The sequence below is a fragment of the Schistocerca piceifrons genome, chromosome 7 (genome assembly GCF_021461385.2).
Source record: "Schistocerca piceifrons isolate TAMUIC-IGC-003096 chromosome 7, iqSchPice1.1, whole genome shotgun sequence".
Lineage (NCBI taxonomy): Eukaryota > Metazoa > Arthropoda > Insecta > Orthoptera > Acrididae > Schistocerca > Schistocerca piceifrons.
Genome location: NC_060144.1, coordinates 313,608,692 through 313,897,049, shown reverse-complemented (window position 1 = coordinate 313,897,049; position 288,358 = coordinate 313,608,692).

Sequence of the window (288,358 nt, the reverse complement as noted above, 5' to 3'; positions counted from 1 at the left end):
GTGGTCGTGCGGTAGCGTTCTCGCTTCTCACGCCCGGGTTCCCGGGTTAGATTCCCGGCGGGGTCAGGGATTTTCTCTGCCTCGTGATGGCTGGGTGTTGTGTGATGTCCTTAGGTTAGTTAGGTTTAAGTAGTTCTAAGTTCTAGGCGACTGATGACCATAGATGTTAAGTCCCATAGTGCTCAGAGCCATTTGTTACAGCGCGATTACCTGTAATTAGTACATTAATGTAATAAATGCTCTAAATGATGTCCGTCAACCTCAATGAATTTGGCAATACGTGTAACGACATTCCTCTCAACAGCGAGTAGTTCGCATTCCGTAATGTTAGCACATGCATTGACAATGCGCTGACGCATGTTGACAGGCGTTGTCGGTGGATCACGATACCAAATATCCTTCAACTTGGGCCAAAGAAAGATATCCGTGGACATCAGATTCGGTGAACGTGCGGGCCATGGTACGTTGCTTCGACGACCAATCCACCTGGCATGAAATAGGCTTTTCAATACCGCTTCAACCGCACGCGAGCTTTGTGCCGGACATCCATCATCGCCACATCGCCATTCTGTCATGCAGTGAAACATCTTGTAGTAACATCGGTAGAACATTACATAGGAAATCAGCATACCTTGCACCATTTAGATTGCCATCGATAAAATGGGGGGCAAATTATCCTTTCTCCCATAATGACGAACCACAGATTAACCTGCCGAGGTCGCTGACGTTCCACTTGTCGCAGCCATCGTGGATTTTCCGTTGGCCAATAGTGCATACTTCCTGTTTCCTTAAATAACGTAACTATCCGGCGAACGGTCCAGACACTTGGATGATGTCGTCCAGGATACCGAGCAGCGTACATAGCACAGGCCCGTTGGGCATTTTGATCACAACACGGTATCGACCTTTTCCGCAATTGGTAAACGGTCCATTTTAACACGGGTAACGTATCACGAAGCAAATACCGTCCGCGCTGACGGAATGTTACGTGATACCACGTACTTATACGTTTGTGACTATTACAGCGCCATCTGTCACAAAGTGAAAAAAGTGGTCCAACTAAAACATTCGTATTTCTTTACGTCCTACACGAATATGTAATAAAAATGGGGGTTCCTACTTAAAGAAACGCAGTTGATATCCGTGTGACCTATGGCAGCGCCATCTAGCAGGCCAACCATAGCGCCAGATGGTTTCCCCCTTCAAGCTAGACGAGTTTCGTATTTCGTAGTTTTTTCGTTTGATGCTTATTTCGTGAGATATTTGGCCTAGTCACTATCAGTACACAACCATGTATACAAGCGTCGATACTAATCTGATTTTGCGTTTGTCTTTTGTCGATGCCACTATAGCTAAATAATATTAGGAAACGTTTTTAAAATAGGAATGCGTTATCATATTGAAAGCCCATAATTTTCGCATGTACTTCAGCAGTACTTCTCATTGTGGCCTATTTTGCTGTTTTAGGCTGTAGATAGTCCCAGTAGTTTCTGATTTTCCCGATGTTTTGCTGCAAATCTGAAGATGATCGTTGCTGACCGAAACCGATATTTTGAGGACCTAACAAGTTTGTGATCAAAGTCGGGCATAAAGAAATTTATTATAATAATTCTTTTCTTTTGGCATTTGTGCTGAAGTACTTTGGGTCCCACAAACGTCTATGATGTCTACATTTTTATACCACCAACATTACATTCCCCCCAGACGACTCCGTCATTTACGCAATTCATGTCAACAACACAATCAGAGGCGATCAGACGCAAATTTTCGGTAGTGCCGTCGCTGAAGCAGAGGTGCCAGAACTTAATTAGATGTTTTAAAAAAAAAAATGGCTCTGAGCACTACGGGACTCAACTGCTGAGGTCATTAGTCCCCTAGAACTTAGAAGTAGTTAAACCTAACTAACCTAAGGACATCACAAACATCCATGCCCGAGGCAGGATTCGAACCTGCGACCGTAGTGGTCTTGCGGTTCCAGACTGCAGCGCCTTTAACCGCACGGCCACTTCGGCCGGCAATTAGATGTTTTGTTGAGAGTTCGACAACAAGTGGAACACTACTGACCGCTGGTGAATGCAAATCGAATACGACTAAATACAAATTGTTCGGGCTCACCTACTGTTTACATCAGAGAAATTCTCGTTCACTTCTATTCGCTCCTATGCAAACGAGGTTTACAGTCGCCTTGCCAAGTTGAGAAACATGAGCAATATGCTTTGCTGATGTCATAGCTCAAAAAGTATTGTTTAACAAGCATATTTTCCCATTTGTGAAATGCTGCTGGGTTTGTGATGTACATTCACTCTGAGTTTGGCGGTGAGAACTTGGAACACAGTGTATTCATTCCTCAGCAAACGACCAGTTACCGAATATTTTTCCCACGCCCGGGTTCCCGGGTTCGATTCCCGGCGGGGTCAGGGATTTTCTCTGCCTCGTGATGGCTGGGTGTTGTGTGTTGTCCTTAGGTTAGTTAGGTTTAAGTAGTTCTAAGTTCTAGGGGACTGATGACCATAGATGTTAAGTCCCATAGTGCTCAGAGCCATTTGAACCATTTGAACCGAATATTTTGCTACGGAAGTCTAAGATCGTCGACGTTACGTGAGACATTCTGCATGCCGTTAAAGATCTCGTACCTCTTCCATTCAATTTTCAAAGCTTTCCACCGTCTGACAAAGAAGAAATGGCTGCAATACAGCCGGTAATTGATTCAAATTTATACCTACAAGAAGCCTCCAAGACGGCTAAATATTGTTGTCAGAACTGATCTCGAAACGGGACCGTACAGAAATACGATTTGTAGGTCCTGTCCAAATATGTGCAATTATTTCATACAGAAAAAACACACCAGTGCAAAATGACGTCTAGTATTGAAGACCTAGTCTGGCTCACTGAAAATAATCATCAGTTGACACTGTTATATTAATTAAAGTTATTTAAGGAAATGTGCTGTGAGTTATTGGCGAGGACGAGAAATTATGATAGAAATTAATAGTTTGAAGCGAGCCAGAGAAATTACACTCAGAGTACGTGTGTCTTACCCAAACTTTTAAGCCGTCCTGACACGGGACGTGTTTCTCACCACGAAGCTTCTTGATTGCTGCGCGATCTCAAACGGCCTGCTGCATCTCACGAAATGTGCTCCCCGTCGTGACTTGCATCCGTACGGCTTTTCAGCGGCAGCTGTCAACTGCATCTCGAGTGCAGCTCACACAGTTTGACTACGAACGGGGACGCTCGTAAAACAGCTGTCTTAACGCTGTTAGCCATCGTTCAAGAAGGAAGGAACCAACAACAGATATAGACTGCTATCTTGCGATACATTGGTCCACTTTTCTTGGCACATTCACAGAGTCGCAAAATCTCCCTCTCTGATGGCGAGAGATCTTATTTACAATAACTAAGTTCGGATATTATACATAATATTTCTATTAATTTAATAAGAAATTCTGAGAGCCTTTTAGAAAACAAACGGATCGTATATGCGTGGTGACATTTATTGAATGGCGTGCACCCACTTTATTCAACATGTAAACGTCACTACAGATATTCAGATTTCAGTTATGGCATGTTCGATATGCCTGCCATCATTGGCGATGATGTGGCGTAGACGAATAACGAAACTGTGCACGGCCCACTAAAGTGTCGGAACATCGATGCTATCGATGACCTTCTGAATGGCTGTTTTCATCTCAGCAATGGTTTTTGGCTTACTGTTGTACATATTGTCAGTAATACAGCCGCACTATGAGGAGCCGCATGTGTTCCGATACGGAGAATATCGCGGCCAATCGAGGCCCATGCAAGTGGCCCTAGGTACCACAGAGCCAGAACGCGGTCCCAAAGTGCTCCTCCAGGACATTAAACACTCTCCTTTTCAGTGGGGTCGAGCTCCGTCTTGCATGAACCATATCTTGTCCAAATAACGGAGATGGAATCATCTTCCAAACCCTGCAAGTGCCGCATGGTAGACACCGTTCCATCGAGTAATATAACACCGATTATTATGTGACTGAACGTTGCACATCACACAGTTACCCGTCGAGGGTGAAGAGACTTCACCATTGCGAAATGCGGATTCTGTCTCCCAAATGCAACAGTTTTGGTTATTAAAAAGCCCATCCGAATGAAAGTGGGCTTCGTCGCTAATCCTAACCATATAGCGCATACTAATTCCCATCATGCTCCGCTGCAAACAGTGCAGTTTGAACGTCCTAACGCAAACCGTTCAGAAGTTATGACGTTTTTGCTTCATATAGTTCAATAACTGTGACCACACACACACACACACACACACACACACACACATATATATATATACATATATATATATATATATATATATATATATATATATATATATATATATATATATATATATATACTGCTGTACATATATACTGTATATACTGCTGTACATATTGTCAGTAATACAGCCGCACTATGAGGAGCCGCATGTGTTCCGATACGGAGAATATCGCGGCCAATCGAGGCCCATGCAAGTGGCCCTAGGTACCACACATCACACAGTATGTAATATAGTTGCGGTCTTCAGTACAGAGACTTGTTTTCTTCTACGAGTGACTAATGCAACCTACATCCTTCTGAATCTGCTTAGCGTGTTCATCTCTTGGTCTCCCTATGCGACTTTTACTCTTCACGCTTCCTTTCAATACTAAATAGGTGATCCCTTGATGCCTCAGAACGTGTCCTACCAAACGATCCTTTCTTCTAGTTACGTTGTTACACAATTTTCCTCTTGTCCCCAATTGTACTCAGTACCTTCTCATTAGTTACGTGATCTACCCATCTAATTTTCAGCATCCTTCTGTGGCACCACATTTCAAAGGCTTCTATTCTCTTCCTTTCTAAACTTTCTCGTCCATGTTTCACTTGCATACATGGCTACACTCCATACAAATACTTTCAGAAAAGACTTCCTAACACTTAAATCTATACTCGATGTTAACAAATTTATCTTTTTCAGAAACACTTCCCTTGCCATAGCCAGTCTATATTTTAAGTCCTCTCTACTTCGACCATCATCATTTATTTTTCTTCCCAAATAGCAAAACTCATCTACTACTTTAGTACGCCATTCCCTAATCTAATTCCCTCAGCATCATCTGATTTAATTCCACTACATTCCATTATCCTCGTTTTGCTTTTGTTGATGTTCATCTTATATCTTGCCTTCAAGACACTGTCCATTCCCTTAAACTGCTCTTCCAGATCCCTTGCTGTCTCTGTCAGAAAGTTTTTATTGCTTCTCCACGCTTTTTAATTCCTACACCAAATTTTTCTTTTGTTTTCGTTACTGGTTGCTCAGTATACAGATTGAGCAACATCGGGGGTAGGCTACAACCCTGTCTCACGTCTTTCCCAACCACTGCTTCCCTTTCATGCCCCTCGATTCTTATAACCGCCATCTGGTTTCCGTACAAATTGTATATGGCCTTTCACTCCCTGGTTTTGACCCCTGCCACCTTCAGAATTTGAAAGAGAGTATTTCGGTCAGAATGGTCAAAAGTTATCTACAAGTGTACAAATGCTAGAAACGTAGGTTTGCCTTTCCTTAACCTATCTTCTATGATACGCCTTAGTTCCGTATTGCCTCGCGTGTTCCAACATTTCTCATGAATTAGTAAATTGATAGCTCGGTAATTTTCACACCTGTCAGCACCTGATTTCTTTGGATGGAATTATTACATTCTTCTTGAAGTGTGAGGTTGTTTCACCTTGCTCACCTGGTGGAAGAGTTATGTCATGGTATGCTCTCCCAAGGACATCAGTAGTTCCAACGAAATGTTGTCCACACATGGGGAGTTGTTTCGACTCAAGTCTTTCAGTGCTTTGTCAAATTCTTCACGCAGTATCACATTTACTATCTGCGTCCTCTCCCATTTCCATAATACTGTCCTAAGATACATCTCTTCCGTATAGACCCTCTATATACTCGTTCTACGTTTCTGCTCTCCCTTCTTTGCCTAGGACTGGCTTACCATCTGAGCTCATGATATTCACACAGTTAGTTCTCTTTGCTCCAAAAGTCTCTTTAATTTTCCTATAGGCAACATCTGTCTTATCCCTAGTGATGTACGCTTCTACATCCTTACATTTGTCCTCTAGCCATCCGTGCTTATTCATTTTCCACTTCCTGTCGATCTTATGTTTGAGACGTTTGTATTCCTTTGCGCCTGCTTAATTGACTGCAGGTTTACATTTTCTCCTTTCATAAATTAAATTAAGTATCTCTTCTGTTACCCAACGATTTCTACTAGCCCTCGTCTTTTTACCTACGTAATTCTCTGCTGCCTTCACTATTTCATCTCTCAGAGCTACACATTCTTCTTCTACTGTATTTCTTCCACCTGTTCTTGTCAATCGTTCTCTAATGCTCCCTCTGAAACTCTCTACAACCCCTGTTTCTTTCAGTCTTATCCAGGTCCCATCTCCTTAAATTCAAACCTTTTTGCAGTTTCTTCAGTTTTTATCTACAGTTCATAACCAATAAATTGCGGTCAGAGTCCACATTTGCACTTGGAAATGTCTTACCATTTTAAACCTGATTCTTAAATCTCTGTTTCAGCATTATATAATCTATCAGAAACCTTCTAGAGTCTCCAGGCCTCTTCCACGTACACAACCTTCTTTTATGATTCTTAAACCAAGTGTTAGCTGTGATTAAATTATGCTCTGCGAAAAATTCTAGCAGGCGGCTTCCTCTTTCATTCCTTACCCCAATTCCATATTCACCTACTACTTTTCCACCTCTTCGTTTTCCTACTATCGAATTCCAGTCCTCCATGACTATGATGTAATCCATGACTACGATATAATCTCTTCATCATCTGCGGAGCTAGTTGGCATATAAACTTGTACTACTGTGGTAGGCGTGGGCTTCGTGTCCATCTTAGCTACATAGTGAGTTCACGATGTTGTTCGTAGTAGCTTATCCACGTTCTCATTTTTTTATTCACTATTAAATGGTTCAAATGGCTCTGAGCACTATGGGACTTAAGATCTTAGGTCATCAGTCCCCTAGAACTTAGAACAACTTAAACCTAACTAACCTAAGAACCTAAGAACATCACACACAGTCATGCCCGAGGCAGGATTCGAACCTGCGACCGTAGCGGTCGCGCGGTTCCAGACTGAAGCGCCTAGAACCGCTAGGCCACACCGGCCGGCCACTATTAAATCTACTCGTGCATTACCCTTATTTGATTTTGTTTTTATTAACCTTTAAACAACTGACGGGAAGTATTTTTCCTTCTGCTAACTTTAACCTTCCCACTTTCCTTTTTAGATTTTCTAACCTACCCGTCCTATTAAGGGATCTGACATTCCACGCTCCGATCCGTAGAATGCCAGTTTTGTTTGTCCTGATAATGACGTCCTCCTGAGTAACCCCGCCAGGAGATCCGAATTGGTGGACTATTGTACCTCCGGAATATTTTACCCAAGAGGATGAAATCATCACTCAACCATACAGTAAAGCTGCATGCCCTCGGGAAAAATTACGGCTATAGAGTCCCCTTGCTTTCAGCCGTTCGCATTATCAGCACTGCAAGGTCATTTTGGTTGATGTTACAAGGCCAGATCAGGGAAACATCCAGACTCTTGCCCCCTGTATCTACTGAAACGGCTGCTGCCCCTCTTCAAGAACCACACGTTTGTCTGGCCTCTCAATATGCACCTCTCCGTTGTGTTTGTACTCAAGTAGGGTAAAGAGACTTCTCGATCGCGAAATGTGGTTTCTCAGTCAAAGAAATGCGCCTGTTTTGCTTGTTGAAGAACCCATCAAAATAAAAGGGGGCTTCGTCTCTAATCCGAACCATACAGCGCATATTAATTCCCATAATGCTCCGTGGCCCTGACGGTGCAGTTTGAACGTCCTAATACAAACCGTTCAGAAGTTACGGCGGTTTTTGTTTTATGTAGTTCAATTATTGTCAAACCAGACAAGATCTTTCTACATTTCTTTTCATAATTCACAACTATTTTAACTGTACTACGGCCCTAGCATAGCTGAATCATCTACACAGAGGTGACATAAGTCATATGATAGCAATATATACACTCCTGGAAATTGAAATAAGAACACCGTGAATTCATTGTCCCAGGAAGGGGAAACTTTATTGACACATTCCTGGGGTCAGATACATCACATGATCACACTGACAGAACCACAGGCACATAGACACAGGCAACAGAGCATGCACAATGTCGGCACTAGTACAGTGTATATCCACCTTTCGCAGCAATGCAGGCTGCTATTCTCCCATGGAGACGATCGTAGAGATGCTGGATGTAGTCCTGTGGAACGGCTTGCCATGCCATTTCCACTTGGCGCCTCAGTTGGACCAGCGTTAGTGCTGGACGTGCAGACCGCGTGAGACGACGCTTCATCCAGTCTCAAACATGCTCAATGGGGGACAGATCCGGAGATCTTGCTGGCCAGGGTAGTTGACTTACACCTTCTAGAGCACGTTGGGTGGCACGGGATACATGCGGACGTGCATTGTCCTGTTGGAACAGCAAGTTCCCTTGCCGGTCTAGGAATGGTAGAACGATGGGTTCGATGACGGTTTGGATGTACCGTGCACTATTCAGTGTCCCCTCGACGATCACCAGTGGTGTACGGCCAGTGTAGGAGATCGCTCCCCACACCATGATGCCGGGTGTTGGCCCTGTGTGCCTCGGTCGTATGCAGTCCTGATTGTGGCGCTCACCTGCACGGCGCCAAACACGCATACGACCATCATTGGCACCAAGGCAGAAGCGACTCTCATCGCTGAAGATGACACGTCTCCATTCGTCCCTCCATTCACGCCTGTCGCGACACCACTGGAGGCGGGCTGCACGATGTTGGGGCGTGAGCGGAAGACGGCCTAACGGTGTGCGGGACCGTAGCCCAGCTTCATGGAGACGGTTGCGAATGGTCCTCGCCGACACCCCAGGAGCAACAGTGTCCCTAATTTGCTGGGAAGTGGCGGTGTGGTCCCCTACGGCACTGCGTAGGATCCTACGGTCTTGGCGTGCATCCGTGCGTCGCTGCGGTCCGGTCCCACGTCGACGGGCACGTGCACCTTCCGCCGACCACTGGCGACAACATCGATGTACTGTGGAGACCTCACGCCCCACGTGTTGAGCAATTCGGCGGTACGTCCACCCGGCCTCCCGCATGCCCACTATACGCCCTCGCTCAAAGTCCGCCAACTGCACATACGGTTCACGTCCACGCTGTCGCGGCATGCTACCAGTGTTAAAGACTGCGATGGAGCTCCGTATTCCACGGCAAACTGGCTGACACTGACGGCAGCGGTGCACAAATGCTGCGCAGCTAGCGCCATTCGACGGCCAACACCGCGGTTCCTGGTGTGTCCGCTGTGCCGTGCGTGTGATCATTGCTTGTACAGCCCTCTCGCAGTGTCCGGAGCAAGTATGGTGGGTCTGACACACCGGTGTCAATGTGTTCTTTTTTCCATTTCCAGGAGTGTACTTATACAGGTGGCGTTAGTATCTCGTGCATAAGCCATAAAATGGCTGTGCTTTCGCCGAGTTGCCATTTCTACTCAGGGTGAGGAGGACGGAGGAGATCAGTGTTTAACGTACAATAAATAACGAGCTCATCAGAGACGAAGCAAAAGCTCGAGTTACGGAAAGATGCGGAAGGGAATTGCCCGTACAGAGGACACATCACGGCATTTGTTTTAAGCGATTTAGGGAAATCACGGAAAACCTTAATTTGGAATTGTCGGACGCAGGTTTGAAATGTCGACCTCCTGAATGCGAGTCCAATGTTCTAACCACTTCACCGTCTTGCTCCGTCTGTACTCAAATGGTTTATGTGAAAAGGTGTGCGAAGCGATTATGGTCGCCCGACAGTAATGAACAAGCTCTGAACTCAGAATGATAGTTCGTGCTAGTCGATGCTACGTTCCATCTCGGAAATCGTAAGGGAGTTCAATATTTCGACATCCATAGTGTCAAAAGTGTGCCAGGAATACCAAATTTCAGGCATGAACTCTCACTATGGACAACAAAATGGCCTACAGCCTTCATTTAACGAACTAGAGCAGTGGCATTTGCTTAAAGTCGTCAGTGCTAACAGACAAGCAGCAATGCGTGAAATCAGTGAGGGACGTACGATGAACGTATCCGTTAAGGTAATGTTGCGAAATTTGGCGTTAATGGACAACGACAGCCGACGACCGATGCTTGGGCCGTTGCTAACTGCAAGACATCGCCTGCAGCGACTCTCTTGGGTTGGTGACCATATCGGTTAGGCTCTAGACGACTGGAAAACCGTGGCCTGGTCAGATGAAAAAGGTTCAAGTGTGGCGCAGACCCCACAAAATCGTGGTCCCAAAATGTCAACAAGGTACCTTAGAAGATTGCGGTGGCTCCATAAAGGTGCGGGTTGTGTTTACAGGAAATGGATTGGGTCCTCTGTGTTAACTAAACCAATCGTTGAATGGAAATGGTTATTTTCGGCTACTTAGATATTATTTGCAGCCATTCATGGACTTCATGTTCCCAAGCAACGACTGATTTTTTATGCATGACAATACTCCCTGTCACCAGGCCGCAATTGTTCGCGACTGATTTGAAGATAATTTTGGATAACTCCAGCGAATGATTGCGCCATCCAGATCGCCCAACATGATCCCTTCGTCATTTTGATTTGCAGCTCCTTGCATTGGCCGTGTTTGCAGTTAAAATTGTTGGATGTGAGGTCTGCCAGTTATGCAAAACACCGTTTTTCTCAGTATCCTGGGTACTGAGAAAAACCGTGTTTTGCATAACTGGCGGAGCTCACATACAACAATGATCCCTTCGAACATATATGGGACATAATCGAGAGGTCAGGGTGTGCGCAAAATGCTGCACTAACAACACTTTGGCAATTATGGATGGCTTTAGAGGTAGCACGGATCACCATTTCTGCAGGGAACGTTTTACAACTTGTTGAGTTCATGTCACCTCCAGTTACTCCACAACTCTCGGGAAAAGAGATTCCACACGATATTAAGTGGTATCCCATGACTTGCCACCTCAGTGTTAAGTTAAATGTTATACAGATGCCTAAAGGCTGCTGCCACAGATGCTATTATTTAATATTTAACTTTAACATTTTGTACAGGGTGAGGCAGCAAGTACAGGCATTTTTAGAACAGAGAGTATTCTAGCTTAGTGGTAGGAGTGAGGGGACTGATGTAGCCATGTGTTTGATAATCCCGCCATTTCGTTGCTTCGACGTGATGGAGCCGTGGACTGTGCAACAAAGTGTGTTTGCTTACGATAGTTTTGTGCGTAATAATGAGTCTATCGTTGCAGTTCAGTGTGAGTGTTGTCGCCATTTCATACTTGCTAGACACCCGTAACACCATTTTACGCTGGGTTGAATCATTTCGTTTACGAGGAGCAGTGATGAATAGAAAACCGCCAGAAGCTCCTTAGCTTAGCTTGGACAAACCATACCCTGTATTCTTGGTTGATCTGCTACGAGACATTCCGCTGAACTGTGCCTCAGTAATCTTTCAGTATTTTGCTTATTGATCTAGAATTTCATCCCTACAAAATAGCCTTGGTGCAACAATTGCACCCTAGTGATTATTACAGCGGCTAAATTTTGCTCGAGAAATGGAGGACCCACCTCAGTAAAGTGACAACATTATTTTGCTTATGACTAATGAAGATGGTTTTCATTTGAACGGCATGGTAAATTAGCAGAACTGTCGTTATTGGGCCAGTGAAAATCCAAAACGAATGCATGAGAGATCTTCACACACTCCCAAGGAGACTGCTTGGTGTGCTGTAACCGGTACAGAAGTTATTTGTCCATACTTTTTCCAAGACGATAATTGGAACACTAATAACTGTAACCTCGAAACAATATGACAGACGATCACTGAATTCTTCCTACCTGAACGAACAAGAAAACGCATTCCTATCAGGCGAGTTTGGTTTCAGCAGCACGGGCCGCAGCTCACACAGCGAGAATGTCAGTGGAAGCTTTTGGTACTGGTTTTCTTGGTCGGTCATTTCCCGGTTTGGTGACATTAGATGGTCTCCGCGTTCCCCAGACCTGTCCATGTGCGACTGCCTTTTGTGGGGTTACGTCAAGTCAAGTACGAGCATAAACCACGTACATCTGACGAACTGAAGGAAGCAATTCGTGTGGAAATTGTTCTCACAGAGCAATGCTCGAGAGAGTGGTAGCCAACTTCCGACGGCGGATTCAGAAGTGTATCGCTGAAAATGGCCGTCACCTGGGGGATGTTGTTTTCAAGTATTAATTTTGTAAAATGGCAACATCATTTGATTATTATTCTATAGATAAAATTATTTGAGGCACTAGTAAGATCAATTTTTTTTTTTTAACGTTCGTCCTTTATGCCTCACATGGCATTAAAAGGTGATGCACTTACGATAAATCAGTAATGCACCGTAGCAATGAGGAGGGATACTTTCCTAGTACGCAAGTTATAATACGAGAATCATCACGAAACCTTTAGCTACCGACATGTACTTTCCTGTCATTGTATTGTACAAATCGTTTCAAAAACGATGCGTTTTAAAGGGATACTTGGTGTACCGGTGTTTTGAAACAGCTTATATGTATAGCACGTACGTTATAATATAAAAACCACCAAATATGGAGTTCAACTCGACACGATGTTGTCCCATATGGTGTCTCCTAAGTTCTCCATGTGACAAAAACGGATGTTACACCTTACTGGCCACGTTCCTCTCCACGAGACAAAAATCCGATTTCGCAGATTCTTCTTTTCACGATTCGCAGTGTAGTGGAACATGAAATTCCAGGCTGTGATGTCACTAAAATCTACTATTTCCTCGTCCGTACAGGCTTTCACGACCAGTGAGCGGATGTCTTTACATCCGTGAGAGGTATAGCTTTGCTCTCCCAGAAAACTGAACTTCGTGGTACTGTATTCGTTCCGAAAGATATACACTCCTGGAAATGGAAAAAAGAACACATTGACACCGGTGTGTCAGACCCACCATACTTGCTCCGGACACTGCGAGAGGGCTGTACAAGCAATGATCACATGCACGGCACAGCGGACACACCAGGAACCGCGGTGTTGGTCGTCGAATGGCGCTAGCTGCGCAGCATTTGTGCACCGCCGCCGTCAGTGTCAGCCAGTTTGCCGTGCCATACGGAGCTCCATCGCAGTCTTTAACACTGGTAGCATGCCGCGACAGCGTGGACGTGAACCGTATGTGCGGTTGACGGACTTTGAGCGAGGGCGTATAGTGGGCATGCGGGAGGCCGGGTGGACGTACCGCCGAATTGCTCAACACGTGGGGCGTGAGGTCTCCACAGTACATCGATGTTGTCGCCAGTGGTCGGCGGAAGGTGCACGTGCCCGTCGACCTGGGACCGGACCGCAGCGACGCACGGATGCACGCCAAGACCATAGGATCCTACGTAGTGCCGTAGGGGACCGCACCGCCACTTCCCAGCAAATTAGGGACACTGTTGCTCCTGGGGTATCGGCGAGGACCATTCGCAACCGTCTCCATGAAGCTGGGCTACGGTCCCGCACACCGTTAGGCCGTCTTCCGCTCACGCCCCAACATCGTGCAGCCCACCTCCAGTGGTGTCGCGACAGGCGTGAATGGAGGGACGAATGGAGACGTGTCGTCTTCAGCGATGAGAGTCGCTTCTGCCTTGGTGCCAATGATGGTCGTATGCGTGTTTGGCGCCGTGTAGGTGAGCGCCACAATCAGGACTGCATACGACCGAGGCACACAGGGCCAACACCCGGCATCATGGTGTGGGGAGCGATCTCCTACACTGGCCGTACACCACTGGTGATCGTCGAGGGGACACTGAATAGTGCACGTCCAGCACGAACGCTGGTCCAACTGAGGCGCCAGGTGGAAATGGCATGGCAAGCCGTTCCACAGGACTACATCCAGCATCTCTACGATCGTCTCCATGGGAGAATAGCAGCCTGCATTGCTGCGAAGGGTGGATATACACTGTACTAGTGCCAACATTGTGCATGCTCTGTTGCCTGTGTCTATGTGCCTGTGGTTCTGTCAGTGTGATCATGTGATGTATCTGACCCGAGGAATGTGTCAATAAAGTTTCCCCTTCCTGGGACAATGAATTCACGGTGTTCTTATTTCAATTTCCAGGAGTGTATTTTTCTTACTAGTCACTATAATTGCTAGTGATATACTTTTTGCCGCTCGTTTAACTCTGAAACGCGAAATGCTATTACATTCCCAATGAGAATATAGTCAAGACGTGTGTCGCCACATTTATCCGAACGCTCTGGGAAGTCCAGATAGTTCATTTATCTATGCGATATGCATTGGACATATTATGTAGTACCGCCGTAGCGCATCTTTCTACTGAATGTAAATTTTTCTGTTTACAGAAGCATCAGAAAGATGATGATTTAGACTGCGTCGTTTGAACGAATCAGTGGTGGTTTCCAGATACACAGTTCCAGCGGTAACCTTAAGCAAGATGAATGGATCGCCAATTGAATTCTGCTCCTTCCACTCATCTGTTCTGTCTTACGGCTCTTCCTAATCTTGGTCGGTAGACAGTGTTACAAACTGATTACGCAATCTAGAGGTCACAGGATGTCTGTTTCAATAAATTTTAAAATTCCCTTAATTAAATAACGTTCTTCACTTCGTTCCTGATCGACTAATTTCATTCTACACTTCTTGCAGTCTCAGTATAATTTCGTCTTGTTTTCATCATTGCCCCTCCTTTAAAACCGTATAGGCACAGCCCCTAGGTGTGATGGATTTAGAGTTCGGAAGATGGTTGGGCAGACTTATTTGTGGAATCACTCAGATGAGATAGAAACAGGACGTTGCATTACAGACGCTGATATACAGCAGAATGACACTGGAAATTAGCTCCAGCCAAGCTACTGTGCTTTAACGTCCACAGAATTTGTAATTTGGTATTGAAAACATAGACAAGCCGGCTTAGATCTCTAGTACGACCAAAAATTTTTACTTTTTTTAGAGCACTAGAACGTAGTTTCCTAATAGTTTATTAAGAAGAAAATAAGGAAATACGCACACGTTTGTTGGAGTATTGAGTCCGGTTGATAAAGGTAACATCAAGTGCCAACTGAGTTGTCTGGTAACTCCGTAAGGCGCCAGCACAGTCCTCCAACGACGCTTTGAGCAGAAGAGGAAGAAGCGGTCGATCAGCAACATTGTATGATCCTCTCTGTCTGTCCGTGGAGTTACTTTGCTTCGTCAACAGTGCAGCCCAAGGAATGTATCATCATGATGAAACATTACAGAAATATTTCCGGGGCTCTCGGAATTGAAATATTATAGACGAGGTTAATATCGTTAGGCCAAATGAGGTTTACATTCGTGTCAGGGGTTGTGGACAAGAAGTCAGCTGATCATTAGCTCTCTTTCTCTAGTTGCTAACACAATTAGATTAAACGGCATTCTGTAAGATTCTCTACAAAGTCATTCTGATTGGCATATAACAGTCAGTTGGAAATCATTCTAAATGATGACAGATGGCTTCTACCTTGTGCAATGTACCATTTGGTATCTGCTCCAAAGTTCCTTGATGTCAACTTTGATACAACGCGCACCAAACGGAGCACTGAAAAGATAAACTGATTATCTGTTATTTGTGTTCTTTTTCAATGTCGCTCGAGCATCACATAGGAGACATATTTCATGTGTACAAAGTAGAAGAAAGCAATGGGTAGTGGCCTTTCTGATGTATCCATTTCTATATCCAGCAAATACTGCAAATAAAATAAATAGAGCGCGTAAATCAGTACTGAGTATACAGCATTACATCTACACATACATGACTACTAGGCATTTCACAACTGCCTGGCTGGAAAAGGTTTCATCGGCTCGCCTTCAAGCTGCTGTATTTCCATAGCCTTCCACTTTGGAACAGCGCGCGGGAAAAACGAACGTTACAATGATCATTTATTCCTACATAGGTAGGCACCAACAATATGTTTTCGCATTTGGATGAGAAAGTTGATGGTTGAAAATTAGTGAAAAGATCGTGCCACAACGAAGAACGCTTTTGTTTTAACGATTCCACCCCAGCTCACATCTCATATCCGTAACACAATCATTCCTATATCACGGTAATATAAAACAAGCTGCCTTTCATTGAACTTTGTCGATGTCCTCTGTCAATCCTATGTGAAGCAGATCCACATAGCGCAACAGTACCGCAGAAGAGGACGGACATGTGCCGTGTAGGCAGTCTGTTAAGCAGACCAGTAGTACCATCTAAGTGGGTGCCAATAAATCGCAGTCTTGGTTAGCTTTCACCACAACATTATCTATGTGAGTATTCCAATTAATATTATTGGTACCTGTAATCCCTAGATATTTTAGATTTGCTTAACCATGTAACCGAAATTCAGCAGATTCCAGTTGCTACACTATGTGATCAAAAGTATCCAGACACCCCAAAAAACATACGTTTCTCATATTAGGTGCATTTTGCTGCCACCTACTGCCAGGTACTCCACATCAGCGACCTCAGTAGACATTACACATCGTCAGAGAGCAAAATGGGGTGCTCTGCGGAACACACGGACATCGAACGTGGTCCGGTTATTGGGTTACACTTCTGTCATACGTCTGTACACTCCTAACCATCCCTAGCTCCATTGTTTCCGATGTGGTAGTGAAGTGGAAACGTGAAGGGACACGTACAGCACAAAAGCGTACAGGCTGACCTCGTCTGTTGACTGACCCACCAACAGTTGAAGAGCGTTGTAATGTGTAATAGGCAGACATCTATCCTAACCATCACACAGGAATTCCAAACTGCATCAGGACTCACTGCAACTACTAAGACAGTTAGGCGGGAGGTGAGAAAATTTGGAATTCATGGTCGAGCGGCTGCTCAAAAGCCACACGTCAAGCCGGTAAATGCCAAACGGCGCCTCTCTTCGTAGAAGGAGCGTAAACTTTGGACAATTGAACTGTGGAAAAACGTTGTGTGGAGTGACGAGTCACGGTACACTATGTGGCGATCCGATGGCAGGGTGTGAGTTATGGCGAATGCCCGGTGAGTGTCATCTGCCAGCTTTAGGATTACCAACAGTAAAATTCGGAGGCGGTGGTGTGATGGTGTGGTCGTGTTTTTCATGGAGGAGACTTGTTGTTTTGCGTAACATATCTCAGCACAGGCCTACATTGATGTTTTAAGCACCTTCTTGCTTTCTACTCTTGAAGAGCAATTGGGGGTGGCGATTGCATCTTTCAACACGATCGAGCACCTGTTCTACATCTACATCTACATGGATACTCTGCAAATCATATTTAAGTGCTTGGCAGAGGGTTCATCGAACCACCTTCACAATTTTCTACTATTGCAATCTCGTATAGCGCGCGGAAAGAATGAACACCTGTATCTTTCGAGCTCTGATTTCCCTTATTTTATCGTGGTGATCGTTCTTCCCTATGTAGGTCGGTGTCAACAACGTATAATAATATAAATATATAATGCACGGCCTGTGACGGAGTGGCTACACGATAATAACGTCCCTGTAATGGATTGGCCTGCACAGAATCCTGACCTGAATCCCACACAACACCTTTGGGATGTATTGGAACGCCGACTTCGTGCCTGTCCTCTCCGACCGACATCGATACCTCTCCTCAGTGCAGCACTCCGTGAAGAATGGGCTGCCATTACCCAAGAAACTTTTCAGCACCTGACTGACGGTAACCCTGCGAGAGTGGAAGCTGTCATCAAGGCTGAGGATGAGCCAACATTATATTGAGTTTCAGTAATACCGCTGGAGGGCGCCACGAATATATAAGTCATTTTCAGCGAGGTGTCCGGATACTTTTGATCACATAGTGTATTTGTGTGGATTATTTCGAACTTCTCATTATTTAGAGTAAACTGCCACTTTTCGCACCGTAGTTACAGATGTCTTGCGTACATCCTTTTGCAATTGGTTTTAATCATCTGACGACTTTTAAGGAACGGCAAATGACAGCATCACCTGTAAAAATTCTAAGATGGGTCCTCAAATTATCTCCTAAATCTTTTATACAGCATAGGACCTGCAACACTAATTTCGGAAAGCCAGTTATCACTTTTGTTTTACTCGATGAGCTTCCGTCGATTACTGCTAACTGTGACCTTTCTGAAGGAACTCCCGAATCCAGTCTCACAACTAGACGATAACTTATAAGCATGCAATTTGATTAGAAGCCGCTTGAGAGAACCGATCTCGGAAGCCTTCTGGAAACCTAGAAATATGGAAATCATTTGAGGTCGCTTCTCGATGATAGCTATCATTACTTTGTGTGAATAAAGATCTAGTTGTGTTTCACAACTATGATATTTTCTGAATCCATGCTGTGTTCAGTGAAACACTTTCCTGGAGGAAATTCATAACGTTCAAACACAGCTTCTATTCCCAATCCTATTGAAAATTGACATTAGAGATGTTCATGTCTTGACTATTGGTGTCACCTGTGCATATTTCCAGTCCTTAGGTACGGATCTTTCGACAAGCGAGCGATTGAGTATTACTGCTAAGTATGGGGTTACTGTATCAGCGTACTCTGATGGGATCATAACTGGTATACAATGTGGACAGGAATGCTTGCCTTTATTACGTGATTCAGGCTGCTTCGCTACTCCGGGGATATCTGCTTCTAAGTTACTGATGTTGACAGCTGTTCTTGTTTCGATTCGAGGAGAATAGTGTTACGTTCTAGTGAGTGGCACGCTGTTCCAGTGAGTAGCTCGATGTCACAGGTTACTTCTGTCACCACTTAATAGTGCAAGTGGGAATGAGTCTATGTTATGTCAGTGGTGGTCGATTCAGGAGTCGTGCGAGGTGCATGGCTATACTATCGTTCCTCGGCAGTTGGGAAATCAGACATGCTCCCCCAACATTTACAATTTTTTCTCATTGATGCCAGTGATTCAAAGATGGGCTCAGGCATCGAACTAGTGGTCTTCAGCAGCCAGAGGCGAGCAGTGATGACAACAGTAGCTGCTTTGTTCTGCAAGGCACAGCAATGTGGTGGCCTTGCGCTGTAACCATTAGCCAGTTGCGCCAGATGCTAATTCTACACGGCTGGCCTGGTATGGAAGTGTTAACTGGCAGTGACAGTCGCTGATGGAAGGCCCACAGCACTGGATAGCAGCATAGAGAAGTGTTACAGCACCTGGAACCCAGGACCCTGACAAAGATGCAGTGTTAGCAGCTGGTGGGCGCCAGACTGCAGCAGCAGACTGCATGCACGAGAGAGAGGTGGCAGCTCCATAGCAGAGCAGGTGTGAAGCACACTGGTGCACAGGCTCGAAACTCAAGACCCTCTGGAGACGTCCAGAGGCCAGTTGGTGTCACCCAGGACGTGATCCCAGTTGGATAGCTTTTTAGAGGACCGGCAGCATCAGGACCAGCTCATAGACCAGCATCTAGCAGTGGCAGCGGTGGTATGTAAAAAGACGCTGGGTGATCCACACCATCCGGTCAGGTGGCGTGGAGAGTGTCTCGGTGTCGGTAGAAGGCGAAGACAACATAAGATACTGTCAGGACTGAGCCGGGTTTTACTATGACAGGGCTTCACTTCTGCTAGCATTCACCACAGAAGTGGATCACTGTCTAGACCTGCATGGGCTAACCCAAGTCACCACAGCAGCGGCTTGGTCCTTGCACCGTACTGCGTTGACAACAGTCCAGTCCTGGCAGAATGATTCTGCAATGAAGAACCTACCCTGCCTTGTCACAGGTTGTGAAATGTAAATGGAGAAGTGTTGGCGCAACAAAATGTCTGGAAATAACAAACCCGCCCACACAGACAAGCACGTTAACTCACCGCTTTCGTGTTTTTGGAGTCACGCTACAGGTTTAGTTCGCCGTACGGATTAATGACTGGTACTGGTTTTCCAGACAGGTGGGATGTGCTTATGTGCTTTACGGATATTTCCCACATCAAAGTGACTGATTACCAGGCTGGTAACCATGTTCCACATCAGATACACCCTACATAAATATTTAGTAAACGTTGTTTCACTTCCAAATGTGCTTTACTCGAGACGCAGATGGACAGAGTGCTCGAATTCCAGCATGGAGGGGGAAGGTGGTGTTGAAGGGGGGGGGGGGGGGTTGGTGGCAGGAAGTTTACCCGGTCAGTCACTGTCACTAACATTTTAAAACCCATACAACATGTCCATTGCCATGGGAAAACGGGAAGACGTAGAAGATGATTTGTGCAGAACCCAGTTACTGTTGAGATGGAAGCCAATCAGTACTTTGTTTCCAAGCCGTCTGTTACGTACAAGTAGACAGTAGAGGCTGCATGCTGTTACCACACATCCTGACATCTCCTTCAGTACTTCTTTGCAGTGAATTACGCAATATTTCATATACACATGGCTGTATTAGGATTGCGCCATACGCATTGCTGACACGCCCCTGCAACGTATGCACATTTTCTGTGAGTAGGCCTCACGCCACCGCTTGCAAATGATCCCAAAAGCAGAAATCCAACGGATTCCGGTACAATGAGCGGGGAGGCCATTCTACCGGCTAATCTAGCACCCATGATACGTTGCAGTGAGGTGCTGTAAAACGAGATATGGAGTATGAAGTGTTACCCCATCCTGCATAAACCAAAGTGACGTTCTCCATATGCTAAGGTAAGTCATGGAGAAGAAATGAGTGGTACACAGCACTTGGTAATCAGTTTGAGTGTGTCACAAACAATTCCTGCCCATACGTTGATACTCAAGCGATCTTGATGCTTCACCTCCATCACTGCTGGAGGATTTACATCTACCCACATGTGCGTATTGTGGAAATTATGCAATCTCCTATGAATGCTCCTCATCGGTAAATAAAATGCATTCTCTGAACCAATGTTACTTCAATAGTAATTGATTTTTGAATTTATACTTACAGGAACTTTTCTTATACACTCCTGGAAATTGAAATAAGAACACCGTGAATTCATTGTCCCAGGAAGGGGAAACTTTATTGACACATTTCTGGGGTCAGATACATCACATGATCACACTGACAGAACCACAGGCACATAGACACAGGCAACAGAGCATGCACAATGTTGGCACTAGTACAGTGTATATCCACCTTTCGCAGCAATGCAGGCTGCTATTCTCCCATGGAGACGATCGTAGGGATGCTGGATGTAGTCCTGTGGAACGGCTTGCCATGCCATTTCCACCTGGCGCCTCAGTTGGACCAGCGTTCGTGCTGGACGTGCAGACCGCGTGAGACGACGCTTCATCCAGTCCCAAACATGCTCAATGGGGGACAGATCCGGAGATCTTGCTGGCCAGGGTAGTTGACTTACACCTTCTAGAGCACGTTGGGTGGCACGGGACACATGCGGACGTGCATTGTCCTGTTGGAACAGCAAGTTCTCTTGCCGGTCTAGGAATGGTAGAACGATGGGTTCGATGACGGTTTGGATGTACCGTGCACTATTCAGTGTACCCTCGACGATCACCAGTGGTGTACGGCCAGTGTAGGAGATCGCTCCCCACACCATGATGCCGGGTGTTGGCCCTGTGTGCCTCGGTCGTATGCAGTCCTGATTGTGGCGCTCACCTGCACGGCGCCAAACACGCATACGACCATCATTGGCACCAAGGCAGAAGCGACTCTCATCGCTGAAGACGACACGTCTCCATTCGTCCCTCCATTCACGCCTGTCGCGACACCACTGGAGGCGGGCTGCACGATGTTGGGGCGTGAGCGGAAGACGGCCTAACGGTGTGCGGGACCGTAGCCCAGCTTCATGGAGACGGTTGCGAATGGTCCTCGCAGGTACCCCAGGAGCAACAGTGTCCCTAATTTGCTGGGAAGTGGCGGTGCGGTCCCCTACGGCACTGCGTAGGATCCTACGGTCTTGGCGTGCATCCGTGCGTCGCTGCGGTCCGGTCCCAGGTCGACGGGCACGTGCACCTTCCGCCGACCACTGGCGACAACATCGATGTACTGTGGAGACCTCACGCCCCACGTGTTGAGCAATTCGGCGGTACGTCCCGCATGCCCACTATACGCCCTCGCTCAAAGTCCGTCAACTGCACATACGGTTCACGTCCACGCTGTCGCGGCATGCTACCAGTGTTAAAGACTGCGATGGAGCTCCGTATGCCCCGGCAAACTGGCTGACACTGACGGCGGCGGTGCACAAATGCTGCGCAGCTAGCGCCATTCGACGGCCAACACCGCGGTTCCTGGTGTGTCCGCTGTGCCGTGCATGTGATCATTGCTTGTACAGCCCTCTCGCAGTGTCCGGAGCAAGTATGGTGGGTCTGACACACCGGTGTGAATGTGTTCTTTTTTCCATTTCCAGGAGTGTAGTTTTGATCAGTACCCCATCTGTAGGAATATGTAAAACTCTTTATACATTGCTTAACCAGAGGCGAGGATGAAAATCGAATTCTTGGTGTTTGAGCTAGTAGCCTGACATTTACCCGTAGAACCTACAATCAAAATTTTCAGGAACTATCCGTTTTCACCCGAATGTTGCTGTTACTCTTTCCTTTAACGAATGTTACTGTGGTTTTGCCTTGCATATGATATCCTATTTTTTTACCGTTTTTTCCTTAAATTTGCGATTCCAGCCCGAAATTTATTTTCGATGTTGTGTCCCCTGCACACACGCAAATATCAGCCCAAGCTTTTGTGCGCTCCCAACAGAAGAGTGGCTGCCAGGCCCTCCGCCGAGGTAAACAAACAGAGAGCTCACGGCCTTTATTTGAGGCAATTTAGCCGTGGAAAGCAATCTAGCGCATTCAATTAGCGCCCGCTCTTGCCTGCCACTGCACTCCGGCAGTCGGGGCTCTCAGTTGAGCACCGGCAGCGGAGGACCCTCTTGTCGAGAGCTACACCGTAATCCATGCGCAATTACTTCAGCGGGCGCCGCCTTCGGTTAACGTAACACCGTTATTAACAAAACCGATCGGTGGACGACCAAAAGTTCTTTTCTCCATTCCAAGTCCTGCAAGCATAAAAGAGACTAGCACAACGATGGGTAGAGACGATACCGTCCCCTTCAGTACGGAAATACTGACAGGAATAAATTTTTTTTCCGATACTGTTGCATCACAGTATAGAGCGATTATGAAAATGGACAATGTAATAAGATTATTCGAGGGGTCTTTCAAATAAGTAATGTAACACATTTTTTTTCTCGCCCAGTTTCGTGTGAAAAATACTGAATTTCTTGTTTGACATCGTGGAATATTCTCGCTTCGCCCCCTACAACTTCTTGAAGTTTCGATACTTGGGGGCGCTAAACGAGCCTTCAAAATTGTGTCTATAACGGAAAAGGGTTCCAAGCAGAGAGCTAGCTGTCACTGAGTTTCCTTTGGCGGAATGTGAGAGCATGTTAGGTATTCAAAGGCACTTGCAGAGTGTCAACAGAGACCTGGCAGTGAAAAAACGCTATGTGAGTCGTTGGGCGAGGTGTCTGTCGTCATGATAAGAAGGCAGCGCAAACCTGTCAGATCTCCCGCTCACACAGCTGACTTGCAATGCTGGAACCTGCGGATAGTCTCATTAAAGGTGATCGGCCGATCACAATTAAACAACTCTGGCACTTTGAAAGCGCTATTCTGTTTGTCCTCCCTCATGGTGCAGCAATCAGATATTTACTGTACTAACCTCAGGAAATTGAAAAAAAAAAAACGGCTTTAGAGTGTTGATCTCCATGACAGAGCAAGGCTTCACACAAGTCTGCCCACCCGAGAAGAGCTCACAGTACTTCACGGGATGGTTTCTCCTCATCTACCGTACAGCCCACATCTCTCACCTTACGACTTCATCCTGTCTGACCCAAATGAAAGATCCATTCCTTAGGTAGCAGTACGTTGATAACGGGGAGTTTATTGACGCAGTACGACGTAGGCTCCCCCTTCGTCCAGTAGAGTGGCATCGAGTGGGCATACAGGCCGTTCCAGTGAGGCGGCGTAAGGCCACCGCAATAAACACAGTTTATGTTAAAAACCAGGAATTCATAACCTGGGTAACTACTGGGCAAGATGGAGTTCAAAAACCACTTATCAGTGAAACTTGGACTACGAAGTAAAGGATGAGAGAATTTTGGTCGGATGGGTCTTGCTTCACATTGTTTTTAACTTCTGGCTGAATTTACGTCTCAAGGGTGAAAGTTGGCGGGGATTCGATGCCAATATGCGCTGCCATATCGTGGAATTGCTGTGGAATCCTGACCACGCGTCTAACATAGGGTGCCTACAAATCTGTTTTCTCGGATAAAAGCACTCCGTCTTCAGGCCACCAGTGGCCTACCGGGACCATCCGACCGCCGTGTCATCCTCAGAGGAGGATGCGGATAGGAGGGGCGTGGGGTCAGCACATCGCTCTCCCGGTCGTTATGATGGTATACTTGACTGAAGCCGCTACTATTCGGTCTAGTAGCTCCTCAATTGGTAACAGGAGACTGTTTTCTCGGATAGCTAGACAGCATTCACGCAAATCTTATTAATTTAGTTAATTACAGTAAATTAAATAGACAATACTTAACTTTGCCTTGTTACAATGATGGGTCGCAAGCAAATGGCGACATCCAAATAATCAAAGTCCTTCGACATATACAATTTCTATGCAAACAAATCACACACGTTCATAAGTCACTGGTATAGACTGTATATCACAGCTCGTCTTCTAGTAGGGGTCTTCTAGTGCAAGTCTCCTAGTGCACCCGAAGCTAGCGGGAGCGGCGCTTATATTCTCCTCGTATAGGTGCCGCTCTGTCGTGGTGTCGTCCTAGTCAGCGTTCTATTGGCTGACGTCGTCTCACAGTCTCCTCCACTGTATCGTTTCGGGCCGACGTGGCGGCACTTGATATTACGCCGGAACATTCCTCTCTCCCAAAGCGACGGACTGTCGTCATGGAGGGAGCGCGACAACGGCGGAGGAGGTCGGAGGGTGAAAGCTGCGCTGGACCGGAAGCTGTAGCTGCAGGGGACGTCAAACTTCCGCTCGTACCCCGCCATCCGACCTTTGCTTTGGCGGAAACTTTACCCGGTAAACGACCAGAAGGGTACGCGTCCACCTCCGGAGGCCAATAACCAGATGTGGAAGACGTCGGCTGCTGCGGCATGGACGGGTCCAGCTCCACCGGTAAGAAGAGAGGAGGCGAAGGCTCCATGTCCATGGGGTTGTCCTGCGCTGTCGTGATCATACCCTCTTGAGGCTGTTGTGGCCGCGCTGTCACTCAGAATCCGTGAATCTGGGAGAGGAGACACAGAAAGATCATTGTGCACATGACAGTGACTGGGATGTCGGCACTGCAAGCTGCCTGGACCTGAAAGGAGATACCTGCAAGCGTCAAGTCAACGGACGATCTCACCTCGCGCCCACCGTCTGCTGCCGCTGAAAACCCTCTAAAACACAATATCTTGCTACTCGAAGCGATACTAGCGGATTTCTTTCGGAGCCGGATGCTGAGGAGAGTGGAGCAGGTGGAACAGTGTCAGATGGCGGTGGCCGTGAAGTAATTCCGCCGGCGATGGAACGATAGGAGGCGAGAAACCGTTGCAATGCATGATCCCTGGTGTATGCGTAGGAAGTTTGGCCATCTGCTGCTGGAAAGGTTCTGACAAAACGTTCCGCTTCGCTGTTTGACTGAGAATGGAGCGGGGCACTAGTTAGATGCTGTAAGCCATTACGTTCACAGAATGTTTCAAATTCATTTGACGTGAGTTGAGGGCCATTGCCTGACATTATGACTTCAGGTAAACATTCGAGGCAAATACAGGAAAACATCTCAATTGTGCTACGTAACGTTGTCGAGTTCATTGGCACGGCAAAAGGAAATTTGCTATACGAGTCAACAGCAGTCAACCAACGAATGATCCAAAAAGGTCCTGCAAAGTCTATGTGTACACGTTGCCATGGTGATTGCCATTTGGGCCAAGCAGATTATTTTTGTCGTGGAGCGGACTGATTTTCCGCAGATGCGTGACACTATGATGTTATCTGTTCTGTTTGGGTTTCCATACCCTGCCAAGTACAGTGTCGACGAGCTAACTGTTCCGTACGAACGATCCCCCAGTTTCCTTAGTGAAGTAACTGCATCACTTCTTTATGCGAAGCTTTAGGGATAAATACACGTGACTGTCCATTGTCATTTTGAACAAAAATCATTCCTTTCTGTACAGTGAGGCTATGCTGACGTACAAAGTATCGGCGCACTACAGAGTTCTTTATGCTACGCAAGGAACGAGGCCAAGATGTGCGTATGTGTGTTAGCAATATGTTCAAATCTGAATCTGCTTCCGTGGCCTGTGCAATTTTCCTATAGTTCAGTGGAAAAGACTGAAACAATTCAGAATCCTGATCATCGATGTGACAACAAAATGCAGCAGAAGAGTCAAAGTTTGTATCAGGGCCAATCGGAAGACGTCAAAGTGTGTCCGCTTTACCATGTTGAGCTGTCGGACGAGAAAAACCTCGTACTGATATTGAGACAACTACAAAGTCCATCTTTCCAATTTTTGGTCAGTTCGTACAGGAACCAGTTTTGTCGGATGAAACAAGGACTGCAAAGGCTTGTGATTCGTTACTAAGTAGAATTTTCTGCCATAAAAATAGTGGTGGAATTTGGTGACACCATATAGAATAGCCCACGCCTCTTTCTATGTCTATGAATAGTTACACTGAGCTTTGGACAACACTTTTGATGCGAATGGAATAGGCCTGTCTATATCACCAATTCTGTGCGAAAGCTCTGCACCGATTCCGTAAGAGGAAGCGCAACTTGCAATACTACCGGTTTTTCAGGATTGATGTGATCTAAACATCGATCACTGAGCAATGCATTTTTAAGTTTTTCAAGAGCTACTTGGCACTCATCTGTCCAAGCAAAGGGGTCATTCTTGCGACGCAAGTGGTGCAATGAAGCTGAGATTTGTGCAGCATTTAGTATGAACCAAATGTAATAGTTAATTTTTCCTAAGACTGACTGCAATTCCGTGAGATTGCAAGGAACTGGCAAATCTCGTATGGCTAACAAATGTGACTGAAGAGGATGTAAACCCTTACTGTTTATAAAATGACCAAGATACTGCAACTCAGCTAAAAAAAAAAAAAAAAAAAAAAACCACACACTTGTCCTGTTATACACTTCAGTTCTCTATCAGATGACGCACGATGCAAAGCACGCAAATTTGCAGTGTGTTCTTCAGAAATACAACCTGCAACGATCCAAATAGTTTGAACAGTTTGGTACTTGCACAGTCAGCTGTTCCAAATACAGTTGGAAAAATGGTGGGTGCGGAGGCACTGCCAAAAGGCAAACGCCAATATATAAACAAACCCAAGTGAGTGTTTACTACACACACTTTGAGATTTTTCAGCGAATGATATTTGAAGATATGCGTCGCGCAAATCAATTTTTGAAAAGTAGCGATCAGCGCCTTATCTGTCCATGAGATAGTCTGAGCGTGGCAATGGATAAGTTCAAATGTGTGTGAAATCTTATGGGACTTAACTTCTAAGGTCATCAGTCCCTAAGCTTGCACACTACTTAACCTAAATTATCCTAAGGGCAAATACACACACCCATGCCCGAGGGAGGATTCGAACCGCCACCGGGACCAGCCGCACAGTCTATGACTGATGCGCCTTAGACCACTCGGCTAATCCTGCGCGGCAATGGATAACTATCAATCACAGTTTGTGAGTGGACTGTAGGCTTAAAGTCAACACAGAGGCGAATGCGACCTGAAGGTTTGGGGAGCAAAACCTGTGGACTTGACCAGTGACTAGCTTGTGTGGGAGCAATAGCTCCGCTATCTTGCAATTCTCTAAGTTCAGCAGTGACTTTGTCCCGTAATGCAATGGGAACAGTTCTGGCCTGGCAAAATTTCAGCTGAGCATTGTCATTCAGAGTAATAAATCTAACCAAATTAATAGCCTTGCCTAAACTTTCAGAAAAGAGTTCTGGGAATTCTTTTAGCAAACTAGCTACACTGTCTTTTACGTGGAATGCAGACACGGACAATACATTGCCCTGAATGTTAAAGCCAAACAAATCAAATGAATCAAAACCAAATAAATTTGCACAATTACGTGACTGTAGCACCGTAAAAGTCACTGTTGGCGTATGCGAGCGGTATGTTGCAGGCAAAGTACATTTTCCGAGAACGGGAATGTCTCGTCCATTATAAGGCGTCAGTTGCGTGCTAGTTTTAGACAGGAATGGGGAACCTAACACTTCAAATGTGATATGATTTAGCATCTGTGTCCAACAGAAACTTCACACGTTTCCCTCAAAGAAGCAAATGAACAAAAAGTTTGTTGGACTGGTGTAACACTGAAGGAACTGCACGCTTGCTAGATTTGCTAGGCTAGTGCCTGTTGCAGACATCGAATATACTGCATTAACGACATAGGTCTTGGGACCAGATTTTTGTGAGTGGGCTGAAGTCTTATGTCTGTTCTGTCGCAAACATACGGATTGTACACGTCCTTTCCTGCCACAAGCGTGACATTGAACTTGTCGGGAGGGGCGGACTTGGCGTTTGTGCCATCAATAACACTGAGGGCAAGACTTAATTCTGTTGGTCTGTGTTTAGGGAGCTGCTTACGTGGGGTGGAGTGTTGTTTACTCGGTGTGGCGATCGAAAACAAGGGACTCAACCCGACAAGTGGCTGGCTGCTCATATTTATGAGCTGACAGGGCACCTGAATCGTACTGATCTCGTATTTGCCCTACCTGCTGAAATGATGGCGCGGACTGTTTCAAAATCTGTTCTCTGAGTTTGAGATCAGCTACAGTGTACACGATCGAATCACGCAATACAACATCTGAACATAAAGCACCACAAGAACATTTGAATTTGCATTTCCTCTCCATACCCTGCAAATCTGTTACCCACTCGCGATAAGTTTGTTCTGAGAGTTACTTACAATTAAAGAATTGATATGTAGCTGCTACCACGTTCACTTGTTGGTCATAATAGTTAGCGAATCTACAACCTGTTCATACGAAAGTTCACTCGGACTGGCGTTATAAGTAGTTTATTAGCCTAAACACGGGGCTTCCTACTGTTGAGAGTAAGTAATGGCTTTTCACAGTACCTGGTACGTTGTGAGCTATTACGTGGGCTGCAAACTGTTGCAACCACTCGAGCCATTCCTCGTCTTGTTCACGAAACTGGCGAAAAGGCGGTATAGTGGTAGATGTTGCTGTAAGTGGTCCTTGTTGCATTGGGCGCTCAGCGTTGGCCAGTAGCTGCTGCACCGTGTTGATCAGTGAAGATATTTGCTGCGTCTGGAACTGAAACATCTGCATTAACTGTGTTGCATCGAACGCTGGCTGAGCAGGGGGTGGGACGGGGGATGGGGGAGAGGGGTTGTTGGAGGCGGCAAATGCGAGAAACACACAAGGCAAGCAAGAGACATAAGTACAAAAGGAAAGAAAATTTCTGCAACGCCCACCTGAAAATACGATAAAAGACTGTTAAAGCAAGTAAACGCCCCTGAAAAGTAAAGACAAGAGAGAATTAAGGCACCAGAAAAAACCAAAAGAAAATTCCGTGGCCGCTAGGCACTGGGTTTTTCTGATAACTGGTGGGCAATGTGTGATCCCGCCCGCTCGTCTAACGTAGGGTGCCTATGAAGCTGTTTTCTCGAATAGTTAGTCAACATTCAAGCAAATCTTATTAGAGTAAATTAAATAGACTGTTACAATGATGGGTCGCAAGCAAATAGCGACATGCAAGTAATCAGTGTCCTTCAAAATATACAATTACCGCACAAGAATATAACACAAGTTCATAAGGGACTTCTGCATAGTTTATATCACAGCTCATCTTCTGGTGCGGCTCTACTAGTGCGGCCGAGGCTAATATTCTCTTCGAATAGGTGCCACCCCTGCCGTGCTGTCGTCCTAGTCAGCGTTCTGTGGGCTGTCGTCGTCTCTCAGCCTTCTCTGCTGTGCCCGCGCTCGATGTTACGCCAGAATAGGACACGTGGGTACTCTACAAGGTTGTATTACTGCCAAGGATTATGTGACCATTTTGGCTGATCAGGTCTATCTCATGGTACAATGTTTGTTCCTAAACCGTGGTGCTGTGTTCCAAGACGACAGGGTCCCTCTTCACGCAGCTCACATCGTCCAGGGCTGGTTTTGTGAGCACGAGGATGAACTGTCACCTCTCTCCTGGTCATCATTCTCCGTAGATCTCAGTAGTATAGAGACTTTGAGGTCTATTTCGGAGAGAACTGTGTGTGATCGCCATCCACTCCATCATTCTTACCTGGACTTGCCACTGTTTTACAGAAACCAAGGTTTAAAATTCTCTTGGAAACCATACAGGACGTATATTACTATATTATGAGACGACTGGAAGTAGTTTTGAATGGCAACCGTTTTCCTACTCCATATTAAGCATTATAGTGAGCTGTGGTTTTGGTTCATACTTACGTCCACCACTTTACACCACTCCTCTCTCTTGGTATAACTTTTTTTTATGTTTTGTAACGCTACGCCCTCTGACTTCGCTGCTTCCAGTATCAGATGCGACTGTCCTCGCGTTGCATATAGACCCAGTCCCGTCGTATGGGGTTCGTAGCAATCAAATAATTCCGTGTACTGTAAAGTCCTTCAACGGCATGTTTCTCTGTATCTAGGTGCTTGCTGAAAACCGCTAGGAACTTCGCTTGTGCTGAGAAATCAGATGTTATACAGCCCTCGGATTATTTCGAAAGGACTTGTTAGGCGAAATTCCTCTTTCAATCTTCATCAGTACTTACTCTACAATAAAGTGGAATAGAAATCCCATTTCCTTGGCTTACTCCACTTATTTTTAGAGTACCCTGAGATCTCCATCATCAAATTAATTCTGAGCTTTAGCTTGTTAAAAAAGTTTTTGGTTTCAGTATCAGCCGGCTGGAGTGGCCGAGCGGTTCTAGGCGCTGAAGTCTGGAACCGCGCGAACGCTAGGTCGCAGGTTCGCATCCTGCTTCGGGCATGGATGTGTGTGATGTCCTTAGATTACTTAGGTTTAAGTAATTCTAAGTTCTAGGGGACTGATCTGAGATATTAAGTCCCATAGTGCTCAGAGCCATTTGAACCAATTTTTCACTATCTCACACTGAATATTTTTACAACTACTCCCTTTTAGGGAGTCACAGGCTTTAATAAAATCAGAAAAGGCTACCGCACACTCACTTTAGCATAAAATCTATTTTTACGTGGCAGTCGAACATCAATTCTCTGTATGATGTACTTTGAGAACACCAATTTGGATACCAATTACTCTTCCAGTCTATTTTTTAACAACTTAAAGAAATCCCTGTGTTTCTCACATCGCTCTTGCCGTCTCGCCGTCTCCTGTGTGTGTGTGTGTGTGTGTGTGTGTGTGTGTGTGTGTCTGTCTCTGTGTCTGTGAGTGCGTGCTTGTTTTTGTGTATACTGCTTACTATCCAGCTTCCAATTTGTTCCTAAACTCAAAGAGTAAGGAATGGGATAACTTTTGTGCTTTCCACTTCCTAAAATGTTGCACCTGTAACACTTGCGACTATTATTATTTAAGTTTTGCTTCACCTGCTTAACATATTCACCTTGTAACTTTAAGCTAAGATTTACTTCAAGTGTTTGTCTCATTTTTAGTCTTTCCCGCACACGACAGCAGTTATTTAATTTCTTGAACGACGTGTATTTGCACTGTATTTCGCATTTCAGTTCAAAAATGGTTCAAATGGCTCTGAGCGCCAAGGGGCTTAACTTCTATGGTCATCAGTCCCCTACAACTTAGAACTACTTAAACCTAACTAACCTAAGGACAGCCGGCCGTTGTGGCCGTGCGGTTCTAGGCGCTTCAGTCTGGAACCGTGTGACCGCTACGGTTGCAGGTTCGAGTCCTGCCTCGGGCATTGATGTGTGTGATGTCCTTAGGTTAGTTAGATTTAAGTAGTTCTAAGTTCTAGGGGACTGATGACCTCAGAAGTTAAGTCCCATAGTGCTCAGAGCCATTTAACCTAAGGACATCACACACATCCATGCCCGAGGCAGGATTCGAACCTGCGACCGTAGCGGTCGCGCGGTTCCAGACTGTAGCGGCTAGAACCGCTCGGCCACCCCGGCAGGCCGCATTTCAGTCTTAAGGTAATTTTCTTATAGTCTTTTAACCGGGAACTAATAGTTCATGAGTTATTCCTCCGTGTATAAAATCTGGTATTCTGCGGCTAACTTGTTTCGTTCTGTCCGTCAGAAAATTTAACCGGTTGGTTTTCTTTGAAATCTGAGGCTAATACAGCCAGAATTCTCAGGCTTGAAGGCTGCGCTATTCCTAGCATGTGAACGACTCCCCAGTTTCCTCGCTGCCCGATACTGTCTTCTTGGGAACATTAAGTGGATAGTCGTCTTCGCTTCGTCTTTGATCTTGATTTTTATATAATATCATTTTTATGATTTAAAATTTCTCAGATTATTTTGGTTTCATTCCTCTGTCCCACCAGCCATTAATATTTCGCCTTTATATCGTGTGACTTTTTTCTCACTTGCCATTTTTTTTGGATGACGTAAAACAGACATTCATTCTGTTCGGTTTGAACCACTTTCTGGCTTCCAACTTGTGATATACAGGTTTTCTGATCCATAGGTCATCAAACGATGAATTTGGATCACTCAAAAAGTCGGTTATGGTACCTTGGCAAGTGTTTGATGTTATTCTGACCAGACTACGATGCAGTTTCAGTGAACTTCAATGACTGATAAAACGTCTGCTCAACCGTCCATTTACAGTATAAAAAATATATACATGAAACACAAGTAGGAGGATTAAAGTAATAAAATTACGTCGCTACTCTTCCTTACAGCCCTATATTCTTAAGATGTACATCCACATCACCGTGAACTGGATGCACGTCTTAAGAATACACGGCTTCAAGAGAAAGAAACCAAGGTATTTTATTATTTTAATGATCCTGTTTACGTCTTATATTCGTCTCGTTTAGAGGTTTCTTGCATAGTAGTTCTGAAAGTAGTAGCTTGACCTTCTTACTCCACTGTAAATACACGGTTGAGCATTGAAGTTTACTGAAATTTCTTCTTAAACTGATCGGAATAACCCAAATATTTGGTAAGGTACAATAATCGACTCATCGGACTGATTCACACTCATCATTCAGTGACCCATTAATCAGGAAAGTTGTGGATCAGTCAAGTTGGAAACTAGTCAGTGGTTTCAACCGAATAGAATGGGTATCTGTTTTACATCATCCATGAAAACAGCAAGTAAAAAAGAGGTCACAAAAAATAAGGGCAAAAGATCAAGGATTGGTGGTACATAGGGATGAAACCAAAATGATCTGAGAATTCTTAAATCTTAAAAATAATACTACGTAAAAATCAAGATCAAAGACGAAGCCAAGGTGACTACCCACTTGGCTTACCCAAGAGACATGCCTCGTGGACTGGGGAAACTGGGGAGCCGCTGAGATGCAAGGGATAGCATAGCCTTCAAGTCTGAGAATTCTGGCCTTATTGGTCTCAGAGTTCAAAGAAAACTAGCTGGTTAAAATTCTGACGGGCAAAGCGAAACATACTAGCCAGTAAATATATTATGTTTTCCTGTATCATTTTTTTTTATGTTCGTCACTCTTAGAGGATTCTTGTACAGTATTTCTGAATATGTAGACTTGAAATTCGAAACGAGTGAATGCGAGTATTTTTTACGCTGTAAATAGTTAAGTCGAGTTCTTTACATTGGCACATACACCTATGCATTACCACTGGATGTAGGCTTTCCGAATCTTCGAAATTTGCATTTAATTCCCACAGAATCCACTGCTATGATTGTTTTTACAACGGTGGGAGTGATCTGTCAACTCCAACCGATATAACTGTGAAGCCTGCTGTAGCTTCGAGTTTTTCGTAAATCCTCAACCCATAGTCCCATTCCCGAACATCAAAGATAAGGGGCGATCAGAAAGTTCCCATCTGAGGGGTTTGGTTTAGGGTATATTTCACATGCAGTGATAGCGCAATTCGCTTTTTAGCTCAATGTATTTGTTAAAACATTCCCCATCATATATCTTTGTAGCTTCTATAACATCACGGCCGCAACCAGAATCCTCGCTCTCATGGCGACGTGCAGCGGGAGAGAAATGTTATGGCCGCGCTGCTCTATCGATTTAGTCTGAAACGTTTATTAACAGACCCGGATTAATTCTCCGCACTACTACACCTATTAATCGGTCCAAATAAGTTTCGCCAGTCATGCTTTGACCTGCGGGGTAGGACTCAACCTCTCACTATCCCAAAGGCAATAACTGAAGCCCTGTAGCTATGTAATTACTCTCCGGAAGATTGCGAGATGCTTGCTACCACTTGATTGCAATACGACCGCCGCTAACAGTTTATACACCACCTCTGGATGGCACTTAACAACTTCTGCTGATATCTCCAAGACAATAAAAGAGGATAGCACTTGCTTAAACGACACACAGAAACATCGCGTTTCGTTTTACCTCAAAAACAAATCGAATTTATTGGTTTCAGTTAAATCCTCGCCTGGCCCATCACTTTCATCCAACACCACGTCCAGGTGGCTAATGGCTCCACGATGTGATATGAGGTGACTGTCCACCTAGTGTGAGCTAGCTCATTAAACCAAAACATTCGCCTAGGTACCCGGAAAGTGATTACTGACAATTTTACAATGTCCACTGATGAGTCAAAACATTATCACCACCTGCTTAATATCTGGTTTTTCCGGTTTAAAACGAATTGCATCCTCATTCTGGGTATCAGGGATCCGACAGTTTGTTGGTAGGTTTGTGCAGGTATGTGGCACCAGATGTCCTAGCGCAGGTCATGTATTTCGCGTAGATAACGGACCGCTGATTTGCGTACGAGGTGATATCACCCTACAGTGACACAGATGGGTTCCATAGAATTTACATCAGGCGAATTTAGTCGCAAAGATGTAAACATGAGTTCACTATAACGCTCTTGAAACCTCTGTAGCACAATTGTGGCTCCGAAACACGGACAGTAATACTGCTGAAAGATGACACAGCGGTAGCGGAAGCCATCAAGCACGCAGCTGTTAGCGTGTGTTCGATTACTGCCATAGGTCCCTTACAAGCCCAGGAGAATGTCTCCCGTAGCATAATAATGGCTCCCAACAGCCTGCGTCCGTGGCGCGCTGCACTTTTCGAGCCGAGGTTTGTGCCGAGGACCTCCGACCTAGTGTAGCTGAAATGTGAACCACCTGAGGAGCAGAAGCGTTTTCATTGATCAACAGTCGAATTCTGATGGTCTGTGCCCATTGCAATCGTCACTGACGATGTAGTTGGGTCAACACGTGAACACATAGGTGTAATCTACTGCGGAGTTCCATGTTCAACAATGAACGATCAACGACGTTCTCCGAAACACTTGTGCGAGCACGAGCATTGTGCTCTGTCGGCAGATATCACTATCTGTTCTACTTTACAGGGCAGACAAGCCTTCGGAGCCCCCCCCCCCCCCCCCCATTTTCTGAAGAGTCAAGGACGTCCAACCATATAGCGCCTAGTGGTAGTTTCATTGTCCTTCTACCTCTTTCCGTCGGTTCTCACGACTGTAGCACGTGAACATTCGACCAGCTTCACCGTTCCCGAGATACTCTTTCACAGTCTCTGCGCAGTAATAATCTGCCTTTTGTCAAAGTCGCTTGTATTAATGGATTTCTGCATTTGAAGCCCAGATCTTAGCTAGGCTGATACCCCGTCTGTGGCTGCTTTGCTCACATACTTTTGTTACCGCCTCACGCGCACGCAACGCCAACAGGTGGCATCCAGTGTCGCCGTGAGCAGCAGTTATAATGTGTTGCTTATCAGTGCACGTGAGACGCAGTTACAATACTTTTATGCTATCCATACTTGAAAGGTAGCGTGATTGATGACAATGGATGACTTACACCGAATTTAAGAAGATATACGTAGTGTGCCGCACAACCCAGGAGGGCCGTTCGCCATTTTACTTAGGCCCAAACTACTTTATTAAATTACTTTAACATTCACACCTGTCAGCCAAGCATTTCCATTGGCCATTTCCTGCTCCCATTAATAGAATACTTGTGCAAAGATGCGTTTCCTGCCAGGGCTTTTCAAACTAGATTTTCGACAAGATCTTCGAAACACCTGCCATCATGGAAAAATTGACCCACCCCTAACCAGTCGTACTGGCCGCAGACCAAAACAGAGATATAACAGGATTATGAAACGGCCAGTTCTTCATCTCCAGTCTGGAAAAAACCTCCTGGCATACGGGGAACAGACTCACTTGTACATTATAGCTATGAACGCAGCCCCTCCCCGTAGCCGGAAAAAATGCATCACATGATTTTTAAATTGATTTCCTTTCCGAAACCTAAGTGTTTTAGTAACTCGAGTAAGTTAGAAGAAGGTATTCTAGTTGCAGCGGAGGAGCTTAAATCACTTAGTAAAGCCAACTCTTCCTGTCCAGGTCATACACAAGTAAGGTTCCACAGTACGCTGATACAATAGACCCATATTTAGAAATCAAATACAACCGAAACGAAATATTCGTACCTAAGGACTGTAAAGTTCCACAGGCCACACCAAGTTTAAGAAATACATAGGAGTAATCCGTTGAGTTACAGACCCGTATCATTAACGAATATCTGCTTCAAATGGTTCAAATGTCTGTGAGCACTATGGGACTTAACAGCCGAGGTCATCAGTCCCCTAGAACTTAGAACTACTTAAACCTAACCAACCTAAGGACATTACACACATCCGTGCCGGAGGCAGGATTAGAACCTGCGACCGTAGCGGTCGCTCAGTTACAGACTGAAGCGCCTAGAACCGCTTGGCCACTCCGGCCGGCGTAGATTTGCTGCGGAATTTTGGAATATATACTGTGTTGTGTCGTCCTAATAGCGAGACCCCAGGCTACAGACGTTAGTACACAACGGCATTACAATTGAAAGACAGTCGCTGTCAGACGCAGCAACTAATGAGAGAAGTCGGTGAAGACACGCAGCATCAGCATAGCTCAGATCCGGTAGCCCTTGTACAGAGTGAGGCAGAAAGGACTGACGCTTTTAGATCAACTAGTATTCAGGTTCAGACGGTCGGGGTGGGGGGAGTGATGTGGTAACGTGATCGGTAGCTCATGCCATTTTGTTTAGTCAAGGTCATGGAGCCGTGGACTGTGCAACGTGTTTAGCTACTATAGCTTTGTGAGCAATAGTGAGTCTATCGTTGCAGTGCAGCTTGATTTACGTCGCCATTTCAGTCTCGCTAGACATGATAGTGTTCCCACTCTTGACACCATTTTATGTTAGGTAGAATCATTTCAAACACGAGGAACAGTTATGAACAAAAAACCACCAGGAGCTCCTCGCTCAGTTCGGACCCAATAAAATGCGGAAAGAGTTCGGCAAGCCACACTCCGCAGTCCTGGTCGATCTGGTAGAAGACACTCGGCTGGGCTGAGCTGCGCCTCAGTAATCGCTCGGCAAGGCGTATTTTGCATACTAATCTAAAATTTCATCCCTACAAAAAGGCCATTGTGCAAAAATTAAACCCAAGAGATTATGAACGGCGGCTAAATTTTTCCCGAGAAGTGGAGGCCATATTTGAGCAAAATGACAACATTATTTTACTTATGAGTGATGAAGCGCATTTCCATTTGAATGGAATGGTAAATCAGCGAATCTGTCTTTACTGGGCCAGTGAAAACCCAAAACTACTCCGTTAGGAACCATTACATAGTCCAAAGGTGACTGTTTGGTGTGCTGTGACAGGTACATACGTTACTGGTCCATACTTTTTCCAAGACGAGAACGGGAACACTGTAACCGTAACCTCTGGAAGATATAGAGATGGTCACTGAATTCTTCCTACCTGAATTAAGAAGAAAACGTATTCCCATCCGGCGAGTGTGGTTTTAGCTGGATGGAGCTACAGCTCACACGGCAAGATTGACAATGGAAGCAATTAAGACCGTTTTTCGTGGTGGAGTTACTTCCCGGTTCGGGGACATTCATTGGTCCCCTCGTTCCCCTGACCTATCCATGTGCGACTACTTTTTGTGGGGTTACCTCAAATCACGTGTGTACGTGCATAAACCACGTACACTTGAAGAATTAAAGGAAGCTGTTTTTGTGGAAATTGTCCAAATAGACAGAGGCATGTTGCAGAGAGTTGAAGCCAACTTCCGAGAGCGCCTTGAGATGTGCATCGCTGAAAACGGCCGCCACCTGTGAGATGTTGTTTTCAGGCATTAATTTTGTTAATGGCAACATTATTAAGAGTTATTTTGTAATTAAAATTTTTTTGCAAGCGCTCCTAACGATGTATTGTTCATTTGAAAACCGTTCATCCTTTATTTCTCACCGTGTATTATTTCTCAGAGCTCTGTACCAAATTTAAAGTTAAAAGTACATTAAAATTTGACTTTACTTCATAATTTAAGGATATGAACAGGATTCTTGTATTGTGTGAGAGTTATAAAAATATATATTGTCATTCTACTGGAAATGAACTGCATTCAAATTAATGTAATAACCGCTCGACCTTCTCCTCAGGTAAATGTACGTTTGCAGCATTCTGTGTTCGAACATCATGAATTGCATCTAAGAAAACGATTTATTGAAATAAAGCACGGATTCAGAAAATATCGTCCTTGTCAAAGGCGGCTAGCTCTCTATTCACATGAAGTAAAGAGATTTATGGACAGAGTATCTCAATGTGATTCCAAATTTCTAGATTTGCATTTGGCGTTTGACTGTGCTAATCTGACTACAGCAGATGTTGAAAGTGACCACCATTCACCTCTTGGCACGTTTGGGCCCTGCTCAGCAACTTGCTGGAAACGGATGAAAGCTGGACTGCTGGAATTGATGCAGTCTCATCCGAAATATTGTGCTGCAGTTCCTGAAGACTATGAGAGAGCTGTTGTGGTGCATCTTACACGTGTAGGCTGCCCAAGCAAAGTAATAGCACACTGACAGAGCTGGTGACCTGGATGCCCAGCTAGTGTCGCTACCGCACTGACACCTGCTAACAACTCTGTCAGCCGTGAAGATTGTGTAAATGTGCTCCAACGTTCGGCTCGCTGTATGGGCAGTTGTTCCATCCTGTTGGAAGTGATTCTAGGCGTTTTCCTTCTCCGCTAATGCTGCCACAAATGGTTTCAAATTGTTAACAATGTAACGCGCCGAAGTGAGTGTCTGATGAAAAAGCATATGGGACCAATAATGCGACTTGCAGACACTGCACACTAAACGACAACATGCAAGAGTGTTCCGTGGAAGTTATGTGGATTCTCCGCTGCCCGGAAACTGTGATTCTGTGAGATGACGTAACCACACAGGTGAAACCAGGCTTTTTCAGTCATAAAGAACAGATCCATGCTAAAACCATTCATTGTCATCTCACTGAACAGACACTCGCAAAACTGGAGGCCCTGTGCGAACATCTGTTGGTTTTAATGCATCAACAACAGACACTGCGCATCTGCAGTCAAGGTTCAGTATTCGTCTGCATGATCGACGTGATATAACGTTCTCTTGCGAGGAGCTTCGGGCTGATTTGGTAGGACACTGAAGCATTTTCTGGGGAACAGAAACCACGTGATAATTAATAGAAACTCTCACCTGCCGATAGCTGTTGTTGATGCTACTGACTGATTTACTGATTTTTACTTGCAATCCTACGCAGTGTTACTACCATGACGTGATCGACACTTTTATCTGGTCCCGTTCCACAGTCGGTAAAAATGGAACTCTTACTTTATAGTAACACTTTGTGATCTACCTGCCTGTCTTCCACTTAAGACCCATTTTTCTCAGGGATGGACAGTGGCAGAAAGCTGACATTTGTACGCAATACTAAGGTCTATAGTCCCTTGGCGTTGTACAAAACTCAAACTTCTAAACAAATACAGTCAAAACATACATTCATTCATGTCACACATTTTGATACTCGAAAAATCACTCATCAGAGGCTATTAATGACGTATCTATACTCATAATTAACTTTGAACAGAACCTTCAGAGCGTGAGTGTCATTCGCAATCGTTCAGATTTTTCCCTTACGTGGTAAGTACTGCTCCACGACCAGCCATTTATGTCACATATTTTGATACTCGAAAAATCACTCATCAGAAGCTATTGATGACGACCTATACTCATAATGAACCTTGTACAGAATCTTCAGAGCGTGAGTGTGACTCGCAATCGTTCAGATTTTTCTCTTACGTGGTAGGTACTGCTCCACGACCAGCAAGTCTGCAATATTGCGTAACAGGTCTACAATTCTGCTTCAGCCGTTTCGCAATAGAAGTCAGTATCGATAAATGGTGGAACAGGTGGTGGGTCGTAAGTGTCATACAGTAAGCTCAGGCATTTCTAAACAAAACACCATCAAAGTATTAGTCGATTTGTGGTTGCATCACAGAGTTATTCTCAATTGAGTTCCTTACCTTAGCAGCCTAGTGAACGTCATTTGCGGTAGGTTTCAATTTTCTGCGTTAACGTGAGGAGATCTGAGGCTGAGACTCATAAAATGCTGGGTAAGGCCTGCGGTGAGGCACCTTTTAGTGAAATAACGAGATGAAATGGTTTCAAAACTTCAAGAACGGTGATTTGTCGTCGAAGACCGGCATGGCGGTGGAAGAGAGGATTTCGAACCTACTGAAACCGACACAAACAGTCATAGCAGATCGTTATCGAAAGCAACTGGTGCCGATAAACCTAGCAATGACATACAAAGGGCCAAAATATAGCTACAGCTATGAAAACTTGATTTTTCAGCGTGACAGTCCTCGACCTCACGTCGGAACCCCCCCCCAGAACATACTTGGAAACACTGAAATGGGAGGTCCTACCCCATTCGTCATATTCTCCAGACATTGCTCCCTCTGACTACCACTTTTTTCGATCAGAGGCACGCTGCTGGCTGCCCAGAACATCTGGGCATATGAACAAATGCAAAATTGCATCGATTGATGGATCTCCTCAAAAGACACCCTGTCCTTCCGCCGCTAAAATCTTATCCTGCCCGAAAAATGGAACAAAGTAATGGCCAGCGATGGCCAATGCTTCGAATTGGCAATTTTTTGTCAAGTTCTTCACAATAAAGACTCGACCTTTGAGAAATAAACGGTGAAAGCCTGGTTGTAGATCTAATAAGTTAACGTCATTGGCTCATTTGCGGCTACAAGAAGCGGACAAGTGGACAATTAGTTACAAAATTCAACAGGTAGTTACTGTAATGCAGCTACCTCAGCATTCGCAGGCTGCCGTATGAAGGGCGAGGTTGCTCCACGCCAACTCCTGGAAGACACTTTTCAGGAATATTCAACAAAATGTGGGAACACAACGAAGCGTCCAGGCAAGTGTGTTTGGACTGCCAGCCAAACTGAAGATCACTTGGACGTGGCATTTGTCTCCCGTCACTCAACGTTAGAGCGGTCCTGCCTTGGCATCATAATGTATTTCTGAAGTGTCTGCCGCCGGTGCCACGATGCGCCTCAGCTCCAGTTCTGACGTTTGCCTCCAATCTCGCGTCCGATGCCGGCTTCGCCCCAGTCGGTGGCCTCCACGGGCCTGCTACCAGACACGGGCCTGCTGACAGCAGAGCGTCCATTCCGATGGGGTCGATCCGTGGGCACTATTGCGTCACACTCCATCTACTTTGAAGATCCTCGATGTGATGGATGCCACGCCGAGCCCGGCCAGCCACCTGCGAGACTGCCGGCAACACTCACTGATGGCCACGAGACTACACCAGGACTCATTGTAGCTGCCTAGCTCATCAAGGTCACCCTGCCGTCTGCTGTCAGCGCAGCTGTCGACGCATACCGACACCTCAGCAATTCCCGACCACGGGCACTGGCTAGCTTTGTTAGCAATAAAAGCAGTTGAACTTCTGAGAGCAATTTCTGGATTCGCTGCCGTCATACGCTGAGGATACGAAAGTCATGGGGTAGCGATATGCACAGGTACAGATGGCTGGAGTATCGAGTGCTCAAGGTATAAAAGGGCAGTGGATTGGCGGAACTGTCATTTCAGCTCAGGTGATTCTTCTGAAAAGTTTTCCAACTGGCTGCAGCCGCACGACCTGAATTAGGAGACTGTGAACCCAGGAATGGCAGTTGGAGCTAGATGCATGGGACATTCCAATTTGGAAATCGTTGGAGACTTCTATATTCCGCGATTCACAGTGACAAGAGCGTGCCGAGAATATCAAATTTCAGGCATTCGTCTCACTACGGACAACGCAGTGACCGACGGGCTTCGCTTAACGACCAAGAGAGTACCGATTTCAGCTGGTAACACCGGCTGGTGGGGTTCGAGTGTGGCGCAGCCCCAAGAAGCCATGGACCCACCTTGTCAACACGGCACTGTACAAGCTGGCGCTGGCTCCATAATGGTGTGAGCTGTGTTTTCATGGAATGGGTTCTCTGGATGTTCGGCTATTTGGAGACCATTTGCAACTATTCATGGACACTACAATTAATCTCGTCTGGTTTGAAGAACATTCTGGAGATTTCGAGCTATGATTTGTCATCGAGATCTCCCGACAAGAATGGCATCGACGTAGAAGGACAGTCAAACTACCACTAGGCGCTATTGGTTGGACGTCTATGACTCTTCAGAGAACGTTGGGTTCGGAGGCTTGTCTGCTCTGTGAAGTAGAACAATTAGTGATATTTGCTGACAAAGCACAATGCTTTTGCTCGCATAAGAGTTTCGGAGCACATCTTTACTCGTAAATTGTTGAAAATGTAACCCCGCTGTAGCCTACCCCTATGTGTTCACATATTGACCCAATTACATAGCCAGTTACGATTTCAGTGGGCACGGGACCATCAAGATTCGACCGTCGATCAATAGAAACGTGCCGGCTCTTCGGGTGAATCACATTGTTGCTACGATAGATCGATGGTTGTCTCCGCAAACGCAGTCATCGAGGTGAAAAAAACGGTTCAAATGGCTCTAAACACTATGGGACTTAACGTCTGAGGTCATCAGTTCCCTAGACTCAGAACTACTTAAACCTAACTAACATAAGGACATCACATAAATCCATGCGCGAAACAGAATTCGAACCTGCGACCGCAGCAGCAGCGCGGCATCGAGGGGAACAGCGGCTCAAAACGTGCAGTGTGCCATGGACGCAGGCTGGTGGCAGCAGTGTTATGCTGACCACCTGCATCCCTTCAAGCCTGATGTCTTCCCCGACGGCAATGTCATTTTTCGGCAGTATAACTCTCCCTGTCTCGCAGTCAGAACCGTGCTGCAGTGGTTTGGGGAGCGTTAAAATGAACTCACGCAGATGTCTCGGCGATCAAATCGGCTGATGTAAATCCTATGGAACACATCTGGTTTCTTTATCGGGCGCCATCATCGCGAACGCAAATCAGTGGTTAATTATCTAAATTACACAACATTTGCGGTGACATGTATGCCCACCTATCTCCAGAAACCTACCAACAAACTGTCGGATCCCTGATTCGCAGAATCGGTGATGTATTTCGTTCCAAAATGTACAAATGGCTCTAAGCACGATGGGACTTAACATCTGAGGTCATCAGTCCCCTAGACTTAGAACTACTTAAACCTAACTAACCTAACGACACATCACACATCCATGCCCGAGGCAGGGTTCGAACCGGCGAAAGTAGCGCCAGCGAGGTTCCGGACTGAAGCGCCTAGGACCGCTCTGCCACAGCACCCGTTCCAAGGCGGACAAGCAAACTATTAAGCTGGTAGTCATAATGGTTTGGCGCATCAGTCTATATATTCCACATCTCCTCACAAACCTCCTGACCGTTTTCAACCAAACTTACTACGCACATCACTTACTGTCTTTAAATCATCTCTGTGAGGGTAAGAACCCTCTACCTATCAAAGTGGTGCGGTACAGGTAAAAAAACAGAGTCGCCCACGAACCCTGAACAACCACACTATAGTGGTCGCAGAATGAGAGCACTTAGAGCCTTGCAACACGCTTTTCACGTAATTTCAAACCCTTAGGATGCTTTATTTCACTGATTCCTCCCATCAAATAATGAAAAGAATAAAAAATTTTCGATGTTCATACAGTAACACAGCTGCATGAAACAGGACGTTTTAATTTATCTTTACTATTAACTGTATTGGCAATACAGTTTACAGGTGAATGTGCCAGAAAAATTATATCATTCTACGACTCATAGTTCACAGATACTACATCATAAACACTGAGATGCGTGAAAATCTACCGCATCAAGCGAGATATTTAAATTTATTACTCCTTTACTTTTAACTCCAGTCCAAAAATGTGTCGCAGACAGTAGCCATAAATGCCACTGAATGTACCTGCAAAATTATATCATTGTACTGCAAATAGCTCAAGAGATACGACGTCATAAAGGTTGTGCTCCACGAAAATGAAATTGCAGGGCAAAATTCGCTAGAGATACGGGTGAAATACGTGAATAAAAGGGTGCAAAGCCGGCCGGTGTGGCCGAGCGGTACTACACGCTTCAGTCTGGAACCGCTCGACCGCTACGGCCGCAAGTTGGAATCCTGCCTTGGGCATGGATTTGTGTGATGTTCATACGTTAGTTAGGTCTAAGTAGTTCTAAGTTCTAGGGGAGTGACGACCTCAGATGTTAAGTCCCATAGTGCTCAGAGCCATTTGAGCCATTTTTGAAAAGCTTGTAAAATATGCTAAATGTATGTGAAACGTATCTGACATGCTCGTACGTGGGCAATGCCAGTGGCAAGAGGCTCATCCTAAACCCGTGGAACGTTTCCATCGAAATATGGTATACATATTAATTGTAATTTTGAAAGAAATACTGTGAGGGTGAGAACCACCAGCCTCCTATTGGTGCTAGCGTGACAACGCGTAGAGGTAAGGACGGAGTAGAAGATGGACAGTGAAGGAAAGGAAGAGATAGGCACAGGCAGGGAAGAGAAGAAGATGGACAGAGAAATGGAACAGGAGGAGATGGGCAGAGAAAGGGGGAGGAAGAGAGAGACAGAAAGAGGGAGGCTGGAGGTGATGACAAATAGAGGATGAGGAGGAAATGGACAGAGGAAAGATAGAGATGGAGACAGATAGAGAGAAGGGAGAGCGGGAGATGGACAGAGATAAAAAGAGTAGATGAACACAGAGAGGGAAGAGGAGTAGATGGACAGTGAGGGGACAGAGAAGGAGATTAAATTAGGTGAGAAGGGATATGGACAGCGTGGGGAGGAGCAGATTGACTGGTAGAGGTGCAAGAGGAGAGGAATAGAGGGTGGGAGGCGAATGGGATGGACAAAGAGAGAGGTTGCACCTGACTGACAGAGAGTAGGTTAACGAGAACATGGACAGAGAGAGGGGAAGGAGGAGATGGATGAATAGAAGACTGTAATAAATATATACCTGAGTAAAGCCGGGTACTCAGCTAGTTGAGTTCATTACATAATAACTGTTTCGACGGCCGTATATTTGTAAACTGGACTTGGCAACTGCTAAATTATTGGTACACAAGCTGGAGGTGATTACTCCCTGACGGCTAAAATCAGATTCCTTTACCGTTTAAAACGAAAGGGTTGAATTGTAATTCGGTGTCGAATTTAAATCGTTTTTAGGAGATCATTAATGTTATCACTATTTCGTAAGACTGTAATACAAATTACGTAAGTGACCCATGCGTATGTGACACAATGTGGTGGAAGCTACAGCATTGGAGGTGAATGTATAATCATATTTCTCACATAGTCCTCTCACTATATACATACGTTGCACCTTGTATCACCACACCCACACCCACACACCCACACACACACACACACACACACACACACACACACACACACACACACACATATATATATATATATATATATATATATATATATATATATATATATAATGTGTGTGTGTGTGTGTGTGTGTTTGAATGTCTCATGAAAATGCCTCCTCCGAGTTGTATCTAGTTCCGATGACAGGCCAGATATTTCTTCGTTATTCACATCACAGCACTAAACGAACTTAACAACACAATACAACAGTAACACTGTAGTTGCTCATTCACTGCTCTAGGTCCCACCTTATATTACTACTATTATCAGTATTAATGTCAACGGTTAGACACAAAGCACTGGCAGCCAGAAGTCTTCCAATTTTTGTCATTTCAGAAATAAGGAGTACAGCAATCAAGTGATTTACAACCAGTTCGTATAGAGAACACATATTAATTTTTTTTTTAAATGGGGTCCAGAATACGGAAGGTATAAGTGTCACTAAGGACAAGGGAGGTGTAGACGAAGGATGTCTACCCTCATTCCAGATAGTCAGCTTTATTTTCTGAGAATTAGTTGTAGGTAGCCCTCGCGAAGCACAGAACTGTTTAATATTTCAAATGAAAAAGGAGGCTGCTAGAAACAATCCGTACCAACTACCTCATGGGTCATTTGTTCGTGGCTTAATAAAACACCTACAAAAACGATGTATTAATTTTCTTTCGTCATTTCATAGATTTTGATGGTGGAGGGGGAAGAGGAGGAATAGCTAACAGTTGATTGCAATGCTGGGTAATAGTTTAGTACGTTCCAGAACCTCCGTACCATTTACTGATATTTATCTGGAGGTAAGCCTCTTAAAACTTACGTAATGGAGGGTCTTTTATATGTTTTCTCTACGATAATTTTAGGTTTTTTAAAAATTGTATGATGAAGTTTTATTTTCAGCGACTTCTTGAAGTCTTGGGTTTTGCATGTAATGAGTAGTTGGTTCTATATCTCAACCAGATTTTCGAAATTTTCGACTGCGTATCGCCCTTCTTGTCCTAAAGAAAACACTTTCATTTAGCGCCTATTCTGCTCATTATTGAAGGTGAACGCAGATATATTATTACTGGAAAGCTCAAAATCGATTCCATGTGAAAATCGTGACAACTTTCCCTCACCTGCTGATAGCGGCGAATTCTTAGTTACACCAACCAAAGGGAGGACCCGACTATCGTACTTCTTGGAGACATCACATGCAACTGCACGCTGCAGTGTTTGCTTTTGTGTCTAGTTCAGCCCTTATCGTAATCCCTTTAAGTGGCACGACTAAAACTCTCATGAAACTTTAAAGAAGCGCTCTTGCTCATTAATCAATGATTTGATGTACCACACGCCTTTCTCGTGACCCAGTAGAGTTCCCTGCAGGAAAGTCGGATTAGATTGCTCAGCTCCCTTTTCAGCAAGAGAGAAAGTAAAACCCGCCCCTTTATTAGCCTTCGCCTTACCCTGCGGCTTGTAACTTTCTGGCGGATTCATAAAGAAACTCTCACTTTTCTTAACCAGTGATAGGGCCAAGGCTCTTGCTCCCAGAAGTTATCTTCTTTACTGTCGGATTGCCTGCAATTAAAAAAGTTTCTCATATTTGAGAATGTGCTGCTGGTCAAATATAAGCACATATGTATGTGTGGGATTTGGCATTAAGGTAGAGAATTACTTTAGATCGTTAATCACATGCCAGTGAAACTATTTTCTGTCACATTCTTTCGTCCCAAAATATTACATTTTTAGCGTAAAAATTAGAGTTTGTATCTTAAACAAGATTTCGAAGGCATCCTAACTCATATTTATACATTTTCGTGAAGCATACTGTGATGGTTCTAAACGATTTTTCAGGTGGGTGTAGGTTCGGAAATCATTATCAATGTGATTATTACAGGCTGGTCTAATCCAGCATCCCAAAAGTGACACTGGGCGTCCGAAATCTTTTATAGACCAAATCATGAAGAAGTTAGGGATGGCGAACCAACGCTCAAAAGTAAATATATCTTCCATTACGAGACTTGCATCAACCTATAAAGGACTTGTTTGCAAACTGCCTCTGTCTTATAACAGACAACTGTGTGCTGTATAGATGTTGAGACGCATCTTGTATTACAATACACAACACCTTCACATGTGTCCACAGTGGAATTCGCAACTCTTTCCAGTTTTACATCATAATCTATTCACTTTCTAGACTCAATGGAGGTGCCTCCTCCGCCTTCCTGGATCGCTCATACTCTAGTCACCTCGTCTTTTTCAGTGTGGTACATATTCCATGGCTTGTCGTAATAATCGCTGCTCTGACATTCCTTCCGGATTCTTCCATTTACCTCTATATTACTATATTTTATTGAATTGTTTATTTGTCAGCGCAGAAGACGGAACTACTTGTTAAGCTGCCCAAGCCATTGTTCTAAAGCCGCTGAACATAGGAGATGAAAGCTGCTGACCTTCATCTCACTACCATACAACAACCAAATGTTCGGTGCGTCGTGCACTCAGTACATCTGCCTCTTATACCTTCATTCGTATAAGATATTAATGGTGAGACAGTCCACTGCCCAACATGCTTTTTCCATTTACTGAATCGTGTCTATACCCTGAGAAAATGGCCTTGAGATTTATGTTTGTATTAATAGTATGATAATAAATATCAGTGCTCCACATTTCAACCATTTGCTCTGTTTGCCTTGCAAATTAGTTCCCTGAATTATCTTTGATCTGTGGTTTTGTCAGAAACGTTATCTTTGAATTACCTTTGTTCTGTTTTGTCAGAAACGTTTTATATTATGCCATACTTTAGAAGCGATCCCCAAATATTGTATTGTTGTCACAATAAGTTCAGCATTTGAACAATAATTTATTTGTAACATGTGCATGTAACTGGTCATCAGCGGAGAAACAGTTAAACACTTGCCTGTGTATGAATATTTTATCACTCCTGGATAATTTTCTAATTTACCTTGCTCGTATCAGGTATGTCTGCACCAGGTCGAAACGTTTTTGTTGTATTTATATCTCAATAACTACGACTATAATATGCCTGGGGTATCTTCTTTCTTCCATTATTCTCCATAGAAGATGTCTGCTTGTTTAGTTAAACACATCATATAATCTATAAATCGAATACGGCTTTCATTATTATACTTTGTTTCGAAAGCACCAACCGATTTATAGTAACACAATGTCAGCACAAAATCTGCACCTTTCTAAAACCAGTTTTCTCTTCTAAAAGAAGTGGATCATTTATTATTTGTACTATTTTAGAGATTATTCTAGTGAATATTTCCCATCATGTGTCTATTACTCTTACACATCTGCTATCTCTGCATTCAAATTAGTTGTTTCCTTTTTTGCTTTTTTAAGATTTTTCATTGTTTTATAGAACAACCGTTTGAATATTTAATTGTAATCTCTGATATTGCACACAAACTGATTCCATGTGCTGTTCACGGCTCCTTTATTTATCCTGTTAATAACATCTCATTCTTCAAAGGATTTTAAAAATCTTTCATGTGTTTCGCTCTATAGCAGTAGCTATATAGTCATTAGTGATGGTTATACATCTTTGATTATTTTTTTAATTTGTTTACATAATACTTCTGAGGCAGACATTTTAGGCAAAGCTTTTCATATTCGTCTTCTTGACATCTACGTTTTCTTCAGTTATTTTCTATTTCAGGTCGTTATTCAATATCCAGTATTTCTTTTTCTCCTATTCATAAGCGTATATGCATTATAGCCTACTTCACTGCATATTATTGTTGCTGTCTTGCATACAAAGCTGATTCGATTTGCCTTCTACCTTTCTATTTCCCTTTAGTTCCTGTTGGTACAGCGATTATTTCATGAGCTATAAATCGCAGAGCTGTCCACTGTTCATAACAAAGAATTGTTCATACAGTAGAATTCGGGAGTTTGTGTTGGATCACATGAGAGAGGATTCTCTGGTAATCACGCATCAACACGCTCAAGAAACGCACAATGATAAATACTGTGTAGAAAGTACTGAGGATACAGTAATTATACTTCTGACACAAACAAATCTGCAGAATTCGGGTCAAATGACTTTGAAACCTAAGTTCAGTCGTGTCGATGGACTACCCAGCGCAGTACAGTAGCATCAATCTTCTTACAGTTTGCACTAGTCACGAATGAGGTGCATTTCAAATCGTGATTTTTTTCCAGCCACTCCAAGAGCAATATCTGTAATGATGAAAATTCTGAAGAGGTAAAGAGCGGATGACCTCCACGGTGGGTGGCGAAACTGGTTTGTCATTGATTAGCATGTCTGTAGTTCACCACAATTCAATACTTGTATGGATTTGGTTTGTCCCTGTTTTTCCCAAGTCATCGATTCCCATCATGGAAGCCACAAAATAGCCACAGCTCAGTCATCTAGCAATCAGGTCACCAACGCGACAGTGTCTCGGTCATCAGTCCCCTAGAATTTAGAACTACTTAAACGTAACTAACCTAAGGACACTGCACACATCCATACCCGAGGCAGCACTCGAACCTGCGATCGTAGCAGTCGCGCAGTTCCGGACTGAAGCGCCCAGAACCGCACGGCCACGGTGGCCGGCCTGCCTTTCGTATCGATGATATGATGACTCCAGTCTCCCTGCTTGGGGGTGATATGTGGTAAACGCCCTGATAACGTGGAGACAATACCTGTTGGATAAGCAGCGACCGGTCTGAATTGCTTTCATAAGGCTTTTGCTTTAACCATGGCAGCGTCTTTATTTTATTCAGCCAAGCCAAATAAAATAGCTGTGGTGCAACATGCTTCCCCTCTTCAAAAGATCTAGCTTACCAGACCCCAGTTCATGCCAAGAGTTGCTTGATTGCTGTGAAACCTTCCTCTTACTCCTTGATTTTTTTTAGTGGTTGGTGCCGATACCGGTGGTAAAGAGATGGACGTACTTTGAATGGATGTACTTTGAGAAGACAGAAAGCACAGCATGTGAGCAACTGTAGTCTGCGTTCGCAGAGACGATTTGAGATTCATTGGCGATATCTTCTCAGTCCCTTGGAATAGCCACTGATAATTTGTGATGAACTTCTTTTTCTTACCCTTCTGGATATACAGATTTCCTGATAACACTCACTCTCTTACTCAATACTTCTGTAATTTTCCTATACACTTTCCAATCTTCTCTTGACATTACAGGGCCTAGGTGTTCACCTTTTGCACACATTTCCAAACTCACTTTAATGTCCTCACGGAGGTTCTCATAAGTACCACATCCTCTGGATTTTATATTCGACCATGTAAAATGTCAAAGGCAGCTTCATACGGTACACCTATTTCTACGGAAAAATACCAGTGCTAACATGAATTTTTTAATTTATTCTGCTACTGCATGTGGTTAGTAAATATCGAGTTTCTTGCAGTCGTCATTGATGTAACAATACAACGTCTTACCAATACTTTGATGAATGCATTCTATTTTCCCATTAGCTTGTGGACGCCATGTTCTAGTTATTAGTTTAAGAACTTTTAGCAAGTGGTACAACTGCTTCATCAGATCTGACGTGAAATTGGAACCCTTTTCCACAATTATCATCTCAGCGACACCAAATTTACTGTCATTTAAACTACTGTAGTTGCCTGTTGATTCAGAATGTAGATCATTGCAATACATTATGATAAATGATTGATAAAAGCCAGTAGGAAGCGATTTACCACCAGTGTCTGGCTAAAAGTTCCTAAAATATCCATTCCAATCTTTTCTAATTGTTTGGATGCTTCAGAAAGCATCTGAGCAGTACTTGCTGATAACTTAGATATGCACGCTGCGTTCATGGCACACACTTTCTTACATACTGGTCCATATCTTGTTTTCTCATTCCCAACCAACTACGGCTGGATATTACCGACCTGTTGTCCTATTCCTCAGTGCCCAGATAACACTTATTCTGATGCTTCCTTCAATACCTTATCCTGCTACTTAGCAAGTACTACCACCCATGACTCTGGATAACAACCTGACGTGAACAGTAAGCTCATCTGTGTTGTGAATAGCTTTCAGTCTACATCAGTTGCCCGTACATTCATCCATTCAGCAATGCTGTGAATCAGTGCCCGTGTTACCCCCACTTTACTGCAACATCTGTCCAAGTTCCCATGTTCCTTGCCCAGATTATGATTCTCGTCAAAGCCAAATTCATCTAGTTTTATTGCCCTCCACTTTGCCTAAAGGGCCCTTCAGTCTCAACACCCACTTCAGTGCTGCATGATTCGTAACACCTTGATCTTCTTGCAATATACACACATCAAAAAAAGTTTTTCATCACCTCGATTCCGGGAGTTCCGGAACCTGTACAGAAAACTGGAATCCAGATCAACATAAACATCATTTCCGCCCTTTTCATGGCTCATGAAAACCACATATTGCATGTTGTACCACCATACAGAGAGACCTTCAGAGGTGGTGGTCGAGATTGATGTACGCACCGGTACCTCTAATACACAGTAGCACGTCCTCTTGCATAGATGCAAGCCTGTATTCATCGTGGCATACTATGCACAACTTCATGAAGACACTGTTGGTACAGATTGTCCCACTCCCCAACGGCGATTCAGCGTATATCACTCAGAGTGGTTAGTGGGTCACGTCTTCCATAAACATGGAGAACATGCTGACCACTCTAGGTGAGCGATGTCGTTATCCTGAAGGAAGTCATTGACAAGATGTACACGATGGGGGGCGCGAATTGTCGCCCATGAAGAAGAATGCCTCGCCAGTATGCTGCCGATATGGTTGCACTATCGATCGGAGGATCGCATTCACGTATTGTACAGCCGTTACGGAGCCTTCCATGACCACCAGCGGCGTACGTCGGCTCCACTTAACGCCACCTCAAATCATAAGGGAACATCCACCTTGTTGCACTCACTGCACAGTGTGTCTAAGGCGTTCAGCCTGACCGGATTGCCTCCAAACACATCTCCGACGACTGTCTGGTTGAAGGCAAGAGAACGTGAAGCCAATCCTGAGCGGCCCATTCGGCATGTCGTTGGGCCCATCTGTACCGCACTGCATGGTGTCGTGGTTGCAAAGATGGACCTCGTCATGGATTCGAGAGTGAAGTTGCGAACCATGCAGCCTATTGCGCACAGTTTGAGTCGTAACACGACGTCCTGTGGCTATTCGAAAAGCATTATTCAACTCGGTGGCGTTGCTATCAGTGTTCCTCCGAGCGATAATCCGTAGGTAGCGGTCATCCACTGCCGTAGTAGACCTTGGGTGCCTGAGCGAGGCATGTCATCGACAGTTCCTGTCTCTATGCATCTCCTCCATGTCCGAACAACACTGCTTTGGTTCACTCCGAGACGCCTGGACATTTCCTTTGTTGAGAGCCCTTCCTGGCACAAAGTAACAATGCGAACGCATTCTAACCGTGTTCTTGGCCGTCTATGCATGGTTGAACTACAGATAACCAGTGCCTTTTACCTCCTTCCTGGTGGAATGACTGGAACTGATCGGCTGTCGGACCCCCCCCCCCCCACGTCTAATAGGCGCCACTCATGCATGGTTGTTTACATCTTTGGGAGGTTTTAGAGACATCTATGAACAGTCAAAGGGACTGTGTTTGTGATACAGTATCCACAGTCAACATCTGTCTTCAGGATTTCTGGGAACCGGAGTGATGCAAAACTTGTTTTGATGTGTGTAGATAACAACTGAAATCATTGACAATGATGTGGCACAGACTAATAGCGAAGTTTAGCATGACACGCTGAAATGTCGGAATATCGATGCTGTTGATGACCTTCTGAATAGCTGTTTGCAGCTCAGCAATGGTTTTGGGATTATTTTTGTACTAATTGTCTTTAATATAGCCCCACAAAAAGTAGTCGCATGTGTTCAGATCCGGAGAATATGGCGGCCAATTGAGGCTCATGCCAGTGGCCTCTGTGTGCCCCAGAACCAGAATGTGATACACAGAGTGCTCGTCCGGGACATCAAAAACTCTCCTGCTTCGAATGGGTCGAGCTTCGTCTTGGATGGACCACATATTGTCGAAACCAGGTTCACTTTGGACAATGGGGATGAAATTATCTTGCGAAACCTTCACGTACCGTTCGGTAGTCACCGTGCCATCAAAGAATATCGCACCGATAATTCCGTGACCAGACGTCCCCGCAACACAGTCCCTCGTTGAGGGTGAGGAGACTTCTCGAATGCAAAATGCGGATTCTCAGTCCCCCTAATGCGTCAGTTTTGATTACTGACGAACCCATCCAAATGAAAGTGGGTTTCGTCGCTAAACCAAACCATGCCGTGCAAACTAATTCCAGATGCCCCTCGGCCAACCGTGTAGTTGAAATGTTCTAACGCAAACCATTCAGAACCTGTGGACGATTTTATTTCATATGGTTCAATAATTTTCACCCGGTATAACAACATATACCTAGCTTACCATTTATTTCTACATCGTAGATAAACTGCCTGTTAGCCCTGTTTAATGGCCGTGAAGTTTAAGCCACTGGGAGCTACTTACACTGTAATTCTTTATTCAATGAATACCCTATCGCCTCGTCGAAAGCATCAGATGGAACGATAAAGTATTTTTAATAATCAGGAGTAAACTACACATGGCTTATTGTTAACGCGTCTTTCAGTTTTCAAATGCAGCTCCACATTATTATGTCCACTCAAATTTTCTACTCTTCTGCAAATCACAATATGAATCATTTATAGGAATTAGCCACTCTCGGAAACGACTGCAAATCCTTACTTACCGAGGATCCTAAAACTTCATGCAGCATGTACACAACCTGGAGTCTGTCCTCACACCTACCTAGTTAATAACGTGTTCCCACGAGAGTAAAAGGGCACTGATATTTGGAACATAATGTCCTGGGAAATTCTCTTAAACGTTGCATTTGCTCCTCCATGTTCCTTGAAATTACGATAATATCGTCAAGGTATGCCACGTATTATCGTGGCTTTAAACCATTTGACATACCATCCAGCAACCGTTGAAACCTGGCTGGTGCATTTGTTAAACCAAAAGGTAGAGGCTGAAGATACCTCTTGATTTGCAAGGTTCTTTTTATTTTTCAGTACTTAAAGCACGACCGTTTCGGGCTTTTACATGCCCATCGTCAGGTGTGAAGCAGAAAATAAACAAGAGACCGAAGCTAATAATAATTTTTACACGCAGCAGTACATATGAGAAAGCAAAGAAGCAATTCTATATAACATTTTAGAAAACAGCGGTCGGACTAGGTGTAGTAAAACCTAAGTCAACGCCAAAGTGATACCAGGCAATACTACGGACAACTGTCTGGGTAAAGAAATGTGCAATAAACACCAGGACACCAGCGCTTTGTGCTGTGACCACGAGCGCTGTTGTGGACGAGTGTACCAGCAGCAAACGCAGAACACAGAGTAGCGTACTAGGAAGAGGAAAAAAACTGGTAAGCCAGAGTGGCAAAAGTACTGGCATCTGTTGTCGGGAAGAACCACGCTGGACCTGGCTATACACAATTTGAATTCGTAATTTACTTTCAAAAGGAATACATCTCAGTAAAGTTGTATGAAAAGCGTTAATAAAAACATTACGGGTAGTAAATGAGTAAGTTGAATAGAGGCAGTACAGAAAGTGGAAAATATTTCATTGTGTTTTACAGTTTTCACATAAGCTTTAAGTCCCCGGCTTCCGGTTAGTTTAACTGCTGTTCTGTATTGCTGCTGTTCAGTATATTAATTTACCACTCATAATGTACTCTGAACGCTTTTCATGCAAGTTTCTTGTAATCTTTTATTCTTTTTTAATGTAAATCACTAATTCAAATTGTAAACGGCCATGCTAGTTGGTTCCGTGTTGTTCTTCCCATCAACAGATGACAGGACTTTTGCGACTCTGGTTTACCAGTTTGTTTCCTCCTTCGTGTACGGAAATACGTACTCAGCATCGCGGCTCTCGCAGTGACAGCACAAAGTGTAAGAGTCCTGGTGTTCACTGTAAGTTCCTTTGGTTGTCATCCATGGCACCCCTACGGCACAATGGTTCGTCGACGATATTCCACAGCCCCGCTTTGTTGCCCTGCATGGCAAGCCACCCTGGGCTTACATTTCAGCAAGTTTATGCTCGCGGCACACGGCGAGAGATTCTACTGTCTGGCTTCTTTCTTGGCACACTCTACCTTTGCCAGCTAGGTCGCCGGATCTCTCTCCAGTTCAGAACGTTTGGAACATTATGGATAGTGCCTGCAACCAGCTCGAGATTTTGACGATCTAACGCACCAGTGGGACAGAATTTGGCACGGTATCCCTCAGGAGGTCATCGAACAACTCTGTCAATCAATGGCAGGCCGAATAGCCGCTTTCAGAAGGTCCAGAGGTGGATCAACATGTTGTTAAGTGGGTGATTTGGTGACACTAATTTTCTTGAATAAATCTTCAAATTATTTGAAATTTTAATCATTTGTCTGTCTGTACATGTACGTCACATCTACCTGTTTCCGTCCCATTCGGATAGTGCTCTCGAGCGGAGTCATTTTAGTTTCTTTTTTTTTTTGTCTTAGATTATGTGGTGTTGCTTCATGAAGGTGTTGTTTGAGTTTGCAGGGCAGTGTACAGCGTAGTCTGAAAGTAAAATAAGAATGTGAATAACAACTGTTTTGTTAGATTTTTGTGCCGGCGTATAACGACGTAATCCTAACAAGGGAACCTCCCCATCGCACCCCCCTCAGATTTAGTTATAAGTTGGCACAGTGGATAGGCCTTGAAAAACTGAACACAGATCAATCGAGAAAACAGGAAGAAGTTGTGTTGAACTATGAAAAAAATAAGCAAAATACACAAACTGAGTAGCCCATACGCAAGAGAGGCAACATCAAGGATACTGTGAGCTCAGGAACGCCGTGGTCCCGTGCTTAACGTGAGCAGCTGCGGAACGAAGAGGTCCTTGGTTCAAGTCTTCCCTCGAGTGAAAAGTTTACTTTCTTTATTTTCGCAAAGTTATGATCTGTCCGTTCGTTCATTGACGTTTCTGTTCACTGTAATAAGTTTAGTGTCTGTGTTTTGCGACCGCACCCCAAAACCGTGCGATTAGCAGACGAAAGGACGTGCCTCTCCAATGGGAACCGAAAACATTTGATCGCAATGTCATAGGTCAACCGATTCCTCCACAGGAAAACACATCTGATATATTCTATACGACACTGGTGACGGCATGTGCGTCACATGACAGGAATATGTTGTCGACCCACCTAACTTGTACACTTGGTGAATGGGTAAAAAGATTCTTCTACCTTGCCCGATTTAGGTTTTCTTGTGGATGTGATAATCACGCCCAAAAGACGGACAGATAATAGTAGTCTGAAAAATAGAAAATGTAACTTTCCACTCAAGGGAAGACTTGATCCAAGGACCTCTCGTTCCGCATCTGCTCACGCTAACCACAGGACCATGGCGCTCCTGACCTCACACTGTCCTTGATGTTTCATATCTTGCGTATGGACTACTCAGTTTGTATATTTTGCTTATTTTTTTCATAGTTCCACACAACTTCTTCCTGTTCTCTCGATTGATCTGTGTTCAGTTTTTCAAGGCCTATCCACTGTGCCAACTTATAACTAAATCTGAGGGGGGTGCGATGGGGAGGTTCCCTTGTAAGTGCTGTGTCGTCCGAACAAGACACAGCCAGGGCAAAAGCATCCCAGCCGCAAAGATGCGAGTTGGTGCCAATGCCATAGAGACTCGCCACTTGAGGAAGTTTCCCCGACACCACGGGCGGCGCTGAGGATGAAGATATCGACTTCGCCTCGTCCAATTGCCGGCCGAGTACAGTCCTCCAGCGACCAGATGACAACAGACAGAAGCGTGCTCGTAAGACAGAAGAACAGCTCTCTCCTACTTGGTTATAGACCATCGTCCAGGGCTGACTTAGACAGGGAACTCCTAGAATTGCAAGATACCTTGTGTGGGAGGGAGATAGAGGTGTGAATTTTTATTCAAACTCTATAAATGAAATGCAAGGAGGGCTGTTCATGATATAAGTGGTTTATTCTGGGAAACTGCATTAAACTGCATATGCAATAAGTGTTGAAATTTTATCAAATTCATTAAACATTCGCTCACAAATTATTCAAATAATGATAAACAAAAATAAAAAAATTGGGTCGCAAGATACTGTAGAAAGTATAAAAAAAAGACCACAAATAGAATTGAATTGGCACCAACAGGTCACAACAAGTGAATTATGTAAGGTGCCTGCCCTGGTATTTGTCTTATAACATGAGCATTGTATGACTTTATTCAAATTTAACATATAAATAAATTACACGTGACGGGTTGACCTGGTGTAATAAATGAGGAAGGAATTAAAAATAAAAAGCTGAACATATGACTTCCTTAACCGGCAAACGGTGAATACTGTGCCTTGCGTCTTTATGAGCATCTAACATATTGCAAAGAAATTGAAGAAAGCGAAAGAAGAATGCGCAGCTAGGAGAGCGGGCGTTTTATGTATTACCATGTTCATAGCGTGATCGGCGTGGCGGTGGAGTCGGCTGTTGCGTGGGGCTGCATCAAGGCTCTGCCGGCGACGTAGTTGATAGCGTCTAACATGCTCTACGCTGAAAATAGTGACCGAAACCTGCTACTGGAAGTTATCATTACTGGACGACGGTATGCGTCCATCTGCAAGTGCAAACCTACGTGAAACTGCATTAAACAAAGCTCAAAACTGTTCTGACAGTACTTCCGTCATCGGACATGTGGTAGATCAAAATGTGATCCTGAGTTAAGCTCTTGATAACGCGCAAAGTGAGTGAAGCTCGCCTACTTGGATCTAACAAACTTTGCTCTCTACGCTGTTTACGACGAATGCAAAGTGCACTGTCTCATGACAAGCGATAAGAGAAGCGTTGCGACTTATCGGAAGCAGTCAAGAGTGAACTCCTGCCTCCTCAGAAGCAACATTCGGAATCCCAAGTACTAGTGCGCTCCTCGCTCCTGGAGAGAGAGAGAGAGAGAGAGAGAGAGAGAGAGAGAGAGAGAGCCCCTCCCCTCCAGCGTGTTGTCTCTGCCCTTCCGAAAATTACGTAGCTCGTACTATTATTCGAAGCCATCGTTAGATTCTTGCCAATGAAGAAGTACCTTATCCTCCCTCCTTGCCGTCGGATTCCGCGAGGAAAAGAGAGCCATACTCTGTGTGAGACAGAGTATACAAATAAACCAAGGCTTCTCCCTTTGAGTATTGCCGCTACGTTCCCAGGTGTTCTGCTCGCGGGAAACGGCCAAAATTCCCCGGGCCACTTGAGACTCTTGGACACGCAAGTCGTGTTGTTGCTATTCAACACGCCGCTCTGTCCGCGTTACCTAGAATCGTGGCAAAGCTGTTTTTCGCTCTAAGTTTATAGTTTCCGCTGCCTCGGGCACATGTGCGAATGTCCACGACTTCCCTTGGGAGCGTGTTGATGTATGCAGCGTCTTCGTCTGCCGCTAATCCTCTAGGGGCCTCCCCTCTGTGAAGCGTGCCGACATAGGCGTGCGACCGCCGCTCGCCCGTGGGCACTACCTATGTCCACCTGGTCGCCGGGCTTCCCAGCTAGGAACGCATCAGAAGAATTCATTTGATGCAGAAAGCGTACCAAGCTTGCAAAGAGAAGAACCATAGCCCTTTATCGATGCTTAATGACACAATAATTCACCTCTATAACACTTCATATATTGTAATAAACTAATCACTGATTTTAAAAGCAATTATCTCCTTTAATTAAAAATATGAAAAGCTTTGACGCTTTTCAAAGTGAACAGACAGTTGTTGTAAATTGCATTTTCTATGTACTGTGTAGTTTACCTACAATTATTTGCACTTAGCTATTGATGGTCTTTTTTGCGTTATATTACATGCAGTGCTGCAGACCTCAATATCCGACAAGTCACAAAGGTAAGTAAACCTTTTAACTAATTTGTGTGACTTTTTTACTTATTTGTTGCAGCGTTGTAGAACCTACGTTCTCCTATTCTGTTACCTGACCCTGGGGCATAGCTGTATAATATTGTCCTAGATACATTGTCTTAGCAGTGTACTGCACCAAAGCCGTTTCACGATCTCACAACCTGGGCCTCCACAGCAATAGAGACGAGACCTTTACAAAACTGGCGTTGAGAGTTTACAAAACTAAGGATAATAATTATGCGGATAATCGACAACATCTAAACTGTAGTAAGAGAAGAAAACGAATGGGTAGAATACTGGAAGACAAATATTAAAAATTAAAGAAGGAGAGTGAAAAGACAGAAAAGGAGCTGAATGAAGAACAGCATGGGTTTAGGAAAGGAAGAAGCACGATCGACTTGATATTTTCCACCCGTCAACTGATGGAAAAAATTTGGGAGTATAACAAAAGGGTTATAATGGTTTTTATAGACACAGAAAAGGCATATGACTCAGTTGACAGGGAAAGGCTCTGGGAAGAAATGAAGAAGATAGATATAGAAGATGGATACATTAATGTTGTAAAGTCAATGTACAGAGGACACAATTGTAGAATTAGAACACCATTGGGGAACTCTGAATACTTCGAAATAAGACAAGGACATAAACAAGGAAGTATTCTATCTCCTGCACTTTTTAATGTTGTGATGGAGCGACTGAATAGGGCAGTTAAAGATATAGTAAAAGAAAAAGACAAAAAGACGATTTTTGCATTCGATATAGTAATATGGGGTGATAAAGTAGATGTACAGTTACAGCTTAATGCGTGGAAGGAAATAATGAAAAGGTATGGATTAAAAATAAATAAAGATAAGAGTGAAGTAATGGTATTTGGAAGAGAGAAAGGGATCAACGGAAATATTACCTTGAATGGAGAACCCCTCAAAGTGGTAGAAAGTTTCACTTATTTAGGGAGTGAAATTTCTAGGGATGGAAGAATAACTAACGAAATTAATAGGAGGTTACAGAAGGGAGGCAATTTCTACCAAACAATAAAGCACGTGATTTGGAATAATGAAGTTTCAGAAAGAGCAAAACTCCTTATGTATAAGAATTATTACATCCCTATTGTCACCTATGGTGGAGAAACATGGACAGTGACAGAAAGGGACTGGAGCAGACTGCAAGCAGGGGAAATGAAATTTCTCAGAGCAGTTAAGGGAAAAACAAGAATGGACACAGTAAAGAATGTAGAGATCAGAAAGGACCTGAAACAAGAAAGTATGAGAGAAGAAATTGAAAGAAAGAGATTAAGATGGTATGGGCATGTTAACAGGATGCATGGGCAGAGACTCCCCAAAATTATGACCTGGCAGCAAGTGGAGGAAGAAAAATGGTGGAAGGACCGTGCCAAATGGAGAGGACTCATCAGCACCCAGAGCCGGCAGTAGCTGGAGCGGGATTCGGATATAGATAGGAGTTAACAAATCGTATAGAGCACTGCTGAACAACATATGTTTCCGCCACAGGCGTAGTCAAGATTTACTGGCAGCTTCGGCAGCCAGTGACTGTGCTGTTCTCGTCAGAAGACAGGAGACAGAGCGCAGCGTCAGGCCGGAGCGGGCAGGCCCTGCCCAACGGCCCATCGGCTCCTGCGGTCACAGGACAAACTGCCGGGGCGTGTCGCCTCGAGCCGCATCGATAGACGGCGTGGCTAGTCGCGTGGAATCTGCCGGCTGCGGTCGGCGAGCATACCCGGCCGCTCTGCTCGCCCGTGTTCGGCGAACGCCTGGCAGTAGGTCGTCCCTCCAGCTACAACCCTACCCCCCCCCCCCTCTCTACCACCGTCCAACACACGCAGCCACCAGTGATAAGTGATACGTACTGCACGGATGCCTACAGTCAGGAGCAGCAGCTATAACTCAAAAGGGAATACGTAATTTGTTTGATTTCGTGACACTTGTTATGGTAAAAACTGAACAGATAGGAACACTCGGTTTCAGAAGCAATGAACATACCAAAAAATTTACCACGAGGGAAGATTTCACGTATAGGTGAATGTTTGGCCGCTTCACGACGTATCCCAAAATGACTGGTGTACTGCTAGTGGTGCAAGTGTTGAGCAAGCATTGTATTGGAAAATGATTTCTGCTGATACGATCATCAATGGTACGTTGTTAACCAAGACTTGGTAGCAATTGTCTTTGTTATGACATCAAATCAGGAAAAATCGACAAAGCTAGTGTTGCAACACCTCTCTTCCCCCCTTCCCTCTCCCCGCCGCCCCTTCTCCCACCTGATTGGTTAAATTATAATAACCGTGTGACCGTAAGCCCAACAATTCCGAAATAAAGCAGTAGGTTCCTGCCACGAATTCCTGTCCTGCGCTAACCTCTTCATCTCAGAGTAGCACTTCCAACCAACGTCCTCAGTTATTTGCTGGATGCATTCCCATCTCTGTCTTCCTCTACAGATTTTGCCCTCTCAGCTCCCTCCAGTATCATGGAAGTCATTCCCTCATGTCTTAACAGATGTCCTATCATCCTGTCCCTTCTCCATATCAGTGTTTTCTACATATTCCTTTCCTCTCCGATTCTGCGTAGAACCTCCATATCTCTGACCTTATCAGTACAACTAATTTTCAAGATTCGTCTGTAGCATCACATCTGAAATGCTTCTCCTGGCCGGGAATGCCTTTTTTGCCACAGCTAGTCTGCTTTTGGGGTCCTCCTTCCTCCGTTCGTCATTGGTTATTTTACTGCCTAGGTAGCAGAATTCCTTAACTTCACCTACTTCGTGACCATCAATCCTGATGTAAAGTTTCTCGCTGATCTCATTTCTACTACTTCTCGTTACCTTTGTCTTTCTTCGATTTACTCCCAGTTCATACTGTGTACTCATTAGACTGTTCATTCCGTTCAGCAGATCATGTAATTCTTCTTTACTTTCACTCAGGATAGCAATGTCATCAACGAATCGTATCATAAATATCCTTTCACCTTGAATTTAATTCCACTCCTGAACCTTCCTTTTATTTCCATCATTGCTACCTCGATGATCAGATCGAACAGAAAGGGCGAAAGGCTACATCCTTGTCCTACACCTTTTTTAATACGAACACTTCGTTCTTGGTCCTCCGCCCTTATAATGCCCTCTTGGTTTTTGAACACATTGTATATGACCCGTCTCTCCCTATAGCTTACCCCTACTTTTTCAGAAATTCGAACACCTTGCAATATTTTATATTGTCGAACGCTTTTTCCAGGTAAACAAATCCTATGAACGTGTCTTGATTTTTCTTTAGTCTTGCTTCCATTATTAACCGCAACGTAAGAATTGCCTCTCTCGTGCCTTTACCTTTCCTAAAGCCAAACTGATCATCATCTAGCGCACCCTCAACTTTCTTTTCCATCCTTCTGTATATTATTCTTCTAAGCAACTTGGATGCAGGAGCTGTTAAGCTGATTGTACGATAATTCTCGCACTTGTCAGGTCTTGCCGCCTTCGGAATTGTGTGGATTATGATTTTCCGAAAGTCAGATGGTACGTCGCCAGACCCATGTATTCTACACACCAAGTTGAATAGCCACTTTTTTGCCACTTCCCCAATGATTTTAGAAATTCTGATCGAATGTCATCTATCCCTTCTGCCTTATTTGAGCTTAGGTCCTCCAAAGCCGAAAAGGGATTCAAAAACTACATTAACTAACAAAATAGCAACCCTCGCTGCCACTCAACTTTGAGTGAAGCAGTACTTGTTAATTTTACTAAATGTAATGTAAATAGCTATCAGTCTCTGAAACAATAGAAGTTTGCCCGAAGTAATAACAAAAATAAAAAAAAACTACAAAAATAGTATTCTCGCCAGTCCATGGTGACATTTCTGTTGCTTAACAGATTACTTTGCCTAACATTGCTTCTCGTATTTTAGACATACATACGCGTTAATATTACTTAAATACATCACAAGTACAAATTGAAATTTGAATGCAGAGATTATAAGTTAATGCTCACATATGTAGTTTAGTGGCTAAACGGGTTTGGACAGTTATGTCATTCTGAAAGGCCCTATGAAGCAAGAAACTGTATACAAAGATACATTTTTGGAATTACAGAAATAATATAAATACTCGTTTAACTACACTATATAAATGAAATCTGATACCACGTAACTACTTTGCCGATGGCTGCGTTACTATGTAGCAGGCGGGTACACTTCTTATGGTCGCTACCAGAGGACTAATAAGCGCTAGCCAATGGAAGTCCTTATGTAGCTAGGTGTGTCGGTATAATCAAATACAATTGATTTGTACGTGCGATGAAAACTTTTTTAACGTAAAATATTATTAAAACTGTGGTGTCACTGCCAGACACCACACTTGCTAGGTGGTAGCTTAAATCGGCCGCGGTCCATGTAGTACATGTCGGACCCGCGTGTCGCCACTGTGATCGCAGACCTAGCGCCACCACCAAGGCAGGTCTCGTGATACGAGAGAGCAACCGCCCAGTTGTACGCGAACCTAGCTATCGCCCAGTTGTACGAGAACCTAGCTACCGCCCAGTTGTACGAAGCCTTTCTCTCATTAGCCGAGAGACCGAATAGCCATCAGCTAAATTAATGGCTACGAACTAGCAAGGCGCCATTTGTATCAGTGCCTATAGCTTACGAGTATTCAAGAGAGATGTATTCCAAGGACTAATAAAAAGATAAGTAATAAGCATCTACATACTTTTCTTCTTATTCATTTATAAGTTCTCATGTTCCAGACTTCACGCCCGTCTGCTTTAGCCTTGCGTGCCCTATCGGCTACAGCGTTAGTCTAGCATTCCTTTTCAGCCATCTAAACTTCACGGTGTCGGCCCAGCTACCGACACAACAAAAACACTGTCAAAAACTATGACAACGTGTTTCAAAAACTCTTAATTTCTTAAGTAGAGTCGTCACATGTATGGAAGTCTGGGTCAGTGTGATCGAGGAACGAAACTTCAGAGACGTTCAGTTTGCATAAGGCATCAGGGAACGCGGCAGACGCCAGGTGTATGCTGACAACAAGGCATAACATTGCTAAGCGGCGGCAGCCTCGGCGATATTTTTTGATGCCAGTAAATCCCCGAGGAAAGATTTAAAAATATGCTTAAACTTTGTAGAATTACGCTAAGTGCTCACATTGTGAAACACTGGGTAATTTGGTCTCATTTTTAAGCAAAAGTAGGTTTTAAGATCTCAGTGTTTATATACCTCTTGAATCATATGTCGTTCGCACAGAGCGGCGACGCTGTTTGAGGCGCCATGTCTCGGATTGCGCAGCCTCTCCCGCTGGAGGTTGAAGTCCTCTCTCGAACTTGGGTGTGTGTGTTGTTCTTAGCATAAGGTAGTTTAAGGGACCGATGACCTCAGCAGTTTGGTCCCATGGGAATTCACATACATTTGAACATTTTTTTGTCGTAGAATGATATAATTTTACAGGTACATTCAACGGTATATGAGGATACTACCTGTAAAGTGTGTAGCGAATAGAGTTCGTAGCTAACATGTAATACGTGAGAACACCATATTTGATAATGAAGTTTGACCGCATGAACAGCGAAAATGTAGTAAGCGGTAAACTTTTTCCCGTTCATCGTTTTGTGAAGGTTGTCAGCGAGAAAAAAATTTTTAGAAGTTTTAAATTGTGTGTAATATTTGTTGGAAATCGCTAAGTGCCTCATTCTCAAATACTGGGTGAATGAAGTTCTTTTAATTTGCGCTCAGTCAGTTACGCTGTCTCACAACAAACACACAGTTTCCTACTGCAGTACTGACCTTATTGTGTAAAGTTTTCAGCATAAGATTGTACCTCTTAATCAGTATTATGACAGAATTTTAATTTTTTTTAAGTTGGGGCCATAATTACAAGAAATATTGAAAGTCGTATTGTTGTTGTTGCTTCGCTGCAGCTGGTAAAGGGTCCCAGGTTCTGGTATAGCGTTTTGCTAATATAGATTGTAGACAAGTCGGGGAGGACTGGGGGATTACGTGACCGCCACTGCGTTGTCCGACAGAGTGTCGGCGGGCGACGAGAGTATGTAACGGGATGATACTGACAGAAGAAAATATGCTTTCATCTTGGAAAATGCTCGAGGTATACGATAATGGTGTAATGTAAAGGATGAAATGACAGGTGATAACAATACTACTAACACAATTATGAGTTTGTAAAAATATACAGCATTCATTGGTATAAAGAAGCATGTAACAGTAGAGTTGAAGTCTCAAGGTGGTTGTTTAAGATGGAGTAAAACCCGTTTCCGCAATATCTGTCTCGTTATTTAAGTAAATTCTCGGGATTTTAATTTGCCTTTTGTAGCATTATCATGGATATGTAAATTGTAATTTATACTATTATCATAATGACTGTATGTTATTATATGATTTTAAAAAGTAGATTTTGTTGCTTTCAGGCTTTCGGTATGTTCATTAGACAATACTAACTGTTTGTCAGTTTGACCAATGTACAATTTGGAGGAATGCAACTGTTGATCTGGCACACTCTGCGGGTTGTGAACTTGCGAGAAGCTTTCCTTTCTGTACGCTGTGGCTCAATTTGTTTCTTCAGTCGATCAGCGGTGTTAAAAGCTTTTTTCACGTCAGTTTCTTAAAACATTTCTGTATCTTGTCTAAGAGCTTACATATATAATTAATGGTAAGAAAACTTGTTTTCATATTTACTTAGATATTATTTATTACTTACATGATTTGAACTCCTTGTATAATCTGTCTACTAATTATTATCATAGCCAATGACCAAAGCAATTTGGTTTAGTACTTAGAGGTCAATAGTAACATTATCTCAGGTCAGGCACAGTCAAATTTATTGTCCTTACTGATGTTCTATACCAGTTACATAATAAATATGAATGTACAAAGCGAAAAATTTCCCTACCGAGTCAACATTATGTTCCTGTGATATGAGGAAACAATCTTCCTGTGTAGCTCTGAAAGTAGCTAGTGATGGTGATTACGGTGACTCAAATAACACGTATACAACAATGCTATCGCGTCACGGCACAATAACTCTTTGCGATAAGGTATGCACTGACCAAGCCTATAAAAATAACTTTAAGGAATAACACATAAAATAATACGACACTTAGAATGATGATAAAACGCCGGAATACTGCGATCAAAGCCAGAACAAGATCCATTCAGTAAAAATCGCACATAAGAGAAAAAATTAAGAAAACACAAAAGAAAACTCTAGCAGAATAAATATTAATAAGCAGATTAAAGCAATTTACTTGAATGAGATTGATGACCTTCTGATTATTAAACTAAAGGTCTTTAACAAACACTTTAATAAATGAGAGAATTCAGTGAGCAAGATAGATACTTTTAAATTGCTGCTACAAAATAATTTAGTGGTTGCATGTGGGTTATTTCACTGATCCAACGAAACTAAGTTCTAATGACAAATACGAACGATAAAAATGCTATTACGAGTTCCATTTTATTTTCAGCCTCCGATTGATCATGAAATGGAAACCACAGAGAAAATCTAAAATGTTTTATTTCTACCATTTAGGTACAACTTCGGGCTTCTTCTCTACATGGTCGCCGCTTTGCCTTGGACATTTTTTGTAGCACTTTCGAATACGCTGGTCATAGAAGGCAGCCACTTGTGGTTTAGGATTTTCTCTGCCTCGTGATGGCTGGGTGTTGTGTGCTGTCCTTAGGTTAGTTAGGTTTAAGTAGTTCTAAGTTCTAGGGGACTTATGACCACAGCAGTTGAGTCCCATAGTGCTCAGAGCCATTTTTGAACCTGTGGTTTACGCTAATTCCCTACGCTGTATGCATCTCGTTGTCTGTGTCAAAATGTCCTCACAGCCAGGGACAAATGTGAGCGAAGAGATAAAACTCATAGGGAGACAAGTCTGGGTTGGATAGTGGGTGAACAAACGCTTCCCGTCGGAAACGCTGCAGTTGTGCCACTCCCCATCGCAAACGCCTTAGATTTAGTGGCAAGATGGCCCAGTGGACAACCCGTCAATAAGCGAATACAGATCTAGCATCAAACAGGAAGAAACTAACGAAACGAAGATACTTATGGTTTAGCTACTACAATCACAAAATTTCACGTCAAAAATTTAATATATTAACAGAAGATGTGCAACAACGAGCGAATTGCAAGAACCACGGCGTCGTGTGTGGGTTTCACGGTACTGGACTGCAAAGTGGGGTATCCGTATTCAAATTTCCCTCGTAATCATTTTTTTAATTTTTTGTCACAAAATTATGAACTTTCCATCTGGTCATTGACGTGTCTGTTCTCCTTCTGTAGGCTTGGAAATTGTGATACTGTATGTAGGTCATAGAATATGAGTCTTGTGATAAGAGTATACAAACATCAAAAGAAGTTTGGCATAAACCCAATTCCCAGAACTCCTGAAGATAGACGTTGATTGTGGATTTGTATTACAGACACAGTTCCTTTGACGGTTCAGAGATGAGCAGCGCCTATCAGACGGAGGGGGTCCGACAGCCGATTAGTTCCAGTCATTCCACAAGGAAGTAGGTACACGGCGCGTGTTGCCTGTAGTTTAACCATGCCTAGACAGTCAATACAGCGGTTCGATCGCGTCCGCATTGTTATTTTGTTCCAGGAAGGGCTCTCGACAAGGGAAATGTCCATGCGTCTCGGAATGAACCAAAGCGATGTTGTTCGGACATGGAGGAGATACAGAGAGGATCTGTCGATGACATGCCTTGCTCAGCCCAACAACAGGCCGAATGGATCGCTCATGATCTCACGTTCTCTTCACCGATGAGTGTCGCATATGCGTTCGACGTCGGAGACGTGTTTGGAGGCCACCCGGTCAGGCTGAACACCAGAGACACACTGTCCGGCGAGTGCAGCAAGGTGGAGGTTCCCTGCTGTTTTGGGGTGGCATTATGTGGGGCCGACGTACTCCGCTGGTAGTCATGGAAGACGCCGTAACGGCTGTACGATACGTGAATGTCATCCTCCGACTGATAGTGCAACCATATCAGCTGCCGAGGCATTCGTCTTCATGGGCGACAATTCGCGCCCCCATCGTGCACATTTTGTGAATGACTTCCTTCAGGATAACGACATCGTTCGACTTGAGTGGGGGGGGGGGGGGGGGGGAGGGGAGGAGGTTGACAAAGCGATTCTGAAATCTGGTTTTTGTAGCTCAATGCAAGCGTAATGTCTGTGTGTGTCGGGTTGATATGGCTTTAATGCAGCAGGAAATAGCGATTTGCGTTCTCCTTTTTAAGGCGTGCACTTCTGTTACTGCTGTGCAGATCGTGTAGAGTAAGAGAGTGAACGTATCTCGTACTGGACCATTGAGCTGCCATTGGTCCGATGTCGCCATGTATTTTTTTTCTTTTTTTTTAAGTGTTCTGACTAGTCTGGTGTGGTCAGCCACGAATTACTCTCCTGTGTCATCTCTGCTTCTCAAAGTAGCATTTGCAAGCTATGTATCAATTATTTGCGGAAAGTATTCCTCTCTCTGCCTACCTGTATTGTTTTTATCCTCTACAGCTCCCTCAAGTAAGTTAATCCTCAATGTCTTAACTGATGTCCTATCATCCTGTCCCTTCTTCTTGTCACCGTTTTCCGAATAGGCCTTTCCTCGAGGATGTTGCAGGGAATTCATCATTCCTCAACTTATCAATCCACCTAATTTTCACCATTGCTCTGTAGTACCACAACACAAATTCTTTCATTCTGTTTTCTTCCCGTTTATGCTGCCTAGGAAACAGAATTCCTTTACTTCGTCTACTTTGCTATCCCGAATTCTAACGCTGATTTCCACGCTGTTCGAACTGTTGTTCAAAAATGGTTCAAATGGCTCTGAGCACTATGGGACTTAACAGCTGTGGTCATCAGTCCCCTAGAACTTAGAACTACTTAAACCTAACTAACCTAAGGACATCACACACATCCATGCCCGAGGCAGGATTAGAACCTGCGACCGTAGCAGTCGCACGAACTGTTGTGCCTTCTCATTATTTTCGCCTTTTTCGATTTACTCTCAGTCCATATTCCGCACTGAATAGAGTGTTCATTTCAATCAGTAATCCTGTAATTCTTCTTCCCCTTTACTCAGAATAGCAATGTCATCAGCGAATCTTATCACAGTATGTAGAAGGCCATACTGAAAGTCGTGAGGAACCCATTGTTAAAATTCTAATTCCTGCAACGTAACTAAAACGATTGCAGGATCGTAGTCTAGAGACCTTACTCCACATGTTGCCATATTTTGACATCATTAACGTTTATCATGTGGCCACAAGCAGTACTTCCAAAACTGCCGACATCAGTGTTTCGTTTCGACATTTTGCTGTCATTAAAGTCCTTGCCGAAGAAGGGAAACGTGCTGCTTAAATTTAACTCTGACTTCACTGTGCCCATCAAGATGTCTGCATGGGCACCAGCAGTGTTAAGAGTTGGGTGAGACATTTTAATGACATAGAAACCAGCATCCAAGATGAGACTCGAATCTGCCACCATCGAACTGCCTCCAGGAACGCAGTAAGGAAGGACCTGATGAGCTCATTAGGGAAGAGAGGCGTGTGACAGTCAACTGAATCGTTGCAAAACTTGCAGTAGGGCACAGTGTAGTGCAAAAAAATGATTTAAAGCTTAAGTCACCGAACATTGTTCTGGCCATTGTGTCCCATGTTTATTGGCCGAAAACGACGAACTTCACAAAAGCACCATTGCCCTAAACGTTCTTAAAAGATTACAAAAGAAAGGTGATGTTTTGACAAATGCTGTGCACGCGATGAAAGCTGGTTCCATTACTACGAGCCTGAAACAAAATGCCATAGTATGCAATGGATTTGCCGCCGAGGAAGAAAGCGAAGACTGCACAATCTGTTTCGAAAGATGCGGGCACTGCCTTGTAGGATACACGGCGTTGTATTTATTGTACGTGGATAAACCATAAATGTTTCCCGCTATATCCCAATAAAAAGGTGTTAGCATGTGGACGTAATGTGTTGTTCCAGTCTCTTCTGTACCTAAGGTCCATCAGCGTTCCCTTTGGATCCCTACGTAATTCGGCGCTCTCCGATACATACGATCGAACAGCGGAGGAGTGGTACTCAAGCGTCAACTTTAGGTTACAATATCTCCGGATGTAATTAACATTTTACAATGCAACAAACGGCACTGATTACGTATTTGTTTATATGTTCAGATGTGCTAACAAAACTAACGGGGTTCCATTTAAAAAAACGTAGGTTTGTGTTAAAAAACATACTTCCGTGCATTTTTTTATGGTTTGTATTAACCAATTACACTAGCCCCTCTCCTCACGTTCGGTCTGTGGAATCGATTCGTCAGTATTTGATGTGGTTTACGAAAAATATCCAGCGGTAACGTTAGGTGACTCACCCTGTATAGAACATTTGTGATAGGTAAATGTAAACTGTGATTGTAAACGTAATAGTAGAAACTACACCTTCACGATATTTTTGAAAATAAAAACGTTATTATGCAATGCGTAAGTTACAATGGACCCAAGGTTTCTACTTTCGTTCGTGTTATACATACCGTGTTGTGAAATCGGTTGAGCCTTCTGAAACATCTTGTACCGTAGCGTTTCAACCTAAATTCGAGTGACTGACGGCTTACACACGTATAATTTATATTTCTATCAAGGAAATACGGGATATTCCGACCTCTAGGACAGTTAGTTACAAGGAAATACAATGTGTAGATCATGATGGCTGAACTCTACGATAGCTAGTGCTGTAAGGGCGGCCTGGCGAGGTAAAATATTCAGATTTCTAGGGCAGAATTTTTTTTCTTAATTAGCGTTCACTTTCTGATTGCTACGTTAAACCATACAAATGCATCATTGTAGTTAGATATACTCTACTTAAAATGTATAGGTAATGTATTGCTTAAATCTGGGAGATATGGAATGAACGCTGTCCGAAATCTTTAAGATTTTAGTTATACACATGTTAAAGTATCATAAAGGGAGTTTTTTTTTAGATAGGAAGCAGTGATCCAAAATAATATTTCAGAATGTATGAAATCTTGCAAGCACAATCCATATAGCGTCACATGCAAGTGAACTGCTTAACTTTAGCTCAAAAAGTGCTTACCCATAGATGTCATGTAAAATCCAACCTTGCCGCAATGAAACAGACTTTACGATCAGTGCGCCTAGTTATATGTGGGGTAGATCTTATAAAAATATTGTAGACTACGAAGTTTAGACACATCTGGGAACACAAATTTACATTGGTTTAGCATCATTTGAAAAATGACCATTGAGACGTTTTTTTTACACTGAAGCGCCAAGGAAAGTGGTATAGGCTTGTATATTCAAATACAAAGATATGTAAACAGGCAAAATACGGCGCTGCGGTCGCCAAATACCTATATAACACAACAAGTGTCCGGAACAGTTGTTAGATCCTGGTCAGAAGAGATCTCCATCCCCTCGTACTCTTACAGATTTATGGGCATCCTAGCAGATATCATGGTGTCAGTCCCTGCATCACTACTTCAGACATTAGTTGAGTCCATGCCACGTCCTGTTGAGGCACTTTTGCGTGTTCGCGGGGGTCCTACACGAAATTAAGCAGGTGTAACAGTTTCTTTGGCACTCAGTGTATAAGTTTTACCTTTTTATTTTCTCCGTCACTCCCACAACAACGTCTGAATTTCCGAGTTCTAATCTTCTGTGTCTCCAAAACTTCTTATAATTAATTTAATCAAACTTATTTAATATCAACTAGGTCAGCTTAATTGAGCCGTTCGGTACATAGGCGACATTTGATCATTAGCATGCCTTTTCCTCTAACGGCGGAATCTATCTCTGTCTCAAAAATGGACGCTCATCGACTTCCTTTACGTAATATCAGATCAAGGTTACTCATAGAATTGCAATGAAAATAATTATTTAAAAAATGTACAGTAAAATTTCTCCTTAAGGTAGAAGGAGGAAAGCATATGAGATGTTTCAATCAGTTGTGCCTCACTGTTCATGGCTGATTGTTGAGAATGGAGCATTACTCGTAAAAGCAACTTACGGATATGCTTTAATTTAAAGACGGGAAGTAAGTACTGCCCAGAAATCTGAACGAATATAAAAGTGAAAGGATCATAATGCGCGTCACCTTAAGACAAAAGGAAGTCATTGACGTTAATATAAACTGGATCGAACAGGCTAGAGAGAGAGAGGGAGAGAGAGAGAGAGAGAGAGAGAGAGAGAGAGAGAGAGAGAGAGAGGCAGCGGCAGCGTAAGTTTCAGTCAAGAAACTGTTCACATTGAGAGCTTTCGGGCCCGTCTGGACCTTAGCGAGGCCTGACTGCGAGTGAAGCGCGGCACTGCGGCGGGCCTGGATGTTGGTAATCTTGGCCTGGTCTGAGCGTCGACTATAAAGGCGAGATACCGCTGCCACAGTCTATCGGTAAACTGAAGCGCGAGTAGGCGAGTCCCCATTCTCTCAATCCAACGACGTCTCAAGGAGCTGCTACACGCTGTTTTACAACGGAATACCGGCCTTTCCTCAGCGCGCCGTGTAATATGGTACAAAGCCCTGTAGTGTTTATTTTATTTTCTACTAATGTATACAGTAACAATGAGTCCGTAAACGCGTCGTATCTGTCTATTTGTTTAAACACGCTTCTCCGAGCCCCTAGACGAATTTTCGTGGGATTTTCACAGATAACTTGAGCATAGTTTAGGCATCGAATTACAGAAAGACAGATATCGCAGTTGAAAGTTTTATCCTTACTAATTACAAACACGAGACTAACTTTGTCTGTTATGTTTTCACATATAACCCGCTGAACCAGTTTTAATGAAATGCTTGAACACTGAAGGAAAACACAGGCTGCTTTAGCTTCAGTAAGTATGAACTGAAGGATACTTATTGATTTGAAGAACATTACGTGAAGGAGAGAAAAATATTTTCTCTTTGGAAAAGGTAATCCCTATATGATTTTTAATCTTTGCCGTGATTGTGAAAATGCTTTTATTGGTTGATATGATCATTGGGACAGCTTGGGAGAACACAGAGCGGATGACACACACCATGAACTATGCTTACCTAAACTTGCAGACACGTGAGAGCAGCTGAAGTTATTGCATGTTGTAACGTATATGCAACCAATGTCTAACGTAGCGACAACAAATATGGCTATGTTCGTCAGTCAAAATGAACTCGATGACTAACTTGAGCATCAGTAAACGGAATGTAAACTGCATAACACTGTGTGCGTTGGCATGAGTGTCAGTTTCACTGTCATTCACTGTCATTCAACAGATCGTTACACGTAAAACTTAAAACAAGCTTTTGGATAAGCTATCTGAGTGCTTATACAAGTGATACAGGATGTGGATTGTGCAACGGATCTACTGGATTTGGGTACATGACATGTTGCTATGTGTCAGTGACTCTGTTATGGCCCTAAATTTTGCACTCACCTCTTTAGACGACTGCCTTTTTCCATGTGGTTTACAGCAATACGCAGCAGCATGCAGCAGCAGCGGCTAAAGATTATTGTTACTAATAACCAGTTTAATAAAAAGGACTTTGCTTGGGTAACGTTAACTAAAAAATAACTTGTAAGAAGGGATTTCATAAATTAAGTCTCTTTAAATACTTCAGAAATCATCATGACCAAGTACTAATAATGGTGAAATAACCCAAAATGACCGAATAAGTATCAATAATGGCTGAGTGCCAGATTAGCAAATTATTTCAATTTCAAAGTTACGTTAACATTTAATAACCACAGCATAGATGTGGAGAATAATTATTATTATTTGGAGGATAAGGAGGCTCCTTTAACAGACAGACAAAATATGGGATTATTGCAAACTAGGACTAACAATCACGAGCCTAACCCAGCGATTGGTTTGGCGCTATGCTTGCGAATTTTCCTTGAATTCCATCTTCAAGCGTAGTTAAACCTCTCCTGGCTATATAAATTATATCAGGCCTTGAGTGTGGTAAGATCTACCCCAACCGATGTGAGGGCAGTGTGACACGTCTTCTGTCTCCGAGCTCTCGACCGACACTAGTACTTACACTCTCGCAGACAGACCTCGTCTCACAACATTACTTAGAATCGCGCTCCCATGTTTCATCCTCACATTGTTAATATCGACATCTGAATGCTTATTTATTTCCAATTTTTTACAACGCAGAGAATAACGTTCGGTTTACTATATTGTTTTCAATGTAATGGAGAGTTCTGACACACTCCTTAGAACGTACCGTTACTTACTTAATCACTGTCACTGTCACTTTCAAAGGTACTGATATGAAAGAGCAGCTACGGGTAATAGCTTGTATGGAATAAGTAATTTGTAACTAATATAATTAATTAACGCAAGAAACGTGAACCAAGAAAATCTAAGTTAATCACTGCACACTGCACTGCAGTGGAAGACGGCAAAATAATTCTTAGTCATACTATACGCGAAAAGCGTCACTCAGCAGCCGCAGATTACCATTCGGCAATATTACAAAGGAAAATGCTAAAACTGAACACAATGGACGTAAGTATTAAATGAAGATATCAAATTATGCATATCGACGTCACTGGTTCAGTGCAGCATTGCATGTGCGTACTATGATTTTTGAATGGCATTAATTTTTTTAAAAAAATGTTGCAGAACACCTTAAATTATACAGTTCGTAAACCAATAGTGTCACATTCATAAATAACATGTGAACCTGGATCTGAACTGTACATTAGACACGGACTAACGTAGTTCATCCGGAACTAAGCTGGGTACAGAATAATGGCAATTTTGACTAATACCAGTCACTTATATTGACGAGAACTAAGTGTACTCCACAATCACTCGTATCATTTGTTCAAATGTGTGTGAATTCCTCAGGGACAAGACTGCTGAGGTCTTATACACCACTTAGACTAACTTATGCTAAGAACAACACACACATTCATGCCCGAGGGAGGACTCGAACCTCCGGCGGGAGGGGCCGCACAAGCAGTGACATAGCACTCCTAACCGCAAGGCCACTCCGCGCGGCACACGTACACGGATACCCCGAAATACATACGTTTTTCATATAAGGCGCATTGTGCTGCTACCTACTGCCAGGTACTCCATATCAGCGACCTCAGCAGTCGTTAGACATGGTGAGAGAGCAGAATGGGGCGCTCCGCGGACTTCGAATTCACGGACTTCGAACGTGGTCAGGCGATTAGGCGTCACTTGTGTCGTACTTCTGTACGCGAGATTTCCACACTCCTAAACATCCCTAGACCCACTGTTTCCGATGTGATAGTGAAGTGGAAACTTGAAGGGACACGTACAGCACAAAAGCGTACTGGCCGACCTCGTCTGTTGACTGACAGAGACCGCCGATGTTCAAATGTGTGTGAAATCTTATGGGACTTAACTGCTAAGGTCATCAGTCCCAAAGCTTACACACTACTTAACCTAAAATATCCTAAGGACAAACACACAGCCGGCCGTTGTGGCCGAGCGGTTCTAGTCGCTTCAGTCCGTAACCGCGATGCTGCTCCGGTCGCAGGTTCGAATCCTGCCTCGTGCATGGATGTGTGTGATGTCCTTAGGTTAGTTATGTTTAAGTAGTTCTCTGTCTAGGGGACTGATGGCCTCAGATGTTAAGTCCCATAGTGCTTAGAGCCATTTGAACCATTTTTTGAACAAACACACACACCCATGCCCGAGGGAGGACTCGAACCTTCGCCGATACCAGAGACCGCCGAAAGTTGAAGAGGGTCGTAATATGTAATAGGCAGACATCTATCCAAAGCATCACACAGTAATTCCAAATTGCATAAATATACACTGAAAATACTTTGACAGTTAGGCTGGAGGTGAGTAAACTTGGATTTCATGGTCGAGTGGCTGCTCATAAGCCACACATCACGCCGCTAAATGCCAAACGACGCCTCGCTTGGTGTAAGAAGCGTAAACGTTGGACGATTGAACAGTGGAAAAACGTTGTGTAGAGTGATGAATCACAGTCCACAATGTGGCGATCCGATGGCAGGGTGTGTGTATGGCGAATGCCCGGTGAACGTCATCTGCCAGTGTGTGTAGTACCAACAGAAAAATTCGGAAGGGGTGGTGTTACGCTGTTGTCATTCTTTTCATGGAGGGGGCTTGCACCCCTTGTTTTGCCTGGCACTATCACAGCACAGGCCTTCGTTGATATCTTAAGCACCTTCTTTCTTCTCACTGTTGAAGAGCAATTCGTGCATGGCAATTGCATCTTTCAACACGATCGAACACCTCTTCATAATGCATGGCCTGTGGCGGAGTGGTTACACGACAATAACATCCCTGTGATGGACTGTCGTGCACAGAGTCCTGACCTGAATCCTATAGAACACCTTTGGGATGTTTTGGAACGCCTCAGTGCAGCACTCCGCGAAGAATGGGCTACCGTTCCCCAAGATACCTTCCAGCACAGGACTGAACGTATGCTAGCGAGAGTGGAAGCTGTCATCAAGGGTAAGGATGGGCCGACACCATTTTTAATTCCAGTATTACCGATGGAGGGCGCCACGAACTTGTAAGTCATTTTCAACCAGGTATCCGGATACTTTTGATCAAAAATGGTTCAAATGGCTCTGAGCACTATGGAACTCAACTGCTGAGGTCATTAGTCCCCTAGAACTTAGAACTAGTTAAACCTAACTAACTTAAGGACATCACAAACATCCATGCCCGAGGCAGGATTCGAACCTGCTACCGTAGCGGTCTTGCGGTTCCAGACTGCAGCGCCTTTAACCGCACGGCCACTTCGGCCGGCTACTTTTGATCACATAGTGATTCACGATGCAGCATGTGTCACCATACCCCTCTACTCTTTTCCTAATTTTGGGTTTAGATACGAAAGATATTTCTGTGCGACAATAAATATTACGCGATCTCATTCAGACACGCCAACAAGTAAATTAAGCGTAATTCTAACGGATTACGTGGTACATTAAGACCATAAGCACCACGTAAAAAAGCTATTAAGTGTGATCTGTTTTGATATGACACACACGTGCATGTACAGAGGTTGGACAAAAATGTGGAAATATGGCGAGAAATGCTTGCTTCAACTGAAATACAGGTGCTAGCCAAGCCTGCATGTTGCTCTGGCCATGTCCTTAATACCTCGCAAGTGTCAGTCGCGGTTAGAAAAGTGTTCTGTGTAGTTGTAAGTGCATTGTGTCAAACGTAAGTGAATTCCATGGAGGACAAATTGTTGGCGTTTTTTTAAAGGGGAACCGTATTTAAGAGTTGTACCACATACAAGGAAAGTGGAAAAGCATCATTCGCTAAGTTACGACGCAGCGGAACTGTGTGTTGAACAATCAAGGTGAGCTGTGATGGTAGAGAATTGTGATGAAAAGAAAAGAGTATGAAAACCGCAAAAGTCACGGCAGAACTGGAAGTCACACTGGCGAATTGTGGCAGCACCTAAACAGAACGAAGGGAGCTTCGTAAGCAGGGAACTGCAGGGCGAGGTGAAACTGCCCGTAACAGGAAAATGTAGTACCGGAAGCATAAACCCTGAACGATGGAGCAAAGGAGGGAAGCCATTTGCTTGGATAAGCCTTTTTTCTCAATGTTCCCACCTGCTGGCCGAGTTTACGTCCCGAGAGTGAGTGAATGTTCGCTGATGATCTGGGCAGCCACATTGTGATATCCCATGGAACCCAAGGTTACTTTGCAACGTCACGCTACTGTCAGGGATTTGTGACCATTTTGTTGATCAAGTCTATCCTGTGGTACAAAGGGCGTTCAAAAAGTTTTGGACAGTCATCTCTAGTTTTTTTATTTTTTGCAGGAGGAGAATGAATTTATTTTTAACATACTTGGAACATTTAGCTATACATTGAGCCTACTCAATGCAGCCTCCATCAGCTGTGACGCGTGTGGCTCAACGTCCTTTCTATGATATAAATGCTCTGTGATAAAATTCTGGGGACTGACTTTTACACAATCGCTTGCCACAGGAAATAAGGTCTTTCTCACTATCAAATGTTTTACCGTGCAGCCGGGCCTTCAGGCAACCAAGGAGGTAAGGACCAGACTGAGCCAAGTCCGGACCGTAGGGAGGATGAGAGACAATTTTCCAACCCATTTTCCTGACTTTCTCCTGCGTCATAAGGGTTGTATGGGGCTTGGCATTGTCATGGTATACTCTGATGAGCTGACCCTGAAGCTGTGGTCTGTAGGTCTTGATGGCACGTCGCAGCTTGTCCAGTGACAAATAGTAACGGTCCCGGTTAATTGTGAATTCCAAAAAGCCAATGGAAATGACACCACACTGATCCCAGAAGAAGGAAGCCATCACCTTTCGGCCTGCTGTTCGTGAAAGTCTTGGTTTCTTCTTCCGAGAGGAACCCGGATGACGCCACTCCATGGATTGGGTTTTGCTCTCAGGTTCGGACAAAAACCACCGTGTTTCATCCTGGATAATGACACCGTCAAAACACTGTTTCCTCTCTTCAGTAAAGGTCTTCATGAGACCCTCGCACACATTCTTCCTCATCGTTTTCATTTCTCTTGTCAATAATCCAGACACCCAACGTGCACATATTTTTCTGTATTCTAGTGACTGTACCAGTGATATCAAACTACCCAATGACAAACGACTCATTTCAGCAAGCTGGCGTGTCGTCACACATCTGTCAGTTTGGATGATTTGATCAATGGTCTCCTTAATCACTTCACTCACTGCCGTCGATGGTCTACAGCATAGTGGATTGCCCAGTAGGGAGAAATCACCTTCTTTAAACCTCTGCTTCCACCGCTGGATACTGCTGCAATCCACTGTGTCCTCTCCATAAACAGGCAGCAACTTCATGTGAATCGATGTGGCAGAGTCATCTCCGGTCCATTATGGCTCACCTGTAAATAAAAGAAAATATTTTTATACACCAACTTATAGCTAAATGTTTCAAGTATGTTCACAAAAAATTTCATTCTTCTCTTGCAAAAAATAAAAAAAATTAGAGATGACTGTGCAAAACTTTTTGAACTCCCTTTGTACGAGGGCAGTTCAATAAGTAATGCAACACTTTTTTTTTCTCAGCCAATTTTGGTTGAAAAAACCTGAAATTTCTTGTGGAATATTTTCAAACATTCCCGCTTCGTCTCTTATAGTTTCATTGACTTCCGACAGGTGGCAGCGCTGTACGGAGCTGTTAAAATGGCGTCTGTAGCGGATGTGCGTTGCAAACAACAGGCAGTGATCGAGTTTCTTTTGGCGGAAAACCAGGGCATCTCAGATATTCATAGGCGCTTGCAGAATGTCTACGGTGATCTGGCAGTGGACAAAAGCACGGTGAGTCGTTGGGCAAAGCGTGTGTCATCATCGCCGCAAGGTCAAGCAAGACTGATCTCCCGCGTGCGGGCCGGCCGTGCACAGCTGTGACTCCTGCAATGGCGGAGCGTGCGAACACACTCGTTCGAGATGATCGACGGATCACCATCAAACACCTCAGTGCTCAACTTGACATCTCTGTTGGTAGTGCTGTCACAATTGTTCACCAGTTGGTATATTCAAAGGTTTGTTCCCGCTGGGTCCCTCGTTGTGTAACCGAACACCATAAAGAGCAAAGGAGAACCATCTGTGCGGAATTGCTTGCTCGTCATGTGGCTGAGGGTGACAATTTCTTGTCAAAGATTGTTACAGGCGATGAAACATGGGTTCATCACTTCGAACCTGAAACAAAACGGCAATCAATGGAGTGGCGCCACACCCACTCCCCTACCAAGAAAAAGTTTAAAGCCATACCCTCAGCCGGTAAAGTCATGGTTACAGTCTTCTGGGACGTTGAAGGGGTTATTCTGTTCGATGTCCTTCCCCATGGTCAAACGATCAACTCTGAAGTGTATTGTGCTACTCTTCAGAAATTGAAGAAACGACTTCAGCGTGTTCGTAGGCACAAAAATCAGAACGAACTTCTCCTTCTTCATGACAACGCAAGACCTCACACAAGTCTTCGCACCCGAGAGGAGCTCACAAAACTTCAGTGGACTGTTCTTCCTCATGCACCCTACAGCCCCGATCTCGCACCGTCGGATTTCCATATGTTTGGCCCAATGAAGGACGCAATCCGTGGGACGCACTACACGGATGATGAAGAAGTTATTGATGCAGTACGACGTTGGCTCCGACATCGACCAGTGGAATGGTACCGTGCAGGCATACAGGCCCTCATTTCAAGGTGGCGTAAGGCCGTAGCATTGAATGGAGATTACGTTGAAAAATAGTGTTGTGTAGCTAAAAGATTGGGGAATAACCTGGTGTATTTCAATGCTGAATAAAACAACCCCTGTTTCAGAAAAAAGTGTGTTGCATTACTTATTGAACTGCCCTCGTATGATATATGTTCCCCCGTGATGATGCTGTGTCACTAGACGACCGGCCCCTGTTCACACAGCTCGCATCGTGCAGAACTAATTCTGTGAGCACGACGTCGAATTATCATAGCATCTCCCCTGGCCACCGCAATTCCTGATCACAATATCAGTGAAACTTTGTGGTCTACATTGGAGAGGAGGATGCGTGATCTCCATCCATTTTCATCAGCGTTACCCGATCTTGACACTATTTTGCTGGAAGAAAGGTACAGGAATCGCTTGGAATTCATACAGGACCTGTGTTTATCTATTCTGAGACGAGTGTAAGCTATTTAAATTTATCAATGTCTGTGCTGATAAACTTCTTACGTTTTTTGATTTTCAAACAGCTGAGCAGAACTGAACGTATTCAGACATTTCTCTCTTTACTTATTTTGATTAACACTAAACTGACGCACAATATTTTTAGCGCAACGCAATCTGACTTTCAATAATCCCTACACAAGAATGGCCCTGACTAACAATAACCTACACCTTTCATGAATCACTTACCTCACAAAAATCTTCGTTACTCGAACTACTGCAATACAGCGAGTGCCAGTACTGCCAGCTAAATAAAGGATCCTAACTACTGGAGGCACTAACTAGTGATAGGCATAGTTAGCAAATGAAAGATTTTGATAGAGAACAAACAATGTATTTACCTTAATAGTGTTCAAAAGTCATAATATATATATCAGTTCATGACATCCAGTCTTACAAATCTCGTTTTTCCGACGAACACACGTCCAGATCGTCCCCTCTCAAAACTCTGCCATCTCTCTTCCCACATCCACCACTGCTGGCGGCTCACCTCCAACTGCGCAACGGTACGCGCCGTTCACATCCAACTGCCCAACACTACAATAGCGAATATTCCAAAATGCCAACCAGCCACAGACTCCACACAGCACATCCAGTGGCGTTACCAACATAGAAACCTAAACAGCCTACTTACAAAATTACTTCTGTATTGCTATATTCATTCGGTTACGCATCCCATACTTCATAGTTTCGTCTCTCTTGAAGTACTGTTCAGTGAAACTTCTTGACTAGCGATGCTGTCAAGTTGTCGGAGAGGCCATGCGGTTTATTTCCATTTTTATTTTTTTAAGAATCTGGTACGATGCCATATTTTTCCAGTTCCTCTTTTTTCAAACATAAATAAACCTATTTTGTCAGAACTCGAATTAGTATTTCCCCGATGTTACTACAACGACCTTTCTCATTCCTCTCCAAGGTCGTATTTACAGTAATTTCCACCGAAAGATCATGTAAATACCTGTAGTACTATTAGAGTGAAGAAAAAGCTAGCTCAAAATAAGCAGGTGTCCCTTGGATCATTAAGATAAAATCAGTTATGTGTGCTTTATTTTAGCGCATAGCTTCTGACAGCCTCTTATGCATACCATGGAATACATTGCGAGCCATTTATAGATGAATATTGTTGACTTTTTCTGTTCTCATGCATAACAAGGCATGTGCGGTTCACTTTTCTCTGTAGAAATATCCACAGAAAGAAGTCGCAAAGAATGTATCGAGGGGATCTCTGAGACAATGGAATGTCAGGATTATGTAAAATAACGTATTTTCCAGAGAATTTCCGAATGTTTTACAACAACTGTCATGCACTCTTCGTCACAATTTCACTCTGATGAAAAAATACACTTTTCGTTTTCAATGTGTGAAGCTCCTGTACAATGACCATTTCGGCTCAGCGAACTGCACCAGAGTGCTGCCACAACAGTCGCAGATGACGCCTAGAAATGACACATCTCGCCATACTATTTCGTTAGTAGAATGTATCGGACGTTCGTACATTGGAATAGTTTTTTCTAGCTGAGTAATCACTTTCTTTTAACGTCGCATTTGAGACCGAAATTACGATAGTCTGAAAACATACATTTTAGCTTAGCCAAGAATAGTTAGCGTAATAGCGGATCAGCGTTGTGTATCCAGGCTTTAATATTTCAGCTGCCTTCATCAGGTTCACATCAAATGTAGCACCACTAGATGTTTTACACTGAGGCGAGGGCTTCTGTCTGTGGTTAATAGAATAGAATATGACCTCTATATAGAAACAGCTTTTACAATTTTAAGTCCATTTCTTCTAATCATTTGAATACATAGGACAGTATCTGACCTTAGGCATCCCTGCTGCTATGAAACGTTTTCACTCAACTTTAACTCTTTCGAAGTTTATTTAAGAAATAATCTCTTTTATTTGCATATGAAGACAGAAACTATATTTTATGTGATAAACTACACAAAGCAATTCTAAGAACTGACGTACATGCCATATGATCATCTAATTAACTGTACTCCCCTAGTACAATGTATGAGCAGAGCCTTAAACCGCCAGCGTTGTCAAGCCAACACATAACAGATGTAAACGCAGATCACACGATTACGGAAATATATTCATCCTAAGCTGTTGTGGTTTTAATATGTGGATGCAAAATATTATCATATTTTGTTATTTTATTGCAACTTGTAGGTTGTACAGTGTTACATCCGAGGTGCCATCGAAGTTACTCAGTGTTCCTAAGTTACATGCATTTTATTTGATAGATACGGAAGTGATAGATATGAAATACCTCTGTCACATGTGCGTATCATCTTTGTAAAGATGCAGCTTACAGTTGGCATAAGCTTTTTGTAACAATACCGCCCACTGAATTGGGCATAACTGATGATCAAGTAACTAAAAAATCTATCGAGCGAATGTTTACATTCAGAGTAATTTATGTTTGGTTTTGCGCTCGTACAGTAGTAGTAAAGAAAAACTACAATATAGCAGTTGCAGGAGGCGACTATGGACTCAAGTTGAAAGGAAATTATATCACAACGATAAACGTATGCACTGATCAGCCAGATCATTACGACCACCGACCTAAACCCGTCCAGGCAATAGCAACATCACCTGGCGAGGAAAGATTGCTATTCACACACACTCACGGTGCATGTGATATCAATGAGCCTGCTATACGTGTGTACAATGGAGAAGGCGATCGATCTATCTGAGTTTGACAAAAGGCATATTCAAATGGCTCAAATGGTTGTGAACACTATGCGACTTAATTTCTGAGGCCATCAGTCGCCTAAAACTTAGAACTAATTAAACCTAACTAACCTAAGGACATCACACACATCCATGGCCGTGGCAGGATTCGAACCTGCGACCGTAGCGGTCGCTCGGTTCCAGACTGTAGCGCCTAGAACTGCGCGGCCACTCCGGCAGGTAAAGGGCATATTGTGATAGCCGACAGGCTCGGTAAGAACATTTCGGAAACGACTTCTCGGGTGTTCGAAGAGTGCTGTGGTGAGCGTCTTCGACACGTGGCAAAACCAAGGTGAAACTGCCTCCAGACGTCGTGGGTTTGGGCGACCACTCCTCATTAGAGATGTCGCACGTCGTAGGCTGGGCGGACTGGTAACACAATACAGGTGGCGAACTGTGGCGGAACTAACATCACATTTTAATGTTAGGCAGATTACAAGAGCGCCTGAACATCCAGTGCATGGAGCGCTTCCAACGATGGGACTACGCAGCCGATGACCAGTGCATGTGCCAATGTTAACACCGCTACACCGTCAACTACAACTGAATTGGGCACGTGACCATCAGCACTAGACTTTGACGCTCTGGCAGAGCGTTGCAGGGCCCGAAGAATCCTGATAGCTTCTTCATCATGACGATGGGATGGTGCGGATCCGTCGTCTTCCAGGAAAACAGCTCCTTGACACCTGTACTGTGGGATAGAGAAAAGCTGTTGGCACCTTCATTATGCTCTGGGGAACATTTATGTGAGCATGAGTGGGTACAGTGCAGCTCGTGCAATGCACCATGAAGGCCAAGGAGTACCGTACACTGGTTGCAAATCACGAACACCCCTTCATACCGATCATGTTTTCCGAGGGCAATGGCATTATTGAACAAGATAACGCGCCATTTCACAAGAGTGTGATGGAGTGGTTCTAGGAACACAGTGGCGAGTTCCAGTTGACTTGCTGGCCTCCTAATTTGCCAGATCTGAACCCTATCGAACACATCTTGGACAGGATTGACCTTGGCGTCAGAGCTCATAGCCTCCGTCGCCCCATCCCTTACCGGAATTCATTGGAATTAGGTGATTGGTTTCTGGAAGTGGGGTGCTAGATAGCTCCAGCGACCTACTAAGGGCTCATTGCTTCCACGCCACGGCGTGTCGCCACTGTTACCCGTTCCAAAGGTGGACATACCGGCTGTTAGGTAGATGGTGATATTGTTTCTGCTGGTGAGTGTATAGATAAACAGCTTTTGCCAATATTTCCGTTTCCATGAATCACTCAGTGTTCAGACAATTACCTAATATTAACGCTTCGTTTTTTAATAAAACAGTGTACGTAATAATATACACAGTTTGGTATAATACTGAATAATATCCACAGTTTGATGGTGCGACTTGCTTTCAGTGGAATCCAGTCTTCCCAATATGATTTGAAGCCATATTGACCATCAATCGACAGTGACTATTTGAAAAATATGAAAAGGTTTTCAGATACCACTACCAGTAACAAAATTTTATGACTGCTAAATTATTTATTTAGCGACTTGTATCGAGGTGATACGTCATCATACGGCTAGAATGACATTTCAAAAAATTTAACATAACGTATGCAGATATTAAAGTTTCTTTACACGGCTGTTGTGATCATTCTGTTGCGAGAGAGAGACAGATAACCTAATATGAAGCTACGCCACGTGCCGGCCGCGGTGGTCTCGCGGTTCTAGGCGCTCAGTCCGGAACCGCGCGACTGCTACTGTCGCAGGTTCGAATCCTGCCCAGGGCATGGATGTGTGTGATGTCCTTAGGTTAGTTAGGATTAAGTAGTTCTAAGTTCTAGGGGACTGATAACCACAGATGTTAAGTCCCATAGTGCTCAGAGCCATTTTTTGAAGTTACGCCGCTTTTGTACTGGTCCACTGTTCATGTGAACAAAGTGAGCAATACTTCATAAAAATTTTCATGTGGACAATGGATCAATACACAAAGCGACATCACCTCATACTAGTTTATCCTTCTCTCTCTTTACGACCTATCACAAGTCATGTAAAGGAACTTTAATGTCTTTATACTCTTGTGTTAAATTTATTTGTAATCCCGATATAGCATGATGATTTCGCTAAATAAATATTTTCACAGTCAACAAATTTTGTGACTCGTAGCGCTACCTGAAAACATTTCCATACTTCCCAGAATGCACATTCATAAATATTAAAGTATTTCTTCCACAAAAAAGAACCGCATTGGTTCAACTGTATTAGATATGATGTTCCGAATAGCTTCTACTGGCTTATCATCAAATATATCTTGCATTGACCAGCTTGGCTCTCTCCTTGTGCTGGTAGCCTTGTTCAGTCGATAAACCTTACGCAAACTGTGGTGCCTTAAACTCATTCTAAAGCTGCGGTCACAGAAGCTCCGATATTGGTGGATTCCGCCGACGGCCGACATCGGCCGGAGACGGCCGTTCTTTTCAAATCAGCACGCCAATATGTGTGTGGTCACACTATAGCAGATCTTAATCGTCCGAACGTACAGATTTCGGACGACAATCAGTGAAATTCAGATCAGTTTGTTTTCTTCAGTCAAATCGACCGATGCTTTTGCACACGAAGTATGGAGCTTGAGAAACTGATAAGTTTAGTCCAAGAAAGAGTGAGTTTGTGGCATCCTACGGATAAAAATATAATAATCGCGATGTATTATGGAAACTATGCACTGATATCGCAGGTTTATTCGAAACCTCAAATAGGCAAAATCCTTATTGGAAATTTTAGGCGTAGATAATAACCTCAAAAAATTATCTGTTCAAAGGGAAAGGGTGGCACATATTATTTGCTTATAGCAACTGTACTGGATCTGTTCTGTGAAAGGTTGTCTTTAGTTGTGTACAAGTTGTTGTTACTGCATAATGGCGTTTTATGCCAGTAGGGTAGTGATTCTGTTAATATGAAGCGGTTAGCAAATGTGGTGTACGGTATGTATCTCCACTTTGAAGTGCTTTAGGTTTTCATAGTATCTTGTGCTACACTTTTTTGTCTTTCACTCTGTGCTAAATGACAGTCGTTCAGTCGGCCGCTGTAGTCGAGCGGTTTTAGGGGCTTCAGTCCGGAACCACGTGACTGCTACGGTCGCAGGTTCGAATCCTGGCTCGGGCCTGGATGTATGTGATGTCCTTAGGTTAGATAGGTTTAAGTAGGGGATTGATGACCTCAGATGTCAAGTCCCATAGTGGTTGGAGCCTTTTGAACAGTCGTTCAATGTTCACTGACGTCTGCACAATTTTAAATAAATACGGCGAAACATTGCGTTTATAACTTGCTTTCAAAGGTCACTACGAAATATCTCGAGTCTGTAACGAAAAGTTTCTCCCGTCATCTCATATATTCGTAAAATTTGTCTGGTTATTACGATAAATGAGGACAGTGTCTACAGTACTCGCTACGTTCTTTACCAGACAAGAAAGCTCGTTCTACATCTACATCTACATCCATACTCCGCAATTCACCATACGCTGCGTGGCGGAGGGTACCTCGTACCACAACTAGCATCTTCTCTCCCTGTTCCAGTCCCAAATAGAACGACGGAAAAATGACTGCCTATATGCCTCTGTACGAGCCCTAACCTCTCTTATCTTGTCTTTGTGGTCTTTCCGCGAAATATAAGTTGGCGGCAGTAAAATTGTACTGCAGTCAGCCTCAAATGCTGGTTCTCTAAATTTCCTCAGTAGCGATTCACGAAAAGAACGCCTCCTTTCCTCTAGAGAATCCCACCCGAGTTCCTGAAGCATTTCCGTAACACTCGCGTGATGATCAAACCTACCAGCAACAAATCTAGCAGCCCGCCTCTGAATTGCTTCTGTGTCCTCCCTCAATCCGACCTGATAGGGATCCCAAACGCTCGAGCAGTACTCAAGAATAGGTCGTATTAGTGTTTTATAAGCGGTCTCCTTTACAGATGAGCCACATCTTCCCAAAATTCTACCAATGAACCGAAGACGACTATCCGCCTTCCCCACAACTGCCATAACATGTCTGTCCCACTAAGTAAGGAGCCAATGCAGTAGAGTACTCTCTCTAAAACCGAATTGGAATCCCATCAGGACCTGGCGATTTACTAATTTTCAACCCATTCAGCTGCTTCACAACCCCAGCGATGTGTATCACTATGTCCTCCATACGGGTATCTGTACGAGACTCGAACGGCGGTATGTTTGTACGATCCTCCTGCGTGAAAGATTTCTCAAATGCTAAATTTAAAATTTCAGTTTTCGTTTTGCTGTCTTCCGTTGCCAGGCTAGACTGATCAGTGAGTGACTGGATGGAAGCCTTCGACCCGCTTACCGATTTTACGTAAGACCAGAATTTCATTGGGTTTTCAGCAAGATCTTTTGCTAAGGTATGACGGTGGTAGCGGGTGCATGCTTCGCGCATCGCTCTTTTTACAGCAGCGCGAATCTCTACTAACTTTTGCCTGTCCTCATTCTCCCGATCTTTCTTGTACCGCGAGTGCAACTGTCTTTGCTCCCTGAGCATTTTCCGAATTGCGCTGTTAAACCACGGTGGGTCTTTTCCGTCCGTAACCTACTTTTTAGCACATACTTGTCCAATGCGTGATTTACAATGTGTTTAAAATTTGCCCATAATTCTTCCACGTCCATCGTACCGGAAGTAAATAAAGTCGATTCATTTACTAAGTGGGATGCTAACAACTGCTTATCTGCTCTTTATAGTAAGTTTACTCTCCTAGCCTTCTTGACCGACTTTTTAACTTTCGTAACCATAGTCGTAATGACAACATCATGATCACTAATCCCTGTCTCAACACTGACACCGTCGATGAAGTCTGGTCTGTTCGTGGCTACCAGATCTAAAATATTTCCATTATGCGTTGGCTGTCGATTTAGCTGCTCAAGACAGTTTTCGGATAATGTGTTCAAAAGTAATTCACACGACGTCTTGTCTGTACCACCTGTAATGAATCCATAGACATCCCAGTCTATACTAGGTAGGTTGAAGTCGCCTCCGACTAATATAGCATGTCCGGGTACTTCAGCGATACAGAGTGTAGAGTCTCTTTGAATGATTCTAGAACTGTCACGGTGGAACCTGGTTGCCGGTAATAACACCCAACAATTAACTTTATTTCTCCTAGCCCTGTTAAACGTGTCGAGATAACTTCACAATCACACTCTACTTCGACCCCAGTAGATACAATATTTTTGTCAACTGCAATGAAGACACCACCTCCTACGGTGTCTAATCTGTCTTTCCGTTACACGTTCCAACCCTCGCTGAATATCTCAGAACTTCCTATCTCAGGGTTCAGCCAGGCCTCAGTCCCGAGAATGATTTGCGCGCCACACGCCACAGTAAATTCAGGAACTTTATTCCGAACACTCTGTAAATTTACTGCTAATATCTTGATAGCTGAAGTGTCTTTACACGGAGCGCATCCTGATTTCCTTGCCTGCACGTCGACTGGTGAGTGTTCATCAGGATACCTCCCACTACTGCCCAGCCTAAAAATAGCCCATGTGCACGCCACATACATTCGGCGTCTCTTTCATTAGCCGAAGCCGCTATGCAGCGCTCGTATCCAAGCACAGAGGCGTCGTGGCATCCACCCCACCCTAAGACATTAAAATCTAACCTACTTCATTCACAGAATAGATTCCAACCCAAGCTCCTTGACTCTGCCAGAAACTGACGAAGGCGATCCGACGTACTATGACCAAGCTCTCGACCGATGTTGTCGGGCGACCTCTGGCGATGGTGTCTGACGACCGTTGTCGGTTCCACTGTGAACGCAGCCTTAATCGCTGTACCGACGAGAGGGCTTGTCTGGCCGGCTCTGCTCCACAGAGTCAGCAAACTGTCGAACAGCTGCCGACACGTTCACGGAAGGGGACTGTAGTGGACGGGACATGCCTGCCTGCTTTGGAGGAAGCAGAGGCGTAAGGCGTGCGACCGGTGGCAGAAACTTTACACAGATCATATCTCTCTTTGTAATTTCAGCGAGTGAGCATGGCTGTAGAAGTCTTGCACTTAAGTACAGACAATTTTGCGAAGGCGTATCAGACTGTCACTTTCCTTCACTATTAACAATGAGCAGAAAACATAGATTTGATACTTAAAGCACTCTAAATGTATTTCGGTATCAGCAGCAGGTATTTCGTGTGATCATTTTACGCCAGCTGTTCATTGTTTGATATACGGATTGGTGATACAACAAGTTAAATCCTCATTCGGCGGATAATTTAGATGCACTTCCTGAAGGTGACATTGTTTTCTCGAATGGTTCAGACAAAGTATTTTGCCATAACAAATGCTTCTTCGTAGATGTAGTTGCTATTTGTTTTACATTTACTAAGTGCAGGAATGGGAGGTTTTAAAAATAAGACAAATTTGTTTTGCAGGTAATAACAGAAAAAGTTTTCATCAGAAGACGATAATTTAAAAAGACGTCGGTGTCTGGTGCCAAATACCACTACTGGAATGGTAAGTAACGTATTGAACTTCTTCCATTTCTCTAAATTATGCTTGTTTTTTTTCGACATTTTAAATCGGATTTCGTATCGATGAAAATGCACTCGAAATTAGATGAGATGAGTTCTTTCCCGCGTATTTCCAGATATGGGGCCGAAAAGACAAGTTATTGTCACTCAAGTTCTTTTTACAAGATTATGTTAGCAACTTATAGTTGTAAATAACATACAAAGATAATAATCCTATGATATCGGCTCAGACAAAGAAATAAAAGATTTACTGGTTTCTTTTCATAGCAGCAGTATACGACATGAAATTTTGGATACTTCCTCTTCAGATGAATGACTTTGTCGAACGGAATAATAGGTTTACTGTTACAAGTCAGTGTTTGTTTCGAAAACAGGCCTCGGAGGTTTAGACCTCCATCTGGTGTATTATTGTGGGTTAATATGGCATTTATATGCTCTGTTAAGTGTTTGGGGTAACCTGAGGCACTGAAAAAGAAGGAAAAAAATCAAATACGTTTTCGGAATATGTTTGAAAGTTTTGTGTGGATATTTTCTAGACATAGTCGAAAATCTAAATCTGAAAGTAAAATAACTAAATTTGTATTATCGCGAAATAGGAAAGATAGTGCCACAAACATGACACGTGGATTTGAGTGGCAATCATTAAAACAAAGGCGTGTATCGATGGACGGCATCTTCTCATGAAATTTCAATCACCAATTTTCTCCTCCGATTGCAAAAACATTCTTTTGGCACCCACCTACATAGAGAGAAATGATTATCGACATAAAATAAGAGAAATCAGGGCTCGCAAAGAAAAAATTAAGTGCTCGTTCGTCCCGCGCGCCGTTCGAGAGTGGAACGGTAGAGAGACAGCTTGAAGGTGTTTCACTGATCCCTCTGCCGGGCACTTTATTCTGAATAGCAGAGTAGCCCCGTAGATGTTGATATTGAAGTTCACCGATCAACACCAAGCAGATGGCAATATAAACCTTCTAGAACTAACGACTAGTATAATGAATACCAGGAGCCATCTTACAATGTATCGGAAACCTACCATAACACACACTATTATTCGCAGCACCTCTTGTGACACCAGAGCACACTAAATGGCAGCATTCCGGTATGTGCTCGACACAGCGGTCCAGCTACCACTCTCTAAAGTTAACCTTCGAGCTGGCGCGCCGGGATATTAAGTACCCTATTGCGGAATTTCCTTGTGCTATAGCGTAACGCAGAGCCCTGGGACGTGGCATCTACTAAGAGCCCTCGGTATTGCGTTGTTTCGCAAGAAAAACTGTAGTGGGGCACTCCAAACCCCGCGCCCTCGCTCGTGTTATACTTATTCCCTTCCGACAATTTTGAACGTGGGTGCCATATTTACTTTACCTAGGCAAAGGATGAACTGTAGAATTACCTTTTCAGGACAGCATTTATTACAAGGATCAAAAAATTTGTAAGTTACTTTTCTTCCATTTGTTACGTATTTGTGTCACGAATTCCTTCATTCAGGTGCTGATTGAAGATTTTGAAAGAAATATGTAATAATATTACTGCAACGTATAGATATTTAACTGATTCCTTAAGTATTTATAAGTTGGATGGTGAGGCTACCCGACGCTCCTACTCATTCAAAAAAATAAAACAAAAGAGAAATCGATGCTCCCACTTGAAGGTTCAATGTAAACAAGATATGGAAATAATGAAAAAATAACCATTGCAAGTATCTATAACGACTCAATAATAGACACTCTGAAACATTCAAAAATGGTAAAACGAATACGAAATAAGACTTCCATACAATCCTATTTTTCGTTAGTGCTTCATATCTGACTGTCAATGTCTTCAAACGAAAATGCATAAACATATCTTTCACCACTGATAACAGGACTCGGTAGAAATTACCTCATTAAACAAGAAACCTACTACACCTTACAGGAGAATACGAAATGGAATGCTTGGACTGCGAGCAGGTACATTATTCGAGATTAGATTCAAGAAACACATAGGAGCACTAAAAAACAAAAAAATGCTACACTTTAGCAAAAGGCACTCACATGCACGAAACTGAACACCATGTTAATAGACCGGCCGGAGTGGCCATGCGGTTCTAGGCGCTACAGTCTGGAACCGCGAGACCGCTACGGTCTCAGATTCGAATCCTGCCTCGGGCATGGATGTGTTTGATGTCCTTATGTTAGTTAGGTTTAAGTAGTTCTAAGTTCTAGGGGACTGATGACCTCAGAAGTTGAGTCCCATAGTGCTCAGAGCCTTTTGAACCATTTTGAACCATATTAATAATACAAGTCTGAGAATTCAACATATCCGAGTTAAAAAATAAGAAAGAAAAGGAAATCTTGTTTTTCTTAACACTTAACATTGTGCTTTGTACATCACTATACTGCCACTTGTGAGATTCAAGTAATGCGATGGTTGCACGACCTTTTCTATTACTTGTCGTCACTATTGTCATCCTACATAAAAGAGCACCCAATAGTTCTGACTAGGACTTTGCGTTCTAGTTACTACTGCAGCCGAAACACAACTTAAATAATTCATTTCACTATTCGACGGGCAGCATTTTTGATCAGACCATAGTTATATTTTTAAAATTGTTTTTCCCAACCATTCATGATTTTTTAATAAATAAATTGTCTTCATTTTTATATAAGAATTTTGTGCGACTGCGCACAGTGTAATGCTGAACGATATTCAGGACACATTGCATTACTGGCGCGTTTGCAGGGCAGGTTATCGCTGGGATGGCATACTATAGATGGAGTCAAGAACGAGAGCGTTCAACTTTAAGGTTGTTCTGGGCACATACGTCACATATCCTCTGACAGCCAGTGAGGGTTCAGTAGGGTTTAGAGGGCTCTGCTGTGATTTTTGTAGCCAATGCGAAACTTAAACGTGATCGTAGCGAATTATTTAGCGTACTTTTACGGCATCTGATGCAAATTGTCATCACTGTGGCTGATACTAAGTGACAAATTCTGTGTTAGCAAGAGATTGACGTAATGTGCTGAATAAGAGCTTTCTTTAAGTGCAAAGTTCTTGTATGCGCTTACCGAAGCTGTTGCTTCAATCTACATCTACATCTACATGATTACTCGGCAATTCACATTTAAGTGCTTGGCAGATGGTTCATCAAACCACAATCATACTATCTCTCTACCGTTCCACTCCTGAACAGCGTGCGGGAAAAACGAACACCTAAACCTTACTGTTCGAGCTCTGATTTCTCTTATTTTATTTTTGTCATCATTCCTACCTATGTAGGGTTGGACTCAACAAAATATTTTCGCATTCGGAAGAGAAAGTTGGTGACTGAAATTTCGTAAATAGATCTCACCGCGACGAAAAACGTCTTTGCTTTAATGACTTCCATCCCAACTCGTGTATCATATGTGCCACACTCTCTCCCCTATTACGTGATAATACAAAACGAGCTACCCTTCCTTGCACCGTTTCGATGTCCTCCGTCAATTCCACCTGGTAAGGATCCCACACCGCGCAGCAATATTCTAACAGAGGACGAACGAGTGTAGTGTAAGCTGTCTCTTTAGTGGACTTGTTGCATCTTCTAAGTGTCCTGCCACTGAAACGCTACCTTTGGCTCGCCTTCCCCACAATATTATCTATGTGGTCTTTCCAGCTGAAGTTGTTCGTAATTTTAACACCCAGGTACTTAGTTGAATTGACAGCCTTGAGAATTGTACTATTTATCGAGTAATCGAATTCCAACGGATTTCTTTTGGAACTTATGTGGATCACCTCACACTTTTCGTTATTTAGCGTCAACTGCCACCTGCCACACAATACAGCAATCTTTTCTAAATCGCTTTACTATTGATACTGGTCTTCGGATGACCTTACTAGACGGTAAATTACAGCATCATCTGCGAATAACCCAAGAGAACTGCTCAGATTGTCGTCCAGGTCATTTATATAGATCAGGAACAGCAGAGGTCCCAGGACGCTTCCCTGGGGAACACTGATATCACTTCAGTTCTACTCGATGACTTGCCGTCCATTACTACAAACTGCGACTTTCCTGACAGGAAATCACGAATCCAGTCGCACAAATCAGACGATACCCCATAGGCCCACAGCTTGATTAGAAGTCGCTTGTGAGGAACGGTGTCAAAAGCTTTCCGGAAATCTAGAAATACGAAAACAACTTGAGAACCCCTGTCGATAGCGGCCATTACTTCGTGCGAATAAAGAGCTAGCTGCGTTACACAAGAACGATGTTTTCTGAAACCATGCTGATTACGTATCAATAGATAGTTCCCTTCGAGGTGATTCATAATGTCTGAATACAGTATATACTCCAAAACCCTACTGCAAACCGACGTCAATGATATAAGTCTGTAGTTCGATGGATTACTCCTACTACCCTTCTTAAACACTGGTGCGACTTGCGCAATTTTCCAATCTGTAGGTACAGATCTACCGGTGAGCGAGCGGTTGTATGTGATTGCTAAGTAGGGAGCTATTGTATCAGCGTAATCTGAAAGTAACCTGATCGGTATACAATCTGGACCTGAAGACTTGCCCGTATCAAGCGATTTGAGTTACTTCGCAACCCCTAAGGTATCTACTTCTAAGAAACTCATGCTAACAACTGTTCGCGTTTTAAATTCTGGAATATTCCATTCGTCTTCCCTGGTGAAGGAATTTCGGAAAACTTCGTTCAATAACTCCGCTTTAGCGGCACAGTCGTCGGTAACAATACCATCGGCACAGCGCAGCGAAGGTATTGACTGCTTCTTGCCGCTTGTGTACTTTACATACGACCAGAATTTCTTCGGATTTTCTACCAAATTTCGAGACAATGTTTCGTTGTGGAACCTATTAAAGGCATCTCGCATTGAAGTCCGTGCCAAATTTCACGCGTCTGTAAATTTTAGCCAATCTTCGGGATTTCGCGTTCTTCTGAACTTCGTATGCTTTTTCCGCTGCCTCTGCAACAGCGTTCGGACCTGTTTTGTGTATCATGGGGGATCAGTTCCATCTCTTACCAATTTATGAGGTATGAATCTCTCAATTGCTGTTGCTACTATATCTTGAATTTGAGCCACATCTCGTCTACATTTGCATAGTCAGTTCGGAAGGAATGGAAATTGTCTCTTAGGAAGGCTTCTAGTGACACTTTATCCGCTTTTTAAATAAAATTATTTTGCGGTTGTTTCTGGTGGATTTGGAAGAAACGGCAACAATGCAGGACCAGTCGGTGATTCGATCTGTACGAAGCGTCATAGTTCGTGAATCAGACTATAGCGAACGTGGGTCAATAAGCAACCACTAGCGTCAGGCACAGCGTAATCTTTGCCTCGCTGAATGTTTCATCTATGTTAGACACTTTGATACTATGCACATGAATAAATGGTTCTATCAATACGTAACAGACAAGCGTTTCTTATATTGTGGCTACCACTAACTGCCTCTTTTGCATGTACAGTATAATATTTTTCCACTTACATACACGGTTTTGGTCAATTTCGGTAGTGTGTCTTACACATATGATTTTGAACAGTTGGCGAATGTGTCCCTATATAACGCTTACCAATCACTAAGTAGTCAGCAACCATTGACAGGTACTGTTTCGTACTCACAGCAGCTTCGTGAATCGGCCTCATATGCCATCAAGTGTAAACACGATAGTTTGTTATGTAACTATGTTGTTTGTATCTTAGTCGAATGGTTTTATCATACATAGCCCACTTTGTACAACATTTCTAAGCTTTTGGAGTGAATACAGTCGCCTACACAGAAATCGGTTGCTAGAATTAATAAATAGATAATTTTTGCGATCTGAGCTAGTTTTTTACTGCACAGTTAAATATATCACTGTCATTCCTCTATGAAATACGAAAAAAATTCTTGAATCTCTCCACATGTACAAAACCAAAGAAACCAACCAGAGACCAGCCTAAATGAAAAAAATGGCATCCATATATATATATATATATATATATATATATATATATATGTATATATATATATACCATGAATTAGTTATTTGGATGTTTCTGTGATATTTTCAGAATGAACAATTGATTGGCATGACTCACAAAACTCAACAGTTACAACTGCACTGCCCTGTCACTTTGAGAGCACGTCATTTGTTTATTTTAAAAGGCTATATCTATCTTCACATATTAATATCAGATCGTCCTCATGAGTTACTTCAACCTTTACGTAATTATACCCCTATTTGTACTTTTTCGGTGTTATCCGTCAGTCCCGTCTCACGCGGATCCCACACCGCACAGCAATACTCTAGGACAGGACGGACAAGCGTTCTGTAAGCAGTCTCTTTAGTAGACCTGTTACACCTTCTAAGTGTTCTGCCAGTGAATCGTAGTCTTTGGTTTGCTGTACACACAACATTAGCTATGTGGTCGTTACAATTTATGTTATTTGTGATTGTAATCCCTAAGCATTTTGTTGATTTTACAGCCTTCAGATAGCCCGCCGCTGTGACCGAGCGGTTCTACACACTTCAGTCCGGAACGACGCTGCTGCTGCAGTCGCAGGTTCGAAACCTCCCTCGGGCATGATTGTGTGTGTTGTCCTTGGGTTAGTTAGGTTTAAGTAGTTCTAAGTCTATGAGACTGATGACCTCAGATTTTAAGTCCCACAGTGCTTAGAGCCATTTGAACCATTTTTGAGCCTTCAGATTTGTGTGAGTTACCGCATAAAGGAAAGTTAGTGGATTTCTTGTAGTACTCATGTGACTAACTTCAAACTGTTCTTTATTCTGGGTCAGTCGCCAATTTTCGCAGAATACGGATATCTGATCCACATCATTTTGCAATTCGTTTTGGTCATCTGATGACTTTACAAGAAGATAAATGACAGCATCATCTGCAAAAAATTTAAAAGGAGTAATCAGATTGTCTCCTATGTCGTTAATATAGAGCATGAACAATAGAGGGCCTATAACACTCCATTGGAGAACGCCGGATATTACTTCTGTTTTAGTCGATGTCTTTCCGCCTATTACTTTGAACTGTGACCGTTCTGACAGGAAATCACGAATCAAGTCGCACAACTGAGGCGCACGCAGTTTGGTTGGAAGACGCTTGTGAGGAACGGTGTCGAAAGCCTTCTGGACATCTAAAAATACGGAATCAATTTGACATCCCCTGTCGATAGCACACATTACTTCATGAATATAAAGAGTTAGGTGTGTTTCACAAAAACGATATTTTCTGAAATGTGTCAATAAATCGTTTTCTTCGAGGTACTTCATAATGTTCGAACACAGTATATGTTCCAAAACCCTACTGAAAATCGACGTTATGTTTAAGGAAGCTGTTGAATAACTATTCCAAACGATTGATAAAATCATGTCTGCCATTGATTAACATGACGGTATCATCTACGTAACTGTAGTACTAAGTAACGTTTCAGACTGTGTGGAGCAGAATTTCAGGACGTTGTCTTGTATGTGGTTTATAAATATTTGAGGTGTGTTTCACAAGAACGATATTTTCTGAAATGTGTCAATAAATCGTTTTCTTCGAGGTACTTCATAATGTTCGAACACAGTATATGTTCCAAAACCCTACTGAAAATCGACGTTATGTTTAAGGAAGCTGTTGAATAACTATTCCAAACGATTGATAAAATCATGTCTGCCATTGATTAACATGACGGTATCATCTACGTAACTGTAGTACTAAGTAACGTTTCAGACTGTGTGGAGCAGAATTTCAGAACGTTGTCTTGTATGTGGTTTATAAATATTTGAGGTAGCTGCCTAGACAGGTTTGTTCCCATTTCACGTCATCTGTTTCCTTCAAAACATTATTGTTGAAATTGAAACAGTTGTGTGAGAGTGCGATTTCTTAACTGATTTTATCTTAGTAAGAATCAAGATCAGACCCTTACCAAGAGTAATAAGCAAATAGTTTGCTGTCTCCACTGTGAAGTCGTTACTGTTATTTAGAAAAATGCTCTACCTAAACTAAAAGTTAACACAAGGTACCTGACTCATCAACATTGCTAAAAATTTGAACTAAATTAAAGGAAGAGTAGGTGAAGTAAAGAGGACCAAATGCTACATCTAAAAATAAATAGAGGAAACACGGCCTACGTGCTGAAGACAAGAAAAGCAAATGAAGTAGGCATGTCAGTGAGACATTAGAAGAACTCCATTCAGACTAGAGTCATTTGTGTTGAACTCTTTTAAGAATACCATTTAGTGAAAGTTATTAGTCACAATACGCCCTAACGCCAGCCAAGTAAAATTGTTAAATTGGCAACCAAAAGTTGCCAGAACTTTTGATTGCCCTGTATAATTTCATACTTTCCACAAATGATTCGAAGTTCTATCAAAATCCATTGAATTTATTTCATTCAATTACATTACAGAAGAAAAACTGGAAGTAATGGAAATTTAGATACAATTTGCTTTATCTAACAACACATCATACCTTTAGCTAACATTAAAATTAACGTAGGATGACATTTAATCGTTCATACCAAAAGTAAACGTCTTAAAACTACTAGGAAATTTTCTGAAATAAATTGGGTGTCTCCACACTACTTACTTAAATCTAACAATGACTACAATATCGCACTTCTGATTTACTATAAGATTAAGAAACTCTTAATTCAAACCTAATGCCAACATGAACGCTGGACCCATGCGAGTATATGCAATACTGTAAAATAAGATAATGTGCTAGTAACTACAAGGCTCTCACTCTGACGCAATGATGGATTTTTTGATTTGACGTATCTTGAGAGCTGTTCTTTGAACATCTTACACAATTTTTCTGAAGCTATCCAATCTCAAGAACTACTGGCACTAACCTCGCCAAAATACTTGTTGGGAGAGATACTTTAGAAAGTGACAGACAGAAACTCCAGACTTCATTTTTTCGAAATACGATGAAAGCTAGCAGGCTCGGGGTGCGAAGAAAATCTGTATCAAGTATTCCTAGATAAAATATTAATATTCTGAACGTATTTTTACAACACCGGGACAAAGCTAAACTCCTGCGTTGTAGCGCTTACATGTGTTTGTTCTACAGCTATCAGACTTTTCTCGTACAGAAAGAAAACATTACGATTAAGACAATAATTAGCTGTTTTCAACGAAACATTATTTGGCCAAAAGTGTCCAGGCTCTCTCTCTGCTGTCCAGAGACGTCAATTACGTGACTAATACACGTTTTAGAAAAACGATTGTGCTTTTAACAAACACGGTTTTCTCCTTTCTCGCTCGCACACACACACACACACACACACACACACACACGTTTCGGTTACGTTTCACCGTTGTCGGTTGTTTTTTTTCTGTTGAATAAGAGGGAACAATTTTTGTGGTAAAATATGCAGTTTTGGGATTATGGTCACTAAATTCATTACATCGTTCGTTTTCAGTATAGCTGATATATTCGTATAGTCAGTCATATGCAAAAAATAATCAGTATTTCTCGATAGCATATTAAAATTAAAACTGTTGGTGTTTGTTTCTTGTGCTTTGCTTTTGTTAATGTTGCAGACGAATGGAAAAACTGGTAGAAGCTGACCTCGAGGAAGATCAGTTTGCATTCCGTAGAAATGTTGGAACACGTGAAGCAATACTGACCCTACGACTTATCATAGAAGCTAGATTAAGGAAAGGCAAACCTACGTTTCTAGCATTTGTAGACTTAGAGAAAGCTTTTGACAATGTTGACTGGAATACTCTCTTTCAAATTCTGAAGGTGGCAGGGGTAAAATACAGGGAGCGAAAGGCTATTTACAATTTTTACAGAAACCAGATGGCAGTTATATGAGTCGAGGGGCATGAAAGGGAAGCAGTGGTTGGGAAGGGAGTGAGACAGGGTTGTAGCCTATCCCAGATGTTATTCAATCTGTATATTGAACAAGCAGTGAAGGAAACAAAAGAAAAATTCGGAGTAGGTATTAAAATCCATGGAGAAGAAATAAAAACTTTGAGGTTCGCCGATGACATTGTAATTCTGTCAGAGACAGCAAAGGACTAGGAAGAGCAGTTGAACGGAATGGACAGTGTCATGAAAGGAGGGTATAACATGAACATCAACAAAAGCGAAACGAGGATAATGGAATGTAATCGAATTAAGTCAGATGATGCTGAGGGAATTACATTAGGAAATGAGACACTTAAAGTAGTAAAGGAGTTTTGCTATATGGGGAGCAAAATAACTGATGATGGTCGAAGTAGAGAGGATATCAAATGAAGACTGGCAATGGCAAGGAAAGCGTTTCTGAAGAAGAGAAATTTGTTAACATCGAGTATTGATTTAAGTGTCAGGAAGTCGTTCCTGAAAGTATTTGTATGGAGCGTAGCCATGTATGGAAGTGAAACACGGACGATAACTAGCTTGGACAAGAAGAGAATAGAAGCTTTCGAAATGTGGTGCTACAGAAGAATGCTGAAGATTAGATGGGTAGATCATATAACTAATGAGGAGGTACTGAATAGGATTGGGGAGAAGAGAAGTTTGTGGCACAACTTGACTAGAAGAAGGGATCGGTTGGTAAGACATATTCTGAGGCATCTAGGGATCACCAATTTAGTATTGGAGGCCAGCGTGGAGGGTAAAAATCGTAGAGGGAGACCAAGAGATGAATACACTAAGCAGATTCAGAAGGATGTAGGTTGCAGTAGGTACTGGGAGATGAAGACGCTTGCACAGGATAGAGTAGCATGGAGAGCTGCATCAAACCAGTCTCAGGACTGAAGACCACAACAACAACAACAATGTTGCATTAACTTGGTGCAATTATTTGTATGTTACATTCTGTTGTTAACACTGCTTTTTTGATCTTTTGAGGGTTGATTCATAGGATCCTGTAATCCTTTGGTACATAACTGCGATACGAAGTTATGTGTCCGATTATCTTGGTCTTGTAACTCATTTTTAATTTATACATATTTCTACGTGTTTTTCTTTTATTTTGTTTTCTACAGATATCTGATAATGGCAGTGTCCGAACCGTGTAATATTGGAATAATAATATGGATTGAATTTTTCGTCAGGTACCTATTCAGCATTTTGGAGACTGCACATGTGCTTGTTGTTTGTGTGGACATGTTACTTGTGATTGAGTTCAGAGGGTGTATTTAGCGTGGTAGTGTTTACTTTTTGTGATTTTACACGTTGTCATTCAAACAGTACACGAAATAAACACGGTGTCACTGTTTAGAAGAATTCAACTATTCCACCATCTTATTTTACGTGTTCAAGGACGGAATTTCGAACTTTGAAGGTAGGCTGTGCGGGGTGCGGAACACGTATGCGTGAAGAATTGCATTTTCGGAGAAAAGTACATAACAACTGTGGTGTCACTACCAGACACCACACTTGCTAGGTGGTAGCCTTTAAATCGGCCGCGGTCCGTTAGTACACGTCGGACCCGCGTGTCGCCACTATCAGTGATTGCAGACCGAGCGCCGCCACACTGCAGGTCTACAGAGACTTCCTAGCACTCGCCCCAGTTGTACAGCCGACTTTGCTAGCGATGGTTCACTGACAAATTACGGTCTCATTTGCCGAGACGATAGTTAGCATAGCCTTCAGCTACGTCATTTGCTACGACCTAGCAAGGCGCCATTACCAGTTAGTATTGATGCTGTAAAACATGTACCGTCAAGAGCGATGTTCACCATTTACAGATTAAAGTTAAGTATTCCAACAGCTACGTTCTTTTTTGCTAAATTCTAACTTCCTTGTCCTGTTCCAGACGTCACGCCAGCCTGCGTGAGCTAAAACGGGTGCCTTTCGGCTTCCTCTCACAGTGGGTTGGCTCTCTTGCCAATCCACAACAACAACCGTATTCAAAATATGTAGTAAACCGTACGTAAATAACAGTTTCCTACAAAAGTACAGATAAAAATATTACGGCAGTTGATCTGATATTTTCCTTGATGATTTTATAAGCAAACACTTGCTTAAATAACTGGATTTCTGGGAGCAACTCATAATAAATTGAAACACAAACCTGTCTGCTGTGTATACAAGACAGACACACTCATATTACAGTCTTACAGGTGCTTTTACTCTGCCGCTGGTAGAAAAACATACGATCTCCTCTGTAAATATAAGACAGACCTTTATATGTCTACAAACCAGGTTCGTTATTTGAAGAAATACGGGCCTACGTGCATAGCACAAGATACGAACGCTTATGGGCATTTAATGTGATTCTGGGCGCAAAATAAAAGAATAAGGTCAGTAAATTATTTTAGTTCTTGTTATTTCTTTTTCCTAATAGTAATAATGGTTAAGTCATTTTCATGGCACGTCGGAGAATTGTAAATATAATAAATATACTCTTGTTCTGAAAAGGCAGAACTCCTTAAACGACTAGAGAAAGGATGTTCACATTCACAGAATATGTACATTAGTATGTTCTGCAGAAACGATTGGCATTTCAGTCATCTCGGTCCAGCACGTGTCCTGGTATCTAGTAGGTACTAGGTCCGCCATGGGCCCATGTGTGATGGCATCGTCGCGTATAAGACGCGAATGGCATGTTGTTGTATAACCATCCATGCTGAATTCACCTGGTTCCTAAGTTCATCTGTGGTGGTTGGCATCGGGTCACAGCGTTGCACCCGATGTTTTACCATATCCCACTCATTTTCGATTGGCGGCAAGTGTGATGATCTGGCGGGCCAGGGAAAAAGGCTGACATCTGTGACACCAAGAAGGCACATGTTCGTAGTGCAACATGTGGTCTTGAATTTTTTGCCGAAAAATGGCGACTGGGGTGTTTTTCAGAAAATCATTAAGTGATTCTTTGCAAATGGGCGCTCATTAAACTTTGAAAAAACACAGTGTATACAGTTCCACACAGTAAATGCAATGACCCCATTAATAAATCAAGAATCGGTAGCTAAGGTAGAATATTCAAAATTTCTAGGTGTATGCATTGATGAGGGGTTGAACTGGAAAAAAACACACTGAAGATCTGCTGAAACGTTTGAGTTCAGCTATTTGTGCTACTTGGGTCATTGCAAATTTTGCGATATACATCTGAGTAAATTAGCTTACCACGCCTATTTTCATTCTCTGCTTTCGTATGGCATCATATTCTGGGGTAACTCATCATTGAATAAAAGAGTGTTCATTGCAAAAAAGCGTGTAATCAGAATAATTGCTGGAGCTCATCCAAGATAATCCTGCAGACACTTATTTAAAGAGCTAGAAATCTTCACTGTAGCCTCACAATATATATATTCACTTATGAAATTTGTTATTAACAATCCGAACGAATTCAAAAGCAATAGCAGTGTACACGGCTACAACACTAGGAGAAAGGATGATCTTCACTACTCAAGGTTAAATCTAACTTGGCTCAGAAGGGGGTAAATTATGCTGCCACAAAAGTCTTTGGTCACTTACCTAACAGCATCAAAAGTCTGACAGATTGCCATATATCATTTAAAAGGAAATTAAAAGAATTTCTTAATGGCAACTCCTCCTACTCATTAGATGAATTTTTGGATATAGTGAGTGGGTAATTTCCCAACCCCCACAACAACAACAAAAATTAAAATATTTAGTGTCATGTAATATTTAGTCTAATGTAATATCTTGTATAGACACCTTTTATTAACCTGACACGTTCCACATCATTACGAAATGTCGTATTCATGATCTATGGAACAAGTACTAATCTAATCTAATCTAATCTGTAGATGGATATGGCTACGGATTGCAGGATATCATTCATGTAGGTCATACTGGTCGCACTGCCCTGGAAACACACCACCTGTAACTTGTAGTAGTACAGGTATAGCACCCCCAGTACGAATGCAGTCACTGTGATACTGCTCCCCTTGTCTGCGGCGCACCAAAATGAGACCATCACTATCAGACGAACACAATCTGGATTCGTCCGAAACACTGCCTGATGCCATTCCAGTGCTGAGTGACTTTTCATACACCATTGCCGTCAAGCATGTTTCTGCGTATTCGTCAAAGTTAGACGGAGAAGTGGACGACGCGCACCTAAGCAGTGCTGTAATATAGGACGACGGAATGTCACCCCTGATAGTGTAAGATGTTATACAGTGCTCCAGTGTTGCGCCAGAACCGAGGAGGACGCAGATCTGCCGAGCAGTGCTATTAGGATGAGGTGTCGACCTTCTCGGACGTGGTCTGGTGGTTCTACCTGACTCATCTCGTTGTGTTCTACGGCCTTCCATGAACCATACTGCACACACCCATTGCACTACCTAAATACTTCGTCCCACACGAGCAGCAATTTCCCTGACGGATGCATCACATTCTCTCGTGCCAATAAGATGCCCTCTTTCAAACTCACTGATTTGACGGTCTGGTTCGCGCACATTTCTGCAAGACAACCTGCATGTCTGCTCAAGTCACAGTGATCCAATATCTTTGGTTTATAGGGACACCGAGAGCTATAGGCACCTTTTACCGGTAGGCGTTGTAGTGCCGCGAATCGATGTTGTCCTTGAAACCGCGGGTCGACATCGTTCAAATTCTTATCATTTCTGCAGAACATACTGACGTGCATGTCCCGTGAATATTTCTAGACGTTCGAGGTGTTTGATTGTTTTTGAAGATGGGTGTAGATAACAAAGCAGCCTAGACAATCTTATGATCAACGATCCAGGATAGCCGGCCGGAGTGGTCAAGCGGTTGTAGGCGTTACAGTGTGGAACCTCGAGACCGCTACGGTCGCAGGTTCGAATCCTGCCTCGGGCATGGATGTGTGTGATGTCCTTAGGTTAGTTAAGTTTAAGTAGTTCTAAGTTCTAGGGGACTGATGACCTCAGAAGTTAAGTCCCATAGTGCTCAAAGCCATTTGAACCATTTGATCCAGCATATAATCGTAAACAAACAGTCCAAAACGATTGGAAAAATGCTATTTCCAAATAAATACTGTCGGATAGACTGAGACACAAGCACGACGTAATTACTATAACACTACAATGCAAATACAACATGTTGAAAGTATTTTCTAAAGTGTAACCTTCCTTGAGTTACCGCAAAAGTAAACACGAATGAAAAAAATGATAATGTTAACTTACAAAAACATATTTCTTGAAGAAAATCAAATGAATTTATGATGGTGTACATTTTTCTCAAGCGCGGTCTTGTCACTTAAGGCTTTGCATGTAAATTATTAGGTTGTAAAATAGTCGCGCTGTTTTCCTCTGTCTGCCAGCGGCGGAATTTTTTTTTTTTTATGTCTTTTCATGTGCGACCAGCTTTCGAGTGAAGCAGGAATGATGCATTCGAACTCAGAGGAAAGTGGAGCTTGAAGTACGAGCTGGTGAGCAGGTGACACCGGCGGACGATAGAAAAGCGATCCGTAGGGTGAATTTCTATAGAGACACAACGCAATGACAAAGAACCAGATAAAACATAACTTTTTCTCTGTGTAATGACGTAACAAGCAGAATAGTGCTGCAAAGTAATACACTGCATAAGTTGACGGCAGGTACAAGCAGTACAATTCCTTACAAATTCTGCGTTCTGTTCCGTGGAGAACTGACGGAGTGGGCGGTTTCGGGGAAAGAAGAAGAGAATAACCTATCACTCTTCTCGACTTACCTTCCTAGTCACAAATACAGCAAAGCAGTATAGTAATAAAAACGAAGTACACATACTTTTATTATTGAAACCTCTTTTTAACTTAATACGTGATATCTTACTGAGAAGTGATATGTTCGGAGCTTCGAGATGACTTGCTACTTATAAAAAAGAAAGCTGTATCTATTCTCATTGGTTTGAAATGTTTTTCGCTAACATTTCGAAATTTGGAATTACATTATTGGTCACCAAACGCATTAAGTCTGTCGGATGAATGTCAGTAAGTCTGTTTCCAATCTCCGATTTAGTTAATTTCATTGTTGAGAAAATACTTTCGCAAAAATATGTGGTCCCAAACATACTGCAGACTCGTCGAGAAGCTGTTCGAAAGAACTGCGGAAACTGTGCTCGAGAAGTGTACTTGTAAACATACCAGTATTTTCAGCAGTGCGAAACCTCTCCCTGAGCACACGACTACACCCAGTATCAATGAGCTCCAACAGAATTTTAGGAAGAGTACTTCCGATGTCCATTGCAAAAGGAGTTGCAAAGATCCTAAAAACAATCTATTTAATTCACTAAATCTGCTATCAAAGTTTTCTAACGAAACCGCTCAGTAACAAAATAATCAAACTGTTCGCTGTATGTCTCCTTTTCAAGCTCTGTTTCATTTGTAACTAGTGCAACGTTCGAAAGGTGCGCAAATGAGCCTTCTAAAAGTTGCTTCATCCACAACAACAATTTTATTCTAAAACGCATAATGGTGCCAGAAACGTCGGTAATTACTTTATGTGGACCCTGCTTAGTTGTACATAAGCCATTGAGGTGCTCTGTACGATCAGTTAGAAGTGCAAGATGAACTATCCACTTGAGGTCGTCAAACTCTTGTACTGGCGTTTCTTTCGGGTTTTTACGCAACTTGAAAAACAGTTCTAAAACAACGCCTCGACTCAACCACTGTACTTCACAAAAATACTGCACGTCGCGTTAGTCGTATTCTGGTTCTGGCAGGAAGGATTTAAACTGCCAAAGTCTCAAAACGCGCGATCTCAGTTTATTAGCGGTTTTTACAATAACGTTCATAAAGCCACTTGCTTTGGTACATTTTGCCAGCATATTAACGATATACAGGATGCCATGTACCGCTGGTATTTCCCGTTGGATACCAACTTCTTTTACCTTCTTTCTTATCAAAGTAACGACACCAGACTTCCCGTAGTCACGAGTTCCATCTGATGCAATCGACCGAAGTTTGGGTTTGGGTTTGGGTTGTTTGGGGAAGGAAGTCGGCCGTGCCCTTTCAAAGGAACCATCCCAGCATTTCCCTGGAGCGATTTAGGGAAATCACGGAAAACTTAAATCAGGATGGCCGGACGCGGGATTGAACCGTCGTCCTCCGGAATGCGACCGAAGTTTCTCCCAGCAAAGAACATCTATGCCAGTAATGTTTTCTAAGCAACAAAGTACGTCTTTCCTTAACTCTGTTCCCCTATCACGTTGAACGTAGCGCCCACACTTGTCACAAATGCCGGCCGGATTGGCCGAGCGGTTATAGGCGCTACAGTCTGGAACCGCGCGACCACTACGGTCGCAGGTTCAAATCCTGACTCGGGCATGGATATGTGTGATGTCCTTAGGTTAATTAGGTTTAAGCAGTTCTAAGTTCTAGGGGACTGATGACCTCAGAAGTTAAGTCCCATAGTGCTTAGAGCCATTTGAACCATTTGTCACAAATACAACGAGTTGAGACATGTCCGTTACATCAGTGCTTTCTTTCATCCAATGACAAAGAGAAATAACCTACATCTTTGGCCTTATCTGTCAGTTGCATTTCCACGTCGTTTCCCATTTTTTCGATGCGTTTGCAAACTTTTCTCCGTGAAGGAGGAACGGTTTATAATATAGAAAGTATCATTACCGCAACAAAACAGTCTTTTACAAATTCTCCATCGCTGAAATAACGGGCTGTTTTATCAACTTTAAGAGGTACGTGATCGCTCACTCTCTATGCATCATTACTGTGAATGACATGGTTCTCTTCCCGTAAATACGTTAGAAGGTAGAAGTAAAATCGAATTCAAAACCACAGAATTAGTTATGAATACTAGGATCACTTTCACGAAATGACATATATGAACATATATGAACATATATGACATATATGAACTTCATTGTTTTTCTCTCTTCTCCCTTAGCTCGAGAAGTTTGGCCTTCCTTTCTCAGTATCCAAAGTAATAACGAGTTTCTCATGAAGGAACTGAAAATGTCACTTCACGTTGTACTTCCTCCATGCCGATAAAATCAGGAAGCTTAATTGCACACAATTTGTGATACTGTATGTGTGTATTGCGTGGAGTGTGGTGTAGTGTAATGAATGTGTTGTACGGTGATAATGACGTTGAGAGAAGGGAGAGGGTGAAACCCGGTGCCGGGACATTGCAAAGAGCACCGAGGGGCCCTCCATGCTTTACGTCCACATCCCACGGACGGATCGCCATCAACAGTGGCACAGGCCCTCACTTCATGAGACACTGCAGAGAGGTCTGACATTTAAAACAGAACGCTGGCGCAAAGTCTGGGGTTCAGGAACTGTACACCACCACCTCTCTTCCCTTGGCGGCCAAATACTATCAGTGAACATTTTTTCGAATACCAGGAATCGAATCGACTTACCCATGGGTCGAGCGCCACGGCTCAAACTTCGTTACCGACCTCGGCTACGTAGGCGGGTTGCGAGCCAGTTCCTGCTCCAATAAAAAATTAATCCTTTTCACACTGTGGGTTGAGGTGGACGGATTCGATCGATTTTCCTTTCGAGGATCTCAACTCCTCCTCAGCTATTTTACTCTCACTAGTTTGGTCCCACAGATAATGCGAAAGAGACTTCGATGCCGAACACACTAATGACACGAACTCTTGCCGTGCGCACACCGGTAACAAAGGAGCGATGTTAGGAGAGAGGTGGAAAGGCATTTGCTAGCCGACAGCGCACGCGGGCAAGCAGTTGCGGGCATTTGCGGACGTCCACCACTGCATCCGCCCATTTGCTCACCCCTGCTGCAGAGGGAGATGTCGTGGCTACCTAGCTAGTAGCCTCCCAAGCGACGATTCCTGTCTCCGAGAAAATAAATATCGAAGTTTTGTCCGTACCTCCTGTAGCTTTAATTATGGTTCGATCGAGCGAGCGAAGTGCAGCGGTTCGACTACGGGCTACGACGCGGGCCGTGTACCTTTTTTTATACAACGAAGAGCCAAAGAAACTGGTATACGTGCCTAATATCGTGTAGGGCCCCGCGGGCACGCAAAATTGCCGCAACACGTCGTGGCATGGACTCGACCAATGTCTAATATAATGTTGCAGAGAACTGACCAAATGAATCCAGCAGGGCTGTCCATAAATCCGTAAGAGTACGACCAGCACATTGCAAGGCATCTCAGATTTGCTGAATAATGCTCATGTCTGGGGAGTTTGGTGAGCAACGGAAGTGTTTAAACTCAGGAGAGTGTTACTGGAGCCACACTGTAGCAATTCCGGATGTTTGGGATGTCGCTTCGTCCTGCCCAAATCCGCAAATCCGTTAAATGGCTCTGAGCACTATGCGACTTAACTTCTGAGGTCATCAGTCACCTAGAACTTAGAACTAATTAAACCTAACTAACCTAAGGACATCACACACATCCATGCCCGAGGCAGGATTCGAACCTGCGACCGTAGTGGTCGTTCGGCTCTAGGCTGTAGCGCCTAGAACCTCACGGCCACTCCGGCCGGCTCCAAATCCGTCAGAATGCACGATGGACTTGAACAGATGCAGGTGAACAGACAGGATGCTTCGTACGTGTCACCTGTCGGAGTCGTATCTAGACGTATCAGGGGTCCCATATCACTCCAAATGCACATGCACCACACCATTACAGAGCCTCCACCAGCGTGAACAGTCCCCTGCTGACATGCAGGGTCCATGGATTCATCAGGTTGTTCATTCCCGTACACGGTCATCGCTCGATATAATCTGAAACGAGACTCGTCCGACCAGGCAGCATGTTTCCAGTCAACAGACCAGTGTCGGTATTGACGAGCACAGGCGAGGCGTCCAGCTTTGTGTCGTGCAGACAATAAGGGTACATGAGTGGGCCTTCGTTTCCGAAAGCCCGTATCGATGATGTTTCGTTGGCTGGTTCGCACGCTGATACTTATTGATGGCCCAGCAGTGAAATCTGCAGCAGTTTGCGGAACGTTGAACGGTTCTCTTCAGTCGTCGTTGGTCCCGTTCTAGCAGGACCACTTTCCGGCCTCAGCGATGTCGGAGATTTGATGTTTTACAGGATTCCTGAAATTCACGGTACACTCGTAACATGGTCGTACAGGAAAATTTCCACTTCATTGCTACCTCGGTCATGCTTTGTCCCATCGTTCATGCGACGACTGTAAATCACGTTCAATTTCACTTAAATCTCGATAACCTGCCATTGTAGCAGTAGTAAGCGAGCTAACAACTGCGCCAGACACTTGTTGCCTTAAATAGGCGTTGCCGACCGCAGCGCCGTATTCTGCCTGTTTACATATCTCTGTATTTTAATATGCATGCCTATACCAGTTTTTTTGGCATTTCAGTGTAGTTTCGTTATATAGAGTATCACTAAATATAAGTCACGCGAAACTATTTAAAAATAGACGTTCGCTTTAGTAATTTCATTAATGAAACAATCATTATACCGCACTTTATTCGAATGTGTTTTCGGGTTTGTGATTCGTAGATACAATCGCAAATATGAGTATGTGGACAACTCAAAAAGTTCTCAACGATGAACTAAGTATTCGCAACTGTGCAAGGATTCCAGACACTTCCCCCAATGATTATAGAAAATCCGATGGAATGTTATTTATCCCTTTTGCTCTACTTGAACTTAAATCTTCCAAAGGTATTTTAACTTCTGATTCTAATACTGGATCCCCTATCTCTTCGCTGTCAATTCCTTTTTCTTTTTCTATCACGTCTTCAGATAAGTCATCCCTCTCATAGAGGCCTTCAATACATGCTTTCCACCTGTCCACTCTCCTCTCTGCATTGAACAGTGCAATTCCCACTGTACTCTTGATGTTAACGCCCTTGCTTTTCTTGCTCTATTTCTTCTTACACCCTATGCAGCCGTTCTGTCTTAGTTTTCTCCTATTTATTTACTTCCAAATCACATATATTTCGGTATTTCTGAAAATCTCTTAATATTTTTGTACTTCCTTTTTTCGCCAAACAACTGAACTATTTACCTTGTTACCCATCTTTCCTTCGCAATTACCTACCTATGTTTTTCATTCCAGCTTCTGTGATTGGCAGTTTTAAGGGTGTCCATTTCTCTTGAGCTGAACTGCCTGCTGAGCTATTCATTACCACAGTATATTTAGTCTCACAGAAACTCAAGCGTATTTCTTCATTCCTTAGTATTTCCGTTTCCTACTTCTCTGCACATTGACTCATTCTGGCTCGCCTCTTAAACTTCAACCTGCTCTTCATCACTGCTAAATTGTGACCTGAGTTTATATCTGCTTTCTGCGGCCCATTACAGTGAAATAACTGACTTCGGAATGTGAGATTGACCATGAAGTAGTCCAACTGTAATCTTCACGTATCTGCCTGTCTTTTCCAAGTATACAGCCTCCTCTTAAGATTCTTGAACAGTGTATAATTTCTAGCCAACATTTATTGCAGAACTCTATTAGTCTGTCTCTTCTCTCATTCCTGCTACTAATCCCATACTTTCCCATACTCTTTCTTCTACCCCCTCCCCTACAACGGCGTTCAAGTCCCACAAGGCTATTAGATTTTCATCTCCCCTTAGCTGCTGAATTAACCGTTCTATTTCTATATCTTCTGCTAGCAACGCCGGACTGTGTACTTTTTTGATGGATCACATTTTGTTCGTTTCGTCCCATGAAGCTTGTTCAAGTTCACCGTCGTTCCGGTTAACTCAGTTTTTTATTGCAGAAGGCGGCTAACCCTCTGACCGAACACGCTGAGCTACCCTGCCGGCGTCCAACTGAGCTATCCGAGCACGACTCACAACCTGTCCTCACAGCTTTACTTCTTCGAGTACCTCGTCTCGTACCTTCTAAATGTCACATAAGCTCACCTGCAAACCTTGCAGAACTAGCGCCCCTGGAAGAATGAATATTGCGGAGACATAGCTTTGTCACAGCCTGGGGGATGTTTACAGAATGGAATATTTCATTCTGGACCGTAAATATTGTTCCCGGTGTTGGTTTGCTGTCGATTCTGACGAGGACAACACTATCAATGAACTGTTCGCAGTAACAATCTCTCTGCCTACCTTGTTATTCATAACGAATTCTTCGCACGTGATACCATTTTCTGCTGCTTTGCTTATTACCCTATACTCACTTGACGAGAAATCCTTCTCTTCAAATGGTTCATATGGCTCTGAGCACTAAGGGACTTAACATCTGTGGTCATCAGTCACCTAGAACTTAGAACTACTTAAACCTAACTAACCTAAGGAAATCACACACATCCATACCCAAGGCAGGATTCGAACCTGCGGCCGTAGCGGTCACGCGGTTCTAGACTGAAGCGCCTAGAACCGCACGGCCACACCGGCCTTCTAATCCTTCTCTTCTTTCCATTTCACTTCACTAACCACCGTTAGATCTAGGTTGAGCCTCAGCATTTTCCTTTTCAGACTTTCTACCTTTCATACCACATTCAAACTTCTAACATTCAACGCCTTGAGTCGTAGAACGTTATCCTTCTGTTGGTTATTCAATATTTTTCTCATGTTCACATATCCCTTAGAAGCCCCTCCCGGAGATCAAATAGGAGATTCCACAATCTTTTGGGAATTGAGAGATAATATGGACACTTTTTCAATTCAGTGGCTTCTTCATCTTCCTGTCATTGTTCATTACTGATTGTTCCACCTTTAATGGCCAATTCCCCACCCCAACGGCAAAAGGTCAGATCCTATGTCTGCTCCTTCACCACCTTTGACAAGGCCGCTGACAAAATTGTGGTGATTTCTTATGCCCCATTGTCGTTAATTTTGATTCAGAATTTAAACGCTGGCAAGATCCGATCAAAGGCCGAGGACTTTTTGATTAATAATTGAAGATGCTATTCTTTTTTTTAATTTTAGTTCTCTGTAATTGGTCAGGGAGGATGCCGTGTTACACATTTCACTCATTTACTTTGTTTTTGTTACAAATGGCAGCCAGCTTTGTGACTGAACACACTGAGCTACCCACGGACCACGGGTGCAACATTCCACAAAACTTCCAATATTCCTGATTAACAAGACTGATGGTTACCCTGAAAGCGTTATATCACTGAGACCAATTGGTTGTAGAACTTTTGAACACCTTTCCTCGCATGTTATGAGCATTTTGGAGAACGGAAACCTCTCCTACAGGAGTTGAACGACTTTCATATTGCGGATTCGTGCGCCCTACATCAGTCGTTCATCAGCCTAAAAGACCTATTAGCACGGAGCATCTCTGAGTGGAAACTGCAAGGTGTATATCGATAGGTCGAGCGCTCTTTGACATGCTCCGGCCAATCAGAATGCTGAGCGGCAAACTTCGGTTTGGAAATCCGTGTGGGCACAGAGTAAAGCAATCCGTTATGTGATTTAGCTGCTGTGTCGACAGCTCGTGGAAAGTTCCTCCCACTACAGACGCTTTCTCTTGTGATCTAAATATGGTCGTTCCCGGCCTTGTTGGAGCTTTTCTCTGCTCTGGGACTCGGTGTTGTGTTGTCCTTATGTTCGTGTCGTCATAACTGACATTCCACTGTTGAGATGGCTGTATGGGCACGTCCCGAAAGTTATTGCATTAAACAAATATGGGCGCCAACAGCCGACTTCGCTCTGGATTCTGCTGAGATTGTTGCTGGCCTCCCACAAAGTTTTTCAAATCATAGAGATAGGATTGTTTCTACGATAGTTCGGAATTCATTTTTGATCTGGGAACTTTAGGTCTTTGTTTATGTCCTCAACTTCTTGAAAACACGTGTAGACTAATATCCATTCGTAATTTAATCATCCGAGGTTTCCAGTGGCTTATCTCAATACTCATCCAATCGTAGGACAATGATCCAGAAATTAATAATAATACTACTTCATATATTGTATTTTGTTTATTGTATCCGTTGAGCAAGTAAAGCACGTGATCTGTTGGATTTACTTTATCTATGGAATATGTTGTCATGTGTAGGAATTGTGATCATTGTATTGCATTTGAGTAGAGCTGGTATTTTACGAACTAATTATCCTCATTCCTGCTCTTTTTTCAGGAATCTTTCCATGTGTTCCATACCTCCAGATGTGTAAACTCAGGAACTGCATTTTCAGTGGCAGTTAAAGCTGGGGTGAAACAGCGTGAATTAAGTTTCACAGTTGTTTGATGTAAGAATTTTCAGCTCTACTGGTTTGCCTATGTCACTATGAAACTACGAGACACTTGCCGGCGGAGACAGAGTCACGAGATAATTTCTGCTAGCACAAAGGCTCAGGGTTATATTGAGATTATTAGGTAGTGTACGCCACAGACAGCAAAAGCATTTACTATGAAGTAACTGTATCTATAAGATATTAATTCCTTACATACACCGTCTCTTAATGCTTGATGTCTGCAGTGTGGATTCTAATTTCATTTCTGTCTGGGTTAATACAGATCTTTCAGGCCATATAACCAGGGTCGTAATCGCATATGAACACCAAGGTTAAAGTTAATTCAAAGAGGTCAGGCTTTCAACGAAGACCAGCGTCATTCGTCACAGTTTTGTTCAGTATGCACACTCCAGTTACTGACGCGAAAAGAAAGGTTTTCTGAGCCACAGAGAGGGCTACTGTTAAAATTTCAAAATAATTTCGGCAGCATATAGTTTCCCTCTACGTACATCTCCATAAATGGCCGGGACTGGAAAATAAGAGGAATTTTAGCTCATACTGAGGCTTATCAACAGACACCCCTCCTGGTCACCATTCGCAGGAGAGACAAGAGAGTAGGTAAATCTTTCTTATGGTACCACGCGGAAATCTGGCTTGTGGATTAGCTAGCGGACTTCGGAGTGAAATACGGCGCTCCTTCTCTTCCTCAGAGGGTGAGAACCCGATCCCTAAAAGTCGTATCTCAAAGAGTGAATGGATCGTTTATCTCGTGATGAATAGCCTAGGCTATTCGTTAATGGCCCCCCGCGGGAATATTTATCTGCTGCCGTAAAGCGCTGTACGGTAACATGGAACACTAGTTAACTGCTGCCGTTTTCGATTAGTTTAAAAGCACTATCACTTGTGCTCTTCTAAGCCTGATGAACAAGAGTGTAATAGCGTCCCCTAATGAGCGAGTAAACTGCCTTTCTGCTACCCTAGGCAGTCGTTAATTCAATAGCAATTTAGTTTTTTTCTTTCTGTTATTATCTCGCCCAATACCACACCTACATTCTTCACGTCGAACATCTGCGTAAAGGTACATGCCTACTGAACTAATCACCATTCGATTTCACTTATGGGAAAATGGTGCAAACGTATCAACACAAAGATAATGATACATACTATAATTATTATGTGCTGCATAGATATAAAATTTGCGACAAGAAACGCAAATATCGAAACTATTTCCTTTGTGACTAATAATATATGCGAATGCATAACTTGCACCGAAATTAAAGTAGTAACTAATATAACGTTTTTTTTCCATTCCTGCATGTTTTCTTCACTGTTTCCTGGTCCATTACAGCTTTTTTTTTTTTTTTTAGTGTATGGATACCAGGCGAAACAGAGGTCCGGCAAAGGTGGTATCTTATGTGATACAAGTTTTAGTCAGTGGTCGATATACTATTAAGCGACTTTGAAGCAGAGTTGCGAGACAGCGTAGACAGCCATAGGTGGCGTATTATTTTCTTGTGTGTGCTGTGGAAATAAATGACCAAAAGCTACTACTTTGTGTACGGTTTAGCAACAACTTTTGTATCAACAACATAAGGAAGATTTAATTTCTGCCTGCTGGTAGGGGTACGTACTATGACATTTGCAGAGGATGAAACCAATATGGATTTCGTAAACAGAGGTCTCGAGAAACGCAGTCCACTCAATTTGTCCATGAGACCCAGAGTGCCGAAGAGCAAGGCATCCAAGTTGATGCAGTGTTCCTTGACTTTAGGAAAGCTCTCGATACAGATTGACACTGTCGCTTGCCGAATAAAATACAAGCTTACCGAGAATCGGACCACGTCTCCGACATGATTCGGGTCTTAGAAGAGGTAGAACGCAGTTCATTATTGTTAACGGAATGCGGCCTACAAAGTTCAAGGTAATTTCTAGAATGTCCCTAGAGAGTGTTACAGGGCCATTCATATAATATATACCAGCAGAAAAAGGCTCCTATCGGAGCACAAAAAGGGTGAATATGTTTCTGTTTAAAAGATCCTGAATGAAAAGTGTGGTATCAGTTACTTCATTCTGCTTTCCTCAGCACCTTTAAAATTTTTCCAAAAATTTTGGAATGCAAATGTATTCGCGCTCTTTTTGGAATGCAATTTACGTCTCACACCCCCAAACTATGCTAAATGTAACTCGCTCACATCCATCGTTTCGTTGCTGTTATAAGTCGCTCATACACATTCACCCCCACTTCACCATTTTCACTCACTCATACCGCTCAACTCATTGACATTACCTCTTTGTGTCACCGTCTTACGTCTCACAGCCGCAGTGTTACGAAACCCTGTTTGCTGTTCGATATTCGTTTGATATAGAAACAATTTTTTGTGTCGCAAATACTATACAGAAAAATATGTTGGAGGCGTGGTGACTCTGAGCACTATGGGACTTAACATCTATGGTCATCAGTCCCGTAGAACTTAGAACTACTTAAACCTAACTAACCTAAGGACATCACACAACACCCAGCCATCACGAGGCAGAGAAAATCCCTGACCCCGCCGGGAATCGGAACCCGGGAACCCGGGCGTGGGAAGCGAGAACGCTACCGCACGACCACGAGATGCGGGCATGTGTGGAGGCGTGAAACCTGGAGAGTGCTTACTGTGAACATACAAATTTTCAGTTCAGCAAAGTCTATTTCTTTTTACACAATTACTTTGCACGATTCCTGATTTTATGCATCTATTGCCTTTTTATTATACAATCAGGACATGACATGCTATTATTAGTAATTCATGTCACCTTCGACAGCCAATGGCAAAAATTTTCATCTTGCATAAAGTTACCGTTTCACATCATTTCCGCATGCCAAAGCTGGCAGACACATGTAATATGAACGGAAAGAGTATTGTGCGTTTTATTGATGTCATAAAAATAAATACTGCCTGTAGCGTCGAATTAAATGTTACGGAGTCGCAAGGCGTCTGTTCATACTGGCCACAAGTACGTCGGCATTATACTTGTTAACACGAACCACAATAGAATGATCAATACGGAGCCTGATTATCTCGCAGACCCTCGAACCTTCAAAATCTTACGAAATCGCTCCTGTGGCTACCGCTGCACCGATTGTCAAATTCAGCTTTTTGGTATTAGTTTAATAGCTCATGAATGCAAGATACTAACACGAATTGTTTACACAAGAACGGAAAGCCTGGTAAAAGCCGCCTCAGGTAAGATGAGTTTTGTTTACAGAGAATTGTAGGAAGATGCGAGGCAGTACTGACCCTACGACTTATTTTAGAAAACACATTGAAAGAAGTTAAACCGACGTTTCTAGAAAACTTTTGAAAATACTGACTGGACAAGGCTACTTAAAATTTTAAAAGCAGCGCTGACAAAACGCAGGGACCAGAGACTGTCTATAACTTGTACAGAAGCCAGGCCGCAGTTATAAGAGTCGATGGACTTGTAAGATAAGTAGTAATTGAGAAATGAGTGAGATATGGTTGTAGCCTGTCCCCGATGTTCTTCAGTATATGCGTTTGGCAAGCAATAAAGGAAACAAATGAGGAGTTTGGACAGGGAATTAAACTTCAGGGAGAAGAAATAGAAACTCTGAGATATGTTGACGACTTTGTACATTAGTGTGCAAAATGTCAAGACAAAAGTATCTTTCGCATATGCCACTGCTAAGTAACATAGCTCAATGAAACTTAGATCTTACATAGAAGGAACTGCTACAGTAAAGTACAGAAGAAAGTTGAAAGCAATGAGAAATGACCCTTTCATTCAAAGACAATAATTGCTCTGAAGTCGCCACGATTTGTGATGGCCTCCTGGACATTACAAAGTACGGGACATTGCCCTTAATATGGCGTGTGATCACATGCGATGGCTCCTATGCTAGCGCAGTTACTCGCCGTTGTATATGGTAATCCATAGAAGTGACGTCAGTACTGAATGCACCCCTGAATATACGCGCATGGTGAAGGAGCACAGTGTCACAATAACGTTGACCTGTAAATGCACTTTGTTCAAAGCTTTGGAGGTCAGTATGCCCATGCAACATTATGTCTCCCATACGGTCCATGTGTTATGGTGCGGAAAGGTACAATGTTGCCTGGACCTACTGACCTCCAAACCTTGGAACACGGTATACTCACCGATCAACGTTATTGTGTTACTGTGCTTCTTCTCTACGTGCATCTTTTCAGGGGTGTTTTCCACCCTGACTTAATTTTTGTGGATCACAATGAGGCGACCACATCGAACAACGCAGCCGATGGAGCTCTTAGAATGGGACGACCTTCACGATAAAACCTGTCTACCCGTTCCCCTCATTTATATCCCCCTGAGTGCGTGTTGGGTTTGTTGGGGAGGTCAACCACCATGCAGCAGTTGTCATCCGTGTTGATGAAGGAGTGTAACGCCCTGCCACAAAAAATCCTCATCAGTCCTGTGGCCAGCAGTGGACCACGTTGTGGAGTATGTGTTACAGTCTGTGGTGATCACGCACCCTATTAAGAACCACCCATGCGTTTTGTAATATCAAGGGGGCCATCATTAACCACGGTCATTTCAGTGTAATTATCGTTGTTTGAATAAAAATGATATTTATGCTAGTCTCATTTCATATTTTTTCGCCTACCACCGGTACTAAGGCAAGGGCCTTGCCACAGTGGATACACCGGTTCCCTTAGGTTCGCCGAAGTTAAGCGCTGTTGGGCGTGGCCGGCGCTTGGATGGGTGACCATTCGGACCCCCATGCGCTGTTGCCATTTGTCGGGGTGCACTCAGCCTCGTGATGCCAATTGAGGTGCTACTCGACCGAATAGTAGCTGCCCCGGTCAAAGAAAACCATCATAACGACCGGGAGAGTGGTGTGCGTCCTCATCTGAGGATGACATGGCGGTCGGATGTCCCGATGGGCCACTTGTGGTCTTCAGACGACGGAGTACTGATCTGTACAAACCTGTAGCAGTTACTTCTATGGATGTCCTAGTTTCATCGATCTGTTACTTGACAGTGACACATCATGAGAAAGTTACTTTCGTTCTTAAGTTTTGCACGCCATGACACAGGACTTGGAAGAGCATTCAAATGATAAGAACAGAGTCTTGAAAAGAGGGTGCAGGATAAATATCAACAAAATGAAAGCAAGAGTAATGGAAAGTAGTCGAATGAAATCAGGTGATACTGAGAGAGTTAGTTTACGAAATGAGACAATAAAAGTAGTCCATAGGTTTTGCTATAGGCAAAATTATAAAAGATATCAGAATCACAGACGATGTAAAATGCATCCTTTCAACAGTAAAAATCTCGTTTCAGGTAAAGAGGAATTTGTTGGCATTATAAAGAAATTTAATTATTAGGATTGGTTCAGATGGCTCTGAGCACTATGGGACTTAACTTCTGAGGTCATCAGTCCCCTAGAACATAGAACTACTTAAACCTAACTAACCTAAGGACATCACATACATCCATGCGCGAGGCAGAATTCCAACCTGCGACCGTAGCGGTCGCGCGGTTACAGACTGAAGCGCCTAGAACCGCTCGTCCACACCGGCCGGCAATTATCTTTCCCGAAGGTATTTGTCCGGACGATAGTCTTGTGCTGAAATGAAACTGGGATGATAAACAGTGTTGATAAGGGGGTAGTAGTAACTTTTGAAGTACGGTCCTACGCAAGAAAGCTAAAGACTAGATGGATAGGTTGAATAACTAATGAGGGAGTAAGAAATCGCGTTGAGGAAAGAAGGTATTAATGCCTTCTGACTAAAAGAATAGATTCGTGATATGACACGATCATTCTGAAGCATCAAAAAGACGTCAGTATGGTAATGGAGGTAAGTGTAGGGGTAAAAATTCATGATGGGGAACAAGGCTCAAATATAGTAAGCAGTTTCAATTACATTTAGACTGTAGTTATACAGAGATAAAAAGAATTGAACGTGACAGATTAACATGAAGATCTACAAGAAGCCAGTCGTCGGGCTAACAGCAACAACAACAACAACAAAAAACCCCAAGAAGAAAATCAGACCTTTGATTTTGCTGGTCCTGGGATGACCAACTGTCGTATGTTTGTAGGTTCTAGCCTCTAAGGAAAGATCCATTAAACCTGCAGAAAATTTCACTATCAGCCAAGGGGCTTGCTGCAGTAGTAACACCGGTTCCCGTCAGGGAAGTTAAGCGCTGTCGGGCTGGGCTAGCACTTGTATGGCTGAACATCCTGTCTGCCGAACGCTGTAGCGGGGTGCACTCAACCCTCGTGAGGTAAAACTGAGGAGCTACGTGACTGCGAAGTAGCGGCTCCGGTCTCGTAAACTGACATACGGCCAGAAGAGCGGTGTCCTGACCACTTGCCCCTCCGTATCCGCATCCAGTGACGCCTTTGTGCTGAGGATTACACGGCGCCGGTCGGTACCTTTGGGCCTTCATGGCCTGTTCGGGGGGAGTTTCAGCTTTTTCAATTTCACTGTCAGTCACTGAGAAATCTGGTATACAGATATGCTAACCGTCGTCGTAGAAGCTCCCTCCCAGCTGGGAAACTCGCATTTCGACAAAAACGAAACAACTCTGGGAAGTTACTGTTGAAAGCAGGTGTTGGGAAGAACAACATTTACAGCTGAGGATACATTAATTACCCTAACAGATATATTTGTTCTTCAGATATATTTGTTCTTAGGATGTGTAGAGGACCCTGGGTAGATAATTATTTCAATACAAAACCATACATTGTAATACATATAAAACGGTGTGTTTCGCTCTCCCAAGTCAATTGAATGAAAAATCGATCTAGTTCACTATGATTGTTGTAATTCCTGCGATATAACCAGTAGCTACTATGGTACCAATGTTCAAACTTGGTAGGCAGGTGAAACATACAGTATTCACATGGAAAATTGGAGACAAGTGTTTTAAATAAGTCAGTAGTTTACAAATCTAATTCGCACTATATCACTTTCGCTTTTTAATGTAGCAGACACGGGACAGTGAAATTTTTATGCCAGCAGCACAAGCACTGTACGTCAATGCTGATGGGTTTCTAGCCGGATAAATATCTTGTAAGCGCCTTCTGCACGACCAGGAATATTATAACATAAACTTCCTACGTTGCTTTATGTAGGGTATTTTCGTAATCACAAGACATACTGCAGTGAAACAAATATTCTGATTCGTTATCACATAAAATTATGTATTTACAGATATAGTTTTAAACCGATCGACGACTTGGACGAGGGAGGTCACAGACATAGAGACCTTGGTCGCACTTCAGAGGGTGGGGTGCGGTATTTTGTACAGCGACCGCTTCTTGGGATAGGAAGCGGAAGCGAGGCCTTTGGATTTAAACTTGGAAGAGAAGGCAAAAGTAATGTCGGTCACAAGCCACGTGCAAAATTAGTCTCAGCAGGAATCATAACGGAGGCCAATTATTCTGTCGTTCCTGGAGGAGAGACATGTCTACAGGACTAATTTGACTTGCGACGTGGGAGAAGCCATTGCAAGTTGTTCTTTGAAGCCAGTAGCCAAAGGAGGATCATTGGCTTTGGTAGCCGAACATAAGGATGCTTATAGATCAGCTGCGTCAAGGGAAACAAGTGTCATGCGACTGTCTCCGAAATAGATGAGAGTTCATATCTGAGACAGTGCACCATGCATCCCTGAAGTCACAGCCGGCACAACAAACCATACATCAGTATGCAGGTAAACACTGTGTGCATATCAATCTGCGATGCAATTGTTCCACTGATTTTTCACACGATCAAAGGAATTATGCGTGTTGTTACTGATGTACCGACGCTTAACACCTATGGTGTCAGCGACCAACACCACATCATTGCTTCAAAGATGCTTAACACACTGGACGGTTTTCTGAAAGACTGATGTTTATGCTCCGACCGTCCTCAAGAAGGCGATAAATGCTCCACTAGAAGCAGCACTAATTTGTTCTCTTCCGCAAGGTACGTGTTCGGATACAGGCGCCGCTGCATCCTAGCGGTGAGTGATATTTAGGCAACGCTGGGGCCAGACAACACCATTTCACTCCAAGTGAGTTTCCTGGGCGAGGTTCCGATTCCGCAAGGTATCCATCAATCAAAATTTACACTCGAGAACCATCTCCACGATGTCACTGCCATTCACGCCTGAATAGGAGACCCTGGAGCTGTCAGCTGTGGACTTCGCGGTCGGGACGCTGTCGTGGTGGCAGGATTGTGGACTTGTAAATCTATCCCTGTTTCACTTTCATATGACTACACGGACTTTTACTCCCTGAAGGACTTCGACCTAACGCGCGGGATTAGCCGAGCGGTCTTAGGCGCTGCAGTCATGCATTGTGCGGATGGTCCCGGCGGAGGTTCGAGTCATCCTTCGGGCATGGGTGTGTGTGTGTTTGTTCTTAGGATAATTTAGGTTAAGTAGTGTGTAAGCTTAGGGACTGATGACCTTAGCAGTTAAGTCCCATAAGATTTCACACACATTTGAACATTTTTGACTTCGACTTAACGAATTTACACTCAGTGACAATCTAGCTGGCCTTCAGCTGGGAGAAGTATTATTATTATTATTATTATTATTATAGAAGTGTCTTATTTTATGCTTTATTTCAGTCCACGTCAGAGATGATATGCTACTAGTCTTTCATAAATAAACTTGTCCAATCATTGTTACCTAGATATTTTATGGCTGCAATTGGCGGACATTACAGTTACAATTATAATTTGTTCAAGTTAAGTGATTAATAATAGATGAATTATTTTATGAGAACTCTTGTCGGCATAAATTATTTTGCGTGACAAGCCCAAATAATATACTATTTATTGCTATATCCATAAATTTTGTAAATCTGGACTCAGTTCGTCATCACAATACTACTGTTCAAACCTGCGAGTAAGACTGAACCAGTGCCCTTTGATCCACAGCATTTCTGTGGCTATTACTCTTCCAGAATTACCGTTGAGTAACAGTAATACGTCAATAGCCTTGTGTGTATTTATTCAACTAGTTATACAGGTCCAATCTATCGGAATAATTAATAAATCATCGTCAATTAATGAATCTTGGGCAGAGAACTATTAAGAGGAGAACGACGTTGCTGCCACAATATTTTCGCGGATAATGAAAAAGCAGAAATAAAGCAGCTTCCTGTATCGTCTCCCACATTATAATTTTTTTTTTGCCGTCTCGTCTTTTATTCTTATTTACACTCTTCGTGATGATATTCGTATACAGGGTGGCCCACTGATCGTGACCTGGCCAAATATCACACGAAATAAGCGTCAAACGAAAAAACTACAAAGCACGAAACTTGTCTAGCTTGAAGGGGGAAACCAGATGGCACTATGGTTGGCCCGCTAGATGGCACTGCCATAGGTCAAACGGATATCAACTGCGTTTTTTTTAATAGGTACCCCATTTTTAATTACATATTCGTGTAGTACGTAAACAAATATGAATGTTTTAGTTGGACCACTTCTTTCGCTTTGTGACAGATGGCGCTCTAAAAGTCACAAACATATGGCTCACAATTTTAGACGAACAGTTGGTAACAGGTAGGTATTTTAAATTAAAATACAGAACGTAGGTACATTTGAACATTTTATTTCGGTTGTTCCAATGTGACACATGTTCCTTTGTGAACTTACCATTTCTGAAAACGCATGCTGTTACAGAGTGATTACCTGTAAATATCACATTAATGCAATAAATGCTCAAAATGATGTCCGTCAACCTCAATGCATTTGGCAATACATGTAACGACATTCCTCTCAACAGCGAGTAGTTCGCCTTCCGTAATGTTCGCACATGCATTGACAATGTGCTGACGCATGTTGTCATACGTTGTCGGTGGATCACGATGGCAAATATCCTTCCACTTTCCACTCAGAAAGAAATCTGGGGACTTCAGATCCGGTGAACGTAAGAGCCATGCTTCGACGACCAATCCACCTGTCATGAAATATGCTATTCAATACCGCTTCAACCGCACGCGAGCTATGTGCCGGACATCCATCATGTTGGAACTATATCGCCATTCTGTCATGCAGTGAAACATCTTGTAGTAACATCGGTAGAACATTAAGTAGGAAATCAGCATACATTGCACGATTTAGATTGCCATCGATAAAATGGGGGCCAATTATTCTTCCTTCCATAATGCCACATTATACATTGACCCGCCAAGGTCGCTGATGTTCCACTTGGCCCAGCCTTCGTGAATTTTCCGTTGCCCAATAGTGCATATTATGCCGGTTTACGTTACCGCTGTTGGTAAATGACGTTTCGTGCAAAAAATCAGTCATCGTTCCGTAATTTCTCTTGTGCCCAGTGGCAGAACTGTATACAACGTTCAAAGTCGTCGCCTCGCAATTCCTGGTGTATAGAAATATGGTACGGTTGCAATCGATGTTGATGTAGCATTCTCAACACCGACGTTTTTGAGATTTCCCATTCTCGCGCAATTTTTCTGCTCCTGATGTGCGGATTAGCCGCGACAGCAGCTAAAACACCTACTTGGGCATCGACTTGCAGGTCGTGGTTGACGTTTCACATGTGGCAGAACACTTCCTGTTTCCTTAAATAACGTAACTATCAGGCGAACGGTCCGGACACATGGATGATGTCGTCCAGGATACCGAGCAGCATACATAACACACGTCCGTTGGGCATTTAGATCACAATAGCCATATATCAACACGATATCTACCTTTTCTGCAATTGGTAAACGGTCCATTTTAACACGGGTAATATATCACAAAGCAAATACCGTCCGCACTGGAGGAATGTTACGTGATACCACGTACTTATACGTTTGAGACTATTACAGCGCCATCTATCACAAAGCGAAAAAAGTGGTCCAACTAAAACATTCATATCTCTTTACGTACTACACGAATATGTAATAACAATGGCGATTCTTATTTTAAAAAACGCTGTTGATATCCGTTTTACCAATGGCAGCGCCATTAGCGGGCCAACCATAGCGTCGTCTGGTTTCCTCCTTCAAGGTAGACGAGTTTCCTTCTTTGTAGTTTTTTCGTTTGACGGTTATTTCATGAGATATTTGGCCCGGTCACTATCAATGGACCACCCTCTATACACCGAGGTGACAAGAGTCTTTGGACACGTGCTAATATCGTGTCGGACCTCCTATCGCCCGGCGTAGTGCAGCAAATCGACGTAGTATGGACTCAACAATCCGCTGGAACTATCCTTCCAAAATATTGAGCCATGCCGCCTTTATATCTGTCTGTAATTGTTGAAGTGTTGCCGATGCAGGATTTTTTGTACGAACTGACCTCTCGGCTATGTCCCATAGATGTTCGGTGGGGTTCATGTCGGGCGATCTGGGTGGCCATATCATTCGCTCGAACTGTCCAGAATGTTCTTCAAACCAATCTCAAAAAATTGTCGTCCGGTGACATTGTGCTTTCATCCGTTAAAATTCCATCGTTGGTTGATAACATGAAGTCTATTAGTAGCTGCAAATTGTCTCAAAGCAGCCGAACATTACTGTTTCCTGTCAATGATCGGTTCACTTGGGCAGAGGACCCAGTCCATTCATTGTAAATACAGCCCACACCAGTATAGACCCACAACACTGCCCAGTGCCGTGTTAACAACTTCGGTCCATGGCTTCGTGGGGTCTGTGCCACACTTTAACGCTATCATCAGCTCTCACTAACTGATATTACGACTAATCTGACGAGGCCAAGGCTTTTCAGTCGTCTAGGGTCCAGTCGATATGGTCACGAGCCCAGGGGAGGCACTGCAGGCGATGTCGTGCTGTTAACAAAGGCAATTGCGTCGGTCGTCTACTGCCGTAGCCCATTAACGCCAGATTTCGCCGCACCGTCCTAACGGATATGTTCGTCGTACTTCCCAAACTAATTTCTGCGGGTTATTTAACATAACGTTGCTTATCTGTTTTCACTGACAACTGCTCTTGGTCGTTAACTGATGGCCGTCGGCCACTGCATTGTCCGTGGCGAGAAATGTGGTACTCTCGCCACACTCTTGACACTGTAGATCTCGGCATACTGAATTCCCTAACGATTTCCGAAATGGAATGTCCCACTCGTTTAGCTCCAAATACGGTTAAAATGGTTCAAATGGCTCTACGCACTATGGGACTTAACATCTGCGGTCATCAGTCCCCTAGACATAGAACTACTTAAACCTAACTAACCTAAGGACATCACACACATCCATGCCCGAGGCAGGATTGGAGTCTGCGACCGTAGCAGCCGCGTGGTTCCCGACTGAAGTGCCTAGAACCGCTCGACCACAGCGGTCGGCCTCCAAATACGACTCAGCGTTCAAAGTCTGTTAATTTCCGTCGTGCGGCCGTAATCACTTCGGACATCTTTTCCCATGGAACACCTGAGTACAAATGGCAGCTCTGCCAGTGCACTGCCCTTTCACACCTTGTGTGCACGATACTACCACCAACCCTACACGTGCATGTCGCTATCCTATGACTTATGTCACCTCAGTGAGCATTCCTCATTAACCTCGTTTCCTTCGGGTTAGTTCCGATGTTCTTCAGTTTAATCGACTGAATATCGAATATTTTTCCGAGTAATCTAAAAGTAGCCCGCCCGGTTGGCCGTGCGGTCTAACCCACGGCTGTCCGGGCGGGAAGGAGCGCCTGGTCCCCGGCACGAATACGCCCGGCGGATTTGTGTCGAGCTCCTGTGAACCGGCCAGTCTGTGGATGGTTCTTAGGTTGTTTTCCATCTGCCTTGGCGAATGCGGGCTGGTTCCCCTTATTGCGCCTCACTATGGTAGTCGTCGTGGGTTTGTGGACCACTGCGGCTGCGGCGGGGACGGAGCCTCTCCGTCGTTTCTATGTCCCTGGTTAACATACAATACAATACAATACAATCTAAAAGTAATGCCCAGAAAGATCTGTGTGACTGGATTACAACTAGTTATAATATGTTGTTAGTATATCTTCCAGGTGTAGGCTACCGCGGATGATTCTGCCTGTTAAAGTATAACTTACTTCGTTCCTCATCCTTGAGCGCTCTCCTTCATGAAGGGATTTACAGAATTGCATAAATTAGAGAATCATGATGTTAAATACCGGTATAGCAATAACCGTCGCATTTATTGAGCTTCTGATCTAAGCACTGGCGGCTTCCTCGGTGCTACAGATTCGCAACGTGTGCTGGTGTGCACCGTCCACTGGACTCCGGGAAAGGAACACGTTGGGCAGATGGTAGTCGTTGATGCGCGGGGCTTTCGTGAGCGCCCGTTAAATACAAGGATATGCGGGAGATGGAGGCTGCCGGGTCTGCTCTGTAATGTACCTGCAGCACGCCAGCGCTGCGAGCGGGCAGCCGGTGGCCCGTAATCACGGCAAAGCTTCGTGTCTGAGCAGCGCGTCGAGGAAGAGAAACTTTCATTACGTCTTTGTGGAAGGATAATTTAAAATGAGAAACATCTGTCGCAGGAAAGCGCATATAGTTACAACTTTCCTTCCAAGAAAGAAAGGAACGGATGATTTCTTTTTTGCAAATAGGGTTGACGTCACGATTATTGGAATATAATAATTGGAGACAGAGATAGTTTACGAGAAGTTAAAGCAGTGGCCTCCAATTTGTGTATGTCTGCAGTTGACATGTGTGCAGCGCTGGTACGCGCTGAAAACCCAGTCCGCTTTACCTTAGTACAGTAGTAGCCTACACAGATTAGCGCAAACCGTTGATAAAGTGGAGAATCGTGCGGTAATTCGTTTTCTGCATTCTGTCGTGTCCTAACAAAGGACAGAGGGAGGACAAGCGGTTGCAGGTCAGTCTGCAATTTCCGAGCGGTTAAGAGCAAATGCAAAAAGACAAACTTCCAGTGATGGCGAGTTGATTGCTTGCAGTAGCGCCAAACACTGTCACAGGACACCTATTAGAGGCACAAATTCTGAGACACGATAGAAAGCTCTCAGCAGGAAACTCAGTGATACTCAGGGGTTTGACTGACACTGTTTATATGCAATGCTACTGTCTACTGCACTTGAAGGCTAATTGTAAACATTAGAAAAAAGCAAAGGAGGCATCTGGTTGCACAACAGAAGCCAGTGTTTTATACCGTGGGGGTGAGATCTAACAGAACACTAGCAGCACTTTAAGTACAAACTTCGAGAGCAGCACTGCAAGTGAGAAACATAGATTGCCGGAAGCTGATAACGAGCGACACGGAGTTGGTGCCCCAATGATATGACTGAGAACTCTCTCCGAGGAAAAAAAAAATCGGTTTTTAAAGGACAGTGGCGGCGAACTGTCTCTCCCTTCCTATAGACGGCCAATCGCTCCACTGGCACTTTACGGGGCTTCGGCCAATCTGATGAGCGACTCACTCCGGCCAACCACATTCAGAATTCTTCCCTTCTCTTACTCGATAGGCAAGGATGTTTTTGGATTTCACACTAACAAATTCCACATTTGGTAGTAGCAGCATTCAGATGAAAGCTAAACATCACTGCCTCTCGTCTTCTGGCCAACACCTACAGTGTTTTACGTCGCTTGGCTCCTCCCAGAAGCCTTTCGTGAGTGAGGACTGTTGCTGTAGGATCCTGACCTGCGTCAACCCACTTACATTGCTGTTCTCTAGGGCAAGTATCAAGCTTGCTGCGTCTTCTATGGCGCGCCTTTTTATCATCATTTTCTAATGTGACGCCTTATAACAGTGTCTATACGATGGATGGAATTACCAGTTAATTCACTGAAGTAAAACTTCTCCCCTGGCACTGTAGGCCAGGGCGTCTACAAAATTCTCAGTTCCGTAGCGCTACTGTTGACCTCTGGTAAACTAAACGCTAACATTTTTGCCTCCTCTCTGCGCTGTGCCCATGATTTCCTATCTTGGAGTGCCGTTGCTGACTTCCAACAGCGTTGAGCTTAACAATATTCGAGTCATTAGGCCGTCAATATATGAACATTTGAAAAGGAACAACAGTCCGTACTCAGCTGGTGGTACTGTACAGCAACGATGCAGGATCATGTTTCAATGCGGTTAGGTGGCGCAAACGCTTGCAGTGTAGTTAGACAAGTCTAAATGACCAAGTATTTAAAGAAATCTATATTTAGCTAATTGCGAATAGAGTACAACAACAGTTATACAGTTTACTAGAAACATATAAAAATTTGTAACAGACCGGGACTCGAACCTGGGTTTCCCCCCTGGCCGCGAGCGGTTGCCTTAACCACTTCCGGAACCCGAGCACGCTTCTAGGACCGATCCAAATCTCCACAGGCCCCAGTGTCTTCTTCCTACAGTGCTCGCGCAATTATGTGATTCGCCCACAGAGAAAGACTTACGCCGGCCGAAGTGACCGTGCGGTTAAAGGCGCTGCAGTCTGGAACCGCAAGACCGCTACGGTCGCAGGTTCGAATCCTGCCTCGGGCATGGATGTTTGTGATGTCCTTAGGTTAGTTAGGTTTAACTAGTTCTAAGTTCTAGGGGACTAATGACCTAAGCAGTTGAGTCCCATAGTGCTCAGAGCCATTTGAACCATTTGAAATACTTACTTATGCCCCTCGAAAGGCTACCTTGGTTGTGGCTAATAAGATCTGGTTCATCGAAATCTCTATCATGTAAATAAATGCTCGAACATAAAGTGTTCGTGAAATATGTTAACTCTTTTAGAGAACCGAGTCGAAGATCTTCACCAGTCGGAGACCGAATATGAAATCTCCTAAAAAGTGTCGTTCTCGCCCCATCAGCGATAGGCTCCCAACCAAAATCTCTGTAGCAACACTTGACCTCCCACCAATGTAACTACCATTCAACGGTCAATCAAGCACGCTCTTACAAGAGGGCAGATACGCGCCCAAGGTATTCTGCTACTCCATTTACGCACACAGACGGAAGCGTGTTTCACCTCCTCCAAAAGAAGGCGAGTTAAAGCAGAATATGTAGCGTTAATTGGCTCTGTATTTCCAAGAGGCTGGGAATGATTTTATCTCGTCTGTAGAGTTCCATATCCAGTCATTTTTGTTCATAAATTTTTTCGCAAGACGGCACTTGCTGGCGCCACACCGCCGGCCATACCGCAGTTAGGACTCTTATGCATTTATCTCGAGGTCAGCTACATACTGTATTCGTCTACCTTGCAAACAAAGACCTGCTATGATTCCAAATAGTTTGCGTGCTGCCGTGATTAAAGTGCCGTGCGCGGCAAAGTGGCGCTATCCGAAATGGCGCCGAGGCAAGTGGGAAATTGTGGTACACCACCGGCCATAGATGACAAGCGTGAACGACGGAGGTTCGTGCGGGCGAATAAACGTGCAACTGTTGAGCAGCTGACCGCCCAGATGAACCAACGGGTACCAACAGTTTCTCCTCAAGGACAGTTCAGGGAACAATGCTGCGTATGGGCCTTTGTGGACGTCGCCTGTTTCATGCAACCGTGGTGACTGCTGCCCAGACCTGTAATTGGCATTCCAATACCGCTACTAGACGTCCAATGGATACCGATAGGTGACCTTTTCAGATAGATCTTATTTTATGCAGGATCGGACAGAAAGCAAGCACCTGCAACAATCGTTGGTAGGAACCAGGCTGGAGGAGAAAACATGAAGGTCTGGGAAATGTTTTTGTGACATTCTGGAAAGCAGAACTGATCAACACAAGTATTCATCTGTCCTTGGGTACCATGTCCATCCCCGCACACTGTCTGGCATCTGCCAGCAGGACAATGCAACGTTTCACTGGTCACCAAACTCTCCAGACTTAAACCCAGTCGGGAATACTGGTGACCGCCTCGGTCGGACTGTTCGCGTCATGGATCCTCAATCGAGAAACCTAGCGGTGTGGCTCCACATCCCTGTCGCTACCTTCCAGAACCTCATTCCCTGTCTTCCTCCACGTCTCTTGCTGGTCCACGCTGCAACGGATGGTTAATAAGGCTTTTGACAGGTGGTTACATTAATGCGACTGGAAAGTGTAGAATCTCTCAATAGTGGAATGGCATTGATTCCGCAAAATGAGGTCTTGTGAAATACAGCTCCCTCTGTTCTCTAATGAAATCCAGAGCACCGCAGTCAAAGCAGAGCGTGTTGAATTCCGGCAGATATCCGATACAGTTCCTCACTGTCGTTCAAAGAAAAATACGAGCTTACACAGTATGGGACCTGATTTGTGACGGGATTCGGGACATTTTAAGACATAGATTTCAATACGTTATTCATAACAGGACGTACCAGACAAAGGTAAAGGTAATTACTGGACTACCTCAGGGGAATGTTAGAGGTACACTACTGTTTGCAGTGATGCAATGATTTGGTGGGTAACGTCGGAAACTCCAAGAGGTTTTTACACACGATGCTGTTATCTACATTATGTTGACAACGCCGGCAAACTGTAGCGACATGCAGGGAGACCTGCGTAGGATCCATGATTCGTGCAGGTGAGATAATATCGACGTCCTGTCAAATTCGACATCATTGAGACGTCGCTGTCTCTTTGTAGATATACTATGAATCGGTGGCTATGTAATCTTCGGGCTGAGGCTGTCTTACGTAGCTCGTTTGTAAAGATAAATTCTGCTACCTTCTTTCCAGAGATCGAGCCTAACAAAACGTCTGTAGCCGAAGATCTGTAAAATGGTTAGTTAAACAGGCTCTTTCCTGCTTTAGCAGTAGAATTGTGGGCATTGGTAGTATCCGTACTTCAAAAATTTATTTCAAAATGCAATTACGTGAACTGAATCGAAGATTTCCTCTATCAATTTATTTCGGTTATTACGCCGACGGAAGATAATTTTTAACAGCGAGGTCAACGAACGCAGTGATCTCTGGTTGGCTTATTGAAAAATTCGCTAGCCTAGTAAATTAGTTTACTTGTTGTGAGAAGCATGGGGCGATCTGCGATAATACTTTAGTGAAGATGAACTTCTTTTCCAAGGTCGCTAATAACAGCCTTCATTATCAATAACCGGTTTCGGTAATCAAAGTTACCATTTTCAGATCTGGAAACATTCATCCAGTACTGACTATATACAAAACAATTGTAACATACAGTAGTATCAGGCATAAAGTAAACGAATCTGGAAAACGTCGTACCTCGACAGACAGGTGATTGCATACGTCTTAAAATAACAGTAACAATAACTGTCTGTCGAGTTACTTTTTCTCTGGTTCCTTTATATTGTACCTGATACTATATGTTACAGTTGCTTCGTATGTAGTCGCACTGCGTATATGTGTTTCAGATTATAAGACGGTAATTTTGATTAGCGAAGCCAGTTATCGGGAATAGAGGTTACTTTAAGCGATCTTGGCGAACAAGTTTATCTTCGCTAATTTAGTAAATTAATCCTCGTAATCACTTTAGACACTTTCTTAATAATTATAGTGATCATTTTTCATTGATATACCATATTAGGCCGTATGCTTTCCTAATAATTTAGTATTCACAATTTGTAACAGGTTATCGTAAGCTCGTTACGGCAGAGATAAAATAGCGCTTTCCTTTGAAGTTGCACAGGTTTTTAAATTTTAATTCATAAAAATGTACTCATGTTCTTGATCTTCAAACACAACACTAGATAACTAAACTGGGTTCCATATTTTCTGAAACAATTAACTCCATTAACTTATTTTCCGGAGACACAAAACGGAGGCTTCTATCTGAAACACGATTTACATACAACAGACACATAAGTAATTTAACAGGCATGTGGCAACAATCGTGGCTACCTCATAACTGCACACACATCATTTCATTTTTCGTTTTAAACGATTTGCATTATTTTATTAACATAGGCCTTAGAATCTAAGGAACCTTGCGGCATCATCTTGCGCGCTGCTGTCGGATCTTCGAAGTCTGTGTCCGACGGCGTCAACATTTTCTATAAGTTTGAAGATTCTTTTGGCTGCCGCTTAACTGCTGTGCCCCTCATGAAACATAAAAACCAAACAAACACGCACATCTGTAGTTCTCAAAAACTTAACACCATACGTATAAACATTGCATTTGTTAAGTAATACTTAAAATTAATGAGCTCCGGTGGATACTTACCGTATGTCGTTGCTGCGATAACAGGTATACAAAAAATTATGTATGAGTACGCAGGGACTGCCAGTTGGCACTGACCGTAAATAAACGCAACATATTGCTCGCAGAAAGACCAAGTGCCCATTAATGTTCGATGACACTATTGGCGAAAAGTGACTGGAAAGACTAACAACCGTAAAACACCTAAGAATTACCGTCTGGAGTAATCTAAAGTTGAATGACCAAATAAAGTTAGTTGTAGGAAAATCAGATATCAGGCTGAACTTCACTGGAAGAATCTTACGGAAATATAATTCATTCACGAAAGAATTGGTTTACAAAACGTATGTTGGAGCGATAATTGAGTATTCTTCATCAGTCTAGGGCGATCTAAAACTAGGATTAACAGAGAAGATCCAACGGAGAGCGGCAAGTTCCATGACAGCATCACTTAGTTGGCGCGAGAGCATTAAAAGATTCAGCAAACCCCAATGGAAGCAGACTCTACAAGACAGGCTTTGAGTTTCACGGAGAGTGTTTCCGTGGAAATTCTGACATCGTACGCTCTGCCAGCATATTACTTACTTCCATATATATCTCCATAAATGATTACGACCAGAAAATCAGAGTAATTAGGGCTCATACGGATGTTTATAGACAGACGTCCTTCCTATGTACCACTGCGGATGATATTCACACTGAGTCTTAATTAAAGAAAGAACAGTTGCTGCTATTTTTATGAGAAATATAAACTCTTTTCATACGGACAAAAGCGGACGATTATTTACTGCAGCTCATTAATAACGGTGTACAACATTTAGGAAAACACAATTAATAGTAAAACATTTACTATAATAAAAATCATAGCTTTAGATTTTGAATGTAGACACCAGTATATATTTAAATAAGACACTAAGTATATTTAAATTTATGCACAACAACTCGAGAAAAAATGGAACTTTTGTTCTAACTAAAGTAACTCTCTGAAGACATTCCACGCCTCTGCTAACTGCCTCACTGTCTCAGAAGTCGAGGGGAATTCTCTCCTTTCCTCAAATTCGCAGGTTTATCCTGGCTTTACATATTCATGAGATGCCCCTGCAAAAACTTTACTAAATCAGCACTCCGCCTCTGTTACTGTTCTGATTAATTCACGACGCGTATGTTCAACAACGTAACCAATAATTTCGAAGAATGAAATGACTTTGCAATACTATTACTCGAGGTAGAAACAGTATTCTGCTTCACTAGTGAAATTAGTCCTAGTTCACATTTTATCACGTTGTGTTGTACCATTCTTATTTATTGCATTGACCACACGCCTCGTGCGCGATACTCACTACCAGAGAACGTTCAAATATGGAAACCATTTCTGTATAAGGGATTTTCCGAGTGAAGGCGTATAAAACAATTACCACGATTAGAAATCCTGCTTTATTGTTTCATAGGGTACTGTTGAGTAACACACTTTTGGCGCTCCCTTTTAGGGTACGAATTTCTTACGAAAAACACATCATGTGACTAACAGGAATCCGTTGACAGGAACGTTAAACTTATGCAAGACGCCAAGTACAGTGAACATTAGTTTGCAGTGATCGTAAATTGCAAAGATGTTTCATGTTTTCCAAAGTGCTTAATTTAGGCTCCTTTGAACAAACATCTGAAACTATTCATCTGTTTTCTGATATTTCAGCTTGGGATTTCTTTAATCACGAGGTATAGTTATTTGCACAGTATACCCCTACGGATGGTGGTTATCGCTGAAACAACCGGTTTTCGGTTACCTCCAGTTCGACGTGACACTTAAAACCACTCATAAGAACCGCTTTTAAAAGTAGCCGATTTTCGGATTTTTAGTACTGTTACCTTCTGTAGTAAAAGTGGACTTCGAACAAAGGTGGCAAACATCTAATGAAGGTGAAGGAATAGGAGATATCTGTCTATGTGGGACTGCGGCTACGACAGAAACCAGTTTCATTGTCTCCAGCAGAGATTGCGGTGTTGAAGGAGACGAGCGCATTCTCGATGAGGATGACTTCCCTGCATAGGTCACTTTTGGATGGTATAAACTTTTCACGTGGTGTGCACTCAGTCCTGTGATTCGGATCGCTCTCTTCGGTGCTGCTAAGTAAAATACAGACTTCTTCATCTCAGACGCCATTCCGCTCTCTTCTCCAAGACTACCTTAATTCTAAACGCATCTACGCATGTTGATCGAAAGTCGGTGCAGAATTGGTTATCCATTTTCATACAAGGGTACAAGCAGTGTGTAGTTGCAGAGTTGGTAGCCATATCTCCAAGTTTGCAACACATCAGAATTCTCCCAACAAAGAACTTACTGGTTTGTATCAAATCCATTTGCTGCTTACAAGTAGTTTATCAGTACTACCTCAGAAACCTATTAGTTGACGTCCACGGCACCGGATCCACCATAACATTCATCTGGACATTCGAATACCAGGGAATAACTCATTGATGAATTAGGTAAAGAAGCAACCACAGGAGAAGGACTAGAACACCGAGTTCCGGACACATAATTACGATAGTAACTGAGATATCACATTTTGAAAAAAACAGGAACGTGTGTGGTAGGGTACCACAACTCTAAACAACCGAGGGAAATTAAAGGGACCACCAAGGCATAGCATATTTCTCTCTAAGCTTCTGAGATAGAAGTAATCGTGCTGTGCCCTCTACGTATCAGCCACACCAGATTTACTAATGAGGTGCTTCTACGACGAGAGGACTCGCCCTGTTTCAGTTTTAGCTGCCCTCTCACAATAGCCTAGATCGCAGAGTGTGTGCCCTGCTATGTGACAGGAGCTGTGAACGAGTCCATCTCTTTGGCACATATACTTGCAGACGATAGGATAGCAGCTTAAAATTTCATAAGTTACCTGACGGAAATCACGTATCATTACAACATTTAATCCAGTTAAATCTTCAGTGTCAGGGATGAATGTGAAGGGAGCGCCTCTCGCTGTGATGTGTCCCCTGAGAAGCCTAGAGCTACATTCTCCGCCTGCACCTTCATAACTAGTAAGCTCACTAGCCCGCACAAGTCTTCATTTTTTCACGCCATGTTAGTCATCTTCAATGTGATGATCCTTCATGATGTACCCTTCAGTGCCGTAGGTTGGATGGGACTGCCGCTTCCGCGGTGGCACCTGTTTCCCGAGACTGGCAACAGCTTTTGGCTGCCTTGCGTTTAACTCATTTTTAACCACCTTACTTAAGTTCCTATGACGTCATTTTTCAACCACGTCGACGCGGTTGAAGACGTTAGAGCGTATCAACGAATGGTGATGCCATCAGCATCCGTTAATGGCATTAATTATGATGACATTACTATGAATAGACAACTGATAGAGGGATCATATACTACCTGTGAGGGACTCACTCATTCTTAACCGATCGTGGTGACGCACTAGTTCACATCCTCAGGTTGTTCAAGAAGGCTGGGTTTCAAACTTCTCTACACTTCCTCAGGTTTATATCTTCAGCAGTTTCTTTAAATTGCCTGAGGCAAATACCGAGATAAAATGATCTTACGGCATTACTGGCAGGGATACCCAACTAGTGTTATTCAGCCCTCTGGTACAGGTCTTTCTACTTGTGGTTCGATAAAGGTGAGATCAAATAACCAGGACAACACCAACCGCCAGTTCCCGAGCGAAGAAGTCTGCGATTTTTCATCGAATCGAATGTGAGGCCCTCCGATCTCGAAGCAGTGATTCTCACCACAGGATTACGTGCTTTGGACAGTTCCGAGATAGATTCCTCTGGAAAGTGCACAGCCGACTGCTGCCTCATCCTTGTCCTATATGCGCTTGCCCTCCGTCTCTAATTGCCTCTTCGTCGACGGGACGTTCGACTTTCATCTTCCTCACTGACATCTTGCTTAAATTATTCTCTGGTTACTTAATAGAAGTCGACACTAGTCATCATTTTCTGGTGTAAGAGTCTTCATATACAGTGGGGCCGAGAGTATAGACAGGATGTATAAGGTAAAATTGGAACTGACAAAATACTGAAAGGCTGATGAAAATCTGACAGTCTGAATGATTACTACGCACTAGAGGGAAAGAGTGGGTGAAACAATTAATTTTTGGAATGTGCTCCCGGGACAAAAGAATTGAGAGAAGGGTTATTTCGAGAATTCTACGATAGTTTTAGTTAGCATATAATTAACACAATGTGATTTAATTCCAGTTAAATTCAGATTTTCGTGCATAGTAGACTGATTGCATGTGCATGGTTGATAACAAATTGGGCACTGCTGACTGAGTTGTCCTAGGTTCATTACCTAAATTTATGTAATATTTCAGTTTTATTTCGATTGTGCGCAGTATTTTCCTTATAAAACCTTAATTTTCCTTGTAATTGATTTGATACCAAACTCACTACCTACATTTGGTAGTGAGGATATCTGCGAGAGAATCGATTATACTTTTACCGCTCTCAGTTTTGTGAAGTTGCATATTTCACTGACATTTATGAGAAGTCAGGGGGCACAAACAGTTCATAGGTTTATAGCGACAAAATAGACATCTTATTGAATAGATACACCAAAATGATTAATGGCACCTAATACGTGGTGAGTAACACAAGTCGTACTACATCCTCATGACTATATCTCGTATCAGACTACACTATTCTACATGATGAATGTTGTCAAATTTCCACTGTACACGAATTCCTGTGCAAGTAACTGTCTGTCTTACTATTAATAACGAGTTGTGTCATTATCATTTATCACACCTAAATTTTAGTATTCTAAGAAATCTTTTCACACATATACACTTGAGTGACATTAAACAGGAAAGTATCATTACAATCTAATATTTTGAGGGAAAAGTAATTATTTATGTTTTTAACATCTTCTTATTGTCTTCTGTTTGTAAATTCAATTCAGTCAAGTAATATGAATATCGATTTCAACCAAAGAAAGTAGCATTATTCAAAGGTCCCATTCTAAAATTATAACTCTCTTATTGATGTCTGAGAGTCGTCTTCAGCGCGCAACAATGTGAGTTAAAAAGTATTTTGACTTATGTTGACATAGAAAGTTTTGTTTTTAAGTAGGACCGGTCCATACAGAAGGGGGGTTCTTGCTCAGCTCTTTCAACGAGCCAGATCTGTAATTTTAGGTTGGCAATGCTTTAACGATATTAGCTTTTACTGCATGTGTGGTGTTTTCTGTTTATTTACATGAGTAGAAATTTTTATTTAAATTAATCAGCTCTGTTCAACAATCCATTAATTTTCAGAAAGTGAACCTGCGGTTCAAAATGGCTCTGAGCACTATAGGACTTAACATCTGAGGTCATCACTCCCCTAGACTTAGAACAACTTAAACCTAACTAACCTAAGGTCATCATACACAATCTTGCCCAAGGCAGGATTCGAACCTGCGACCGTAGCAGCAGTGCGGTTCTGGACTGAATCGCCTAGAGCTGCTCTGCCACAATGGCCGGCTGAACCTGCAGGTTTTCAATCCTGGACTTCTATGCAGAACATAAACATAATTATTTTCAACTTCGCGCAGATTCACAACCTGCATTTGTGAGGTTTAGCGGGTACATTTCTGTATGTGACTGGTCAATATCATTACAATCCTCTTCTTAATGAAAAGAGCAAAGGTATACTGGGGCAAAAATGGGCTATACTGATATTTCTCAAGAAGATTACATGACGGTCAAACAAAAACGTATTAAATGCCACACTTCAAACCACACCCACGTGTTAACACAGACTTAGTTCGAAGATTTCAAGTGATGAGCTGTAAGGTGAAATGGAGGAGCGTCAATAAATGGAGATACGATCAAAACAAATACCTAAGATATACGATTTGGACAGATGGTGACAACGCGAAAAATTCCCGGAGCAGCTACCAAGGAGATAAATTAAAAGTGTCGCAAAATGTACAGTAAAGATCAATCCAGAAGCGATAAGTGATAAAATAATTGCAGGGGAACAGAGCATTCAAGAAAGATATAGAGAGCAAAGGAAATGCTGCAGGTTACAATTTAAAAGAAGAGAATACACGAGTGCCAAAAATGAGATAACACATCAGCACCACTGATCGCAAAGGAATAAAGTTAATGTAAAAGCAAACAGGCCACGTAATAATGGATAAGGCACACATGTAAAGTATTTGAAAGAACAATTGGTAGGGAAAATGTTGAGCTATGAAACATTATTATTAAGTTTAGTTACATAGATATGTAAAAAGTATTTGTATCACCTTGCAAGATCACTGTAGCAAAAAAAGTCAACACAATTCGGTCATATTCTATCAGAGTTTCATAAGTCTACGAATGATATAGAAACTTATCGGAACAATTATCGAAAATCTACAAAGTAGAGGATACCATCTAACTGTAGAAATATGTCGTCTTCATACTACTGAAGAAGTCACGAGGAGTTCTGTATGAAAACGTTCAAGCTATCTAACATCTGAGGTCATCAGTCCCCTACACTTATAACTACTTAAACCTAACTAACCTAAGGACATCACACAGATCCATGCCCAAGGCAGGATTCGAACCTGCGACAGTAGCAGCAGTGCGGTTCCGGACTGAAGCGCCAAGAACCGCTCGGCCACAGCGGCCGTCTCTGTCTGTCACCCATGTAGACTGCCGATCAGTTCAGAAGCATGGAACAAAAAATGACTGCCGACGCTACATAGTAATGGAAAGAATAATGAAGGAAAGTCAGGATAGCGAGCTAGTGTGTGCAGGTATAGAGGAATACTTTGATCCTATTAAGCATTATGAGGTGCACGATACTAACATGTATAGAAACAAAGGTTATTAATGGATGTGTACGCTACAGCTTCTAAAATGATCGAGTAATAGTAATGGAAGTGTGGCAGCCAAGGGACAGTGGCCAGCGATCGAGTGAAGCGGTATGACTTCACGACACTGACATGACTACGAACAAAGATCAGTAATAGACGAGGGCGCTACAGAATCTACAACAACTAAGTAAGAGTAGTAAAAATGTGGCTGCTAAGCGCACGTGTGCTACCTGCCCGGCCAGCTACCACGGGAGAATGTAGGCTAACACTACGTTCGAGCGCCCGTAGAACCAGTCTTCAATAATATTGACATGTGGAATAATCGGGTCTACTGCCAGTTGTTTACGTCGCTCTGACACAATATTTCAAATGGCTCTGAGCACTATGGGACTTAACAGCTGAGGTCATCAGTCCCCTAGAACTTAGAACTACTTAAACCTAACTAACCTAAGTACATCACACATCCATGCCCGAGGCAGGATTCGAACCTGCGACCGTAGCGCTCTGGCACAATATTTCGGCCACGTAACTCGTTGCCTTCTTCAGGTGCTACCTGAGACTGCCATGTTGGAGGATCTTGTCCAGTATTTATGCCAGAGGGCGCTGGGTGCTCTCTTTGACATCTGCACCCGTCTGGCGCTGCTAGTAATGTGTTGACTTTTTCCCAGTGCTCCCTCGGACGTCCGCGCCCGACTTGGGAGCCATCTGTGGCAGCTCTCTGAGGCCTGTCCTGTGTCGGGCGTCCCGTTCGCGGTCCGCGCCCGCCAGGTGCTGCTCCTGATGTTTTGGTCCCTCCCTCGTGCTCCCACGGACGTCCGCGCCCGGCTCGTCCACCGTCTGTGGTCGTGGCAGCTGTCTGGGACCGGACCCGCGTCTGGCGTTCCGATCGTGGTCCGCGACCGCTTGGCGCTGCACCTGAGGTGTTGGCACTTCCCTGGTGCTCCGACGCACGTCCGCGCCCTCCTAGTCCACCATCTGCAGTTGTGACAGCGGTCTGAGGCCCGTCTCTCGTCGGGGGCTCTGTTCGCGGTCCGCGCCTGCATGGATTTGCACGGAGATAGCTTGTCCTCCGATGTGTGATGGAGTTTGCAGCAGTTATTGCTTTTCCTCCCATGCATGCCAGTGTAATGCGTCTTCATGTGTAGGTTGTCTTCTTGGGTGTCTCCTCAGCACAGTTCTGCAGTGCTAGCTAGGCAGCGAGCAGGTGTGGCCATCGGTTGGTGATGCTGCACGGCAGTTTTCGGCCCAGCGTCCGGATTTGGGTCCGCGCCCGCCTGGCGCTGCTTCTAAGGTGTTGTTTCTTCCCCAGTGCTCCCTTGTACGTCTGCGCCCGACTTGGTCTCCATCTGTGGCAGCTCTCTGAGGCCTGTCCTTTGTTGGGCGCTCCATTCGCGGTCCGCGCCTGCCTGGCGATGCTCCTGAGGCGTTGGCGATTCCCTGGTGCTCCGACGGTCGTTCGTGCTCGGCTCGTCCATCATCTGCGGTCGTGGCCGCTTTCAGAGGCCCGTCCTGCGTCGGGAGTTGCGTTCGCGGACCGCGCCCGCCTGGCGCTGCTGCTGCAGTGTTACTACTTCTTGAGGAGTTTCTTTGGCGGACCGCGAATGGAGCGCCCAACAAAGGAAAGGCCTCAGAGAGCTGCCACAGATGGAGACCAAGTTGGGCGCAGACGTACAAGGGAGCACTGGGGAAGAAACAACACCTTAAAAGCAGCACCAAGCGGTCGCGGACCACGAACGGAATGCCAAACGCGGGTCCGGCCCCAGACAGCTGCCACGACCACAGATGGTGGACGAGCCGGGCGCGGACGTCCTTGGGAACACCAGGGAGGGGCCAAAACATCAAGGGCAGCACCTGGCGGGCGCGGACCGCGAACGGAACATACGACACAGGACAGGCCTCAGAGAGCTGCCACAGATGGCTCCCAAGTCGGGCGCGGATGTCCGTGGGAGCACCAGGGAAAAAACAACACATTACTAGCAGCGCCAGGCGGGTGCAGATGTCAAAGAGAGCACCCAGCGCCCTCTGGCATAAATACTGGACAAAATCCTCCAACACGGCAGTCTCAGGTAGCACCTGAAGAAGGCAACGAGTTACGTGGCCGAAATATTGTGCCAGAGCGACACAAACATCCGGCAGTAGACCCAATTATTCCACATGTCAAGATCTCGCTGGGAAAGCCTGAAGATTTACATCAATAATACTCTTTTTAAAACTAGCATAACAAATGCTGGTACATTTATAACCGGTGTAACAGCCACACTGTTGAATTCAAACATGCAATCGTGGAAGCATTGTGTTTTAGAGGTACCGGATGTCTGTTTGTAGGATGGAGTTCTATGCCTGTTGCGCTTGGTCCCAGTGCACAGACGTTTAACGCTCTTTGTGGATAGCACTAGATTTTTTGTCCGATGATATCCCTTAAGTGCCCGATTGGAGACAGATCTGGTAATTGAACAGGCCACGACAACATGAAAACTCTCTGTAGAGTGTGCTGGGTTACAACAGAGGTATCTGGACGAGCGGTGTCCTGTTGGAAAAGGTCCCTAGAATGCTGTTCATGAAAAGGCAGCACAACAGGTCGAACCTCTAGATTGTCGAACAATCTTGCAGTCGGGATGCATAGGATAAGCATGAAAGTGCTGTCATACGAAATCGCACCCCAGACCATAAGAATGGATGTAGGTACTGTGTATCTGGCATGCAGGCAGGCTGGTTGCAAGCTCTCAACTGGATTCCGTCTAACCTACACACGACCATCGCTCGCACCAAGACAGAGCCAGCTTTTATCAGGGAGATCTCCACCCTACTCTCCAATGAGGTTACGCTGGATACTACTAAAGTCGCAAACAGCGGTGGTTTGGGGTCGGCGGAATGTACGCTACAGGGAGTTTAGCTCGGAGCTGTCGTTGAGGTAACCGATTTGGCAAAGTTTATTGTATCACTGTAGTGCCAACTGCTGCCGAAATTGCTGCTGCATATGCAGTACTATGCGTCCGAGGCGTACGCCGAACTCAATGGACTTCCCTCTCGATAGTGCCACGTGGCCTTCTGGAGCCCGTCTTATTGTGATTGTCTCGGGACCATCGCTGCTAGCAGTCATGAACAGTGGCTACATTCTAAGTCTTTCTGAAGAATCGCAGAAGGAACATGCAGCTTCTTACAGCCTATTACACGACCTCGTACAGTCTCAGTGAGGTGTTGGTAATAGCGTCTTTGTGGCGTTAGAGGCATTCTGGACTAACATGAACACACTTTATCCAGTCTCAAAGGCAACTAACGCTCACAACAGTTAAAGCGTGTATTTAAAGCAAACCTGATTTGCATCCTCATAGTGGCGCTACTAGGGCCTCTCTTATGCGACTGGCTTGCCATTTAAATAGACATCGTCTTTCAGATGCCAGAACACGTCTACCCACTTTCGTTTATGGCGCATTACTCCATCTTGGTTTGCGATTTTTTTTCACGTCAGTGTACATTTTCTAAAAACCTGCCGAAATTTCATTAACACCGGATAAATATGCTTCAAAATATACAGTTTTAAAGTTCCTAGCGAAGACGCTCAAAACTCGGATCATTTGGTATTCTGCGCGGCAAAGAGTGTTACTAAGAAACTGCACGGATTTTGCTGCACTGTTCTCCTTGTCAAGCATCTGATATATAATTTCTGTAGAAAAGTTCACGCGCTTTCAGATTATATGTGTTTGAATCGTGCGTACTTTGTAGATTATCAAATCGAACTGCATTTGTTTGGCATTGCGCACGGATTGCTGTCGCACGTGGCAGTGTGTGTTGAGAGACTTCATGTATTTTGCTGCCTTACTGTTCGCCTTTTACATCTGATAATCTGATACGTCAGTTCATTAGGATAATTTATGCCTTTCCGATTATAAACATTTGAATCATTTGTCTTGTTTGGGTAATAAAACCAAACAGCATTTAATAGAATGACTCGTTAGCTGAAACGAACAAATAGCAGGTGAAAGGTGCAGTGCTTTCCGACGTTACGAAGAAGAGCAGATAATGAATGCGTTGGCAGGAATGTTGAATCGCAGACTACAGCGAGTCGCAGTTCAATACTGCACGTTTGCTTACGCCCATCCCTGGCGTGCATTAATGCCCGAAGCCCTTCCTACCTCCCGGGCGTAAATGCGTGCCCGTAGCCGTCTGGCTGTTCTACAAGCCGGGCGTACATGTATGCCCGCAGCAACATGGGCGCTGCATCTGCGCGGCATAGATGTATACCGGAAGCCATGAAAGGCTTAGAAGAAGACAAAGGTAATTGACCAATGTCCCATATGATATAAAGAAAGGAGAAGCCGCCAGACAGATTAAGCAGACTTACTACATAGTTACAGAAGGGATAATAAAGAAGAGTCAGGACACCCGTCGTGTGTGGATTTATAGGAAATCTTCGATCATGTGAAGCGGTATGACGTTCACGATCCTGAGACGAACAAAGATCATTAATAGACGGGTACGCTACTGCGTCTACTACAGTCAGGTTAGAAAATAGAAGTGCTAGATAAAGAAAGACCATTTCCTCTAAAAAGGAAGGTAACACAGGGAGTAATTTTCACCAGTGTTATTCACCTTTTAAGTCGAATACATGCTGTGGGATGGCGAAAGAAGATCTCGGGAGAGGGGTAAAAGTGAGCGAAGGGAACTGATAAAGCCCATGTACAAGAGAACAACACCAGACGAGATTAGGAAAGCCTTAGAAGAGTTCTTCAGTGGAATGGAGTGTATATTTTTCACATTAATCAAATGTGGTAGCGGAAAAAAAGATAATACGAAGGAAATGCAAAGGACTGGAAGGAAGAGCAACGACTTGATTAGTATGAAAATTGTGAATGACCTGTAACAGTGAAACATCCCCTTGGAAAAATTTATAAATGACAGTGCTGGAACATCTCTACGTTATTTGATTTTCAAACACCTGAGGAAAACTGAACGTACTCAGACATTTCTCTCATTACTTATTCTGATAATCACTAAACTGACACACAATATTTTTTTAGCGCAACGCAATCTGACTTTCAATAATCCCTACAAAACAATGGCCCTGACTAACAATAACCTACACCTTTCATGAATCACTTACCTCACAAAAATCGTCGTTACTCAAACTACTGCAATACAGAGTGCGCCAATACTACCATCTGAACAAAAGATTCTATCTACTGAAGGCACTAATTACTGAGAGGCATAGTTAGCAAATGGAAGATTTTGATAGAGAACAAACAATGCATTTACCTTAATAATCAGTTCATGATATCCAATATTACAAATTTACTCTTTCTGATGGACACATGTCCAGATCGTCCGCTCTCAAAATTCTCTCCACATCCACCACTGCTGGCGGCTCACCTCCAACTGCGCAACGCTACGCACTGTTCACATCCAACTGCCCAACACTACAATACCGAATATTCTAACAATGCCAACCAGCCACAGGCTGCACACAGCACAGCCAGTGATTTTCATACAGAGCGCTACGTGACGTTACCAACATAGAAACTTAAACAGCCTACTTACATACAGCCTACTTACAACCGTTGTCCTGTAAAAAGTATCGTGTCGAAATTAGGCAATCTCTCTGTAGCTTGGAAGACATGAAAGATAGAATAGCGTAATCGAGAAAGCTTTCTTCAATAATAGAGCATAATAATATCAAATAACAATACGGAAGTGAGAAAGAAATTCCGGAGAATTTCGTATCTAGAACACGATATTTTATGGAAGTGGGATCTGAATCAAGGGCAATACGGAGAAGAACAGACAGAGAGCGTTAGAAATTTGTTGCTACTAAATGTTAATTATTATACGTTGGTAAATTACGAACAATATAAACTGGTGCATAAGCGAATAAGAGACGAACTGATCTCGAAAACAGATACCAGGGGCAGGACAGCGTAGAGAGACATCCTGATTCTTTCAAAAGTCGAAATTCCATGTATGAAGCGGATCTCAGTGTTTATATCGCGATCTCTCCTGAACTACATGACATAAAATGAAATAGTTCTGAAAATACACTGATCAACCAGAATGTTATGACCACCTACCTGGTAGCCTGTATGTACACATTTGGCACAGATAACAGCAGCGACACGTCGTGGAATGGAAGCAATGAGGCCTTAGTCACTTGAGGATGCTGGCACAAAATTTTCACATAGAAGCCACCTAACTCCGGCAAATACTGAGGAGAGGGGGAGCTGTGACGCCACGTTCAATCACATCCTATATGTTTTCGATCCCATTCAGATCGGGCGAGTTGGGGAGCCAGCCCATCAATTCGAACTCACCACTGTGTTCCTCGAACCACTCTGTCACACTCCTGGCCTTGTGACATGGCGCATTATGTTGCTGAAAAACGCCTCTGTCGTCGGCAAACATGATAGTCATGAAAGTGTGTACGAGGTCTGCTACCAGTGTACGGTACTCCCTGGCCGTCATGGTGCCTTACACGAGCTCCACTGGACCCACGGATGTCCATGTGAATGTCCATCACAGCGTAATGTAGCCGCCGCCAGCTTGTCTACGTCTCGCAGTATAGATGTCTAGAAGGTGTTCCCCCGCAAGACAACGGATTTGCGCCATACCATCAGCATGATGAAGGCGTCGGGTACTGCACCACCATCCAGTACCGAAGTTCACGCGCCCATATCAGTCGTCTTTGCCGATGTCGTGGTGTTAACATTGGCACATGCATCGTTCGTCGGTTGTGGAGGACCATCGTTAGGAGTGCTCGGTGGACTGTGTGTTCAGACACACTTGTACTCTACCCAGCATTAAAGACTAATGTTAAAACCGTCACAGATCGCCCGTCTGTTATGTTTTATCAGTTTGTGCAGCCTACGACGTCCGACATCTGTAATTAGTGGTGGCCACCCAACTCCACGACGTCTGGACGTGGTTTCACCTTGGTTTCGTCACGTGTTGAAGACACTTATCACAGCACTTCTCGAACACCCGACAAGTCATGTAGTTTTCCAAATGCTCGTGCCGAGCATCCGGGCCATCACAATCTGCCCTCGGTCAGACTCAGGCAGATCCCTCGCCTTCCCCATTCTACACGCGGACAGCACTCTCACTGATACCACATATACGATGCGTGTGTCTGACTAGCAGTCACTTCTCGCCTGGTGATGCTGCTATCACCTGGAGGGCTTGTATCGCCAGTACAACGGTGGTCATAATGTTCTGATTGATCAGTGTGTGTGAATACTCTCTGCAAACTGCGTTACGAATAGAGGTAGTGGTAAACAGATAATAAATTTTTAGGTCTACTGCTTTGCTTCCACCGTTTTACAATAAATGACAGTAGCGGGAAGCGACGGTGCAGGTGGTAGGTCGTAAGTATCACACAGTAGGCGTACCCATTTGAAAACATAACGCCATCAAAATATTAGTTTTTTTGGGATTGCGTCATTAAGGTATTGTCGTTTGAATATGTCAACTTAGGAGCCGATTTCTTGTCATTTATGGGAGGTTTTAGTTTTCTGTTTCAACATGAAGAAACATGTGACTGAGACTCATAAAATGCTGGGTAAGATCTATGGTGAGGCACCTTTCAGTGAAAGAACCTGCAGTGAATTGTTTCAACGCTTCAAGAACGGTGATTTTTATGTCGAAGATTTGTATGGCAGTGGAAAAGAGAAGGGTTCCGATTCCGAAACTACCGAAACCGATAGAAATAATCGCAGGAGATCGTTATAAGAAGAAATTGATGCGTTTGAGCCTAACATTGAAAGACAAACGGAAACAATACAGCGACACACGTTAAAAGGTGCTCCCTCTTACTAGCACCCCCTTCGATCGGTGGCACACGGCCTGGCTAACCAGCACCTCCGGTTATATGAACAAGTGCAAAATTGGATCGTTTTATGGATGTCCTCCCAAGACGCCCAGTTCTTCAGCCGCGGGGTTTTTACGTTGCCCAAATCATGAAAGAAAGCAGTGGCCATCGATGACCCAAACTTTGAGTCATAAATTCTTTGTAAGTTTTTCACAATAAAGCCTCGAACATCGAGGAAAAACGGTGAAAGCAAATTTGTAGACCTAACAATCGTCATATCTGATACTGAAGTTTTACTGTATGAACAGTAAAAATGTGGTTATGGGTAAACTTTCATTACTTCGTGGCGAGCTCCAATGAGAAAATTTTTTGGAAAAGCCTGAAATTATCTCTGAAGTTTTTAGGAAGTCGATAAGTACTTTCATTCTCAAATACTGTATCAATATAATGTCGGTAATTTGCACGCTATAAGTTAATGTGACTCAGGACATGTACACAGTTCACAACTTTAATACTTGATGTATTGTGTTAAGTCTTTATGGTACGATTATACCCATTAGTGAGTTAATTATGAGAGCGTTTTTAAATTCTATCAATAATTATATGAAACATGGAAAATCAATTTTGTTTTGTCCCTGGAAGCCGCTACATGACCAGGGTTTACCAAACTGTGTTCATTAATCACTGGTGCTCCGCGGTAAGAGTCTAAAGTGTCCACTCTTCCCCTTCCCGAAAAATTATTTGTAACAAGGCTTTTCTTCTCGACATTTCTTAATAATTTTATTACTATTTCTGTGTCACTATTTTAATTTCAAATTGAAGCACAGTGAATAAAACAAGTTGTTCTCATTAAAAAAATTATTAACCTTCAAAATAAACAAAGTGCCCAACCAGAGTACCAACATTCTCAAAGTGAACTGTCAGAGTAAAAATTGGAGAACCCCTGAGATAGGGAACCTGTAACTGGAATTGCGCCCGTCTTCCCGTTCTAGTCATGGTGTAATGCAGATCTGCTACGGCGTCAATTAATGGTTGACTAGTATATAATCTGAAATTGCCGTATTAGTGAACAATTATGCGACATTTTTCTCTAATCCTACTTGAGAAAAAGTAATTCTGGAGGAGTGGACGGAACGCACCAGTTACATAGGTTTTACAGAGAAAATCTACTTCGGCAATTTCTATAATTCAAGCTGCCTTTGCCATCCACTTATTACCTGAAAGCAGCTGTTGAAATACTGAGGCAACACAGTTGATCTGATTTTGTTTCAGCTCCATACTTGTGTCCCCTTAAAACTTTTAGAACGTGTTCATCTTTTTGTTTCTCACCTGGGCGTTCGTTTAATTGATATGCTTCGATATTAAGTGAAAATTTTCTCATACGTCAGTAAATTTTAGGTAAGTACCTGCATTCAAGTTTGTGGTATAAGGTCCAACAAAAGCTATTTCTCTCCTGTGAAACGCACTTTATATGTGGTGCTTCCGTTAGCAAGACACTTCGTAATCTCTTCAACGCATTCTGTTTTTGTGCAGTGATCGCTTCTCACTTGGAACAGATTACTTTTATATTACGTTCACACATTCCTCCGACCTTAACAATGTTTGAGAAATATAATGTACTTTAATTAAGGTGAAATCACACTTCATCTTCACAGACTTTGTCACCGAAGCTAACAAGAACCTTCTGGTAGAGTGAGCATTTTATTGTATTTATCACTATTTTTTATCACTATTTTTATAATTATTACAATTTTTTATTTCACTGTTTCTGGAAGCGATAACCATCTTCACTAAGTTTTATGCAGGCTACACCAGGAGGAATATTCAGCATTCAAGGATATGAACAGAACAGTCGTTCGAAGCATAAAAATATAATAAAGATAGGCTCTAAAATGAGTACCTTAACATACATACCCGCTTATTCAGTTTCGACAGTGTGAAAAAACCGCTTCAGTTGCAAGCTCTTTGCTTTCCATATTTTGAGACAAGGTAGTATGTACCGGAACAAGAAAAAATTATCTAACAGACATGGTCTCCAAAACGCATACGTTTAGAGCTATGCCTATATGTCAGTAGAAGAGACATGTTTTATAGTAGCGAAGATAAGCAAGTGCTCATAGCGCTTAACGAATGCAATTCAGATCCTATGATTATCAGAATTTTTGGCTTAGATTAGTCGTTCCTGTCTTATCCCTGATTCCTGATCATTCCTCCACGGACACTCTGTATGTGTAACAATTGCTCCAAATTTTCTCTGTTAAAGAAATTCATATTCATCATAAGTACTTGATACTAGTATCCTTCGTCGGGTACATTTATTTCTTCTTTCGTATCTGTATTTATCAATATTCAAGTAATGTTACGAATTTAGCATAGGATTGTGGAACATGCGGGAGTTGGACTGCGGATGATCCGTGTGTTTGAACTCCCTTTCCAGGTGCCTTCAGAGGTAGGGACATCAGAATTTCGTCCATATTGAAAGGTGATTAGTCATACAGCTTAAAAGTGGGTTCAGTTCACTATATACCCGGTTCTCAATGGAGTAGGACAGATCCGCATAGAGCTAACGAAACATGTGACGTCCTACGTATATATTAGTGGCTGCCATGCAATTATAATATATGATGGCCAGCCCAAGATGTGGCAAAGAAGGACACCTCCGTTCCTGCTGTCTGCAACGCAGAATCACACAGTTACCGCCTGGCGACCTGCCGGCCACGACTGCTCCGACGACGCTACCGCTGACGTTTGTCGAAGTTCTCCATAACGACCCCCAACCGCGATCACCACTGGCTGCTACTCCTGACACATCGTCGTCTCCGGTAATGCCTCAGGCTATTGCGGACGGACCGACGCCCTTCCCTCCTCCTCCCGTCATGTGCAGTGGTGAGCAATCTCTGGTTGAGCCTACCAATGCTTTTGTGCCTGACCAACTGGATCCCCAGGCGTCTTCGGACACTGAAGGTCACGTGCGCAAACAACGGTAGCCGAATAGAAGTCGGAAACGGCGGACCTGCAGTACCCAGTCTCAAGACGATTAGGGTCACAATTATCAAGATTTTCCCTCGATGCACGATTCCGTGGTGGAAGCACCAGTCTACCCCCCGTCGGAGGAACAACCATCTTTGCAAGCACCAGACGCTGTACCTACGGACGTTGAACAGCAGCCGAGCCAGCACCACTCTTCCACCGCCGACGTGGCGCCGCCTTCGTACTCCACAGATATTCCTTCGGACGCACACCTCCCACGCACCTTTGCATGGCCTGACGATGTAGACGACGAAACACTCACCGTTGTGACAGCAGCGAATGCTACTGCTCCAACCCATGACTGCTAATTGACGGGGTTGCTGGATGGGGATGTGCAGCCTGCTTGGACAAGGTTCCTGTTCGCTGCTGCTCTTTGTGCCTCCATGAGCGTCCCAGTAATCCCAATTTCACGAGAAACTTACAGGATGGGCTCCATGAACGTCAACACCATTGTCACCACTGTCAAACTACAATTTCTCCGTGCAATGTTGAGGGCGTCGGACCTGGATGTGGCTCTTCTGCAGGAAGTTCGACTAGCGACTTTTCCTATTATATGTGGCTATGGTTCTTACCTCACGCCGTATGCTGAATGTAGCAGTGGGACAGCTACTCTTTTAAAGGAAGGCACTGAGGTACACGACGTGCTTTACCTACCATCGGCTAGGGGTATTGCTGTGGCTTTCCACGGTGTCCGAGTCATCAATGTTTACGCTCCCTCGGTCACGGCCAAGCGAGGGGAACGTTCGCGATTCTCTTCAGAACAGGTCGCTCCATTGTTTGTACGCCGCTAGGACCATATTGTTCTTGGCGGCGACTTCACTTGTGTGTTATACCAGAAGGACCAACATCCCCATTTCACCAAATGCTAGGAACTCAAGCTGCTGTGCATGGCATAAACTGAACCTCACCGATACTTGAGACCGTGTGCATGGGGATCGACGTGGATTTACATACGTTAATAGCCACTCAGCAAGTCGTCTTGACCGTGCCTACGTTTCCACGCTTGACGCTGAGTTACGGCCTACCGCCTTCTCCGACCATATCGCCTACATTTGCACTGTTTCGCTCTAGAGGCAGAAGGTGTGGCACGGTCGAGGCCTGTGGAAGCTGAATGTCGCACATCTCATGGATCCGGAATGGGGGCAGGTGGTAGATACGATGGGGAACAGCCGCGTGAGACGCCTTCCAGCGTATTCTTAAACACTCCGGTGGCGGCTCGACTGCACTACGTCGTTCGATGATGAATTACGGTCGCGATAAATGCTGTGACAACGACATACCACGGAATACTATTTCACAGTTCTCCAGGAACTCTCAAACCATGCCCCCCTCTGTTCAGCGACAGGTTGAAATTCAACGGATTAAGGCGAAGTTTTTTTTTTTTTTTATGCGTCACCGCCTTGAAGGCACAATAGTACGCGCAAGATGTTACGATTGTGTACTAGAAGTATCCCCGACCATGCGTCATATAAGCCGGAGAAGCAGCGGTGTCGGAGAAAGCTGGTCCACGCCCTCGCATGCAAGATGATCGTCGAGTGACGTCCCAGAATGAAAACGTAAAAGCCTTTGTGGATCACTAGAAACAGTTCTACCCATCAGAGGACCAGAACAAGGAGCTAACGACTGATGTCCTCCGTTCCTTGACACGTACCCTTGACCGGTGTGCTGTGGAGATTGTCACAGCGACAATTACGGCTGATAACGTAGCTGATGCTCTTAATATGGGTGTGGCCAACAAAGCCCCAGGTCCTGACGGAATTACGCTGGAGTTTTACCGCACATTCCACGACATCACGGGCTCACGCTGGACTGCGATGTATGAAGAACTGATGAACCCTGACATTCCCCTCCCACCCGAATTCGTAGAAGGCCTGCTTATCACGGTCCCCAAGCCATCGGAGGGTCGAGGAGTTGGGCATTATCGCCCGTTGACCATGTTAAATTGTGACTTCAAGATTTTCGCCCACATTCTTGCCGATCGCCTTCGGTGAACCATTCCTCAAGTCATTTCTCTGGATCAAACGTGCTTCGGTGATGACAGTAACATTCAGACGGCACTGAGCGATTAGCGTGACGTCATAGCCTTGGCCACGACCTGCCGCAGTCGCGGTGCCTTAGTGACAGTGGATATCGGCCTCGCCTTTGATACTGTGAGTCATGACTTTCTCGAAAACGTACTCCGACTGATGGCCTTCCCCCACAGCTTTATACACAATCTTGCGGCTCCTCCTAGGTGCCACTTCGCGAGTGCTGCTCAATGTCCGTGTGGCGAGCCCTATTAATGTCATGTGGTCGGTCCGTCAAGTATGTCCGCTGTCGATGCTCCTTTTCGCCATCGCCCTTGAGCCCCTGTTACACAGTTTGAGGGGTCGGCTGACGGGGATAACAATGAGGGGGCATGCTTTCATCTGCCGCGCCTATGCAGATGACGTGGTGTTCTTGGTTCTATCGGAGGATGAAGTGCAAGAGGCAGTGGCATGGATCAACGAGAAGGGGACTGCTGCGGGCAGCCGTGTGAACCTGACGAAACCTAGTGATATGTTCGTCGGTATAGGTCTTCCAGCAGAGTGTGGCACCATTGCCATTAGTGGATAAGGTCAAATGTTTGGGGATCACGTTCAAGCGTGATGTACAGCGCACGATCTCATTTAACTAGAAATGCCTGCTTCAAGCTATCCGCACGAACGTTCGTGGCAACCTCCTGAGAGCCCTGGACATGTTAAAACGGATGGATTTTGTTAACACTCATCTAGTCTCGCGATTACCCCATTTAGCACAGATTTTACCGATGCCAAAGGTAATGGCACACAGGCGTGGGTCTCATCTTCGAAGTCCGCTACGACACGCTGACACTTCCTCCTCGAAATTGCGGCCTCGACCTTGTCAACGTCCAAGCAAGAGCAACTACCCTTTATGTAAGTACGATGGTTAAGTCGTGGACCAACTACCCCTTATGTAAGTACGATGGTTAAGTCGTGGACCTGCCGCCGAACCGGATTATCGGGAAGCCTGATTGACGAACTGGCCCCTCCCTCTCGAGTGGCACCCGTTGCAACAGCCCATATTTCTTCCTCTCTCTCATATGTCACGACTTTTCTCATCGAATACAGTTAGTGCATGCCGACTTGCCTGGCAAGAGGAACCCTACGGCATGTGATGTTTACCGCCTAGTGATGAGAAATCATACTCGGAATGTTGAGGAAAGCCGATATCCTACGATCGCATGGCCCGTGGTTTGACGTTCTGTACACATGTCCCCCTCGACACGAATGCTCGTGCGACCTGGTATCTGGTCGTTAATGGAAAATACATGACACAGCTTCGTATGCATGCCATAAAAATGACAGATTCGCCGCTGTGCCCTCTTTGTCACACGCTTGACACGGACGAACATCGACTGATGTGTGGATCTTCTGCTGAGGTGTGGCAGCTGATTCAAAAGATGCTTGACTTTCTTCCACGTACGGCTCCCCATGCCATTACACCGAAGTCACTTCTGTTCCCAGATGAGACGTATTTCCCAAGTACGAAGACCAACGCTGTGATCTGGACAAAAGACCTCTGTATCCCTTATTCGTTCCATGAAGGTGATAAGAGTGTTCTTGATTTTTGAACATTCCTGCAAGATCGCTTTATTTTTCTCGTGCACCATCCGCGATACCGTCAGTACTATGCCACTTTTTGGGTTGTGCCTTCTTCGATCCGCCCCTGCAGCTGGGATGTCCCAGGTATGAGAAGGTGATTTCATTGTGATTGTGTAATACCAGGACTCGGTCCAATGTACCGGCAAAATGCATTATTCTTCGTGAAGATTTCCTGGAACTTGCCTGACTGCCTTGGGACTCAGAGGGCGTCTACACACAAGTTGGCGGAACAGGGACACTGTTTTGTTTGTTCTGCCAGAAGGCAGTTTTCTTTAATTTCTTTAGTTCCCATTATGTTTTCTTTGTTATTGATGGTTATTACACATCATTATTTTTCATCTGGAGAGCGTCCTGTTGATCTCAGAATATTTTTTATATATATTTATATATATATATATATTTGTAAGGCGACAGCTCCCGATAAGCGGGAAATTCGGTTTCGAGTCCAGGTCTGGAACAAATTTTCATTGTCGTCATTCCATTCTACAGCTGATGGTAGTCTTTATTCGCAACTGCGAATCCATTTGATGTGACCATCATTATGGCTGTATCGGTAAACGAGTACGTAAAACATAAACAATCTTGTAGTGACAATAAACACTTTCAAAATACGTAACATATAACGAAATTTATTGATAAACAAACATAAATGACCCGTTGTGTAGGTTCGCTGTCAGTACTATATCTTGGCCTCAAGTTATTTCTATGTATATCCGGAGATTTTAGTATTGTATAGAAAGTAGTTACTTTCGGTAAAGGAGTGTTCATATTGAAAAAATACTAAATTTTTGGGCCACTTTTGTGAAGAAACAGTTATGTTCCAGACTTTTTCTTGCAAATCTTTGGAGATCATATTAAATTTAAAACAAAACTATACTTACAGCATGCTTCTAATCTCCGATTTGTTTTTCGCAGACTTCTCAGACTGCCCGATACCAGACAGCTACACGCGTAACATACGCTGTTTTTTTCTCCAATGCTCCGCCAGTGTCGTATCTGTGAACAAAGGAGAGTAAGGCTGGTGTTACATCAACACGCAAAATGCGAGGCTAACCTCTAACTCGCGACGGTCGATTGCAGTCGGCAGAGGAACGGTGCAATACCTTTCTTTCCGTTCTTTCTCTATTTCACGAGGTGTCGCTCGCTATCTTTTGAATAACAACGTGAACGTGGAAGCAAAGCGTCTTGGGATAAAACTCGCCGTTTACCTGAAGAATCGGCGGCGTTGCACCGCAATTCTTAGCCAACTCTCGTAACGCTTGCGCTTCTCTCCAGCAGTTTTATCGCCCGTAAAAATTTATTGCTCTCCTTTCAAAGTTCACACGTTTGACACGACGGGACTTGCAGCTGGTTCCTGGAAAGGGAAAGAAAGGAAAAAGGAAGTGGAAACGAAAGAAAAACTTGACGAAGATACCAGGCACGAGTTCGGGTAACACATTCAGAATAACAGTAAAAGAAAAATCGTTTATGGAAATAATGTAATGCAACTACTACTTAGCCTGAGCAACACTAGCTACACAACAAACTTAATTTAATTTTCAAGATCAGTTTCAGACTGTATAGACGGTTTTCGCTTCTACAAATTAATGTTAAAAATTAAAGTTAACAATATGCTACATACAATAAATATATCGGCCCAAAAGTAAATAACTATAAGCTAATTTATCCAATTATCTAAAACTCGTACAGTAATTGTTTCGTGTCGTCAGCTCAACTCTTAGCGATGTATAAATGATCACAGGCACGTTACTGTGTCGCAGAATGGCGCTCGCATCGCGCTAAAAGTAAATGCTTGGCAATTTCTATATACAAACGTACTTCTTGGTCCCAGATAGATTCAAAACAATACCAATTACAAGACAAGCACGATTTAACACGTTTTTATGTAAGTAAAACCATTTACAGTTTTTACACTTGGGATATTGTGTTAAAATATTTGAAGTTAGGTTTCAGGATGGATTCTAAAATCATATACTAAAGCAAAATAAAAATATTCAAACAGCAAATATACGATAGTAACTAAAAAGTATGGAAAGCACATCTACTGAATTTGTAGAAAACTAACATGCTCACATGTACAAGTTATTTATTAACGAACAAGCATTCCACCCAAGCCAACAAAACTGTCCTTCTTTAGATCATCAGTTAAAGACGGGCAGCTAGTATCTACCATGAATCTGTCATTGATAAACTAAACAGGAAAGCCTAAATAAAAAACAATGAAGCTGAACATACAAAAGATTATCATAAAAATTAAATATGTTACGAGGACATATACTAACTGCCAAATGTGCTCCCAGAAGTGGAGGAGAAAATGAAATGTCTCGGGTTGTGAAGGTACCTGATGTTACAATAATTATAACGTCAAGTCAAATGTACACACGGAGGGTCCTATGCAAGAGTGAACCAACAAAGAACTGCACGTTTCGAGATATGCAGCTCTGAAGCTTAACCACAAAAAAGAATAGTTGAGCTAAGAAATGACACTCAAGAAACGTCTAACATACATTGAAAGGTAACTCTGGTGGGACTATTTTAAATTATTGAGAATGTAGGCAAAATTTAGTGTACTAACAACATTTATTTTCCCAAAACAGACATAAATTATGCTAAACAAATTATGATCAAATACCGTAAACAACTAACAGGTGATTTAAGATTAAACTGGACAAGGATCCTGGGTGTCAGAGACAGTTTAACTAGTGGAGTGAGCCAAGTACTGTGGCCCTAAAAATGTGGTAAATGCAATCTGAAATTATCTGACGCTGAGCAGACTTTGATTGATCAAATTTACTGAAGTTTCTCCACATTGGTGCAGCTGAGGGCAAGTAGCGATTGAGATCTGTACACCCTGACAATTCCGGAGTGGCAGTACGTTACCCTGTACCCTTCATGCGGCGATGTAATTTGCAGCTGGCGAGATGTGTGTAGCGGAAGTGAGATGTGGAGGCGGCACATGTAAATCGATTGCGGCCACGAAAGAAATACCAAAATCTCACGGTCTAGCGATCAGGCAGACGGATCCCAATTTACTCTCTACCAGAGCGCTGGAATCACGGCTGATTTCGGTGTGTGACACACCGCTCGCTGGTTGTACCAAGGACCAATTTGGCTCACTTATATGACAGAGCGCACAAGGTTACCAAACGTCAAGACTGGTAAACCAAAAACTAATAAGTGTGCTCTCGGGAAATGTGTAGACTGAGACGTTTGAAGTCACACTGTCGGTACAGTAAGAAGTTCACCACAGGCTCCCCAATCCAAACTACTGGCAAGTGAAGTCAGTCTCAGGACAGGTGCCAAGTACCAACTACACATGCCAGAGCTTCGACTAGAAGTGCTTACCAGACCAAAGTCCCGCACCTGAGTGCCTCGCACCTCTCCAGAAAAAAATTCCGTTTTTTTTTCGCAAAGTGCACAAACGACACCGCCTTAACCCTATCTTGAGCCAATCACAGGGCTCTAGAGGCACTAAATCTCCCCTCCGACGCGACAGCACAAACTCATGTCGAACCAGAGCACAAGTTAAGAAAACTGCATTTCTGATAAAAAAGAAACTGCCAATTATTGGCTTTTTTTTAGTTTTCGCAGAGTGGGAAGGGATGATTTCCTTCAGGATTCTTGTCCCTTCCCAAGGCAATAAGCAAACAGTTACAGTCTCAAAGATCTTTATCTAAATCGCCTGTACCTTGGAGCTTGTTAATACTAGCTACGAGGTGTCGTAACGATCCTATCACTAAACGTTTCTCAGACATCAGCGTTTCTTATACAACAGAGACAGCTGATGGAAGTGGATCACAGGTCTATTTGCACTATCAACGAACACAAAAACAGCTGACATTTTATTAGTGTGGCTCTGCACACAGTGCCCAGTTTACAACTCCACTGTGTAGACGTGTTCCTTCAGACCGTTGCTCCAGCCCTATTCTTCCACTGGCGCCGCAGCAGGTAGTGGGCATTGTTCTGCTGGAGTCCTGTGTCGATGAGGGTTTTGGGCCTGTCCGGCAATATTTACTAAGGGATGGGCTCGTCGCCAGTTGCTTTCAACTCCCAGCAAGCCGTTTCCATGAGCTAAGAAGCATAAAAATACATCATGCTTTTAGCGCTCTTTCAGGCTCCATCAACGTCTGCTTAGGCTGCTAACTTTCTTGCTCTAGGTGTGTCAGGTTCTAATGAAATCTTTAATAATTTTCCATATGCGAAAAATTGGTGAGAGAGTAACTTGTCCTTTCAAATGATCAAATGTGTGTGAGTTCCTAAGGGACAAATCTGCTGAGGTCATCGGTCCCTAGTCTTACACACTGCTTAAACTAACGTGAACCAACTTATGCTATGACCTACACATACACCCTTGCCTGAAGGAGGACTCAAACCTCCAGCAGGATGGGCCACACAGTCTGTGACACCACGCCCAAACTGCACGGACATTCCGCGTGGCAACTTGTCCTCTCTCAATATTAAATGTTGTTAATTCGGTTTCAAACAAAATGCAGACATTTCAGGACTGTTAAAATTGTGGACATTACAATTGGACAAGTTAACTGTCTCACCAGACATGTTACTTGTACAACAGTTCTGCTCCTAAGCAATTTTCAAGTGCTATTAAGTGAGAATGGCTTATGTAATTTAAATACAACTTTGGGGAATCGCATTCCTCTTTTACCAACACATCTCTCCTGGAATTTCCATCTTTCTGTGTAGCAGCTGGTAAGTTCTTGTAGGAACCATGGCTAAGAAGGGGAATGAAGCAAAACATTGATTCAAGGACTTTCTTCCTTGGACTCTTCGTCATCCTCTGTGACACTCGCAATCAAGGCAATGTTTCGAAGTTCAGCTGGCCGATCTCTGAGTCGTTCAGAGAAGCTCAACTTATAGTATTCTACATCGTCATTGAGTGTACAAAACTGTTTTACATTGGTTTCTCTTGGTCATTTCCATGCATCCTAGGCACATTCAAGCAACAGTTAGCCCATAACGTTTCTCCCTACTTGCTAAAATTTTATATTTTCACTCGATTTTTCAAAAGACACATTTTTTCTTACTGTAAACCAATTGCTTACACATTCTTCATTTCTACCTTCACGAATCCAGCACGTGATGCAAAGAACTTAAATAAAGTCTGAGAACAGATTTACGCTCAAAACGATGATCCTTCCTAAGTTTCATATGCTTAAGTGAACCATCCACGTTCCTGAGGTTCACAACGATCAAGGGCTGTAATAACCGAACGGAAGCGTGACAATGTCAATGGCTGTCTGTATTCTATGACGTAGTTCAAACTTTTCTCTCAACCTGACTGCGCAGCACACCCTCATGTACTTAATTCATATTCGCTTAAGACCATGGACTCACATAATTTTACACCACAAAAAAACCATTTTACACGTTTTTTAACCAAGTTCACATTGTTTTGAGTATAAAACGTACCTTCGCTACGTTGGCGCATATTCGTTACCAGAACTACGCCCCACGTTGCATCAGTGTCAATTGAATCATGTGAACTTTCATCTACAAAACAGTTCCCCATCTTGTCACTTGATTTAGATCACTTTCGCACCACAGGTGACTGTACTTCTGAGACATGCCTGTGGTGGCCAATGGAAAGTAGCCGTCTCTGTCAAACCATAGTCTTGGTTCGTTATGCTACTGATTATTTATGATATTTCAGCATCATTTGAAAGAGAAATTTCAGAATGCCCAAATTTGTAGCAGTTTCACTCTAGCATAGGACCCTCCATACACTTCTCAGTATGGCGCTGCTCCCCCGGTGGCCTAGATACGTTCACTGATTCGGTTGGGAAGGCTACCATAAAGCCATCGTATCCACTCTTAAACTGGCCAACAGCTGTTGTAACTGATACTTGATATGCTAGGTACTGGCATTGAGACGGGGCTGATGTCCAGGCTGATCCCATACGCTTTCTGTCGAAGACAAGTCTGAGTATGTTGCTGGCCAAGGCAATGTCTCAACAATCACACAGACATTTCGTAGGGACACATGTCGTGTGTGGACGAACATTGTCCTGAACACGGTACTGACGCCTGACAGGTAGCGCATGAGGATGTAGGATGTTCGTCATGTACCGTTGTAGTTCGTTCAGACACTTCCAGCCGTGACCTGAAGTCATATCCGTTGGCTACGGCATCCATGACGCCAGGAATAACACCGCAGTGTCCTGCCACTGTCTTGGAAGAATCTCAACTCTCTCTAGGTTGCAACCAAACTCTCCGACGACAGTCATCTGGGATAGTGCAGAACCGCGATTAAACACTGAACACAGTCCGACGACATTCATAAGCAGTTCGCGCATCACGACTACGGTAACACTCCAAACGGAACCGTTTGTGTTGCTGTGTTAATGGCAGCCTGCGCATGGGACGGTAATTCCCTAGTCCGGCTGCTTGAGGCCTCTGGTCAGTTACGTGGGATGACACATACAACGTTGCAGGAAGTCTATTAGTTATATTGGGACGGCAGGCGCAGATGCAAAAGGGTTAAGATATGCTTGGTGCGCAATACGGCTACTCTCACTTGTGGTGGCCAGACTTGATCGCCCAGAACCTTGACGACGAGTATGCCTGCCCTCACGTTGGCATGCAGTCCAACATTGGGCCACTGTCATAGCGGATTGTCCCACAAATCTCGATACTGCACGAGTCAACCACCCGACCAACTGGAGACGCAGAATGAGGTCCCTTTCAAACCCAGTCAGGTGCTACTAACGCTATCTCTCACGTGTACACGGCCTCACCGTGTCCTTCAGATGTTCACTCATCACCCGACGCCCTTCATGCCCCTCATACAACCTACCTGACCTGGTAACAACACTAAAGACGAGCGACACTAATACACTCTGGAGGTCGTTCCAAACGTCACAGAGAACTACACCTGTAATCATTTACACACTCGCCGATGGTGTGTACGAGTACGAAGTTTCAGAGACATCGGACCATGTCTTACGGATGCTTCACTTTTCTTGTCATGAATTGTTTGACTGTCGATTATATGAGGAAATTGCTAACTTTTTCCACAAATTTAATGCAAAATTTGACTTTCAAACCAACCGCACGCTGATGTCAAGACTTCGACACATTAATTATGTAAATGAAAATTAATAGTTAACACATCACGTTTTTAAATCTAAGTAAATGATACGGAATAGTGAAACTTCCTGGCAGATTAAAACTGTGTGCCGGACCGAGACTCGAACTCGGTACCTTTGCCTTTCGCGGGCAAGTGCTCTACCAACTGAGCTACCCAAGCACGACTCACGCCCCGTCCTCACAGCTTTACTTCTACCAGTATCTCGTCTCCTACCTTCCAATCTTTACAGAAGCTCTCCTGCGAACCTGCAGAACTAGCACTCTTGGAAGAAAGGATATTGCGGAGACTTGGCTTAGCCACAGCCTAGGGGTTGTTTCTAGAAAGAAATTTTCACTCTACAGCGGAGTGTGCGCTGATATGAAACTTCCTGGCAGATTAAAACTGTGTGCCGGACCGAGACTCGAACTCGGGACATTTGCCTTTCGCGGGCAAGTGCTCTACCAACTGAGCTACCCAAGCACGACTCACGCCCCGTCCTCACAGCTTTACTTCTACCAGTATCTCGTCTCCTACCTTCCAATCTTTACAGAAGCTCTCCTGCGAACCTGCAGAACTAGCACTCTTGGAAGAAAGGATATTGCGGAGACTTGGCTTAGCCACAGCCTAGGGGTTGTTTCTAGAAAGAAATTTTCACTCTACAGCGGAGTGTGCGCTGATATGAAACTTCCTGGCAGATTAAAACTGTGTGCCGGACCGAGACTCGAACTCGGGACATTTGCCTTTCGCGGGCAAGTGCTCTACCAACTGAGCTACCCAAGCACGACTCACGCCCCGTCCTCACAGCTTTACTTCTGCCAGTACCTCGTCTCCTACCTTCCAAGCTTCACAGAAGCTCTCCTGCGAACCTGCAGAACTAGCACTCTTGGAAGAAAGGATATTGCGAAGACTTGCTTAGCCACAGCCTAGGGGTTGTTTCTAGAATGAAATTTTCGCTCTACAGCGGAGTGTGCGCTGATATGAAACTTCCTGGCAGATTAAAACAGTGTGCCGGACCGAGACTCGAACTCGGGAGTTTTTTTAAATTAATTTTTTATTTTAATTGAGGCGCACTAAGGCGTCAGTGGCATATCAGGCCACATTCTGTAGCGGATGGCCATGGACGCGCTAGTTTGTCTCGTTTGTTTTTCCTGAAAATTGTGGCAGTTTAGAGTACTACATTTTTATTTTATATTACAAAATAAAACGAAACATCCTACTGACAAACGACATATTTATTGAACAAAAATATAGTAGAAACAGCATCCAAAACCAAACACAAGATCTTGAAGAAATTTCTGAAATACAATGTATGGCAAATCTCAGAAAGATACAATCAAGAACTTTACCGATTACACTCAAGCAAATAAGTATTAGAAGAAAACGATTTCGTGAAATATTACCGGCAATTCCTTTCACGTGAAATAAAAGGTCCATTTCCCAACAGTCCTGCAACTTCCTCATCGTTATATTTCCAATGTGCAGGAAAACGCCCAACGATACTAACAATTCGCCAACCGTCACATCTTTCCAACAATTTATTCGTGATAGTTCTTTAGTTCCCACAGGAAGGAATAATTCAATTGCGTTTCGATTTATTCCTTCTAAAACTTTCAATAGAAATTCGTCTGTCAGCAAAAGATGAAACTAATCTAAGGGAGTGTTTCCCGTTGGTTGAATTAGCAGTCTCTCATTTTTTATAAACGGGCAGTTTAGCATTCCAACTGGCTCTCTTTCCAATGCAATACTTGTATCAGCTACGTTACCACATGTTACCACTCCTTCTGCCCTTTGCCTGTCGCTTGGATTCACGGCCATTTCTACAGTCTCATCTAAAGCAAACTCGGCTCCATCAGACTCTTCACTGGATTCCCAGTCGTCCTCCCCACTGGCCAATTCCGTTTCCGAATCGCTTTCTTCTAATATTCGTAATAATTCCGCATCCGTTAGTTTCTGTACTTTGTTGTGTCCCGTATTATACGTTTCTTAGGTTCTGAAGGGCCCGTCGTGTCACGATTGTTTCCCATTTTCAGTCCCACAACAGAGAAAAACTGTAGGGAAAAAACGCGAACCGCACCCGTAAAAACTGAAAAAAATACGTTATTAGAGTGCCTACACAGTGAACGACACCGAATGGCTGTGCCAGACTGAACTGTGGTCCCTCGCAACAGCTGAGTCTCTCCCGGCGCAGGCACGTCCACGGCATGTGCACAAGTATCGGCCGGGCGCGCTGGTGCGCCGATGGCAGCGAACGTGTTAACAGTGAAAAATGGTAGATAATGGTAATGCGATAGTGCGGAACCTATTACGCATTAACAAAAATCAGTTCCATTTGTGCCCATCATGTGCAAATATGGCACTGCCTCGGGTATGGGTGTGTGTGATGTCCTTAGGTTTAAGTAGTTCTAATTTCTAGGGGACTGATGACCTCAGATGTTAAGTCCCATAGTGCTCAGAGTCATTTGAACCATTTGAACCAAAGACGATGATAATGAAATTCGAAAACACGGGTGAGCCTGATGTGCCACGCGGGAGACGGTGACATTCCATCCCGTTCGAAGTTCTTGACGAGGCTGTTGATGCTGTAACTCGCCATACAGCACGTGACCCTGATAGTGCTAAGTGCTTCTGTAGTGTCACGAGAATTCTTCATCCAGTGCTGTACTGTGCAAAAAGTTTTTCGATCTATTTTACACTAGAGATTTTCCTGATGCATGTCCTGCAAGATCACCTGATTTGAATTAATGTGCCTTTCGGCTCTGGAGACAACTAAAAGAAAGTGCGTTTACCAGAGACACGTCCAGTCCCTAACTTATCTGTTATTCAATATCAGGAACACGTTGCTCAGATTGTACCGGAACTCCTGCGAGCAACTTTAGATTACGACTTGATTTAGGTTTTCCGTGATTTCCCTAAATCACTTCAGGCAAATGCCGGGATGGTTCCTAACGAACGGCACTTCAGACTTCCTTCCCCATCCTTCCCTAATTCGGTGGGACCAATAATCTCGCTGTATGGTCACTTCCCCCAAATCAACCAACAACGAACTGTTGATTACGTCGTTCTACGGGTTTAACTTCTCGTCGATGTATGCAGTACTCATACTGAACAAACTGTACAAGAGGCTGTTAATAACTAAATCAACATTTTGCCTTTCTCACTTTTTGAAATTTGCTGCCCACGTCCCTTTCCTAATCCACTAAACAGGCAAACATTTCTATACGTCTTCGTTGTATTCACAGCGCCAGATGTGCACCTTCAGTCAAAACTGGAACTAATGTTCTTGCAGCATAAGTCTGTTCCGCATTAACGCATTATAATATACTCGTATACCAAGTTTCGCCGTCGTACGATACTTACTGCTTACACTGGACCTCTGTGAGTTGCTGCACTTTAATTATAGCCATCTGGTAGCTATGAGAACAGTTGTAAGATGTAAAACGAAACACACGGGGCGCAAGCAGTGCATAATTTATGCATGAATAGTTCACCTCATTATTGTCTATCGCATGTCCCTCCACAGTTTTCGTTTTAAATCTTATAAGTATTTCGTAGCTATTAAAAACTCCCAATCACGTATTTTTAGAGCTATTTCTATTGGGATAGGACTTTGTATTGGGCTAGGAGGAACTATTTTGAGCTATTTAGCCCGATTTAAAAATGTTGTGTATTAATATCTGATTTTTAACCAAACGGTAATTTTTCTGCTTTTTAGTCTTTCTTGTGTTAAATTTTTGAAACGAATTCAGAGATAACGAAGAGATTACAACAGTCTCACACAAAGGACTACCAACAATCATTCTTCCTTCGAATCAGTCGCGATGGGAACAGAGAAAAAGGGAAATGGCAGTGGGACAAAAAGTAGCCTCCGCCGCACATGAGACAAGAAAGCGATGTAATATAGTATCCTCTTTCATATGTGAGCTCCGTTGAAAGTTTCAAGTCTCGATCTGATCGGGAACTTAGTTTAAAATCAATTGCATAATTTCTGCCGATCGGAAAAACGTAAGCCAAGAAAGCGACTTAATGAAAACGTGTTAAAATAGTGTATAATATAAACACAACGAACAAACGACCCAAGGTGTAAAGTCTAACGTTTGGAGACAGTGGTCAGCAATATATTGGAGGGATAGGTACAGTTTTCAGATACGGTACAAGGAGCGCCCCCCCCCCCCCGCCCCCCGCCCTTTCCCAGCCCCCTCCCCCCCTCCCCCCCCCCCACCCACACACACACAGGTACACACACGTTGAAGTTAATTTGTAGACGTAAAGATGGATTATACCGTCTGAAACCGGTCATCGAAAATAATGTCGTGATCTAGACTGTGTTATTCACACAATTTGAATGTGCAGAAGCTGTGGTGTGTCCACGACAGCATAGTTCCGTCCTTTATTACCTGTCACACACTTTTAATCGCTTCCGTACTCGTAAATTTTGTTTTGTAGGGAGGAATATAAAGATAAATGACGGATGGAAACTCTTAAAAATGTCTTACTTCTTCAATTATAGCCTTATAGTTGTTTTGAGGCTGTCAGTACTGCATACACCAAGTATACATATTTTCCCCTGATTTTCGTTTTGTGGTTGTTCCCACAACGATAAAATTGCTTCAGAAAGCTTACTTGTAGTTGTTTATTTTTACCTGACCTGCTGGGGCCTCTGTAATTCAAAATCTATAGACTTATTTTGTTTGCAACATTTAATACGTTGCTTGTTTTCTTTATTTACTTTACACTATACCATACATCCAATGTACACAAACTGAAAAATCGTGCTAGTATTTTCCTGGCAGTGGAGTGGAAAATAAAGAGAGCATAAAGTATTTTGCACCTTGAGAGATGGAACCATGTCATGCTTTTGAAAAAACCTCATTAGGAATTTCCGGCGATTTAAAAAAAATGTGTCCAGGTCTCAGTTCACTTTCGCGCATCAGATAGCAATGTAAATGAAGTGTGAAAGTTAAAATTTGTTTTAGAACGTCAATACGAGATGACAACAGACGTAAGACATTTCATGAGGTCTGACTCGTACCTCTCCATATCACTTAATGGCTTTAAACAACTGGCTTTATCAGATATATGTGACAGACCTCTCGGTTGCGTTACAACATATTCATTATGAAGTTTTTATTCTACCTACCTTCTATTTTAATTTGGACTGCATTCAAACATGTACCATGAAACATGCTCTGAATAAAAATGTCCTCTTCAATATAGTGTTTACAAGTGGAGTAAAAACTGTCCATAACTGCAAGGAAATACCCATTAAAGAGAGAAATAATCCCTTCGTTTCGATTACATAATAAATAATTTCTATCATTATGAATTAATTTTCCTTACAAAATTAGAAACTACCCTCAAGACACGTACAATAAACACTGTGATGTCCGCGGTACGAGAGTTGAAGTTATTAAAAATAATAATAATAATAATAATAACAGCAATAACAATAGTAGTTTATTGTCTTTAGATTAGTATCTGGTGACAGTCAGCAGGACTGTTAATGAATAATAAATAAATTAAAGAACATGTTTGTCAAAGGGGAACAAAGATTGGACACTAGAAAGACATGGCGGCGGAGCTGAAAGAATTAAAACAGGAGAATGAGCCAACTAGTCCGAAGAAAAGAGAGAAATAATCGGGAAAAGTTAGAATATGAGATGGTAAAGAAACACTCCGGGTGGAGAGGTAGAGATGAGAAAGCTTTTACACTCTGTTAGTGTTACATAGTTAATGGTTCGCTGTAGGACAGTAAGATGACAGCAAGAGAGTAATGACAGCGGAGCTACGCCATTGATAACATGATACTCTTTAAAATGTTTTCCACTACATTGCTTTGTCATACAGGAACTGGTATGCAGAATTAGGAGAAGAAAACAATATTGATTGCGATGTCAAAATTACTATTTATTTATTCATCAACAATGCGCGTTTCGCCAAATTGAGAGCCTCTTCAGATTGGGCGATAAATATTGAAGGGCATTTTACGGATTTCAATGATAAAATGTCCGAAAAAATAAATTGCCCTCGTCATGTGCAAGAAAAATAGTCGATGCGAATATATGGTCCCGTCGTGTGTTAAAAGTATAACGCCCGATAACCTTGCCTGAACGCGTAGTGTGGTTCAATGAATACAAGACAGCATCAGGCCTGTACAATCGATCAAATGGTGGACATGCTGGAAGCGTTGTTCTACATCCTGCGGCCACATGCACGGAATTGTGTACACAGTCTGTCAGACGATAAACATTCTGGGAGCGTCGTTGTACCACCTACAACCACACACGCAGTACCGTGTACGTGGTCTCCGGTTATGGAACAACGCTTCCGGAATGTTTACCATTCGACAGATTGTACAGGCCCAATCTTGCCTTGTATTGACTGGACGGGAGGGCATATTGCATTCGACTATTTTTCTTACACATGAAAAAGGCTATTTATTTTTTCGGTTGTTTTGCCATCGATATCCATGACATGTTTATCAACATTTTTCGGCCAATTTGAAAATGCCCTGAATTAGGCGAAACACGAGTCATTGATCAACAAATAAACAGTAATTCAAACATTGCGACCAGGACTGTTTTCTTCTCCTAAGGATACTTTTGGTCGTCTTTCTTGATTACGACGTATGAGACACAGGTTACTCGATATTTGTCCAAGAGACGCTCGGGTAAAATGCAGAAGAAGATGGAAAAGTGCTAAGATCCATGCATAGATATAACCTAGGTGCTGGACTATCAGATGTTATATTAAAGCTGTTAGGTATATGATATGCTTAGAGATATACTGATGATCAAGTTATTAAGAAAGTAACGAAGAAAACAAACCGCTAAAACCACGTTAGGTGTCTGGTCACAGTGATCCTACTCAGACAGCTAAGTGTTACACTGACATCTCCCGTGAGTATTCCTGGTTTCGTCGAGTCTTTTGTAGTTTTCACAATTTGTGCCGTGCTGAATTTCTGCTCAGTAACAGAGATACGCTAAGACTAACGGCAGAAATAGTATCTGTTTTATTCTAGAAGGAATGTTTTCCTTTCTAAATTTCACATAGGAAAGTAGTCCATTAAGAAAATTCCTGCATGCTGCGACAGTCCCTTCATCCATTATTAAGCCGAGAGCTTTAATTGTTTTTTGATGGGGAACCAGAATACCACCAATAACTACGGGAGAGCAGCGTCAAAGAAAATGGCACCTAATCAGTCTTCAGTGATTTGTTACGGCCACCTGGACGCCCTAGGTCTTAATCTAAGACCTTGATTCTGATATTGATCTAAGATATTCTTTATGATGCCTGAAAGGGTGTAATCGACGTCCGTAAGACTTTCACTTACATGTAGCTGGGATTATTAGCATCTGAATTATAGCTAGACGAATGTTACATATTTGAGACATCATTGTAATTCAGGCCAAACAGTGACAGACTAAGGAGGGTAAGATAAGAACTTGACGAGCATGTATTTCCATAGTAACTCCTCCAATATTCAGACAGTTAGATAACGGCTTTTCCTCAGGTGTTCCTACAGCCTAAAGAGTGAATCGTTTAGAAAATAGTCCCGTACGTTTTCGAAGGCCAGACGTAGAAATCAATGTTACAACACGTATTCGTGAAATCAAGAGGTGTTACAATGCTCGCATTGCGATTTCCCACGTATTGTTTGAGTTCAGTGGCCACTTTCTTTAATTTAGTATGAAACATTGACCAATTAAGATTATATGCACATAATTTTTCCCCCACACTGCTTCCATATTACGAGCCGTTCTAACTCCAGTCTGGACAAATCAGTGGTACTTTACGAGTTTACACCTAACAGAGCGTCTGAGAGTAGTGCACACTTGATCTGATAATTAACATACGCTGGGTATTTATGAACTTTTAATTTTCATGTCGGAAAACAAATGAAGTTTAATCCATCGAACGTTATCATGCTACTTAATTCTTCCCAATACATTCACTGTGCACTGCGACACATTTTTCCCAACGATAGATGTCGAAGACGGACACATTATTTATAGATGCCTGAAATTTGGCTGTTCACAAACGTTCTACCTCTAAAATCACTTCGCGATCGTTCTGGAACCGTCCACCACATCATGATAGGAGAAATCACTAAACGTCGTAGCAAGAAGTACAGCTGTATCCGCCCGAAAGGCTCTAGTGCAGTCCAGACACTGACAAAGGTAGCGAGAAATACACCGAGGTAAAACAAAAAATTCACGGGATACTCTTAATATACTGTCGAACATCCTTTCACCTATCGTAGTGCAGCAACTTGATGCGGGATGGACTCAAAAAGTCGTTGGAAGTCCCCCGCCGAAATACTGAGTCACGCTGCCTCTGTAGCCGTCCACAATTGATAAAGTGTTGCAAGTGTAACGTTTTGCGCACGAACTGCCCTCACAGTTATGTCCAATAAATCTCCGATGGGATTCAAGTCGGGCGGTCTGGTGACCAGACCATTAGCTCAAATTGTCCGGAATCTTCTTCAAAAGAATCGCGACTATTTTGGCCCGGTGTCATTGTTATCTAAAAAATTCCATAGCTGTTTAGGAATACGAAGTGCATAAGTGGCTGGAAATGGTATCCACCTAATCGACGCAGCCATTTCCAATCAATAATCCATATAAACACAGCCCACACCACTATGGAGCCACCACAATCTCGCACACTGCCTTGTTGACAACCAGGGTCCATAGTTCCATGAGGTCTGCGCCACTGTCGAACCTTACCCTCAGCTCTTACCAACTGAAATCGGGACTCATCTGACAATGCCACGGTTTTCAAGTCGTCTAGGTCCCAATTGATATGGACGAGCACGAGAGAGGCGGTGCAGGCGACGTCGTGCTGTTAGCATATGCACTCGCGTCGATTGTCTACTGCCATAGCCCATTAACAACAATTTTCGCCCGACTGTCCTAATGGATACGTTCGTCGAACGTCCCTTATTGATTTCTGTGTTATTTCTCTCAGTGATGCTTGTCTGCTAACACAGAAAACTCTGCCCAGACGCGGCTACTCTCGGTCTGTTAAGTGAAGGCCGTCGGCCACTGCGTTGTCCGTGGTGAGAGGTAATGCCAAAAATTTGGTATTCTCGACACACTCTTAATAGTGAGCATTCCCCAGTGATTTCCGAAATTGAACGTGCCATGCTTGTAGCTCCAACTGTCGTTCGGCGTTTCAAAGTCTTTTAATCCCCGTCGTGCGGCATAATCACGTCGCAAACCTTTCCTCCTGAATCATCTGAGTACAAATGGCAGGTCTGCCAATACACTGCCCTTTCATACCTTGTGTACGCAATACTACCTCGAAAATCACCTCGAGATCGTTCTGGAAACGTATCGCTATCCCATGACTTCTGTGTTGTTAGAACTTCTGTCTCGACAGGTTTCTCCTGCACAAGACATCCTTCAAGAATAAATGAAATGGTATCGGATCTAGTGAACGAACTGGTCACTAAATATAACTTCCTATTCCTTCAAATTAATTCTTAAGTTAAATTGGCAAAGCATGCTGACACTGAGTCATACACGTTCTCCAGTTATATTAATGTGGCCAGCTGTTAAAAACCTGAATGACCACGTTTTGCAGTGCGGACCGACTCGATACGAGAGGAAACGGAGTAGATAACGTTCTGGAAGTTACCAACAGTAATGTCGAGCCACGACTACTCCAGTGTCACTGACAGCTGCGCTAGGTTTCTCGGTTGAGGAACTATTGTGCGAACAGCCTGATCGAGGTGGGCCCACAGATTCTCGATTGGGTTTAAACCGGTAGAGTCTCGTGGCCATGGGAGTACGATAAACTTATCCTGTAACTGTCAGGACCACGCACGCACACAACGAGCCTTGTGACACTTTGTATTGTTCTGTTGGTAAATGCCATTTTGTCAAGAAAGAACAAACTTCTCTTAGGGGTGGCCATGGTCACCAAGGTTAGATGCATACTTGCGTTGATCCACTGCCCCTTCCGGAATGACGAGATCACCGAGGAAATGCCACGAAAACATTCCCCGGACCATAACCTTCCCTCCTTGGGGACAGAAACTTCCGATTTGTAGAGAAGGACCTTCAGACGTTTCACGCCATACACGCCAACGGCCATACGTTCGATGGAGCTTAGAACGTGATTTATCTGGGAAGGCAGCATGTTGCCATTCAGTGGAGGTCGACTTGCGGTACAGGAGTGCAAATTCTACCCCTGTGAGCTATGGCTCGTGGTGGACAACTGTTGCCGCTGCTCCTGTTTTGTATAGGGTCATTTTGCCATCCACGGTACTTCAACGATGGCGGCACCCAAACTGTTTACGAAGTTGGCCGTTTCGGAAATGCTTACACCCATGTAACTTCAGACAGTCATTATGCCCTTTTGGGAGTCAGATAAATCCCTCCGTTTCCGCATTGCGGCAATGATTGCTACCGTTTGCCACGTATTCTTGAAGGTTTTACATACCCCTCACTGCAAGTGCTCCCAACTGCCGTCTGTCAGTGGCTACTGTATATTGACCTCGGAATTAGGCGGGGATCACATTAATGTGAATGGGCGGTTTAGTAACAAAATACGTCAAGGAGGATTAAGTTGGGTATTTTCCACTTGCGTTGGAGTACATCTCTCTGAAACTCACACACTGGTGCAGTTAAAAAGGCGGTAAACAGTGTCCGCAAACACGTTCACTACTAATCCTTGGTGACAGCTATTAAACGCCTGTATTTCACTGTAGTAACTGTTTAACATCATATCTCTGTGTTAACAGGCTTTACGTGAAAAAAGCAAAAATTCTAGGAAACTAAGGAATACAGCCGTAGTTCAACGCGACACGGAATCTGCAGTCAGTAGGTGTTAAAAGGGCTTTATTTGAACTGTAATGGTTGTAATAATAAATGAAAAGCACCAGTTTGCTTTTGTTCTACAATATTATTTTTATTGCTAACCGGTTTTCGGCTTACAAGGCCATCTTCAGGCATTTACTGAGTATTATCACCAAAGTAAAACTGTTAACTAATATGAACCCAATGCCTCCTAGAATGTACGGCCTTCCTAAACTGCATAAACAAGATATTCCTATTCGTCCAGTTGTATCATCATTCACTGCTCTATCTTACAAACTAGCCAGTAAACTTGATGTCCTAATTAAGAGCAAGACTAAATTTAAACCAAAGCATGGAATTTCAAACTCTGTGGACCTAGCAAACAAGTTAAAAGGTATATCTGTCTCACACAGTGATAAATTAGTATCCTTTGATGTCAGCAGTTTGTTTTCTAACATACCAGTAGTAGAATGTATAGACATTCTGACAGAGCTGATGCACAAGTCTAATGTCAATCCTCTGGAACTGAATGACTTGAGACTTGCCACACAGACCTGCCTTGCACAGAACTATTTCCAGTTCCAAGGCACTCTTTATAAACAATTAGATGGCTTAGCTATGGGTTCCCCTCTTAGTCCACTGTTGGCTGAAATATTTATGGACCATTTTGAACAAAATTTTCTAAAAACAGAACCTTTGAGTGCAAACATCAAATACTGGTTTAGATATGTAGATGATGTCCTGTGTATGTGGACTGGTACTACAAGACAACTCAACACATTCTTGAAAAACCTAAACGGTCAACATAAAAATATCCAGTTCACTATGGAAATTGGCAACAAATCCATAAACTTCTTAGATCTCACCATTGACATCAGTACACACACACATTGTTTCAAAATTTACAGAAAAACAACAACTACAGACACAGTAATACCTTCTTGCTCACAACACCCCATAGCTCACAAACATGCAGCTTTCCACTCAATGGTACACCGTCTCATATCCATCCCCATGTCCAGAGATGATTTTAAAGCAGAGTTAGATACAATAAAATTTATTGCCTCAGCCAATGGCTACAGTCCAGTTCTTATTGACCACATCTTGCACAGGAAACAAAAACGGAAAATTATACCTCTCCTCTATGCCCCACCTGCTTCCCCATCCACTGTCTGCAAGAAATGGTGTACTCTACCATTTCCAGGTAAGGTATCACAGACTATAGCCAAAGCACTGAAATCCTGCAAGTATAGGGTTTCCTACTATGTCAGGAACACTACAGCCCAGTGTGTTTTTAATAGCAAAGATAAGATCCAATTATTAGCCAACAGTGGGGTATACAAAATCACCTGTTCTGATTGTGACAAATTTTACATTGGTCAGTCAGGCAGAGACATATCAACTAGGCTGGCTGAACATGAACGCAGCTGGAGGTTGCAGAATTCAGACTCTGCATTTGCTGAGCATGTACTGAATGAGGGTCACAACTACCAGCCAGTGTCCCATGTACTTCACTTAGCAAACAAAGGCCATAAACTCAACCTGCTGGAAGCCCTGGAAATTAACAAACATCTTGCTCACAGTCCAGATCTCATCCTAAATGACCAGACACAACTCAACACTTCCCCTCTCCTAAACTTCATATAATCATCTTTGTTGTTCATTACTTCCCACACCCTCTCTTCCTACATATTCCCATTTTCCTGTAGTCATTAAGTTGTTTTATTTGTTGCAGTTGTCTTTGTATTCCACATATGCTGCAGTTTCAATAGTTAAGGGTTTGCTTTTGACTTGTACTTGTATTACTGTCCATGTTTAACTCCCCTTGTAGTTGTCTCATCAAATACTGTTCATATTTTACTTTGCTCATTTATTTAATGTAAACTGGTATACAGCCACTGCTTTGATTATAAAGTTAATGTTAAAATGCAGTACCACCACACTCTCAAACTGTAGGTTCCCTCAAACACCTCAGTTTTCCTGCATTTATTAATTTCTGTTTATCGTATTGATATAGCTTAAGTTCTTCGTGTATTCTGTATTTACATTGACACCTGTCTCTTCTTTTTTATTGGTTGTGTATCACTCTCCATGTTTCATACCTCCTGATGCAGCCTTGCCTAGTACTAAGTTTATCTTATTTCAATAGTTTTGTTTATCAATAGATACCGTTATGTAGGCATGTTATTCTTATATTGTGCTAACGGTTTTCCTGTCAACTCCATTGTTATTTATGTACTGTTCAGTTTTTACTATTTCATTGCAAAGATGTTACTCACTGTATGTTTCTACTTCACTCTAGATGTGTTACTTCTCTTACAGTGTTGTCTGCCAACATTTAACTTCTTTGGTGATAATACTCAGTAAATGCCTGAAGATGGCCTTGTAAGCCGAAAACCGGTTAGCAATAAAAATAATATTGTAGAACAAAAGCAAATTGGTGCTTTTCATTTATTATTATAATGTTGTTCTACCAAGAACCGACGGTAGATTCTGTTAATATGTAATGGTTGTTTCTGTATTATCTCTACCAAGTCGGGAGGCCGTACAGTTCAGCGTTCTTCTCAGTCTTTGTTATGAGAAACCACTTGGATTCTTAAAGTTTTCCAGGCGTACTGAATATTCTATGAGGTTCCGGGATTGCAGCCGGAAAATGTTGACTTCTTGCCACAATATTTCGACTGGAAACCGCCCAACCATCATCGGTTAAGTGTGGCCGACAGTCACCTGAAGATGGCTGGGCGGTTGGCAGTCGAAATATTGTGATAATAAGTCAACATGGTCCGGCTGCAATCGCGAAACCTCATAGAATGAAACCTCCTTCTTTGAAAATTTCCAGTGCGTCGGGTGTCTGCCTTCATACGACCTATCATCTCCCCCCACAGTTTCCATTTACAGTTTTGTCAGCAGAGAGCCTGAAACCAGAAATCTTTGCCAATTTCATTAGCTTATGAGAGCAAAGTGAGTGTGATGGCTTATCTCTGTAAGACCTGAGGATTAGTACAATACAGAGAAATTTTAATAATAACAAAAGTTTACTGCGGAATAAATACTATTAAAGGAAAAAGTGACAAGAGAAATATTTAAAATACTAACCTGAGTTACGTGTGGGCTGTTTCACAATGATCTGACAATATGCTTACGACTCTGTATCTATAATACCAATCAGTGAAGACGCTGACAATAAATTTTGTTAAGTCGCCAATATTGGAACCGTGCAGTTGCCGTGAAACATTGTATTGTTGCTTAAGCTGTTTTCGGCTTAAGAAAAATTAAAAACTGATGTCTTTGCTGCTTTCTTATGCGGTTTTTGGCCTCAGAGTCGATTATTCCCATCCCATGTGATACGACCTTACAGAGTGTCATCGGCTTTTCTAACTAGCAGTATCACAGCTTGTGCGGTCGTGCACATTGCACAGTGCGGTTGGTTTACGTGCAACTCACACCATAACCGCCGTGTTGCGATTCACCTGTCAGGCGTCTATTCACGTTACAGCGCCGTGTTGTGGAAAAATTTTCATTGTTTTCCTCCATAGCGTTTTCTCCTCTTTCGACAATTTTTCTTTCAAATATGACGTTATTTTGAGCAGTGGTTCTTTTTCTGTATCTACACTCCTGGAAATTGAAATAAGAACACCGTGAATTCATTGTCCCAGGAAGGGGAAACTTTATTGACACATTCCTGGGGTCAGATACATCACATGATCACACTGACAGAACCACAGGCACATAGACACAGGCAACAGAGCATGCACAATGTCGGCACTAGTACAGTGTATATCCACCTTTTGCAGCAATGCAGGCTGCTATTCTCCCATGGAGACGATCGTAGAGATGCTGGATGTAGTCCTGTGGAACGGCTTGCCATGCCATTTCCACCTGGCGCCTCAGTTGGACCAGCGTTCGTGCTGGACGTGCAGACCGCGTGAGACGACGCTTCATCCAGTCCCAAACATGCTCAATGGGGGACAGATCCGGAGATCTTGCTGGCCAGGGTAGTTGACTTACACCTTCTAGAGCACGTTGGGTGGCACGGGATACATGCGGACGTGCATTGTCCTGTTAGAACAGCAAGTTCCCTTGCCGGTCTAGGAATGGTAGAACGATGGGTTCGATGACGGTTTGGATGTACCGTGCACTATTCAGTGTCCCCTCGACGATCACCTGTGGTGTACGGCCAGTGTAGGAGATCGCTCCCCACACCATGATGCCGGGTGTTGGCCCTGTGTGCCTCGGTCATATGCAGTCCTGATTGTGGCGCTCACCTGCACGGCGCCAAACACGCATACGACCATCATTGGCACCAAGGCAGAAGCGACTCTCATCGCTGAAGACGACACGTCTCCATTCGTCCCTCCATTCACTCCTGTCGCGACACCACTGGAGGCGGGCTGCACGATGTTGGGGCGTGAGCGGAAGACGGCCTAACGGTGTGCGGGACCGTAGCCCAGCTTCATGGAGACGGTTGCGAATGGTCCTCGCCGATACCCCAGGAGCAACAGTGTCCCTAATTTGCTGGGAAGTGGCGGTGCAGTCCCCTACGGCACTGCGTAGTATCCTACGGTCTTGGCGTGCATCCGTGCGTCGCTGCGGTCCGGTCCCAGGTCGACGGGCACGTGCACCTTCCGCCGACCACTGGCGACAACATCGATGTACTGTGGAGACCTCACGCCCCACGTGTTGAGCAATTCGGCGGTATGTCCACCCGGCCTCCCGCATGCCCACTATACGCCCTCGCTCAAAGTCCGTCAACTGCACATACGGTCACGTCCACGCTGTCGCGGCATGCTACCAGTGTTAAAGACTGCGATGGAGCTCCGTATGCCACGGCAAACTGGCTGACACTGACGGCGGCGGTGCACAAATGCTGCGCAGCTAGCGCCATTCGACGGCCAACACCGCGGTTCCTGGTGTGTCCGCTGTGCCGTGCGTGTGATCATTGCTTGTACAGCCCTCTCGCAGTGTCCGCAGCAAGTATGGTGGGCCTGACACACCGGTGTCAATGTGTTCTTTTTTCCATTTCCAGGAGTGTATTTGAAAATGGCTCTGGGCACTATGGGACTTAACATTTGAGGTCATCAGTCGACTAGAACTTAGAACTACTTAAACCTAACTAACCTAAGGACATCACACACATCCATGCCCGAGGCAGGATTCGAACCTGAGGCCGTAGCGGTCGCGCGGTTCCAGACTGAAGCGCCTAAAACCGCTCGGCCACACCGGCCGGCTCCATTTGAAATTGGAACTTCAATAAGTTTGTATATAGATACGAGAAAAGTAGGAACGTCGTAGATACAGTGTTATTTACCGACCTTTGGTGTCCTTATTTTCGTGAAACTACACGGTTCATTCACATTAACGTGACAATCACCTATTTTCGACGTGAACGTACAATACCCACTCATAGATGGTTGGTGGCAGCACTAGCAGTGGACGGTATACTAAGCATGTCCGGGGTACGAAAAAAACAGTGCAGTCGTTTTCGTAATGCGGAAGCGAAGCGATTTGTCTTACTCTCAAAACACCACGATAACTGGCTTTCCAGCCAAGGCTAGCAGCATTTTCGAAACGGTTGAATTCGTGAAAAGTGCGCTTACCGCCGTGGTTAAAGTATATCGCGCTTGGTAAAATTGCTCTATCCAAGGTTGGAGCTGACGGAACTATGGTGCGCCATGGGCCACAGAGTCCAGGGGTGAACGACGGCTGTGGAAACGTGAACTGGTGAACAGACGTGCAACTGCTGAGCAGCGTACTGCCCAGAGGAACCTACGGGTTAGCAATAATGTTCCTCATCGACCATTCAGTGAACATTGCTGCGTGAGGGCCTCCGTTGCAGGTGAATAGTTAATTCACCCATGCTGGCTGGTGTTCAGCGGTGACGAAGGCTGGAATTTTCACACCAATACCACAACTGAATGTCGACTGGGCTGCTAGCGACGTCGATCCTCAAGCGAGAAAACTACCACAGCTGGTCATGGCACTGCAGGGAGCATAGCTTGTAAAGTGGCTATAATTTCGCACATTACAAACACCCATCCACATAATTTGGCCGGCCGTGGTGGCCGAGCGGTTCTAGGCGCTTCAGTCTGGAACCGCGCGACCGCTACGGTAGCAGGTTCGAATCCTGCCTCGGCTGTGGATGTGTGTGATGTCCTTAGGTTAGTTAGGTTTAAGTAGTTCTAGGTTCTAGGGGACTGATGACCTCAGAAGTTAAGTCTCATAGCGCTCAGAGCCATTTGAACCATTAGAACCACATACTTTGCCGTGAACTACAACCACAATTAGATATCATTTGGTAGGTTGTACATCGTATATATGAATATAAAGGAGACTGACATTGTCACGTACGCCTTGTAAGTAATTGTTAACACTTATTGCATGTAAATGATTGTTAACGCTTATTGCATGAAAGGTGACGGAAGTGTCTTTATTATCAGAACGGCGTAATGAATGATTGCCTATTCTAGTAGAGGCTGGAACGCCAGTGGAGGTGAAACGACAGGCGGAACTCAAGCCCTGGATGGAAGGCCCACACAGGTGTGTTGGTCGTGCTTAAGTAGCTAGACAGACGTCGTGACACCTGAGCGCGAAGACACAATACAGGGGCGACCGGCCGCTATATGTCGCTATTGTAGTAGGGCTGGAGGGATAACCAGATAATACTTCCGAACTCTGCAAATTTTGGACGCATTTGAGAGGAACGAAGAAGTGGCTCCTCGTGAAACACGAAGGCTGGGTTATTTCCAAGGACTTTTACTCATAAGTGTACCATTGTACGAGTATAGGTTTTTCCTCGCAAACTTTCCGCGCTGGACGACAAAAGACTAAAATATGGTTGGTCGGCATTCGGAATAATCTGTAGAGAGGGAGAATATTCCGTGGTTTCGGGAATATGATTCGTTTTCAGAATTACGATGGTGCGGAGCTGAGCCTAACTGGGAGGCCAGCGGTGGAGAGACGAGGTCTTCCGTTGTGACGGTCTCTCGATATCAGCTTTGTTGGTACAGACGGACTTGCTGTCTTTCCTCTCAGGAGAGTTTATAGTTAGAACATTTAGGCACTTTACTGTTGCAAACCTATACGATTCCGGACTTCACCATCAGGTTGGAAGTCGTCGTTGAGTATGCAGCGGTCTGTAATTGAGAGCACTTTCTCTGCCTATATATGTTGAGACGTAACCTGAACTCCGTCCTTGTGGCTGGGAGTTCGCGTTTCTCGTCTGTAGAACACAGAGAGGAGAAGACAGTATTAGAGTATATTAGTCAGAGGACCGCCTTCTGCCGTCCTAGTGTTTGAGAGAGTTTATTTGTGGCTGGAGTTCTTCCATCGTCACAGACGAGTACGAGAACCATCACTGCGATGCACCAGACGCAGTACATACGGTGATATCGCAAATTGCTTCGGCTCATTGGGGCTATAAAAGCTAAACAGCTGTGATCACGTTAGTTTATTTCCACTGAGGTTCCACACCACCGTAGATAAACATTGAAAGTAGTGTCTTCTAGTGTTTGGTATGCAGAAGATGTCAGTCATTTCGAGTTATGTCATTTCGAGTTATTGATATCAGACCGCACAGTCATAATAGGGAGCAGAGTTGGGCAATGGATTAGTAATTTCACTTAGTAAATGTAAACTTTGTAATCTAAATGTCTTTTTTAATCTACAACAAATATGTAAGGAGGAACGACGTTTATCATTTAGTAGGATTAGTTGCCCTCATTATTCATTTATATATAGATTGTAATTTATATACTTAAGAGATCCTAAGATCTGCTACAGGGGGTAGTCAGACAGGGCCAAATCTTCATCTGGCATTAATTTTTTTTGTGTTGCGCACATTCATTTTACACCCGCCTGGAGGAGCATCTCGGAAGCTCAACGTCGCTGTCGGTAGTTTCCAGAACCGCATCGACTCTCTTCCTTGACGTCCCGCAGCTACCCGAGCTGCCAAATATGGTTATTCCGGCTGTTGACAGGTCGTTACATCTAGGAACACCTGAAGATAAACAACGCTATGCAGCCAATCCCTACCAGAACACACGTGTGTCAACAATGTGGAAAAACCTCGCCTCTGCAGTCACTAAGGATCCCACAGAAACTGAGTTACGAAGTGCACATTCATACTTTTCAGCGACTGATAGCCCATTTCAGATTAGTAGGACTGGACAGTGTATAAAGTGACTGTCAACGAGGCACAAGTCCTCAAAACCTCCCAAGGAGATGCCGCCACTACAGACACGTGTTGCGGCATTAAGTGGCAGCTGGTTACAGTAGCCAGCCGATCGCCCCCGCCTCCCCGACCGCAGCGGCTTAGCGATCGCATCTGGCGCGCCTCCCGCTACCTGCTGCCTGGAGCCGATACGCAGCACGGGTTCCCCGCTACGCGGGACGAGACGACTCGCGGCTGACGGCCGCCGGCCGCTGCCCGGCTTGTTAGGCGCCATCGCCGCCGCATCTCCCACGCCACGCCACGCCACGCCACGCCGCGCTGCCCGCCTGCCTTCTTATCGCTACTCGCGTCCCGCCTCTGGCGCCCTATCTGCGCCGCGGCGCTTACATCTCGCGGCCAGCAGCTAGCTGCTGCACTCGCGTTAGCCGCTAGTCTGCCCTGGCATGCCGCTAGCAGGCCTGCCTCTGTAATCCGGCACTGATGACCGACAGCCAGGAGCCGACGTTGATACGTTGTACACGTTATTTCCCAATCTTTTGCCTTCTTTTGACACATCAGTCTTTTGACTGGTTTGATACGGCCTGAACTAATTACCCCCCTGTGACAACCTCCTCGTCTCAACGTACGTCCTGAATTATTTGCTGGATGAAACTTCCTGGCAGATTAAAACTGTGTGCCGGACCGAGACTCGAACTCGGGACCTTTGCCTTTCACGGGCAAGTGCTTTACCAACTGAGCTACCCAAGCACGACTCACGCCCCGTCCTCACAGCCTTACTTCTGCCAGTTTGGAAGGTAGGAGACGAGATACTGGCCGAAGTAAGGCTGTGAGGACGGGACGTGAGTCGTGCTTGGATAGCTTAGTCGGTAAAGCACTTGCCCACGAAAGGCAAAGGTCCCGAGTTCGAGTCTCGGTCCGACACACAGTTTTAATCTGCCAGGAAGTTTCATATCAGCGCACACTCCGCTGCAGAGTGAAAATCTCATTTGCTGGATGTCTTCCAATCTCTGTCTTCCTGTACAGCTTTGCCCTCTGCATTTCCCTATAGTATCATGGAAGTCATCCACTGAGGTCTTAGCAGATGTCCTATCATCCTGTACCTTCTCCTGGTCAGTATTTCCCACACGTACCTTTCCTCTCTGATTCTGCGCAGAACCTCTTCATTTCTTACCTTATCAGTCAACCTAATTTTCAACTTTTGTTTGTAGCACCACATCTGAAATGCATCGATTCTCTGCTGTTCCGGTTTTATTTTAGCTACAAAACTTCGTTTTTCAAAATAATCTCCGTCCAATGCGACGGCCTCACCACCTCTCATTGGGTTGGCCTGTATGCCCGAATAGGTACTACTCTACCGGTCGCCGTCGATGCCTACGTCCTGCTGCATCACTAAACTCTCCACCATCCGCGTACTGTTACCCGAGGAGTGCATCCTTCATTGGACCAAAAAGATGGAATTATGAAGGTGCGAGATCCGGGCTGTAGGGTGGATGAGGAAGGACAATACAATGAAGTTTTTCTAGCTCGTCTCGGGTGAGCAGACTTGCGTGAGGCCTTGTACTGTCATGAGAAGGAGACGTTCGTTTGTATTTTTATGGCGACGATGTCGGCGAAGTTGTGTCTTCAGTTTCCTAAGGGTATCACATATTCAAAGTTGATCGTTGCACGGGAGGGTGGACATCAAACATTATAACCCCTTCATAGTCCCAGAGGAACATCGTCGTTACTTTATGGGGTGAGTGTGCGGCCACTCCATGAATTGCCATTTTGTTTCCGGTTCGAAGTGATGAGCCCACGTTTCATTGCCTGACACTATGTTCCACAAAAAATATCAATAACAGCCTCGTAACGCGCAAGCAATTCAGGAGAGATCATCCTTCGTTGCTCTTTATCATCTTGTGTTAAGTGACGAGAAACCCAGCGGGGCATACACCTTTCAGAACCCCAACTAGTGGACGACTGTATTAGAAGTGCTAACATTGACGTCTGGTTGAGCAGCGAGGTGTTTGATGGTCATCCGTCGATCACTTCGAATGAGAGTGTCCACACGTTCCAGCTTCGCGGGAGTCACAACTGTGTGCGGCTGGCCGGAATGTGGAAGATCGGACTGATTTGCGCGACCTTTTTCAGATAATAACAGACGCTCGACCGAGTCGCCGTGCTTTTGCTCACTGCCAGGTCTCCGTAGACATTCTACAATCACCTATGAATATTTGGGTTGCTCTGGTTTTCCAGCAAAAGAAATTCAATGAGAGCTCTCTATTTGGAACGAACCTCAATTACAGAAGCCGGTTTGAACGCTACGTTTAGTGCCTCTATCTGTAGGAACTTCTTGATACTATGTGGGCTGAAGCAAAAATATTCCACGGCGTCCCACAACAAATTACTTACTGAATGCCCCTTGTATTATAAAGGTTCCGAGACAGTACACAGAGAGTGCTGGGACATCCAAAAGCTCACGAAATGCAGTGGTTGTACCAGGAACTTAAAATTTCGAATCCTTGGAGGGGGTTAACCACAGGTAGAGTAAGAAACACAGTCTCTTAATAACATTTGTAACTTTCTCTCTATCGGAAACTGAGCATCACCGCCTTATGTTGACACATCTCAGCAATGTTTTCCAGACAGCAAATCTTCCGAATTCTGTCAGCAAAAGGGAGGCAGAGATGGCTGCAAATATTACCTGGTACGTACACTGCCGTCACAGCAGTATTCTTAACTCCGGAATTGACGGTCCTATCACACAATGAGCAATCAAAAAGTATCCGTTTGAGAGCATTGGTGCAGCATATATGTAACGTAGCGTGACTCTGATGAGATATGTAAGCAACGACATGTAGGCAAGGGTTTAGTGGACGTTCGTGTCATTCCGATGTGTGTGCGATAAATGCGGAAACGTGAACTTCTTTTAAAAATTTTTTTCATTAGTGTTGTGACGGATTAGATGCGGCCCGATTCTTCTTCTGTGCCAAACCTACAGCACTTGCAATCTACGACCACCATTATTTCCTGGATGTATTCCAAACTCTGTCTTCCTCTACAGTTTTTACGCTCTACAGCTCCGTCTAGGACCACGGAAGTTACTGGAAGCTATCCCCTGATGTGTCAACAGATGTCCTATCATCCTGTCCCTTCTATTTTTCGTTGTTTCCCATAGATTCCCTTCCTCTTCGATTCTCCGCAGAACCTCCTCATTCCTTACCGTATCAGCCGACCTAATTTTCAACAGCTCTTGCAGACTTCGGTGTTGTGTCGATTACATTTTTGCGGAAGTCTGATGGTATATCGCCAGATTCATATATTACACACACCAATGACTTTAAGAATTGTGATGGAATGTTATTTATCCTTTCTGCCTTATTTGATCTTAAGTCTTCCAAAACTCTTTTATATTCTGATTCTAGTACGTTATCCCCTTTCTCTTCAAGATCGACTCCTGTTTTCATCTTCTATCATGTAATTAGACAAGTTTTCACTTTCATAAAGGCCTTCAGCTTGCTCTTCCACCTATCAGCTCTCTGCTCTGCATTTAACAGTGGAATTGCCACTGCACTCTTGATGTTACCACCCTTGCTTTTAATTTCACTGAACGTTGTTTTGACTTTTCTCTATGCTGAGTCTTCCCACAATCATTTTTTTTATTTCTTCACATTTTTCATGTAGCCATTTCGTCTTAGCTTCCTTGCGTATCCTAATGATTTCATTTCTCAGCGCCTTGTATTTCTGTATTTCTATATTTCTCTCAACATATTTGTACTTCCTTCTTTCATTGATCAACTATCTCTTCTGTTACCCATGGGTCCGCAGCCCATTGTCTCGTGGTCACGTTCTCGTTTCCGAAGCATGGAGTGCCGGGTTCGATTCCCGGCGGGGTCAGGATTTTCACCTGCCTCGAGATGACTGGGCGTTTGTGTTGTCCTCATCATTTCATCATCATTCATGAAAGTGGCGAGTTTGGACTGAGCAAAGGTTGGGAATTTTTAGGGGCACTGATAACCGTGCAGTTGTGCGCCCCACAAACCCAACATCATCATTTCTGTTATCCATGGGTTCTGCACAGTTGCCTTCTTTGTACATATGTTTTCTTTCCAACTTCCGTGGTTCCCTTTTTAGAATGTCCTTTCCTCTTCAAGTGAACTGCCTATGGAGCTATCACTGACCATAGTATCTATAGCCTTAGACACCGTCGTGTGAATGTTTTCATTCTTCCTTACCACATGCGTATCCAGCTTCCTTGCAATTAGTTCTTCATGACTGATCTCTTAAAATTCAGCCTACTCTTCATCACCACTAAATTGTGGTCTGAGTCTATATTTGCTCCTGGGTACACCTTACAATCCCGTATGTGATTTCGTAATGTCTGTTTGACCATGATGTGTTCTGAGTGAAATCTTCACCTATCTCCCAGCCTTTTCCAAGTATACCTCCTCCTCTTTTGACTCTCGAACAGAGTGTTCGATGAAATTTATTTCAGAACTAAGTTACTCTTTCTCCGGTCTCATTCCGAGTACCAAGCCCATATTCTCCCGAAACCCTTTCTTCTACTCCTTCCCCTAAAACCGCATTCCAGTCCTCCATGACTATTACATTTAAATCTCCCTTTACGTACTGTGTAAACCGTTCGGTATCCTTACAAACTCTCTCTAACTTTTCATCATCAGGTTGCAACATCGGCATGTATACCTGAACTATCGTTGTCAGTGTTGGTTTGCTGTCAGTTCTGATAAGAATAACCCTATCACTGAACTGTTCCAGAACACACTCTCTGGCCTACCCCTCCATTCATAACGAATTCCAGTCCTGTTATACCATTTTCAGCTGCTGTTGATATTACCCAACACTCATATGATCAGAAATTCTTGCCTTCCTTCTATTTTACTTCACTGATCCCCACTATTTCTAGACTGAGCCTATGTTTCCCCTCTCACTTTCAGACTTTTGACATTTCACGCTGCGACTCTTGGGACGATATCCTTTCATTGGTTATTATTCAAGCTTTTTCTCAAGGTCAGCTCCTCTTGGCAGTCCCCACCCGGAGATCTAAATGGGTGACTATTCCAGAACTATGGCGACGCTTTTACCGAATGCTTCGAAACAGGACCAGCGTGCTGTTATTCTTTCTTGGTTGCAGAAGGATAAGCACGTCTACATGTACATGATTACTCTGTAGTTCACGATTAAGTGGCTCATAGAGGGTTCGGCGTACCACCTTTAAACTATTTCTCTACTGTACCGCTCTCAAATAGCACGCTGGAAAAACGGACACTGAAACTCTGATTTATCTTATGATCATTAATCCCTGTGTAGGAGGACGCCAACAAAACATTCTGAGGCTCTGAGGAGAAACGTGACTGAAATTTCATGAGGAGAACCTGCCGCAACGAAAATCACCGTTGTTTTCATTATCGCCACATCAATTCACGTACCATATCCGTGACACTCTCTTCTGTTTCGCGATAATACCAAGAGATATGCCCTTCCTTGTCCTTTTCGGTGCCCTCTGTCAATGTTATCTGATGCGGAATCCACTCCGCACAGCAATACTCAAAAGATAGCAGACAAGCGTAATGTAAGCAGTCTCTACAGTACACTTGTTGTATTTTCTAAATGCTCTGCTAATAAATATCAGTCTTTGGTTCCATTTCGCCGGAACATTATCTTTGTGATCGTTCCAACTGAAGTTATTCATAAACGTTATACTTAAACATGTAGTTGAATTTCAGCCTTTAGATTTGCCTAATTTATCGTGTATCCAAAATTTAGCGAATATCTTTAAATACTCATGTGGATTGCTTTACATCTTTCATTATTTAGAGTCTATTGCCACTTTCCGATTCGTACAGATTTCTTCCTAAATCATATTGCAATTGTTCTTGATCATCTTTTGACTTTGCAAGACGATAAATGACAGCATCAATGGCGAAAAATCCAACAAGGCTGCTCACATTGCCTCCTAAGTCGATTTGTAGATCAGGAACAACAGAGAGGCTACAACATTTCCTTTGGGAATCCCAGATATTACTACAGTTTTAGTCGATTTCTTTCTTTCGGTCACTACGAGCTGTAATTTTTCTGGTAGGAAGTCACGAAACCAGTCGCACAGCTTAGATGAAATTTGAACAGAAGTCGGTTGTGAGGAACGATGTCAAAAACCTTTTGGAAATCTAAAAATATGGAATCAATATGATAACCCCTGTTGACAGCATTCACTACATCGTCAGAATAAAAAACTAAATATTTTCATAAGAACGATATTTTCTGAATCGTTTTGGCTGTTTCTCAGTAAATCTTCGTCTTCGGGGTAATTCATATTGTTCGAAGGCAGTATATGTTCCAAAACCCAACTGCAAATCGAGGTTCGTGATAAGGATCTGTAATTCCTGGGATTACACCTATTTCCTTTTCAAGGTTCTGGTATGACATGTGCAACTTTCCAGTGTTTAAGTACGGATCTTTTGGCGAGTGTGTTGTTGTAAATGATTACTAAAGTGTGGAGCTGTTGTATCAGCATATCTCTGAAAGGAACGGGATTTGTATGGCGAGTGTGTTGTTGTAAATGATTACTAAAGTGTGGAGCTGTTGTATCAGCATATCTCTGAAAGGAACGGGATTTGTATACAATCCGGACCAGAGGGATTGCCTGTATTAAGTGGTTTAAGCTGCTTCGCTACACCGACGACATCTATTTCTAAGTTACCCTTGTTGACAGTTGTTCTTGTTTCGAATTCTGCAATATTTATTTTGTCTTCTTTGGTGACGGAGTTTCGGAAAACTGTATTTAACCACTTTGTTGTAGTGGCACTGTGATCAGTAACATGACGATATTTATCGCGCAGTGAACGTGTTGATTTCATCTTGTCGCTGGTATACTTTACAGACGGCCAGAATCTCTTGGGGTATTTATGCAAGATTTAGAAACACATTTTCGTTGTGAAAATTACTAAAGAATCTCGCGTTGAGTTTAGCGCTAAATTTCGAGTTTTTATAAAATTCACTAAACTTCAAGATCCTACATAACGATAATTGTTCAGAGATGCTTATATCAGTTGTCTCATCTGCTATTATGGTGAAAAATTTGGGTTCCCTTAGGGAATCAACCATTTTTCTGGTAAAACATCAGCATAGCAATTTATTAAATAATTTTGCTTCGTGTTAGTGATATAACTGGCTTTATTTTTATTTTTTTGAATTCCACTCCACATTTTATATTAATATTTCATCGCCAGCGTCCATTCGAAATTTCAGTAAAGCATGAAAGTTTCCGTCTGAAGTAAATTCAAAGGATTCACTGTCCACCTCCCTGCCTTCACAAACAGTAATCGATCATCTCTATTCCCCCGCATGGTACAGACTGGGCTTCGCTTAACATAGCGGCCTTTACAATTGGGATAAGTTTATTTTCTGTTTTCGTCTACTCTTCTCTTTCTAACCTCATTCAACATGCGTTGACTTCCCTTCAATCACACGCAGAAAATTCTGCCAGGCATCCATATTTCTCTTATCGCACTCTTTCTCGCGGTAACTGCATCTAATTTAAACTATATTCGTATACATTTTCGTTGGTTCATTCACTAGCATTCCAAATTTTACATGATTGTTGTCTGCTTCCGATCTACCGAAAAGAAAGCAAACTTTACAAAATTCACCATTTAAGTTGTCGCTGCAGGCCAGAGAAACATCTTCTTCTAGCCGTTTCCTCTGGAATTATCACATTTAATTACCTTCTCCAATTTTCGGAAAGCAAAATTTTGTAGGTGGTACATAACTTTTGAAATATTTCGCCGTCTGACGGACTTCCGTTTTCCAGATAACTCATGTCATGTTCCTCCACAATAGTCTCGTTATCACATAAACCACTCACATTACATGCAGATGAATTACTAACAGAAGCTGAATCCACAATCACTGGAAGAGACGCCCTTTCTCCAACATTATTTTCAGTTTCTCGTTTACAGTTCTTACAACAAAAAAACTATTAAGTGTCTTTTTTTGGTTTAAACCCACTCACATTGTCTTCTGTTTAGCACACAGGAGGAAGCAAACATAATAATGTTTGATTACGAACAATTGTTGAAGAGATCACATTTGTCACATCCATTCCGCAAGTAAAACATTGCCAAACTTTCTTGTTTAACTTATACCGAATAGGAATAGCAAAGCCTCTGTAACCATCCACTGGCTGCAATTGTAAGTGCTTACGTGCAAAATGCGTGAGTCTTCAATACAATGTTCTAACAAACAATGTTTTATGTTTTATACTAACATCGACTGCGGGATTTGGGGTAGGGAGAGGGGCACGTGCTCCTGTGCCATCGCCTCTAATTCCGCCACTGATACCCACTCTAAACGTTAATTTTTTGATGGAGAATTTCAAAAACTTAATGCTTGAACCTTTTGACTTCTGTCATACTACTTAAGTTTTCTTCAAATAACGAATGTGTTTCTATGATTTTTGAATTTATCTACAGAACTTACGTGTCGACTATTGTGCTACTGATGTCTTTTTGAATTCCTCACGACTTTGCATTTTTCCGCATTTTTCAACGTTAACTGTCCATCTCCTGACTCCCTACACCAAGCAATAATCCATCTCTATGCCCCTGCAAGGGTACAGCCTGTGCTTCACATAACATTATTGTCTTTATAACTGGCATTGATAAAGTTGCGATCTACAAAACATAGGCTTCGGTAGTTTTGTCTCATTGCATAAACGACGAAGTAAATGATAAGATTACCGACAAGCTTGGTAGGGAAAGAAGCAGGTAGATGACGACAACTCTGTGTTTCTTCCCTTTTTTGTACATAATTAAAACTACACATCATTCAGTGTCAGATTATTGCGCATTTTATATTGTGATAGAATGTAAATTAAATTTTATAAACAATAGAAATAGGTTGATGTTGTAACCTCTGCTTTTGTGCAACTAAAGCAACTACTTTTGATGTAGACCAAGCGTTTTCTCTTGTTACGGATAAATACGATAGGCCGAGGTGGCCGAGCCGTTCTACGCGCTACAGTCTGGAACCGCGCGACCGCTGCGGTCGCAGGTTCGAATCCTGCCTCGGGCATGGGTGTATGTGATCTCCTTAGGCTAGTCAGGTTTACGTAGTTCTAAGTTCTAGGGGACTGATGTCCTCAGAAGTTAAGTCCCATAGTGCTCAGAGCCCTTTGAACCATTTTTTATAAATACGAAGTCGTTTATGAGTAACAGAAACATATTACAGGGTGGTCCATTGGCGTGACCGGGTCAAATATCTCACGACATAAGCGCCAAACGGAAAAACTACAAGGAACGGAACTTGTCTGGCTTGAAGGACGAAACCAAATGGCTCTATGGTTGGCCCGCTTGATGGGGTTGCCACAGGTCAAACAGATATCAACTGCGTGTTTTTAAATAGGAACCCCCATTTTATGTTGTATATTCGTGTACTACGTAGAGAAATATGAATGTTTTAGTTGGGCCGCTTTTTTCGCTTTGTGATAGATGGCGCTGTAATAGTCACAAACATATGACTCACAATTCTAGGCGAACAGTTGGTAACAGGTAGGTTTTTTGAATTAAAATACAGAACTTAGGTACGTTTGAACATCTTATTTCGGTTGTTCCAATGTGATACATGTGCCTTTGTGAACTTATCATTTCTGAGAACGTATGCTGTTACAGCATGATTACCCGTAAATACCACATTAATGCAATAAATGCTCAAAATAATGTCCGTCAACCTGAATGCATTTGGCGATACGTGTAACTTCATTCCTCTCAACAGCGAGTAGTTCGCCTTCCGTAATGTTCGCACATGCATTGACAATGCGCTGGCGCATGTTGTCAGGCGTTGTCGGTGGATCACGATAGCAAATATTCTTCAACTTTCCCCACTGAAAAAAATCCGGGGACGTCAGATCCTGTGAACGTGCGGGCCATGGTGCGTCGTCGACCAATCCACTTGTCATGAAATATGCTACACTCCTAGAAATTGAAATAAGAACACCGTGAATTCATTGTCCCAGGAAGGGGAAACTTTATTGACACATTCCTGGGGTCAGATACATCACATGATCACACTGACAGAACCACAGGCACATAGACACAGGCAACAGAGCATGCACAATGTCGGCACTAGTACAGTGTATATCCACCTTTCGCAGCAATGCAGGCTGCTATTCTCCCATGGAGACGATCGTAGAGATGCTGGATGTAGACCTGTGGAACGGCTTGCCATGCCATTTCCACCTGGCGCCTCAGTTGGACCAGCGTTCGTGCTGGACGTGCAGACCGCGTGAGACGACGCTTCATCCAGTCCCAAACATGCTCAATGGGGGACAGATCCGGAGATCTTGCTGGCCAGGGTAGTTGACTTACACCTTCTAGGGCACGTTGGGTGGCACGGGATACATGCGGACGTGCATTGTCCTGTTGGAACAGGAAGTTCCCTTGCCGGTCTAGGAATGGTAGAACGATGGGTTCGATGACGGTTTCGATGTACCGTGCACTATTCAGTGTCCCCTCGACGATCACCAGTGGTGTACGGCCAGTGTAGGAGATCGCTCCCCACACCATGATGCCGGGTGGTGGCCCTGTGTGCCTCGGTCGTATGCAGTCCTGATTGTGGCGCTCACCTGCACGGCGCCAAACACGCATACGACCATCATTGGCACCAAGGCAGAAGCGACTCTCATCGCTGAAGACGACACGTCTCCATTCGTCCCTCCATTCACGCCTGTCGCGACACCACTGGAGGCGGGCTGCACGATGTTGGGGCGTGAGCAGAAGACGGCCTAACGGTGTGCGGGACCGTAGCCCAGCTTCATGGAGACGGTTGCGAATGGTCCTCGCCAATACCCCAGGAGCAACAGTGTCCCTAATTTGCTGGGAAGTGGCGGTGCGGTCCCCTACGGCAGTGCGTAGGATCCTACGGTCTTGGCGTGCGTCCGTGCGTCGCTGCGGTCCGGTCCCAGGTCGACGGGCACGTGCACCTTCCGCCGACCACTGGCGACAACATCGATGTACTGTGGAGACCTCACGCCCCACGTGTTGAGCAATTCGGCGGTACGTCCACCCGGCCTCCCGCATGCCCACTATACGCCCTCGCTCAAAGTCCGTCAACTGCACATACAGTTCACGTCCACGCTGTCGCGGCATGCTACCAGCGTTAAAGACTGCGATGGAGCTCCGTATGCCGGCCGAAGTGGCCGTGCGGTTAAAGGCGCTGCAGTCTGGAACCGCAAGACCGCTACGGTCGCAGGTTCGAATCCTGCCTCGGGCATGGATGTTTGTGATGTCCTTAGGTTAGTTAGGTTTAACTAGTTCTAAGTTCTAGGGGACTAATGACCTCAGCAGTTGAGTCCCATAGTGCTCAGAGCCATTTGAACCATTTTTGGAGCTCCGTATGCCACGGCAAACTGGCTGACACTGACGGCGGCGGTGCACAAATGCTTCGCAGCTAGCGCCATTCGACGGCCAAGACCGCGGTTCCTGGTGTGTCCGCTGTGCCGTGCGTGTGATCATCGCTTTTACAGTCCTCTCGCAGTGTCCGGAGCAAGTATGGTGGGTCTGACACACCGGTGTCAATGTGTTCTTTTTTCCATTTCCAGGAGTGTATTTAATACCGCTTCAGCCGCAAGCGAGCTACGTGCCGGACATCCGTCATGTTGGGAGTACAACATGCAGTGAAACATCTTGTAGTAACATCGGTAGAACATTACGTAGGAAATCAGCATACATTTAGATTGCCATCGATAAAATGGGGGCCAATTATCCTTTCTCCCATAATGCCGCACCATACAATATCCCGCCAAGGTCGCTCATGTTCAACTTGTCGCAGCCATCGTGGATTATCCGTAGCCAAATAATGCATATTATGCCGGTTTACGTTACCGCTATTGGTGAATGACGCTTCGTCGCTAAATAGAATACGTGCAAAAAATCTGTCATCGTCTCGTAATTTCTCTTGTGCCCAGTGGCAGAACCGTACACGACGTTCAAAGTCGTCGCCATGCAATTCCTGGTCAATAGAAACATAGTACGGGTGCAATCTATGTTGATGTAGCATTCTCAACAGCGACGTTTTTGAGATTACCGATTCTCGCGCAATTTGTCTGCTATTGTTGTGCGGATTAGCCGCGACAGCAGGTAAAACACCTACTTGGGCATCATCATTTGTTGCAGGTCGTGGTTGACGTTTCACTTGTGGCTGAACAGTTACTGTCTCCTTAAATAATGTAACTATCCGTCGAACGGTCCGGACACTTGGATGGTGGAGTTCAGGATACCGAGCAGCATACATAGCACACGCCCGTTGGGCATTTTGATCACAATAGCCATACATCAACACGATAACGACCTTTTACGCAATTGGTTATGGTCCATTTTAACACGGGTAATGTATCACGAAGCAAATACCGTCCGCACTGGCGGAATGTTACGTGATACCACGTACTTACATATTTGTGACTATTACAGCGCCATCTATCACAAAGTGCAAAATTGGTCCAACTAAAACATTCATATTTCTTTACGTATTACGAATACGTAATAAAAAATGGGGGTTCCTGTTGAAAAAAACGCAGTTGATATCCATTTGACCTATGGCAGCGCCGTCTAGCGGACCAACCATTGCGCCATCTTTTTCCCCCTTCAAGCTAGACGAGTTTCGTTCTTTGTAGTTTTTTCGTTTGATGCTTGTTTCGTGAGATATTTGGCCCAGTCACTATCAATGGACCACCCTGTAGATATATACCTTCTTTACAACTGCTTTCTTTAGGTTTATGGATACGTCTAGATTGTTATTTGTTTTCAGTTTTACTACAACGCTCCTCTGTTTCGCGTTATAAATCAACAATTTTCGAATAAAATATGAATTGAATTTGACAGGTTCAAGTTTCTTGCCAAAATTGTTTATATTTTAAGTAACAGACAGGAGGATAAATATGTGGAGCGAACATTTTATACTTTTTCATGTGCTGGAATTTGGTGACTTTGAAAAAGATAATTAATATGGATACCGACTTCATATCACGAAGTATAGGAAATGTGTCTAAAGATTGTGAAAACCAATGATAAATATTATCTTACTTACCTGGAAAGGTAACGTAATTAATGCTGTTTCCTTTCAGCCACACGGCAATAGTTTTGTGCGAAATATTTAAGAAACTAGTTCAAACTTGTAGAATACTTCCCATCAAAGAATACAACAAATTGAGAATCTTATGAGTAATTCGAAAAGTAATTAACATCATTAGCTGTTACTTGTGATTACGACTTTGGTCACTGTTAGAAAAATAAACATTGTATATTTTGATTCCAAATAACAGTACTCCATACCACTGTCAGTGTCTTTGGTGTGTCATATACGCAGTAAATCTACCGGAAGTTTTAAAAAACATAGATTCACTTTCTTCCTGTAATGTTAGTTCCACTGCACTGAAACGAACTATTCGGTTGTTGCAAGAGAACGCCTCTCTCTAATTTCACAGTGAATCCTCCCATGCTCCAATCTGTTGCGGTCGCTTTGATACTGGTATGCTAAGAATTTTGCTGGGGAGATAGTTCAGCAGCTGACTGCTACTCAATCCTATAAACGAGGCACAAGGCGAAACGTGTTCAGTAGTAATCATCATACCATCTGAGGCGAAGAAAATAACGCTAGCTCTAAACTCAGCGACATCAGCTAGCGTACGTCCTCTTTCACATCCCAACAACTGAGAAACAAAAAGCTGATGAACTGCAACAGATGGGTTTCATTTTCAGTATTCGCTCTAGTACCTTTTTACCATCGATATAACACATTTTCTGCAGCATGCATACCGTTGCAGGTGGATTTTGTTCAGTTTGAAACTACAGAGGAAATACATAGCTGGTCTTCTGGTGGTAGCATTGAGTTATTGTATCTTAGAAGGTCCATCTCTACTGAAATTTTAATGAAGTGACGATGCACATCTGACAACACGGCATTGTTTGCCTCCAGCTGGATGATGTCAGTATATACTGGTTGTAGTAAGTGACTTGCCTGTTCAAGTTTCTGCCATGTGTTCCCCTTTAACATAACACTCCTTACTATGTTTCCGAAACGAAGTTCAAAGGAAACATCGGATTTTAAAGTAGCCCCTTCGTTATACATCAGGCTCACAACACTTATTAAAGCTGAAGCCCAACCACTTGGTGAGGGAAGTTTGAAAGCTACAGCCGAATTCCCGTACTTTTCTTTCTGCTTCGATGCCAACAGAGCATGAGATAGATGAATTAATTGAATTCCTTCACTGAGCTGGAATAGCTCCTGGACCACAGGTATAGTCTTTGACGAGGAGATTGATGCTATGAGCAGCACATCCCATACGTGTTATATTCATGTACTTTTCTTACACAATTCTCCAAGCATCCTGCATGTTTCTTGCATTGTCGGTGATCACTGCTATGAAATTTTTGTCACCTGTCCCTATAATTACTGTGATAAGGCTTCAGGCGATAAATTGTGCTGTTTCTCTGCGATTGTATGGACGAATACTATTGAAGAAAATTGGTTCTGTTATCGTGACACTGAAATCAATCACTTGGAACCTGGATAAGTCTGTCCATTCATCGGATATTAAAGCGCGATAATTTGGTCGTTTAATCCTATCTGTGACAACAGTGCGAACAGTGAACACTTGTTCTCTGGATACATCGGTCCATCCATCGGATACCCACGCGGGAGCATTTGTTCGTTTATTCCTATCTGTGAGAACAGCGTGAACGTGTTGATATTCAGCGTTGACCAGCGTCGACCAGCGTTGTACCCATATCGAGGTAGTTATGTAGCTAGTAGCCAGAAAGAATTAAATGAAAAGCTTTCCTCCAGTAATGGGTCTGTAGCACTGATAATGACGTTCGTGAAGCATAAACAGCTCTAGTGGTAACTTTGCCTATGTCTTTGTCTGAAGCTGTTGTAGGAGTCGCCGATGAAACTGATGATGCGGCGTTCCAGAGACTAGACTGCTCGTTAGGAAAGGTTGCAGACATAGCAGACATCGATGTTTCTCTGGCTGTTGCAGAAGTGGTCATCGAAATGTTTCCTGGTCTCTGTAAATGTTCCCGAGTCACACATTTGATAGATCGTGGGCAGGGTCTACACTTCTGGAGGTGTTCACGCAGACGAGTAGCCATTGAATTAAGATAAATGATTCTGCAGTACTTAAACGTGGCTTCAGCCTTGTTTTTGATGGTCATTTTGCTACAACTGCCACACTTCCAGACGCTGACGCTTGCTGAAGAATGCTACCCACATACCAATGTTCTGTAGGTTAAATGGTCCTTTATACGAGGGTTGTCCAGAAAGTAAGTTTCGATCGGTCGCGAAATGGAGACGACTATGAAAATCCGATGTAGCTTTGGCCAGATGTGTTGGACAGTGTCTCTAGTATGCCTGTCGGTTGCATCACTTCGCTCTTTTCAGTTCTGAGGGCATGGTGAGTACATAAAGATGCGCAGGAAATAGTGTCTCCCGCCAAGTATGAGGTCCTGGAGAGAGATTTTGCCTGATGTTCTCGGTCGTCATCTGCAGGGGCAATGAAAATGCTCCTGCAGCGTTTCCGATGGGAAGCGTTTGATCACCCGCTTTACATCCCGTAACTGGCTCCCTCTGTATTTCATCTCTGCTCACATTAACTACTGGCTATGAAAACAACATTTTCGCACAGACAACGAGCTGTAGATGAGCGCAGAGAATTGGCGGGAAGCACAGGCGGCCTCCTCCTATGACGAGGGTGTTGGCAAGTTGGTACAACACTACGACAAATGCCTAAGTCGGAGTGGTGACTATGTTGAGCAGTGGCTGGAAGCTATAGGTAACTGTTGCAGATGAAATATTTCTGATTATCACAGTGGTTTCCATTTCGCGATCATCAGAACTTACTTTATGGACAGTCCTCGCATATCTCTGTCGGTTTCTAGACGACTGAATGCTTCCTGTTTCTGGGGGAACCTTGTAACAAGCTGATTGCATACGTAAACAAAGCGATAGATATGCAATACACCTAATGTACAGTAAATGTGGGTAGGGTCTTACCTGCCCAAGTCTACTAGGAAAACTACTGTAGTCTACACTTAGTATGATAGTGTACAGGAGCCTAAGGTACATGCACAGCTACATGTAAAAGTAGTGGTTAGACACTGGACTCGCATTCGGGAGGACGACGGTTCAATCCCGCGTCCGGCCATCCTGATTTAGGTTTTCCGTGATTTCCCTAAATCGCTCCAGGCAAATGCCGGGATGGTTCCTTTCAAAGGGCACGGCCGACTTCCTTCCCTGTCCTTCCCTAATCCGATGAGACCGATGACCTCGCTGTCTGGTCTCCTTCCCCAACACAACCAACCAACCATGTAAGAGTGTTTTTCTTGAATTTTTAAATTTAACCGCCATTTTAACTTAAGTCACATGGCTGATGCATCAGAGGAATGGTGGAAGAGACTTTAGTTGCAACATAGATAAAATAGACTGAACGAGGTAGCGCAGTGGCTAGCACGTTGGACTAGCATACGGGAGGACGACGGTTGAAACCCGATTTTGGGCATCCTGATTTAGGTTTTCCGTGATTTCCCTAAATCGCTCCAGGCAGCTCCCAGCGTGGTTCCTCTGAAAGTGTATGGCCGACTTCCTTCCCCATTTTTCCCTAGTCCGATGGGACCGATGACCTCGCTGTTGGGCCCCCTCCCCCAAAACCAACCAACCATCCAAACAACATAGTAGTGACGGAAATTGCGACTACTCTCTAGGTTTCTTAATTTCCCGCAATTTTTAACTTGAGACACGCGTACTCTGTATTGATATGGGTGATAGCGGTCTGCATTTCGCATGAGGTAATTGACTGGACTTGACAGGGTGGCCCAGCCCAGTCACACGGCTCTTAGTGCGCAGCCCTGTTGGACCCAGCTTCCAAGTCCTGCACTGCGCAGCGTCTGGGACCTCACAAACAGAGCACAAACGCCCTCTACAGCGTTGCAAGGAAAATTTTTGAAAAGCATGTAGTTGTTTCTACCCTATCCTACTATACATGTTTGAGCTCACTGCAAGTTAGTTCATGGGTTCTATACGTAGGGTGGCCAATGTTTACACAGTCCAAGTGGGCAACCTGTGATGTCAGAGGCATGAAACAGATTTTTTAAAATTGAAGCATATGAGAATTTTAAACTAATAGGGAGTGGATTTCTTGACTCTATTGTCATATCATATTTGGGATACGATTCTACGCTTAAAACACACTTGAAATCTCACAACAATGCAGTCTCTCCAATGGTCCGCTATCTTGGAAAATTGGGCTGGATACACTATCTTGAACTTCTCCGTTTCCCACCATTTTGCACTTAGCACAACTGGGTTATGTTGAATTTCTTATTTATTTTTGTATATCCCACCGCTTATACGAAGGGTAATCGGCCTGTGACATCAGAAGAGGAATATGTCAACAGAGTATGGCGTCATTGATGATGCAATTGAACAGTGGGAAGGGGGAATCTTGCAACTATGGAGACTGCCCCAGAACTGGCGCAGCCACTGTACTACGGATAACTTGAAGGATTCCTCAAAGATGGAGCAGAACCACCGTCCTGAGTACATTAGAAAAATAATGCCAGTTGTCTGAATTTACATGCTGTTCTAAACAAAGGTGCTCTTGTGCTGTTGAAACTTTCCAGACTTAATGACTGCTTCGTTGGTTCACGGGCGTCGTGTCGGATAATGTTGCAAGAGCTGCACAATATTTCAACTAGACAGTTGCTCATCATCTTCAGGTACTTACTGACGTGTTGCTGCAGTGGTTCGCCAGTATATACGCTGGCTCGCTTGAAAAGCACAGCCGCCGAAAGGGTGGGACTATGACGTCACCGTAGGCGAATCATAGAGCACGCAACATTCAGTGCCCCCTGCCGGAGAAACGGCCACATTCTACGCCGAGAAAGTCTCAAACAGCACATCTGGTATCTCTACGGGAAGAAGGTCAACGTAGTACGTAAGTTAGGGAAACTCCGCAACAAGAGAAACAGACTTACAATGAAATGAATACCCCTGGATGCATACAGGCGTTGATAAAAGTCAACGAAGACAGTTGAAAATGTGCGCCCCGACCGGGACTCGAACCCGGGATTTCCTGCTTACATGGCAGACCCTCTATCCATCTCAGTCATCGAGGACACAGAGCATAGTGTGACTGCAGGGACTTATCTCTGGCACGCCTCGCGTGAGACCCACATTCGCAACTTATTGTCCCGCACTATATTCATAGTGCCCCTGCCCATTATGCTCATTACTCACCACCTTACAGCCGATTCCCGTAAGAGTCGGGGCAGTGTCTGTGCATCTGCACAGATGAAGATGGTCAAATGGCCGGTGAGCCTTAACTATATATATATGAAGATGGTATCTGTTCTTTCGGACATCTCTGTAAGAACAGATACCATCTTCATATATATATCTAGAAACAGACTTTGTGTTCTCCCACTTTTTGTTGAGATATCGAGATCAGCTAACTGTACCGACATTCGCCAAGTTTACCGTTATACAAGATGTGATGAGAGAACGAATCCGTTATACAAAGTGAGAATTAGGAAGAGTCTCCAGGAGCTTGGTATCAGTACGTCAGAATACATTATCGCGTCCGTCAGAGCACTCCTGGGAGTGAGTGGACGGTGGTACGTGGTCGCTTTGGAACGGGACACTGCAGCAGGCAGCGCATCAGGCTTCCTATTTCCATCGCCTTGCACGCTAGTGGCCGTAAGAACATAAACAATGTAGATCTATTGTTTTCAAGTGCCAGATGAACAACTGAGTGACGCTGAGATATTGGTGTTGGAAAAGGACTAAATTTTGCGCTTATTCCAAAGATTTCGTCCATCGAGGATTTTATGAGTACCTTGAACGAGGAGTCTTTGAACATTCCAGTCAGACTACTTAAGAAAGGCGAGAGATTTGCAGAGTCATAATTAGGATGTCTGTATCGAATCAGAAGATCTACAATTAAGAAAGAAAAGCGCTCCGTTCTTTAAGAAAAGACACAGAAATAGTAATTTTTCCTGCAGGTAAGGGAACCGCTGCTGTTCTTTTGCCCGCATGGTCTTACTTCGGCAAGATGACGGATTTACTGCAGGACTCAGCATATCATGGTCTCCAGAAGGATCCGACTGATGCGGTATAACGGAAGACATTTGCGATTTGTGACCACGCTTTTGCCGCGTTGCGCATGCGAACACATTGTCCGTTTCTCCGTACTCTGTGATTGGTCTACGATGGCGTTATAGCCCAATCCCTTGGCGCCTGTGCTTTTCTGTCGAACCAGTGCATATATCAGCGAACCACTGCAGCAAGATGTCAGTAACCACGTGAAGATGACCAGCAGCTATCTAACTGAAATATTGTGCAGCTTTCAGAACATTATCTGTCGCGACGACCGTGAACCAGTGAAGTAGAGGTTGGGTATCCAATGGTAACTCATACGATCGACCCCTGCTATGGCCGTATGGTGACGACAATAGTAATCCGACATCTTTCTTTCTCCTCAGAGTCTCTGCTTGTGGGTACAGAAGGCAGAGGTGGTGCCACTGCTATTGTTGTCTTTTGACGTACTTCTGTCTGCGCCCCTCACTTTACTTCCGCGTCAAGGCAAGCCGCAACAATGGCCGCCGTGTTGACAGTCCGTACGGCATCAGACGTCCACTTCCCGTCTCTGCCTGTCTAGAGGCAAACCACCCCTTTCCCTGAATTAAGGTACGTGACGCCACAGTACGATCCTACAAAACTGAGCAAACAAAATCTGTGCCCTCTCGGGCGCTAGTTGCAGGGGAGCATGAAGTCGGCGTGGCATTGAGTATTCCATTCCTGAGGTCATCGATCCAATATTAGCATAACAGTCGTGGGATCCTGACCAGTGCGTACAGCAGATTGCGGAACGTAAAAGCATTCATGGACCCTTTTGAAACGTAGCTCCAAGTTGTTAAGGAGGATGTGGAGGTGCATGGATCTCTGTCCTAGAGAAGATGTAGCACCTGCATAGCCGCTGGATAAATGGCCTTTAAACGTAAGTCCTCGAATATGTAAGAGGCGGACAAATGAAAACGGAACTTATTACCGACGTTGTTTCGATTATGCTGCAAAAGTTGCAATTGGTATCCCTTCCATATGCTGCACACAGCCCCGGTCTCTTCCCATGCGATTTTAAAATTTTTGGAGCCTGGAAGAAAGACAGTTGTGGCGGCCAATTTGTTTCGTACGAAAAGGTGCACCTCTGAGTACAACCATGGTTCTGTAGGCAATCGCCAACATTTTTCCAAGGACTCAGTAATAACCGCAATAAATTTGTTAACAGTTATGGCGATTACTTTTTAAGTAATTATGAATTGACTTACTTTTCATTTGAGTATATTTACAATATGAGTGCACCACGTTGCTCGATGTGTATACATCCACACGCATCGATGTACAATTGAGGTGAAGTAATCCCAGTGTAGACGGCAAATAAAATATTTGTGTTGTTAGATTATTATTCCTTATTAATAGTGATACTTTAATGACATAAGGTTAACCCTTCATTGCACTGCATTGTACCACAGCAGAGCAGAGGTGGAATTTTCTGCTATATGGGAATTTAACATTGCCGATTGCCTTGTTTATTTCAATACACATGGCTCTGAATGGAAAGAAAACAATTGGCCACAAGTCTATGCTTGTTTCACAGATACAGAAAGTAACAGAAAATTATTTGCCAAAAAAAAGATATGTGAAATAATTTTTGACCAACCCTGTACATGAAAATGATTATTAGTGGTCATTTATAAGGAGTGGGGTATGATCGGTTAATTAAATTTTATGTATGAGGGATAATTTTCGTGGCTATTGGTTTCAAAGTGAATATTGATTTTGGCGCCCTTTAGCACGGATGTAGAGACCTGTGTTCTAACCGTTTGTTGCACTATTTGTTGCGTCAGTACACTTTCCGAATAGGTAAAATGTTCTGTGATTGCATACCAACAGAGGTGCGAGGGTGCGTGCTTGCGTGCGAGTGACTGTGTGTGTGTGTGTGTGTGTGTGTGTGTGTGTGTGTATGTGTGTGTGTGTGGGTGAACGTGCGCACGTTCGCCTTGCTTTGTATTATAACTGGATCAAGGGCCACAACAAGGGCTAAACTGTTCGCCTGTACGTTAATTCCGTGGCGATGCGAACGTGAATTATTTAATAACGCTGTCTGCGATGAAAATTTCGTGGCTGAGCAGACTATAACCGACGGCCGGGGTATCGGGAAACCTCTGGCCGTAAAAAAACTGCAGGATCAGCCTCCTCCACGTTATCAGCTTTCACCATTTTGCCAAGTTTCCCATCAGCATAAGAATACCCATGGATTTAAAAGTCGATTGCACGATTTTCTTGTTATACCTTGCCTCACAGTCGACTAAGCCACGGGAAAAAGTGCGAGAGGAGGCAGAATCTCATTCGAAAAAGGAATTTCCAGGGTAAAGAGGAGTTTGCATGGTGCGTCCCCGGATCTTCGAGTCTCAAGAGAAAGACTGTGGAATTCTGCAGAGAAGACATTCACTACGTGGGGTTCTTTTTTATTTGCCAACAAAGTATTTGCCTTTTATGCTCTTTAACACGACAGGACACAGCTTCACACATTAACTTCAAACGTCAGCCCACTACTTTATATATGAAGAAGAAAGTAATCAATGTGCAACGTTTAACAGGGAAGCACTACAATTGTAAAACGAAATCGGATTCTCAGTAACTAATAGCCATTCGGCTGGTAATCTGATCAACTGATGTAAGTAAGCAATTGTATTCTCTGTGTGTACCTTTCCGATCAGAAAGGATGAACAATACTTGTAGGTAACCTAGAAGCAGTACTGTAAATTACTGTCAACAAATTGTCTGAGGCATTAAGAATTGTGTAAAATATATAGCACAACGATTTCTGGGGCCGACTGGAAAGCACGGAGACTTGCAGTAAAACTCTCGCCGCGTGTGGGCGGGCATTATCTTGCTGCAATGTAACCTCAGGACGACTTGCAATGAAGGGCAACAAAACCGCGCGTAAAATATCGTCGACCTACCGCTGTGCTATAAAGACGTTCATCGGGGCCAGGAACACACTGAGTGAAGTAGAATTGTCGTTAGTGATGAATCACGCGTCGAAATAAGAATTTTCTAAAATTATCATCATTTGTTTGTATGTGTACGTCACATCTACTCTACCAATTTCCTTCCCATTCGGATAATTCCTTTGTGGTGCGTCGTCGGTTTTTTCGATTTTGGTCGTATGTGTATATAACCTTCTTTCATGATTTTTAAACCAATCATAGGCGGTAATTAAATATTAATCTGTGGTGAATTGTACCCAGCTGCTTAATCTTTTATTCCTTTTCCTTTGTCCATGATTATTTTCCTGCTGTGAGACTCAATTTCACTACCAAAAATATCCCAATAATTTATTTTAGCTTACAATATATTCCTTCAGTCATCAACTGCCGAGATGGTTGCCATATGGGCTTGTACTAAATGGTCCAAATGGCTCTAATTACTACGGTACTTAACATCTGAGGTCATCAGCCCACTAGATTTAGAACTACTTAAACCTAACTAACCTAAGAACGCCCCACACATCTATGCCCGAGGCAGGATTCGAACCTGTGTCCGTAGAAGCAGTGCGGTTCCGGACTGAGGCGCCTAGAACCGCTCGCCCACAGCGGCCGGCGGCTTGTATTATTGCGGTGGGTGTAGTCTTCATGTGTGTATATATACTGGCTTCGATAATGCGTTGACTTAGCTGTTTATAGCAGCTTACCCTCATACTTCGGCGAAGATTCCAGTCCTCACTCTGGCATGGGTGTGTGTGTTTGTCCTTAGGATAATTTAGTTTAAGTAGTGTGTGAGCTTAGGGACTGATGACCTTAGCAGTTAAGTCCCATAAGATTTCACACACATTTAAACATTTTTTCATACTTCGTTTATGAAGGCGAAAATTTGAAATTTTAGAAAGTAGACAAAGTCCGATGTTTCTCCAAAGCGCACGCGGACGTAACAAGTTGTTGAGGACGCTACCGCTGGCTTCTTTGCTCAGGATGCGCACGGGCTTCTCAATTTCGCAGATAGCAGCTAAGTGACCAATAAACAGAGGGGCTAAATCGAGCGCGACCGAGACGCTCAAGGGCCGGCAATGACCCAGCTGGAGGTTGTGACCGCCAAACACGAGGGTTAAGTGCGGCCGCAAAGAGGCGGGGCTGCTACGCCCGCTATCTGGCTCGCTGAGGCAGTGTCCTCCGAGTCAGAGTGGCCGCAACTGCTTCCCTTCACGGGGGACGCTAAGGCGGCTTAAGCAGAGTGGCGTTTTATGTTTGTTTAGAAAATAAAAAGTCAAACACAATCTGGCAGCCACCAGTAGACTGTCGTTATCGCGACGATCAGCTGCGAGGCGTCCTTCTCTTACAGAGCGCGAAAGTGCTGTGGTACATACGGGGTGTAGAAAACCAGCCTGATGATAAAGACGGAGGAGTATAGTTGGTGTCAAATCGAGAAAAATTATCTGGGTAAGCACTGGTCCGATAAGCAGCGTTGTGCTGCCACGGGCGCGAAACGACAGCTAATACCTATTCTGCGAAAGAGCGCGGTTAGTTTATGAACCAGAAGCAGATAATGGTTTCAGTTCATCAGTCAAAGCTAGTTAAACATTACATTCCAATCCATCGCTTGTTACATTCGAAGCGCATTTTCTGTAGTGTTTACTGGATAAAGCTGGTTCATTAAATCAACTACATTGGGTTTGGGTGAACAAAAATATCTAAACACCTGCTGAAATGTATGCTTGAACATAAATCCAAATGCTAGCCAAGCGAGCTGGTGACGCTATTGTATTTGATCACTAACGGCACCTGTGCAGTGGCCTCAATACACTACAAGTATCAGTAGATTCGCCGGCCAAGGTGGCCGAGTGGTTCTAGGTGCTACAGTCTGGAACTGCGCGAACACTACGGTCTCAGGTTCGAATCCTGCCTCGGGCATGGATGTGTGTTAACTAAGGTTAGTTAGGCTTAAGTAGTTCTAATTTCTAGGGGACTGATGACCTTAGAAGTTAAGTCCCACAGTGCGCAGAGCCATTTGAACCATTCAGTAGATTCACAACAACGTTCCGTGTTGTTGTGATAGCATTATGTCAGGTCTCAGTGCATTCGAACGTGGAAAAAATTGTTGGTGTTTGCATGGTGGGTGCTCCCGTAACTAAGAAGTGGAAAAAACAACATCTGCTGAGCGACAACGCGGACTGTAGTGTGTGATGAATGATAATGAAACAGACGGTCACTGGAAAGGTTTGTTACGAAAAATAAGTGGGCTACAGCTGCAAGTGTCACTTCACAATTGAATGTTGCTCCCCGTCGAACGCTGTCAGCACTAAAACAACGAAATGCGAGCTCCAGAAGAACGTTACTGCAGGGCAAGCTGGAATTCTACAACCGTTCATCAGCGATAAGAATGCTCATAGGAGGAAAACGTGGTACCGAACCCTTAAAACCTGGATTACGGAGCAATGGAAGAACGTCATTTGTTCGGGTGAGTCCTGTTTCACACTCTTTCGAAATCCTGGATTTTTCGACCCAAGAGTGAAACACAGCAGAGGTTCGGTGATTTGGGTGGCCACATAGTGCTACTCTATGTAACCCGTGCTTACTCTTCTAGGTCGCATTATTGGCAAGGTGTATGTGACCATTTTGGCTGAACACTGCCATCCCATATAACAATGTCTGTTCATCAATGGTGATGGTGTGTTCCGAGACGATGGGGCACCTATTCACACAGCTCACACCATCACGGACTGGTTTTGTGAGCAGCGGGACGAATTGTGGCGCCTCACGTGGCCACCACTGTCATCAAATCTTATTAATTTGAGCCTTTGTGGTGTGCTTTGGAGAGGAGGTTGCGTGATCGCTATCCACCCCCATCATCCTTATGTAACCTTGTAACTACTTTGCAGCAGGAATGGTATAATATTCCTTTGATAACCTTATAGGGCCTGTATTTGTGCACTCCAACACGACTGGAAGCTGTTTTGAGTTTCATCGGCTTTTCTGGTAATGTGTCGTGTTTCTGTTGTTTCCATATTTGGGTCCGCGTCCTGTACCCTAAAAGTACAGTAAGACCATCAGTTTCTTAGGACAGTAAGCTGAACAGCTGGAGCACCGCTACAGTAAAATAGTAGACATGAGATACAGTAACGTGCAATGGTATCAGGAACGAGGTCTGAAGCCGTTTTTTCTTTTTTTACCGATAATACCAACTGTAGTGAAATATATAAACCACGCCATAATGAAGCAGCAGCTTAGTCATATGAAACAGCCCAGCAGACACAGTCGTTCACTTACCTGAAGTTACTATCAGAATGTGTTTCTCCATCTTGTATAAGGATAGCGGTGTCAATATAGGTGTAAGAATGTTTGAATTCCTAGTCGGAATGGTGTCAAACTATTTAGGTTAATATAGGCGACGTAGAACTTGAGAACTACAGAATCTGGAATAGGAACTAACTGAAAGTTGTTACGCTATAAAAAAAAATCTAGTGAAGATCACATAACATGAGAAGAAATGCCGCAGACTCCAAGATAAGTTCCAGATTGTGACTATATTTCATTCACTATGCTCTCGAAGCGCTAATGTACAGCATACGCGAAGACTCCCAACCTGTCCTCAATTGTCGTCGAGTTTCTCTTTTAATTCAATTACGATTTCATACAGTGGCGGTTTTATATTCTTTCTTATGAAGGTAGGCAATCATTCTATATCGGGTGTTCTCAAGGACATGATGTTGATAGGGTTTCACAGTGAAGATAAGACGAGGGGAATTGCGAAAGTAAGTTACACATTAGTATGGCGGGCCCCGTAACTTTTATTGAATGCTGCGCTCCACTTCAAAATGATACAGACACACGCGACTGTTGTTCAACATAACCGCCAAGTCTCTGTACACAGCGATCTATCAGTCGTTCAATTCCTCAGTGACAGAAATCCGCTTCTTGGTTACGAAGTCATTCGAGGACCTCCGTGTAAAAGTCCTCAAGATTGGGAAGTCTCTTTCTTCACAGATATTCTTCCTCAATTGACTGGACACAGTCCTCTGTGTTACATATCAATGACCTTCCTTCCCGATCAATATCATCCACATCTGTGCTGCATTGGTCAAAATGCTGGCACATTTCACGACAGATGGAAGCGACATTGCTTTTGATTCATATACTGCCAGAATTTCACGGTGACTCTAATAGTAATATCGAAATTCTGCTCACAGGAATCGTAGTGTTCCACGTACTTCAACTTTTAATTAAGTTTCCAGTTGCCGCGTCATTTCACTTCCGCTCTGGGCTGCCCTTGATATCCCTATCATAGCAGAACTATGTCTGCAGGACACACAGAACGTGTACTTTCTTTTGACAATGTGCCAAACTTGCTGCACGAATGTCTTAGCATGGCAAGACAAGTTAACTTAGTTTTTGAAGCTCCTACGTTCAAAAGCAAGAAACTGAACACAGGACTGGTGCTTTGTTGGTGAGAGAACGCCCCTATCACCAGGGTGAACACTTCCATCACTGTTCCGTGTTGCTCGTTATTGAGCCCTATGGTGCTTTGGCTTCCCTACAGTTTATGTATGTTCGATTATGTCCTTCACATATAATTAAAGAACGAAAATCTTTGATGTTTAATTGGGATGAAATGTGTTTCACTACATATACTAAGGGCACATAGAGGAGATATTTCAAGTCACCCCACTTTTAATACTGAGGAATATTGTCGGTCTCTGACAAAATGAGCTTAATTTTATCATGAGTTATTTCAATGGGTAAATAATGGTCTCTAAAATTTAAGACTTTACGCCCGGCTGTGTGATTGCGATGGCGTGTGTAGTTGCGGTTGACCATGTGCAATCTTTTGGATTGGATTGGATTGTTTGGGGGGAGAGACCAAACAGCGAGGTCATCGGTCTCATCGGATTAGAGAAGGACGAGGAAGGAAGTCGGCCGTGCCCTGTCAAAGGAACCATCCCAGCATTTGCCTGGAGTGATTTAAGGAAATCACGGGAAACCTAAATCAGGAAGGCTGGACGCGGGATTGAACCGTCGTCCTCCCGAATGCGAGTCCAGTGTGCTAACCACTGCGCCACCTCGCTCGGTGCAATCTTTTCTAATACTAAATTTACTGAAGACTCACGCCAACATCACTTCAAGGACTGTTTTCACATGAACCATGTCCAATAAAAGTCATACTCAAGTCTAAACACAACTCTTCGGCGTCTTTTCGCAGTCATTGCCAGTATCGCTGAATTTTGGCCGCTTGTGACCACACGGGAAACCAAATCAACATTTAGCGTCATGTGGTCACTTCCATAGCTTGACTGGATACACGTAAAACCCACAGAAATGTCCTCCGTTCTTTCCTGCTGCCCGCTGCGTGCGACAACTGAACGTTGGTACTATTTCTCCGACCTCAGTCGGCAATTGAAGCAATAGAGGCACAGCAGCATATAATGCGAATTTCCATACTCTCCGTATACGCAATCTGGCGTTGGACATAAATATGGACACCGCAGGAAATTCATTCTTAAACACAGAAGCAGATGCTAGTCAAAGCTGTGGGCTGCGCTGTTGTACTTGATCAAGAACGGCATTTGCTCATTGTGCTCATATGATGCAAGTGCCGGTCACGACCAGAACGGTGTTTGTATAGTTCAGAGTGCATTATGTTGGAGCGAACTGAATTCGAATATCGACAAAATTGTTGGCGCTCGTTTGGTGGGTGCTTCAATAACTAAGTAAGTGGAAATATTTAGTGGTTCAAGAGGCGCCGTTTCGAACAATCATACCGCATGGAGGGAAAGTGGGTAAACGGCACCCGCTAAATCATAATGCGGACGAAAATGTCTGTTGAGTGGTCGCTCCAGAGGATTGTGACGAAAAATAAGGGTACAACTCCGAAACTCGCTGCAGAACTGAATGCCCCCTCGCGAACCAAGCCAGCACGCAAACAGCACAAAGGAAGCTCCATAACCAGGGAATTGCTGGACAAACCGGAATTTCAAAACTGCTTGTCAGTGGTAAAAAGCTCATAACAGAAAAAGTAGTGTTGATGCTATAAAACATGGACCATGCAGCAATGGATGAAAATCGTTTGGTGGGATGAGTCTTGTTTCACTCTGTTTCCAACTTCTGCCCGAGATTGCGTCTTAATAGTGAAATAGGACTTGAGTTGGGCGATGATTTCAGCAGCCATACCGTGGTGTTCCATGGGCCCCATGATTACTCTGCAATGTTGCATTACTGCCAAAAATTATTTAACGATTTTGGTTGATCAGGTCCATCCTAGGTATAAATTTTGTTTCCCTACGGTGCTGCTGTGTTCCAAGTCGACAGGGATCTCGTTCACATCCTGTTTTGAATGCCAAGAGGTTTCCTACACCGTATTAGGGATGCTATTGTGTTTTGTTGCTGCCATATTTTTATCCAGCCCTTGCGCATTAGTGCTTTGTAAACCTAAGTGAAGTTCGTGGCACAGGTTACACTACGTAGTGACACATGTTGCCGTTCTAGTCGCACAAGGAGCGTGAAAGAATGAGTGATTAAATGCAGGGTAGCTATAATAAAACTGTCGCCCATGAAAATTAAGTTATCTTATGACAATGAAAGTTTTTGGAAACATTTGTAAGGACATATGTACGAGAAATAACGAATAAACTGTTTACAGAAACACATTTTAATTTCCACATGATAGGGTAACATTTGTAAATTTCTTACCATGTTTACGTTCCAGGTTACAACAGTTGCTCAATGTGGCGACCATCAGCATCTACGACAGCCTGGAACCGTACCAGACATTGCTCTACTGGTGCCTGAAACTTCTCAGGCTTGATGTTGGCTACCTTCTTCATGAAGCTTATCTTCAACTTCTAACGCGTGTTTGGGTCCCGTTGATAAAACCTGTCCTTTAGGTAACCCACAGCTAGAAATCACACAGGTTCAAACCTGATGATCATGGCGACCACTTGGCCAGTGATTTGGTTTTCCCCAAATGCGTTACGGGCAATGCGTCGATACTCGCGGAGAGCAGCAGTGCCATTGCTGTTGTTTTGATGAAACAGCTTTCTGAATAAAGCCCTGCTCACTTTGTCCAGTTCATGTTGACTGTATGCAACTGTAATGCACACTGATTCTTATGTTCCAGCCCTACGTCGCCGTACTGTACCTGCACCAAAATGCAAGTCATGACATTAAAACTACTAGCGCTGCAAATGCTGCAGCGCACATTCTGAACATCATTTTTGTAAAGTTGAATATCCATACCGTAATTAGTATATCGTCTACATTGGCTGAAGTAACGAAAGTTTAATTATAGCCAACCTCCACTTCTGTGCGTGGTTTAATTAGTCTGCTTATATTCTTAGTTTCTACGATAGCGTTCTGTATGGCGCTGATTTCCAGATTCTTCACTTAACACTTTTTCGTGAATCTTTGTTAAGTAGGCTTACTCCGGACAAATGGAGTCAACCTACAAGTGTTTGAAAATTTAGATTTTTTCTGAATTTCTGTAACACTTTCTCGTGACTCAAACTAGCATATTACCGTACGTATGGCCTCGCTCTGAATGAATTCATTCTCCTTTCCTATCTGTAATGTATCTCAAGCACTTTAATAATATTCTACCATGAAACGTACAAGTGCTTTGTAAGAAATCTCCTTTGTACGTGCAGGCCGGTGTGGCCGAGCGGTTCTAGGCGCTTCAGTCTGGAACCGCGCAACAGCTACGGTCGCAGGTTCGAATACTGCCTCGGGCATGGATGTCTGTGACATCCTTAGGTTAGTTAGGTTTAAGTAGTTCTACGTTCTAGGGGACTGATGACCTCAGATGTTAAGTCCCATAGTGCTCAGAGCCAGCCATCATTTGTAGGCTGCCTGTACATTTTCAGTATGTTGCCTGTTTTTCCGAAGACTGAGCCTATGTGATAACTCTCTTTTATAATCAGACTGTTACAATTGTATGGGTTGACTGACTCAAATTGTGACTCAGTAGTAGTTTAGTCATTAGAAACTAATTTTCTGCATTTTTGTCAAGTGCTCTAGGCGCGAACTGACTCTGCGCTATACCAACTCTTTAAGCATGTTTAAGTATAAATCAGAACAAAATTTATAAGTTGTACAAAGTCGATAATGCTTCGGCTACCTTTGGAATGCCGAGACGAAGGTTCTGTGGTGCCAAAGGACTTGTATTTAGGACTCTCCTTTTTCTTTCTACTGAGTATGTTCCGTTACTCTAAAAATGGATAATTACTGAGAGTTTGTGATCTGAATTTAGTAGCACCTTGTGCATGCGGAGCGACCACTTATCTCGTGCTCCCCATTCGAAGGTTGTGCGCTGTATTGGTTACAGAGCAGGAGGCGGGACGGCGACAGGTCAGTGGACAGGTACACGTGTAGCGGCAGCAGCCGGGCAAGAAGGCTGAGAGGGAGAGGAGAGAGAGAGGAAGAGAGCGAGAGCACAAAGAGAAGACTTGTGGGCAGCAACCGGTCGGCTGTCTGGAGGCATCGCGTGTCAGCGGGGGCTCAGCCCGCCAGGACAGGTCGAGACCATGCGAGCGGGACAGCCGAAGGAATGTGTGCGCCCCGGCAGCTCCTATCCTGCTACTTGCTCTTATCACAGCTACCCATCTCAGAGGCCAGTTCCTAGAGGCGTTATGCAACTGTGCATCACAACAGCAAAACTTGTTTTGGAATTGATGGTTTGAATCGTACTTGACACACAAAATGGAAAAAATTGTGCTCAATAAGTCAAATAATGTTGGAAAGGTAGCAAACTTTAGTGAGTGGGTAGGAATCACAAAGGCAGTCCCACAGGGTTCAATTTTGGATCCACTCCTGGTCGTTACACATAGGGTGTTAGCAGTATAAGTGCAGATATTTTTATTGGTGACTGAGGACTGTGTACCAAACACCATTACGTCACTATCTACTTCACTTTCAGACTGATATTTATAGGTATTAGCAACGGCATGTTTTTAGGATGGTTAGTACTTTCAGCTACATGTGGCAAGAGCAAGCCATTCATTCTTATTTTCTCCTAGGCAAAAGATGAGGTGTTGAAGTGAGGACACATGGACGTTAAACGGTTACCCTATACTTAGTGGAGCAGTTTCGGCCATGGAGAAACGTAGTAAATTACGTAATGCGTTTTCAGGAAGACTGATAGACGCCGAAACAAAGCAACTAACACAGTGATGTAGGTACATATTAAGCTGCAAATGATCACAGCATCTGCACTGAGACCCCTAATACCGTGTATGTGAATGACCTTCTTCTTAACAATCAACAGACAGAATTCGTATATTTTACAGACAGTGCCAAGGTTATAATTAATCCCATATGAGAGAGAGCAACAGAAATAATATTAATTTGCTTTGAAAGGAATATATAACGGTTCTCTTGAATCTGCTATTTTTCTTTTTTTTAAAAAAACGAGGTAGTATACTGAGGTCTATACAACAAACAGTGTTACCAACAATTGATGTAGCATGAGAACAAGCGTCAGTACATAGGATACAATACTACAAATTTTCAGGTGTACGTCCTGATCAAAACTTGAACTGGAAGAAGCATATTACTGAGCTAGTTAAACACTTAAGTTCAGTTTCTTCTGCTCTTTGAAGAACTGCTAGTCAAAGAAATGAGCTTCCTCGCATATTTTGAAAATATCCATCCAATAATGTATTATTCAATAATTTTCTGGAGTAACGCACTATTTGGAAAGAAATTATCGGTTGCACAAAAGCAAGCAGTGAGAACAATTTGTGGTATTAATCCATAGTCATCATGCAGCCACCTCGTTAAACAGTTGAACACTTTAGCTGCACTGTCAGAATTCATATATTCTTAATGAAATTCGTCGTAAATAATCCATCACAGCCTGATAAGGACAGTGATATCTACATTTACAGCACTAGAGGAAAAAATGGCTTCTAACTGTTGATGAAGCTGTCAGTGGCTCAGGGACACTACATAATTATATGTATCTTGTAAATATGACTGACTCCACATCATTTCGATAAAGGAATCATATAAATTATCTGTGGACCAATGAAGTGTAAAACTTGACCTCTAGTTAAATACGTTACAGGGTGAAAGTAACATACCTAGCAGTCCTCTTGCTTCTTGCTTGACGTGCAGCCAGCCATGTAGCTATTACCAAACACTACCACTAAAACTCAAATTTCACATAATGTAAGTATACTGTATAGTAAGAAGAAAAATGATTCAGTTTCTAGATGATATGACGAGTACAGAGTGCGGAACTGAGTGCATCAATAAGCCATCTTTGGCAGCAGCATTGGCTCCAACCCGGGGGAGACATCGAGTCGAATGAACTTGGATGACAGATGGGTTATGTCATTACACGTAGCAACAACTCTGAGTAAGAGTGCATCAGTCGTAGTGGCTTAGTGGCTGGTGTGTGGTGGTGTGGCAGTCTCTCGGCAACCCGTGATCAGATGGTCTCATTGGGCGTGGATGTGGAGAATATGGGAGCGAGTGCAGCAATAGAACCCCCTCTGTATATGAGTAGGTCCAGGCACCTGGAGCGGTATGCAGCACTGCGTTATGCTATTGGAATACAACTTTATGGAGACCTCGGACGTAGGGCACAGCTGCCAGCCTTAACACATCAGAAATGAAACACTTGCTGTCCATATTACGATTATGGGAACATAGGTGTCGTACATCCAAAGACACCCTATACGACCATGCCAGATGTTGAGCCCGTATGACGATGATGAATGTTGTGTGACAGTTTCTATTCTCTTCGTATCTTCCATAAGCGAACATTTTCTGACTCTTTATGCTATGCAGGGTTCCTGGAAAGAATGGTCAATGTTCAGGGATATGACAAGAATGCTCATTTGAAGGAAACAACTTTATATGTACATACACTGAGCAGCCAGAACATTATGACAATCGACCTACTATCGATAAAAAGCCATCCGGGCGATAGCAGCATCACCTGGCGATGAATGACTCCTGATCAGACACACGCACGGTGCAAATAGTATCGGTGAGCGTGCTGTACGTGTCTGGAGTGGGGAAGGTGCGCGATCTGTCTGAGTTCGACCAGAGACAGATTTTAATGTTCCAGAGACTCGGTACGAGCATTAGGGAAACTACACGACCTGTCGAGTGTTCAAGGAGTGCTGCGGTGAGTATATATAACACATGGCAAAACCAAGATGGAACCAAGTTCAGACGTCATGGGATTGGGCGACCACCCCTCATTGCAGATGTCAGACACCGTGGGCTGGGCAGGCAGGTAAAACTGGACAGGAGACGAACTGTGGAGGAACTAATATCAGGCTTTAATGCTGAGAAGAATACAAGTGTGTCTGAACACACAGTGCACCGAACACTCCTAACGATGGGTTGCCGCAGCTGATGACCCAAGCACGTGCCAATGTTAACACCATCATATCGGCACCTACGACTGAATGGGCACGTGACCATCGGAACTGGACGTTGGCATAGAGGCAGCGCGATGCATGGTCCGATGAATCCCGATACCTACTTCATCATGCTGATTGGAGGATGCGTATCTGTCGTCTTCCAGAGAAACGACTCCTTCACACCTGTACTGCAGGAGCGAGACAAGCCAACGACGGCTGCATTATGCTCTAGGGAACATTCACTTGGGCATCCATGGAGTCCTGCGGAGCTCTTGAAAGGCACCATGACGATCAAGGAGTATCGTACACTGATTGCTGACCACGTACACCCCGTCATGACGATCATGTTTCCCGACGGAAGTGGCATTTTTCAACAAGATAATGCACCATGTCAGAAGGCCAGCAGTGTGATGGAGTGGTTCGACAAACACAGTGGCGAGATCCAATTGTTGATCTGCCCCCCCCCCCCCCCAACCCGCTAGATCTTAATCTGATGGAAAACATCCGGGATGTGATTCAATGTGGCATTAGAACTAATCGCCCCGCTCCCTGGAATCTACGATACGGAAATCAGTTGACTTGTGTGTTCAGGTGCGTAGCCAACTCCGTCCTTTCGGCTGATAAACGAATCAGTTGAACACATAGTTCTCCATGGTATGCTGTGAGGAGATATTGCAAGGGACTGAGAGTGTATCAGAGAGAAGCATCAGTTAACTGTGTTTGTACATGTACAGGCTAAAAAGTTTCACAGTTATTGCAGAGTCTGTGTTCTACAGTGTCTGTATACCTATGCAAACGTACTTCAGACATGCACGCTTGCCAAAGAAAAGGCAAACTGATGAGCAAAACATTTTCTCTCCCTGTGCCTGAGCAGTATGGGGTACAGACACTAGGACATATTGAAGTTTGAATCGGTACTGGTGGCGTGCTTGGATAGCCGAGGTGGTTAAGGCGACCGCTCCCGATAAGCGGGTAGTCTGGGACGAGTCCCATTCCAGCACAAATTTTCATGTGTTTGTAGTAAATGGTACAGCTGATGTATAATCCAATTCGTAAACTGCAAATCCATTTAATGCAAAACACTACACTAATGCATAATGCAGATATCGACAATGTTTACGTCTTCTGCCATGATAGGGCTTCTGCTGCTATCGAAAAATATCGTTGGCCTTTCCCAATACGTCGAATTCCTGATCGTACAGTGTTTCCCAGAGTTTTAAGCCCATTGCTTGAAACAGGTATTCTCCCAGGTTCCCAGTTTCCTTCTGAATGTGTAGCTCAACAATCTTTGCAAGAATAGCAAGGCGTGGTTGAAGTGGTGCAGCGCAGTGCTGCTACCAGCACAAGGGGGCTTTGAGATTAGAGGTGAGTGTGTTACAGTTGATATTTTGTAAAACTCATATTGTAATGTTTACTAACTGTTGTACTGGTGTACATGTGTAAACTTGACAATGTATAGAACAACACAGAAAATAAATAACAATTTACATTCAGTGTGTTCTATCACGGAAACCATTCTTGATAGGGCATATGTCCATATGAAGCTTTTTGCTTCAAATGATCGTTCGTGTCATATCCCTGCATATTTAATATTCCTCTTGGTACCCCTGTGTAGTTTTCTCGCACATGTCGAGAGAGAACTGGATGCACGGCCGCTCCCTAACGTTGATGGACATCTCTCCTGTTTTCCGTATTATGTTATTACAGTTCTAAACTATACAAGATTTTACGATTTACGGTTTACAACACACTCATATAAAGTGTTCAGAAATAATATAATACTACAATTCAACATAAATATTGACAAAGTATGCGCAGGTAATACCTTATTTTTAAACAGTGATAATTTCTAGGGACAGTAACTGTTGGTGCTCTGCTTACAAGCACATCCATCGCCTATTGTAATTTAGTCACCGCTTAATGTTGCACATTATTTATTTATTCACAGACTGAGTCAATATGAGTTGCATTGCCCGCCATTATATATCACTCATGACACTCTCAATTATCTCAACCCTTTTCGTATTGTTGATACTCGGTCACTTGCTCCATTCCTGGCTTCAGTCACTTTAGCTCAAACCGTTTTGAAATTAGCACAGCAGCGTCTGTCACTTCCTGCGGTGCTACATTCGGTTGCAAAAACTGTTCAAGGAGTTCGTTCAGGAAATCTCTCAAAGCCTTAAAGCCTTGTTAGAATCTTAGTGCATTTCCGACAACTCGGAACGGCACGAACTACATTATCTGCGCTTCCTGTTGTCGCTTATCTGCCGATTTAACTTCAGTGAAACGCTCCTTCTCAGATTTGGGTCTACTTTTGATGTTGCAAACAGACGTGCTACCGCTGAATTTCTTACCGAGTTGCACGCTTCGCTTGACGCACCGTCATTTCTGTCAGTTTCTTACTACATTCCTTTAACTTATCTGTAGTGATTCGTACTTGGGGTCATTAGGCTTTTGGAAGCATTCCTGCCGTTGGTTTCTTTGTACTCCCTCTGACTGCCCAACTTTGGTTGCAGAACGTGAACTTACCTTAATCTCTCAAGAATAACAGTCTTTCTGCAAATATCAGTGATTTTATATAACATATTCTCGCAAGGAAATAGCACCAAATGGACCTGGTATTTTAAGAAGAAAAACGTGCACTTGCAACATGTGAACCCCAGAAATCGACTCTGCGCCAAAATTTGGGTCATAATGTTGATACTACCTTCCTAAAGTACAATTTTCAAATATTCACGTGCAACTATTGTTTGCCACTCGCTCCGACCTACGGCAACCACCTAATTCCCGAGCAGCTCTCCTATGCGAGTTACATTGAAGACAAGGAAAGAGGAGGAGGGGGTGGACACATCAGCCCAACGTGTTTTGAAATCTTTTTCAAGAATATACATGATATTCTACGCGAAAAACTGTAAACGGTGTGAGGACCAAATGCATCAACATCACGCTCATATACATTCAATAGTATTTGAACAATATTCTCGTACTGATATTCTGCAGCTTCATACACGCCGAAGAATCAAAATTAACAACCCTAAGTAACTCAACAATAATTATAAAATGAAGTAGTAATAGTAATAATGTGATGTGACTAGAGCCTCCAGTCGGGTAGACCGTTCGCCGGGTGCAAGTCTTTCGATTTGACGCCATTTCGGTGACTTGCACGTCGATGGGGATGAAATGATGAGATTAGGACAACACAACACCCAGTCCCTGAGCGGAGAAAATCTCCGACACAGCCGGGAATCGAACCCGGGCCCTCAGGATTGAGATTCTGTCACGCTGACCACTCAGCTACCGGGATCTGACGTAAAATGAAGTTAATTACTTTCGATTTACAATTTAATCGTTCCAATCACTTTGAAGATCTCCTGCAAATGTACTTCACTGTAGAAGTCCCAGCTTTATAATCCTAAGGAAACAACGTAAACAGCGATGTTAATTATTAAATATCGGTACTATACTTCTATACTGACACACCAACTTCTTTCATTTTTCACACCGTATTTGTCAATCGTAGTATAAAGGTGTTGAAAGCAAAGAAATCTCGCGGCACCATCTAGAGGCTGGAAACCGCACACTTTCGCACAACGAACAAAAAAGAACTTAGCAATGTCAAAACAATGTTTCAGAAACTTCTTACAGCACTGTACAGTTTTTAGCGGTCGGGCATTAGGCGACTGCCATGGGCGGAGCGAGTGACAAACGAGGGTGCGTCAGAAAGCTTAAAAACTGTACTTTCCGAATGTCATAACTGTGTACTGTTGTTGGGCTGTTTTTGGGGGAAGAGACCAAACTGCGAGGTCATCGGTCTCATCGGGTTAGGGAAGGACGGGGAAGGAAGTCGGCCGTGCCCTTTCAAAGGAACCATCCCGGCATTTGCCTGGAGCGATTTAGGGAAATCACGGAAAACCTAAATCAGGATGGTCGGACGCGGAATTGAACCATCGTCCTCGCGAATGCGAGTCTAGTGTGATAACCACTGCGCCACCTCGCTCGGTAACTGTGTACTATCAGAATAATCGCCCAAGTCTACGCGCGAGAGCGATTCTGGAGCTGATATCTTACCAGTGTGCTTTTCTCAACTTAAAGTATGAGCCCATGTTGGTGACGTTTCCCTGTCAGTAATCTTGCTGCATTAAATTAGAAAAATGACACAGTTCCTACCTTTGGCCTTAATCGTCTCGATCTGGAACAACTGACAGTTGTCAGGCAGCCAGAGACTGTGGTGAAGTCTGCAGTGTTATTCGCACTCACTGGAATTTTTTAGTAATCTCGCAATGTGTATTATCCACTCCCAATCATTACTTGTATTGAAGTCAGTATTCCGATTAAAGCCATGCTTGCAGATTGTGGTTTCAAACTAGGTTGGTGTGTGTGTGTGTGTGTGTGTGTGTGTGTGTTTGTGAGTGAGAGACATGATTTTTACTATGTCAAAGACAATTTGTATGTGGCTGTGCACAGCAGCTGCTGATTGTCAGTCATGGTTTTTAATGAAACTTTGTTCATATGCACAGTGTTCGGAAACTATATACAATGACTGAATAATTTAGTTCCTTCCACTGTGAAGAGGCACCCTGAGGATAACGCTGTCCTTAACTGGTTTCGATAATACTAATACACTGATGTGGTCTCTTGACGTTCAAGACTACAAAGAAATTCGCGGTTTTTCACGTTCCAGTGGCTGCCTGCCACTAGCATCGACTAAGTATCTTTCAGCATTACAATTCATTGTTTCATTTGTTTATTTTTATGTTTTGCAGGAAGGCATTCGTCTTGCAGCAAAACCAGTGCACTGGAAGAACCTGTGACCTTTTAGCAAGAATAAGCTGGAAACAAAGTTCATATTAACAATATATGGTTATTTATTACCAAAAATGGCACATGTTGGGTCCTTAATATGGTGTGACTATTTAGTTAAGTATTGTAGATTTATTTAGACAATGCAGTCCTAATTGGGCAGCCTCCTACTTAGTGGTGGCTTCAGTTCTGTTTTGAGAAGGATGAGATACTGACATCCTATTTTTCGTTGAATCATGAGACTTTTGACTGGTTTGATGTGGCCCAACACAGTTTCATCTCTTGTGCAGCCTATTCATCTCGGAGTATCATCTGCAGCATAGGTCCTGATTTATTTTATCCACTCAACTTTCTGTCATGTCATACACTTTTTACTCCCTACAACTCCCTCTTATGCTATGGAAGTTATTGCATGGAATATTTGCACATGTCATACCATCTTATCCGTTATTCCTCTCATTGTTTTCCGTACGTTTCTTTCTTCGACGGCTATGTGAACAGTCTCTTCATTCTTTGTTTTATCAATCCAACTAATGTTCTGTATCTTTCGATTGCACAACACCTCAAATCATTCCCTGCGCTTCTTCTGGGGTTTTCCCACAGCCCTCAGGGGCTCGGCATTCATTTGCTAGGCATAGGCTTGGCAATCCCGGGGTTCCTGAGCTACGGTCTGGTAAGCGCCGTCAGTCCTCTATCACCGTAAACTCTAGGCGTGCTTCAGAAACCCGCTTGTGGCGCGGGGGTGGAACGTTGTATGTCAATTGAACGGGATCTTGGCTTGACCACCCAGATGGCGAGGACGGTAAAAGCCTCTACAAAAAACCCTCAATCTCAAGGCGTGCTGCTCGATGATTGGTTGGTTGGTTTGTTGGATTGAAGGGACCGGACTACTAGGGCCATCGGTCCCTTTTTCCATGAACTTGAAACACCCACAAGGAATAAAAACAAACAATGGAGATGACAAGAGACGACAGAGGACAAGAGAGACATAGACAGAGACCAGCCAAAAGGAATTAAAATCACACCGAGTGTGACAGTTGTTGGCCGACCATAGAAACAAAGAAAAGGAAAAGCCAACCACCAAGGAACACACTAAAAATCCCAGTCTAAAATCATAGGCCAGAGTCAAAACAAAATAAGGACAAACACTTTGATCAAGGGATAAAAACCCCCTGCACGAATAAAACTCAAAAGTAAATTTGCCATCCCAACGTCATCTGATAAAAGTGCAGGAAGCGTATCAGGCAGCGCAAACGGTTGCCTGAGCGGAGTTAAAAGCGGGCATTCCAACAAGATGTGGACCACAGTCAAAGCTGAACCGCAGTGACATAAAGGTGGTTCCTCGTGGCGCAATAAACAGCTGTGCGTCATCGAGGTGTGGCCAATGCGCAGCCGGCAGAGGACAACAGAGTCCTTGCCAGAGACCCGCAAGGAGGAGCGCCATGCACCGGTAGCATCCTTGATGGCCCGAAGTTTGTTGAGTGAAGGAAGGGAGCACCATTCTTCACCCCAGGTGCGAAGTACCTTCTGCCGCAAAACTGACCTGAGGTCACTCTCCGAAAGGCCAAACTCCAAGGCTGGTGCACCGATAGCCTGTTTGGCCAGCGTGTCAACACGTTCATTTCCCGGAATGCCTACATAACCCAGGGTCCACACAAAGACCACAAAGCGGCCGCAACTGCGTGATGATGAGATGCATAGCTGTTGACGTGGAACAGTCGTTAGCGAGCAACCTGTGGGGAACCTGCCTTATCTCAGTTGTATAAGGCTAACTCTGGCTCGTTGGGCTCTGTCTGAGTTGACCCTTATTTGCTAGCTGCTTGTGGGACTTAGATGGAACCCTCGAAATCTTATTTATTCTTCTCCTCCCATCGTAATGAGTGTATCACATGGGATTACTCGCGCTCACTCCTCCAAGAGAATGAGGGAGGCTAGCCTTCCTGATAATACAAATCAGTTGGACTTCAGTAACAGGGCTCACGGTGTGTTAAATAATAATCAATTTTTGGTGATAAAGAGAGAGGAGGGCATGTTTCAAAATGTGTCCCCTTTGTATATCCATAAAGACTTGAAGGAACTTGCTGGCACTTTAGAATCTACGAGTATTAAACGGCTTCACAGTGGTACCTTGTTGGTTGAAATTAACCTTTCAAAGCAGGTGGAACTTATCAAGAAATCACAGAAACGCGGTGAGTACGACATCGTTGTTGAAATGCACACCTCTCTGAACTCAAGCCATGGCGTCATCAGGTGCCATGGTATCATGGATACGGACGTAGTGGAGCTGAAGAAGGAATGGGTATCCCAGTGGATAGTCAGTGTAGAGCAACAAACACGAAGCAATAATGGAGCAACTTAAACATTGAAATCTTTATTGCTGTCTGAACACATTACGGAAGGGTACCTTCGATTTAAAATTCGACCTTACATATCAGATCATATGTGGTGCTTTAAGTGGGAAAGACTGGCGATCTGTACCAACTGCTCTCCATCCAATCTGGAGCTGAGGCTGCCCCGTTTTTGCTGAGGAACTAAAAATACAGGAAATAGAAGTGACTAAGCGGATCCCCTTTTCCAAAGCCAAAAAGAATATAAAGTGATGAAACCTCCTGTCTTTTCCACTTTGTATACTTCCATCGTACAGAATTCTGTTCCCAAAGTGGACGCTTTGACGCAGACGACGTCCAGTGAGCCACTATCTAATACAAGCATCTGTCCTTGCATATCTTGGCAAAGCGAGTGAGGATAAAGGAATCCCAGCAGCTGCCACGGAAAACACCAACATCAGGTCCGCAGTGAAGATAAGGGATGCACATAGAAAACATTGCCTTCAACGCCCCCTTTCCCCATTCATCCCAGAAGGGACTGGGTACAGGGAAAGGATCACAACATTCACATCAGAATCTGCCCCAAGTTCTGTCAAACGTTATTCTGGCACGTTTGACTGATGAGGAGTTTGATGCCTTTGATCCAGGCAGCCTCTCCACTCCCCCTTACTCTACAAGTGCTTCACCAGTCTGGTGCAACGACAGGGGTAAATTAAAACCACACTGATGAAATGGCTCCCATCTACAGTGGAACTTGAATGCCTTTGGGACTCATGTGGAGGTACTGAAAATTCCTTGTACAGGAAATCCTCTTGTGCTTGTGTTTACGAAAACACATTTTACGGATACTGACATCCCTGCAATACAGGTCTATATGCTGAACTGCAAGGAAGACCTGCTGTGGGAAAGAGCCAAGGGAGGGGTCGCTTTGTCTGTCACTAACACGCACTACTCCTCTGCTCTCCACCCGACTAGTCATCTGCAAGCCGTTGGAGCTGAAATTCATGTGTGTCAGAGGATCACCATTTGCTATCTTTATTTACTTCTGCCAGATGCAATTGTCTCTGACACCTTGACAGGTCTTACAGAACAACTCCTTCAACCACTCCTCCTCCTCGGAGACTTCATTGTCCATGATGTCTTGTGGGGCTCGACCTCTACTTGCCAATGGGATCGGGTTTTGGACAGCCTCATGACGTCACATGAACAATGCATTCTCGAAACACTCACAATCTTTTCTGTACCGCTGCTGGATTACTCTCAGCTATCGACCCCTCATTTTGCTCTCCATCCTCACTGACTGTGTTCAGTTGGAAATTACTGACGATCTTCATTTCAGTGACCACTTCCATCTGTGCATTCACCTAATAGATAGAGGGTCACTCGAATAGTTGCTACGAAAATGGATGGTCAGCTGGGCTAACTGGATGCTGTTCAGCCATCTGGCTGTGTTCAAGCACTACGACAGTGGTTCAAATGGTTCAAATGGCTCTGAGCACTATGGGACTTAACAGCTATGGTCATCAGCCCCTAGAACTTAGAACTACTTAAACCTAACTAACCTAAGGACATCACACAATACCCAGTCATCACGAGGCAGAGAAAATCCCTGACCACGCCGGGAATCGAACCCGGGAACCCGGGCGTATTACAGTGTCGAGGTATGTGTGGATCACATCTCACATGTGTCCATCATTCTGCTGGCCTATCCATCCCCAAGTCTTCCAGTCATCTTAGGAGGCGATCCGTACCTTGATGGACTGCTGAGTGCCGTTGAGTGATCCAGGACAGGCGAGTGCCTCTTCATCAATTTAAATGCCACGCAAATGCAGATAACCTCACAGCCTTTCGAGTCGCGAGAGACAAGGCTCGACGAATAATTAAGAACAACAAGAATAGGTCATGGCAAGAGTTCCTGGACTCCATAAACCGTTCCACTTTTCTGCAAAAGTATGGGAAACCATTCAGAGGATTTCTAATAAACATAGTCGTTCACCAATAGCAGTATTGCTGAAAGAGAGGTGTCTCCAAACGACGCCCAAAGACATCTGCCAGACGCTGGAATAGAATTTTGCGAAAACTGCTGCCAATTCCAGCCAGGATCAAACATTTCGCCTCTATCATGTGACTGTAGAGAGGAGAAAATTGGACTTCGGATTTAACAGTTTTAAGTCCTACTACTCCGCTTTCTTCATGCGGGACCTGGTCCTTAATTTAAATGCAACAACCTAATTACTAAATGATTTGCCCTTTATTATCTAACACATACTGCAGTGTTCTAATCATAGCATCAATAATAAAAGACAAATGAACAGATTGCACTAGCTCAAAAATATTTTGTTGAAACTAAACAGATGAAAAACAATAATGAAGTCTTCACCCACGATGTTCTTGGCTTAATACATGGTTGCATAGCTGTTTGCGTGTATTACTGCAGCACACCTGGTTGGCACAGAATGCATGAGTTTGGCCAATCACGCTCGAGGAATCTTTTTCCGTTGCTGAAATAATTCTTTGTAGAAAGCCTCCTTGCTGGTGCAGTTTTCTCGACGAACACGTCTATCCAGCTCGCCCAAAATATGTTCCACAGGGTCTAAGTCTGGACTTTGGCTTGGCCATTCGAATACGTTTACTTTTTGCTGCTTCAGAGCAGTCTGCACGTGGTCAGAAATGTGATTGGGCTGTCATGCTGGAATTGCCAAGTGTGAGGCATATGTCTTCTTCCGTGAGGTATCATAAGGTCTGTTAATATTTCACTCTACTGTAGAATATCCACTACCCCATGAATTTCGACGAGAGGACCTACATCACTTTGTGATAAACTGCCGCATACCATGGTACATCCTCCACCGTGGCTCATAGTGGCTACTGGTACTTTCTGACATACCTCTTGGCTTTGGGCCCTCGAACGAATTGTATACCGTCTGAGGAGAAGGAATTAAACTTGCTTTCATCACTCCATAGTGTTTTCGACCAGTCTTCAGTGATCCATGACACATACTTCTTAGCAAAGTGTAGTCTAGCCTTCCTATTTTTCCCACTTATCATAGGTTTCCGAGAATGACGCCTGTCATTCACATCTGTAGCTGCTAAGCGGTGTTTATCTGTCAAAACATTGACCTTTACCATGAGTTTTGCGCATAGATCATCAAGTATTGCCCGAGATGAGTGTTTGCGATTGCCATCGAATGGTTCTACCTTCTTTATGGGTGGTTAGTTCTCTGTCGTCCCTTTTTTTTATGAAGCCGGGCTGAGACACATACGAGCTGTTCAGGGATGCCAACTACCTGCGCGACGGAGGACTGATTTTGCTCTTGACTTCATGCTGTTGTCTGAAGCTGTTGTCTGACATCTACTGGATATTCTTCAATTTTGACGTTGTTTTAGCCGCGCTGGGTAGGCGTGCGGTCTTGGACGTCTTGTCACGTTTCGCGCGGGTATCCCTGTCGGAGGTTAGAGTCGTCCTTCGGGCATGGGTGTGCGTGTTTTCCTTAGCGTAATTTAGTTTAAGTTAGATTAAGTAGTGTGTCAGTTTAGGGACCGATGATCTCAGCAGTTTGGTCCCATAAGACCTTACCACAAATTTCCAATTTCCATTATTGTAAGCAAACAAAAATAATTGAATCAGATCTACTTTGTGTAGTTATTCTTGTTGCAATCATCCCATTCTACAAAATACTTACGAACACTATGAAAACACTGTTTATGGCTAAGGCCCATGCTTTCCGGCACTCACCAATCAATATATTTAACCACAGGGAAGTAAAGCAGACTTCTTTCTGAACGACTGGTTCTTTTTCATTTCACGCATAAACAAAGACGTCTATCAATCCACTAGAGCAACTAAAAAATACTTTTGAGCGATGCTTTAATTTCTGGTAATCAACCTCGTACTTTGAACTTCATTTTTATCTTTTACGATAGTTAGTAGCACAGGAAAGCAGGGAATATGGAAAAACAGCAATCCACACCGCGATCGAGCTAGGGAGGACAGCGAAGGCGAACGTACGACTGCCAATAAAGCGAGCTCGGTATGTACCGCTGACCACACCACGTATTCCAAATGGAGTTCCTACAAAAGTCCAGGTTCCTGTTCTGTTGACATCGATTAGCTGATATCGGCTGAGTAAAACTTCATTTACTGTTACCCTATGCCGTTGCGTGTTCATTTATTTTGTTTCTGCCTTCATGATCACTTCATTCCTCCAAATGGCGGTGAGCTGGCAGCAGAGTTTCATTAATCTTCAGACATACTAAATATTAAGATGTAATTCAAATATTAAAAGATGAAAACGTACATATCAAATTGACGATATAGATGATCTCGATATATGCAATTATGATTTCCAAGATGAATGGGGAAGTTTACTGTTGCATGTGTTGGTTACCTGGAGGTGGTGTTCAGGCGCTTCGTGACCATCTCCATTTACACAGTCCGCCCCGACAGCTGAGTAGTCAGCGTGACGGATTGCCGTCCTACGAGCTCGGGTTTAATTCCCGGATGGGTCGGGGATTTTCTCGCTCAGGGACTGGGTGTCGTGTTGTCTTCATCATCATTTAAAAAATAACACCTGCACCAAGGCGGCCGGACCTGCCCCGTAAGCCACCTGCCGCCCAATGACGCCAAACGCTCATTTCTATTTCCATTTCCCGTTTACACAGGTGACTGGTTTGTGAGTGTCCGCTCACGAGGAACAAAGCAGAAATGGGATGTAGGTATGCGACGGACGTTGGACTGAGTTCCGTTTTGTTTTCCTACAGGGGTCAAGTTGATTCACCATTGATACGTGCTTGTAATGTTTCCTTTGCGTGTGTCGACCACTGGTAGAGCTTTGGGCCGTGCGAATAACCTCGCCGTCCAATTAAGACGTCACGTGACTGTCACTTGCCAGGCTGGATACGAAAACTTGAGGCATGTATGAAAATAAAATGTTAGGTGAAATATATGTTCGGTAAAATATACGTACTAGCAGCTAAGGAACTTCTTTTAACTGTAAATATATCATTAATGGTTAGTTGTTTCATGTAAGCTCCTTCTTGATATTAATTTATCTTAACGGACTAGTTTATGGCGTTGTACATCGTCGGTGATATTTTATACTTAATAAATTGATAGCATACACCAATACAGTCAGAGTAAGGTATTGCACATATGTCCGAGTACATACACTGTCAGAAGCCTGAATAACCATCTTTTGTAGTTCGGACGGCTGCAAATCGTGCAACAAGAGAGTGAGTGAGGTGCTGGAAGGGACCGATAAGGATGTGGAGACATGCCAACTCCAGTGCCGTGGCCAGCTGCACCAGGTTTCTCTGTTGAGGATCCATGGTGCGAAGAGCACGATCAAGGTGGTCCACAGATTCTCGACTGGGTTTAAATCCGGGCAGTTTGTGACCATGGTGGTTCGGTAAAGTCATCCTCGTGCTGTTCTATCCATGCACGTACACACAGAGAGCTGTGCGACAAGTTGTATTATCCTACCGGTAGAGCCGGCCGGAGTGGCCGAGCGGTTAAAGGCGCTACAGTCTGGAACCGCACGACCGCTACTGTCGCAGGCTCGAATCCTGCGTCGGGCATGGATGTGTGTGATGTCCTTAGGTTGGTTAGGTTTAAGTGGTTCTAAGTTCTAGGAGACTTATGACCACAGCAGTTGAGTCCCATAGTGCTCAGAGCCATTTGAACCTACTGGTAGATGCCATCTTGCCGAAGGAAAACTGTATATAGGAGAGGACAAGGTGCCCAAGAATAGATGCATAGTAGCATTGATCCAATACGCCTTCCAGAATGACGAGGTCACCCATGGAATGCCATGAAAAGATTATCCAGACAACAACACTGCCTCCTCCGGCCTTAACCCTTCCGATGATTGTTGCAGGGTGTTTACTTTCATTCCGATGCAGTATAAAACGAGATTGATCTGAGGAGGCCACCTGTCACCACTCATTGGACGCCCAGTTGTGGTACTGGCGTACTAACTCCAACCTTCATTGCGAGTTAGCCTCGTTACATAAATCAGGCGCCTGGTGTGGAGACCAATGCGTAGCAACGCTAGCTGAACGATCTTTGAGGAGACACTGTTGGTAGTTCCTTGGTTCATCTGAGCACACACACACACACACACACACACACACACACACACACACACACACACACATACATACGCTCACGCTCAGTATCAGGTTACATCATATATCATATGTCAACACACTTCACCTGTGCACTGATGTTTTGACTGGCACAAACTACGTAGTTCAGCAGAGCATTGATGAGGAGGCTGCAAAAAATTCAGTGCAGAAGCCTAGGCACCACCCTATGTATCTGCAGCGACGACGAGTATGGAGTCCTCACTAAAGAGAGTAAGGTAATTTAGTTCGCTAATTGAGGACTGCATCTCTCTGCGCTTTAGCTGCTGGCTATGTTCGGCCTGAGCCACCTGTTGCTTTGCGGCGCGTACTGGATGGCCCCCTTCGTATTCAGCAGCTCATAATTTGATTTTATAGCTTTCCCCCAGCTCCCGAAACAGCTCACCAGTTGCAGGCCGAGGCATCCGCTTTAAGGATAAATTTTAGAACAGCGCTCAAACTCGATCCTATACTGCCAGTTAAAGACTTGATATCCTTCTTTAAAATTGATGATCTTCCTTTCGTTCCAGTGGTTCAACGAATGGAAAGTGAACTGTCCGATTGGTAATAGAGGAATTGGAAATCCTCTACTCGACCCCTAGCGTACGACGTATCCTCAGTGTTAATGAGGTTCTGTGAAGTAGCGTTTCTCCTACATTTAGAGCGAGCGCAATATTCTCAAGAACTATATGCGTCGAGTACTGGGAAAATTCCTCTTTTGATTCCTCTTCCAAACGCAAATACTTCATGAAATAAAAAAAAAACTGCTATCCAGATTCCTTACGGTGTGTGGTGGAGGGTACCTCTAATACCTCTGACATTTAACAACGTCCCTGTTCCATTCGCTATTGGAGCGACTGGATAATGTTTCTTTGTTAGCACCCATGTGAGGCCTCTTTTCTTGATTTTTCTCCCCCGACCATTTCACGAGGAATATATGAAAGGACGTAATGCGTCGCATGATTCCCCGTGGGACGTATGACCTAAGAATTTTTAACAACAAACCTCTTAGTAATTCAACACTTTCTTGTAGCGTACGACACTCTCGTTTCTTGAGAATCTTCGTAACGTCCTTGTGCTTAGTAAACGAAACCATGATGAACGCGCGACTCTCGGTTTGATCTTCTCTACCAATTCTGTTAATCCCATTTGGAGAATGATCCATATTGATGAGCACTGCTCAATAATCAGTCGGACTAGTGTGTCATGCAAGCCACTTGTTTCGTGGTCAAATTACACGTCCGTAAGAGGGGACATATGAGAAAATACACGGGTATATGTAAACCCATGTAACTTTAACCATTAGAGAGATAAGTAAACCAAGTTTTTCTCATGTTGTCATTATGTCATCGGCTATTATCCGGATTTTTCAATTTTTTTGTCAAATAATCTGATCAGGACGTCGCTGGATGCTTTTAGAACACATACTACTACACGAGAAATATTTTCTCACAGACTACTTTACTTACCACTTTCAAAAAGTGGAAGGTAGGTATTAGTAATTAGATAAACAAATGTGTGAAGCAATTTTTTAATATCAGTCTCAGGGCTCCGGCAATATGTTTTGTAAAATTTATGTGTGTGATACATAGCAATTTTTATTTCACAGAAATTTAAATAAATTTGGCAGTGATGCACTTTAAAACATTTTGGGCGACTGGAAGTTGTGTCGTAGTATGTACGTGATCTGTAGTAAATTTCACCTTTTTTATCTGCAATGGTTGAGAAAAATACTTTCCTTATACACATAAAAGTGAAGCTTGGGGGGAAATGCAGAAATATGGTTTTATTAAATTTTATGCCATAAATGTAATATAGGCCATAGCTACACATCTGGCCTTTTTTGTGTTCGTGTAGCTCTTTTCTTCTAGTTCGATCCTTCCGTTGGCAGAACCCTTTGAAAAGGAGGTTGGCACTGCGAATTGTTTGAAACAAGGTGGCTTTTGCATAATTTCTAGCACGAATTAACTCTGAAAATATTTTTGACATGCTACAGAACTATCTGGAGGGGGAAAAAATTTCTACATTTTTTATCATTTTTACCCACATGACCCCTAATATTCCTCCAATGAATCTCAGCGTGACATCTGATTTTTCTACAAATAATGTATATGCTGTTTTTTATATGTTCACTCCTTCGTATTTTACGGTTATTCTTGTTTCCAGTGCTTACCATCAATACTGTAATAACTAATGCCTTCAATTATTTTGCCGGAATACATTACATTTGCTTACGTTAGTGGTCAGTTTCCTATCCCTGAAAACAATCGTCGATCCTCTTCACGTCTCCCTGTGTTTCGCTGTAGTTTTGAGGCGTTGCAGCCCTCCTATATGTAACAGCATTATCCACGAACAGCTTCACGGGTCTTCCGACGCTATCTATAAGTCAATTGCGTCTGCTGACTTCTTCAAGAACAACGTATTGGAATCCTGAATCAAATAAAGAACTGGTCCTATGATCCGTAAGTTCGTGTTTTGTTGATGATTCGTCTCAGCGAAAATCTACGGAATGCCTTTTTAGAAATAAATAAATCCGATATCAACCTGCACACTGCTGTCTGTTGCACTCTGGCCGTCATGGACAAACTCAGCTGAGTTGCACAAGATCTCTGTTTGCGGAATCCATGTTGATTTTCATAGAGATTTCCGTCTCCAAAGATATCACATTACGTGTTCCATTAGTCTGCACAAGACTGTAGGGGACATCTGTCTGATTACCCTTCTTGAAAACGTTATGAGCTCACGTTATTTTCCAGTGTCTTGGTACCCCAAGTTATTCCAGCCACTTGCGGTAAGCTTCTGTTAGAGAGGAAACAAATTATTTCCCATGATTTCTGCATAACCTCCCAAATATCTCATGTTTTACCGTTATTCCACTTCTCGGAGATTTTAGGTGATTTTTTGTTCACCGATCATTTATTTCAGTATCTGTCACCACACTATTCGTACGATGACTGGAGGAAGCGGCTGTCTTACGACCTTCGGGAGTGAAACACTTTCGAAAGACCGAACTCAGTATTTCGGTATTCCGTCAGCTAGTGCGGTCACTGTGCCACTGAATAAAAGATCTGGTCCGCTTCTTGATTTTATTGAAGACCAAAACGTCTTATTATTATCGGTCGGCAGAATATTGCTTTGGAACTCACCAAACGCTTCCCAGATTTTTCTCCCTACACCCGTTTTGGATTCTGTAAGCATTTATTTGTCAACAAGGCTTTGACATCTCTAAAATTTAACATGATGTTTGATACCGAGGCACCCTTCTGAAACTGTTACGGAACCACGAAAGATTTTTCCCATTTCTCACAACCTAGCTCGAAAATGGACAGTGCACGCTCAACAACCACAAATCATCCCGGAACACAGTGCAGTATTGCATCACATCCACCTCCAAACAGATGTTCAAAGTGGCCTCCACTGGGATTGCAGGTGATAGAGATAGTAGTGATTGCCATGCAGGATACAGTTAATTGTAAGTTGGCTTACACCTTGTTGGCGGGCCACTTGCGTGGAGCTTGAACTAGGATTCATCTCAATGTCCTTTACAATCCGGTCCCCCCTTGACGTTCGTCTGTCTGAAAGGACTCATGATCACACAAACGCCGAAACAGAGGTTGAAATGTTGTGTGATGTGATTCGGGTCTGTGAGGGGCGTGCTGCCCCTCTGATGTTTCCATCTTCTTCGCTGTACACATACACCATCTCGGCTTTTTCCTGACATGAATACCAGACCATTCTGCTGTTAACCCTACGCTGCATCAGTCATACAGCGTGCAACACACAAGGAATTCACGGCACGTGGTCAAAGGAACTGTCATTCGTCAGCACCATCTAACATGGCAGTGATGTAACATGTTCACAGTACCTTTTTCCCTCCATTACCAGTCAGGGATGCGTCCCTGCAGTATGGCGATTTTTGTTAGAGTTCACCCTATTTTCTGGATCTAAGGAGCATTATACTGTGCCTTTGAATTTTATTTATTTTTGCTCCATATAACCGTTCCCACAGCAAAATATTCGCTCCTCAGGTGCTGTATAATTCGTTCCTAGTCACTCTCATTAAACAAAAATTTATTTTACTGCTTTTCTTAACATTTCTTGTAACACTATTAGTCATTGACGCTAAAACAGCCTTGTGATAAATTGATTCTCTCTTCTTCGTTAACTGATTCGAATAGTATGGGTCTTCAATTACGAGGATGTTCTAGACCTTTTCTTCGCATGTATAATTTGTAACTAATTGCTCGAAGACTGTATTTTTTCAGATAAAAGCATTCAGAAAAGCTTCCCACGAATCCTTATCTCTGTAGTCAGCTTTAAACGCGTGTATATCCCGTTTATATCTGGCAGCTGGAAGTCTCACCCAATTACAACGACATGATCAGGAATTCTATCGGTTTCCATTGAAGCACCGGGTGATCAAAAAGTCAGTATAAATTTGAAAACTGAATAAATCACGGAATAATGTAGATAGAGAGGTACATATTGACACACATGCTTGGAATGACATGGAGTTTAATTAGAACCAAAAAAATACAAAAGTTCAAAAAATGTCAGACAGATGGCGCTTCATCTGATCAGAATAGCAATAATTAGCATGACAAAGTAAGACAAAGAAAAGATGATGTTCTTTACAGGAAATGCTCAATACGTCCACCATCATTCCTCAACAATAGCTGTAGTCGAGGAATAATGTTGTGAACAGCACTGTAAAGCATGTCCGGAGTTATGGTGAAGCATTGGCGTCGGATGTTGTCTTTCAGAATCCATAGAGATGTCGGTCGATCACGATACACTTGTGTCTTCAGGTAACCCCAAAGCCAACAATCGCACGGACTCAGGTCTGGGGACCTGGGAGGCCAAGCATGACGAAAGTGGCGGCAGAGCACACGATCATCACCAAATGACGCGCGCAAGAGATCTTTCCCGCGCCTAGCAATATGGGGTGGAGCGCCCTCCTGCATAAACATCGTACGTTCTAGCAGGTGTTTATCAGCCAGGCGGGGGATTATGTGATTCTGTAACATATCGGCGTACCTCTCACGCGTCACGGTAACAGTTACAAAACCAGAATCACGCATTTCCTCGAAGAAAGAAGGCCCGATAACGGTAGATGTGGTAAATCCAACACATACCGTGACTTTCTTGTCGTGCAATAGAGTTTCCACGACAGTTCTAGGATTTTCGGTAGCCCAAATTCTGCAGTTGTGGACGTTGACAGACGCTCGGAGCGTGAAATGAGCTTCGTCGGTGAACAACATTACTCAACCAATCGTCATCATCCGCCATCTTTTGAAACGCCCACACCACAAATGCCCTCCACTTCACTAAATCGCCAGGTAACAGTTCATGATGCCGATGGATTTTGTACGGATATCATCGGAGGGTTCGCCTAAGTGCCAACCAAACAGTAGTGTATGGAATGCCGGCGCGACGTGCGACTGCAGGAGCGCTGACTTCCCCGTGCATAGACGAACCCGCTACAGCCTCCATTTCTTCCTGAACTGACTCAGCAGCATTACGCCTTGCGCTCGGCCGGCCTCTACGGGGTCTATCGTCTAAACAACCCGTGGCCTCGAACTTCGAATCATTCTCGCCACAGCTGCATTTGTCAACGGAGCTTTACCCGTTCGAGTCCCCTTCCTATGGCGATAGGATCGTAACGCTGATCTAGCACATTCCCCATTCTGATAATACAACTTCAATAAAAGCGCCTCTTCAGATAACGTCAACATGCTGCGACTGCTGGCGCATCTGATTCTCTCTCTCATTACAGCTCCTTTTATACACGATTGTCTTGCGCAGTCACTGACGTTCTGCTGTCCAGCGCCATCTGTCGGACATTTTGTGAACTTTGTTTTTTTTTTTGTTCTAATAAAACCCCTTGTCATTCCAAGCATATGTGTCAATTTTTACCTCTGTATCTACATTATTCCGTGGTTTATTAATTTTTCAAATTTATACTGACTTTTTGATCACCCGGTACACTATTCCTGAAGAAAGAGGTCACCAAAAACATCCTATTGCCGTGCTTGAACAATCTTTGGTGCTTACCTTAACGCTGATTGGGAATATGTAATAACGTCTGTTGATGCTATCAAGTTCGCGACGGCAATAAGTAAGTCGTCATCACTGGCTTCTAGCCTACCTCTCTCTCTCCTTTCCCAGCGGTTATCCCGGCATATTTGATCCGATATTTTCCATTATTAGACAGCTTTTCTTTTAAACTTTGTTGCTGGATGTCCTTTCTTGTCTCCACATATGTGAGATAGCCTAAGGAGCGGAAATCGTGTGCGCTATTTGTCTGTAAGTCATGTGTACCTTGTTCTGTGGTATTATCATATGTTGAACTCTTTGTGTATTCTATTTTATGAGGCGAAGATTGAGGACTAGCCAACACTTGGCGTAACAAAGCGTGGGGAACCGCGTAAAACAGTGCTTAGGCTGGCCGGTGTACCAAAGCAACCGTCCTTATTCCGCGTCTATCTTGTCTTACTAAGTTACCAAGAGAGCTCGATCAGTCCTAAACTTTGCAGGCAGGTCTAAGTTAGACTTATTCTGATACCTTAACGCTCCTGCGGTTTAATAATACCGGATTACAATTTTCTTTGAAAAATAAATAAGTAAAAGGAAAGTCATGCTCACCCTACACATATCTCGCTGACCACGTAGCCGCAACCACTCTGTTGCTAACTTCTGACCTAATTAGTGGGGTGCTAAAATTCTGCACTGCATAGCGGATGTCAAGAAATCCGGGACGGAGATTTTCGCAGAACTGTATGAGCCTCTGGTCTATCCCTTCCTCCCTGCTCTAAACCAGACAGACGACAGCAATCGATTGTGGGTACGGTGTTGCAAACAGAGATCGTGATTACACTGCGTAAGCGAAAATAGCTACCGTCACCGGATCAGCCAATCGTCTAAACTCTTAAGGTAACGGGGATGCTACAGGCGTCATACGGAAAGCATAATTCCTGGCGACAAAGGTTACCACTAGCAGTTGGCTGCACTTACGGCATTGAGTTGCCACCGGCAGAGCTTCTTACGCATTTCGGACTCGACTTCCCGGCAAAAATAGATTGAGTACATTGGCCTCCCTTCTCGAATTCCCTGTTATTTTCCTGAACGGCTGTATCACCCGCCTAGCGTTGGAGCTCCCAATGACCTGTATACCAACCGTCTCCATTTCGGCAAGAAAATCGTCCACTTGCTGATGTGCTACAGACACTGGGCAGCATCTCACAACCATTACTAAGGTGTAAAGGGATGGCTGCGCTGCCAGTATTAAGATTTTCCTTTTGCTCAGTGACGAGGGGTGCCGCCGCTTACCCTCGTTCGAAGACAAACCAGTCGTAACGTGCGCATCGGAAGGCACAGTGCGTTGAAGCTTCCAAGGGAAGCCAGTGGCAGCAGATGTGCCACAGCTTTTGCCAGAGTGCCCCAAAATCGCTGCAGTTTATATCCACACTCCGAAGCCTTTCTACTGCGGTCAGCGCGTAGTCTGTACACTTCAGGACAAATCTGTCTTCAGAACTAGGTTCACGTATCACTTGCTGTCTGGAAAGAATCGCTGTGGTGTAAAAACCACCTATACATCAAAGGGGTGGAGGTGGGGGTGGAAAATCAATGCAGCCTATGATCCACGAATAGCAATTGTTCAGTCATCCATCCAAACTTTACACATAATTTCAGATCTCAACAAAATTTTTCTCGTTGACAACGCCCACAAAAATGATAAAAGGAAAAAAGTTTATCGCTTACTACATTTTCGCTGTTTATGCAGTAAAACTACCGCTGACGTTTTAAAATATTAGTTCTTTACTACTCATCGTATTTACGACACATTTTGCGTGCTGTACTCTCCTATGCCACTGAACGTTCCTGCAAAATTATATCACTGTGCAGTGTATAATTCAGGAGGTATGCCGTATCATGCAGGACGTATTAATTTATTACGTCTTTACCACTAACTCTATTCGTAACACACTGCACAGAAAATATTTACGTATTTTGTGATGGCGCGATATTTTATTTTATCCATTTGAATGAAAAGTATGAGTATTTTAAGAATCCCCACAAAAATAATTGCTCTGCGGAAAAAGTTGGCGTTTTATTTAGATATTGTAGAAGACATTCGAACATAACAATAACGCAAGTTCATAGATATCAACACCTTCACCGTGCTAACGAGGACTGTTTAACCTTTTCTCTGTATTCGCTAAGTTTTTGTCATTCAGTTCATGTTCCTCCTGCTGACTATTAGAAAGGGCCATGAGACATCTCTCCGAATCTATGTCTTGATATCGACTATGTGTTTTTAGAACCGAAAGGCTTTCTACTACCTACTGCGAAAAGCAGACTACCAATTCTTTGTGCAAAAAAGATTGTACACTTACGGCTGATAATTTAAATATGTCGTATCGGCGATAGTTGCTTCAGCAGTTACAAAATTTACTTGATTTCCTAATATATGTTTGAAAAGAAACTCAATTATCTGAATACAGTAAGGCTTCCGGATTCAACCAATTTCAGTTGCAGTCACCAATGAAATGTAACAGACTATTTGCGCAAGTCAGGTACTTAGCTCGGAGTCTAGTCGATAGTCTAGGTATTTAGAAGTCTGCTTACAATTGCTAAGGGCGGAGATATTTGAAACATAACACACCTCTGATTGGATTCTTGTGTATGAGAAAAATGCGATCTCTTAACGTGAAAATGCAACTCCATGCTTCCTGCCCACGCACACACCAATCGCTCGCGGCTGCTCTCGAGATTTCTACCATTGATTCGGAAAATGTAAGCGTATTGTGTTTGGAAGTGCGAGGCGGGGTGTCCACAAACTGATTTCATAGAGTCCAGTCGACAGGTGTGAGAGATGAGGACTACGTTATGAGTACTTTGATTGTAGCTAATCTTCGATAGTAGTTATATCTTCCGTTATCGCGAAGCGTGTGAAGGGCTGAAATACGGTAAAGCATTAAGAATGTATTGAAATTCTCCGGATTTAATTAAGGTTTCTCATCGACAGTAGCAAGTCATGTTAAATTGATATTAACACTACTGGTAACCTTCTATTTGCTTCTTTAACGATAAGTAATTTAAAATAGTAAATGTAACAGTCAGCGTATTTGTTAAGGCACACGGTCAGCGTTAGCAGCAAATGCAATCTACGAATGGTATCCGTTACTCTCCAGTCAAATTGATACTTAAATAATAGCAAAAACGCATAGTGAGCTTAAGAAAAGGAAAATAGCGCATGTTGTCTCCAAAAAATAAAAGGAAGTTGAAAACAGTACATTGTAGTATATGTAACAAGCGTTCTACTCGCCGACTAATTAAGAGAATAGATGGCGCAGGAACAAATGAAGGGGCCCCTCACTTTTACTTCATTTAACATTCAACCTGGTAGAGTTAAATATACAGCATTAATACTCTCGAGGACAAAACTGTGATTCCTGATGTAAATTACCTAATATTGATAATAAGGACGAAGAAAAAGGTTTGATTTTTAGTCGTAGTTCCATGATCTAAAACTGTATATTAATAACAGTGACAGTCTATATATTCACAACCATTACTTGGGTAAGAAACATGGATAAACAAGACACAGATCAGAGATAAAGTGCCTAACTTCTAAGGAATCATCCTTGGACATATTTCGAAGGAAATCCGGACCTCAGAGTAACAAAGAAATGTGTAGGATAGGTGGAGAGGGGGTTGTGATTATTGCTGAGAACCAAGTCGATGCAGTGAGCCATTGACGTCCCAAGGATGTCTGGAAAAACAGTGATCAGAGCAGAGTTGGAGAAGACTTACCGTCTTGCCAGTTCATAATTTCGATGGTGGGATCAGTTGGAGAACGACTCAATAAGGTGAACTTTTCCGACGACTGGAGAAGCGAGGCTCAAGATACAAGAAGACAGAAGCAGCTTGTTATGTTAACCCACAGTTTGCATGGAACGTGACAGCTGGATGATGCTGATATTTTCTGTGTTTTCGTATTTAATGGCTGTAATTTAATTTCCTCCAAGAACTAGTTGCCTGTAATGGGTTGAATTTTATATCGCATTTGGGTGAAATATCAACTTGGAAATACATGCTGATTCAAATGGTTCAAATGGCTCTGAGCACTATGGGACTCAACTTCTGACGTCATCACTCCCCTTGAACTTAGAACTACTTAAACCTAACTAACCTACGGACATCACACACATCCATGCCCGAGGCAGGATTCGAACCTGCGACCGTAGCGGTCGCGCGGTTCCAGACTGTAGCGCCTAGAACCGCTCGGTCACACCGGCTGGCAATACATGCTGAATTCTCAATGCTTAATACAGAATAATAAACAGTATTCTAAATAACAACTTCACTAAACACAACTAAAAGAAAGATTATATTGTTAAAATTGAATATTATTTAATTGTACGATTTTTTTGTGTGTGTGTGCGTGTGTGTGTGTATGTGTGTGTGTGTGTGTGTGTGTATGTGTGTGTGTGTGTATGTGCGTTTCTTTGTTTTAGGTTTAGGGGTGCTCAACGACGATTTTATCATCGCCCATACAAAGGGTAGTAGAAACGAGTTTGATTATAACGTACAAGCTGCGACAAAAGAAATAGACAGAAGCCAGATAAAATCTCACTCTCTTCCAACCTCACCCATGATCGCCAGTAGTATCACACTAGCTCACACCGTGTAAGACAGCGTTAAAATGGTGAATTGTTCTAAGACTGTTAGTTAAAACACAAAGAAGAGAAAAGGTCAGAAGGTAATAGTGAATAATCTGTTCAAAAATCACAAGAAGGGTAGGTATACTTGGAAAAGACTCGGAGGCATGATAAGATTCCTGGTGGATTACATACTGATCATCCAGAAATACCGAAATCAGATATAGAATAGCAAGGCGTACCCACGTGCACATCGGGACTCAGATCACAATTTTGTATCGATTAAGAGCACTGAAATTTAAGAGAATCGTCCGGGAGAATCAGTGTGGAAGAAAGTAGGATATCGAAGTACAGAGAAATGATGAAACGTGTTTGAATTTAGGGCATTGCAGTACCTGTGTTATTCCGAATTATGATTCGAAGTTCCTTTGGACATTCATGTATGTCGAAGGAACTTCGCATCGTAATTCAGAATAACACAGACACTGCAAAAAATGGTTCAAATGGCTCTGAGCACTATGGTACTCAACTTCTGAGGTCATCAGTCCCCTAGAACTTAGAACTACTTAAACCTAACTAACCTAAGGACGTCACACACATCCATGCCCGAGGCAGGATTCGAACTTGCGACCGTAGCGGTCGCGCGGTTCCAGACTGTAGCCACCCCGGCCGGCTCCACCGTTGAACGCAGAGGAGACAGACGATAAGTGGAAAAAATATACTGAAGGCTTCTACGAGGGAGAAGACTTACCTGATGTTGTGATACAAGAACCAATCAGAGTCGATATGGAAGACATAGGAGATATCCTATTAGAGTCAGAATTTGGAAAAGTTGTGGAACACCTTAGATTATTTAAGAAGGAAGATATATGTATCCACCTGAATTGCTGAAATCATTGAGGAAAATTGCAACCAAACGATTATTCAAGTTGGTATATAGAATATATGAGACTGGAGATGTACAATCACACTTTCGCAAAGATATCATCCACACAGCTTACAAGATAGCAACGGCCGTTAAGTGTGAGACGTATCGCACAGTTATCTTAACAGCTGATAGATCCAAAATGAGGACAAGAATAATACACATAGGAATGGAAAAGAAAATTGACCATCAGTTACATGATTAGTTTGGGTTTATGAAAGGTAAAGACATCAAAGAGGCAGTTGTGACGTTGCGCTTGATAATGAAAGCAAGACTGAAGAAAACTGCAATCACGCTCATAGGATTTGTCGACCTAAGAAAACTTTCGACAGTGAGAACTAGTGCCAGATGTTCGAAATTCTAAGAAATATAGGAGTATGCTGTACGGAAGGTCTAATAACATAAAATATGTACAAGAACCAATAGCGAAAGTAAGATTGGAAACCAAGAACGAAGTGCTCTAATTAAAGTGGGTGCAAGACAGGGGAGCTGTCTTTCATCGCTACTGTTCAATCTGTACACAGAAGTTGCAATGATGGAACGAAAGTAAGGTTCAAGAGAGTGATTGAAATTCAGGGTGATGGATATCAATGATAAGGTTCGCTGACGACGTTGCTGTCGTCAAAGAAGAATTACAGAACTTGTTGAATGGAATGAACAGCCGAATATGGATTGAGAGTAAAGTGCAAAAAGACACAAGTAACGAAGAGTTGCAGAAATGAGGAAAGCGAGAAACTTAACAACAACATTGGTAGTCACGAAGTCGACGAAGTTAAGGAATTCAGCAACCTTTGAAGCAAAATTACTCCAGACGGACGAAACAAGGAAGAGGTAGAAAGCAGATTATAACAGGCGAAGAGGGCATTTCTGGCTAAACGTTGCCTACTGGTGTCAAATGTAGCCCTTAACTTTCGGAAGAAATTTCTGAGAATGTACGTTTGGAGCATGTCATTGTATTGCAGTGAATCATGGACAATTGCAAATCTGGAAGAGAAGAGAATCAAGCGTTTCACAAGTGATGCTACAGAAGAACTTAGAAAATTAAGAGGATTGATAAGACAAAGAATGAAGTGGATCTCCGCAGAATCAACACTTGCAGATAGACGACGCGCTAAACGGAAGGGGCTGCTGACTGAATTCCGAAATCCGATCTTCGCCGAGGATGTAGAGCATATATTATTACGACCAACTTTCAAATTTCGCAATGACCACCATTCAAAAATATGAGAAATTAGAGCTCGTACTGAGGCGTTTAGACAGTCGGTTTTCCCACGCGCGATCCGGGAGGGGAACAGAGGGGGGAGATAATGACTTTGGCGCGAATTGTGCCCTCCGCCACACACCGCTTGGTGGCTAGCGGATGTAGATGTAGAAACTGTATCTTCTGGGTATAATTGTACTAGGGACTGAAGGGTATTCACCGAGTAGGACCAGACGAGGAATTTAGCTGTCTGTTAGAAACTGCGTATATGCCTGTTGACAGCATACCTCATCGAACGCAAATTACCCAGTCTAATTCATCCAGCACTGGAGTATGAGAGCGCATTGAGACTTTTAACTAGCTATACACATCATTTGAAACCTTTTCAGAACTTTTTCTCAATGGAAGACCAAAAATTGATGAAAGGAAAAGCGTTTATCTCTTACTACATTGCCGGCCGCGGTGGTCTAGCGGTTCTAGGCGCTCAGTCCGGAACCGCGCGACTGCTACGGTCGCAGGTTCGAATCCTGCCTCGGGCATGGATGTGTGTGATGTCATTAGGTTAGTTAGGTTTAAGTAGTTCTAAGTTCTTGGGGACTGATGACCACAGATGTTAAGTCCCATAGTGCTCAGAGCCATTTGAACCATTTGAACCATCTTACTACATTGTCGCTGTTCATACAATAAAACGTCGGCATTAGGCGTGACGTTTCATTTTGTTACTTATTTATTACTAACCGTGCTCGCGACAAATTTTGCAGACAATATCCACACATACTACTACATGTACTCTGAAAGTTATATCATTGCACGACATATAGTTCAGCAGATATGACGTAATAACATTCAGATGCCTCAAAAATTTGCTTTTGCTTAGTACGGAGCACATATTACCCACACGAAATTCATCGTGTGTCTGGTAACTTTTTCTCACTTACATGCTTAACTGGAAATATTGTAAGTAGGCTGTTTATGTTTTCTTATTGGCAACGCTACGTAGCGCTCTGTAGGAAAATCACTGGCTGTGCTGTGTGCAGTCTGTGGCTAGTTTGCATTGTTGTCTGCCACTGTAGTGTTGGGCAGCGGCAGCTGGATGTGAACAGCGCGTAGCGTTGCGCAGTTGGATGTGAGCCGCCAGCAGTGGTGGACGTGGGGAGAAAGATGGCGGAGTTTTGAAATTTGTAAGACTGGATGTCATGAACTGCTATATATATTATGACTATTAAGGTAAATACATTGTTTGTTCTCTATTAAAATCTTTCATTTGCTAACTATGCCTATCAGTAGTTAGTGCCTTCCGTAGTTTGAATCTTTTATTTAGCTGGCAGTAGTGGCGCTTGCTGTACTGCAGTACTTCGAGTAACGAAAATTTTTGGTGAGGTAAGTGATTTCTGAAACGTATAGGTTAATGTCAGTCAGGGCCGTTCTTTTGTAGGGATTTTTTGAAAGTCAGATTGCGTTGCGCTAAAAAATATTGTGTGTCAGTTTAAGGACAGTCATGTATAATTGTTCTAAGGGGACGTTTCAATATGTAACACATTAGCTCATTTTTGTCGTAGTCAGGCGTTTGAAGCTATTTTATACACAGAAGATTGATTCTTTATGGAATTAGGGTTCTACTGGTAAATTACTAAAGACAGGCTGCAATTGTTCAACTTAATTTATACAAAATTAAAAACGTGAGAAGTAGTCTAAGGGATGTTTTCGAAGTCGGTTGTAGTAAAACATATTTTATACTTCAAATCTAATTACAACACACTTTTACGCTTTTATCGCTGGCGTTTCACGTTTCGTACAAAGCTGTACTCCAGATAAATACATGTAGTAAATACTGCCTAGCATTTAAATTTATTCTGTGTGAGTAAATTTCTCATCTTCAGTGTTACATTTCTAGAAATTTCCAGTCTGCACTTTATACCTCATCTACTTCGGTCACTGTCAGTTAAACAACAGGCCAACTGACAAAAACCATTTGCTGTTTCTAGTGTCTCATTTCTAAATTAGATCAGACCAGACTCGGTTATCGCTGTTTTGAAAATTTTTGGAAGTTCCTATGGGACCAAACTGATGAGGTCATCGGTCTCTAGGGTTACACATTACTTAATGTAATTTAAACTAACTTACGCTAAGGACAACACACACACCCATGCACGAGGAAGGACTGAAACCTCCGACGGGGGGAGCGGAGCGAACCTTGACAAGGCGCCTTCAATCGCGCGGTCACTCCGCGGGACCTATTCCTGTTTTAATACTCTTGATGTTCATCTTATAACCTCGACATACTGTCGATCTGTGCAATGGCTCTTCCAAGTCATTTGGTGTCTCATAACGACATTACCATTTCATCGACAAATATTAAAGATTTTATTTCTTATTCGTGAACTATAATTTAGTTTCCCAGTTGTCCTTGGTTTCCTTTGCCGCTTCCTCTACATAAAGAACGAATAACATTAAGACTAGGTTACAAGCTTGTATCGCTCCGTTCTTAATTATTGCATCCCTGTCATGACGTTCGATTCCTGTAACTACTGCTTGGTTTTAGCGCAACTTGTAGATAATCTTTCGCTTTTTGTATTTTATCCCTGCTGCCCCCAGAATTTCAAAGAATGAATTCGAGCTATATTGTCAAAAGTTTTCTTTAAATCTAAAAATTCTGCTAACGTAGGTTTCCCTTTCTTTGGCCTATCCTCTAAGATGAACGGTTAGGTCAGTATCTCCCCTCGACTTCCTTTATATCTCCAGAACCTGAACTGATTTTCCCCAAGATAAGATTGGACCAGTTTTATTATTCTTCCTTAAAAAAATTTGTGTCAGTAGTTTGTTAGTTGTGTAATATTCACGCCTGTCAGCAACTGGCTCCTTTGAGGTTTGGTATTTCTTAAAGTCTGCGATTATTTCGCTCTTTCATACGGATAATAAACAAGGTGGCGTAACAGTGTCATAACTGGTCCTTTCAAACATATCGAGACTTGTTTGCTGTCTTTCGCAATGATCTTTTTCTAACTTAGGTCCTTCAGCGCTCTGTTAAATTATGGTCGTTGTATAATCTCTCTACTGAATTTTATTAATTTTTGCTTCCCATTCTGTTAATATTATTTTTCACCTTTCAACCTTTCCTACTCTGCTGAGCAGTGATTTGTTATCTAAGCTCTTTTCTGTGAATGTCTTTCTAATTTTCCTATAGACAGCACGTATGTCTTTCATAGCCGTGCATTACTGTACAGCTTTCCCATTGTACAGTTTCTGGGAGACTATTAAGTGCTGCAATATTTTTTTGTACTTACTAATAATATTGCGCATAATTTGATCAGGGGACGCAGTAACCACTGCGCAGAAACAAACGCGTTCCTGCCATTATGCCCATGGCGTCAAACAGGAATACTTCGCGTCTATATTTGTATATTGGAGGCTGTGTGATTTCGCGGGTGCAGTCGTTTTCGCTGAGTTGCTTTAGTGGTGTGAATGACTTTTACGGTGTTTCAAAGCAGTGCCATTTAGTGCTGCTGTGGTCTGTATTTCTCACAATCGCAACACTAAACGTGTAAGTACGTTGTTTAGGTTTTTATGTGGGTAACGTCACCTGGCGCTCTGTATGAAAATCACTGGCTTTGCTGTGGCTGGTTGGCATTGTTGGAATAGTCGCTATTGTAGTGCTGGGCAGTTGGATGTGAACAGCGCGTAGCGTTGCGCAGTTGGAGGTGAGCCGCCAGCAGTGGTGGATGTGGGGAGAGAGATGGAAGAATCTTGAGAGCGGACGATCTGGACGTGTGTCCATCAGAAAGAGTAAATTTGTAATATTGGGTATCATGAACTGATATATATATATATATATATATATATATATATATATATATATATATATATGATGACTTTGGAACATTATTAACGTAAATACGTTGTTTGTTCTCTATCAAAATCTTTCTTCTGACTATGTCTATCAGTAGTTAGTGACTTCAGTAGTTAGAATCTTTTAATTAGTTGGCAGTACTCGCGCTCGCTGTATTACAGTAGTTCGAGTAACAAAGATTTTTTGTGAGGTAAATGATTCATGAAAGGTATAGGTTATTGTTAGTCAGGGCCATTCTTTTGTAGGGATTTTTGAAAGTCAGATTGCGTTGTGCTAAAAATATTGTGTGTTAGTTTAATGTTGATCAGAATAAGTAAGGAGAGTAACGCCTGAGTACGTTCAGTTTTACTCAGCTGTTTGAAAAGCAAATAACGTAAGAGGTTTTCCAGCACAGTAATTCATAAATTTTTCCAAGGGGACGTTTCAAACGGACTAAGTAGTGCTTCATGCTTTACCTCGCGATGCATATCCACGAAAGATTTGGCTGTCGAAAAGACGCTTTGAATGCTGCAAATTCTAAAATGCGCTCTTGTTATTTCAAAGAAACTGATTATATTATCGACTTGCGTTCGGAACTGTTAAGTTTACCGCAGAAGCGAGACTGAAGACCGACGCGTTTCCACCCTGTGGAAATGGAAATGAGTTTATGGCATCGGTGGCCGGGAGGCCCCATTCGGGGTTGGCCATCTTGTAGTCGTGCCGGTGGTAACTCATCAGGTGAAATAGTAGAAAGGAAGGACAGTTTTAGCAAACGTGAGAAACGTAGAAGTACAAAGACTTTAGAAAAGTTTTCATAGCGGAAGAGGAGTGCTAATAAATGTAGGCACATTTTCAGATAAAACTCTTCTACCGAATTCTGTAGCGGCATAACAGGAGAAACGCTCACCCAAACAATATATGCATGAAATTTCCTTCACGTAATAATGGTCTTAGAAGTCAATTTCCATCAGTGAAACGATATCTACACGACGAAAAATGTAATATAATGCTTTTGTGTCTCGTGAAATTAATCGAATACTGGGAAAATATTTTCACCAACTTAAATCAGCAGTTCGTTAGGAGGATAAAAACTGGTAACTAGTTCGGTGGAGAACAGAGAACGTGTGTAACTCAATTACTTTGCGCGCTGTTTCGTAGAAAAGTTACAGTTTTCTCAGGGAGAAACTCGGACATCCTGTAGCCTCTTGGGTAACCAGCAGGTTTAGCTACTACCCATGTATTTTGAAGGTTTTCTTGGTTGGATTATCTAATTCAAATATTTTCTACAAATCAGGTCTTTGTATAATTTCTCGAGTGAAAACGATATTGTCATCCTATTAGTTGAAGCTCTTGTAAACTTGTAATGATTACAATATGAGCATGAGTACTTTATTAACCTTGTTTCCTTCGTTAAAATGGTTTCAGATTGACAGAAAATTGCAGAAAACGGTTATACTTGGCACTTTTTTTGCATGTTACTGCTCGATAGATACTTGAAACTTTTTAAAAATCAGCAGTGTCTGTTTAAGATGGTTCAAATGGCTCTGAGCACTATGCGACTTAACTTCTGAGGTCATCAGTCGCCTAGAACTTAGAACTAATTAAACTTAACTAACCTAAGGACATCACACACATCCATGCCCGAGGCAGGATTCGAACCTGCGACCGTAGCGGTCACGCGGTTCCAGACTGAAGCGCCTTTAACCGCACGGCCACACCGGCCGGCGTCTGTTTAAGAGCTGGGAAAGTTAATACCACAAACCCACCGCATAGAAGCGCTGTCCACACGTTTCTGCGCAGTTTCCGAGGCAGCGTGGAACATCTACAACTCACTCACCTTTGAATTTGATAAAAACAGCACGCATAGATTTACACATGTATGACCAACAATTACACTAGCACTTCTCACTCGATATATAAAGATGCTCCAGTAGACCATGTTAATTGTTCAACATCTACAACTCAGTCACCTTTGAATTTGATGAAAACAGCACACATAGATTTACACATGTATGACCAACAATTACACTAGTACTTCTCACTCTATATATAAAGATGCTCCGGTAGACCATGTTAATTGTTCAACGCAACATTGGTAGCTAGAAGGTCTATTTCTGAAATATCAATCTTCTTTGCTACAAACACCTGCGAGATTTATGCCTTTCATTACTTCTCACAATATTAAATTAATAAATTATGTTGAACAACTGTTGCACCATTGATTTTTACTATTTTTTATCTCGTCAAGAATGTTCCAAGAGATGACTTCCGCTCCAAAGCGCTTCCTTACCTCGAGTTGGCCAGGCTGGAGCGGCAGCTGTTTAATCTCCCTGATCCATCGCAGATATTGCTCAGATGGCGTGCTGCCTTCTGATATTATCTCAACATATAACCAATTCTTATTCTCAATCTGTGTTGACCAATTAGTTTGAATAAAAAAACCCTTCAAAGAAGTAAAAATAAAATTATAATAAAATATTTAGGAATATTAATGCAAGACTAATATTTATTATTTACTGACATGTGTCGATTTTTCAGTCATATTGATCGTTGTGACCGGTATATATCTGCCTGTTCGCGGGCGCTCATTAAACAGAGAAACAGAGATCAGTTAGATCTGCTATGCCTTCGTAAAACTATCACTCAACAATCGCACATTACTAATAACCACTAGTCATTAAAAGCTGCCTCACCAAATCAACATGCATCTACCTTCTTATAACTTAAGCAGTAGCACCTCTACACTCAGAACTCGCCAGCCGAGTCTCAACTAACTTTTCCATTTCAGACCACATCGTTTGCGTTCTACTTTTATTCCCATTTTACTGCCGGGTCCTTCAAATCACCATTTCCGTGCGTTCGATGTGCAGTCCATCCTACACGGAAAACAGTGTTCTGCCACACTCTCCCTTTTACTGTCCCACTTCCGCGATTTTCTTCTTCTATCGGTTTTACAGCAATATATTAATATATGTCAGTATTGCATTTTAAAGTGAATACAAGATATACTGTTTAATTACAAGTTTACTTATGTTATCTTCACATTACTCAAGATCATTTCACGATTTTGTCTCACGCACTTACGTTTGCAAATGTAACGAATACACAGTTTATGCTAGTGACGATTCTGTCATGTTAACATGGTGTTTCTGTACTAGAATCCTTACATATTATAAAAATGGGTGTTTGTTTGTATGTATGTTCCGCATCTCGTCCTAAACCACTTGACTAAATTCAATCAAAATTGATACACATATCACTTACTGTCTGAAAAGATTCGCTGTGGCAATAAGAACCACCTACCTATCAAAGGAGTGAGGGTGCGGGTGAAAAAGCAATGCAGGCCACGACACGCGAATACCCGTACTTCACTGATCCTGTATTTGAGAATGAAAGTACTTAGTGACTTGAAACAAACTTTCCACATAATTTCCAACCTCTACGAAACTTCGTCTCGCTGACAACCCCCAAAAAATAATGGAAGGAGAAAAGCTTATTACTTACTACATTTTCGTTTTTCATGCAGTGAAACTGCCCCATGAAGCATGATGTTTCAATTTACTACTTATTTACCACCAACGATATTCGTGAAACATTTTTTCAAGCAGTATTGACATATGTCACTGAATGTACCATTGTACGATACATAGTGCAGAAGATATGACATCATATATTGAAATGCCTGATAAATCCATCATATATGACATTTTAATTCGCTACTTCTTTACTACTAATCCTATTCGCAACACATTTCGCAGACTGTAGCAATACATAACACTGGATGGTCTTGTAAGATTATATCATTGTACAGAACTTAGTTCAGGATATTAGACGCCATAAGCCTTGAGCTACAAGGAAAAGAAATTAAAGGGCGAAATTCACTAGAGATACAGATGAAATCTGTGTACAAATACGTATGACATATCTTAAATATATGTGAAATATATTTGACATGTGCATATGCGGGCAAATCTATGGGTAGAAAGCTCTTCTTAAGTCCCCGGAACGATTTCAACGAAATTTGGTTCATGTATTAAATACAATCTCAAAAGAAACACGGTGGGGGTAGGAACCACTAGCCTCCTATTAGGTTGAGCATGGTAACATAGGGAGAGAAGGGGGTAGGAGGAGATGAACACAGGTAGGGGGGAGGAAGAAATGAACAGAGGGAGGGGCAGGGTTGAAATGGACAGAGAAAGGGGAAAGGAGGAGGTGGACAGAGATGGCAAAGAGGAAGAAATGGACAGAGATAGAGGGAGGAAGGGATAGACAGAGGGAGGTTGGAGGTGAACAGAGAGAAGGGGAGAACGAAATGGACTGAGAAAGAGCAGAGCAGTAAATGGACAGAAAATGTGGATAGGAGGAAATGGGCAGGGAAAGCGGGGAGCAGGACATGGAGAGAGAGAGCAGAAAGGGGGACATGGACAGAGAATGGGAAGAAGAGAAGGTAAACACGGAGATGGAGGTAGGAACTGCACAGAGAGAGGGACAGGAGGAAATAGTTAGAATGGGGGTGGTGGGGGCTGGAGGACGTGGACGGAGAAGAGAGTGAAGGAGGTGAACCGAGAGAGGGTGAAAGAGGAGATGTACAGAGAGATGGACTAATAGAACACTGAAATATATGCATAACCAGGCGATGCCAGGTACTCATCTAGTAACGAAATAAGTGAAGATCAATAGCCTGTTGCATCACTTGGTAGCATTGTTACTGTGAACGCTGTCTTATGTTTAGAATGATAGCTTGAGTTAAGAAGCATTACTTCTCTCTGATTGGCCTTACGCCAGAGATGTTAAAACATATCTGCAAAGGTGACCGTGGAAGTGACCATAGAAATGGATGCCTACGAGTGGTTCGAGTGCAATAACAAATTGAGTGACAGAGTTCAGAGGGCCTTTACTTGTCCCAAATTTAGCCGTTTCATCAAAAACTGGTAGCTGAGTTAGTTAAAACATTTTCCCAAGAGTAAGCTAAAAGTAACTACCACGCAGTTTACTGTTAGCTAGTGGCGTCCCATCTTGATAGCGTGACAACAATAAACCTAATATAACGAATGTTGTGCCAGCAATGTCTGTAGCTGACAACATGGGGCACCCCCTTTTTATCAATTTTACAAACGATTCTAGAGGGTTTTAAAGTATCAATGACGTGAAGGATGGGGAGAGGCTTGAGAACAGCGTAAAATAATGGCGCGGACACAATTTATATGATCGAGGAAGCGTTTTGGGCCTTCTTATGGAACTGTGGACGTTTGGCTGCGGTTGCCTGCATTCTAAATATTACTTGCTTAGTGAAATTTTCTGTGCCTTTCCCTAAATAGAATACGATTCTTTTGGTACTATGACGATGGTTATTCCGTTCCGCGGACCTCATCACTGAGCTTGTAGTTCGTCTTTCATAACTTCGACGTTGAGGTGGTAATCTCTACGTTGTCATTTAATCTACATGTACAGGGGTTGGACGACAATATGGAAACATCGCGAGAAATTCATGCTTGAACATAAATGCAGATGCTAGCCGAGCCTGCAGATTGGAAGTGCATTACCAGCCGCTTGTTCGACCGACTCTTGAATATTGTTCATCAATCTGGAACTCTTACCAAGTCAGTGATAGAAGAGATAGAGAAGATCCAACAAAGAGCGGCGCGTTTCGTCACGCAATTATTTATTCTGCGCGAGAGCGTCACATAGACGCTCAACAAACTGTAGTGGTAGAAACTACACGGCAAGCGTTGTGCGTCATAGTAGGATTACTTTTGAAATTTCGAGAGGGTACTTTGCGGGAATAGTTTGACAACTTAATCGTATTACTTCCTGCCTCATACACCTTGCCTAATGACCACGACGCAAAAAGTCGAAAAATTAGAGCCAGTACACAGGCTTACTGACAAATATGCTTCCCAGGCGCCATTCACGAACGGTACAGGGAAGGGGGATCAGTTAGTGGCACCAGAAGTACCCTCCACCACACACGGCTTGGTGACTTGCGGTGTACTGATATAAATGTAGATGCTGCGCTGCTACATTTGACCGTGAGCGGCACCTGTGCAGTGTCTTCAATTCGTTGTAAGTGGCAGTCGTGGTCAGTATAGCGACCTGCATAGTTGTGAGAGCATTGTGTTAGAGAAAAGTGAATTCGGACGTGGGCAAATTTTGGCGCTCACACGGTGAGTGCTCGTGAAACCAAAGTAGCCGATGTGTTTGGTGATTCAAGAGCCATCATCTTAAAGATTTACACCACATAGAAAGAAAGCGAAAGAACATCAATCGATAAGTCAACGGGGGCGACAGTGTGTGTTGAGTAATCATGACAGACGGTCATTAAAGAGGACTGCGACCAAAAATAAGGAGTCAACAGCTGCAAAAGTCACTGAACGGGACTGCAGGACGAGCTGAAATTCCAAAAATACTCATCAATAACGCAAATGTCCGTAACAGAAAACGTGGTGCCGAAGCCCTAAGCCGACATTTGTGGAGCAATAGAAAAAAATCATGAACTTGGACTATGGACCAGTGGAAGAAAGTCATTTGGTCGGGTGGGTCTTGATTCGCACTATTTGATGCTTCTGGCCAAGTTTACGTCCCAAGAGTGAAACGTGGAAAGGGTTTGGTAATAACTTAGGCAATCATATCGTGGTACTCGGAGAGACCCACGGTTACTCCCCAAGGTAGAATTAATACCAATGATTATGCGAACATTTTGGCTGATCAGTTCCATCTCGTGGTACAGTTTTCATTTGCTAATGCTGATGCTGTGTTCGAAGGTGACAGGAACCCTGTTATCACAGCTCACATCATCCATGACACGTTTTGTGAGCACGAGGATGAATTGTCGCACCTTCCCTGGCCGCCAGTCACCAGATGTCAATGTTATTGAACCTTTGAGGTCTAATTTGGACAAAGCGGTGCGTGATCGCAGTCCATGTCCGTCATCATTACCTGAACTATTTGCAGGAAGTATGATGAAAGATTTCTTCAAAAACCATACAGGACCGTTTTTATCCATTTCGAAAACTCTGCAAGCTACTTTAAATGTCAACAGGTATCCTACGCTTATTAGGTATGGTAATGGTTTGCGTTTTTTGTGTTTCAATATTTTTATCGTAACCCAGTACATCAAATTCTACAAATAAACTGCGCAAGCTATTGTGCAGCGCATGGCAGCGGGAACATCGTATTAATATGATCAATGGAGTGGCGAAGCTTTACAGAAACTCGTAATTTAGCACGACCTCTAATGATAGATTCTTTTAATATTTTTCACAAGGAAACTCTCTCTCTAAATCTGGCCGAAAACCCGAATAGATTCTGTTCGTAAGTAGTGTATACTAACGGCAAGACGCATTCAATACCTTGACCGTGAAATAGCAATGATGATGTTACTGATTACAGTGCCACTAAATCAGAAGTACTTAACACGTTTTCCCGAAATTCTTTCACCAAAGAAGAAGAAGTGAATATTATAGAATTAGAATCAAGAACAACTGTCAAAATGAATTATTCAGACGTAGGTATCATCCGTATAGCGAGGCAGTTTCAATCTTTAAAGACAAAGCAGTTGGTCTAGATTGTATACCAGTCAGGTTCCCTTCATATTATGCTGATACAACAGCTACTTACTTAGCATTCATACACGACAACTCGTTAATCGGAACACCTCTGACCATTGACTGGAAAGTTGCGCAGGTCACACCAATACTTAAGAAAGGAAGTAGGAGTAATCTGCTAAATTACAAACCCATATTATTAACGTCACTTTGCAGTAGGATTTTCGAACATTGTCATCTATCTTGTAGAAAACAATTTATTGACGGTCAGTCAACGTGGGTCTGATTCTGGAACATACATTATTCTTCTGTAACACAAGTATCTGTTTCTCCTCACGAATTAATATCAACAGGAGATGTCAAATTAACTCCATAAGTTTATGTTTCCAGGATGCTTTCGACACCGTTCCTCTAAAATGACTTTTAAACAATTTGCGTGCCAATGGTGTATAGTCTCAGTTGTGGGACTATATTCGTGATCAGACAGGTTACAGTTAATTGTAACTAAGTTATACAGAAGTAATATCTGGTGTTCGCCAGGGAAGTGTTATAGACCGTCTGCTGTTCCTCGTGTAATATAAACGACCTAGGAGGCAATTCTAGTGGCCCTCTTAGATTAGAAGATTGTGCCACTTATCGTCGTGTGAAAATCATCGTATTGCCAAAACCAATTGCAAAATGATTTAGACAATATGGTGGTATGAAAAGTGGCAATTGACTCTAAATAATAAAAATGAATCCGCTAAATTTCCGCTACACGATACATCACACAGATCTAAGGACTGTGAAGTCAGCTAAGTATTAGGGATTACAATCACGAATAACTTAAATTGAAATCATCATATAGATATCTGGGGAAAGCGAACCAAAGGCTGCGACTGATTAGCAGAACACTTACAAAATGCAACAGGTCTACTAGAGTGACTTCGTACACTACTCTTGTCCGCCCTCTTTTGGAGTACTACGAGGCAGCTGAGGATCAGCATGAAATAGGACTGACGGAGGACGCTGAAAAAGTTCAAAGAAGGGCAGTTAGTTTCGTGTTATTGTGCAACAGGGGACGAAGTTCCAGAGTTCCAAGAGTATGATACGCGAATTCTGATGGCAGTCATCGAAACAAAGGCGTTCTTCGTTGCGTCAGGATCTTCTCATGAAATTTCAATCACCAATTTTGTCCTCCGACTGTGAAAATCTTTTGTTGACGCCCTTCTACGTAGGGAGAAATGATCATCATAATAAAATAAGAGAAATCAGAGATCGCAGGAAAAGATTTGAAATCAGGGCTCGCACGGTAAGATTTACGTGTTTGTTTTTCTCGCGCGCTCTTCGAGACTGAAACGGTAGAGAAATAGATTGAAGGTAGTTCGATGAATCCAGTACCAATCACTTAATTGTGAACTTCAGAATAATCATATAGAAGCAATTCAGATTTTCTTGCCTATAGTTTAGTTTAGTTTAGTTATGTTATGTTCCGTAGATAATTTTCACGATTACTTTATTGATATGATGTGGAACGAGTCAGTTTGCAAGATATATATATATATACACACATGAATAGTGCTGATACTAATATTACTGAAATTGATAATTCTACACATGCAACTACATTTAGAGGTACAATTTCTTTTAGTAGTTCTGAAACAGTAACTCGTCCATGGAATAGAAGCAGTTGTTCAAAAGAAATGATTTTAAACTAATTTAAAACTTGATCTGCTACCTGCCAGTCACTTTATGTTGTTAGGCAAATGATCGAGATTTTTGTTACTGAATAATGTACTCCGTTTTGAGCAACTGACAGCTTCGATAACGGACAGGAAAGGTCATTTTCCCTCAAGTGTTGTACATATGAACATCACTGTTCTTCGTGAATTGAGATGGATTATTTATAACGAATTTCATTAGCGAATATATGTACTCTGACGGTGCAGATAAAATACGTAACTCCTTGAATAGGTGCTTACATGACGTCCATGGGTGAACACCACCAATTATTCTCACTGCTTTCTTTGTGCAATCAATACTTTATGTCTAAGTTGTGAGTTACCCCAGAAAACTATTCCGTAAGACATTATTGAGTGGAAATATGCAAAGTAGGTTAGGAGGCAGATCTGTTTATTAGCAAGACTAGCGATTATACGAAGAGCGAAAGAAGCTAATCTTAGGTGTTTGAGAAGCTCAGTAACATGCTTCTTTCAGTTGAAATTATCATCAGTGTGAACAACCGAAAATTTAGAGAAATCTACCCTGTTATCTGAGCCCTGTTCATATGCTACATCAATAGTCGGTATGACTCTATTCGGTGTACAGATCTGGATATAGTGAGTTTTTTCAAAATCCTTTTTCTGAGAACCACTTACTAATTCTTTGAAAGACGTCCTTAACAATATCTTCAGCTGCTTTTTCTGGAATGGGATTTATTACAACACTCGTGTCATCTGGAAAATGTACTAGTTCCGCTTGCTGAACGTTAAGTGGGAGATCATTCACATGAATAAGGAACAGCAGAGGACCTAAAATTGAACCCTGTGGGATTCCCTTTGTGATAACTCTCCAATCACTAGAATTTACCACCCTCCCAACATTATTTGTGGTATTCAGTACAACATTTTGCTTTCTGTTCGTTAAGTATGATTCAAACCAGCTGTGTGTATAGCCTTCAGTTCCTTAAAACCTGAGTTTTTCTAAGAGTGTGACATGATCCACACAGTCAAATTCCTTGGAAAGAATGAGGGCCTGTACTATTTGATGGGTAAATGTGTAGATAGCATTCTCAGTCGAGTAATCCTTCTGGGATCCGAACTGCTGCCCGCACCATGATCTCACTCATCTTTCTCTCACGATTCCTAACCTAGGTAGCAGCGTAGTGGTTGTAGAATCTTCTTAGAATACAGGTTACCTAAATTTGCCCAACAGGGTACAGTAATCACTATATCGTCTTCCTTCCAGCGATCGCATTTTCCACCGGCCTCTGTGGCCGAGCGGTTCTAGGCGCTCAGTACGGAACCGCGCGATTGCTACGGTCGCAGTTTCGAATCCTGCCTCGGGCATGGATGTGTGTGATGTCCTTAGGTTAGTTTGGTTTAAGTAGTTCTAAGTTCTAGGGGACTGATGACCACAGATGTTAAGTCCCATAGTGCTCAGAGCCATTTGAACCATTTTGATCGCCTTTCCCCTTACACTTCCGTAACTTGTTACGATCCTAACAGACGCTCTCTGCATTCTTTTGATGCCAGCTGCCATACCTCCTTGATAACGACTCCAAACAAAGGACGGTACTCTGGATTTGGTCGTATTATCGTCTTGCATGCAATTTCCTTTATTGATTCAATGCATTTTTCAGAAGTCTTGCTACAAACCTCAGTCTTCCATTCGCCTTCGCTAATACTGAATTTACGTGATCGTACCATTTTCTTTCGCTTATTAATATTTAATGTAACCAATTTAACAAATGAGTAGGTATTGAATAGGATTGGGGAGAAGAGAAATTTGTAACACAACTTGACTAGAAGAAGGGATCGGTTGGTAGGACATGTTCTGAGGCATCAAGGGATCACTGGTTTAGTATTGGAGGGCAGCGTGGAGGAAATCGTAGAGGGAGACCAAGAGATGAACACACTAAGCAGATTCAGAAGGATGTAGGTTGCAGGAGTTACTGGGAGATGAAGCTTGCAGAGGATAGAGTAGCATGGAGAGCTGCATCAAACCAGTCTCAGGACTGAAGACCACAACAACAACAACATATTAATATTAACCCTAAATTCTTATACGATGTGGGGTTCTCAAGATGGGTCCCATTTCATATCGCTTTTTAGTGTTACCTCTTCACTTTCACACGATGTGACGTCCTCCATTTTGTCATCAATTACCTTGGAATCGAATATGAGGGGTGATCCAAAAGTTTCCTTTCGAAAGCCATGCAGTCCAGAATCAGTATGCCAGTATGGCTATATGCCATGAGTATTGAGGCAATCATCCAACCGACGCACCAGGATGAAGACACGTTTGATAACAACACCTTGTTTTGGTGCATAAAGAAGTCCGTAACTGCCTGCTGCACATCTTAGTCCGACAGGAACAGTCGACCTTTCAAGGCAGTTTTTAAGTGACGGAAGGCATGGTAACGAGACGGGGAGGGATCAGCACTAAAGGGCTGGTGCTCGAGTTTCTCCTGTTTTAGTTGCGAAACTTCTGCTTTACGATATTTGCGATTTTGGGCCCTGCGTTCCAGTACGCAACATGGCGCATAATTCCACAACGGTGGTCTTTGACAGACGCGATACCCCATACACATTCTTCGCTCTGCAATTGGATGTCTACAAGTGTTTGTCCTTCGGAAACAAAGAAAAGAATAACAGCATGTTGGTCCTGTTGGGAGGCATTTGGTAGTAACGTCGCCATAGTTCATGTTTCTACGTTCACCGCTTGCGCTTCGGAAAGATGCGAATGCCACACTAAATCCTTGGCAATATTTTGGTGCTTATGTATCCGCATCGGAGTCGCTATATGTCGCATATACGCAGCAGCAACACACTCAGACGGAAACATTTTGATTCCCTCAGGTACCATTATGTTGTAGGCACTACCTTATATTTATCCCCAGTAATGAGAGTTGACAATCATTATACAATGCGTAAATTTGGCCCAAGTCTTTCTGCAATTCTGTATTAGCGTCCGATGACGATACATTCCTGTAGAGAGCAGCAGCATCAGCCAAAACACTTGTAGTGCTACTGACTCTGTCTGATAAATCGTTTGTATATATTAAGAACATTAGCGGTCCTACCACACATCCCTGAAATACACGCAGTATTACTTTCATTTCTGCCAAACATTCGCCGTCCAGTATAAGGTCCAGGTTTTTGTTGGTTCAATTTTATATTAGCGAAGATACTCTGATTGATTTTATCTTGGTTAGTATTTGACCATTTGCTACAGTGTGGAAAACCTTTTGGGAATTAAGGATTGTCGCATCTACGTGTTCGCCTGCATCATTCCATTGGAAGATCACGTATGTTTCCGCAAGGCGTACTGCGTGCAGTGTGGAGGAGTGTCACTGGCTAGCAAGCTGTGGGTCACCAATTGAAATCCAATCACCAGAAAATATGTATTATTTATTGTTAATCATTTCTAGAAGAGTCCAGAAATTTATTATGTTTGCAGTGTTCGCATATTTTGGTTTATGCTTTATCTGCATATACGGGATGATTCAGCCGCCCTTACCAATGTCATTTCAAGCAACCCACAATGTTCTACCTGCCTTCAAAAAACAAAGGTAACATTTTCTTATTCTCTTGCTTGGTACGGTGTAAACTATTACTCATACATAATAAATGAACGTGGTCATTTTTGAAGGAAATTTAATGTAGCTAAATTTTTTACTGTAACACGTCTTCGCTGGAGGCCATAGTATTCGAGTCATTCAAGAAGATCGTAAAAAAGTGACCTTCAAACGCACCCTCACACTCACACTCGGCCCCCACGATCAAGATGTCTAGAATGTTGTTAATTACATTCCCTCCTACAGCTGTACAAACATTTGCGATTACGCGAATTATTCCCAAATTCGAAATTTTTCCTCGTCTTTGGCTCGTCTTATTACGCTACCGGCTTTCTCGAGCTCTTACTAAATGTAAAATTAGTTTTAGCGTAACGTATAAGAAAGTCATTTTCTTGCATTACCCTCACGACCACGTTCAAGTAAACGATATTCACGAAATAGCTGACTATGGTTGTGGCGTGATAGTCCAGACAATAGAGACAAAAAAACTGAACGTCGGGAACAGTTTGTGTAGTGCTACGAACAACATACTAGAAATTCTGACTGCTGTGGGATGAGTGTAGGCGTGAAGGTGCGTTTGAAGGTCTCTTTTGTACGTTATTCTTGAACAACTCGAAAACCGTGGCCTCCATCGAAAACATATTCTAGTACAAAATTTAACTCTATATTAAATTTCCTACAAAAAGTTTCTATTCATTTTTTTTCTGTAGGACTAACAGTTTGCTTGTACCGAACGAGAAATATGAAAATCTCGTGCGTAGTTTTTGAAGGCTAGATGTAGAATTGCGGACTGCTTAAAACGACGTCGGTAGGAGCAATTTAATCACACTGTATAGGATTGGTTGGTTGGTTGGTTTTATTTGAGGGAGGGGAGCAAACAGCGTGGTCATTAGTCCATCAGATTAAGGAAGGATGTGGAAGGCAGTCGGCCTTGCCTTTCAAAGGAACCGTCATGGCATTTTGCTGAAGTAATTTAGGGAAATCACGGAAACCCTAAATCAGGATGGCCGGAAGCGGGTTTGAACGGTAGTTCTATAGAATGCAAGTCCAGTATGATAATCACTGCGCTACCTCACTCGGTCACATTGTATAGGACAGGTAGTTCTGTAATAAATATGCTTTCATGGTTAACGAGTAAGTGCTGTGCTTGTTTGAAGAGTCTTCTTTCTGATTTGAACTTCATTGCGGTTTGGAGAATGCGCCAAGTACTTCAATGGCTCCTATTAGGCAACGTAAAATCCGTTGCCTACACAGACAGGGACCGGAATACGAGCAGCACATCGTTCCCTAGGCTCGTATATCTGGGATGTGAAAGGGACTCAAAAGCACCAGTGTTTTCCGAAGACGCTGGTTATGACCCGACGAAATGGCTAAAAGAATTCCACCGAATCACCTGATTCAACAGGTGGCATTACATCAAATGTGTAAGAGAAATATTTGCTTTTACTTGGACGGTACAGCCATGCAGTGCATCGAGAACAATGAAGAGAAGTTCGATAGATGGGACAACTGTTGGTGACAATCAGCACCAAGTCCGCTTGGCGAAAACAGAACTGAAGAACAGGGCTCAGCGCTGGGGAAACGACAAACTATTACATACAGAACGCTTTGGCCCTAAATGAATGCGGATGAGTAGGAATAACAATCCTGCAACGTACGAATGCAGCATTAAGAGTGCGACGCTTAACGCTGTCACATCGATTGCATATTAGGCGTAACGCTGTAATGCGGTATGAAATGGAATGAGCACGTCACGTCGGTAGTAGGGAAAGCGAGTGCTCGACTTCGAGTAGTTGGGAGAATTTTAGGACATTGTATCTCATCTATAAAGAATATATCGTATAGAAAGGTAGAGCGATCTATTCTTAAGTACTACCCCGGTGTTTCGGATCCCCAAAAGTTGTAATGGAAGGAAGACATCGAAGGAATTCAGAGAGCTATCGCTAGAGATGCTTCGTCAGCTCAAACAGAAATCCTTGGGAAGTGCATGACCTTCTTTTGCGACAGACTTTACGGAATTTTTTTCCCCTCGTTCTGTTTTCGAGTGGTAACGGAAAGGGACTGACTAATAGTGGCCCAAGATTCACTCTGCCATGAGCCATACGGTGACTTGCGGAGTAGGTAAGCAGACGCAGATGAAGATGTAAATAAATGTTTGGGGTTAGAATCTGCTCTGGGACAGTGGTTCCCTACCTGTGGGTAAAACGTAACTTTCTGAGGGGTAAAAGCAAAAAGGTTCATTTATGATTCGGCCACGAAACAAAATCATTTTTAAAAGATCATTATTGTTATCACTCCTCGTTATCACATCGGCCACCAACTAAATGTATACTTTTCATTTCATAGCACATTTCTATGACAGTAAAACTGAGACATTATAAATCACATTTGCTTAAATAACTCATGGAAATCCCTTCTTTGAATCACAGGTAGTTTCCAGAATATACTAGAAATTGCTTCATTATTAATTTCGGAACGATAAACGAACAACTTAACAGCAAAATGTAACAGGTAAGTACGTATGTAGGTTAATGACTGCTATATTGCTCTAGGGCGTACACTATATCATAATAATAACAATAATAATAATAATTTAGTAGTAGTAGTAGTAGTAGTAGTAGTACCATTGTTAATGCTGTGGTAAGACACGAACTATTGGGAGCCTGGATTGTTCCAATTTCTGCCACTTAACAAATGAGGAGTCCAGCAGTCAACTGATTTACAAACAGTGCGCTTACGTATAGTGGATACGTTATAGTTCGGGTGACTTTAAATGTTGATACAGGCTGTGGTTGAAGTAAGTGCCGCTAGGGAGGATAGTGGGGCAGAGGAAATATGTTGTGCAACAAGTGACTCTCCTCAACGTCGACAGTTAGCAGTCTTTTCTGAGGTGGATCGTAAGTATCACTCGTGGTACACTGGAAATTGGTTCATCATTCTACAAGAATAATGATTATAAATCATCGGTAAAAATTGTCTCATTGACACATTAGCTCATTATTTAATAAACCATCTACAAAAAGTAAAGGAAGTAAAGTTCTCAAATATGACCCCCTTTTTTATTATCACTTGTAAATTTGTCAAATTGCTGCAATAAAGAAGAGTATATGCTTTGTTACATATCCAACTATGTCTACTATTTATTCTAAGGCCAACTTTTATAACACCTTTATGAAGAATGGAAAAAGAAATGATAACACAAAAACGTGGCTTCCCTTTATTTATGAGAAATGTTATCCAAATGTGGCCCCTATGTATAAAAGGCAAATAATAAAATCACAAAACATGAACTTTCTAACATTAGTTAATACTAGAAAACGCCGAATATACCGAATCCATTTTCGTTCTTTGTTGTCCTGCAAACACAATTTATTGCACACCGGGCCTTTGCATCTTCACTCCAGACGCTTTCATCACCAGCATCTAGTACATCAGAATTTGAATCAAAATCTTCTCAGCGATCGAAACTTTAAAGGATTCAGCGAAAGAAACTTTTCTTTTTCTCCTTTGATTTTCGCGACAAGTCTTCTTTCTGGCGATCTTCTTGCTTACTGCTGATTCCTACTTGTCTTACTTGTTTCGATGTGGCTCTACAATAACATATTTGTGAGATGAGCCAGTGATATGGATATAACTTCGTTTGTTGCAAGTACTTGTTTCGATGAAAGGCACAGATCGAATTTCCTAAGATGACATGAATTGATTCTCAACTTCAGAAGCAGTGCCTGGAGGCTTAAAATAAGCACCAAAGACGCATTACTCAAATACGGCCCCAGATCCATTATTAGCTCCGGTATTGGGCTCATTTTAGGAGAAACCCCTGTATTGCAGATGATGCTTGACTGCCGAAGATAACCGTTGATAAACATATGTTAAAAAATTTCAAGATAAAGCAAGTGTTGCTAACTTTCCGCGATTAAAAAACTAGTTTTGTAATATTTACATTTCAAATGGACAGTGAAACACATTCTGAAACTTCTTTATTTACATGTGTGTATCTGTACAGAAATTGCTGAATGACTGACAAGATGAAACTTCTACGTTATTTGAGTCTGAAACAGCTGAGTAAAACTGAACGTACGGAGCCTACTTTCTCTTTGACATGTCAATATTGACCCTCAATTTCCTAGCGCAGCGCAATCTGACTGTTCAAAAAAAAATTATTACTTGACTTCAAATAATTAATTCAAACGAATAGCCCTGACTAAAAAGAAATCTTAACAATAACCTATACATTTCATTAAGCAGTTACCTCACATAAATCTTCATTACGCGAACTACTACAATACAACGAGCGTCAATACTGCCAGCTAAATAAAAGATTCTAACTACTAAATCCACTTACTACTAGTAGACATGTAGGTAGCAAAAGAAAGATTTTGTTGCAAACCGAATAATGCATTTTTTACCTCAGTAATGTGACATCCAGTTCAAACACGAATTTAAATCGTCATTGGTATCCAGAACAAAGATACATAATCATGAATAATATTTAATCTCCAAGTCGCACATGTACAGATCGTTAGCCTACGCTAACACTACAGACCGCTACCCTCCATCAATGCTAACTTCTCACATTTAACATCCATCACTGCTGGCTGTTCACCTCCAACTGCCCAACAGTACTTCCATCACTGCTGGCAACTAACTTCCAACTGTCCAACATTACTGGCGATTAACTTACAACAACGAGTCCAACCAGCCACAGAGTCTCTTACGAAGAAAGCGCAGTCAGAGATCCAATCCTACACAGCGCTGCCACACAGAAGCAGCCCACTTACAATTCTGTAACTAAAACGTACCATAAACTCGCCTTTCCTTCGAAAAGAAAACACGCCATTCAGTACTGTCACAGAGAAAGCCGCTCGGCTCACGCACTCTGCTTGACTTACCAGCGCCATCTGAGCCGGCCATAGTGGCCGAGCGGTTCTAGGCGTTACAGTCTGGGACCACGCAACCGCTACAGTCGCAGGTCTGAATCCAGCGTCGGGCATGTATGTGTGTGCTGTCCTTAGGTTAGTTAGGTTTAAGTAGTTCTAAGCTATAGGGGACTGATGACCTCAGATGTTAAGTCCCATAGTGCTCAGAGCCATTTTAACGAGCGCCATCTGAAGATTATCATGCTAATACCGTATGAATGTGTCACTTGCTGGAGTGTTTAGATACGGTGGCCATATTTGAATAAGGGGCCCTAATTGGTATCTTTACCTTACCGTTTTATTGTTCACCATTTTAAAAATGTAGATTGTCAAAGACAATTATATTTCATTCTAAACTTTAGTTAGACGCTAATGTTGTGATGGTGTGGTGTGACGGAGGGGGAGGGGGGGGGAGAAAGTAATAGCTACTATCTGACTGATCTAAGGCGTAATGGTCTCACAAAGGTGGTTATGAATCACTGCTTTGGGATGTTGTAGAAGAGGGGCATCAGTGGTGGGCATACGTTGCACGCGGCTCATGAGCGTACAGCGCTGCACGTGTGCTGCTCGCGTGCAGTCGTCGACCGGGGCAATGGCGACAGCCGACAGGTTGCGGCAGTGTAGTACCAGGCTAAGCTGCGGACATTGATGCGAAGTGACCACTACGTAGTGAACGTTGTATTTCAAGAACCGGAAAATGCAGAGTGAATCAAGGAAACGGAGAAGTGGAGATTTGTTATCTTTTGAAAAGGAATGGGAGAATCATTTCTTCTTTGTGCAAAAACGTGAAAACTGGAAATGTTTAATACGTGGCAGTATTCTCGCTGGTCAGGGAAACTTTAGTATTGAACGCCATTATAATAAATTTCACAAGGACGAGTACAATTTATTCCCGAATTCTGAGCGCATGGGGAAGTTGACTGAGCTTAAGAAGAGCGATCTGACAATGCTAGATGAATCTGACGTAAGTTGCTGTTGTCACGAGAGATCTGCGACTTTCTTTCGTCATGTCTATCATCTAACTGATTTAACATTTTATGGAACAGTGTTTACAATTTTTCAGGACGACAACAATGATAGCCTTTGGTACGGGCTAGCTATAAGATTGCGCTTAATTTATAGCGAGAGCTGGAAAACAATTTGCTGAAGGTGAGTTATGAAGGAGTGCATCAATGATGCTGCTGATTTACTTTGCGCACTGAATGCAAATCAGTTTCGAGCTATCACTCTTTCTCGGCGGACTGTAAGCCGTCGTATAAGTGCCATGGCATGTGACATTTACGGTCAATTAAGGAGTGCAGTGCAGTAGTTTATTGCGTTTGCCTTCGCGCTTGATGACCCCACAGATATTTCAGACACCGCGTAGTTAGTGATTTATGTCCGTGGTGAGGGCACCGCTCTGAACATAAGAGACACCGGCGCGGACATCTTAAAAGCCGTTGAAGAAGTTGTCGATTCAGCTGGCTTAAACTGGGAACATTTGGTGTCAGTGACAACAGACCGAGCACCTGCAACGAAAGGGGAACAAATGGGACTTGTAGGATTACTAAGAAAAAAGCTACAGCGTACAGAAAAATCATTGTACAGCATACACTGCATATTGCACCAAGAAGTACTCTGTGCAAAAGCAGCAATACTGGGGGAAGTCATGGCTCTGAGCACTATGCGACTTAACTTCGGAGTCGCCTACAACTTAAAACTAATTAAACCTACCTAACCTAAGGACATCACACACATCCATGCCCGAGGCAGGATTCGAACTTGCGATCATAGCGGTCGCTCGGCTCCAGACTGTAGCTCCTAGAACCGCACGGCCACTCCGGCCGGCGGGGACGTCATGCAAGTGGTTATTGGGGCAGTTAATTATTTGAGATCCCATGGGCTTACACATAGGCAGTTTCCCACATAATTAGCTGAAACTGGGGAAGAGTACGGTGACGTACAATACCACAGTGAAATCCTCTGGCTTAGCCGCGATAATGTACTCAAAAGAATTTTTGAGCTGAGAATACCAGTAAATCAGTTTTTAAAGGACGAAGGAAGTTACGACCCCAATTTAGAAGATCCAGAGTGGGTTGCCGACCTCGCATTTTTAGTGGACATTACAGGATACATGAACACATTGAACACAAGTTTGCAAGGAGAAAATCAGCTAATTTGTGAAACTGCTGAAAAGGTGCAAGCTTTCACTAGCAAGCTTAGCTGTGGGAACGACACCTCTCGTCAGGGAACGCAATGCATTTCCCTACTCTGTCTACTGCGGGAGAACATAATTGCAAAGAATATGTTTCCATACTTAGTACAATAAAAGAGGAATTTCTCAAGCGATTTGGCGATATACACTACATCTACATCTACATGATTACTCTGGAATTCACATTTAAGTGCTTGGCAGAGGGTTCATCGAACCACAATCATACTATCTCCCTACCATTCCACCCCCGAACAGCGCGCGGGGAAAACGAACACCTAAACCTTTCTGTTCAGTTCTGATTTCTCTTATTTTATTTTGACGATCATTCCTACCTATGTAGGGTGGGCTCAACAAAATATTTTCGCATTCAGAAGAGAAAGTTGGTGACTGAAATTTCGCAAATAGATCTCGCCGCGACGAAAAACGTCTTTGCTTTAATGACTTCCATCCCAACTCGCGTATCATATCTGCCACACTCTCTCCCCTATTACGTGACAATACAAAACGAGCTGCCATTTTCTGCACCCTTTCGAACCGATTTCTTTTGGAACTACTGGCCATTAAAATTGCTACACCACGAAGATGACGAGCTACACACGAGAAATTTAACCGACAGGAATAAGATGCTTTGATATGCAAATGATTAGCTTTTCAGAGCATTCACACAAGGCTGGCGCCGGTGGCGATACCTACAAGGTGTTGACATGAGGAAAGTTCCCAACCTATTTCTCATACACTAACAGCAGCTGACCAGCGTTGCCTGGTGAAACGTTGTTGTGATGCCTCGTATAAGGAGGAGAAATGCGTACCATCACGTTTCCGACTTTGATAAAGGTCGAATTGTAGCCTATCACGATTGCGGTTTATCGTATGGCGACATTGCTGCTCGCGTTGGTCTAGATCCAATGGCTGTTAGCAGAATAAGCAATCGGTGGGTTCAGGAGGGTAATACGGAACGCCGTGCTGGATCCCAACGGCCTCGTATCACTAGCAGTCCAGGAGACAGGCATCTTATCACCATGGCTGAAACGGATAGTGCAGCCACGTCTTGATTCCTGAGTCAACAGATGGAAACGTTTGCAAGACAACAACCATGTGCTCGAACAGTTCGAAGACGTTTGCAGCAGCATGGACTATCAGGTGGGAGACCATGGCTGCGGTTCTCCTTGATCCTGCATCACAGACAGGAGCACTCAACGACGAATCTGGGTCCACGAATGGCAAAATGTAATTTTTTCGGGTGAATCCAGGTTCTGTTTACAGCATCATGATGGTCGCATCCGTGTTTGGCGACATCGCGGTGAATGCACATTGGAAGCGTGTATTCGTCATCGCCATACTGACGTATCGCCCGGCTTGATGGTGTGGGGTGCCATTGGTTACACGTCTCGGTCACCTCTTGTTCGCATTGACGGCACTCTGAACAGTGGACGTTATATTTCAGATGTGTTATGACCCGTGGCTCGACCCTTCATTCGGTCCCTAAGGAACCCAAGATTTCAGCAGGATAACCCACGACCGCATGTTGCAGGTCCTGTATGGGCCTTTCTGGATACAGAAAATGTTCGACTGCTACCCTGGCCAGCCCATTCTCCAGATCTCTTCGAGCAACTGGCTCGTTACAATACGCCAGTAACTACTCTTGATGAACTGTGGTAACCTGTTGTAGGTGCAGTGGCAGCTGTACCTGTACACACCATTCAAGCTCTGTTTGACTCAATGCCCAGGCGTATCAAGGCCGTTATTACGGCCAGAGGTGGTTGTTCTGGGTACTGATTTCTCAGGATCTATGCACCCAAGTTGCGTGAAAATGTAATCACATGTCAGTTCTAGTTTAGTGTATTTGTCTAATGAACACTCGTTTATCATCTGCATTTCTTCTTGGTGTAGCAATTTTAATGGCCGGTAGTGCATCAGATTTATCCCAAACTTTTAAATGATTGTCGAGACCATTTGCTGTTTCTGTAGATGAAATTTATCCCAATTTGCAAATGGAATTAATAGATCTACAGTGTAATTCTCGTCTGAGACACATGTTCCTTTTGGAAAACATGTAATAGACTTATCACGACTTTCCACAGCAAGATTTTCCTCGTCTCCATCGTGAAGCTGCGAAGATAATGTCAATGTTGGGCTCGACATACATTTGTGGGAGATTTTTTTCTGTTATGAAAATTAATGAGTGTCGGTTAAGAGCGAACGTGAGTGATGAAAATTCACGTTACTGTTTGAGTTTGTCTGTAAGTAGAAATTTTGCTCCAGATGTAAGGTGTCAGGCAAATCCAACACCTTCCATGAAAACCCTGACATGATAAGCAAATCCGGCAGTACACCACATAGCTCCGAAAAATCCTGACATTAACCAAAGTAATACGATCAACGAGTGAGCTAAAGGAATACCACAGACCAACACAAGAACGCCTAAATGCATGTCATAACTTCCCACCATGAAACAGACGCAGTTCCGACGGGAGAAACGAGAACCGAACCCGAGAGCAGAGTCGTGTAGGTTAGGAGGCCCTACGATAAGGGACGGACACCCACGTCTCCAGCCGACCGCCAAGACCACCCCCAGCCCATGTTAAAAGATAGAGCCGTCCAGAAGTATAGATCCTACGATAACACTAAAAGGGCCACACCAGCTGCAAGTTTTAGCGTGAGACTATACACGTCTCTGTTATGTAGCAAACATTAAAAACATTGCCCCACCGTGGAAAGTATAACGTTTCTCATTGGATAGACAGAATTTTTGTAGGTGGAGCTTAAGGTTAACATTGAGACCCTGATTGTTCAGTTGGAAACACAGCCAGATATCATTTTCTTAAACCCACTTCAGAAAATTGTAGTTAAGAGAAGTTAGGAAGAGTTGCTTCCGAGACGGCGAGGTGTGTGGAGCTGCGCCGCCCGCCACCCTCTGACACTGCCTAACCACCGACAAGGAAATAAACGCACGCGATGCCGCATGAGAGTGCATATGGCTTCACTCAGAACTGCAGAAGTGTCATCTGTTACACCCCCATTTTACGTAATACTAGTGTCGATCGTCAATTAAACTTCGTGGTATTCACATTTGCTATTAGAAGTTAAAAACTGAAACGCGATAATTTTTCTGTTATATAATTATTGAGAAGCCACATCAGCCACTGTAATTTGCGACAAGTTAAATAAGTAATTAAAGATAATTGAGGGTCACTGTAGACCATTTTGATAGTTTTCTCCTTTATGAAACTTAATTTAAACCTATATTATAGATGTGATATGGCATAGGTCATGGCTTCGATCCATTGTAGAACTTGGAAACCCAATCAGGGAATGTTCGTTCACATTTTTGTTGAACATAGTTGGTTTTTATCATCCTGTGATAAAAAAATTCCTTTTATCAATAGTGCAATTTATAAACAATGTTTTGTGAGTAGAATAAAAATTCCAATGTTAAACTTAACTACTTTCTCGACGTTATTTTACCAGCTGACTAAAAATAGGAAAGCCTTGAACCCCTTCCACTAAATTTAGTTAGTATTACGATTCTTTTACAGGGAGTGCAGTGGAGCTGACGCTGAAATCATTAAGTATTTGATTAAATCATCGCTAGTCTCACTGAACTCTTCTGAACTCTACATGTCATGTGTGGTCCGGCGTCTCCTTACCAGCAACAGGTCCCAGCTTCGAACTAGTCAATTCCCTTAAAAACACGCGCAGAACGTCGTTGCGCGAAAGTGGTAGGGAGACCACAAACAGCCACCACGCAGAATGTTAGACAGATACTAAACGTATTGTAAACTCCACCTGTGGTAATCAAATAAAACGTATCGTAGGTACTCTTTCAGAACATGATTCCTTTCGAGCACTCCTAATAGCCTTTTTCCTTAATTGAATGAAGCAAGCTTGGAAACAAAACGCATTACAGAGGAAGGAGCGGAGAGACGGTATGGTGGGGAGGGGAGAGAAGCGGATGGTCAGCTTGCCCATGCGTGCACGCAGAACACCTGTTAACTGCAGGCGTGGAAGTGCATCGCACGCGTGCAGTGTTCCTGCCCGCCCCTGGTGTAACTGGTCTGTAATTCACTCCCCGTCACCTTTAAACTATGTCACTAGGAGAATCAATCCTACTGTCAGCACGAGTTCGCCGAGCTTCGTCGACGCGGATGTGCGTCACGGGGTCCCATTACGGGCTGTGGAACAAGGCCGAACGGCGGGGCGCAAGCTACGGCTGAGTGCGCGGCAGCCGTAGACGGCGGATGGCGAACGACGGACCACCCAGCGGGAGGTCCAATTAGCTGATCCGGCCGCCCGCTACAAAGACAAAGCCGGGCGGGCGCGCCGTCCCGCGGGTGGGACCGCCACCAGCGCGCCTCGGCGCCCACGCCGATTGCCGCTGACGGCTCCGCTGCCCTCTGATTGCTACCACTCGCGAGTCGTGCTGTCGGCGGCGAGCGAACGGGCCTCTGCAGATCACAAGAGAGCAAGCTCAACCGTCGTACATCTCGCCCTTCAAGAAACAGGTGCTCCATTACATCAACAACAACGACCTATATAAACAACATAGACTGGCTATGGCACCGCCATCTTTGAAGCAACTTGAAAACTTAGCCGCCATATCTTGTAACGTCGAGGTGCAGCCTACACGTCGTCTGCTAATACTGAATGTTGTTATTGTTTACTACGCATGGCGTTAAAAAAGAAGCCAATCTGCTTTGACAATCTGATTTCTCTACTGTAAAACATATAATGATGAAGGCTAAAAGAAATGAAACACACTTCTGACATCGATTAATTGAAAAGTTTATTTCGAAATGTTACAGTTCATTTCGCTGCAGTGCCACATAGATTAGGTCAAAAACAATTTTAAATAGTTCAGTAGGTCCAAAAACTATCAATTGACAGCGCAGGACTTTTTATTGTCCCTTAAACTATATACGTTTGTATATATTTGGCAAATATGTTTCCCTCTTTCTTCCATTGGCCTGGTTTTTGCACAAATGGTGTAACCTACAATTAAAATACTATTTTAACAGCATCCTGACTAGAAAAGAGTAATGTGACTCTTCTCCAAATTCAGCTGGCATCATTAGATGGTCAAAATCGAGTAAATAAATTCGGCCTGTCACCCAACATTCTGAACAATTCCACACACAACTACAGAAGGAAGTTATTCTTCCATATTAAGGTTTGACAGTCCCTGAGAACCCTTTATGCCACTGTTAACAATTTGAATACACCCTTTGGAGCAATATAAAAAGTATTTTTGATGCGTTTTATTGCAATGAAACCTGCAATGAAAGCCGTTTGCTTGGTTGTCTCTATACTATAGTTGTTTTCTGCAGATGGTCAGGAAACGTAAATATTGTCGGTACTGCGTTTGCCAGATGTCGCATTTTCTCGTTTGTACTATACATGTATCTATCTTCAAAGTGAAACGAGCATATGTAGCTATATTGAGTGGGCTGCCACTTTTCGCGCCTCATATTGGCTACCCACCGACTTAACAGCTCTTTCTTTCAGAGGAAATCTAAAAGTAAAGAGACGTGTATACAGTAGCTTATTTACTTTTGTATACAGCTTAAACACGAAAATGATGCACAAGACGCTAAGTACAACACGCATTTAGATACTCACCTGAAATATGATATTCCAGTTGTTTTATGACTTCTATTAGCGCAATTGTACGCTGTACATACACTGGGCATGATTCACGATCGGTCAATAAGACTTTTAAAACGATTTACAACCGGAAAACAGTGATTTTCTAACGCCTGTACTATACACCAAATGTAAATATACTGATATGTAGACGTTTCAAAAAATGGCGGCCGGTGTTGCTTTTTGCTGCCGCTGGGAGCGCTGTTACCTCACAGATAGTCACTCTATGTGGTTTATATACCAAAAGTCTTGGGATAGCGACATGCACATGCACAGTCGTGGACAAAACGAGCGAGACTCCTCGCCTTTTCGTTATGCTGATCCGCACAGCTTTAAAGTCTGCTACACAGCATAACAGGCAAGGCGACGAAGTGCTACTAACACGCTATGCACAGGCGTGAAATTGAAAAAACTATCCGAAATTTGTCAGACTGTTTTCAATCATGTGTAAGACTATATCAATGCTGATTAGTGTCTTAACCACAACACCTAAATATAAGATACTGTATAAATGAAAGAAGAAACGCTAATTAGTATGATCTGTAGTAATAAAAATGAATTTCAGCTTATCGAGATAACATAACTGTTTTAGTAAGACAATGTATGCCAGATCGTTGCGATTTAGCAAAATATTATGCGCATTCGGCCGCGAAATGGTCTGTGTCAACGTTCAGTCCAGTCATACTGGATTACCGTTGCTGACCTACCATGAAAGTGTGCAAATTTAGCAATGCGTGAAGATTCATAACGAAATTCAGTTAAAAATCATTCAGTGCCAGACTTAAGCCAATTCAATTATTGACAGAAGCGGAAAAAGTAGGCAGTAACAAGCATGAAATTTTACAAGAGTTTCATATCGACATCCACGTGGCGCCGGTAGAGAATAAAGGTAGCAATAAAACGTATTGGGGGTGCGAGAATTTCTTAAAATTCCTCTACTTATAGTCTATCTACCCCCATCGAGATTAGAACCGAAAACAAACTAGACCACCCTTGCAGTAGCAAACACCTTTCACTACGCTAGCAGACAACCCAGGCAAACAGCCCTCTATTATTACCCCAGACATGAATGAACCGGCAATTTCGCAATGAAAATGGCAAAATTATCTGCAGTTTCTGTTGCACAGAGCTTTCCGGACTCAAAAACATGAAACCGCTCATGTGACAATCATTCGGGATGTTAATCGAAATAACAAAAAACAGTTATTAGCGAGTAAATGTAGTAGGATAATTCTGCACCACCCCAGGAAAGAAACGGCGACGTAGCTGCCAAACGTATTCTACAATGTTTCGAATTCTCCATTACATGTGCCACAGTCAGAAAACGTTCATAAGCCGAAGTGTTCCTTAAGGTAGCTTGCAGTGGGAATGCTCGCACATCTAAAACGCGGTGGCATTAATAGTGGGATCTGAATTACCACGTGTATAGGCAAACAGATTTTATTTGCGTTCCTGTAAACGTGATTTGGATCGAAAGCGTAGCTACGATTAACATTCTGATGTATCGACTGCAACTGGAACATTTCGAATAAAGAGTGGGGGAAATTATTATGCGGCCCTCATCTTCAGTAACTGTGGTAGCTATTTTCGTTGTTAGGATTTCGTCACGTAAATCGGTAAAAATGGAACCCTACTAGTCTCACTTTCATGACCGTCTATCTGTCTACCCATCCCTTAAAACGCGTTTACCTCGAGTACAGGTAGACTTAATAAGCGGAAATGTATCACACTTCCTGTGGTATACGGTTCCTTGGTGCTGTAAGAAAGTGCGCTATGTCAACGCAATCTAAAGATACGGCCGTTTATGAAAAGAAAATTTACGCGAAAGGTCAAAAAATGACTAAGAACTATGCCACCAAACTGCTTAGGTCATCAGTCCCCTAGACCTAGAACTACTTCAACCTACCTAACCTAACACACATCCATACCCGGGGTAGGATTCGAACTGACGGCGCAAGGAGCCGCGCGGTTTGCGATATGACGCCGTTGAGCGCACGGCTGACCCGCGCCGGCAAGCTGTTAATATCATCTGGTGTTACTAAAAAGTTATTCACTTCTGGCGAATGATTTTCTGCGCAGTCAATTTAAGAAAGAATAACTAAAATATATTTGATGTTATGGAAGAGGAAAGACGCCTAATTCATTTCCCCTTGTTAAAGACAAGATGTTAAATTCACAATCTGAGCATAGGTAATATCCATAACCACACTTTAGATCCAAGTCATAGTCACAGATATGCGAATACAAGACATTGGTTTGTACTTGAGGTATTTCGTTTTTCAGGAAGTGGTGGCAGACGATGCTGTGGCGTCTTCGAAGCGCGGGTTTCTCCAGTGCTAGCTATCTCAGCACATCAGCTGAGCGAACTTGCATAGTATGTTGGTAGTACTTCGTCGCCTTGCCTGTTATACTGTGTAGCAGACTTTAAAGCTGTGCGGATTAGCATAACGAAAAGGCGAGGGCTCCCGCTCGTTTTGTCCACGACTGTACATATGACGGTAGTGAACTGTGACTTATTTTCAAAGAATGTTCTTAAAAATTTATATTATTTACTAGCGATTCATCAAGAACATTAACACATTTAATCACACTATGTAAGCGTGGAAGTAGTTGCCAGGGAGTAACTGATGAAATCATAACCAAATTCCTTTTAACAAGTGGGAATTTTATTCACTTTAATAGTGCCTAAAAGCATTTTTTAAAAGAAACAGATTTAAAATTATAATCAGAAAGCATCCTCTAAATATCATGTTACAATTTATTCAGAGGCAGAAAGAAACAAGTTTTGATTGTATGAGCTTTCGGGCAGAGAACGTTGCCGCTCCCTTTTGACACGGCCGTAGTTACGACCGCTCACAACAGCCTCTGAAAGACTACACTCGTGCAAATCTGCAACACACCAGATTACTTTAAACTAAAAGTTTTAACAATTTACATAAGTACACAAACTATTCACCCCCGTAGGAGGGATGGAAATGGTGCAAAACGCTAAAAATTAAAACATTAACTTTGCCACCGAAGGTGCAACTTCATTTTAACTTCTAACAAAAGTCTTACCGTGAAAGGGTGGCAACTTTATATACTAAAATGTTCATTTAAATAAAAGCCCATAAAATACAATATTATATAAAATTCTACAAGGTTGGCCAAACAAGTTAAGAAGCTCTCCAGTACACAGATACGCCTCTCAAATGATAGGCAAGATCAAAACATATTTCAGGAATTAGGCCGTTACACTCCAAGCAATAAATTCGTTAACGCACCAAATCCGACAAACATGACAGAGGCAGCTCCGAACGACAGACAGACACTAACTGACTAACGAATGCGGACGAGAGACAGACGAGCAAGCTGAGGACGAGAGACTGACCAAGAAAACAAGTAGAATTTAACAAGAGTAAATCACGCAACATATCACCCATCACTTAACTTCTAATAAACTGTGATTTCTCGAGAAGACCTGGCGCAGCACCCCGAAACCACTCTCCCGAACCGTCCGCTGCCAGCCGCTTTAACGGACGCAGGAAGGCGCACCGATCCCCCGTCTCACGGCGTCGCAGCTCGCACCGGCCAGACTGATGTCGTGGGTTGACTCCTGTAGCTCTCGTGTCGACCGCGAAGCCACTACCCCTCGCTATACGGCGCGGCCCACGGGACTGACGTGGCGACCTAACTTGCGCCGACGCTCAAGACGGACAAGTCATCTTGTGTCTCAGTGCGCGACCGACCAACCCATCGATCCAGTCGCCAATGACCATTGCCTGAGCAAACTCGAGCAGACTGGCTGCCTAACGCGCAGACCCAGCTGCAGGAACTAAGCACCGACCGGGCGACCACTCGCTGAGTTCTCTTATGGCGGAGTGGAACGACGCATTTTGCCGGTTTTATAGGTTGATCCGAACGACAGACATACTAGCACTCCGAACGACAGACAGACACTAATTTCCTCACAAATGCGGATGAGAGACGGACTAGGAAGTTGAAACGAGAGACTGACCCAGACTGACCGACTGGCGAGCTCATAGCGCCCCTTAAATGCACGTGAACAGGCAACCTTTCCCCTTTCCCACCCGAGGGAGACAGCAAAGCTGCGATTGCCACAGCGGTGCCACCGCCAGAAACGGAGGGCGACTACTTCACACTACGCGCTGCGGCGCGCTCTTCAAAACAGCATTTTTTACCCCGGGTCAGGTAGTATCGCCATCACAACGTATAAAAGGGCAATACATAGCTGGAGCTGTCGTTTGTACTCAGGTGATTCATGTGAAAAGATGTCCGGCGTGATTGTGGTCGCACGACACGAATTAACAGACTTCCAATGCGGAATGGTAGTGGGAACTACACGCATTGCACAACACATTTTGGAAATTGTTAGAGAATTCAGTATTCCTAGATTCATAGCGTCAAGAATGTGCCGAGAATACCAAATACCATGGACAACGCAGTGGACGACGGCCTTCAGTTAACGACCAAGGGCAGTGGCGTTTTGAAGAGTTGTCAGTGCTAACACACAAGCGACACTGCGTGAAATAGCCGCAGTAATCAGTGTGGAGCCTACGAAAAACGTATCTGTTAGGACAGTGCGGCGAAATTTGGCCTTAATAGCATATGGCAGCACACGACGGACGCCAGTGCTTTTGCGAGGAACTCGACATCACCTGCAGCACCTCTCATGGGCTCGTGACCATATCGGATGCATCCTAGACGACTGGAAAACCTTCAGTTGGTAAGTGCTGATGGTGGGGTTCGAGTGCGGCGCAGATCCCACGAAGACATAGTCCCAAAATGTCAACAAGGCACTGTGTAACGGTGTTGGCTCCATAATGGTGTGGACTGTGATTACATGGAATGGACTATGTTCTCTTGTCCAACTGAACGTATCATTAATTTTAAAGGACTATGTTCGGCTACTTGGAGACCATTTGTGCGGTCCATGGACTTAATGTGCCAAACAACGATGAAATTTTTATGGATAACAATGCGCCATGTGATCGGACCACAGCTGTTCACAGTTGGTTTGGAGAATATTCAGGACAGCTCGAGCGAATGATTCGGCCAGTGAGATCGCTCGATATGAATCCGATCGAACATTTATGGGACACAATCGAGAGGTCAGCTCGTGCACAAAATCCTGCACTGGCAACACTTTCGCAATTATAGACGGCTATAGAGGTAGAATAATGCCGCGCATTCGTGTGACACAGCGTTATCAGCACCTGACAGAGTCAGTGGGTCTGCATTTGGCTGGCTGGTCGACTCGTGCAGTATCCAGATCTGTGAGGCCTTTGAACGTGAGAGTGATCCGATGTTGGACTGTATGGGATGTGAGGGCAGGAATACTGTTAGTCTAGGTTCCAATCGACCACTAGAAGGGAGGCTCGCGTATTGAGCGCCAAGCACTTCATAGACCTTTCATGACTGTGCCTGCCGTCCAGTAACAACCAGTGGACCACCTGTAACACTCTGTGCCATACCACACAATTGATAAGATACCTGCAACAGACAGACTATGGAATTTCGCTTCCATGCGTAGATGGCCGTTAACAGCGCAACACAAGCGACTGTGATGGACTGCTAACGAATGATGACGCATTGTGCTCAGCGGTGAATCGCGATGCTGCACTATTCCAGATGAACATTGTCGGTAAGTATGGCGGCGACCTTGGGATAGGCCTCTCTCTTCCACTGTTTAGGAGAGGCCCAGAGGTTAATTCTGGCATCATGGTCCGAGAAGCAATATGGTATATGTCTTCAGATCACGTCCGGCTGTGACTGAGGGAACTCTGACAGCAAATCAAATGGTTCAAATGGCTCTGAGCACTATGAGACTTAACTGATGAGGTCATCAGTCCCCTAGAACTTAGAACTACTTAAACCTAATTAACCTAAGGACATCACACACACACCCATGCCCGAGGCAGGATTCGAACCGGCGACCGTAGCGTTCGCGCGGTTCCAGACTGTAACGCCAAGAATCACTCGGCCACTTCGGCCGGCCCTGATAGCAAATCAGTTTGTCTCAAATACCCTACATATCAAGCGACAGTATCGTGGAGCCTTTCTACAACAGAAGAGTGTTTATCTACACATGCCACGCAGCTCTTTGGATTTTCTGCTTGATGTTGAGGTACTCTTGTGGCACCATGGCCCCGGGAATCTACCCCCATTAGATCATGTGTGGAATCACCTCAGATGTCAATAGTTTCCCAGTGCCAGTACCCAGGGTATTATAACTCAGCACTGTAGAGGAGCATCCACAGCGTTCAAAGCTCTGAGATAATGTTGTAAATATCTGTAGTACACTCATGTTCAGAAAAACAAAACACCTTGAACGACTAGACATAGAACGTTCGTGTTCACAGGACATGTACATTAGTATGCTCTACAGAAATGGGTAGCCTTTGGATCATGTCGGCAGGCCGGTGCAAGGTCAACATCTACAGCTACATATATACTCCGCTAGCCACCAAGCGGTGTGTTGCGGAGGGCACAATTCGCGCCAAAATCATATTTGCCCCCTCTGTTCCACTCGCGTATCCGCGAAGGAAAAACGACTGTCTGAACGCCTCAGTACGAGCTCTTATTTCCCTTATCACTGGTGATAAGGTGATGGTGATCACTGTACGATTTGAAAGTTGGTGGTAACAATATATGCTCTACATCTTCGGTGAATATCGGATTTCGGAATTTAGCGAGCAGCCCCTTTTTTTAAGCGCCGTCTATCTGCAGGTGTGTCCCACTTCAAACTTTCTATGAGAATTGTGACGCTCTCGCTGTGGCTAAATGTACCAGTCACGAATCTTGCTGCTCTTCTTTGGATCTTCTCAATCTCTTGAATCAGACCCAACTGGTAAGGGTCCCATACAGACTAACAATACTCTAAGACAGGACGAACTAACGTCTTGTAAGCTATTTCCTTTGTTGAAGGACTGCATCGCTTCAGTATTCTACTAATAAAGCGCAATCTAGAGTTCGTCTTACCCGTTAGTTGTGTAATCTGATCATTCCATTTGAGATCATTTCGTATAGTAACACCCAGACACTTTGTAAGTAGGCTGTTGAGGTTTTTATGTTGGTAACGCCATGTAGCGCTCTGTATGAAAATCACTGGCTGTGCTGTGTGCAGTGTGTGGCTGGTTTGCATTGTTATTTGCTATTGTAGTGTTGGGCAGCTGGATGTTAACAGCGCGTAGCATTGCGCAGTTGGAGGTGAGCCGCCAGCAGTGGTGGATGTGGGGAGAGAAATGGCGGAGTTTTGAGAGCGGATGATCTGGACGTGTGTCCATCAGAGACAGTAAATTTGTAAGACTGGATGCCATGAACTGCTATATATATTATGACTTTTGAACACTATTAAGGTAAATACATTGTTTGTTCTCTATCAAAATCTTTCATTTGCTAATTATGCCTATCAGTAGTTAGTGCCTTCAGCAGTTAGAATATTTTATTTAGCTGGCAGTACTGGCGCTCGCTGTTTTGCAGTAGTTCGAGTAACGAAGATTTTTGTGAGGTAAGTGATTCATGAAAGGTATAGGTTATCGTTATTCAGGGCCATTCTTTTGTAGGGATTATTGAAAGACTGCGTTGCGCTAAAAATATTGTGTGTTAGTTTAGTGATGATCAGAATAAGTAAAGAGAGAAATGTCTGAGTACGTTCAGTTTTGCTCATCTGTTTGAAAATCAAATAACGTAAGCGGTTTACCAGCACAGTAATTCATTAATTTTTCTAAGGGGACGTTCCAACTTGACGGACGTTACCGATTCCAAAGACTGGGCATTTATTTTGTAGTCGTACATTAATGGGGATTTTCGCCTTGTTATACGCAGTAGGTTACACTTACTAATATTGAGAGATAACTGCCAGTCATTACACCACGCATTTATTTTTTGCTAATCCTCATTGATTTGTTCGCAACTTTCGTGTGATACTACTTTGCTGTAGACTACAGCATCATCGGCAAACAGTCCCAGGCCGCTGTCAATACCATCAACCAGACCATTTATGTAAATCGTAAAAAGCAGAGGACCTATTACGCTGCCCTGGGCACACCTGAAGTTACGCTTGTATCTGTTGAAGTCACCCAGTTCAGGACGACATATTGCTCTCTGTTTGTTAGAAAACTTTCTAAACAACCGCGTATGTCATCGGACGGACCATAAGCGCGCACTTTTTGTAGCAAGCGACAGTGCGGAACTGAGTCGAACCCCTTTCGAAAGTCGACATCAACCTGGGAGCCGGTATCTAGAAACTGTTCTATATCATGCACAAAGAGGGCCAGCTGTGTGTCGCATGACCGCTGTTTCCTAAAACCGTGCTAGTTTCTGTAGATGTGATACTCAGAGTCTAGAAAGGTCATTATGTCGGAACACAAAATATGTTCAATGATTCTACAACAAATCGATGTCTTTGAAATTAGCCGGAAATTATGTGCATCCGATTTTCTACCCTTTTTATAGATTGCAATTACCTGGGCCTTCTTCCAGTCCCGTGGAACTTTCCGCTCTTCCATGATCTCTGATAGATGATGGATAAAATGGTGCTATATTTGTAGCATAGTGAAACCTTCCGGTTATACCGTCTGGGCCAGATGCCTTCCTGGCTTCTATGGATCTTAACTGTTTTACAATCCCAGATATACTAAACACTATGTCAGCTACCCTTTCGTTTGTTCGATAACTGAAAGGGGGAATGGTGCTGCAGTCCTTTACCGTAAACGAGTTTTTGAAAGCTAGGTTTAGAATTTCGGCCTTATGTTTATGATTATCAATTACATTACCCGTAGTTTCAGCAAGAGAAGGTATTGAATTATTTGTAGCGTTCATAAATTTTACGTACGACCAAAATTTTTTGGGGTTATTTTGAGAATTTGCAGAAACAAAATTTGCTTTCATTTCGTATATCGCGCTCCAACACCACCCACCGGTAAGATGTGTCTGCGGCTCTCGTTTTCAATGTAAACCGAAGATAATGGATCTGTGTGAGTCGAAGAGACGTGCAGGAAACGTCGCATACGTATGCGCAAACCGTTCCGTCAAATCAGTGAGTTTGGATCAGTGCGCAGTATTGGCAAGAGAGACTGTGATGCTTCCATTCGGGAAACTGCTGCTCTTATAGGACGGAGCGTATCGGCAGTGCAGCTGGTATGTGTGTAGACTGGTGCACGGAGTGGAACACGACGAGATGGGTCACGTCGCACCACCCAGACCACCCCCAGGAGATGGACACCTCATGTTACGTACGCTGAAGGACAGATCTGCATCCTCCACGGCTCTGGCACAACTGTGGAATAGTGCAACACATTGTACACTATCAGGGGTGACAGTCCGCCCCGTTTATTACGGCACGGGTTACCGGAAATCGTCCTCTTCTCCGCCTACCTTTGACGAATGTACAGAAACCTGCTAGATGGCAATGGTGTGTGGAACGTCGCTGTGGACTGGAATGGCATCAGATGATGTTCTCTGACGAATCCAAGTTCTGTTTGAAAATGATGGCCGCATTTTGGTTCGCCGCAGACAGTGAGAGTAGCATCACAGTGATTACTTTCCCACAAGACATACAGCGCCAATTCGAGACCTTATGGTGTCGGGTGCTGTTGGGTACAACCACAAGTCACAGTTGGTGCGTGTCCAGGGCACTGTGACGAGTGTGACCTACGTGGGAGACATCCTGCGACCCGTAGCCATACCATTTTTGCACAACACTCCAGACACCATTTTTCAGCAAGACAATGGGCGACCACATGTTGCTGCATGAGCACCTGCCTTCTTGATGTCACAGGATGTCAGCCTCTTGTCCTTGCCCGCCATATCACCAGACTTGTCACCAATCGAGAATGTGGGATATAGTGAAACGACGGATGCAACTCTGTGACCCAATGACAACCACCACAGATGAATTTTGGAACCAAGTGAATGCAGCATGGGTGCCTATACCACAGGACGCCATTCGCACCTTATACGCGTCGATGCCATCACGCATGGAATAAGTTATCACGGCCTGCCATGGGCTTACTAGGCAACACGACACTGCTGAACCGACGTGACTGAAATGCTAATCATTTATGCAGAACATACTAATGTGCATGTCCTGTGAATATGAACGTCCTATCTTTACTCATTCTGGGTTTTCCGTTTTTCTGAATATGAGTGTATAAGTAAAATCTGTTTCAGCTTTTCGCTAGGAATTTGTTTTGAGAACAATTTCTGGGGCTGGCTGGGCTTCATGTACCTTTTTCTTTCCGGTGACCCACTTGTTCGCACTGAAAGCTGACGGACGTCTGTGTAACTTAGATTAATTACATCTGATTCAAAGCTTTTACGTAATATCATTATTCCCAGTTCCAACCTGATTTTAAATGTTTTTTACAGATGTCTAGCTGTGACTGACGAGGTTGTTAGTTGCTAATACTGTCATGCCATTGACTGGCTGCCACTGCTGCAGCCTTGAATGTGTAATGCTAGTCAATAAAAGAACCTGCATTTACTCATGATTAATTTAGGACGTCTGATAACTTTTAAAGAATCACTGAAATGAATCGCTGGTACTGGCATTGAAAAGCTGATACGGTCTTGCATCACCCTGTTAGCAACGAACCAACAATTACTGTTTACACTGATTCCCGTCTGTGCTACCGTCGTTGAAATAATTCCAGTTTCTCTTTTTCGTAGCCAATGAAAAGAAATAATAATTAACATTTTTCTAAATAGAACTGAGAGCTATGACATCAAGGTTGAGCCGGCCGAAGTGGCCGTGCGGTTAAAGGCGCTGCAGTCTGGAACCGCAAGACTGCTACGGTCGCAGGTTCGAATCCTGCCTCGGGCATGGATGTTTGTGATGTCCTTAGGTTAGTTAGGTTTAACTAGTTCTAAGTTCTAGGGGACTAATGACCTCAGCAGTTGAGTCCCATAGTGCTCAGAGCCATTTGAACCATTTTGAACATCAAGGTTGAGTCACAACAGTTGTGAGCTAGCTTGTCTCAGAAGAGGATACAACGGATTTGTGTTACCCCTCCCTACCGAATCAGTGCATGCGTTCAGACCAGACAGGTGCAACGTCATACTGAGAGGTGGGTTCATGCTGCCAACTTTTTACTAAATTTGACTCGGTTTTGTAATCACTGCAACTAGATCAAATTGTCATCAGCAGCTAAAGATTAATTTCGTTTCCTCCTCCCTTCCTTGGTAATACACTTTTTTTGTCAGGAAGTGTAACTGAAATGACGAATGTCATGGTATAGTGATATGCACATGTACAGATAGCGGGCCCGCCGGAGTGGCCGAGCGGTTCTAGGCGCTACAGTCTGGAACCGCGCGACCGCTACGGTCGCAGGTTCGAATCCTGCCTCGGACATGGATGTGTGTGATGTCCTTAGGTTAGATAGGTTTAAGTAGTTCTAAGTCTAGGGGGCTGATGACCTCAGATGTTAAGTCCCATAGTGCTCAGAGCCATTTGAACTATTTTTGTACAGATAGCGGTAGTATTGTCCTTTTATATGAAAAGGGTATGAAAGGGCAGTGCACTAGCGGAGCTGTTATTTGTTCTCAGATGATACATGTAGAAAGGTTTCCGACGTGATTACGGCCGCTCGACGGGAATTAATAGACTTTGAACTAGGGATGATAGCTGGAGCTAGACACTTGGCACATTCCGATTGGGAAATCGTTAGAAATTCAATATACCAAAATCCACAGTGTCAAGAGTATGCTGAGAATATAAAGTTTTAGGCATTACATCTCACCGGAGACAAAGCAGTGGCCATCAGCCTCCACTTAATGACCGAGAGCAGCGGCGTTTGCGAGGAGTCGTCAGTCCTAACAGACCAGCAAGGCTGCGTAAAATAACCGCAGAAATAACTGTGGGAAGTATGACGAACGCATCCGTTAAGAGACTGCAGCGAAATTTGGCGTTAATGGGCTATGGCAACAGACGATCGACGCGAATGCCTTTGCTAACAGCTCGAAATCGCCTGCAGCGCCTTTGCTGGACACGTGACCATGTCGGTTGGACCCTAGAGGACTGGATGGTCTGGTCAGATGAATCCCGATTCCAGTTGGTACCAACTAATGGTAGGGTTCGAGTGTGTCGCAGACCCCACGAACCTGTGGATCCAAGTTGTTCAAAATGGCTCTGAGCAGTATGGGACTTAACTTCTGAGGTCATCAGTCCCCTATAACTTAGAACTACTTACACCTAACTAACCTTAGGACATCACACACATCCATGCCCGAGACAGGATTCGAACCTGCGACCGTAGGGATCGCGCTGTTCCAGACTGAAGCGCCCAGAACCGCTCGGCCAGATCCAAGTTGTCAACAAGTCAATGTGCAAGTTGGTGGTGGCTTCACAATAGTGTGGGCTGTGTTTACATGATCTGAACCGGGTCCTCTGTCCAACTGAACCGATCATTGATTGGAGATCGTTATGTTCGGCTACTTGGAGAACATTTGCAGCCGTTCATGGCGTTCGTGTTCCCAAAAAAAATGGTACTTTCATGGATGACGATGCGCCATTCCACAGGGCCACAGTTGTTCACGATTGTTTTGAAGAACGTTCCGGACATATCGAGCGAATGATCAGGCTATCCAGATCGTCGGACATGAATCGCATCGAACATTTATGGGACATAATCGAGAGGTAGGGGTCGTACACGAAATCCTCCACCGGCAACGATGTCGCAAATATGGCCGACTATAGAGGCAGCATGGCTCAGTATTTCTGCAGGGGACCTCCAACGACTTGTTGAGTCCACGCTACGTCGAGCTGCTGAACTATTCCGGGCGAAAGCAGGTCCGACACGATGTTCAGAGGTATTTCATGGCTTTTGTCACGTCAGTGTATACGTATTTCGCACTGTTATTCTTTCAGATTATTGAAGTGTAAATGTGAAAATGGATTTTGTATTTCTGAAACACAACGCATCAGAGAAGCAGATGGCCAGCAGCAACCGCACACATGTCCACCCCTGGTAGCTCCGTGGGCAGCGCGACGGAACGTCTTACCTGATGGCCCGGGTTCGATTCCCGGCTGGGTCGGAGATTTTCTCCGTTCAGGGCTGGGTGTTGTGTTGCCCTTATCATCATCATTTCATCCCCACCGATACGCAAGTCAACGAATTGGCGTCAACTTGAAAGACTTACATCAGGCGAACGGTCTACCCGATGGAAGACCTAGCCACACAGTGAACGGCATACATCTTGCGAAGCTTGTCTCCGCGAGTTGGACTGTGACGTCTCTCTAGTGCTCTGTTGCAGAACCGCTGTTGCAAGCACTTGAACCACCCCTGAGGTGCGCGACGCCCACACCGGAGGGCCGCCCCATTACCGTTAACTGCTGCTGACGACGCATCGCCACGGGGGTGAGAGATCGGCCGCCACGTCCCGTGGGGCGCCGCGATCCGCGAGGTGAGGCGTCGCCGGCAGTTGCTCTCGGTGGGGCAACTTGTCTGGCCAGCACCTGACAGCGGCTCGCTTCTTCCACACAAAAAGGCAGTAGCTCTTAACTTTTCACGGCGCCAATTAGATTCGTTAGCAGGTGGTGGATTCTGCTGGTTCCGCTTCTAGACTTTCTGGGTGGAGACGCCTCATTGGATTAGCCCTCTAACAAGTACGACAGGAAACTCATTTCTTTGTCAGGTCGATGGTTAGCAGAAGACAGAATTCACTTGCTAGTTCACCAAGTCACTATTTTATATTATTGTAAAGGACCACAAGCAAGTATGTGACTGCATAATTTTAAATGTTAATCCCTATGCAACCTATTTCCAAAATTTGCTATCAGAGTAGTCCGCCTATATGCATATCAAGACGAGATCCTGTAAAATCCTGAAAATTAGTCTTCTTGGTTTTTGTTATTATCTTAAATGACTCTTCCAGTGAATTTTAGTTTAACTTTGTGTTTATTTCGATATGTCTAAATAGTTCAGAATGTGTAACACTATCTTCAGTACCAAGTATTTAGTGGCGGCACTTTTTAACCAGTAGTTATAGTTGCAAAGTATGCTGCAAGTTAATTGGCGTGGTGCATGCGTTTGACAGTAGCCTTCCTGTTTCGATGCCATAGTTGTCAGCTCAGTGTAAAAACTATTTATGTCGATATTATGTCCATATTGGAACACGTGAGGCAATATTGACCTTAAGACTTATGTTAGAAGAAAGATTAAGGAAAGGAAAACCTACATTTCTAGCATTTGTAGACTTAGAGAAAGCATTTGACAATGTTGACTGGAATACTCTCTTTCAAATTCTGAAGTTAGCAGGGGTAAAATATAGGGAGCGAAAGGCTATTTACAATTTGTATAGAAACCAAATGGCAGTTATAAGAGTTGAGGGGCATGAAAGCGAAGCAGTGGTTGGGAATGGAGTGAGACAGGGTTGTAGCCTCTCCCGGATGCTATTCAATCTGTATATTAAGCAAGCAGTGAAGGAAACAAAAGAAAAATTCGGAGTAGGTATTACAATCCATGAAGAAGAAACAAAAACTTTGAGGTTCCCCGATGACATTGTAATTCTGTCAGAGACAGCAAAGGACTTGGAAGAGCAGTTGAACGGAATGGATGGTGTCTTGAAGGGAGGATATAAGATGAACATCAACAAAAGCAAAACGAGGATAATGGAATGTAGTCGAATTAAGTCGGGCGATGCTGAGGGAATTAGATTAGGAAATGAGACACTTAAAGTAGTAAAGGAGTTTTGCTATTTGTGGAGCAAAATAACTGATGATGGTCGAAGTAGAGAGGATATAAAATGTAGACTGGCAATGGTAAGGAAAGCGTTTCTGAAGAAGAGAAATTTGTTAACATCGAGTATAGATTTAAGTGTCAGGAGGTCGTTTCTGAAAGTATTTGTATGGAGTGTAGCCATGTATGGAAGTGAAACATGGACGATAAATAGTTTGGACAAGAGGAGAATAGAAGCTTTCGAAATGTGGTGCTACAGAAGAATGCTGAAGATTAGATGGGCAGATGACATAACTAATGAGGAGGTAGTAAATAGAATTGGGGAGAAGAGGAGTTTGTGGCACAACTTGACAAGAAGAAGGGACCGGTTGGTAGGACATGTTCTGAGGCATCAAGGGATCAAAAATTTGACATTGGAGGGCAGCGCGGAGGGTAAAAATCGTAGAGGGAGACCAAGAGACGAATACACTGAGCAGATTCAGAAGGTTGTAGGTTGCAGTAAGTACTAGGAGATAAAGAAGCTTGCACAGGGTAGAGTAGTATGGAGAGCTGCATCAAACCAGTCTCAGGACCGAAGACCACAACAACAACATGTCCACTCACGTTAATATGACCACATCTCATAAGCCCGGATAACCACCTTTTGCGGCGCTTACCACTGCGAGACGCGCGACAAGAGAGCCAATGAGGTTCAGGAAGGTACCGACAGGGATGTCGAACGATGCCGACTCCAGTGAGGTGGGCAGCTGTGCTGAGTTTCTCGGTTGAGGATCCATGGTGCGAACATTCCAATCGGCGTGGTCTGGCACATTCTCTGTTGTGCTTAAAGACGGGGAGTTCGGAGAGTCTGGAGGCCAGGGGAGTACGGTAAACTCTTCCTTGTGCTCTTATAGCTATTCAGGTATATAGCGAGCTGTCTCACGCGTTGCATTGGTATATGCCAGTGTGCCGAGAAAAAAGAAACTGCATGTAGTGGTGGACGTCGTCCCCAAGGACAGATGCATACTTGCGTTCATCAGTTCTGCCTACCAGAACGACAACATCACCTCGGGATTGCTACAAAAAAAAAAAAAAAAAAAAAAAAAAAAAACCAGACAATAATGCTCCCTACTAGTTTAAATCGCTTCACGCAGTACGCGCCAAGAGTCATCTTTCCGACGCAGCATAAAATGCGATTGGTCGGAAAAAGCAGTGGAGTACTGGGATGCGGATTCCAGCCTTTGTCGCCTTTGAACAGCAATCGGCAGGGGTGCGTGAGTCAGGCGCCTGCTGTGGAGGCCCATATGCCGCAATGTTGGCTGAGCGGTCGCTGAGGAGGCCCCTTGGTTCATCTGAGTGGGCACTTGCTCAACAGTTGCGCTTCTGGTCGCTCGAACGCATCTCCGCAGCCGTCGTCCTTGCCTGTCGTCTATGGCTCGTGGTGCACCTCAGTCGCCTTGGCGCCCGTTTCACATTGCGCCATTTTGCCATGCACGGTATAGTGTAACCACGGCGGCAGGAGCGCAGTTTACAAAACCAACGTTTCGGAAATGCTTCCACCCTTGTCCCTAAGGCAAATGATTGTGCCTCTTTGGACGTCAGATAAATCATTCAGATATCGCTTTACGACAACGGCTGCACTGTTTCCAGCGTTTCTCGTTTGCTTTATGTACCCTTCACTGCTAGTGCTATCGCCTGTCATCTGAGAGTGGTTATTGCACACTGACGTGGAGAGTATTCGGTAGTCACGTTAGTGTCACTGGGCCATGTATTCCTAACAGTTCTCTTCTGATGATCTGAATAAGGAAACACTGCACCAGTTACATTTTTCCATGAGTAGAACAACACATATGAGAAGCTGACCTCCATTTTCAAGTGCTGTTTACATTAGTATTATGCAACATGTTCTACTCCTCTTGCCCTGCCGTCGTTGTATTGCTGTATTATTTCTAGGTACTGTGCCTCTTTCAATGTGCAGAAAAGAACTTTCGAGCATGTTACAGTTTCACGTAAAGCAGTCAGTGTGGGTGCTCCTTTGCATGAGTTAATTTCTGCATAATTAAAGAGGCACAATACTGTATAACCAGGGACAGATGAAAGCAGGGCAAGGTAAGCTGAATAACACACACGCAGACGTCACATACAATGCTAATTTAAGCCCCACAGCACCTGAAAAATGTGCATAAATTGCTGCAACGCGTTTTTATATTCGTATAAAAACATAACAGATGAAATGTTTTATTGTTTAAATCGTTATTGACTTAGCTGAAGGCATTGGAAAAACATCGTTTTGACGAATAATATTAATTTCTCTCCCGCTTATGTGGTGTGTTCAATGTCGTGAGAGCAAATCCATGCCACGTTCCACGAGCACCGAGCATTTGGTAATCGATGAACCTGTGTAAACCCTCTCCAATTATTGTATTTTATTCATCGTTCTAGAATGACACAAACATTACCATGGCCGGTTAGTCTTCAAGAAAGTCATGGTCGTATATTCCTTGAAGCACTATGAGCAGTCATCTACCCTGCTTTTACTAGCATCAGATGATGTCGCTCAGGAGTTGGAGCCCCTCGTGGTACTATTTGTCTAATCCGAGCCTGAGAACTACAGTTGAAGAATTCAGCTACACGAAGATCTCTGTGTTCGTCTTACGCAATAAGCCTCGTTTGTGGCTCTCCATTTCATTATTAGTGAAATTGTTCCCTGATAAAGTTCCTCAATCTCTGATTCATCGGCGAGTCAGACTCAAAATTTAAGAATTGTGCACAGAATTCGTAAAGGAAGACACTTGCACACCCTAGAGGAATTAGAAATTTTTGCTGCTAACGAAGAGACCTGTATAAATCGTTAAATGATGGCAATTAGTTCGCAAAAGAAGCTTAATTATCTTCAAAGTTTTAAGGGCATTTAATTCTCACATATCATTCCACGTGTCATCTGGAGCTGTATGTAGCCACCGCGAGTGACGAGGTGTCAAATTCGTTGCTGTCAGCCCGTGCGGTCTAAGCGAAGGCGGGGTGCTGTCAACAGGGAAACGAATGCGCGCACGGCGACTATGACGCCAGACATCGCTACCCTCTGCTAGTCAAAAGCGAAATCATCTGCATCATACAGCATCCTGCTTACGTTAAGTGTTCCCTTTTACTGATATTGTTTATGTTCAAATAAGTTTCGGGCATGCAGCTGGTCGTCGTTAAATCGTTCCACGATACTTCAACTGGAAATCAGCCAGTCATCTTCTCGTGAGCCATCGAACATTTAATGAGTGGACAAGAAGTCACAAGTACAAACTGTAGCTTTGGCACAGGGGGGGGGGGGGGGGGGGTGGAGTGGACATAGAAAGCGCAATATGAAACTATATTTTCTATATGGCCATTATGGCCAATGACTGCCAGAAGGCGTCCTACGGTGAAATGTGTTCTGACTCCACGGTACGAAACGTTGCTGGTTTTGCCAGCATCGGAAACTGGCCAGCCAGTTCCAGGAGGCCATGCGAGTTCCGACCAATAACAGTGTTACAAACCAGTTTAGTTTCCTACTCTCGGAGATGCTGTCGTGGTTAACCAATAAGATGTGGTGTTGGGAAGAAGGTAGAAAATCTCTCCCACAACATGACAGATTTCTAGCCACAGGCAACCAAACCCCTTACACGTATGCACGCTTAGGAAGTAGCCCCTTCTACAGAAGTAATTATTGTGAGCCAATCACAGAAAGTGTTACTAGGATTTGAACAAATATCCCTGCACAGCACGGCAGCGTTGAGTGGCTAGTCCCACACTCTGAGGCTCCGTGTTTTCATCTGGCCTTCAGACCATACCTAACTAAAAAGAATTCCCTTTATCTTCTCACACAGTG